The sequence below is a fragment of the Furipterus horrens genome, unplaced genomic scaffold (genome assembly GCF_987537825.1).
Source record: "Furipterus horrens unplaced genomic scaffold, mFurHor1.1.pri manual_scaffold_11, whole genome shotgun sequence".
Taxonomy (NCBI): Eukaryota; Metazoa; Chordata; class Mammalia; order Chiroptera; family Furipteridae; genus Furipterus; species Furipterus horrens.
Window position 1 is genome coordinate 82,070,052 of NW_028327181.1, and position 278,474 is coordinate 82,348,525.

General features: G+C 44.1%; 7 protein-coding genes and 1 long non-coding RNA gene across 13 annotated transcripts; 4 read left to right on the forward strand and 4 right to left on the reverse strand.

The window, feature by feature from the left end:
• Positions 1 to 14,868: 14,868 nt before the first annotated feature.
• Positions 14,869 to 47,497, reverse strand: ARHGAP27 (Rho GTPase activating protein 27). Of its 5 annotated transcripts, none has more exons than XM_090257709.1 (18): positions 47,317 to 47,496; positions 46,241 to 46,372; positions 44,043 to 44,720; positions 24,347 to 24,748; positions 23,983 to 24,165; positions 23,657 to 23,737; positions 23,501 to 23,584; positions 23,074 to 23,141; positions 22,703 to 22,793; positions 22,128 to 22,232; positions 18,790 to 18,888; positions 17,725 to 17,830; positions 17,503 to 17,625; positions 17,323 to 17,421; positions 17,058 to 17,135; positions 16,837 to 16,971; positions 16,604 to 16,709; positions 14,869 to 16,499 (listed from the first exon to the last, which is right to left on the reverse strand). In XM_090257709.1, exons 3-18 carry the CDS (start codon positions 44,700 to 44,702, stop codon positions 16,322 to 16,324), a joined length of 2,598 nt encoding a protein of 865 aa, XP_090113835.1. In that variant the 5' UTR covers positions 44,703 to 44,720; positions 46,241 to 46,372; positions 47,317 to 47,496; the 3' UTR covers positions 14,869 to 16,321. The 5 variants fall into 5 exon arrangements, with proteins under 5 accessions (XP_090113835.1, XP_090113836.1, XP_090113837.1 ...); XM_090257710.1 differs by lacking the exon at positions 47,317 to 47,496 and adding an exon at positions 46,996 to 47,241; XM_090257711.1 differs by lacking the exon at positions 23,983 to 24,165 and having other exon boundaries at positions 47,317 to 47,497.
• Positions 47,498 to 50,785: 3,288 nt separating this feature from the next.
• On the reverse strand, positions 50,786 to 95,993 carry PLEKHM1 (pleckstrin homology and RUN domain containing M1). Of its 2 annotated transcripts, none has more exons than XM_090257721.1 (13): positions 95,872 to 95,993; positions 93,237 to 93,447; positions 89,238 to 89,326; positions 87,650 to 87,897; positions 84,823 to 85,449; positions 75,942 to 76,344; positions 67,534 to 67,813; positions 64,441 to 65,361; positions 62,108 to 62,253; positions 59,106 to 59,299; positions 52,727 to 52,790; positions 52,068 to 52,225; positions 50,786 to 51,279 (listed from the first exon to the last, which is right to left on the reverse strand). In XM_090257721.1, the coding sequence occupies exons 3-13, from the start codon at positions 89,283 to 89,285 to the stop codon at positions 51,171 to 51,173; spliced, it is 3,198 nt and encodes a 1,065-aa protein (XP_090113847.1). In that variant the 5' UTR covers positions 89,286 to 89,326; positions 93,237 to 93,447; positions 95,872 to 95,993; the 3' UTR covers positions 50,786 to 51,170. The 2 variants fall into 2 exon arrangements, with proteins under 2 accessions (XP_090113847.1, XP_090113848.1); XM_090257722.1 differs by having other exon boundaries at positions 89,238 to 89,329.
• A 2,577-nt stretch (positions 95,994 to 98,570) lies between these two features.
• On the reverse strand, positions 98,571 to 106,517 carry LOC149998608 (leucine-rich repeat-containing protein 37A-like). The gene is made up of 8 exons (XM_090257567.1): positions 106,502 to 106,517; positions 106,010 to 106,141; positions 105,396 to 105,538; positions 104,854 to 104,958; positions 100,792 to 100,841; positions 99,030 to 99,084; positions 98,810 to 98,946; positions 98,571 to 98,703 (listed from the first exon to the last, which is right to left on the reverse strand). The coding sequence occupies exons 1-8, from the start codon at positions 106,515 to 106,517 to the stop codon at positions 98,649 to 98,651; spliced, it is 693 nt and encodes a 230-aa protein (XP_090113693.1). The 3' UTR covers positions 98,571 to 98,648.
• Positions 106,518 to 121,656: 15,139 nt separating this feature from the next.
• On the reverse strand, positions 121,657 to 154,762 carry HEATR6 (HEAT repeat containing 6). The gene is made up of 20 exons (XM_090292055.1): positions 154,535 to 154,762; positions 151,935 to 152,042; positions 150,043 to 150,183; positions 149,434 to 149,549; positions 148,495 to 148,609; positions 146,613 to 146,714; positions 145,610 to 145,747; positions 143,380 to 143,678; positions 142,455 to 142,632; positions 136,961 to 137,167; positions 136,512 to 136,611; positions 134,286 to 134,641; positions 132,678 to 132,800; positions 132,223 to 132,309; positions 129,194 to 129,328; positions 128,283 to 128,405; positions 127,201 to 127,325; positions 126,030 to 126,126; positions 124,776 to 124,980; positions 121,657 to 123,173 (listed from the first exon to the last, which is right to left on the reverse strand). Exons 1-20 carry the CDS (start codon positions 154,751 to 154,753, stop codon positions 122,632 to 122,634), a joined length of 3,516 nt encoding a protein of 1,171 aa, XP_090148181.1. The 5' UTR covers positions 154,754 to 154,762; the 3' UTR covers positions 121,657 to 122,631.
• An 8,640-nt stretch (positions 154,763 to 163,402) lies between these two features.
• Positions 163,403 to 181,992, forward strand: LOC149998610 (leucine-rich repeat-containing protein 37A3-like). The gene is made up of 5 exons (XM_090291408.1): positions 163,403 to 163,560; positions 174,277 to 174,348; positions 177,910 to 177,981; positions 180,978 to 181,049; positions 181,676 to 181,992. The coding sequence occupies exons 1-5, from the start codon at positions 163,517 to 163,519 to the stop codon at positions 181,758 to 181,760; spliced, it is 345 nt and encodes a 114-aa protein (XP_090147534.1). The 5' UTR covers positions 163,403 to 163,516; the 3' UTR covers positions 181,761 to 181,992.
• A 14,434-nt stretch (positions 181,993 to 196,426) lies between these two features.
• On the forward strand, positions 196,427 to 209,464 carry LOC149998611 (microtubule-associated serine/threonine-protein kinase 4-like). Its single transcript, XM_090291191.1, has 4 exons — positions 196,427 to 197,035; positions 205,905 to 206,006; positions 208,237 to 208,371; positions 209,373 to 209,464. Exons 1-2 carry the CDS (start codon positions 196,427 to 196,429, stop codon positions 205,920 to 205,922), a joined length of 627 nt encoding a protein of 208 aa, XP_090147317.1. The 3' UTR covers positions 205,923 to 206,006; positions 208,237 to 208,371; positions 209,373 to 209,464.
• Positions 209,465 to 236,558: 27,094 nt separating this feature from the next.
• LOC149998612 (leucine-rich repeat-containing protein 37A3-like) lies at positions 236,559 to 256,376 on the forward strand. Its single transcript, XM_090257568.1, has 5 exons — positions 236,559 to 236,672; positions 247,126 to 247,197; positions 248,030 to 248,104; positions 254,102 to 254,217; positions 256,147 to 256,376. The coding sequence occupies exons 1-5, from the start codon at positions 236,653 to 236,655 to the stop codon at positions 256,374 to 256,376; spliced, it is 513 nt and encodes a 170-aa protein (XP_090113694.1). The 5' UTR covers positions 236,559 to 236,652.
• A 6,583-nt stretch (positions 256,377 to 262,959) lies between these two features.
• On the forward strand, positions 262,960 to 263,558 carry LOC149998613 (uncharacterized). Its single transcript, XR_016507213.1, has 2 exons — positions 262,960 to 263,151; positions 263,233 to 263,558. It is a non-coding gene; the product is annotated as an uncharacterized LOC149998613 (long non-coding RNA).
• Positions 263,559 to 278,474: the final 14,916 nt, after the last annotated feature.

The window sequence follows — 278,474 nt, forward strand, 5'->3', positions numbered from 1 at the left end:
TGTCTGATACCCTCCCATTTGTCAGACTTTGATCTGAAACACCAGAGCCCAACTCCATCACACCATGAGGATTACTGTTCTGTGACAGCCAAGATGGTGGGTCACAGGGCCAGTTTCTTCTAACTTCCCTCCCCGTGTGTCCCCCTGTGTCCCCCGTGAGCCTGTCAGGAGGAAGACAATGGTAGTGTTAATGGGTCCCACCTGCACACACAGAAAAGGTAGGCTGGGCCTTCTGGGAAGCACAGCAGGGAGACTGCGGCGGGGGTGGGGCTGGTGGCTACTCCAGCTCCCCTGGCTCCCTCCTGGCCTTCCTCATGGTTGAAGAGCCTTTTATGGTGTTAGGTAACACCTTTCTGGTGCCGAGTGAGACTATATGCAGAAGAGCAGGGGTGAGGAGGTGGGTCCTGCCCTCCTGGCACAAACTATCCTCACGAACTTGCACCTGAGTCTGCCCAGGCCCCAGGCCCCAAGCCCCAGGCCTCTGGCAGGGAGGGGACCCTTCCCTCCAGAGTGAGGGAAGGAGGGAGTGGGCTGGGGAGATTAGTGCTGTTGCCTGGAAAGCCAGCCAGGCTAGAAGCCTCACTTCTGGCAATTGTGTGTGTGTGTGTGTGTGTGTGTGTGCTCAAGGCAGCTCTAGAGAATCTAGTTAACCTGTGCTAAAAGCTAGTTAACTTCTCATTCTCTTTGGGACCCTTCCTCCCTCCATAGTGCCCTCTGCCCCCCAAGGTCCCTGGTCTCTGCCTCCTTCTCTTCCCCACTCGTCCTATCCGGCTGGCCTGTTCTTCTACTGGGAAGTCTGCCAAGTGCGGCCTCAGCTTGGCCCACCTCCTTTCCAGGCCTCTCTCTCAACTCCTCTGTGGCCTCTTCTGGGGCTCCAGAGCCCCCTGGGGTTCCCTCTGCCTCCTGGCCCTGGGGAAGGCTTCCCAGAAATCCTTTCAAGAAGAGGCACCTCAGGGCCAGGAGGTGGAGGGGGGCATCCTCCTCGTTTCCTTTGCAGTTTCCAAACCATTCCTCCTCCTGCTTCAAACCCCTGGCCCCTTTGAACACACGCCAACCAGCTATGCCGCCCCTGCCCCTGCCAGTGTGGGCAGCCACCACCTCCCAGCCACTCCCCCACATGCCGGGTCGGGGGCTCATTGCCTGCCATCCACTCTGGCCTTATTCTCAATGACTCCAACGTCCCCACAGATTCCCCACCAGCACCCTGACCTCCTTGCCTCCAGGCATCATTTTCTCCACTCCACCCAGCTGCCCACTCCCAGGGTCACACCCGAGACCGTGTCCTCATTGGTGACAGTCCCAGCCTGAGTTTCCACCCTGACCAGCTCACTCTCTTCCCAGAAGACTCCTTCTGAAACCCCTACCCAGTGACTGTCTCCCACTTTCTCACCTACAATCACCCCCTGCCCCCATTTCCCTTCTCTCCTTCCCACCTTGGAGTCCATGTTCTACCCTTTTGATTATTCTCTTGGAACAAGCCCAACTCTTGTACCCTGATGCCATAGTCATCGTGTCCTGGCAGAGCCTCAGTGTGGTGAAGCCAACTCTCCGCTTTCTCCCCACCTGCACCAGAGAAGCAGAAAGCTGCTGAGGACCATCCCACAGCCAGGCCACCTGGGCGCACTTTAACCTTCATGGTGCTTGGTCCTGCCTGGAAGCTGTTCCGTTTTCTGGTCTGAACACAGACAGAACTGATCAGGTGTAGGGGAGAAAGGAAGAGAGGATGCAGGAAGGACTTAAGAAATTTCTGGCTGAGCAATACTGTGTGTGGTGGTGCTGTTCTCAGGGATGGAGAGAAAGAGGTTTGGGACAGAAACCAGCAGTTGGTCCTGACACTTTTACCCCCCACATAGGTCAGCTCGGCCCAGTGGTCTTGGTAAAACATCAGTGGGAATGCGTCAGCTCACCGCCTTAAAACCTTTCGATGCACCTCACTGTAGAATTTATCCAAATGCCGACAAGCCTTTCATAATCTGGCTGTTGGCTTCCTCTTCTGCCTCGTCCCTTCCACCCTCCACTTCACCCTCATTGAGCATTTCAGTTCTCCAGCTACGAGAAGCACCCCTTTCTGCTCCTCTGATGCCCCAGGCACTGTTCCACCCCAGCACCTTTGCATTTGCTGTGCACTGGGCCTGCTGAGCTCTTTCCGTGGCTGGTGACTTCTCAGATGTCATCTTCCCAGAGGCGCTTCCCTAACATGCATTCAGTGCAGCCTGCCAGTCACTCCAGGTCACTCCCCTTCACATCTCCCTGTTTGTCATGTCTTTCACATAACTTATAACCTAGGATTACCTTGTTGGTTTGTTTCTGAGTTTCTTCTTCCCCGCCCCCCCAATGAAGGGGGCCTTGTTTGTCTTGCTTGCTTTACATTCCAGGACGTTGGCATGTACTAAGTACTCAATACACATTTGTTATATGTGTGACTAAATGAATGAATGGTTGGATGGATGGGTTCCTTTCTCTAGGGTTGCTCTGAGGATGAGCTGCAATACTGGGTGGGAAATCACTCTGGAAACTGGCTCATGCTGCACACGGTAGGTGTTTTTGCTTCACCACCACACTTGACACACAGTAGGTACTCAGTAAGTGCTGATGCCTCATGTGACAGGAAGCAGGATTTCGGGTGTGAAGGTAGTGTAGACAAAGTGCCAGGGGCAGTGGGCCTCATTAGAGGAAGGGGAGGGGTCCACTGTCCTGCCCTGCTGGTTGCATCCCTGTCAGTCCCTGCCTGTCCCATCCCAGCTGCATCTCATTCCCCCAACACGTCCTGCTGTTTCCTACCACCAGCCCTTTGTTCACGAAGTACCTCCCTCTTCGAATGCCTTCAGAAAGGCCAACTATTCACTCACCCCTCGAAACTTAGCTCAGCTATGACCTGATTCCTTCATGGATGATAATTGAACACCTGCTCTGTGCCCGTCACTGTCCCAGTCATTCAGGTATTGGGAAAACAGCTGAGGACAAGGAATGAGGTTCCTGCCCTCAAGGACCTTACATTCTGTGGGTGGGACAGAGAGCTCAGGATCAGCAATCAAAATGTTAACCTCCTCCAGGAAGCCTTCCCTAACCTCCCATCTCCAAATCCAGTGCCTATTCTCTGACTGCCTTCAGAGCCCCGTGCCCTTCCCCAGTCATACTCACTGCCTTGTGCTGTGAATTTGTGTCTGTATCTGTTTCCACTTAGGAGATAAGAAGGCTGGGATTCCTGTGTATTCTGTCTCATCACGACCAGTACAAGGCTGGCACTTACTAATTGTGCCTTTGGGCTGAATTCCACAGGCTGAAAAGTGGAGGCACGATATTTTGGGCTGAGGGGCTGGCAGGGGCAGAGCCCCTGCGCTGTGTAGGTGCCTGCATAATTGGGGAGAGCATGCGGTGCAGGAAGGTGGGCTGAAGTGGCATGCTCGTTGGCACCAGATTTTGGTGTGCAGGATTCCAAAGGGGTTCTATAGCACTTGTCTTGCTAGGAAATATGTCCTGATTTACCAAACCACCAAGGGCACCATGGACTCAGTCACACGTGAAGTTCCATCTGAACGAGCTGCCCGCTCTCCTCCCGGCCCTCCCAATGACTTATAAAAGTTTAAAACAAAGTGCCCCTGTCTCACACTCAAGTGCCTGGATTAGGGAACCTGTTAAACTACCAAGAGGTTAAGTGGACGTTGGAGGCACTCTCATGGGTGACCTATACATATAGGGCAATAAAGGGAACTGGGATGACTTGGGGACATCCCTAACCTTTGAGGGTGATGTCATGGTGATACCATTCACCCACCACACATCTCGTGGTGCCGTTCTCCAAAGAGGTGAATGAGGTGCCTAACACAGGGCTGCATGTCTGATATTCTTATAAGCACAGAAAAGGAAGTGGCCCCCTCTTCCCAAGAAACTGCAGAGAAATTAGAACCTTTGAAGAGCTGTTCATCCTTTCATTCGGCAAGTATATATTGAGAACCTTCTCCTATAAGCAAGTGCCAACCCCTAATGGAATAACAAACCATAGAAACCGCAACTCTTCATGGGTAAATGGCACAGAGAGGGTGGGGTTTACCTCATAAAGGGTGGGGCATCTTATGGGAGGAGGTGCTTAAGCTGGACATCGCCAGGTGGAAGGGCCTTCCAAGAGGGACAACCTGTACACACAGACACTTGGGATACAAAATTGTGTGAACAAGCAGAGCTTCTTTAGGGAGCAGCAGGCACCTGGGTGTGACTTTCTTTGTCAAGCCCACATTTTGTGCCTCGTGCTGGACCATTTCATTCCACTGATCAAGCCCATCACCCTTTAGGTGATTTATAGATGAAGAAGCTGATGCTTGCGGAGGCTAGGTAACTTGTCTCAAGTCCCACAGCCAGTGGCAGAGCTCAGGTTCAAACCGGGTTCATCAGATTCCCAGATCTGTGCTCCTAACCATCACACTGAACTACCCTGTGACATGATGCAGGAACTGAGGAGCCAGGGATGGGCATTTGGACTTGCCTGTAGAGGCCAGAGTGCCTGAACACCTGCCAGGTGCACTCTACTTTCAAGAAACCTGTCATGGTCCTGGCCAGTGTGGCTTAGTTGGTTGGAGCATTGTTCTATAAACCAAAAGGTCACAGGTTTGATTCCCAGTCAGGGCACATGCCTGGGTTGGGGGTTTGCATCTCCTTCTCTCCTTCCATTTCCCTCTTTCTAAAATCGATAAGCATATCCCCATGTGAGGATTAAAAAGAGAGAGAGACCTGTCATGTCCTCAGACTTTCATTTTCTTAATACTTGTCTTTAAATGTTTTACTTTTTAAAAGCTTAAATTTAAGTATTTTTTTTTTCTTGATGTATAATATACACATGAAGAAGTACACAAATCAATTACTTTTCACTCATGTAACAAACAGTAATTTTTCACCCAGGTCAAAACCACAATATTATGAGCCCCCCAGTAGCTGGCCTGGTGCCTCCTCCCAGGTACAGCCCCATAGGCAACCCATCTCTGAGTTGTGACAGAGTGATTAGTTTTATTTGCTTCTGAACTTTATATAAATGGAACCAGAAAAACTGTTCTTTCTTGTGTCTGCCTCAATATTTGTATAGTTTAATTTATTCATTCTCACTTTGATACAGTATTCCAGTATGTGAACATACCAGAATGTAGTGAGTTATCCATTCTACTGCTGAACTAGAGATTGTTTTTGATTTTTGGCTATTGTGAAGAAAGCTGCTATGACCATTCTTGCTCATGACTCTTGGTGAATATACGCACTTGTTTCTGTTGGAATTATACTCAGGAGTTGAATTCCTGTGTCAGAGGGTGGGACGGGTATGCTCAGCTTCAGTAGATGTGGCCAGCTGCCCAAAGTAGTTGTTATAAATTACATCCTCACTACCTGTGAATCAGAGCTTCAATTACTCCACATCCTTGTGAACATTTGATACTGGAAGTCTTCCATTTTAGTCTTGGTGGGTGTACAAGGATATCAAATTGTGGTTTTAACTTACATTTCTCTGGTGACTAATGTAGTTGAGCACTTTTTATCTGTTTACTGCCACTTATATATGTCCTCTTTTTATGAAGTGTTTAAGTTTTTTGCTCATTTTTCTATTTGATTTTAAAATTTCTTTTGGTTTTTCTTATTGATAAATAAGAGTTCTTTATATATTCTGGGTGTTAGTTCTTTGATAGATATATGATTTGCAGTACATTTTGCCAAATAAATTTATTTTATGGACCATTTTACTATACCCAAAAAACCAATCTCACATACCATAGATAGTAGATAACTGTAAAATAAATAAAATTAAAAATAAGAAAATTTTATTACATTCTAGCTGAATATCTTGTCACTGACAGCATGGCTAGAGTCCTGATTAATGAGTGAAAGAGAGGTGTTAGCACACAATTTTAAGGGATATGGATGCAATGAGGGTTTTAACTAGGGGTTGACTAATGAGACTGATGTGTTAGAAAAATCATTCAGTTGGCAATGTGGATAAAAGCAAAAATAGAGGTGAGGAACTCAAATTAGGAACACTTGAGCAGGTCCAGGTGCTGTCAAGGATCTAAACTAGGGGTGTGACAAGGACTGGGGTGGTTGTGGGAACTGGAAAGATAGGAGGTAGAATCTGGGCAATATAGTGGCTGAGTGATAATGTTAAGAGAGTAAAAGTTGATGTCTGGGATGACTGTGGGATTTCTAAACTGGAGGACTAAGAGGAGAGAGGCAGCCAAGACTGGAGAAGCAAATTGTGGGGAAGGAGGAGATAATGAAATTAATCTGAGATGTGTTGAATTCGAACTGTTCACTGGACCACAGAGAGAGGGCCTTCCATTCACTCATTTCACAAATATTTACTGAGCACGGCCAGGTGCCAGGGGTGCAGCAGTCGATCATACAGATAAAATTCCTGCTCTGATGGAGCTTAACGTTCGTGAGGGAAGATAAGTAGTTGGAAAGGCACATAAGGACAAGGAAGGTATACACGGGACGCAGGACTCTGGGTTTTGGGCTGTGAGATGGATTTGGGGCCCTTTCGAGTAAGGGCAGCAGTTAAAGGTGTCAGTGTAGGTGAGCTTGCCTTGGGAGAGGAGCAGAGGAAGCCTGGCAGAGGGGAGGGTGGAATGCCAGAGTTTAGAGGCTGCAGGGGAACAAAGAAAACCACCCAGGAGTAATCAAAGGGGGCAGAGTGCAGAAGCAGGTCACTGAAAGAGGGTTTCAAAGAGCAGATGCATTCATTCATTTATTGAAACTTGGAGATTAAGGCTCTAGGGAATAAGAAATGAATGAGAAATCTCGGTAGAGGCAGATGTGTAAGCTACAAATTCTTAGGTAAGGCTGTAGGAAAGAGATTCTAGCCTTGGTTGGTGTGGCTCAGTGGATTGATCGGGTGCTGATGTGTCATCTGAGGGGTTGTCACATCACTCCTCCAATTCCCAGTCAGGGTACATGCCTGGGTTACCCTGACAGAGGGAACAGCTTGAGCAAGGGTGTGGAGCTGGAAAGCTGCTGGGCATGGTCTGGCAACGGGGCATCCGCAAGCTCCTGGGGACATGAAGCCTGGAGCGGGGTTAAGATCACGCCAAGAGAGTGGGGCGAATGTGGAAGGAGATGGGGCCAGCGCGGGTTTCGAGGAGAGTGTCTGCCACTCAGCATTGTTCTACGAAGTGGATCCTGGGAACGAGGCAGCGGAGCTTCTCTCCCCAGCCCTAGGGTTAGCAGGTGCCCATGCCCAGTAAGTGCCCACTCTGCACGCTTCACAAAGGCCAGCTGCACACAGCTCAGCGCCAGCTGGATAAGCCCTGAATCAGTGGGCTGGAGCCTGCGGGAACATGCAGAGGTGCAGGAGGCACGTGAGAGAAGGATATAGAGTATGGGGACAGAGGGGTTAACACATGCTCCCGGGACTTGAGAGCGTTCTTTTGGGAGAAGTGGGCAAAGAACTGAGGGCGATTATCAGGGTTGAGGAAGTTTGGAGGAGGCAGAGGTGCCATGGCCTAGCCTGTCGGCCGGCGCTCAGAGAGACTCTCTGATCCGGAGCCCTGGGCTGGTGGAGGGCTGGAGCTCTCCCTTCTGCACCACGCCTGCCCACCTCCTCCCTCCCGGGCCAGGCCTCACCTCGCCTCCTCCTCCACCACGCGTCTGTCAGCCTCATCCCCCAGCTGGGCTCCAGAAAGGAACAAGATTCCAGGATTCTCTTGGTTCACGCGCACAGCAGGCCCAAAGTTCCCTGGAACCCTCCCAGTTGTTCACTGTTGAGAATAATCCCTTGGACAAAAGACCTCTGCCGCCCCCTACCGGCATCTCTGCGTCAACAATCCAATCGCTCGGTCCCTGTGGTCAACACCATAGGACCTGAACACATCTGGGGCCACTTTCAGTGCTAGGAAGGTAGTGCAGGGCCCAGCCAGTATGTAGGTCTGGCTTGTGATATTTACCCAGGTTCCTAATTGGTTTCCCTCCCTCCATCCTCAACTCAAATCTGGGCAAATCTCTTTACAAGCAAGTAATGAACTATGGATACCCACAACAACGTGAATGGAACTTAAGGACATTATGTTGAGTGCAGAAAGTCAGTCTCAAAAGATACATATTTTATGATTCCATCTATATAACATTCTCAAAATGACACAGTTACAGAGATGGAGAGAAGACAAGGTTGTCAGGCATTAGGGAAGGGGAAAGAGTGTGGCTATAAAGGGGCAGCATAAGGGATTTCTCTTAAGGTGGTAGAACAATTCTCTATTTTAATTGTGCTGGTGGGTATATAAATCTATGCACGTGATAAAATGCCATGGAATTAAAGACAAAGATATACAAAAGGATGAGTGCATGCAAAAAAATGGTGAAATCAGTGAGGTCTGAAGTCTAGTTAATTGTATAGTACCATTACTTTCCTGGTTTTCATAATGCACTATGGTTTTGTAAGATGTCACCACTGGGAGGCTAGATGATGGGTACATGGAACTCTCTGTACTATTTATGAAACTTCTTTTTAAAATTTTTTTATTAAATTTATTGGGGTGAAATTGGTTAATAAAATTGTATAGGTTTCAGGTGTACAATTCTATAATATGTCATCTGTATATTGTATTGTGCGTTCACCACCTAAAGTCAAGTCTCCTTCCATCACCATTTATCTCTCTTTACCCTCTTATATCTCCCCCTAGCCTCCTTTCCCTCTGGTAATCCTCACACTGTTTGTTGTCTGTATCTGTGAGGTTTTTGTTTGTTTGTGTGTTTGTTTTTTGCTTAATCCCTTCACTTTTTTTGCCTAATCCTCCTCCCCTTTAACAGCTGTCAGTCTGTTTCTGTATCTATGACTCTGTTTTTCTTTTGTTTGTTAGTTTATTTTGTTCATTAGATTCCAGATATAGGTGAAATCATATGGCCTGGTTTATTTCACTTAGCATAATACTCTCAAGGTCCTCCATGCTATAGCAAAAGGTAAGGTTTTCTTCATTTTTACAGCTAAGTAGTATTCATTGCATAAATGTACCACAGATTTTTATTCACTCATCTACAGGGGGGCGCTTGGGCTGCTTCCAAACCTTGACTAATGTAAATAGTGCTGCTATGAACATACAGGTGTATATAGTCTTCTGAATCAGTGTTTCAGGTTTCTTTGGATATATATCCAGAAGTGGAATTGCTGGGTTATAAGGCAGTTCCATTTTTAATTTTTTGAGGAAACTCCATACTGTTTTCCACACTGACAGCACCAATCTGCATTCCCACCAACAGGGCAAAAGAGTCCCTCCCCCTTTCTCCACATCCTCACCAGCATGTGCTATTTGTTGATTTATTGATGTTAGCCATTCTGACACGTGTGAGATGATACCTCATTGATCTCATTGTGGCTTTAATTTGCATTTCTCTAATGATTAGTGATATTGAGCATATTTTAATATGTCTATTGTTCATCCTTATGTCCTCTTTGGAGAAGTGTCTTTTCAGGTCATTTGCCCAATTTTTAATTGGAGTGCGTGTTATGTTTTTGTTTTTGTTTGGTATTGTGTTGTATAAGTTCTTTATAAATTTTGTATATTAACCTTTTATCAAATGTGTCATTGGCAAATATGGTCTCCCATTCAGTGGGTTGCCTTTTCATTTTGTTGATTTCCTTTGCTGTGCAAACATTTTTAGTTTGATGTAGTCCTATTTGCTTTTTTCTTTTATTTCTCTTGCCCAAAGAGCTTTGTCAGAAAATATATTGTTATGAGAAAAGTCTGAGATTTTACTGTCTGTGTTTTCTTCTATGATTTTTATGGTTGAGTCTTATATTTAAGTCTTTAATCTATTTTGAGTTTATTCTTGTGTATGGTATAAGGTATTCTAATTTCTTTTTTTGCATGTATCTGTCCCATTTTCCCAACATCATTTATTGAATAGACTGTCTTTACTGCATTATATGTTCTTGCCTCCTTTGTCAAGTATCAATTGATCATGAAGGCATAGGTTTATTTTTGGGCTCTCTATTCTGTTCCATTGATCTGTATGTCTGTTTTTATGTCAGTACCATGCTGTTTAGATTACTATGACCTTGTAGTGTAGTTTGATACCACGTAGTATGATTCATCCAACTTTGTTCCTCTTTCTCAAGATGTCCGTGGTTATTCAGGGTCTTTTGTGGTTCCATATACATTTTTGGAATATTTGTTTTAGTTCTGAAATACACCATTGATAGAAATTGCATTGAATCTATAGTTTGCTTTGGGTAGTATGGACATTTTAATTATGTTAATTCTTCCTATCCATGAACACAGTATATGCTTCCACTTATTTCTTTCTCCTTCAATTTCTTTCTTCAGTGTCTTATAATTATTTGAGTACAAGTCTTTTACACCCTTGGTTAAATTTATCCCTAGGTATTTTATTTTTGATGCAATTGTAAGTGGGATTGTTTTCTTAGTTTTCCTTTCTTTGTTTTTTAAAATACTTTATTTATTTTTAGAGAGAGGGGAAGGAAGGGAGAAAGAGAGGAAGAGAAATATCAATGTGTGAGAGAAACATTGATTGGTTGCCTCTCACAGATCCCCGAATGGGGACCTGGCCCACAACCCATGCATGTGCACTGACCAGGAATCAAATTGGCACCCTTTTAGTTTGCAGGATGATGACCAGCCCACTGTGCCACAGTAGTCAGGGCTCTTGGTTTCCCTTTCTGATAGTTCAGTATTGGTGTACAAAAATGCAACTGATTTCTGGATATTTATTTTGTATCCTGCTACTTTACTGAATTCATTTATCAGGTCTAGTAGCTTTTTGGTGGAATCTTTAGGGTTCTCCAAATATAATATCATGTCATCTGATATGTGATTTCTTGTGAGTCAATAATTCTTTTACAATAAAAGGTTTATAGAGACTTCCGGCCAAGATGGAGGCCTAGACAGACATTGTGCAGGAAGAAACTGCTGGTCTCTCAGTAGAGTCTGCTTGTTTAAAGGGCCCCCATGAACCTAGAATGTCCACAGACCCACCTACTCCAGGTACAATGGTCAGGGCAACAGCTAGAGAGGTGCTAGTCCCATGCAGAAGTAGGAGAAGTGCCTGGAAAAGGGGCGAGTGCTGAGCAAGCGGCATTTTTCCCTTTCAGACCCCTCCCCCACAATGCCACAACATGGTGAAATGGGTCTCCCTGTACTGATGAATACCTAAGGCTCCGCCCCTTACACCATAATAGGTGTGACAGATCTACCTAAGACACAGAGGCAAACAAACACAGGAGCCTGTCAAGATGAGGAGACAGAGAGATATGGCCCAAAAGAGGGAATGGATTGAACTTCCGGCCAAGATGGAGGTGTAGACAGACACACTGCATCTCCCTCCACAACTAAGAAGGAATACAGCTACCTCAAAACTAGAAACAACCAGAAGTTCCAGAAAATCAAACTGCATGGAAGTCCAGAAAACAAAGATATAAAGAAGAAATACTTGTCCAGACATGTAGGAGGGGCGGAGCAGGGGCTGAGAGGACACGATGTGGTGGCAGCAGCAGCGGCAGCAGAGGCAGGCCAGCAGAAAGCACAGTCACATGTTTTAAAGTCAGGAGGGACACCAGGGGAACGTTACCAGCTCCTCACCAGACCTAGCAGCTCACGGTCCCAGGACCAGGAAAAATCAAGCCTCATTGATTCTGACTGTGCAAACCAGTAGGGGTTAGGGTGGAGGAAGAAACTGCCAGTCTCTCAGCAGAGTCCACTTGTTTAAAGGGCCCCCACGGCCCTAGAACGTCCGCAGACCCACCCACTCTGGGAATGATGACCAGGGCAGCAGCTAGAGGGGCACGAGTCCGGTGCACAAGTGGGAGAGGTGCCTGGAAAAGAAGCAAGTGCTGGGCAAGTGACATTGTTCCCTCTCGGACCCCTTCGCTACATACTGCGCCACAACGTGGTGAAATAGGTCACCCTGTACTGATGAATCCCTAAGGCTCTGCCCCTTACGATGTAACAGGAGCGACAGCTCTACCTGGGATGCAGAGGCAAACAAACACAGGAGCCTTTCAGAATGAGGAGACAGAGAAGTATGGCTCAAAAGAGGGAATGGATCAAGGTTCCAGTGGGAGAACTAAGCAACGAGGAGAGAGCCAACCTAACAGATGAGGAGATAGACAACCTAACAGACGCAGAATTTGAAACACTGATGATAAAGATTCTCACAGGCTTGACAGATATGCTTAAGTATGGCAAACACATAAGAGAAGAAGTGAAGGTTATGCTAAGTGAAACAAAGGAAAATCAACACAAAACCAATGGTGAAGGGAAGGAACTGGGGTTCAAATCAATGAATCGGAACATAAGGAAGAAAAAAAGTCAGCCAGTGCCAAATGAAGAAGCAAAAATTGAAAAAAATGAGGAAAACTTCCCAAATTTTTGTGAAGGAGATGGACATACAGGTCTGGGAAGCACGGAGGGTCCCAGGCGAGCTTGACCCAGAGGGGACCACACCAGGACACATCATGATTGAGATGCCAAAGGTGAAAGATAAAGAGAGAATCCTGTGGGTAGCAAGAGAGAGGCGGAGAGTTGCCTACAGGGGGATGCCTATAGGACTATCAACTGATTTCTCAGAGGACACCTTGCAGGCAGGAAGGGACTGGTAAACAGTATTCGATGTGATGAAAGGCAACCTGCAATCAGGACTACTCTATCCAGCATGGCTGTCATTTGGAATGGAAGGGCAGATGAAGCGCTTTCCAGACAAGGTAAAGCTAAAGGAGTTCATCATCACCAAACCATTATTATATGAAATGTCAAAAGGATTTACTTAAGAAAAAGAAGATCAAAACTATGAACACTAAAATGACAACAAACTCACAACTATCACCAACTGAATCTAAAAAATAAAAACAAAACCAACTAAGCAAACCAGAATAGGAACAGAATCATAGGTACGGGGATCATTTGGAGGGTTATCAGCTGGGAGGGGGAAGGGGAAGAAATGCAGAAATGGTGCAGGGATTAAGAAGCGTAATTGGTTGGTACAAAGTAGACAGGAAGGAGTTAAGAATAATATAGGAAAGGGTGAAACCAAAGAACTTACATGCACGACCCATGGACATGAACTAAGGGGGGTGGGATTGCTGGAGGGAAGGCGGTACTTGGCAGAGGGGATCAAAGGGAAAAAATTGGGACTACTGTAACAACGTAATTAATAAAATATGCTTTAAAAATAAAGGTCTACAGAAAGGCATGACTGGTGTGGCTCAGTGGGTTGAGCACTGCCCTGCGAACCAAAAGGTCGTCGGTAATTCCCAGTCAGGGCACATACCTGGCCTGGGGCCAGGTCCCCAGTTGGGGGCATGTGAGAGGCAATGGATCAATATTTTTCTCCCTCCCTTCACCCCTCCTCTCTCTCTCTCTCAAAAAAAAAAAAAAAAGTTTATGGAAAGGAAAAAGAACACCCCACCTGCTCATGTCTATTTAGTAGCCCCAGAGGGTGAAGTCCATGAAAGGAAATCTGCCAGCTTCCTTAATAAACTAAACCTTCTTCTGAGGCTGGTGACAGAAGACTGTCTCCTAGGGGTGGACTGGGACAGGGGACCGGATATCATAGCCCCAATTCCACCTGGCAGGGCCTCCTCCCTTGGTAGTCCCAATGGGTATTCTCCTGTACTGGCCTGAGGCGGGCGCTCATTCATCTCTGATGTTCTGGTGCCAAAATGGATTAAGTATCCCACCTTTAGCACTACTGGGACTCAGGCCAAAGTCTCAAAAAAAGGCTACTCTGGAGCTCTGGGAAACAGTCACAGTCCAATGTGCTGTTCTGCCCCCAGGTATTCTGACTGCATCCTGGGGGCTCCTCCAGGACACTTACATCTGGCTCCCACTGGTCTCACCACAAAGGCTGTCTCACCCCAGGATCCAGGACTATCCTTGGGCCTGAGAAATGAAGACTAGAGAGACTTAGGTTCTGGGTTATGTATATATATTGCACATGTCTCCTTTTATCATCGTAAGAGGTCTCTGAGGTAAGTGTGAATACCCTAACACCGAGCTGACACTTCCCAAGACAGCCCTACCCAGAGATCCTCCTGCCTGTTGTCCTGATGACCAGTGGGTGACACAGAGCCCCATTTATTGTGTGGTACACAAGGCCCTGCACACTCTGTTCCCTTCTAGCCTTTTCTGCATCACCTCACCCCCATGACTACTGGATTTCTGGGTTTTAATCACAATGGTCTTAGATTTTGCTCTTCCCATACATCTTCCTGCCTCAGAGCCTTTGTGCATGCTGTTCCCTCTGACTATACACTCTTCCCTTAATTCCTTGCCTTGTTAATTCCTCTTCATTTTTTAGTGCTTGGCTCAAATGTGGCTCTGCAGAGACATCTCAGGTCCCTGAGGGACAGTCGTACCCCAGGGACACAGCTTCACAGGACCCTGTGCTTTTTTCTAGCTCCTATATAAACCTAATTAATCAAGTAATCAGGTGTTTAATATATGCCCTGTTCTGAACCTTAGACCTGCCCGGCCATGGAGCCCCCAACCTCAACTTCTCTGTGCCTTTCCCGCAGGAAGACGAAACTGTGGGGATTCTCATAGAGTCCAGGCCCTTTCCTTTAGACCATACTCCTGATATATGGTATCCCAGAATCCCCTGCCCAAATGATCCCAGGTCCATTCCCTTAAGGATGGACCATGTGGAGTGGCCAAGGGGAAGCAGGTTGCAGAAGGTATGGCAGTTTGCACTCATGGACTGGAATGTCCACATATGTCCACGTGAACTTCTCCTTGGGGCAGGATGGATGTGTGGGTGGAAAGATACAGGGGGCAGGCTGAGAGTGGAGCCAGCTCTTCTCATGCCGCCACATGTGGGCATGGAACTTGAAAGACTCAAAGTCTACATTAGAACCTGGTCTTCCAGGTCAGTACAAAAGTATATTTGCCAAAGTAGGAGAATAGAACATATTTTATTGAACAGTTGTTAGCTTGATTTATAACCTTACAGTATTTTGACATATGTGGCCTTCATTTGTACTTTTGCCCAAGCCCCACTGGCATTAGGGGTGGGCTAATTGGGTCAGCCTCACCCACCGGACCATAAGCTCTACCAGGGGGCCAATAGGTAGTACCCCTGCTCCAGAGCACAGTCCTGGCACAGAAGAGCAGGTAATAAATATTGGCTGTGAGAAACAAACAGAATACTCCAAGTAAAATGCTTGGCGTGGTGCAAATGTCAATAAATATTAACTATTATTGCTAGTTGAATAAATGAACGGGGTGGGTGGGGCAGGGGGCTGAGACCCATAAACTGAGGTGGCCTGTGTATGAGGGAAGGGCGGCTGCTGACCCCAGGGTCCACACTTCCTTTGTTGAGGTTATGTGCTCCTTCCTCCCACCCTGCAGGCCTCTCCCAGCCCTACCTAGCAAGGTGGGCACCAGGTAGGCATACTTGACAGCCAGGTACTGAAAAGGGCTGGTGGCTCCAGCTAGTGCAATTTCCCCTTCTCCCAGGGAAGAGCAGCTGGATAGGTTCCCTCCTCACCTGCAGGTACCTTCCAAGGCCCAAAGAGAACCCACCCAGCTCAGTTTCTTTTGCTTTACCCATAAGCCCATGCTGTGGTTGGGGAGTAGCTGATAGATCAATTTTACCCTCCCACCAGACTGTGCTTTGGTGTAAGAGGAGCTTAAGACTGGAGTCAGATCACCCACTGTGTCCTGAACTGAGGTCTCTGCAAGCCTCAGTTTTCTCATCTGCAAAATGGGATTTTGTGTGGAAACGGGGCATGTCACAGGTGCCAGGTACACATTTAGTGACTAGGAAGAACCCTTGCACAGAACACAAGTGGGTCAAGAAGGACAGAGTCCCAGAACCCCAAACGGGAAAGTAACTGAAAAGGGTCCACAGCCAGCTAGTGAGAGAGCTGGGCAGGAGTTCCATTGGTGGGGCCTGAGGGAAGGCAGGTTCAGCTGCCTGCGCCAGAGGCCCACAGCAGGGATGCTGTTTCGTGATGGGCACAGTGCTAGTCCACAGGGTCTCTGTTAGTTACGGCCGCAAGCCTGAAGAAGCCAGGAAGCCCCTCACTCAAATTCTTCCCAGCACGAGGCTTGGGTCACCCCAGAAAACAGCCCTCACCTCCACCCCCACATTCTCGCACACCCCCAGTAGGTGGCGCTGTAATAAAGAAGAGAACCCAATTAACCCCAAACAGGATAGGTGAGGGAAAAATCACATTCTGTGAACTTCTCACCAAGGGTCACCGTACCCTCAGAACCGAGGGGTGCAGAGTTCCCAGGGGCCTGTGGACCCGCGGGAGGTTGAAGGTCTCAGAAATCGAGTCCAGCCGAGTGGCAGGACCCACGTGGCCACCCCCAGTCCCAGGTCCGCAGTGCCGGCAGTGGGGTCATTGCGGTAGGAAGATGTCTGAGCACTGCAGCAGGATGAGTTCCACCACCTGGTTCTGGAACACCATGGTCATAGGCATACTGGTTTCCTCCGTCTCGGGCCGCAGCAGCGTGGGCCCGAAGACTATGGCCACGCTCTGCACGGACATGCGGTTCTGCTCGCCATGCTCAATCACCCTGCAGCGGCGAGTGGAAAGGAGTGGAATCAGGACTCAGAGCTGGGGGAGGGTGGGGGGTCCCGCCAGTGCCTGCCTGCCCATTCCTGCGGCCCACTCGCTCACCGGCACAGGTGCTGGAAGAGTAGTCGCAGCGTGTCGTGGTTGGGGGTGGGCAGCGAGCGCACCAGGTCACGCACACAGCGGCTGCGCTGGGCCTGGTCCTGCAGCTCTGGGGAAGGGAGGGGTGGGGGCTCAGGGAGGTGAACGCATGGGGCTAACTCCCAGTGTGTGTGGGGGCCCTGCCTGAAGCAGGCCACTGCACTCCACCCGTCCACCCTGCCTTCCTGGGCACTCACTGATGGCCGCGATGAACTGGCGGAAATGCGAGAAGGGGAAGAGGGGCTCTGGCAGCTCTCGAAAGAAGAGCTTCAGGGCGCCGGTGATAACGTGAACGTCCTCCCAGCGTCCGTCGTCCAGGTCCAGACGCTCATCTGTGGCAAGGGGAGAGGGAGGAAGAGGAGGTCAGCACCCCTTCATGCCTTCAGGCCCTGGAGCAGGGACTGGGGACGATCCTCACCATGGTCCACCCTATAACGCAACTTCTGGATAGTGGCCAGGTTTCCACTGATGCGGTACAGTCCATCGATGTCCAGCCCTGAAGAAAGAAGGGCGCTGACCCCGGCTTTGGTGGGATGGAGCTAAAAGTCCATGCAATGATTCCTACTCAGGAGCTCCCGGTCTTTTCCTCTCGACCCTGTGCCCTCCCAGGGGTCTCCATCATGGGGTTCTGGAAGGAGGCTGTGAGGTGCCCAGGATGCCCGCCCAGCCCGCCGCTTACGTACCGCGGGCCTCGACGGTGCGGATGCACTGCTGCACGAAGCGCGGCACCGGGCTCCTCTCGCGCTCACACAGCGTGGCCAGCGCGCAGCCGAACACCTGGTCTGGGGGAGAGGCCCTTCAGTCAGCGTCGCCCTCCCCGGGACCACCGGTGCCGCGCCCCGCTCTCCGGGTCCCTCCGGTACCTTTGATGTAGCCCTTCTCCCGCAGCGACTGCAGCGTAGGCCGCCTGAGCAGGAACTTGCGGAGCTTGTGCCGGACCTTGCTCAAGTCGCTCTCCTGGACCCCAGGGCTCAAGATGGGCGCAGCTGCCGTAGGGAATGCGGGTGCGAGTCAGTCGGTGGCGCCAGGGTGGCCTAGCAGGCCCCACCCTTCCCCCAAAGGATGCCCTCCATCCCCGCGCACACCTGCTCCGGGACGCGCCTCATCCTCCCGCCAGCTTCCCAGGCGCTCCCTGGACCTGAAGTCCACGCCGCTGTTCTCGCTTTCCGCCTCCGGGGGCAGGTCTGCAGACTAGAATCGCAGAGCCTCAGCGCCAGAGCCTGGGCCAGCTGGGGGTCCTTCTACTGTAGGGTGAGGGACCCAAGTGCCCTCCCAGCAGGCCTGGTGATCCCCCATCCCGCAGAGTTACTCTTCCCTTAACTAGGTTAACTCCCCTCACCTCCCCCAGGGGACCTCAGAACATTCCTGTTTCTTAGCTGCATGGAGCTCTTCAGGTGTTGGGAGACTGCCATCCTACTCTGCCCTTCCCATTTCCCACTTCCTGCCCCCTTCTTCCATATTTTCCTCAGCAACTCTGTATGCACTCCACTAGGTCAGCATTCCTCAGGATGTGGCTCCCAGTTCTGAGCTTGCAGTTCCAACTGGGGCCTGAGCAAACAATAGCACCAGCATCACCTCCCAAGATCTGGATTCCTACCCCTAGTAATATAGCCAAATGTTGCACCCAGTGTTGGGTCCTAGGGAATGAAGGGTCAGAAAGCCCGAGGTTGTTTCCAGGTGAAAGCTGTCAGAGGGGACTTGTCCATCTTTACTTATGCAATTGACATTTTGAACCTAAAAAATGGTAGACTCTTCTATTCAACCCTTTAAAATGTTATCTTCTAGTTTCAGCCTGTCATTCCAGCCTGAGGCTATTTCTCAGATATTTTCTTTTCCTTCTGTCTCCCTTGATATGGGATACTCCTCCAGGATGTGCCTCCAGCCCTACCTGGAGAGCCCTCCTGCAGGGCCAACCCTAGAGGCTGGTTCACATACTATAAAAAAGCTGTTACTTCAGCATCCTTCCTGCCATCCAGCCATAAGGGTGGGGGTTGGGGGGGCCTGCATCTGTAGGGAGGGGCATTACCCACTGGTACCGTGGAGCTCCCAGAGCCTGAGTAGACGACCCCACCCACAGTGGACACAGCTGCCCTGCATAATGGCTGGCCATCCCCTCCCCACCTGTCCTTGAGGCCCCAGGCTCTGCCTACCAGTTCCTGGATACCCTGGGCAATGGCCTTGTGCCAGGTGCTGATGATGGCCTCCGAGTCATGCTGGATCAGGTACTCTGAGCCATCTTTGCTCCGCAGCTGGAGAGACACAAGTCATTCAGTCATCTCTGGTTCCCTGGGTCTGTTCCTGTCCCAGGAACTGAGCGCTAATGGAGTAAGGGCCTCACCCCAGGCCAAGTTATTTCACCTCATTAAAAGCAGTAGGTGGCAGCATCTCTGTGTTACAGATATGCAAACTAAGGCTCACTGAGTTTAAGCAATTTTCTGTGGACACACAGCTAGTGAGTGATGGAGGAAGGATCTGAGGGAAGCAGATCTGCATGGGTCAATTGTCTAGTACACTTTCCCCTGCCCCATCCCACCTCCCCATGAGCCACGGAACATGGGAGGCTTCACCCAGAGCACTGGCCAGCAAAAACGTCACTGAAAGAAAGTCCCTGTGGAGGCCTCTGGTCACTAGAATTAAGAGTGAAGAAAATGCTGGGAGGAAGGTTCTAAAAGCAGATCATGGCTGATCTCAGAAAAAAAGCATCCCTTCCCCCAGTACACACACTGGGGACCTAGCAGTGTTGTCCTCCTTTTGCAGCCACGAGTCCAACCCTGTCCCTCTCCACCCTGGGTAACACATCCTTTTACAGCCCACTTCATCAAGAAGTGTAATTGCCAGGGGAGAGGAGGGTGCGGGTGGGGGGGTGGGGGGGGTGGAGGAGGGTGTGGGGGCAATAATGGTGATGGGAGGAGACTTGACTCGGGGTGATGAACACACAATACAGTGTACAGATGATGTATTGTAGAATTGTGTACCTGAAACTTGTATAATTTTGTTAACCAGTGTGTCACCCTAATAAATTCAATAAAAAGAAAAAACAAACAAAATAAAAACAAAAATAAAAACCAACATGCTTGAGGGGAAAATGTTCTGACTATGCAAAGCTTTTTCTGAATAGCAGGCTAGGGGTAGCCCACTTACTCTTATTCACTCCAAGGAAATGCACACATGGTTTGCAGAGGTCTGTGAGCTGGAGGAAGCACTGCCTTGTAGGTCTGCTGGATGCTCCATCCTGACCACAGGCTATATTCTTCCTCAAGGAGCCTCAACGTCTGGATTTCCAAAGCCACTATTTTATACTATTGAGGAGTAAGCAGGTATCTGCAGCCCAGACTGTCCTTCAAACTGACTGCTGTTAAGTGTCCTTATTCCCCAACAAATCTCCAAACAACAAGGTGAGGCAGCCAGCAACTTGACGAGATCTCTCACCAGCCTGTGGCTCTGACAACCAAGCATTCAAGCTCAATATGAATGTTTGGTTTTGGCAGCTCACACCAACCCTGCCCCGTGGGTCCAATGAGAGTCGGAGTCAGCAGGCTGCCTCAGACAACAGGGTGCAACTTCCAGAATCAGAAAGGGCTGTGTTTTGGGTGCCCACCTTTTAAATGTAGACTTAATGCTATTTAAATGATTTTTAAAAATTAAAAAAAGATCTGCATGTTCCACACTACCACCATCCCCACAAAGACTAGAGAACCTTCAGCTGGCAGCTAGCATAGCCCCACTCTAAGATGACAGTGCCCTGCCTCTATTAACCCAGAAGATGGTCTAACAATGCGTCTAAGACAACCATTGTTCTGGGCAGCTCTCTCAAAACATGATCAGTTCATATTTGAAAGTTTCATACAGAAGGCAAAGCTATATAGTTACAAAGCAATATATTTCACAAAACATTCATTCTGTTAAACAGACAGCCGAGCTGCCCCAAACCAGCTGATTTTGGAAGATAGTTATTCAAATTTTCTGTGGCTCTGGGATGACTGAGAAGAGCTGCTGTGTAATTTTGCCAGGCCCTCCCTACTAACCTGGCCATGATATAGAATGGTGGTGTGTGTGTGTTGGGGGTCTCTTGAGGAAAATTCTAGAGTTGCCTGCAGGCCACCCCTGAGTAGAGGGAGGACAGCCACCTGCCCACCAAGACTGTCAGTCTTTCCCTCAGCTTGAGTAGCTGAGTAACATCTGCCTTCCAGTCCTTGCCAGAAAAGACAACTCATAAGTGTTTACTCTGAAAATTTCATCAAAAACCCTGTTGGAGAGGTGACATTTATAGAGCACTGGTTGAAGGATGTGTCTCTGGGTTAGGGAAGGAACATGCCTAGCAGAGGTGATGTTCTACCTCAACCTGACACCCGAGGCAGACACTGCTAGCTGATCACAGCATTCTACCCTGCTAAGCCTGCAGAAGACTCCAGGCCTACTGATCAGAGTAGCTCATGATATGAAAGCAGTTCTCCAACCCTGCTCTGTGGACACTGCACCAAGCAAAGCTCGGTGAGTCATCAGAAAACAACACTCTCAAGCTCCTCGCAGAATTACCTTTTCTGTGCTGAGATGTAAGGTCATGCTTTTGGCTTTCATAATGTTACCCGAAGCAGACCCAAGAGTCCCTTACTAGACTAGAATGGAGCTGCACACTAAAAATTATTTCAAGAGCTAAGGGGTACAAAAAAGCTTTGATTTCCCTCAAAATCTGGGAAGGTTCCCCCCACCCCAACCCCAGTACTAGGAGACACATAACTGATCACCATTCTCTTTGCTTCGGCTACCAGGAAACCCGGAGCTCATTTTTTTTTCAACAGCAATAACCTCAGCACCTGTACTTCACCTACCTGCTAATCCCTCTTCACTTTGACTCCCTTCTCTAACTTGTTCTGCTTGGTCCTGCCTTTCCAGTGGATTTTACCAGCTCACCATATATGTTTTTGTTGTGAGCTGCCTCAAAACTTTTGGGGACAGATGAGAAAGTAAAAGGAGTTTAAAAACAAGACAACACAAGGACAGTGAAGGGTGTGACACTGTGAGGATCCTTGCCTGAACCCTACCTGGACCTTCTCTTCCTGCTGGGGAAGACTGAGAAAGGTGTCCACGGCCCTGGTTTATTCACAGGGAACACAGTCCAGTTGGAAGCTGAGCTCTAACCAGCCAGAGCATGTTTCCCAGCCTGTCAGAGTCAAGTGGCCGGGGGCGTGGAGTCTCCTGTCTGTCTCAGGCCAGAGCAGCTGGGCTGAGGGCTGCCTTTCTAGTCATGACAGAGTTTTGTCCCCCCAGACACCCCTACTTCTCATTGCCTTCCAGGGCCAAGGACTGGTGAAATCAGCTCCTGCAGAATCCATGGTGTCAGAAATACTGTAGATGGATCCCTATGGTGGGGTGAACTTTGGCTTTGAGCCTGAGAACTACAGCCCCAACTTTCCCTAAGTGCCCCTACTTGGGGCTTGCCTAAGCCATCAGTAAGCCCCCTGTCCTTCTCCCCACCCCCACAACTCACCTCTAGCACATTCTTCTTGCTGGATTTGTCTTTGGGGGCCCAGGAGAGAGAGGCCCCCTTTAGCTCCACCGTGTACTCGGGCATAGAAAGCTTAGAAGGCTGCCTCTGTGGGAGAGAAAGGAAGAGTGAGGGAGCGCTCAGCTCAGACAGACCTCCCTCAGCACCTTGGCTCCAACCCACCAGGCTTCCTTGGTTCTAGTGATGGGATGGGGTCACAGCTCTAGGGGAAGTGGGCCCAGCAGTTCCCGGAACCCAGAGATCCTGGTACTTCTTAACCACAGAGCCTGCGGGCTGGCTGCTCCTTTGCTGCCTGCCCTCCCAGGAAAGGAAAGGAGAAAGTTGTGCATCCCCTATTCCTGCAAGCAGGGCACCCAGTCCCCAGCTGCCGCCCACCAGGCTGGAGCTGTCCACCTCAAGTGGGCGGTGACTCTGCTGTTGTCAGCCCCTGCCAAAGGCCTAGCTTCCTGGACATTCATGTTCCACTGTCTCAAACCTGGTCTTTGACAAGCCAGATCAGGTAAAGACAGGAGTCAAGAGCAGATGGGGAGATCCCTGCCTTGGGGGCTGGGCCTCACCAGGCCAACTGCAGCTGAGGTCTTGGAGTCCTTGAAGAATGTCAGGACACCACCTTCCAGCACTGTCCACGAGGCACTCCAGTGCTTCTTCCTAGGTGGGGGTGGGGTAGCGGGGGTGGCAGGGCTTGGATTGGGCCCTGGGCTGAGGCCCCCTTCCCACACCCAGGAGCAGGGTGCAGAGCTTAAGAACAGAGCTTGGGACACCCAACTCTTAGAGGTAGACTCCCTTTATCTCTCTGTGCCCAGTGTCCTCACAGGGCCTCTTATAAAGTTGCTATGAGAATTAACAGAGCCTGGCAGAGGGGAAGTGCTCAGTGAGTGTCATCACTAAGGTCCACCCTGCCCTGCTGTGGGTGCAGATGGGCTCTCACCGAACCCGCTTTCCCTTGTCCACTGTCTTGGTGCGATGGAGCACGCCTGCCTTGTCCAGGGTCTTGATCTTAGAGAGAGAAGTGGAAGGAGGAGGCAGTTAAGGGCGTGAGCCAGAGTGGACAGGTGTTAGTCTCCCCCAGCCAGCAATGCCCCACAGGCTGGGCCTGGATCTCCACTGAACCCTCTTTGCTGCTGGTGGTGTGGGTGCCTGCTCCCACAGCAGCAGCAGCAGTAGAGATTTCCTCCCACCTTCCAACCTCATCGAGCTCTGGGCCTGGGATGACCCAGACCCAGGTTCATTCAGCCCAGGCTAGCACTGGGGCTGATGCGGGAGATGTGTCTGGCCCAGTTCCAGACCCCAGGACCTCCAGAACTCCCCTATTTCCTCTGTGGGGTCCTACCAGGCCTGTATGCCCCTTCCCTTACTTTCTCCTCAGGAGGGCTGGCCTGGGCTGGGGTCTCACTGTCCTGACTGGATTTGAGGATGCTTCGAGGGGCAGGAACTGGCACCTGGGGAGGAAGACACTGTCATATATAATCCTCTCCTCTTTCCCCAGGACTCTCCCTTCCCCAGTTGGTTACCTGGGGCAGATCCCACTGAACAGAGGCATCATTTGGGTTGTAGAAGTAGGGCTTCCCGTGTGGGTCCTCCAGCCTCACCCACTGTGGGGAGAGGGAAGGTCAGGGCTGACAGCTGCCCTCATGAAAGGGGAGAAGGTTCCCTCTAGCCAGAGCCCAATAGAGACCCGAGGAGTCTGGAGGGACAGGTGCAGGTGACTCAGTGTCCTGGGCTGGCTCGAGCCCAAGCAGGAGCTGCAATTTAGCGTTAAGGGGAGCTACTAGTGAGGAAGGAAGGGTTGGAGGTGTGTCCCCGAGCCTCTCTGGGTGCACCTGTCTGTTGCCCCTACCTGCTCTTGGGTAAAGTGGTTGGTGTAGACTGTCTGCCCTTCTGGGTCCACATGGCAAGACCAGCTGGGGGGCGTAGCCAAGGGAGAGGCGGGCCCAGGCTCACTGAAGGAGCCCAAAGGGGAATAGTCCTCCTCGGGGTAACTGGTCAGTGACTCAGGGTAGTCCGTCTCAGGGGTGGGAGGCTGTAGGGAGTAGAAGACTGGGTCAGAGCCCTCAGAGCCAGCCCCACCAACCAATGGCCAGGCCCCGCCCCTTCAGATGTGGCCCCGCCCCTCACCCCAAGTTCCCTGGACTGTGGGAAGGAGGCGGGTCAGAGGCCTTAAAAATCAGCCCCGCCCACTCAGATCAGGTCGGGCTCCTCACCCTCTGGTCTTTGGGGCTGCCAGGGCTCAGGACTGGCTGCATCTTCAGCTCGTCCTTGTTTTCGGGCTCGTTCTCCCAGACCTTGTCGCCTGTCAGCGGGTTGTAGAAGAACACCCTGCGGCTCCCTTCATCCCAGTACTGGCCCCACTCGGTGTCGAGGCTCTCACGGCTGCCCACCGATGATGGGGAGGTGGCTGGGCTTGTGGCGCCTTCGGCAGCTTCGAAAGGCGAGTCCCAGGTCGTCACGCCCGTGTCTGGGTTGTAGTAGTAGGGCCGCCCGGTGCCCACATCCGTGTGCGTCTCCCACACTGGGCCGGGGCGGGGAGCTTCAGCGGCGCCAGGTGATGTGGCCCGAGGCTGTCTCTCTATGTTCGCGTACACGGGCTCTGGGGCGTCATCCACCTGTTTGAGAAGCGAGACAGGTCAGCTTCAGGGTCACACAGTCCCGACTAGGCCACTTGCCATCTGGGCGACCTTCAGCAAGTCATGTACTTTCCTGCCTCAGTTCCCCAGTTGCAAAAATCTGCCTGCTGTTCCGGAAATTGTAGTGAAGAAAGAATGAGCAAATGTTCTTGAAAGTGCTTTGTAACATGAAATACTCCAGATGCATGGGACAATTACATGAATTATTTATCAATAAAATATGGATAAGTTGTCCTGGCTTGTGTGGCTCAGTGGACTGAGTGCCAACCTGCGAACTGAAAGGTCTCCAGTTAGATTCCCAGTCAGGGCACATGCCTGGGTTGTGGGCCAGGTCCCAGGTTGGCAACTGAGAGGCAACTGATCGATCGCATGTTTCTTTCTCCCACACAGCATCGTTTCTCTCCCTCCCTTCCTCTCTCTCTAAAAATAAATAACATCTTTTAAAAATATTGATAGCAGAATTCTCCCAGTTACGCACTCACAGGGGTGAACCAAATGTTGGGCAGGAACAGAGAAATGGCCTGGTGTGATCTGAGAAATGCATACCTTAAATCACAGCTTCCTACACCTGTTTGAGTTCAAGGACACATCTTTTTCTTTTCTATTTTTCAACCTAAATTTTAATTTTATTTATTCATAAAACAATTTTAAAACTATTCACATTCTTTGATTAAGTCATTCAACTATTTATATTAGTTTAAGCCTTTTTCTATTTTTATCCACAGGTTAATGGATTTCACACCCCTTTATCTGTACTGTTGCATATTTTCATACGTTTTTATGTTCTGCTCTTTTCACTTTTAATTGTTTTTTACACATTTTTCAATGTAGCTGCAATCACCTTAACTTTTTCTCTTCTGTCCCCATTCACATGGGGCCAAGTCCCTGCTGCATTCTATAGCCTCTCCCTTTCCTCCTGGCTGGGAAATCTCTGGGACCAGGATCAGTACTGCCTTTGGATTTGGGGCTAGAACTTCCTGGATGTGGTGTTTTTCAGGCCTCTGAATCAACTTCAGACAAGGGGAAGAGAGGAGAGCCAGGAGGGAGGGAGGAAAGAGGGAGGGGCAAAGAAAGATGAACTCTTCTTTCTTTCCTCCCCCTGCCCCCCAAAAGAAAGTGAGGTGGGCTAGAGGATTCAGTCACACAGAATATAAGCCTGGTTATGCTTAACACCTTCGAGGCTCCCTACAGCCTGCAGGGTAAAGTCTAAGCCTTTAACAGGGCACCAGAGGCCATCCATCACCTACCTGTCTTTCACCTGATTTCCTGCCACTCCTTGACCCTGAACTTGAACTTTAAGCTCCAGTAGCACCTCCCCCATGCTCTCTGCTTTGTCTCCTACAGGCCTTAGCTAGTTCACAGCCCGCCCAAGCCCATCCCCACCCCTTTCTCACCAGGCCAACTCCTAGTCCTTCTTTAAGACTCAGCTCAAGTGTCAGGTTCAAGACCTTTCCAAAGATTTCTCCTATGCCCCCCATAGCCTTGTACTCTCAGCCCACCAGAAGGATGGATAGCTACACTATCAGGCCTCAGGGAGCAGAATAACATAAGGAGATTAATACTGTTTTTTAAGAATACAGAATGCAACAGCATAATCAATAAAATATACTTTAAAAAAAAGAATACAGAATGCTACAAGGGAAGAGAAGATTTCAAGATGATAAAATTAGCATAATTCCAATACTGTGTTTTTAGAGACCCTACAAAATGCTAACTAACAGGTCATCTCCGGGTAGTGTAATTATAGGGACTGGGTTTGTTTTATTTTGTTTTTCTCTTTAAGCTTTTCTGCAGCCTCAACGTTTTGTACAATAAACTTTTTTTTTAAGTCATAGAAGTTTCTCTGTTGCTGTGACACCTTCACTAAGCTGAAAACTCAAGAGGGGAAGCATGTTGTGCTGAAGGTGGCCTCTCCCTGAGCTTTGGGCGGCACCTCTAAAAATACTCATTTGTCCAACAGAGCTTCACCTGCTCTGTACCAGACACCGTTTCAGGCATGGGAATGTAGCAGTGAAGAAATGGACATAAGGCCCTGGCTGGCTAACTCAGGTTGTAAGTGTCATCTCAATACGCCAAGGTTACAGGTTCGATCCCCAGTCCGGGCACACACAAGAAACAATCAATGAATGCACAGAGAAGTGGAACAACAAAGCAGTGTTTCTCTCTCTCTCTCTCTCTAAAAATTTTTTAGAAAGAAAGAGAGAAAGAAAGAAAGAAAGAAAGAAAGAAAGAAAGAAAGAAAGAAAGAAAGAAAGAAAGAAAGAAATGGACATGAATCTCTGCCCTGGCAGCCTGCACATATGTGCAAATGGTGGGGGGCTGGGAGGAAGCAGGGTGATAAGCGAGATGCACAGCATGTCAATGATGATTACTGCTAACAAAAAACAACAACAACAATGACAATAAAAACACTGCCGAAGAGGGGGGTGTGGCGGGTCCCAGGTGTGTAGCAGGCAGGAAGAACTGGGCACACCAGTCCCTCAGTTCCTCGCTCCTGTCCCTGACTGCACAAACTCCAGGGTGGCTGAGACAACCCTCAACCCCACTTCTCCTTTCTCTCCGCCCACTACAGCACTCCTGTGGTATGTTGTATTCCAACCACACCAGCCCCCAAACACAAAGGCATCTTCCTAACTCCGTGCTTTTACTCCAGCCAGACCCTCAGCCGGGACCTCCCTGCCCCTATGCCCTGCTTACCCAAATCCTGCTCCTCCACTGCAGCTCAGTTGACCCGCCTCACCTGGGTGAGGACTTCTCCCTCCAGAGAAAAGTCTAACCTGCTGTCACTCTGGTCTGTTAGGGCCTGATGGCATTCTGCCTTGGTGGTCAGGTCACTGTCTACTCATCTGCCTACCTTGTCTGTCCCTAAAAGGCAGGAGCTTCTTGGAAACAAGACTCAGAATGATATAACTAACCCCAGTCACCCCTAGCAGGGGGTCCAATGCAGATCCACCAAAAGCACTCACTGCTGGAGTACACAAGTCATCTCCATGCCAGACTTCAGAAACAAGCAAACACACCTCACACTACAGGAGAGACTGGGGTTATCTCTGAGCAAGATCTTCCTGAATATGAGGGTTCAAGCACAGGAACGGGAGACTCCTCAGGACGACAGGATGGAGGCAGTAGAGGAAGGTGGATGACCAGGCACACCTCCTGTGCACCCCAGCTGAACCCACTGAGGCAGTGGTCTTGCCCATTCTTGGGACAGGAGCTGGAAGGCCGCATGGGCAATGGACTAGCCAAGGAAGGGGCCAGGATCTTTGGAGCAGGGACTTCCACTTGGCCAGGCTGCTGGCCTTGACTCTGAGTCTACGGGGAGCCCCAGGCCAGTCGGGATGATGGGAATCTTGCACAAGGAATACTCCCAGGAGGTACGGAGAAGAGTTGGGAAGTAGAAGTTGCCTGACCTTCTATTTCCCTGACAGCATGACCAAGCTGTCATTAGGAAGAGAAGATGCAGAATCACACTGTGGGGCTCCAGAGTGCAGGTTAGAGGTTAAACGAGGGCAGGACAGTGCACCTTGGAATGAAGCACTTTTGCTGGACTGGGGCTACCTCGGAGGTAATGAGAGGCCTCCATTGGAGGTGAGCAAGCAGAGTCGTACCCAATATGAGGGAGCTGGCCTGCAGCAGCTTTGATGCCCCTTCAAACTCTAGAACTCTCTATAGAGCCCCTCAATGCTAAGACAGAGGTGCTTTCCTTTCCTGACAGACCTCAGGATGGATCAGACTGGCTCCTGGAAGCAAGGGGGAGCTCACCCAAGTTAGAGCAAGGTCTGCCACCCCACACCCCCAACTCCAGGAGGCCCAGACAAAATCCAGGTGCAGGCCATCAACAGCGGCCTGACTAGGGCACCAAGGGCTCTTGGGGCCCAGACCCAGTCATGAGAGAGACACAGGGGATTCCTAGTGGGCAAGAGGAAATGCCCTCCCACCTCAGGCCGGAGGACGGAGCTGAGAGGGGCCCTGCTCTCATTATACTCAACTTCCCAGCCCCCAGCCCTCCTCTCAACTTCAATTCCCACCCACAAGCAGATGGCAGGCCTGCCATTCTTCCCCTGAGCGGATCATCACCTCTCGGCCTCCCTTTGCAGTCCCTTTCAGACAGGCAAGGCCTCAGAGAAGGAAAGAAAGGAGGAGGATTCCCAAATTCCGTGAGACTCCATGCTCTGAACCCCAGATTCCCCAGCTCCTGACCAGGCCAGGGGATGGAGGTCCACTGCTGGCCCCTTAACCCCATAGGCCCCTCTGCTGTCCCTACCAGACGCTAAGTCCGGCCCCCAATGCCAAAGTCCCTTACCTGTCCCTGCAGGGCCCGACTCTGCCTCTTGGTCAGCTTGGCAATTATGTCCACCATCCTGTTCCCTCTGAGCTGCTGGGATGGTGTCCTGGGAAGCCTTTGGGGGTGGAGCCACGGGGCACAACCCCGGGGCTGGCACAGGGCAACAGGGAAACAAGAAGTTGCTTCGAGATGGTTGGAGGCTGAGCCTCCAGCCCATTTCCTGTCAGGGCTGCGGAAGTGTTGCCGGAGGCAGAGGCTGCCTGTGACAGGGTGTCAGGGAGGTATGGGGGGTTGCTCAGGTCAGGGGGCTTTTTATGTGTCCAGGGACACCTCTGGCTGTCCCACTCAATGCTCTGATTACCAATGAGTCCTGAATCCCAGGCCCAGACACAGCCACTGAACAGGCTCCACAGACGATGGTATTGGAGCAGTGGGTGGAGGAGGGGTAGATTGCACAGATGGGGACAAGCACGGGACGGCTGGGTGCTGGGCAGACAGGACAATCAGTGGCCATCAGCTCCCTCAAGGCCCAGGGAGGGTGTGATGGGAAAGAGGAAGCTTGGATGTGAGTGGGTGTCTCAAAGAGGAAGGGATATGGGCAGACGTGGTATCAGAAGAAACCGATATCTGGACCCCTCCAACCACGTGAAGGACAGGAAGGATTCTGACCACATCACCGTCTACCCGCCTGACCGCCCGGGCCTGCCTCCTTCAGCCTCCACAGCATGTCCACATACACAAACAAGTATGCCTGTACCCCTCCCCTTCTCTCCAAGGATCCAGAAAAGGGGGACAGGCACCAGGTCTCAAACCCTACCCTAAAAGCTCCTTCTGGCCTCTCCTCCCTTGACCCTCTCATGCAGGTCTGTATACAGACCCTAGTCATGCACAGCGAACACAGCATGTCTTCATTTAGAAGATGCAGCCCCTCTCCTAACCCCTGGGGGACCATTTTGTCTTCACTAAACCCCTCACGGGTGCTTACTCCCTAGCCTCCAGTGCCAGGCAGCACCCTGCCCACCCACCTGCCAGCCTTAAGGCTCTTCCACACGGGCTGCCCAGCTCCCAGTTTAGGCTCTGACCCCCACCCTCCCACCCTCGATCCCAGACTTCTCATCACTTGTTCATCCATTTCAGTAATCTTCCTGTCCCAGCCTGGCTCTCTCTTCTCCCCTGCCCATGCTCCCCAGGCTTCTCCTCCCCTGCACCCACTATGGGCTCAGGACAGGGATACCCAAGTAAACCAGGCATAGTATGGGTTTGGGATATGGGACACTTGGGGACCACAACTAGAGCAAGTCTGGGGTCTCTATGCTCTACCTTCCAAGGCTCCCCTACAGTTAGTTGTCAGTTTGATTCCTGGTCAGGGCACAGGCTTGGGCTGTGGAGCTAGGTCCCCAGTGGGGGTGTGTGAGAAGCAACCAATCCATATTTCTCTCACTCTTGATGCTTCTCACCCTCTTTCTCCCTCCCTTCTCCTCTCCCTAAAAGTAAATAAATAAAATCTTTAAAAAAAGCAAAAAGCTCCCCTACAGTCTCCTTGGCCTGACTCAGAACCCCAGAACCCCAGAGGCAGACTAATCCCTTCCACCAAAGTCCTCACACTTGTCACACACATGACGCACCACATTGCCCCACCCTGAGGGTCAGGGAACACACACACACACACACCCCCGACAGGTCAACAAGATGGAGGGAGCCAAGCCCAGGGGACAGGAACAGCTGTAAATTCCAGAGCAGCCAGAAACTCTGAGCCACCAGGGAGGGACTGGTGTCAGGGAGGGGAGACAGGAGAGCAGGGGTGGGAACCCAGGCCTTCAGCTCTGCCCTGCAGGTGGAATTGGGAAGCAGGGTTTCCATGCGGCAGGGACCAGGACTGACAGTGTGGGGGCTGAGACCACATAAAAGGCAGCCAGGACCCTACCAGCTGCTTTCCCCCAGGAAGAGGTCTGGCCTGCTCACCCCGGGGCCTCCCTGCCAGCGGGTTCTGGGCCCTGCATGACGGGGACTGAGCAAAACTCACACAGCTCTGCTTGCTTTTGGTCACCGAGGTTGGTTTCTCAGGTCTCCTGCCCCGGCTTCCCCTACCCCAGCAAGAGGAGGTAGTGGCCACAGTGGCTCCCCAGTGGGGTTCTCTTCTCTCAACTACACCCTCAAGTACTGAGGGGCACATGGTGGGGGAGGGGACAGAACAAGCCAGATGCACATCACCCATCTCTCTAGCCCTCTGTCCTCACCCTTCTCTCAAACCCTCACAGGAGTTTTCAGGCAACCACAGCAGGTGCAGCCATAACATCCTATCATCTATCTGGGCCCAGAGGCAAAAGAAATACCCACAAACCCTCAACTGGGGCCTGGGGACTAGCTCAGGGGGCTGGGGAGGGGACAGGATCTCCTTGGCTGACTCTGAGCCTGCTCTGTCCCAGACGGGAGAAGGGAGAGGGAGAGTGGATTGTGATCTTTGCCTCCGGGAGCTCAGCGACTGCTCAGAACTATTGTTCTCTGTCTGCCCCTTCCCCCAGCACACCTTCTCCAGGGCAGAGTTTAGGCCTCACTTCGTATCCACCCAGCTCTGGTGATGTGTCCACCCACGTGCAGCGGGGAGACGGGGTCACCCACAGGATCTGGGTCCTCAAGCCTCAGAATATTAGGGGAGCCACACAAGCCTGAGTCTGGCGTCACTGGCCTGGGCTGGGGCCTGGGCGATATATGCTGTGTTAAGGCCGAGGTGGCTCAATGTAATCTTATCACAGGCTCAGAGCATGAGATTCCAAACACGATGGCCTCAGGTGTAGCTTTTCTATTGGGTTTGGGGCAGAAGCCCCATTCAGCTAAAAGGAAAAAGGAAGGGAGCAGGAGTCCTTGTGCACATGCTTGCCTCAGCTTCTCTCTGGACAACCTCTTGAATTTCTGGGCCTCAGTTTCTTTATCCATAGAATGGGCTGTCATTCTCTCCCACCTCCCAGGGCTGGTTTCTGTGAAAGAGCCGAGTCCCACCATGACGTGGGGAAGAGGGCAGGGCTGGCTGCACTTCTGCTTTTCTGGCTTTGGGGTTTGATTGTGCGCCCTTGGCTCTGGACTCTGCTGCAGCCTTTCAGTGACTTCATGGGGCTGCCTGCTTGGCCTGCTCCTCCAGGCTGGGCGGACACTGGGGTGGAGCCCCTTCATGGCTCACAGTCCCTGTGCTCCGGGTACGGCTGGCAGGCACCAGGAGGTCTCCTGCTGCTGGGCCAGGAAGAGTCAGAAATGGTCTGTCAAGGAAGCTGCCAGCCAGCAAAGGCTGTGGTTATAAGCCAAGCTCAGTGGGTGGGAAGATGTGACGGTGGTGGGCACCTTTTGCCCACTCCCTCCGAAGTATCTGCCCCTGCCCCCGCCCCCATTTCTTCCCCTTCCCCTAATGGAGGGAACAGGGTCCTCCTGTCCCAGCCAACCTCTTGGGCCTGGGGAACCTCATTGCCTCTCACTTGCTCAGAAGCTGCCTCACCTCCAATCTCCAACCCCTTCCACCTGACTGCCTTTGTTCCTTTGGCATTTCAACAAGTTCCAGGTCTTGCCATCTTGAGAAGAGAAAGTGTGCCCCAGGACCCAGCTTTCCCTTCCTCCTTTTCAAACCAGACTTCTTGAAGGAGTGTGCGTGCCCACTGTCTCGCCGTCCACTCACACAAACCGCCAGCTGCTGCTCCGGTCTCCCCCAACTTCCCTCATGACAGATTTGGTCCTCATGTGGCCTGACTCCTCCCTGGCGCTCAGTCCTTACAATCCTCTCCCTTCTGCCCCGCCTCAGACATGGCCCCTCAGTCAGCTTTCTCCTCCTCTGCCCACCGCCACTCGGCCCTTTGGGCCCACGCCCCGCCCCCTCCACTCATCTCCTTGATGCTTCGGTGTCTCATCTTTGCTTCTCACTCCACTGTCCTGGGAAAGCTCAACCGACTTCATTAGGTTCACGACACAACTTCATCTCCTGGTTCAGAAACTCAGCTGCCCACCTGGATGTCACTGACACCCCGAAAAGCTGCCTAAGACGGGGTTTGTTCACCCCGCGCCTACTCCCCATCTTGGCACCACCTCCGTTGTTCACACAGACACCTAGAGTCACCCTTGGTTCCTGCTTCCCTGGGATCATCTGTCCCTGAGCCCTGGTGACAGGGCCTGCCTCAGCCTCTCTGACATGGCTATCCTCAGGTAACAAGGGTTAGAGGAACACGGGGTCACGGCCACAAGGAAGCAAACTTCCAATCTAAAATAGGCATTCTACAGCGCAACTGGTCTGGTCTCTTTCCCAAGTCCCTGTCAGGGCAGCAGGAAAGGCAGGGGGTTGTCAAGAGAGATTTAAGAGAAGCAAATGTAACGCATGGTTCTTGCCTGGATCCTGGCTCAGCTGTGAGGGACTTGTTTTAGGACAAGGCAGGAAATTTGACTATGGCCTGAATCTTAGAAAGGAGTTCATGTTAATTTTCTTAGATGTAATAATGGCATTGCAGCTGTGGAGAAAAATGTCATTTTTAAGAAATGCATGCTGAAGTTTTTAGGGGTGAAATACTATGAAGTCTGGAATTTATTATTTCTTAGGGAAAAAAGGACAAAACAGTAAATAGTAATTGTTAAATATAAATAATAGGGTATAGTTATATTCATTTAAATATTCTTCTTGCTCTATTGTATGTTTGAAAGTTTTCATAATAAAAAGTAAGAAAAAACCCTTAAACTTTTTTTTTTTTTTTTTTACTATTTCATACTCTCAGTGTTACTACTCTACAAGGTATTTATTATATTTCTGCTCTGGAGACAGACTGGAACTTCCAGTTCTTCCCTACCCCATATCTATCTATCATAGACAAGGTACTTTCTCTCCCTTTCGGATACAGCTCTGGGGCCAGGAGTTCTGGGAATATGGCAGCTTAAATATATTCTGTTTCTCCTCTCCTCCCAACTGCTATGCTTTACTGCCCAAGCCAAGCAGGGTCAGGGGCAGCTTGGTGAGCAGGCCTGGCTGGCACAGGTCAGAGTGTCCAAGACTTGGAAAACCCCAGGGCAGACTGGGACTGCCATGGGACTTTAGGGGGGAAGGCAGGGTAACAGTTGTACCAGACCCCCTTCCCCTAGGAGCTGATGGGAAGCCAAGCAGGTGGGCTAAACACTCTCTGCCCTTAAGGCTGGGAGCACCGAGGAGGTGGGGACAGACAGATTCCTGCTGGTGTCTTAGACTGTAGGAGTTAGCAGAGCCCCAGAGGCCCATCAGAAGAGACCATCACCCCTCCTCCGCTCCAGGACCCCTCTCCAAGAGGGTACTCCAATAGCTCGACCCCAGCCCCAGTGAGTGAACACATATAGAGTTGACTCATCTGAGAGCCCAGTGGCTGGAGAAGGGGAGCAAACAGAACCACCAAACCAGCCGCTGCTCTCAGACCCAAACAGGGCTGGGACCTGGGACATGCTAGAGACGCCATCACTAATCATGGTGGAAAGAGGAACTTGTCAATAAGAGCTGACGGGACAACTGGATAGCCATCCAGAAAAAAATAATTAAAGGTGTGTCTACATCTCACGCTGTCCACTCAAATATACCTCACCCCCACCGAAGTTTCAAAGATTTAGATTTAAAAAGTGAAGCCACCTGGCTGGTGTAGCTCAATGGATTCAGTGCTGGCCTGTGAACCAAAGGGTCACCGGTTTGATTCCCAGTCAGAGCACATGCCTGGGCTGCAGGCCAGGTCCCCAGCTGGGGGCGTGTGAGAGGCAACCACACATCGATGTTTCTCTTCCTCTTTCTTTCTCCCTTCCCCTCTTTCTAAAAATAAATCAATGAAATCTTAAAAACGTGAAGCCATAAAAATACTCAAAGAAGGAAACATGAGAAAAATTCCATATTCTTTTTAAAAAAGGTCTTTATAACAAAGGTTCAAAATCTAAAAGCCATAATATAAGTGATTTACACATTTTATTATATAAATTATTTTAATAAAACTAATGTGGCTAAAAAAAAAATCATTAGCAACGTCAAAAGGCACACCTGACAGGGGGATTACAACCCATCATGGCCAAAGGGCTATTTTCCCTAGTATAGAAAAACTTCCTAAAAATCAACAAGGAAAAGACTGATAACTCAGAAGAAAAACAGGCAAAGGATATGAATAGACAATTTACAGAAAAAGAAAAAAGTTCCTTAAATATATGAAAATGCACATTCAAGCTATTATACTTTAAGATAATATATTTTGCAGCATTGTTTGTAACAGCCAAAGATTGGACACAAACCAAGTGTTCATCAACAGCAGACCTGTCCCATGAATTGTGATACATCCCAACAATGGAAAGCCACATGGCTATAAGGAAAGAAACAGATACTCTCTATCTACAATCTCTAAGATACATTGTTAAACCAAAAAGGCAAAAAATAAACAAGACATAGTACGATGCCTACTGCCTACTACCTTTGGGTACGGCAGACAGAAAATCAAGTAACCAAATATATATTCACACTAGTTTGTATTTGTATAAAGACAGTCTGGAAGAATAGAGAAAGAATTAATAAAAGCAGTGACTTTGGAGCTGAGGGAGAACAGGGCATGGAAGCAGGAGAATGTGAAAAATTTTACTATATACTTTAAGATATCGCTTTGATTTTTAAAACTCATGTAAGTATATAGTTTTAAATTTTTTGAGGCTATCAGCAGGAGAGAGAGACTGGAAAATACAATTATAACTTGGACAAAAAATAAGAACCCATAAGAAAATTCAAGTGAAGCACCAAAGGGGGGAAGAAAAAGACTACTTTAGAACTTAAAATATATCACATACTACTAATTGAAGGAAAAGCTGGGCACTCTTGAGGCTCAAATCTGTGGCCTGGAAGATCAGGCAGAAGAAATATCATAGGCCTTGGGGCAAAAGTACATGGAGAGAAAAATAAAGAGGGAAAAGATAAGAAACTGGGAGGCTCCAGTTAGGAGAAGGAACATGCAAATAAAAGAAAAAGAAAAAGTAACAATAATCACGCAACAGATAGATTTCTCTAAGCTGAAAAAAGACCTGCATCTACAGGCTGACAGGGTTTGATGAGTTTCAGATGGGAGTACTGAGAAAAAGAATCCCCCATCTCTGCACATCCTGTAGAATCTGCTTGATTAGGATCCCCAGGGAAAAGCAGAAGCCATGAATGAAATGGAAAGTATAGCAGAAAAACAGATGAACAGGGGGAGAAAAAGAGAATCAATAGCAACCTAATTGAAGGAAAAAAGAACACTACAAATCAAGTACAGCGCATCAGTTGTTAAACTAAATGTGAACAGATGGAATTATCCCATTATGAGATACTCAGCTTGGGTTTTAAAATATAGTCATATGATATATATATAAGAAATACACTTTAAAAAAAGTGATAATGGTAAAAAAATAAAAGGATACTGAGAGATACTAACAAATGCAAATACAAATAATAAAAATAAAATAAAAAGTAAGAGTGGGCACCATATTAATAACAGAAAGATTGAATTTCAGGTTAATGATACAAAGGCACAATTTGTGATGATAGAACAGTCAAAATCTGTATGCTCCCAAAAACATTGTAGTTAAATATTTTTAAAAAACTAATAAAAGAACAAGAAAAATTTTATGGAGAAAATTTGAATGGGAGATTTAGTAAACCTCTATCAGAATTAGAATAAAGGACAAAAAAAAAGAGGAATTATACAAAGGAAATGCAAGTTTGAATAATATAATCAATAAACTACATTTGCTTCATATGGAAACTTAACGAGAAAATAAAAACTTTTTCAAGTGTATGAAAAACTTAGACATGTCATTAATTTGGTCACAAAGAAGTCCATAAATAAATTTAAAAGGGGAGATTTCATAAATCTAAAACAAGTGCTTTCCTAGTAAAATATGAAATGGCAAAAAGTAATGGGAGAACTAGTGGACAACTTGAAAAAATCAATTACTTTTGATGAGAAAAAAAAAGTTTGCCCTGGAAAAGCACCAGGTCCAGAGGGTTTCACAGAGGGGTCTGGATTCACCTCTGATGTCACCTTCCTGGCCAGGACAGTGAGATCCTGGCAGGGGGGTGATCCTCCAAAGTGCCACCCCTCCCCCACACAGTACCTTGTAGGCACCATCACCACATCAGGTCATAACTACTGGTTTGCTAGCTCCTAGACAGTAAGCTACCTGAGGGCAGGGGACACGCCTTATTCTTTATTGCCTCCCAGTGCCCAGTACACTGCCTGACATTTACTGAATCAACGAATACAGTAAGTGAAAAATTACAGCATAATTGTCAGCACGCCACAATGTCCCTATGTCTATAAAACCCTCAACATATAGGAAAGCAGAATGGATGGGGAAAGAAATGCTGTCATTAGACTGAAATTTCCCCCCATTAGCCAAATATTTGTCACGGGATTAAACTTTTTGTAGAGGGAAGAGCAATTTACAAATTCAGACAAGGCAGGGAGTCAGCCAGTTGTGTAGAAGGGGAGGGATGATGGCTGGGAGCATCTGGAGGCAGGCCCCTTCTGGCACCTCTGCCTCCTGTCTTGGGCCAAAGTCCCCAGGACAGACATGGAGGCCCAGACAGGGACCTGGTGGACCAGCACCCACAAGATCCCAGAGCCTGCCCTGCAGGCCTCACTCTGCCTAGGCAGCAACTCTGGAAATCCCCTCAACACCACAATCCTTTCTCAATTTGGAAAGTCTCCAAAGTTTAGCAGGATGTCCCTTGGACTCAGATTTGGTAGCCCCATTTCCTGCTACACCAACCACCATCAATTGTCCCCTTTTCCCCAACACTTTGTTGTGGAACCCTGACCTCATTCCGATCATCACCTACTCTAGTCATGCTGACGGACTCTTCCATGCCCAGGACCTGGCCCTGATCAGTCATGGGGGCTGACATTCACTACCAATTGCCTGGCTACTCCCACTACTGGTCATATATTCAGGAAGGGCAGAGAAAATAGATCTAGGCTGAGGCCAGCTGCTGGGGCTCAGGAAGGAAGTGGGGAGGCAGGTGGGCTTGGGCTGGGCTGTCTCAGGAGACCCAGGGGCTGAAGGGAACCAGAGGCTGAGAAGGTAAAATGAGGCCCGGGCTTGGGGGTGATTGCCCAGAGGACAGAGGAGTCACTATCAGCCTGCAGGGTGAGAGGTTGTTCTTTATTGCCTTGTGAGCTAAGTGTGGGGAGGGCTCTTCGTGGCCCTCATGTGGGATGAGGATGGGAGGGGGGCAACCCCACAACCTGTTCTTTATAAGCCAGGACACAGGCTGGGCAGTTGGGATCCTGGGTCAGCCTGGGGCTGCAAGTGAGTCACAGCTAGGCGGAAAGGTCAGACCAAGTGTGAGCAAACCAGTTGGGCCACTGCAGGTTGGCTGCCCTGGGTAGATAGTGGGGAGAGTTCTTGAGAGGAGGGGGTACAGACAAGAGGACTCACTGGACCTTCCTCTTGGGTTCAGCTCCCTGCTCTTACGAGCCCCTCTTTCTTAAATAAAGGCTGCCTGGCTGGCCCCAAAGGTGGATCTGTCCAAGGCCAGTTCTTTTGTTTCGATCATAGCTGCCTAGGCTGCCCTTGGAGTTTGCTCCAGGGAGTGGATACCAGGCCCAGGAGCCAGAGAGGAGGGCAGGCAGCTCACAGGGAGTCACTGGGTAGATTTCAGCCTGGTGCAGGGAAAGCAAGGTGGGAGCCAGGGAGGGAGGGGACAGAGTGGGAAAACTGCCCTCTCCCCCAGGGTCCCACCTCCATTTGAAGCTGAAGGGTCACTCACAGTTCCTGGCAGAGGAGGAGGGAGAAGCCAGGGCTCTGGGGCTCCTTCCAGTCCAGGCCGCCTACTCAGGTGAGGTGCCTCCTGGGCTGCTTGCATAAGAAGCCTCAGAGGCTGGGGCTGTAACTCTTTCCTCCCTGCAGCCAATGCCCAGGCAGCAGGGGCAGGCTACAGTCCAGATGGCAGGCTGGGGCGGGGATGGTGACCTCACCCTGAAATGCCCCAGTCAGGAGGGCCCCTTGGCCAGGGGTGGGCCCCAAGCCACAGAGGAGGAGTCTCAGGCCCCTTCCCTCGCAACTGCCCTGGGCTCCGGGAGCAGCTCCTTGGAGGGGGCTGGGTGGGGTGGGGGGTGGGGGGCAGAGTGCTCCAGCTTCCCACCCCTGCTCTCCATCTCTCCCTCCTCAGAAGCAGGTGCTTCTACCCTCTCCTGGGACCTCCCGTTCTCCTACAACCCCCTCAGCTGCAGAAAGCAAGGTGAGGATTTAGAATTCATGCCCCTTTCCTTATAGCCCATGCTTGTGACAGGGCTGGGCACGTACAGAACATTCAGAAAAATGAGTGCCTCTTTGCCTTTGGCTTGTACTATCATGCTGAGGGGATTAGGGTGGCCAGTCCTGAGGGTCCGCTGAGACTGAGCCTACTGAGCCTTGTGGCCAGAGTGGGGTTTGGAGTCAGGAGGCCTGAAACTAACCTGAATGCTGCCACCTCCTGGCTGTGTGACTTCCAGGCAGTCACAGAACCTCTCTGAATGTCTATTTGGACGGGGTAAATGGGGGTACCCATGCCTGCCTTCCGAGCTGCTGGGAGGATGAGCCTTTGAGTGAGAGCCCACAGGACCATTGCCGTACCTTACCTTGCTTTGTACCCCCAGTGTCCAGCACGGTGACCAGCATATACCAGGTGTTGTTCATTATGAGCTAACTGAGGCTGTAAGATGCTGTATAGTGCAGAGGCTCCTCTCTTCTGGGGGTGGTGGTGGTGGTGGTGGTGGTGTCCCTACCTTCAACAGGTCTCCTGTCCTCCACACCACCCTCTCTCCTTGTCCAGCGGTCCATGAACTGGATGCTGTTTCCCACCCTCTCCAACAACCCATGTCACCTCCATCTTCACATCCTGGCCCCTCCTTCCCCTCTGCTCTGGGCCCCTGCCTCACTCCTCTCTCCCAGGACCCATCTCAGCCTCTCCCTCTCCCAGCTCCTGCACATTCACTTAGCCTTGACCTACACCTGCCCTACACCTTGACCTACACCTGCCTCTGGCCACACAGCATCTCTCTCTCTCCCTGCCAAGCTTCTGAGAGTTGTCTACCCTCTCCATCCACACCCTCACCTTCAATCCTCCTGCCCTCTGCCTTCAGCAACCCCCTTGACCTGCTCCTGATAAGGAGGCCACCAACTTCTGGTGGCCACTTCCGATAAATGTTTAATGGCCTTTATCTAGCTTCCCCTTTCTTCTGGCTGCTTCTCTTCACTAGCACACTCCTGGTTTTCCTCCTTGTTCCTTGACCATTTCTTCCTCTCTGGCTCCTCTCTCCTCCCTTTGTCACCCAAAAGTGACAGGGCTGTCTCAGGCACACCTGTTCCCCTGTCCACGCTGCCTCCACACCCTTGGCTTCAACATTACACACTGAATACCTTCTCCTGGGCAGCAGACCGAGCCATCCAGCTGCCGCCTGGACCCAGCTCAGCAGAGCCGAAGTGGCTGGTTCAGCCTCATTCCCCAACTCCTCTCCTCCCCATCGTCCCCCTACGCCCCCCACCCCGCAGTGTGACAACTGGGAGGCTGGAGCTCATTTTGATTTCCCTCACACACCCCTCAGCCCATGAGTTACCGGGTCCTGCTGAGTCTACTTCCCAACTCTCCTGTCATCATGGAGTGTCCAGGAGACCATGAAGGTCCTCCTCCATTTTCAAAGCCCCTGCAACATGGGTCTTTTCCCAACCCCCCTCCCTTTCCTGCTAGAGCTGTGGTTCTCAACCTTCCTAATGCTGCGACCCTTTAATACAGTTTCTCATGTTGTGGTGACCCCTAACCATAAGATTATTTTTGTTGTTACTTCATAACTGTAATTTTACTACTGTTATGAATCGTAAATATCTGATATACATATATTTTCATTGTTACGAATTGAACATAATTAAAGCATAGTGATTAATCACAAAAACAACATGTAATTATATATATGTTTTCCGATGGTCTTAGGTGACCCCTGTGAAAGGGTCGTTCGACCCCCAAAGGGGTCGTGACCCACAGGTTGAGAACCGCTGTGCTAGAGCCTTCCAGGGGCTTCAGGATAAAGCCCAAATTCCTGGTGAGAGCCCATGAGGCCCTGCCTGGCCAGGCACTCCGCATTCCCCATCCAAGCCCCCATTCCTGACCCCAGCTGCAGAGGGTGGGGGTGGGCTTGCAAGGTCCCAAAGGTGCCACATCTCACACCTCCAGCTCTACCCATGCACTTGTGTGTAGCTGGATCACAGATGGCCTGTGCTATGCTGGACTGAGGCATCTGTCCCCTCCTGATATCCTCCTGTCCCAGATGGTGGGCCCCGCAAGGGCTGGGGCTGTGCCTCAGTCACCTTTAGATCTGAAGGCTCACCTGGTGTTTGGCAGGTGTTCAGTCAATTCATGCTTAGTGAACAAGGTAATGAAGGGGGAGGGTAGAACCTGCTTCTCTTGTCTCCTCCAAGACCAGTGTGCCCTGACCAGTGTGATTCAGTTGGATGGGCATTGTCCCACAAAGCAAAAGATCACTGGTTCAATTTCTGGTCAGGGCACATGCCTGGGTTGCAAGTTCGGTCCCCAGTTGGGGCTCATATGAAAGGCAACCAAATGAGAAGCAACCGACTGATGTTTCTCTCCCTTTCTTTCTCCCTCACTTCCCATCACTCTAGAAAGAAAGAAGGAAAGAAGGAAAGAAAGAAAGAAAGAAAAAAAGAAAGAAAGAAATAAAGAAAGAAAGAAATAAAGAAAGAAAGGAAGGAAGAAAGAAAGAAAAGAAAGAAAGATCATAGAAAGGTCATAGAAAGAAAGAAAACAGGCAGGCTCACCTTTCAGGATATTCCTTCTCTAAATGCTGCCTTGAATAACTAAGAGCAGAGTGGAGTCCCCTTCCCAGGGGAGAACCAGCCCCCGACCCCTGGAGTTTGTTGGGATGGGGTCTCAGGGAGATCCACAGCTGACACTTGATAAAGTGCAGTCACAGGGAGTGTGATTTACACCCACCACACAAGACCGAAACAGAACCAAGGATGCTAAGCAACTTGTTGAGGTGAATTAGGGCCAGAAGTGGAACCAGGCAGAGCCTCTTTGCCAATATCCAGGTCTCTGGCAGAAACCCACCACTACCCTCCCTCAACATACCACCCCACAGTGACTGCAGCTGCTGGGGTGATTTCTCAGAAGGTGCCGGATTTGGGGTCTTCTCCGCCTCCTTCCACCCTGGTCCTGGGCTCTGGGGTGGTTTCCCTTGGGCAGACCTGCAGAACGTGGGCTCATGGGAGAGGGACCTCTACAGCTCCTCGCCCCTAGTCAACACACTCCCGAACACGCTCTGGTCCGGGCTCTGTGCAGGACGCGGGGGTTCAGAGGGGAAGACCAGTCCTCCACCTCAAAGGGCGCACCTCAGAGAAACACAGGTGCCCCACCATCACCAGGACAGAGAATGTGGAGGCTCAGGAGTGTGCCACCAGGAGTCTGCCCAGGAAACGGAGGGGGGCCGAGAGAAGAAACGCTGGCATTCAGCCATCTAGCCTAGAGAAGATGACTGGCTGGCTGGCTGTCTAGGGCTCCGGGCACCAGGATCTCTCAGTCCCTCACCACCACCCGCATCCCCCTAGCCAGGTCCGGGTCCAGTCCCCACTCGCCGGATGCTGTTCTGAACGCTGGCCATAAGGTGGCGTGCTGTCCCCTGCAGAAACCCGGGCGAAGGCGGCGCAGACCCAGAGGAAAGGATGCTAAGACCCCAGCCACTCTTGGTGGACCGCCTGCTACGTGCCAGGCAAGTCCACGCCTCATGTCGTTGAAGGCTGTCAACAACCTTAATCCTTAGATATTGTCCTACGTTTACACACGATGACACTGGGGCTGAGAGATGACTCAGCAGAGTCAAATTTGAGTCTGTAAGCCTCAAATCCCGAGCTCTGCATTGTAACCAGATGGGTGGAAGGAAGACCCAGGAGCTTGCTGACGGGGATGGTGCCTCCTTCCTCTGCATCCCAGACTAAGTCCTGGCACTTGAGAGGGATCAATGTTTATTGAAATTACACCAACTACAAAGAAAGAAACCACAGCCTCACAAGCTTCAAGGGTCATCCAGCCATCTACCCTGCCCCTCTCTGGGCTAAGGGACAAACTGAGACCCCGACAGAGGAAGCAAATTGACTACTATTACACAGCTGTTGGCAAATGTCTGTGCGTTCCCTTCCTCTCCCCTCCCTGAAAAATTCCTAAAGTTCAAAATGTCAGGGCCGCCGGCAGATTTCTGAGGGATATAAGGATTTTAAAAACGTGTTGTTTTCGAGTTCCCAAATTAACATAACTGGATTTTAAAGCGGAAAAAATAAACCCATTATGACTAAACTTTCTGAAACAAGCCCGCACCACCAAGCTTTGTCTTGTCTTTTTTTAAAGAGGGAACTGAAAGGTTGGAGGCAGCCAAAAAGGGAAGCAGACCCCTAACTTTCATATTCATTATCTCGTCTGACTCGCCCCTCCCCTGCAAGGTCCCGTGAGAAAGGCGAAGCATGCAGCGCCAGCTCCAAGTCCACAACCCGCTATTTCATGCCAGGAGCATTTCTGAATGGTTCGGATTTTAGAATAATACGGCGCACACACCTGCTGTCATAGGTGGTATAACGCTTCCAGGAAGGCCTGGGGCAGCACCCTGTAATCAAATTCATTTGTAGCAAAGCCTGAATATTCACATTAAATGGGATAAACAACGACCACCAATGGCCTCACATCGGTTCAAGTCAAATTTTGCCATCAATTTTGTTATGGAAAAACCTTTGGGCTCCAGGAAGCTTCGGGAATTTTGGACTTTCAGATTAAGAGACTGTGAGCCTGTACTCTTCTTTTCACGGCTGAGAAAAGCGAGGCTCGGTGTGAGGGAGCTCATCCAAGCCCGCGGACCCTGCTGCTACCCGTCGAGCCGGATGCTAAGCCAAATGGGTCTCATCGCGCACTCGCTCAGAGCGTCCCATCCCCAGCCCCGCCTCCGCCTCCCCGTGACAAACCTGCTCCGGGCGCTCTTCCTGCAGGGGTCCTCGCACATCCTCAATGGCCTCGTACAAGTTCTCAGAATCGCTGCGCGCCAGGGGCCGCGGGCACACCCAGGAGCCCGCCACGCTGCAGGCCTTGGAGCGGCCGGCGCTCCCGAGGAGGCCGGCAGGGGGCGCGGCGCCGGCACGCTCCAGGTCGTCCAGGGACTGCGCGGGCCGCACCCGTGCCGCGGGCCCCGTGTACAGGCAGGTGGGCAGGCCGGACGCCAGGCTGCTGCGCTGGGTCCCGGCGCCGCGCCGAGCAGGGCCGCACAGGGAGCCCGCACGGCCCCGGGGCTCGGCGGGCACGCCGTCGCGGTCCGCGGGCACTTGAGCGCTCACGAAGCGGTAGTCGTAAGCAAGCGGTTCCGGGGCTGCCGAGCCTGGCTGGGGCGCGGGCGGCGCCGGGGCAGTGGCAGGGTCGCCGATCGCTGGCAGCTCGCGGACGTACTGAGCGGGCAAGTAGAAGGGGCGTCCGTCGGGCTCGCGCCGCACATGCCACCAGTGCTCGGTGCTGCGGCATAGCAGCCGGTAGCGCTCGTTGGGCTGGATGGTGATGCGGCCCCCGTCCTTGCCAGTGTACTCGAAGGGGTGCTCCACCAGCACGTACACGTCCCCCTCGACATCTGCCGCCATCGTGGCCGCGGCCTTTCCCTGTGGACAGCAAGGACAAGGAGCATGGAGGACAGGGCCACGGAGCCGGGAAGCGCACCGCACGAAGGGGACGGAAGACTTGGGTTCGAGTGTCAATGCTGCGCTCGTCGTGTGCGTTCTGGCCTCAGTTTCCTTATCTCTAAAACGGGAGACTTGGATAAAATAATCTCTTAGGTTCTCACTCTTACACCCAGTGATGGAATTATGGCAGCCCTTTCATTCCGTAGTGTTGATTTTAAGATGTGAGCCTCGATTCAGTTCCTTGGTGGGGAGATCGTGGCTAATACGGGGCCTTGGTTCAAAGAGAGCAGTGATTTTCAACTTCTTTCATCTCATGACACATGTAAACTAATTACTAGAATTCTACAGCACACAAAAACATATATTTTTGCCGATCTGCCAAAAAAATTGTATAATTTCTATTTATTCACATCGGATGGCCATTATTGTATTGGTTGTTGTCATTTTTCAATTTGACAGTCTAAGGGAAAAGAGGTCTATGCCTCTGACTAAATAGGTGTTGCATTTTTAAAAAATTCTTGCAGCACACTAGCGCGCCTCTTGGGGCACACTGGTTGAAAATCGCTGAGATAAGGTGATTGCCCCAGATCAAGTTGACACCAAAATTTGACTAAAAATTGACCAGGCCTCAGTTTCCCCATCTGTGAAGTGGAAAGACACCCCGCCCTGTCCTGCTGCCTCCAGACCTCAGGGAATCCGCGTCCACAGCGGCGCCTCTTCCTGGCCCTGGGCCGCTCAACCCATGGGAGTGTCCCTACTCCGTTTAGTTCAAGAGCCTTGGCTTATGGGGCCTAGACTGCCAAGGCTGGGGAACCGGTTCTCTCGGTTTTTCTATCCTTCTTCAGCGGCTTTGCCGCAGACGTGAACCCGGAGTCTGGCCCACCCAGACCAGCCCGCATGGCTTCTGCTCTCCAGCTCCCACCTCCACCTCCGAAAACGGGCTTGGCCCTCGTAGCCTGTCTACCCTGTGCCGAGATCTCTCCATTGCCTCAGGAGAGCGGTCCCTAGAGAAAGCACTTTGTGTTGGTGACTGCTCTTGCGTTGTCTCCAGGGATCCCCAAAGCTCTCCTGGACTGATCACCACAGCCCCCGTCCCTTCCATGCCGGCTTAGCCTGGCCTCAGAGCCTAACTAAATCTGCCTGTGTCCCTGCTTCAAAGCAACGAGTCCGCGGCCTGCTCGGGAAGTGGCTGGTCCCCGCCAAGCCTTTTCCACTGACCACACCTCCTGCCCCCACAAAGGTACCCTAGAACCAGCAGCAGAGAGCTTGACGGCTTACTGAGGCGGAGGGACCCAAGGAACAGGGTCACGCAGAGGGGCGCATGGCGCTCCTTCTTTACTTTGTCAGGCTTTCCTCGATGGGCAAGCGGTGTAAAGTGAGTCACTAAGCACGTTGGGTCTTGGAGGCGGTGTCAGAGAGCAGCGCAGAGCTAAGCCAACAAACCCCGGGGAGGACACCCCTTCTCGCCACCTTCCCCTGGCGTTCCGCGAGTCACTCACGTTGGCAGGGCGGGACTTCGGAAGCCCATGGGCTGGGTGCGCTGAGCCGGTGGATGGATGCAGGTTAGGCCCCTGCCATCTCCTTGGGCCAGGATTCAAGGGCTAGACTGGAGAGATTTCGGGTAGCAGGAGCTGGCAAGGGGGACAAAGAGGGAGAAGGTAACGCTCTGGAGGGTTGTCCCCAATCCCCAAAGTAGCTGTGTCTGGGAGAATCGAGGGGGAGCCTGGATGAGTCTATGTAGCTGGTCTTGGCACAGGAAAAAGCATTAAAGAGGAACAGGGGCAGGGAGGGTAGCGACTGAAGGGGCGCTGGCGGGTCCCAAGCAGTCTCTAAAAGGTAGGGTCCCGCCTCTGCCCCGCCCCCCACCCTCTCTGGCGGGATCAGTTGTCCACGAGCCTCTGCGTCCCAGGGACTGCAGGACCCTGGCTCGTTGTCTTGCCGGGGCGTTCTCAATCCGAGCGAGGCCACTTGCACTCTGAATCACAAACTACGAGCCCTTTCCTTTCCAGCCGGAATGCAGGCACTACCCACTCCGGGCCCTCTCCTGCCCTCCCCAGACCCTTTTCCGGCGCAGCTCAGCCAGGACTGAAAAAACTCCGAGCCGTGTTCTCGCTAGGGACGCCCACCAGAGCGCAGGGTCTTGGGCTGTGTGGGGAGGGGACCCGGGCCTCGGCTCCTTTCCCGACTCTGGGGGAGCGAAGAGAAAGGGAGGAATGCGGGGAGCGGGGAGGATCCCTGGAGCGCGGGGACGGACCTGTCGCCAGGAGGTGCCCTGCCTCCACTGCCCTGGCGACGCGAACCACAGCGGCGCCAACGCCTGGTTCCGTGCTGGGGCCCTGAGTCTGGGCCTGGGCCCCTCCTCTCCCTGGACAGACGGCTGCCCTTCTCCCCCTGTCCTCTGTGGAAAGGGGACCGTCTCGCGCGGCATCCTCCCGGGCCCGCGCAGCTCGGGTCCCTGAGCGGTACGAAGAGGAACAGGCGTCCGGTGCTCCCGGGTGAGAACCCGCCACCTGCGACACCCCACCCCCTACCCCCGGCTCAGCACCCCCAACCGGGTTTGGCCCGGCTTTGGCACCTCGGGGTGTCCACTCGCTAGCCTGGCCTCCACTTGTCGCGGCAGGGCGCGCGTGGGCTCGGCGTCCGGCGCTCCCTCCTCCACCGCCCAGCTACCGCGCTGCCGGGTTTCCTGTTCAACAATATAGCGAGGGAGGCACCAGCTGAGAGCACCAGGCAGAACTTCCTCCCTGGCTGGGGCTGGGCTGCGGCCGCCAGAGACAATCCCCGGTGTCCTGGCTTCCTGTCCCCTCTGGGCTGGGCCTCAGGAGCAGAGACGCCACCCCCTCCCCCTGCACATCCCGGGAAGCTGGGCCACACCTGGTTGTGTCCTGGGAGGTGGAGGTAGCAGGACCAGGATGGTGGGATGAAGGGCGAGGGAGCCTCCTCACCGACTTCGGGCCAGATTTCCCTCCCACTGCTTGACCACCCCCTCCTCACACTTCCTCCTCGATCCTTGTCGAGGAGGAGGGTCACACTCCAATCTGTCTCTAGGGTAAGATCAGAGCAACCTCCAGGGACTAGGCTCAACGTCCTCGCTTTATCTCTACATCTGTTTTCTTTCCTATGTACTGCGGACAGGTAACACCTACTTCATGGGATTGTTGAGAAGACAAAATGAGATGCACTAAGAACAATATGTTATTATCACATTATTATTATTATAAGAACACACAATATATTAGTTATGATTATCACTACTTTGAAAATGAGATGAGCCATCCTCCTCTTTGGGTTTGGATTGAGGTCTCCAAACCTCCCAACCTCCTTTCTGGGGGGCAGGGGGAGGGGGATAAGCGTCCTTAGAGGTACTTCGCTGAGGACAAAGGCGCTGAGTCCAAAGGTAAGTCAAGGTCACTCTCCCTGGTCCTCTGGTGGACCTGCCTCCTCCCAGCCCTCAAACCAGGTTCTTCTTGTCTTTCTGGAGCCCAACACCTACTGCTCCTGGAGGGAGGTGAGGTCCTTGAAGGAAGCTGGGCTCATGGGCTGGGCAGAAGGTGCTGCTCCCTTGTGAGCTGAAAGGACAGGGAACTGCAGACCTAAATGTCATCTTTTCCAGTCTCATTTTCCTGCAACCCAATTTCCCTGAAAATTAGTCTTTCCTTCTTCTGTCCTTACAGTGGGCAGCAGTGGGCTTCCTCCTGCAGGGGCCCCCTGGGCTTCTCCTGGACCTTCAGAGAAAGGGTTCCAACCAAGTAAAAGCCACCGTGAGCCCTCAAACCGTGAGCATTAGCCCTGAATCAGGGGCCCTGCTCAAACAGCCCGTCTTTCCTGAGCCCCTTCTTTCTCAATCCAGTGGGAAATACAGGCCTGAGGTTTCACGTGTTCCAGCATCAGGGGGCTGTGCTTTGACATTTAAGGCAGGACAGAAGCCATGGTGGTGGAATTTCAGACATCCACGGTGGTGGAATTTCAGGCATCAGCTTTGGTTGTTAAATGTGACTGTATGAGTAAACTTCCCAAATGGCCTGAAATCTGACCCCAGGGGGTGTGTGTCTCCTCAGAGTGGCAAGCGTGGGGTATACACTGAACCTGTTACAGCCCCTCCCTCCAAGCCCACTGCTGGCACACAAGCCCCCTGCTTGCAAATGTTTACCACTCCCCCACCCTCTCTCTCCTGTGCCTAGAGGCTAACGGGAGAGTGGAGGCCCTGTCAGACTGGTAATGGATGGCCCACGGTCTCCCCCAATCAGTGGCAGCATTAGGATTCAGAAGCTGGACCAGAGATTATAAATATCAGGTCTTTACTTCAAAATCATTCAAAAATCACACAGCAGCAGTTCCTTCAGTACATTGCAAAGCACTTCTCAGGGCCAGCGCCCCATACTGCAAACAGTTTATTGCATAAAATGACCTTTTAAAAATAGTGAGGTTCACATCAGCTTTCCATTGGAGGTGAGGGGGTCAAAGTCAGCTCATCTGAAAGCATCAGCAGCTTGGGGCGATGGAGAAAGGGTCAGTTCTAACGCTAGTCATCTCTGGGAGGGCGGGGGTGGGGTGGACTGAAGTGAGCACCTCCAGGGCCTCACTGCTGCCTCCTCCTAGGGCACATTCTGGAATACGGAATATACTCACAGGCCCAAGGAAACAGGGCCAGGCTCAGGCGGCACTGCCCACCCCAGGCTAGGTTCCCGCCCACTCGGGGATCTGGGGCAATTCAGGTTCCGATGAGGCTGTGCTTGCAGTGGAGCATTAATGCCAGTCCGAGGGGGCGGGATGAGGATAAGGATCCACTTTCCAGCTCCGGAGACTTTGGTGTGCTGGGTACAGGTGTGCACCATCTTCCGAGAGGGGACAGAGAGGCTATGCGGCAGTCCCCTCCCCCACTGCCTAGTACTTCCTGTTCTATTGCACAGTTTATCCAGCCCCACAGGGCTAGACAGGTAACTCAGCAGCTGAATCACCTCGAGGGAGAGGAGGGAGTAGGTTCATCTCTCCATAGGGGTAGGTGGATCTCCACCTGAGGTCTCCAATCTCAAGCTGAGTGTCTGGAAGATGGCCAGAGGACCCCAGGGCTGAGGGGGGCCTGCTGGGTTCAGGGGAGGTGGGGGAAGGCAGCTGAGAAATCACACCCAGATTCCCCTAAACCCCAAGGGTCTAAATATCATTTGAAAACAATTTCAGACTCCCACCCCACCCCAAGACCCCTTTAAATAAGTAATGGTGCTCCAGTGAAAGTTTTCAGTCTCTAGCAGCACCCATCCTGGGCCAGTCCAGCAAAGCTGGCGAATTCATGGCTTTGTAAACTGAGGTGAAGCACCCTCCCCCAGCCCTTCTCCCACAGGTCCCTGCACATCTCAGCAGCGGGGCGGGCACTTTTCCTGCGAGGACGGGTCGCTGCTCCAGTGTGCACGCCGAGGCGCACCTCCCGCCTGGGCTCACGGCCTTCCCTGTGGGTCCAGCCTACCTCCATCCCAGCAGGGGTCAGGCAGGCAGGGGTGGGTCCCCAGAGTGTCTGCAGCAGCACCCTGCCCTTGTGTAAGGTAGGAGTGAGGAGTGCACGGGGCTGAGGGGTGGGCAAAGATGATGGATGACCTTCCCTGGACCAAAGGAGACACAAAGTGCTGACAGTGCTGGTTCTGAGTCATTCTCCCTCTCCTGCAGGGACCCAAATCCAGACTACTGAAGAGCCGGGGGCTCTGACACAGAGAGAGACGATGGGCTTTTCAGGTGGGGAGGACGGGGGCAGGAAGTAAAGAGAGGAAGAAGGTGGTCATCCGGACTGACTCCTCCTGCCTGGCCTGTTTGGCACGTTGCACTTGAGCTGTTGGCAGCAAGTGTCTAGGCAGCGTGAAAGAAAGGCCCCTGGTCCAGCTGACAGGCTCTGTCCCAGGTATGTCCTGTCTGCCCAGCCACACACCTGTCTGTAGACCAGGCCTGAGTGGTACCTGAACATTTGCTCACGGTGAGAATGCCTGGATTTCTTGAGTGACTTGTATAGGTTAAGAATAAAAAAATATTTTCTGTTGAAATATGAAGGGGAAAAAAAATCCACCTTAAAAAACTAGACCTTTTAATCAGGAATGTGAATTTGAAAATGTGCCCCAAGTCTTGTTTCCACAGTGTGTGAACAGCCCTGATGGAGGCGCCCGTGTTAGTGAGGTGAGCTGGAGCCTGGTTAGTGCAAACCTCCCTCCCCCAGCACCCCAAACAAGGGGGGGTCTGTTGGTGTCCCCATCTCCTGGAGCAGAAGGGGGTGCGTCATCAAGGGCTTCCTCTGGTAGGCTCGTGCTCTGGTCACATCTGAGAGTCTTCCTGACAAGGGGGACAGCTGTGACACCTTGAGAGAGCAGCCTGGGCTGACAGCAAACCCAGCTGGGACGGCTGAGCTGGACCCTCACCCCAAGGCCTCTGAGGTGGGGACAGGAGACTGGGTTAGGTGCGAGTGTTCTGTTCTTGGTACTTGCGCCGCCGGGCACAGCGGGGGCAGCCCTTCACCACGGCCTGGCAGTTCTGGTGGAAGACTGTCTTGCATTCACCACACCTGGGAGAAAGCGGCAAGTGTTGCTTGTGCCCCTGAACAAGGCCACAGTCGGGCTGTGTTCTACCCACAACCCCAGGCCCGCAAGGGCTACTTCTCCATCCAGAGACAAAAGATCCCTGCAGCAATACTTACCCAAGGTCATGTGATGCATGCTGGTACCCTCTATTTCATTTTTTACATAAATGCAGCTGAGACTCACTAAGTGGCTTCTTGCCTATGTTTAGAAAACTCAGCCCTAGTCTGTTCAGGGGCTGAATCTGGGCCAGGGGATACCTACTGACAATGAATTAATGCACCCACCAGTTCAAATGTCCACTTCCACATGGGTTGGAATGAAGGTTTGGTGGGTGCATTTGTCCATTTAGAGGCTTCTGATAATGAATGATAACTGGGGACAAGAACGATCATGGCAGGAGCAGAGGCAGTGGCAGGTATCATGCACCAGGTGCCTACTTTGTGCCAGGCCTTGTCCAGCACTTCAGGGCAGTAACTCATTTGGTCCCTCCTCAACCCACTCACAGATGACAAAACTGAGGCCTAGGAAAGCCCCCCCTCAGAGAGTCAACAGTGTCCTGTGAGGGCCTCTCTGGTCCCCTGAGCTGGACGGGGGCTGGCCATGACTGCCCAGGCATCAGCTGCTCTGGACCACCTCCCCACCCTGTGGTGCTGGCAAAGAGGAAACGTGAAGTGTGTTTCCGCACAATGGCGCAGGGCCTGCCATCCTGGAGTGCTGGGGCCAGCTGTGGGTAGGACTGGGGGTGGGGCGGCTGGCTAGGTGTCCTACATACCTCACTGTGGTGTCAAACTCAAAGGGGAAGATGATGTCATGGTGGTGGCAGATCTGGCAGATGAAGCCGCGCTGGGTGCACAGGTCACACTGGTAGACGTGCTGGGAGGCAAATTCAATCAGGGCCTTGAGGAATCCTTCGTACACCCCTTCTGAGATCTGTAGGGGCAAACGCAGGCCACCAGGCCTTTCAGGGGACGCTGCTGAGGCTAAGGCCATCTGCAAGATGTGGCCTGCTGCCGCTCGTGGCCCCCTGCCTAAAAAACTCCTACTCCGACAGAAGTGTCATTCCACCTGGGCATGAAGTCCTCCCCAAGTCAGGGTGAGCAATGCAGGCATCGGCCCTGTGCACACCAGGGATAACGGGATTGACAGACAAGACCCAAGTCCACTGTTCCCTTCTTTGAGGAAAGGAACGTCTCAAACTCTCACCCCCGTGATTTGGGGCTTTGCTGTAGTGCCTGCTTGTTCCAGGGGGGCTGGAGGCTCATTGACTGCCTCAGGAAGCAAGGGATGGCGGGATACCCATTCTGAGGTTCTGAAAAGCTGGAGACTGCGGCCTTGATTCAGTGAACTCAGGCAGCACCACCCCCCATCCCTGCTGCTGATTTCTCCAGGAATGGGGTCCCTCGAGAGAGGTCTGGGGGATGCCTTTCTCACCTGCTGGAGGTCAGCGACACTGTACTTGTGGGGAGTCTCCAAGAGATAATTCCTGTGGTTGAGCCTTCAAAGAAAACACAAGGGTTCCTTAGAAGGGTTCCCAAGCCGGGCCAACCAGTGTTTGTTTTCATTCCCTCAGCACTGCTAACCAGGCGTGAATGTGAACACCTCACGCCTGGGTGGGCGGTGGCGAAGAGCAGCCAGCCAGCCTGGGCTGGCACCTGGGCTTCCGGGTGGCTGAATGACTGTTGAGACCTTGTGCTGGTTACTTAACCTCCCTGAGCCTCAGGTTTCTTAACTTGAGAAATGGAGCTGTTTTGAGGATTAAATAATTCATTTAAAGCATTTGGCACAGTGCCTAGCACATAGTAAACAATGAATGATTGCCTACTATAGTTGATAAACTTGTATTGTATAATTGAAATTTGCTAAGAGTAGAACTTAAATGTTCAAAAATACTTATGAATACATAAATACATAAGTAAATAAGGTGATGAATGTGTTAATTAACAAGATGGGAGGAATTCTTTCACAATGTGTACATATATCTAACCATCACATCGTACACTTTAAATATCTTATAATTTTGTCAATTATACCCCAACAAGGCTAGAAAATTTTTTTTTAATATAAAGGTATAAAAAATATAAATGTCTATAAAAATAAGAAGAAAGACGAAGGTGAAAGCTAACAGTTGGTACCAGGAACTGGGCTGATATATGTTTTTACATATATATATTAACTCATTTAATCCTCACAATAATTCTTTGAGGTTGGCACTATTATAATTCTCACTTTGGGAAGGAGAGGACATGCAGGTACAGAGAAGTTAAGTAACAGCTGGGAAGTGTCAGCGCTGGAGTCTGGATGCAGGAGTTTGGCTACAGAGCCTGCATCCACCCAGTGAAAGCCTATAGGTGTTAGCTGCTGTCATTGTTGCCACCAGCACATACCAGGGACAGTGCTGGGGACAGAAATTCACAGGACGTGGCTTCTGCCCTTCTATAGGGACAGACGTTCAAGCATCTGGTTTCCGTGCTACGTGAGAGGAACTGAGACCCGGCCTAAGCACTGCAGCAGATCCCGTTTCAGAGGTGGGGCAGGGAGGCGGGGAGACAGGGGATGAGGCTCAACCACCCACTGGGCTCTGGTTTCTACCCGGCTCATGGCAGAGATCCCAAGGGTTACATCCTGAGGGACGGAGAGGAAACACCTGCAGACATTCCCCTGGTACAAAAGCCTGCCTGGCTCTGTGTGCGCGCGCACTGCTGGGGTTCTGCGGAGAACGCTCCAAGTCTGAGGAAGCTTGGAAACCTGCCTCAGGATGTTCTGAACATCTGGGGTCAGGATGGGGCCAGGCCCTGGGGTGTCTGGAATGGGGGCTTGGCCATGGCTCACTCCACAGCTTCAGTTATGGTCCAGGGGGAACCCAGTTCAGGCTGGAGATGGCAAGTCCCACCAAGCAGCCAGGCAGGCTGCACGGTTCTGGGCGTGAGGATGCTGCCGACTGGACACTCAGCTCTCTATGCCAGTCTCCCTAGGAAAATCCCAGCTTTCTGGGAACAGGAAGCTGCCATTTATCCCCAGGAAAACGCAGAGGGCGGGGGGTGTATAGGCTGTCCCTGAGATGGCAGGAAGGGTGGCGCTGGTTTGGATGGAGAGTCACATCTGTTATCCACCCTGTGCTCACAGTCATGAAGCCTTGGGGGCCAGCCAGGTCCAGGGCCTTCCCTGCAGGCCACCGTACCCTGGGCCTGTCACCCTCAGAGAGGCCTCACAGCTGATGTGGGAGGAGCTTCCCTTCGCTGGTGGCAGCTCCTGGCTGGGTCCTCTGAGAGAACAGGGGTCCCCCATCCAAGACTGGCCTATCCTTTCTCAGCCCTTCTTGTCCTCTCACCCTCCACCCTGGATGACCCAGTTCAGGCCACCTCATCCCCAGGGTGAGTTACTACCGCTGCCACCATATTGGGCCTTTTCTAATCTCCTGACCAGAATGCCACGGTCCCTTGCTCAAAATCCTTCAATGACTCCCCAGTGCTGGCAGAAGAAAACCCAAAGCCTTTGGTGTGGCACATAGGACCTTTTAGGTCAGCCCCTGAACCCACAAGTCCGCTGTACTAAGAACCTCGTAGATCCTGGTGAGCCTCACTCCCATCCCCCTCGCTGTCACAGGTCACCTTAGCTAGGAAAGCTGGGACCCCTTCTCCCTCCTTCTCCCAGTTCTCCAAAACCCCAGTTCACTGTGCATGGGATGCCACGTGGCCTGCAGCAACGTTGGTCTCCTGTGTGTGAGGACAGTGAGGTCTGGAAGCGTGCCCAACAGTGCTGTGATTGGGGGGGGGGGGGTGCCCCAGCTTTCTGCCTGATTCTCTTTCATACTGTTTGAACATTATCTTTGCAAAGAAGAAAAGCATCCTTCTTTTCCTTCATGAAAAGAAAGAACTCCAGAAACTGTCAGCTCAGATGCCATCTCCTCCAGGAGTTCCTCTGGGCCCTGCCAAGGCTGGTCAGGTGCCCTGTCTCATGACATACGCCACGCTGACCCAGGGACATCTGCCTGTCTGCTTCCCTTCCCAGACTCTGAGCCCCTCATGCAGCCTTCACCACAACTCCAGAAGGCCACGTGAATACAGGGATGACTCGCCCATTTTATAAGCAAGAAAGCTGAGGCTCATAGAAGTGAAGCAACTTTCCTGAGTCACACAGTAGGTCTGCATCCAAGCAGAGGCCCCCCTCGTGCTCCTTCTCCTGCCCGTGCTGCTTTTAAAATGGGGGTTCCATAGTGGCAGCCCTGCTCTCCTGGAGGCCGGGGCACACAGGAGGTGGGCGGGGCCAGGCAGGGAGGCAGGACTGCCCCTAGTACTCAGCACAGGCTAGTCCAGACACGTCAATAAGGTGATGACCAAACCGTCTCGGCAGGGAGGACACAGGAGCCTCGCTGCAGGCAGTTGGTCTACTTTGGCCTGCAGAGATTCCTGGCCACCTGGGTCAGGTGATGAGGCCCCATTTAACCCTGGTCATGGGGTTGGGGGAGGCAGGGGCAGACCCTGGAGCCCCGGGGTCCTGGATTCTAAGAAAGCATGGGAGTGAGTAAAGACGCAGGCTCCCAGCTGATGGCCAAGTTGGACAGAACTTCCCAGGGAAGCAGCCTTGTAGGGTCCCTCATGATGGCCCCAGAGGGGGCTCTATTCTTTAAGGCCCAGTGGAGCAGACCTTTGCCTAAGAGAGAGCTCTCTGCAGCAGCCCCCTCCTTTCGAGGCCCAGTGGACCTGCACTGGGCACACTGCCCTGGACCCGAGGAGCCGTGCAGGGGTGGCTCTGGGAGAATGGCTGCTGGCACTGAGGAGGCCCGGCCCATCAGACAGGGGGTCTCTGTGCTGGCCCTGTGGGGAGGAGTGGCTGAGGGGGAAACGTGGAGGGGCTTGTGAGCTGCTCCAAGTCCCCAGAAGCACAGCAATGAAGCCCCTTGGGCAGCAGGCACCAGCTCCTCCACCTAAGGCCTATCCTCCTGAGGGTCTCAGAATAGCACAGTCCCACCAAGGGCCACAGCCTGGGCTGTGACCTAGGGGCTAGGTAGTTATGATGGGCACAGGAAGAGCCTCTAAACCCAGCATCACCCTCCAACCTGAAGCTGGCCCCCTGGGCACTGAGAAGCTCCTTCAAGGGAATCCTGAGGGTCTCACCCCAATCTCGCCCTCTTCCCTGTGGGAGGGATGCTGCCACAGACAGCCGGAGAGCAGCCACGGGCCGGAGGGCTGGCGGCAAAGGGAGAGGCCAGGGCAAACTGGGGTCTGGCCCTCACATGCCCCTCCAGCCTCCCTCCAGCCACCAGCTCCACTTCCCTCCTTGCTCCCTCTGAAACTCTCCCTACTTTCCCCACAAATGGGGCCTTCATTGTTCACGCACATCATTCCTTCCATCTCTAACATTCTTTCCTGCTTCTCTTCCCCCTGGTAATTTCTACTTATTCTTCAGGCCTCACTTTAGATGTCAGTTCCTCTAGGAAGTCTTCCCTCTCCCTCTTCTCCTCCAACCCAGCCACGTGATCCCCTCTCTAGAGGTAGGCGCCATCTACCTCTCCCTCCCGGCCCTCAGCCTCAGCAGTAGCCTTCCCTTCAGGGGGTAGGACCCAGGCCTACCTTATTTTTCTTTTTTAAAGTATATTTTATTGATTATGCTGTTACAATTGTCCCAATTTTTTCCCCCTTTGCTCCCCTCTGCCCAGTAGCCCCCTTCCCCCAGCAATCTTACCCTCTCTTAGTTCATGTCCATGGGTTTTGCATATAAGTTCTTTGGCTTCACCCTTTCCTATATTATTCTTAACTTCCTTCTGTCTATTTTGTACCAACCAATTATGCTTCTTAGTCCCTGCACCATTTCCCCATTTCTCCCCCTTCCCCCTCCCAGCTGATAACCCTCCAAATGATCCCCATACCTATGATTCTGTTCCTATTCTTGTTTGCTTAGTTGGATATTGTTTTCATTTTTTAGATTCAGTTGTTGATAGTTGTGAGTTTGTTGTCATTTTAGTGTTCATAGTTTTGATCTTTCTTTTCTTAAATAAGTCCCTTTATCATTTCATATATAGTAAGGGCTTGGTGATGATGAACTCCTCTAGCTTTACTTTGTCTGGGAAGCACTTCATCTGCCCTTCCATTCTAAATGATAGCTTTGATGGATAGAGTAATCTTGGTTGTAGGTCCTTGCTTTTCATCACATTGAATACTTCTTGCTAGTCCATTCTTGCCTGCAAAGTTTCTTTTGAGAAATCAGCTCATAGTCTTATAGGCACCCCTTTGTAGGTAACTCTCTGCTTTTCTCTTGCTGCTTTTATGATTCTCTCTTTATCGTGAACCTTTGGCATTTTAATGATGATGTGTCTTGGTGTGGTCCTCTTTGGGTCTAGCTTGTTTGGGAATCTCTCTGCTTCCTGGACTTGTATGTCTATTTCCTTCACCAAATTTGGGAAGTTTTCCTTCATTATTTTTTCACATAAGCTTTCAATTTCTTGCTCTTCCTCTTTTCCTTCTGGTACCCCTATGATTTGGCTGTGGGCACGTTTAAAGTTGTCCCAGAGGTTCCTAAGCCTCTCCTAATTTTTTTCAATTCTTGTTTCCTCATTCTGTACTGGTTGACTGTTTTTTTTCTTCCTTATATTCCAAATCATTGATTTGAACCTCGGTTTCCTTCCCTTCACCATTGGTTTTGTGTGGATTTTCCTTTATTTATTTATCATAGTCTTCACTTCTTCCCTTATGCATTTGCCGTACTCAAGCATATCTGTCAAGCCTGTGAGCATCTTTATCACCAGTGTTTTGAACTCTGCGTCTGTTAGGTTGGCTATCTCCTCTTCACTTAGTTCTCCCACTGGAACCTTGATCCGTTCCCCCTTTTGGGCCATACTTCTCTGTTTCCTCATCTTAACAGGCTCCTGTGTTTGTTTGCCTCTATGTCTTAGGTAGAGTTGTCGCTCCTGTTACGTTGTAAGGGGAGGAGCCTTAGGTATTCATCAATAGGGGGTGAATGTGGTGCTGTATGTGGGGGAGGGGTCAAAGAAGAAACAATGCTGCTTACTCAGCACTTGCCCCTTTTCCAGGCACTTCTCTCACTTTCGTATGGGACTGGTACCTCTTTAGCTGTTGCCCTGGCTGTTCCCAGAGTAGGTGGGTCTGTGGATGTTTTAGGACCACGGGGGCCCTTTAAACAAGCAGACTCTGCTGAGAGGTCAGCAGTTTCTTTCTCTGCCCCAACTCCCACTGGTTTGCACAGTCAGAAACAATGAGGCTTGTTTTTCCCTGGCGCTGGGACCGTGAGCTGCGTGGTCTGGTCAGGAGCTGGGAGCACTCCCCCGGTGTCCCTCCGACTTTTTAAAACATGTGACTGCTTTTCGTCGACCTGCCGCTGCTGCCGCTGCCGCCACCACCACCACCATACCATGTCCTCTCCACTCGGGTTCCACCCCTCCTACCTGTCTGGATGAGTATTTCTTCTTTATATCTTTGTTTGTTGGACTTCCATGCAGCTTGATTTTCTGGAACTTCTGGTTGTTTCTAGTTTTGAGGTAGTTGTATTCCTTCTTAGTTGTGGAGGGAGACCCAGCGTGTCTGCGCCTCCATCTTGGTCAGAGGTCCAGGCCTACCTTGTTCTGTGTTGTAGCTCATACACCCAGCCCAGGGCTGTGCACTTAGTATGTTTCCAATAAATATTTGTTGAATGAATGAATGAATAGATGGATGAATACATGAACAAATAAAAGCCACTCTGAAAGCCTGTGGTAATTTCCCAAGCCCAGTGGGCAGGAGCACTCTACCCAGAACTGGCATTTCTCCTAAGAGGATGCCTGCATGTGTCTGTGTGTGTACCTGTCCAGGTGGCTCACCTTTTGCTTAGTTCCTTCAGGGCTCCACTTCGGCACAGGCCCAGGTAATCCCCCAGAAGCTTCAGCTGATCCCGGCTTCTCCCGATGAGATGCATCCGCTCCTCATGTTCGTACAGAGATGGGTTCACCAGCTGCAGGTTGATGAGGGGATGGGCCCGGATCTGTGTCAGGAACTTCAGGGCCTGCCGGCAGATCTAGGGACACCACCAGGCAGTGGGGGTGGAAGAGAAAGGCCATTCACTGAACAGCTCTGGGCCAGGCTCTGCATTGCCCACTCACTCACTCACCCCCTGCAAGTGCCATCTTCATTTCACAGATGAGGAAACTGAGGTTCAGAGAAATGAAGTGACTTGAGCCGGGTCCAGAGCTCACATGTGCCATGATGTGAACTTAGTTTATCTGCCCCTCATCCCTTCCCTCCCTCTATGGCACCAGCTGCTGCTCCTCCCAGACCATGCTGGGATGCAGGCAGGCCCACTCCCCCTGGACCTCACAGACTTTTCTCTGACTTCCTCTCCTCCCAGCCCCCATTTTCTTGCCTAAAGGAAACAGGCACTGTCCCCTGGGCTGACTCAGGAACCAGGTGACTGATCTGAGTCAGGGTCCAACCACAGGAAGCCACAGATCAGACACAGCTTAACAAGAGGTTTCCCCAGTTCCTGCAGCTCTCGCCAGCAGCACCACCCAGGGCTCCCCCAAGTCTCTGAGTTGAGATCAGCGATCAATCTCAGGCTCTCCCTCCTGATAGGGCATTAAAGGTTCTACCCTCAGGCCCAACCCTAATGCCAAAGTCAATTATTGAGCTCCTACTACTTTCTAGACACGGGGCTGAGGACCTCGCCCACATCTTTTCTTCATCCTCGTAACAACCCAGAGGGGAAGGTGTCATTATCCCTGGTTTACTGATGAGGAAACTGAGGCTCAGAGAAGCTAAAGTGGCTTATCCAGCCCACCTGTAGAAGGTGGAGACCAGGCCTAACCTGAGGCCTCCACACCCCAGGCCACCACAATGCCCGAAAGAGGTCTCTTTCCTCTGCAGTGGTGCCCTCGCTGTGGTAAGAAGAATGTGCGCGAGAGAGACAGTCTCCACCGTCAACTACCGTGCGGTGGTCCAGAGTCTGGCTTCCAAGTTAGAATTGGATTTGAATTCCGGCTCTACTACTTCCTAGCTGTATGACCTTGTGAACCTTCCTTAATCTCTCTGTGACTCAGTTTCCTCATGTGTAAAGTGGAAAAAATAAAGCATTTGTCGACTGGGATTATCTTGAGTTTAGAGCACGGAATAACCCACGTGGGCTCCTGGCATGGCAGCAGTAGCACATCCTCAGTAAAGGGGACTGCCATCAGACTCTTGGCGCGTGCTGGGGACCAGCTGCCCCTGGAGGGCTGGGGACATGACAGGGAGTTCGGGAGACTGTTACCCCGGGGCCGGGGAGGCCTATGGCCTCTGGGCTACCAGCTCTGCTGGCATCTCTCGCCTCCCCCAGTAAGGACAGCTCCTTCTTTCCCAGTTCCCAGAGGTACTGGCCCCCAGCCAATGGGCAGCCCTGTGGTAACGCCCCGTGACTTGGATCAAGCTGCTGTGGCCCAGCCCCAGCCCAGCCCTGCCCACGACTCAGCCTCAGGCTTTGGGCGAGGCACAGACGAAATAACTAACACAAGGAATGTGCACTGAGAACTGCCCAGCGCCGCAGACAGCACGGGCTTTGTGCTCCCCGGGGACTGTTTCTATCCCATGGGTGCAGAGGAGACAAAGAAAGAAGCCCCAGTTCTGGCCTCACATCCTGCCAAGTGCCAGGCAGGCCTCGCACAAGTGGGTCAGCCAGAGTGGTAACAGTGAACAATAAGGCTCCTAACCTGCGAGCCAGTCACACTCTAGTTTGAATTTCCCTTTCTTTCCCAAGCCAGGGATCTTGAAGAGAGAGCTGGATATTTCCCAACCTCAGATATGCCGAGAAAAGTAGTTTTCTAGCTAGAAGAAGGAAGTGCCACAAGAATTACATACAGCAATGAATAAGGAGAAGGCTCTTCTAACAGAAGTACCCGGGTGCTGTAAATACTGAGTGTGTTTTATGGCCAAAGGGTTCTTTGCATTTGCGGTTTAATCTTCTCCATGTAGTTACTTAAATACCTAACATTGAGGGTAGGGATGGGGATGAGGTAACCAACAAAAAAAGCCCAAGTGAAACTAACATCTTTGGGGTTCCCTTCCCCAGGGGTAAAGGCTGTGGTGGCACAGACTCTGAGGGTCACATTCCCTGCACTCTGATAAGGACACACCCACAAGCCAAGACTGCAGGGGCCCTGACCAGGAGAACTAGGGGCAGAAGGTGTGACAGACCCCTCCTCCTAAAGCACAAACCCCTCAAGAGCACACATAATCTTGTCAACTATCCTGTAATCCAACCCTGCTTTGCTTTCTCCCACCTTCCTGAAATCTTCATTGCATTCCCTCTTTAATCTCAGTGTATAAAAGAAAGTGCAAAACTGTCTTTCTCCAGAGCATTTGAGGTCTTGCTTCCCAGTAACTGTTGTTAAGTTTCTTACATCAATAGAAGAGGTTGACTGCTCCAAGGGGAAAATGCAACCAGCTGGCCAGCACATCCATCCATCCACTTATCCATCCACCCGTCTATCTGTCCATATCCACCCACTCATCCATCCATATTCACCCACCCCCATCCATCCATCCAACCATCCATCCAGTTGCTGGTGCCTTAAACAATTTTGTCTGTGGCCATGAGAAGCTGCAGAAAACCATCCTCAGACTCCCACCTGAGGACCAAGGCAGGCACTGAAAGGTCTCTGCACCGGCACTATAGACCAGCACCAAGTGTTTTTTTTGGTCAGATCCCCGACGTCAGGGGGCCTGAACAAGTGACCCTGCTTTCCCTAGAGTCAAACTCCTCCCAACAGACAGACAGCAGCAGCAAAGAGGAGTGACCATTTCTCTGTCGTTCAGCAGCCCTGTGTGGCCACCATAGGCTGGGCTCGAGACTTACCGGACGCTTGGTGAGGTCCCAGTTGTGGATGATCCTGGCCGGAATCACTGAGGCATCATCTTGGTGGCAGATGTCACAGTAATAGAGGCCAGAGAAGGCACAGAGCTTGGGTCGTACAAATGAGAAGCCGATCTGCCGGGAGCAGCCTGCGGAAAAGGAAGGTGGGGAGAGTGAGCGGCGGTGGGGCCAGAGTCAGCTCCAAGGACCACGGAAGCTGCTAAGGTGGGAAGGGCCTGCTTTTTAAGAAAAGTATCAAGATTTTTTAAAAAGAGTACAAGGATAAGAACAACTGACACTTAGAATGAATCCTATTACAAGAACTCTCAGTTGGGTTGGGTTGGTTCTAGAGCCTTCGTCCTTCTTCATTGTTCCCACCGCTTGCTCACCAGTGCCAACCTCTTCCTCGTCTGTCCCTCCACTGGGGCCCAGAAAAGGAAGTGACTAAGTCAGCACCTTGGCAAGCAGGGAAGGAGCTGGGGACATGGGGCAGAGCATAGGGAGTAGGCAGGGAGGCAGGGCGGTCTGGACACTGCCTGGCGCCAGCTTGAAGCCAGAGCTGCTGGATACCTCAGCTCGAGGTCGCTCCAAGTGGGGAGCAGAGGGAGTGGGAGTCAGTGCGCTTAGGGCAAAGGGAAGGCCTGGCTCAAATCTGAGCACATGTGCAGCCTCCCATGGGGCCAGGGGAGAGTCCCTTCCACCTCAGGACTGGAAAGGCCGGCTCTGTTGCTTACCAGTTGCCCCATCCTGACCTTCACTGAACTTTTGCCTGGTTTCATTTCAGTATCTGTACAATTCGGTTACTACTGGCTATTCTGTGGGGTTATTACAAAATTTAAATGAGACAGGTTTTGCAAGTGCCCCACAAACCATGAGATACAAGCCAAATGGCAGTGATCGCTGCCTGCCTGGCCACTGAGCTGTGCTTCTAGGCTGAGAGGAAGGCCAGGCTCCCCAGTTCCAGTCTTGCCCACAGGAGGGTGGCAGGGACAGTAAGAGCTGCCCCCACCCCTGCCACCATTCATTCACACCCACAAGTGTGAGTCGCCTCTCAGGGGGTGAGAGCTGGGGGCGGGGTAGTTGAGGCTTGAAGAAGTTTTCTGCAGGAAGCTCCACTCTGCCTAGCTTCTCCCACCCTCCAGGGGTACTGACCGCAGACCACTTCCTACCAGACACCTGAAGCAGGCTTTCCCCTCCAGTCCCACAGGCTCCACCCCAACAGGACAGATCCCAAACCACTTGCAGCCGAGGCTGCTGCTTCGACACCCTGCAGCAGACAAGTGTCTCCCAGCTCAGTGGGAGGGCCCAGGATGATGGAAGTGGCTGGTTCCATCGAGGGGGAAGAGCTAAAGATAGAACATAAGCAGCAGAGTATCAGGCAGCCTTGAAAACAAGGGAGTAGAGAGGGCCTATGGGGACCTGGTTAAGAGCACAGATTCTGGGACCAACACGGTCCTCACCTGGCTCCGTCACTTACTAGCTGTGTGAACATGGGGCAGGTTCTTACCATCCTTGTGACTCAGTTTCCTCAGCTATAAACAGCGATAATAGTAGCACCCATCCCTACCGGGTGGTTGTGATGATTAAATGAGATAACCCAAATAAACTTGAGAAGCATCTGGCCCAGTACCCAGCACAGAAGTATTACGTTGGATGGTGATCATGATATAGCAGATGTACTCACTTGGAATTATAACCATAATGTATTTTTAACTAGAAGAAACCAAGTTGCAGAACAATATATACCACTATGCATCCAACATGGTAGTCATGAGAACAGGTAGCCTTTTAAATTTAAATCAACTTCACTTAAATAAAGTAAAAAATTCAGTTCTTTAGTCACATTTTATGGACCCGAAGCCACATGTGGCTTGTAGCTTGTGTACTGAATAGCCAAGATCTAGGACATTTTCATCTAGGACAGTGCTGAGTAGTATGAGGCTATTTTTGTAATTAAAAAAAAAATTGTGTGCACTTGCAAAAGCAAGCAAAAATATTTGAAAGGGTACCATGTCCCTGCTCCAAAGTAATATGATAATGTTGTAAGATGAAAATGAAGGCAGTGGAGAGCTTAGCTCCTGGGAACTCCCTGGGCAGAGAGAGTCACACAGCAGAGCTGCCTGCCACCCACAGGTCTCACTCCTGAGCAGGAGGTGGCAGGAGCCAGAAGGGATGGAGGCTCCCACATGCACAGGTGCTGGCCTCACTGGGTGCCGGGAGGAGCAGGAGCTATTTGCTGCAACACCCTAGGGGTGGGATGGAGGGACAGGAGGGGTGCAGAGCCTAAAACAGGAACCCCACCAGAGGCAGAGGGAGGCAGACGGGCAAGTTGGCACCTGCACAGAAGCATCCCTGGGAGTCGAGGCCCTTCTCAGTGGGGATGGCCACCAGGTACTGCAGAAGGAAGCCATTCTCCCCAGTGGCGAACTTCAGCACCTCCTGACAGTTTTCATCCAGACTCCCACCCAGTGTCACTGCCTCCTCAGCTGTCTCCAGGTAGGATGCCAGGACATTGCGCACCAGATCCCTCCACAAAGCAGCCTCGTCAGCACTGCTGGCCTGCAGCTTCAGGATGGCCTTGGCTGTGATGATTTTGAAGAAGGAAGGGCCCCCAAGGCTCGTGTCTGGCAGGATATCTCGTATGGTCTCAACTCCATGGCTGTCACTTAACACCTTTTCATTGTTTTTCACACGAAAGCATTTCAGGGACTCCAAGGACAGGGAAAAAATATAGGGCATCCAGGTCCTGTCTGCGTACAAGTACAAGAGGGATTCTTTAATAGCGTCTGGCTCAGGAACTTGAGCAGAAGACCAATCGAACTGTATGCCCTGGATGGTTTCGGTCTCTGCGAGCAGGTCTGAGGGGGAGGGAAGGCCACCCTGGGGGTCATCGGGGAGGTCGTGGGGCTGCTCCGGGTACTGGATGTTCACCCACTCGTCCTCCTGCTGAGGCCGGCACTTCTGCAGGGCCTCCCGCACCCGGTCCAGCCAGTCCTCGGCCTCATCCTGGGAGGAGGCCCGCAGCGTCAGCTTCTTGCCAGAGAAGACCAGCTCAAAGCGGCCATCACTGTGGGCCGGCCCCACAGACTCACAGCGCAGCAGTGAGCAGTTCTCCACGCAGGTGCGCTCTTCACCGTTTAGGTAGAGGCGGAACTCCAGTGGGGAGAGCTCACAGAAGAGCTCCTTCCAGATGCCCATCGCTCCCCGCCGCTCCACTGTGCCCAGCTTCATGAGGCCCCGGAATGGGTTGGACAGTCCTGGAGGCAGAAAGAGGCACTTTAGACAACGGGTCTGTCCCTTGATCACCCAAGGAAAAAACCTCTGGAGCCCGTTGTCCTGTGGGTGCAGGCAAAATGACTGCCATCAGAACACAAGCCAGCCACTTGTGCTCTGAGGGAGATAGCAGCCACTGCAGGGTTTCAGGCAGAGGGACATGCTCTGACATATTCCAAACGGGGGAGTCACTGACAGCCACTTCTCAGCTAATCTCACCTACCCTCAAGGGATTTATGCCAGCAACTCCCCAATTTTTATCTCCAGTATAGACCTTGACCTTGAACTTCAGATTCAGATCCCCACCTGCTCCACGCATGTCAACAGGCTTCTTTAAGGTGACATGTCCAAAAATGACTTCCAGATCCTTCCACTCCAACCTGCTTCTCTCCTCCTGTTCCTCATGCCATAAAATGGCCAACTTCATCCTCCCAGATGTTTGGGCTAAAAACTTTGGAGTTATTCTTGACTTTCTCTGTTTCATATTACACATCAAACCCATCAGCAAATCCTGTTGCATGTGCAGAATCTTCCACTTCTTACCACTTCCACTACCTCACGGGTTCAATCCACTGACATCTCTGGTCCCGGTAATGACAATAGTCTCCTAACTGGCATTCTCCCCCTGCAGTCCTTCAACATATGAGCCAGGATGACTCCCCCATTTGGAATATGTCAGATCATGTCCCTTTGCCTGAAACCCTGCAGAGCTAAAGTCAATGTCCTTTTTGTGGCCCCCAGGCCCTCCATCACTCTGACCTCACCTCTAACTGCCTCTTCTCCACTCCTCTCTTCCAGCTATTCGATCTCTCCTATTTCCTGGATGCATCAAGTATGTTCCCATGGTAAAGTCTTCGCATTGGATCTTTCTGCCTGAACCACAGGGCTTGCCTCATGCTTCCCTCTCTCCCTTTCTTCACATCTCAAATGGCACCTGATTTATGGGGCTTGCTTGGCCATCCTATATGAAACATTACGCTCCCCAACTTAGCACTCCCTGATTTATTTTCTCCACAGCAGTTATGATTACCTGCCCATGCCATAAGATTACTTGTTCATTTTATTTCTTGTTTCTCCCACTGGAACATAAATCCCATGAAGTTAGGGACTTTGCCTTCTTTCCTGCTGTGTCCCTAGCATCTAGAACAGTGACTGGAACATCTCAGGTGCTCAATAAGTATTTGCTGAATGAATGGGTGAGAGTGTGGCCATGTGCCACACACTGCTCAATGCTCCCTGCTCCCAGGGGGATCTGTCACCAACTAGGAGATCCAAAGAACACACAATTCTCTCTCTTCCAGCCTGGACCAGCCTCGGAAATTTCAAACCACTGTAGAGGGTCTGCCTACTCCTCAGGGACTCTGATGGCCCACGCACAAAGCACACCTGCTCCAGCATGGTTACGACCACATCACCTGGGCTGACAGGAAAACCGAAAAGAAGCCAGCATGGAGAACAGGGCTCTGCCCACACTCCCCAAGGCAGGGACCCAGGAACTTGGCCAGAATTCTCTGCTGGGCCACTGCAAACTGAATATGAGAGAAAAAGACTGACTCCAGTGCACAATTTTTTGCTTGTTTGAAAGAGGAAGTTAATTTATGAGGGTTATAGAAAATTAGGTTATGGTTAATGAATGTATTCTGGACTTTATGGGGGAGGCAGAATGGGGGAGATCAAGCTGGCCTCATTGTAAACAGCACATGGAGGCCACTAAACAGCTGATCTGACAGAGCCCCCAGAACTGTTAAATAAACCATCTGAGACAGAGGCCTTGGGAAGGAACCCCTGAAACTCCTAGGCCTTGAAGAGGCAGGGTTTGCTCTGGGCTACAGACAGAATCAAGAGTTTTCTGTATAATAAGATGTATAGGGCAGTTTCAGGGAAGAGATTTTCCATTTCGATATATGAAACAGTACTTTTGAACTCTGTAGGCAAATTTGGGCATTACTTTCCAAGGCTGGATATGAAAATATATAGTGCCTTTCCTGCAATGCTTTCTTGAATGACTCAGCAAGGGCGCTCCTTATTACATTCTGGGATGAGGGTTTCCTTGTGAGAAGACACCACCCAATTGGTAATGGAAAAGAGAACTTCAGAACTGCTTTCGGAAAGGCAGAGCCTGCAGCGAGGCCGCCTGGGGCGCTGCAGCCATTTACCCATCTGCCTGCGGTGCACCACCCTGAAGTTCTTATGCTCCTGCGCCGTGGCCGCCCTGCTTTTCCTGCTTCCTGAAGAAGGCACACAAGCTTCGTCTAAGGCCCCCATGGAGGAGCTTTTCCTTGGTCCTTGAGAAAAATGCCTGAGGAGGCCAGGCCTGGACTCTGGTGTCCCTCTGGAAGAAGCTATGGAGCGATCGGAAGGACTTGGAGGACTCTCTGGGAGTCCTTCCTGGGGAGGCCGGTAGAAGTCATCTTCCGAGATCCAGCTCTTGCTTTTCTATTGGGAGAGAAGTAAAGACATAGGCTGTTTTTAAAGTTTTTAAAAAAACATCTTCATTGAGATAGTCACAGAGTTGGGTAACCATTACCACTAAGTTGAAAACAACATTTTCATTGCTTATAAAGAAACTGCATTCCCACTAGTAATCACTCCCTATTTCCCTTCAACCTCTCCAGTTCTAGGCAACCAATTATCTACTTTGTTTCCATAGATTTCCCATTTTGGACATTTCATATAGATAAAATCTTATAACATGTGGTCTTTTTTAACTGGCTTCTTTCCCCTTAGCATAATGTTTTCGAGGTTCATCCATGTTGTAGCATGCATTAGTATGTTCCTTTTTATTACCAAATAATATTCCAATGTATGAATGTGCTGCTTATCCACTCATCAATTGATGGACATTTGGGTTTTTTGTACTCTTTGGCAATTACAAATATTGCTGCCATGAACATTCATGAACACACTTTTGGGTGGATATGTTTTCTACTCTCATGGGTATACACCTAGGAGTGAAATTAATGGTCACTAGGTTGAAACTGTTTCCTAAGTGGCTGCACCACTTTACATTCCTATCAGCCATGTATAAGGGTTTCAATTTCTCCAAGTCCTCACCAACATTTGTTATTATCTATCTGCATTCTTTTTTTTTTTCTTTTACTATAGCCATCCTGATGGGTGTGACGTGCAATCTTGTGGTTCTGATTTGCACTTCTCTAATGGCTAATGACACTGAGCATCTTTTCATGTGTTTGTTGGTCACTTGTATATCTTCTTTGGAGAAAAGTGTGGAACAGATTCTTCCTTGAGCCCCAGAAGTAATTAACCCTCATAACATCTGGATTTTGGACTTCTAGCAGAGAATACATTTCTGTTGTTTTAGGCCATCCAGTTTATAGTACTTCGTTACAGAAGCCCTAGAAAACAAATGCAATTTGCAAATAATTATTTCAGTCCTGTGGGTCGCCTTTTCACTTTTTTCATAGTGCCCTTTGAGGCACAAAATTTTAAAAATTTGAAGTCTGAGTCATCTATTTTTTTGGGGGGGGGTTCCTGTGTTTTTGGTGTTAAACCTAAGAGACCATTGTCTAACCCAAGGCCACAAAGATTTATTTACTCCTGTGTTTTCTGCTGAGAGGTTTATAGTTTTAGCTCTCAGAATTAGGTCTATGATCCATTTTGAGTTAATTTTTGTGTATAGTGTGAGGAAGGGGTCAACCTTTATTCTTTTCTGTGTGGATATCCAGTTGTCCCAGCACCATTTGTCTAAGGAACACAAAGGTTTTCGGCCCTGCTTATTGGGTCTGAGAAAAGGTGAGCAGGGCCCAGATTCCTCACTGGCCACCCCTGCCTCTGCTCCCCACTACAGAGCAGGGGCCAAGGCCCCAGGCCATCAGGTCCTCTCCCTTCTGCTGCTGTCTCGCCGAGTCTGAAATTGCTCACTGGCCTTGGGAAATGAAGTGGGTCTGGAGTCAGGGGCTTATGGGAATGGAATCTAAGCTTCTCTTCTTCTCATTATTTCAAGTACTCCCTGCCTTTCTGTGCCTAAGTGTGTAAGAGCAGAGGCAAGGAAGCTGGCTAGGCCACCGGACATGGCTTTCTACACGGAGGAAATGAGTCACACGAGGGGTGGGACCAAGCTTTGTGTGACTCAACCTGACATTGCTATTTCCAGCCTTTAAATCAGGACTGCCCTCCCTGCTCCCCTAGACAGGGAAGGGGAGCAGGACTGGGGCTTCCCCAGAAGGATTGGTTTAGGCAATTTAATTCACTCAGATGCTATAGAACTCCTTCAGCCAAGAGTGAGAGTTCTGAGTCAGGAGCTTGGCAGGGGGCTCACAGAGCTAGGCCTCCAGAGCTTCCTGTGAAAACCCTCAGCCTTGGCAGGTGCTTCCTTCTGCTAGTGACAGGACAATGTGTCAATGAGGGTGGCTACAGGGGACCATTTACAACATAAGTTTCTGAACAAAGCCCATTTAGGTCATTGAGACTCAGGGAGGCTCCCTGAGGAAAATGAGCAGCAGAAGCCTCCTGGCTGCCTAGGCAGCCCCACGGAGCCCGGCACACACACCTGGCCAAGTCTGTGACCTCCCAGCCGCTGCTAATGGCCCTAATGGGAGCAGCCGCTATCCATTAAGACTCACCCCAGGGGGCATCTACTACCTCCAATTGGAAGCTTCCCTTATTCATCCCCAGCCTCCCCTCCTCCTACTCCCCAGCTGGACCCCCATGGCAGTCTGGGCTTACCCCAGTCGCAGCACTTACAAAGCTATTTGGAACAGTCATCTTCCTTTGTGCTTGGCATAAGAGTTAAAATAGATGAAAGAATAAATCTTGACTTTCCAAACATCTTTAATGTAAAATAACAAGGGTGGGGTGAGGGAGCTGGAAGGAAGGATTCTAAGATGATTCGCATTCATTGGTGAGGGCCCCTCTGTCCACAGCAGAGAGGGAGACTACTAGGAAATGGTCTGTCATGCTCCAGCGACCACAGGTGAGCCACCAGGAAATCACACTCAAAGGAATACCTTTTGTTCTCTTAAGCAGTGGAAAAACACAATGGGAACACTGGGTCCTTGGAGCTTCTGCACAGGGCCCTGGACTGAGCCCAGGGCCTGCAGCTGTAATGCAGAGAGGGAGGTGGGGGAAAGAGGAGTGCACCACCAGCTCTCTTCTCCCTCCCCTTTCATACCACCTTCCTACCTCCTGCTCACTCAGGGGCCCACATCTGGCAAGTTCCCTGCCCCTTTAAAAGTAGGGAAGTGGGGGTGGGGATCACCACTGACCAAGGATCTCAGTCAGAGCAGCACCTGCCACCTGGGACCCAAAACAGAGCAATGCCACCTGTTGTTACTAAAGGCACTGGGATGCTTTACACCACAGCTAAACCTGGAGAGGAGTCTGGACGAGCAGTGAATAGCAGGTCTCTGGATAGCTTTCAGAAAAGCACATTTTGTACCACCTGGAGGAGGGAACACTGTGTTTCAGGAGGCTGGGCCTGAGGGCAGTGATTAGGGCCAACTCTTAGATTTCAGACTGTCTTCTGCAAATTCATCTGAGAAAGCAACTCACCTCCTACCTCGATCCCTCAAATACAGTCACCCTACTGAGCTCCCCCACGTCCTGCACCTTTCCTTCCCAGCACTTATCACAGTGTAATTGTGACATCTAATTCCATGTCTCTACCCAAAGAGCTGGCCCTTGTCTGTTCTGTTCCATCACTCTACCAAGCATGGTGCTCTGAACTGAATGCATTTAAACAAATTTTTTTTAAAGGAAGATTGAATGGCGCTTGGAATTTAAAAATTTGACAGTGAACTGTCCTCTCAAATTGGTAAATAAATAGCAGTGACTAAGTGACAGAAGCATAGAAAGCTGAGAACCATAGAGGCAGCATACAGGGCATAGCCCCACCCTGTGCAAAGGCATGGAGCCCGCCAGGCCAGTGTGAGCAGGCCACACAGTGGTGCCCAGTAACCACCCAGTGGAGAAACAAATGGACCCACAACTCCCCTGGGGCCTTGGGGTCTGGAAGGGGCGAGCATCCACAGAGCTCACACTGGACTCAGCAGCAGGTACTTTGATCCCACGTCACCGGAGTAACCCACCAGCACCAGACCGCCCTGAGGCCCGCCAGGAGACAGAGTCTGCCCTGGTCAGACCAACCTGCCCATCCCTGCACTTGATGGTGCCCTCCTCAGTGTAAACTCACAAGCTGGCATTTCAAGAGTCTCCGGAGAGTTCGAAAACTATGAATTGATACACACTCGCGCCCAGGTACAGTGCTTGGAGCTGACAATACAGAAGTGAACAGACATGGTCTTTCATATCATGGAGCCAATATTCTAGTCAGGAAGATGGAAAATAAACAAGGAGACAGATAAAAAGATCACCTATTTCACACAGTGATGAGTGCTACAACGTGAAGCAGGGAAATGGAAAAGAAAGTTGCTACTGCTCTGAAGTCAGGGCAGCAGGGGAAGGCTGAGAAACCAGCAAAAGGAGTGAGTCAGAAAAGGGTCCAGGCAAAGGGAACAGAAAGTAGAAATGCTCGGGGCTGGAAGGAGCGTGCTCTGTCCTGAGCTGCAGGAAGGCCAGGGGGTCAAAAGTTGGTGAGCAGAGGAGGAACTCTGTTGATGAGTGAAGCGGTTCTGTGCAGACACTGCTAGCTTGGATAGAGAAGTGACAATGGTCATATGCTACTAATGCGAGGACAGCTTAGCACAAGCACTGTTAGAAAACGTTTTGGCATTATCTACTACATATACCTACCTAATGACCTGTCAATTCCACTCCTAAATATATACCCACAGAAATGAATGCACAGGGCCCTGGCCAGGTAGCCCATTTGGTTAGAGCATTGTCCGGATATGCCAAGTTTGCAGGTTTGATTACCGGTCAGGGCAGGTACAAGAATCAACCAGTGAATGCATCAATAAGTGGAACAACAAATGCCTCTCTCTCTCTCTTTCTAAAAATCAATAAATAAAAATTTATAGTGAAAAAATGAGTACACAGGTTCACCAAAAGGCAAGTACAAGAATGTTCACAGCCACTTCCTTTATAATAGCCTCCAAACCTGGAAACAACCCAAATGCCTGTTAGCAGGAGCATGGAGAAATAAATTATGACATATTCTTCAATAAAATATTATAGATCAATGGAAAAGACCACGCTACAGCCCCATGCTATATGTACAGATGAATCTCACAGACATAATTTTCAGTGAAAGAAGCAAAAGAGTATATATTATATGATTCCATTTATATCAGTTCAATGACATGAAAAATCAATCTCTGGTGATTTCCTTTGGTGGGCTGGAAATGTTCTAGATCTTGATCTGGATGGTGGTTACAGAATGTATATTACATATAATTACTCACTGAGATATACTGAGGATCTGGGTACTTTAAATACGTCATTCCTCAAAACTTTTTAGAAGGGGAAATAATAGTCTTTTAGACAAACAGTGATGGTACAACTGGATATGTGAATGAATAAAGTTGGATCTCATCCTTATACCATATATAAAAATTAATTCTATATGCATCACAGATCTAAATGTGAGAATTAAAACTATAAAAATTTTAGAATAACACATAGAAGTAAATCTTCATGACATGACTAGGAAATGGGTATTAGATACAACACCAAAGCACAAATGACAAGGAAAAAAAGAAGATAAATTAGATTACATCAAGATTTAAAACTTTTGCCCTGGATGGTGTGGCTCAGTGGACTGAGTGCTGGCCTGTGAACCACAGAGTCACCTGTCCGATCCCCAATCAGGGCACATGTCTGGGTTGCAGGTTAGGTCCCCAGTTAGGGGTGCGTGAGAGGCAACCACACATTGATGTTTCTCTCCCTCTCTTTCTCTGTCCCTTCCCCTCTCTCTAAAGATAAATAAAATCTTAAAAAAAAAAAAATTAAAACTCTTATGCTGTAAATTATATGATCAAGGAAGTGAAAAGAACCCTGGCTGGGTGGCTCAGCTGGTTGGAGCATCATCCTGTACACCAAAAGATTGCCGGTTCAATCCCTGGTCAGGGCACATACCTAGGTTGCAGGTTTGATCCCTAGTTGGGGCGTGTTTGGGAGGCAACCAATCAATATTTCTCTTTTACCTTGATGTTTCTCTCTCTCCCTCTCTCTCTCTAAAATCAATAAAAATATCCTCAGGTGGAGATTTAAAAAATTAATAATTAAAAAAATCAAAAAAACAACTCAAAGAATGGGAGAAAATATTTGCAAATTACATATCTAATAAGGGTCTAGGATCCAGAATATATAAAAAACTATTATAACTGTTTATTAACCAATGTCACCCTAATAAATTCAATAAAAGTAAAATAAATAAATTCAATAAAAAGTAAAAGAAAAACCTATTATAACTCGATAATAATAAGATGGATTACTCTGGACAAAGGTTCTGACTGACATTTCTCCAAAGAAGATAAAGAAATGACAATAACCACATGAAAAGATGCTCAACATCATCAGCCATCAGGTAAATGCAAATCCAAACCATAAGGAGATCCACTTCTCACCCACTAGGATGGCACTGATAATAATAATAGTAACAATAACAATAAAGAGTAAGAACTGTTGGTAAGAATGTAGAGGACTACACTGCTGGTGAGAATATAAAGTGGGCCAGCTCCTTTGGAAAATGCGGTGGCAGTTCCTCAAAAGGGTAAATATAGAGTTGCCACATGATCTAAAAATTTCACTCCTAGGTATACATCCAAGAGCATTAAAAACATATGTCCACCCCAAAATTTGTACATGAATGTTTATTGCAACATTATTCATAACAGCCAAAAAATGGAGGTAAAAAAACTCAAATGTCTATCAATTAATGAAGGGTAAACAAAATGTGACATATCCATACAATAGAATCTACAATGGAATATTACTCAGCAATAAAAAGGAATGAAGTAGGGATACATACTACAACATGGATGAACCTTAAAAACTACGCTGACAGAAACCAATTGCAAAAGGTTACATATTATAAGATTCTATCATGTGATATGTCTATAATAGCATATAATAACATATCTATAGACAAAGCAGATTAGTGGTTGCCAAGGGTTGAGGGGAGTAAGGTAGGCGGAGGGAAAAGTTTGGAGAATGCCAGTTAATGGGCAGGGAGAGATAAGAAGGCTTTAAAATTAGATGGTGGTGATGGCTGCAAATCCCTAGGAACATACTTAAAAAACTCTGAGTTCAATGCTTTAATTATGTGAATTGTATGGTATGTGAATTATATTGCAATAAAACTGTTTTATTATTTTACTGTTTTAAATTTTTTATTTATTTTTAGAGAGAGGGGAAGGGAGGGAGAAACAGAGGGAGAGAAATACCAATGTGTGAGAGAGATACATTGATTGGTTGCCTCTCACACGCCCCCAACTGGGAACCTGGCCTGCAACCCAGGCATGTGCCCTGACTGGTAATCGAACCGGCGACCCTTTTGTTCTCAGGCCGGCGCTCAATCCAGCCAGGGCACAATAAAGCTGTTTTAAAAAGGTGTATGTGCCTCTTTTAGTCTGTTTCATGGTCCTGGTTGCACCCTGAGTTATAGGACCTGGAAGCTACAGGCCCAAGGAGAGATGTGCATGGATGGAGCAGAAAAGTAAGACCACGTATCAATAACCACATAAACCCCAGACAGCAGCTGGGATAAACTCTGGGCTTCGCATGTCCATGTGCGCATGTGTATACCATTCACAGCTCTGCATCCCATGACAAAAAAACAAATGTAAAATGGCCAAAAAGCCTGGATGCCCGGGTTTGACTACTGCTCCACTGGGCCAACAATTCTCAAGCCTCACCACCCATGGCCACTCACAGGACTGACTTCCCCCAGGTTATCTACAAACTGAATTGGTTTACTGTAGAACAGTACAATGTGAGTCACGTATGTCATTTTAAATGACCTAGGAGCCACATTTTAAAAAATGTAAAAAGAAGCAGGTGAAATTAATTTTAATAATAAATTTTTAAACCCAATTTATCAAAATATTTTCATTTTAATATGTAAGCAATAAATTATTAATGAGAAATCTTACATTCTTTTTTTCCATACTAAGTCTTCAAAATCCAATGTTTTACACAGCTCATCTCAATTTGGACTAGCCACATTTTAAGTATTCAATAGCCACATGTGGCTAGAAGCTGCCAAACTGAATAGCAGAGTTCTAAATCTGGATCATGTTGCAAAATGAGTATTTTCAAAGGTACTATATAAAAATACTAATTTATTAATAACAAGTCCTGAGGAGGAAACCAAGGCTCAGCGAGGTGAGGTGCCCTGCCCAAGGCCTTAAGGCACTAAGCAGCAGTGATGCAGAGCGGAGAGTCTGTGGCGAAATGAGAATTATCTTCCCACAGGGTCGATGTGAAGATGACGGAAGGTACCCATGGGCACTGACTGGCACAGCAGTCACTACTCACACACCATTAGCTCCATCATCACGATACTATTAACACTAACACCGCCCAGGGAGAAGGGGAAAATGGGGAGAAGGCAGAGACCACTTGGGGTCACCACCTGGGGTAACCCTGACCAGCTCTGAGACATTTCACCAAGACCACCCCCAGAAGAGCCTGTCCCACTCACCGGACTGGTGGGCGAGGAAACCGTGAGGCTCAGCCCAGCTCCGCCATCCACTGAAGGCTTCTGCTGGCCACTCCCTTGACCGACTGCTCTCATAGAACTAGAAGGCTGCTGGTCTGGAGTGCTCCCCGAAGTGACAGCTTGGGCAGTGCCCAGATGCTGGAAGCCCAGGATGCCAGGTGTCCGGGGAAGCGGTTCTTGCTTGTGGCCACCATCCTGAGTCTCCAAGGCAGCCTGGGTGGGGAGGGGCCCTGCAGGCACATCGAAGTGCAGGGCTGTGCTGCTGTCGTCCAGGTGGAGGCTGCGGAGGGGCAGTGAGGGCTGCAGCATGGGCATCTCCGGTTCTCGGCCCAGCCCATTGTTTGGCACAGAGTTTACCTGGGCTTTGCTGAACTCCGACAACACCCTGGAAGTTTTTAAACAAAGAAACCTGTGTGACAGGTTGCGAGCTAGAATGCTGTTTTGCGATTGAAGAAACATCACCCTCGTCATCATCTATTGCCGTCCTGCACTCACACAGCCCAGCCCTCCTCTGATGCTCCCCACCAGCTTCTCCCCAGCTGGGACCCAGGCAGACAGGGTGGGCAAGGGAGTTGCAGAGCCCAGGATCTCAGGTGAAAAGCTCAGGGAGCAGAGAGAAAGAAAGGCCTCGATGTGAATGGGAACTGCCTGCCTTCACCTTCTGCACAGGCCAACTGTGGGCCTGGAGAGTTTGCTTGGCCAGACAAACGGGTACGTGGGCAGTCATCTCCCCGAGCCAGCTGCGGCCCGGCCCGCGAACAGTGTCTCAGAGCTGGGCTTCCCAACGGCACCGAGGCACCAAGATCCCACCCCTGGCACTGGGACTTAGCTGAAGGGAAGACCTACTTTGTTCCCGGAACAGTAACTGGCAGCAGGGTTAGGGTGAGGCGCAAAGGCTGGTTCACCTCAGCGATGGCCTGGCAGTGGAGTCAGGGAAGGTCCTGATCCCAGAAATTGCTGCTGGGGATCAGTGACCACAAGGAGCATGAGTGTGCACACAAGTATATGAGGTGTGCACCTGCTCACTTCTCCCAGTGGGACTAGCTCTTCCTGTTCCTAAGTGGTGCTTCTGGGGCCACAGGGAACCCGTGTTACTGCCTTTGTACACACACACACACACACACACACACACACACTCCTGAGCCTTCTGGAATGTGCACTGGCTAGTGGCTGCTCCATCCTCCCTGTCCTGAGGCTTCTGAGAATCTAAGTTCCATTTCTGAAGTAAACCTATTTGCTGGCTCCTCTTCTGCTTATGAACCCAGGTGAATCTGTCACGTACAAACGCAGGTTCAGATGACAACAAAGCTGCCTGGAGCCTGAGTGACTGCACACATCTGCCCTAATGGCTTAGACTGGGTCCAGAAGGCACACCAAACTCCCCTTAATGTGGGCTTAAGGAAACTAAAATTTCAGAACTCAGGTTTTTACCTGATCATGTTCTGGCTGAGCTCTGCTCTCATCTCCATCATCCAACCCCAAACAACTTTTCAACACACTCTAGTCAAGAATAGGTGACCAACCTACACATTTGTGGGCAACTGATTTTCAACATGGGCGCCAAGACATTTCAATGGCGAAAGAATAATCTTTTCAACAAAGGTGCTAGGATAAGTGCATAGGTCCATGCAGTTGGACCCCTACCTCACACCATTTGTTAAAAGATTAATACAAAATAGATAAAAAACCTAAAGAGCGAGCAAAACTATAAAACTCTTAGAAGAATGCAAGTATAAATCTTCATATCTTTCGATCAGGCAATGATTTCTTAGATATGACATCTAATGCATAGCAGCCAATAAAAAACATAAATTGGACTTCCTCAAAATAAAAAAAAACTTTCATGCTTCCAAAGGATATTACTACCAACAAAGTGAAAAGACAACCCATAGAACAGGAAAAATAGTTGATATCAGATACCATATATCTGATAAGGGTTTAGTATGCAGAATATATAGCACTCTTATAACTCAGTAATAAAAAGACAAATATCACAACTTAAAATAGGCAAAGGATATGAATAAACATTACTCCAAAGAAGACAAATGGCCAATAAGTGCATAAAAATATAGATGCTCCATATCATTAGGCAGTCATGAAGTACAAATCAAAATCACAATGAGATCTACTTTACTCCCACTAGGATGGCTATAATAAAAAAGAGAATAACAAGTGTTGGCAAAGATATGGAGAAACTGACACACACATACACTGTTGGTAGAGATGTAAAACGGTGTAGCCTCTGTGGAAAAGAGTTTCACAATTCCTCAGAAAGTTAAACATAGAATTATCATATGGCTCAGGAATTCTACTCATGGCTATATGCCCAAGAGAATTAAAAACATATTCACACAAAAACTTGTACATGAATGTTCTTAGCAACACTATTCATAACAATCCGACTGTACATTAACTGATAAACAGGTAGACAAACGGAGGTATATCCATACAATGGAACATTGTTCAGCCATGATACTGAATGGGGCCACATTCTGAAAAGAACTAGGGAGACAGATTTTTGACAAACATCCCCTGTGAGATCCCAGCTCCTCATGAGCTCCTGGGAGGTGGTGTTGTGAGGGATTAAAAGCAGGGATCTGTAGTACTTCTGGCCTTGGTTAGTACATTGCTAAGCACCCCACAACAGTACCTAAAGTTCATAGCTTTAACTCCATTATCTGTAAAACAGGTGTGGTAACAGCACCCACTTTGATGACTGGGACAAGGATTAAATGAGATAATATAGATAAAGTACTTAGTAGAGTGTCTTACACCAGTTAAATACTCAACAAATGTTAACTTCAATTTGTTATTATAGCTGTTTTTATTATCATTGATAAGACTGCTCAGCCTCCATGTCCACAAATATAAAACTGTAAGGAAAGGAGCAGAATTATGGAAATACTCACTAGTATTGTTACCAAAATGGTTACCAGTTATAAATAAAACTTAATCTATGAGAAAGATTTTAACGATAGAATAGATTGGGTGTTAGAATAAATGAGTGACAATGCATTAAGAAATGCCACAAAAAAGCAGGAATCTTGTCCGATAAATTAGAGCTTCCACCAAATCAAAACCAAAGTCAAGGTGAAATCAAGTTCACAGAGTTTTACCAGAATCACTTCTGGTCTTCAGGACCCAATGAGAATAAGAGAGGCAGGTACCTCATTTGGAAAAAGTGCTAGAGATGAAATTTTGAAGGAAAGACAAAAGAAAAAAAACTGAAAAAATTTGAAGAAAATGGAACACAGAGATTAAATAGAGAAATTGCTACCATCTAAGTACTTCTGTCTTGTGCAGGGTAGTGGTTTTCAAAAACATCCTGTTCAAAAATTTTAAAACCTGGTGCTTTCACTTAGAAAACAATCTGAAAAAGTGTATGTATTACATGCATATGTATCTATGTGTGTATGTGGGAGATAAATAAAAAGCATGGCCTGGAGACTCTGGGTGACCACCTTATGAAGAACCCCTGCCAGGTGGTTCTGAGCCTGTGGTTTTCCTGAACATGTAGACTATCGTGTTGATGGCAGGTACATGGCAGTCACTAATAAATGCACAGAACTGGACTGCATATGCTAAGAATCACTTCCCCCAAGGGAGGGCCTCATGATAACACCTGACAAATATTACTAAGCAGCTTTTTTTGCAGTGGTGTTTATAGGGACAAGTAGAAGCATAACTGATGTCATCAGTTCTCAGGAGTGCTCAGCACTAAATGACAGTAACACTACCTATTGGGCACTCATCATGGGTTAGGTACTACTCTAAGCACCATCTGAACTCATCTCATCTTTCTGGCATTCCTTTAAACATTATTATCCCCATTTTACAGATGAAGACATCAAGGTCAGAAGAATGAGTAAACTTGTCCAACGTCAAAAAGCAGGTTAAGGAATACTCAGGCGGTCTGGCTACCAGTCCACATTCTTAACCACTAGACTGTACCTATGCTTCTCAGGGATAATTATAATTCAGACCCAACACACACAAAAGAAGCCACTCAGGGCAGTCAATCCTCTATTCAACCAGGCAAACTGCAATTTGGTTTCAGTGAAATATTATAACAATACATTTAACTTTGAATGTTAGTGTTTCATACTTTTTGTTTAAATGTAGATGTTTTAATTTTACAGTTTTAAGAGTTATAAGCAAAAGGCATTTATGCCTAATTTTAAGTTAAATTTAAGTAATATATTAAAAGCAGCTTGAATGAACCCGTAAGAGCTGGTGAGACTCTTCACCCTTAAAACATACACTCCATGAACTGCTGGTTTCTGTGACTTCTCAAAGACTCACTTCAAGCCCAGTTCTAAGAAGGCTGGGTATATGCTTGTGTGTCTGTGTGTTTAGTGTGTGCTGGTTCCTCACTGTCCAGTGCTGGTCTGGATATCCTGACCTTCCCTCCTTGAGTTCCCCATAATAATCACATAGAGTGGATGATCACTGGTTCAATGACCTTATGCTGGAATTTTCCAATCACAAGACTCATGAAAGATAAAGGCAAGACACATGACGAAGAGAAGGCTGGCTGGTCTGCAGGAGGAGGGAGAGGCCACAAAGGGCTGAGACTCATGCGTAAGCCTAATTCCTGAGCAGGTCCAGCCATGCTGAGGCAGGGACTGCTTCTTTCCAACGTGTTCTATCTAAAGCCTCCCACCTGACATTGGAAAATTCTGTCTAATGTGCTCAGTGTTCAGAAGCTGTTTCTGTGGCCTACCAGGCATTCTTTTGTGTGCAACTCACTACCAGGCATCTGATTTGATCCTCAAACAGATCCTATAAGGGGATCTCCACTTTAACGATGAAAAAAAACAGAACCTCAAAAAGAGTCAGCAATTTGCCTGACATTGGACTTGCACGTGGTAGAACAGGGCTTGAAACTAGATGTGCTCCAAGTCAGTCCATCACACCACCCAAAACTGGTGTTATTCCTACACCATGTTTGAGCTCTGTAAAGACTTGAACCAAAGATGGGAGAGGTGAGAAAAAGAAGGTCCCAAACAGGGTCTGATGAAACATGGATCAACTGAGGGAAATGCTTAACGAAAGGCTACCATTTTTTACCTATTAGATGAGCAAACATCTAAAAGGTTGATAATACCTTCTGCTGACAAGGCTGAAGGGACACAGATGCATTCCTGATGGAGTGTAAAAGGCAATAGCTGTGAAAATTACAAACTAATCTATCCTTTGACTCAGCAATTTTGCTTCTGGGAATTTACTGAACAGGGCTAACTGCATAGAATTAAAAGATCACACATGCAAGGTTACTTACAAAACAAGGTTACTTACAAAACACTGAACTCCAATGTCCGTTAAATATAGGGCTGATTAAATAAAAGAAGGTACATCTGTACAATGGAAAAATATGCCACAGGGAAAAAAACAAAAGAAACTCTGCTCCAAAACTAGGTGTAGAATAGTGTATTTATACTAGCTTTTGTGGAAAGAGGTGGGGGAATAAGAAATAAATTTTTTAAATCTGCATATGCAGGACTTCTATTCAAGATAGAGATGTGGGTAAACATGCTTCACCTTCTCGCACAGCCACAGAAAGAATTACAACTAAACCTCAAAACAAATAACACCTAGAACCATCAGAAAATCGAGCTGTATGGAAGTCTGATAACCAAGGATGTAAAGAAGCCACGTTCATCCAGACAGGTAGGAGGGGCGGAGACACAGAGACCAGCAGAGAGGCCTAGAGATGTGGCACAGCACAGGCGACCGTGGAATGGGTGGTCCCACATTCGCAAGTGGGGAATAAAAATTGGGAGGGACACCTGGGAAGCGAGGGATCCCAGCCCCAGGTCCAGGAATCCAGCACCAGGAAGATAAATATCCATAACTTCTGGATGTAAAAACTAGTGGGCATTGGGACAGCAGAAGAAACTGCAGGACTTTCAGGAGACTCCACTTAAAGCAGCGGTTATCAACCTGTGGGTCCGCGACCCCTTTAAGGGTCAAATGACCCTTTCATAGGGGTTGCCTAAGACCATTGGAAAACACATATATAATTACATATTGTTTTTGGATTAATCACTATGCTTTAATTATGTTCAATTTGTAACAATGAAATACTTCCTACGTATCAGATATTTACATTACGATTCATAACAGTAGCAAAATTACAGTTATGAAGTAGCAACAAAAAATAATTTTATGGTTGGGGGTCACCACAACATGAGGAACTGTATTAAAGGGTCACGGCATTAGGAAGGTTGAGAACCACTGACTTAAAGGGTCTGCACAGAGTTAAAATATATGCAGACCCACCACCTCTGGGTTTCAGCACCAGGGCAACAGCTGGAAGGGCGCCAGTTGGACAGGGTGGACAAACCTCCAGAAGCCAGGCAGTGGCATTGTCCCCTCTCCAAGTTCTACCCCCACACAGAGCACAAAGTGGTGAAGCTGGTTGCCCCACTCTGGCAATTACCTAAGGCTCTGCCCCACACAATTTACAGGTGCCTTTTCTACAATAGGCCATGCTACTAAGACAGGGAGTCAGAGCAGCTCTACCTAATATACAGAAACAAACACAGGGAGGCTGCCAAATTGAGGAGACAAAGAAATACGGCCCAAATGAAAGAAAAGAATAAAACCCCAGAAAAAGAACTAAATGAAACAGAGACAGCCAACCTATCAGATGCAGAGTTCAAAACAATGGTGATCAGGATGCTCGAAGAGCTCACTGAGTACAGCAATAAAATAAAAATACCCAGGAAGAAATGAAGGTTATACTAAATGAAACTAAAAGAAAAATCTACAGGGAACCAACAGTGGAGGAGATGAAACCAGGATTCAAATCAATGATTTGGAACAAAAGGAAGAAATAAACATTCAACTAGAATAGTCAGAATAAAAAAGGATTTAAAAAAACTAGGATATTATAAAGTACCTCTGGGACATCTCCAAACTTTCAACATTGGAATCACAGGGGTGCCAGAAAAGAGGAAGAGCAAGAAACTGAAAAACTTATTGGAAAAAATAATGAAGGAAACTTTCCAAATTTGGCAAAGGAAATAGACATACAAGTCCAGGAAACACAGAAAGTCCTGAACAAGCTGGACCCAAAGAGGACCACACCAAGACACATCATAATTAAAATGCCAAAAGTTAAAGATAAAGAGATAATCTTAAAAGCAGCAAGAGAAAAGCAGAGAGTTACCTACAAAGGAGTTCCCATAAGACTATCAGCTAATTTCTCAAAAGAAACTTTGCAGGCAAGAAGGGACTGGCAAGAAGTATTCAAAGTGATGAAAAGCAAGGACCTACAACCTAGATTACTCTATCCAGCAAAGCTATCATTTAAAATGGAAGGGAAGATAAAGTGCTTCCCAGAAAAGGTAAAGCTAAAGTAGTTCATCATTACCAAGCCATTATTAGATGAAATGTTAAGGGACTTAATTAAGAAAAAAAAAAATCAAAACTATGAACATTAAAATGGCAACAAATTCACAACTATCAACAACTGAATCTAAAAAAACAAACTAAGCAAACAACTAGAACTGGAACAGAATCACAGATATGGAGATCATTTGGAGGGTTATCAGCTGGGTGGGCAAAGCAGAAGAATGGGGTGAAAGGTGCAATGGATTGAGAGCCCACCTGCAAACCAAAAGGTTGGTACATTTCCCAGTCAGGGCACATGCCTGGGTTGAGGGCCAGGTCCCTGGTTAGGGGCCTGCGAGAAGCAACCAATTGATGTCTCTCACACATCACTGTTTTCTCTCCCTCTCTTTCTCCCTTCCTTTCCATCTCTCTAAAAACAAATAAGTAAAATCTTAAAAAAAAAAAGTATAACAAGTAGGTACAAAATACAGGGGGATGTTAAGAGTAGTATAGGAAATAAAGAAGCCAAAGAACTTATATGCACAACCCATGGACATGAATTAAGGGGGAGATTGCTGGAGGGAAGGGGGGGGTACCAGGCAAAGGGGGGCAAAGGGAGAAAAAAAATGAGACAACTGTAATAACATAATGAATAAGATATATTTAAGAAATAATATAAAATAAAATCTGCATATGCATATCTGTTATAGATGCATTTAAAAACATTTGGAGAATATACAAGAAAATACTTATGGTTATACAGGTGGAAAAGACTTTATCTGATACATGTTAGATTTTTTAAATTGTTTTTTTAACTAAAGTTTATTTTTAATTGTATTTTTTCATTACCATTTATCCTCCTTATACTCCTTCCACCTCCCACTGCCCCTTCCCCTCTACATGTTTTATATTTTTTAACCATAAAAAGATTATTTATTCAAAAATTAATGTTAAAAGGCCTGAAGGAAGAATGCTCTGCTCAGGATCGCTTCTCTAGTCAGTGTTGTCACTCCACACGCCCCTCGTTCATACCTAGGCCTGGCCCCATTTGTCTACCACCTCCTCCAGGCAGCCTTCAGGTTTGTGGCCTCTAAGAGGTCTTCAGTGAGGTCACAGATCACCCTTATGCACCATGCTTCATTGTATTTTTTGCAAGATGTAAATATAGCTTTGAACTATTAGGTTCCCTCTCTCTCAATAAGAAGAAAATAATATTTTACACTGAATCCCAGAGATTAAATAACCTGTCAAAAGTCACCCAGGACAGAGCCGGAGCTTGAACCAGCTCTGAGCCCTGTCTGAATCTATTCTCCTCACTGCCCACACTTTGCCTCTAGGTACAGCTCCCAGCAACTCCAGTCCCTGAGGAAGAGACCATGTTCCCTTCCCTTATGCCCTAAGAGAGTTCAGTACTCAGTGGCAGGTGATCACATGCTGTAGGAAGGAAGGGAAGGAGGGAGGGAAAGAGGAAGAGAAGAAAGAAGGAAGGAAGAAGAGGGGCAAGGAATGGAGGAGGGATACTCACTCCTGCAGAGATGGGTCTGAGTCATCAGCATTGGCTGTCCCCAGGTCTGAGTCGTATGACATGGGTTCCTCAGAATGATCTGGACTCTTGGAGCCATTCTCTTGGAGCGGGAGGCTATCGGAGTTTAGGCTGCAGGACAGCTGGGACGAGCTGGCTGTGTCTAGGCTGAGGGAGGAGGCAGTGAGCTGCCTGCTCCGTTGGATCTTATGGCCCGAGTGCTGGACTTCGATGTCATCTGAACCTGAGGAATGGGAAATGGAATCCAGAGACTCCTTCCGCTGCAGTTCTGTACCAGAGGTAGTGATAGGGTCCAGCTCAGAGAGTGGGCAGAGCCCAGAGAGGGCCAGAGGGGTGAGCGTCCACTCGTTTAAGATGGCGGACTTGTAGGAGAGTTCGAAGGACAAGGACGTGAGTCCCTGCAGGAAGCTGAGGAGGAACTCGCTCTCCTCGGCGTCTCGGAGCAGGGCGGTGGGCTGATAGTACTCGCGCAGCTGGGCCTGCTCCTGGAGGAGCAGTTTCAGGTAGCACTCCATCAGGCCGTCGTTGAGGGCCAGGCGCAGCCAGGCCCGGCCGCGGCCCACGTCCGTGCTCACGAAGACCAGGTGCTCCAATTCCGAGATGGTGTGTCTGGGAATGGGGAGAACAGAATTCTTTCAAGAAATGACTTGGAATCACTGAGATGACATTTTATACACTGCTTGGCAAGAGCCAACAATCACGACTGCAAATATATACAGACATGAAAAGATTCTTGGATAACAGTCTTTTAAGGGGAATTGAGAATTACTAAGCAATAACCCCCAACTTTTTGAGGCTGTTGTCATAAAGGGTAATTGCCATTTTCCTTACAACTACCCCTTGCGCCCCTGATACTACCTGCCTACATCTAGGACATGCCCTGGCTGGTTTAGCTCAGTGGATTGAGCGTCGGCCTGCGAGCTAAGTGTCGCTGGTTCGATCTTCCAGTCAGGGTACATCAGAGAAGGAAAACTCTGACTCCAAAAAACCTCCGCTGCCTTGCGGCATACCTCTTCAGGGGAAAGGCTAAGGGAGTAAACCCCGACAGAAAATCCGGAGCCGGAGTCCCTAAGGCGGTTTGACGTTGTAGTCAACACCGGCAACTCCTGCGGCGCACCTGAAGCCAAGCTGTATTGACTCCGTCTTTCCCTTGGACCCTTCAGCTGCGAAGAGAGGGGGGGTCTGCTGCATGGGCAACAGCAGACCCTCCATATTACCCTGCCCAGGCTCTGTAGCTTCAGCGTCATCGCAAGATGTCGATTCAACACCGGAGGAGACAGATACTACCATGTCACTCCCGAGTCGGACTGCACAGCCATTCTCGGCGGTGCAGATAGACTCTTAAGAAGCTACACCATCGTCTCTCGAGACGGACGGCTGCCGCCGACGACATCTAGGACATGTTTGCTGTGCTCTTAAGTGCAAGGTCCTTGGAGCTGTGAAGACACAGAGCAAAGACATGGCCCCTGCCCTCTGTCCAGGTAACTGCCTTTCAGGGGCACACCTGTTGTTAGTAAAAAATGCCATCATTAGCAAAAAATGCCACAGAAAGGGCAGTATCTGAGCTGGGCTTTGTGGTATTTCAAGAGGCAAAGATAGAAGGAGAACTTTCTAGACACATGGAACTAACAGGAAAAAAGGCACAAAGGGTAGGAGAACAACAGACCTGTAACAGAGTGGGGGGCACTCCAATCACAACATGGGGAGGGGGAGTGGGTGACTCGGTGGCAGGGCCAGGTAATACAGGGCTCCGAGTATCAAACTGCTGAGGAGAAGTGGGGCAATGGTCCCCACATCCAGCTGTGCCTCAGAATCACCTGGGGAACCTGGTCAGCATACAGATTCTGCGGCCCCAACTGAGTGAACCAGACTCCAGCCTAGCACTTGGGAGCCTGTGGGTTATAGGTTTTTGCGTAGCAAAGTGGTTTGACCTCAGCTATGCAGACTTCAGGGTGGGCTTCTCTGGATAAGATCAGGCCCCAGGTGTACCAAACTCAGATTCTGAATGCCTCTGATTAAATGTCCCTCCTGTGACTACCACAGTCCCCTGCTCATGTGTCCTGCACCAGAGGGCAGAGCATGCTCTTTGGACTCAGTGATTGGCTCCAGTTAGCTTAAGTTCAATGTTAAGAAAAGACAGAATGAGATAAGGGGGACAATTAGGAAGCCAGTGTCACTCAGGAGTGAGGTAAGAACCTGAGACATGGCAGTGGCAGTAGGCATGGAAAGGAAGATTAGACTGACAAGGCACCTCTGGGCTGAAAGTGGCATTTAATAGCGCTTAGAGGCACAGTGCCAGCTACTTGCTCCAGAGTGCAGGCAGTTAGGGGCAGGGCCACAAAGACAAGTGTTTCAGGGAGAATATTCAAATGCTCTACCTGGATTCCACTCTTATTAAAAAACAAAACAAAACAAAACAAAAAAACCTACCTTGTTATGAGTATAATACTTAGCATAGAGATGTTCAAATATTCTAAGGTAGGGCCCACAAACTTCTGCAAAGGGCCAGATAGTGAAGATTTTAGGCTTTGCAGGCTATACAACCTCTGATGCAACTATGGAGCTCTGTCAGGGTGTGGCAAAGACGGCACCGCGGAAGGGACCAGCCCAGTGGCTGGAAGCAGTCCCAGGCGGTTACATGAGGAATGAGGGGCTGAAGAGTCTCGGCCTAACAATAACCCCTACCTCAGCCATCTCTGTTCTAGAACACAGAGCGCCTGTTGCTCTCCCGCACAGCTACTGATGAAGGGCCCAGTGTCCCACACTCCAAAGCTCTTCCCCAAAGCAAAACCTCCCCAGCTGATCTCACTTGTGGGTGACAGCTTTCAGGAGGGGCCAGAAGACAGGCTGAGGCAGAGGCTTCTGGTAGGCACTCTTCTTCCTCTTCCCGCCAGCCTCGGCTCGGATGTGCTTGGCATGCAGGCCGTGGATGAACACGGCCTCCAGGGCGCTGCACATGGCGTTGGCATCTCCGTCCTCGCTAGTGACCACTGTGTCTGAGGACACATACTGCTTCTGCAATGCCTTCATGGACCCCACTAGCTTCTTCTTGATGACCTAGGCAGGGAGGGCCAGATACAACACAGGCCTTTAGAAGATCCTATGGTGACCTCTAGAATGTAACTCTGTCGCAAAATACATGCACAACTACACACCTGTATGTATGTATTATCAGTATATGCCTTCTGCAAAACTAGCACATGCTAATTATAGAAAATGAAGATAAAGTACACAGAAGAGGCCCTCCCTGCCTGGGTAGCTCAGTTGGTTACAGCATCATCCCACTATGCCAAGGTTGCAGGTTTGATCTCCAATCAGGGCACATACAAGAAGCAACCAATGAATGCATAAATGTGTGGAATAAGAAATCAATGTTTCTCTCTCTCTCTAAAATAAAAAAATTAGAAATAAAGTATATAGTTCAATGGTTTTTAGTATAACCACAGAATTGTATAATCATGGCCACTGTCTAATTTTAGAACATCTTCATTGCCCTAAAAAGAAATACTGTACCCATTAGCAGTCACTTCCTATTTCCTTCCCCCCAAACCTTGCCAACCATTAACATACTTTGTCTCTACAGACCTGCCTATTCTAACAGTACATATAAATGGAATCATACAACAGGCAGCCTTTGTGTCTGGTTTCTTTCATTTCAGCATGTTTTCAAGGTTCCTCTTTGTGAAGTGTTCTTCATTACTTCTTATGCCAAATAATATTCCATTGGGTGGATATACATTTTTATTTATCCATTCATAGATTAATAAACATTTGGGTTGTTCCCACCTTTTGGCTATAATGCTGCTATGAACATTCATGCACAAGTTTTTGTGTAGAAATTTGTCATGCTCTCAGTTTTCATGGGTATGTACCTAGGAGTGGAATTGCTGGGTTGTATGTAACACTATGTTTAATTTTTTGAGGAACTATCAAACTGTTTCCTACAATGGCTGGCTGCACCATTTTACGCTCCCACCAGCAATGTTTGAGGGTCGCAATTCCTCCACAACCCCACCAACACTTATTACTGTTTGCCATTTTGGTTACAGCCATCTTGGGAGTGTGAAGAACAATTTCATTATGGTTTTGATTAGCAGTTATTGATGGTGAGCATCTTCTTGTGTATTTACTGTACTTGTATATCTTCTTTAGAGAAATCCTTAGTCTTCACGTAACTATATTAAATTCTAGTTGTTGTTTTATAAATTCTCATTTTATCACTAATAAGATGATTTAGAAAGGGCAGGACCTCCTCAGAGCTTGCTTCTGCTATAACTTTTTCTCAGTCTGAGGCCTCTCTTTCCAGACAATGTCCATACATTTCAAAGTGAGAAAAATCAATAACATGGCTGTCCTGTGCACCCCTTCCCCACCCTTGCTTCTCCCTTGTCACCTACCGGGATGGCCGCCCGGGGGTCCAGTCCATTTTCTACCACTGAGAGCATTTCCACTCACACAGCAGCTCTCAAGAAGAATCACATGACACCTGCTGAGACAGAGGGTGGCTGGATGAGTGAGCCCCCCGCTTACCGCCTCAACACCCCTCCCACCTATCCTCATACCCCCAAGAGGGCAGCATGAGGTCAGCCCTTTTTACTCAAATCATAACTGAAAGAAAGGCTTTCGCATACTAAAGTAAAACCGAGAGTAGATTTTATGGAAAGAAACAAGGAAGGAAAAAAGTCTGAGGGCCCGGATCTTGGAAGGTGAGGAGCCCTGTGTGCCAAGGATGGATCTGCACCAAGGAGTGGGAGGAAAGGACTCTTTAGCGCACACCAAATGCTGGCACAAAATATAGGAATGAAAGGCTGATGATTTAGTTACAGAGCTGATGGTGCAAGGAGATGCTTTAGCTGCAGGTGCAGAGAACCCTCAGGGACCAGGAAGCAAGCTTCATATATTGCATTCAGGGCTGAGCTTTGCAACTGCCCTCTCTGACTCCTTCCAATCTAGTGTCTGTCGCAAACCAGTGAAAAGTACAAGTGAAACAGCTTCAAAAGGGAGCCTCTCTTGTTACCTATCTGTGTCTCCTTTGGGCTGCAAGGGTCAAGCTTGAGTAGCACAAGGACATGTGTAAAGGGGAACAACACGGGTTCTAATCTCAATTTGCTGTTTGTCGGGGGCCCCCTGGGAGAGTAGAGAGACTTGGAGCCCCGCGCAGGCCAGGAGAAGGAAACAAAGCCTGTAAGACCTGACTGGAAAGCTGGAAAAGCTGGGTACCTGCCTCGATGCTATAGCCAGTGGGCCCCGGTGGGAATCGGGCCATGAGAAAATGCTTTATGTCCTTTGAAGCTCGCCCTGTTCTTTTATCTCGCTTGATCGCTTTATTGTACCAGCAGCAGGTTTTAACTTTAACTCAGAATGAACTCACCCTCCCTATTTTATGGCCCTCTGAAGTCTCTGTGTCCAACACACCCTGACCTGAGGGAGATCTCAATGTTCTCTCAATTGTTATCCCTGAACAGTATCTGTTTCCTGTCATCAGCGCTGTTTAACATTGATTGGTGAGCTTTACGTGCATGCTATGTGCCCTTAAGCTTACTGCACTCAGTAAAAGACCTTGGAGGAAGGCAATTAGGGCATTTGTCTCTCAGACATTTGCCTGCCTTCTCTCTCCTAGCACAGGCTGCCTGGGAACTCTTCATTTCATCTGCGACACTAGGGGATCTCTGCGGGTCGGGGGTCCCCAACAGCTGTTAACCAGCACTATATCAGGCCGTTCAAATGGAGATTATGACTATGAAAAATGCCTAGGACAGGGCGTAATATGTACCAAGGACAAATGGTATCTATAATCCCAGTGGATGTGGACACTAAAATGTATAGTCAGCCCTGGCTGGTGTGGCTCAGTGGATTGAGCGCTGGTCTGCCAACCAAAAGGTCCCAGGTTTGATTCCTGGTCGGGGCACCTGCCTGGGTTGAGGGCCAGGTCCCTGGTTGGGGGCGTGCGAGAGGCAACCGATAGATGTGTCTCTCATGTATCGATGTTTCCTTCCCTCTCTTTTTCCCTCCCTTCTTCTCAATCTAAGAATGGATGGATAAAATCTTTAGGAAAAAAAATGTATAGGCAAAGAGTACCATTGCCTTAATCAATATGCACAGGGAGGTGGAGTCAGCACATAGGAAAATCCCTCAGGCAGCTCGCTTCCTCCCAGGAGCAGCTGAGGGTGAAGTGAGGGTGGGGCTAGGGGCTTGGGTCTTAGTCTGAGGGGGCTGCTGGCTGGCCTTCCCACCCCAGCAACTTGGACAGGCCAGGACCAGGCAGACATATTCACATCTAAACAAATATCTAGCAATCCCACAGCTGAGCATGAGGGGACACCAAAAATAAAAGGTTATTGCTGCTTCTGCTCCCCCAAAACCAAGGCCTGCATCCTTTACATATATTGCCTCATTCCGTTTTTCATAACCACCCTAGGAGGGCCCTTTTATTACTTCAATCTGACCCATAAGAAAGAGAAGCTGACCCAGGCCAAGGAACCTCCCAAGATCCCAGAGCTGATAAGGTCAATTCCTCCGGCCTCCGGGAGGACAATACCCACCATAGCTCAAGGGGAACCCCAGACTCCTGAATGAATGCAATAACCTCCCTTCTGGAAGAGGCGGGTGTGAGCTAGGGCTAAGGGGTGGGGGGAAAGGGAGCAGGAAGGAAAAGGGGGCAGCGGGAGACTGGGGGCGGGCCCTTCAGCTGGGGGTCCTGGTGGAAAAGGCGGATTCGGTCCTGGTCTCTGGAGTTGGCAGCAGGTAAACAGGGCCCAGAACCAACCTCCCAGAGTAAGGACACACAGAGGGAGGGAGGTAGGCATGGAGTGGCCACAGGAAGAACACTAGGCCCTGGCTGCAGCCCTGTCTGACTGCCTCACCCTTCACCCATATTCCTGCTCACACCTACCCGGCATCTGCAGGGCCCTCCTTGGAGACCAGCTCCACACTCTGGCCACCAGGGCGACAGGGAAAGAGGTATGTGCTGTGGTCAGAGTCCCCTTTAAAACGTGCCTGGTCCTGGAGGCTGGGATCCTTCTAGGCTACCTCACACGGCCCAGCAGGCCAAGTTTAGGTTCTCTAGCTCCAAAACCCTGTGCTCTAACCCCTTTCAGCAATCCCAGCGGCCTAAGGCCAGCCCTCAGGCCTGTGCTTCCACACATAGCCTCAAGCTCCAAAACTGCCCTTCTCTCAGCCAGCCACAAGGCCAGGCTCTTAAGGACTTAGGCCTTAACAATCTGAATCCTAGTCTGGGTCCATTAAGACCCATTAAGGGAGGGAGGCTTATCAATAAGTGGGTGCTCTAGCTAAATGCAGGTCTACAAAAAAAAAAAAAAGTAAACTGAGGCTGAGAAGTCAGAGCAGGGTCAGATAAGAGACAACTAACTGTCGCCTAAAACAAAGTGTCAGAAAAGTGACAAAATGACAATAGCCTAGAGGAATCCAGGAGAAAAGCCACCAGATAATTCACTGGGACTCTGGGGATCAGACTACAATTTGGGGCACACCTTTCACCAGAGGCAGGTAGGCACCCTACCTATGGTGTGCGTTACATAATGCTGCCGAGACAGGAAACCGGCTCCGAGGCAGGAATTGGACAACCTCTGACTGGGAACTCGTTGGTGGAACCAGAGCAGGGCTTTGGGTCTCCTGACTGCTAAGTCATTGCTGAATCATTCTCCTCGTGGCCCAGGCCCCAAGCCACCATCCTATGGGGCTGGTTCCACTCCCTGTCCTCAGAACACTCTTCACTGATGCCAAGAACCAAACCAAAGAGAGGTGTGGCTTCCAGGAGACCTAAGCTGAAGGGAGTAAGTAGAGAACCTGAGCACCAGTGGAATTCAGCAGAAAAGGTGACTGCCTTTTAGGAAACTCCAAGTCCTGCTAAGTCTCCTTCTCCCCCTTAGTACTGACTCACCCTGACATAGCTCTTCAAGCTTCTCTAATCTCATTTCATGCCTGCAACAGTCCTGGGACAGGAATTTAAAAAGAAGACCAAGGCTCAGTACAAACAGGCCCCAGGTATGGAAGACAATTCTCTGGTTTCCTCATTCCAATTCCTGTGCCTTTCACCAGACCCAACTGCCTCAGGCCCTTGATTCAAAGTTTCAGGCAAACTTAATACTTACCAACCCTTAAGAAACACTCAGAAAGTCCATTTATTAAATAAGGCTTAAAAACAACAAGAAACAATCTTGCCGATCATATCTGTAGCCCCAACCAGCTATGGCCAGGTTTTTTCCATGGTACCCAAGTTTCAGAGCTGTCCTTTCTTAAACGTTCTGACACACAGTTAGGAAGAAATTGTTCTAGTTGTTTTCTTCACTATATTGCCTGGCCCTCTAAACATGTCCCATTTCACTTCCTCCAGAAACCAAGGAAGAAAGGAAAAAAATGGCTTACATGAGACTTACATTAAAAGAAGAAATGAATGAGCCACTTCACTGCTTTTCAAACATTCCATCCGGCAGTAAACAGCAACCTCCTCTCCTTGGAGACTTCGTAACCATTCCCAGCAGCCTCCTCTCTGCAGCCTGAATCTAATCCAGTACCTGGCTGTTCAGAACAACAGCCTGGTGTTTGCTCCCGCTACTATAGTACCAATTGATGAGTCATGGTTTTCAACTGGAAAAAAAATGGCCATGTTATACTCTGATTCAGAAAGGCAGCTGATCTTTCAGCCACGTGAGTGATGAATGAGTAAACAGCACCTCCTTCTACCTGAAGAAAACTGGATTTCTGGTCCAGAGTTCTATAGCAGGTGTGCTGGGGGAACTAGGCCTTTGAAGCAAACAAATACCAGCTGGAGCCCAAGTAACTTCTAGCTTATGACTCCTAGACCAAGGGCTGGTGGGTGAAGCCAGAAATGTGAGGTCAGTTAACATTGGCTATTTTTTTCTTCCCTCTTTCTTTCCATCCAATAACAGCCATCTCCCCCACATTCTTATCCCATATCCCTTGGGATTCTAGCAAGGGCCAAACTCTGAATGAATAAAAATAGGGACTTTGCACGGCCCATTCACCATTGTATTTCCAGCGTCTAGAACAGTGCATAGCACACAGTGATACTCAGAAAACACTTGCTGAATGAACTGATGAATAAAATAAAAATAGGGCTCAGGGCAGGTATCTCCATTTCATAAACTGTGGGAAGTTGAAGTATACAACTCTTCAGAGGTAAGAACTCCTTCCACTAAACCAAGCTGCCAACAGGCTGAAAATCACTCAAATCTATCATACTTTACTGGGGAGATACTGGAGGTAGGAAAACATTCAATTTTCAAAGGAACGAGACTATAAAAGGCAGGCAAAGACAATGGCCCTGTTTGGGGCCTTTAAAATTGCTGTCATCTGGCCACCCCCTTGAAACCAGGTCACCAGAATTTGGAGGGAACATGTACTCAAAAAGCCCAGGTTACAAATGCTGAGCATGGGGCCTGAGCACCTCAGGATGTCCCTGTGCCTCAGCTACCGTGAGATAACTTAGCGCCCTCTGCTCATAGGTAACCATGGTGGCCGAAAGTCAATGCAGCCCCTGCAAAAACAGGAAGAGACTCAACAGCCTCCATACCTACCTAGCCCTCAGCCTCCTCAGGACCTGCTCACCTACATCCTTTATAACATATAGCATCACCTCTGGAACCCAGTGTTCCCTGTGGTCAATGCTGGCGCTGATCTGTTACCAGACGTGGCGCAGAGGAGCCCTCTGTGAGAGTCCTTTCCAAGAGCTAGGACAAGGCATGTGGACATGGTTCTGTAACCACAGCCAATCCCACACAGTGGAACTTCCTGAGTTTCTTCAAGGCCAGAAGACCAGCCAAAAGGAAGTGATGGTTTCTGTTGCCCCAGCCTGAGTGAGCTGGATAAGCGGCCATGCCTCACCTTCCAGGCATTTGGGAGATACCTACCATTCCACTGCACAAGTAGTTTAATATGATGCTAGAATCATAATCTCTGAGGACACAAAGAAGGGACCAGACATCCAGGCAAAGCCCCTGACCCAAAGGGGTATCTATCTCTACTCCTCCACACTGAGGCCCTGCACGCGCCAGTCAAGCTGTTCAGTCTCTAACTGCCTGGCTCTGAGCAAGCTCCTAGATTTGGCTGTTGTGGGTGGCTGGTGGGGCTGGCAGGGCATTCCAAACTAAGATCTCAGATTGAATGGGGACTGGATCAAGGGAAGAATGGGTGTAGAGTTGGAGTGAAGAGTTGAGGTGGGCACAGTGGAGGTAAAAGGATATGAAGACCCCATTTTAAAGATTGGTTGAGAGTAGTAGGAACTAGGGTAGCAAGAGTTGGGGGCAGTTTAGCAAAGACTTAGGGATGGAGGATGTACTCAAGATGATTGGAGATGGAAAGGAAGTATATGATAGGCTAGGAAGTTAGGGGTTGAGTCTCTGACGACAAGAAGATACATACTTAAAAGGCCTGGGACAGGGCTGTGATCAGTTATCATGAAGAAAGACGTGAGCTCAAAGCGCATCTACTTCGGTGGTGGGTCTTAAATGAGAGTGCAGCAGAGGTGGGGGGTTTAGGATGAGCAGACCCTGGGGAGCTGAGCAGGGGGGCTGTGGGAGACTGGGATAAGAAAGCAGATCCAGAAAAAGGCAAACCAGAATGGTGGGTCTCAAGGAGATTTGCGTGGAGCGTTAAGATTATCAAAGGGGCTGAGGGGTGAGGATGAGACGTGTTCAGAGGGAGGCGGAGGAATGTGGCTGAGATCGGACTGGAACTGGGCTAGTGGGGTCAAGGGTGAGACTGCATTTACGCAAGACCGGTGGTGTCAGGGTGGGGAGAAGGGCTGGAGTCAAGTCACGGGTGGGAGAAGAAAGAGGAGACGGGCCAGCAGTGGCAGTGCCGCCCGGAGGCTTGGACTGGAGTGGGAAGTGGGAGCACGGGGTTCGCGCTGGGAAGGCTGAGGGCTCTGAAGCAGGGCAGTCTCGAAGCAAGCAGGGGTTTGGCATCCCGGCAACACTGCCGGCCCATCGTCCCTTCGCGTCTCGGCCCGCCGCCCCTCCGCTGCCCCCCACGCCTCAACCCTTAACTCACCAGAGGGAGTGGGGAGCGGGGCTGGGGGTTGTCCCGGTCACAGCAACCCCAGAAGATCCGACCCGACCCTGAGGCCTCTGGGTTACAGACAACACCAAACTGCACCCAGGGCGCCTGACGCCATCACGTAGGCTGTGTCCGGCCCCGCCCCCGGCCCGTGGAGCCTATCGCGGAGCCGGGAGGAGACGTGGGGCGGGGCAGGACAGGGTGGGGCGGGGCCCGCACTCCCGGGCCCCCAGCTGTACCCAGGCCCGGAGGGGTGTTAGGAGGCTTCGGATAGGTTACCCTAGCGGAGTGCGGAGAACCGAGGCCCTGCGTCGGGTAGAGTGCGTCGTTATTGCCTGCTTCCTGCAAGGTCTGCATCCGACTAGATATAGGCGTCTGGGTTCCTGACCTCGCCTGGCCTCAGCTCTGTCTGCCCAGCTTTGGGGCTGTCGTTTGACCTCCTCCAGCTAAGGTTACCTTTGAAATGGAATCACTAACGTCATCGACCCTGTATTTGCCTCCGCCATGGTGTTAGCATGGCCCGGCAGGCAGAGCTCGGGCCCAAGTTGTAGCGTTCCGCCTGGAGGCTCTCAGGAAAAACAAACATGTTTTGACCGCACCTTACACTGAAACGAAGCGCCTAGAGACTCCTTGGGCGTTTTCCAGTACCCTCGCATCAGCGGAGAAAGAGAAAGTTCAATTAGCCATGCAGATAAATTTGTTCGATTTCCTTCGTAGAAGTGACATTTCTCTTTCAAATGGGCTCAAGACTTGACAGCTCTGGTGGTGGGGGTGGCAGTGGGTTCGACGGGTAGAGGAATCGAGCAAAAAAGAAAGAATTCATGAACACGGACAACAGTGTGGTGACTGTGGGGGCAGGGAGGGGGTAGAGTTGGAAGAGGGTATGGGGGGGTGAATGGTAATGGAAAAGAATACAATTAAAAAAAAAAACCACAAAGCCCTGGCTGGTGCGGCTCAGTGGGTTGAGCACCAGCCCTGCAAACGGAAAGATGGTCAGTTCGATTCCCAGTCAGGGCACTTGCCTGGGTTGCTGGCCAGGTCTTCAGTTTGGGGCACAAGAAGCAACTGATCTATGTATCTCTCACATCGATATTTCTCTCCCTTTCTCCCTCTCTCCCCTTCTCTCTAATATAATAGTAAATAAAATCTAAAAAGAAAAAAGAAAAGGAAGAAATAGCTACAGTGTAGCTTCCTAATCTCATTTCCCCAGATTTACCTTACTTTGGTCCCAAGATTGGTTTTTGGCTGAAATATAATTTTATCAGATTAAATAGCTTCACAAAATTTAAAAACATAAAAAGTAGCAGGGGGTGCACTGCAGTGCTTCAGACACTTCACAGATGCCAGCATTAGTTAGCTGGCACCTGAGTGTGAGCAGGGATGTGGGGGCACAGCTAGGTGAGGTGCAGGTGGATGCAGGGCTGGTTGAGTAACAGGCCAGTTCTTGGAAGCAAGCTGCACTGATCTCTGCCAGGGCTCCTGTGCTCCATCGGCCTTCCAAGAAGGAAAGTGTCCCTCATATCTCTGGGAAGGCCTCTGTCCACTTGTAAAATCAGCTGTGGGGATGTGCTCCCCCCACCCCCACCCCCGTGGTATAACTCTCTCTCCAGGAGTGAAAGCCTCCCCTCATAGGTTTTAGGCTAGATGAGTAAGTGCCAAGTGCCTTCGCTACAGTTAATGTTTGAGCAGGAAGATTAGAATAAAAACTTGGTAAAACATGAGAAATCTCTGCCCTAACCTAGGAGATGAGGGTCAGGGATTTAGCATTCATGGAAAACAGAAGCTCCTACTGTTTCCCAGGTGGGACCTGTGATTTGTCCTTACCAACCACCTTGAAGGTGGTGTCTTTGTTATTCCACAGTACAGATAAGAAAACTGGCTTAAGAGAAGCAACTTGGGGCCCAAGGCTGCACAACTAAAAAATGGAAGAAGCAGGATTCTCACCCAGCTCTTTCTGATTCTAGTTGAAGAGGTAGCATAGTTACCTCAGTAACAGAGCAAGTGGGCTTTAGAACCAGAAATGCTTAGGTTTGGAATCTCAGCTGTACCCCATGCTGTTTTCTGGGCCTTCCCTAAACAAGAGCCCAGGGCAGCCTAGTAAGTGTGGGGCTAAAACAACTGCCACAGTGTTTGTATTTTTCATAGATCCTTTAAAATAGCATTGAAGATAGGAACTTCTCAACTGGATTTGATGTTCAAAAAAGAGAAGTCAAGTCACTTGACCCACAGCCTCAGCCTCAGGAAGAGGGGTCAGAATGTATGAGCCTTAGTTCCTCATCTGTAAATTAGGGAAGATGTCAGTTGATGCGAGCATTCAACAATGTCCTTAGGACAGTTTTTGGTCTGTAGTAAGCACGGGAAGATGACTAGTTATTATTATTACAGTTCTAGCAATTGTCATCTTTTTAAGCCAGTCACATGTCTGCTCTTTAACTGCTGTTCTGAACATTGGAGAGAGATCCTTTCTCTGATTGGAGTCATCAAACTAGTATTAATGCAATCATTCTTCCTGATACTGGAATAGCTAGTGTTCTTCTGGGTTCTGTTGTAGGAAGCTGGTTCTTCCCATACTATCTTTTTGAAAATGGATTTAAAAGTTTTTATTATTTGTCAATTACACCTCAATAAATCTAGAAAAAAAGATCACAAGATAATGAAATAAAAAACAAACAAACAAAATTTATTGTACACACAGTTTGATAAAATTTGCAGGTAGCCTGAGGATGGGGTTCACTCGGTGGCAGTGTCGTGTGCTGTGATTCACCTGTCTCTTAAGCAGTTGAGTCTGTAGCAGCAACCCTTAACACTGTGAATTCACCATGCAACCTGGGGTAAGAAGAAGGCCAAGGCTTTTACTCTTGAAAGGAACAATTAAACTATTCATTCTCTCCCCATTTTAGACAGGAATTCTAATTTGTTCCCAATCATTTACATGTTATAGAACAGCTCATCCTCAACAGATGAATCTTTGTCGTATAGCTTCTGTGCCATGTTTTCTATGCGTGTGGTACTGAGGGGTCTATACAGATCCCTGAGCCAGAGCGGCTGTCTTCTAGAGGAAACGTCCTCCTAGGAAATAGACAGGGAATTATTCATCCTGTGTTTTTCCTGCTTTGTTCCACCATATAGTACTTTATCCTCCTCCAGTTTACCTTCATCTTGCATTCTGGTGAGCATCTCTTATGCCAAAGAATTGAGAAAAAGCCCCTTGGAGGAAAACACATACTGACAATTAGTGATTTATGCCATTCTCCATGTATAGCTCTGGTCTTATTAGGACTAAAGGGTACCTGGGTCCATACACATGAGCAAAGTCACCACTCACCTTCTTGACCAAGTGCCCTCGTGCAGTGGAAAAAAAAAAAAAAGGCACCACAACACTGGGCAGAAGTTTACTCTCTCCAGAAGCATTTTACATTGTTTGCTTGGGAGGAGGGTGAAGGTGCTTTTATTTTCCTAGCTGCTTTATACTGTAAGTTAAATTACACCAACTAAGTGCCTGAGTCCAAATAGCAAAGTTAGCTAGCTTGCTGACTTTCATACTTCAGGCTGTCCCTGCTGAGTGAGTGAGTTGAGAAGTCAGTTTAAAGGTCACAACCAGCACTAAAATACTGAATATTCTTTTTCAATACAAACAGAATAGAAAAAAAATCAGTGTGTAATGATTTTGTTTTAGAAACGACTTATGTCTGTATGGTATGTGTGTACTGAGTTCTGACATAAAATGTAGCTCACAGCCCAAGCACAGGGTAATTAAGGGAGAAGTCCCCAACTGGAGTGGAACCATCTTCTTTCTGACCCTCACTAGCAGTGTGACCTTGGGGCAAGATATTCCCTTCCTCTTCTCTGTTTCCTTATTATTAAAGGAAAAGACAACCTACTTCCTAAGGTCTCTCCCAGTTAAAATTCTATGAGGTTTGGATAAAAAGGGAATGGAGAGAATAGTGGCCTGAAAACCAGTAGAACAAGAAGAGCAAGTTTTCCTGCTAATTTACAGGAAGAATTTATATATTCTACCTTTCATCAGCCTTGAAGGAGACTGGTGTCCTTACCCTAAGGCCATGTGGCTTTCCCTGTCCCTTCCCCAGAGCCTCCACTACTAGCAGGAACAGGTACAACCAAGACCTCTCCCTTGGTACCCTGTTTCCTTAAAGGACTCATGACAGCAGACACATCTGAGCCAGTTCCACTCTATCTCGGCTTTGGCTAGAGAGCTAAGTTTGCAAAATCTAGGCAAAGCATCACGGTAAATAAGTATTCTTTTCAAATTTGGTGGTTTCCTCACTATAAAATGAGAAAATTGAAATAAATGAGTTCTAAGTTCTCCTCTAGTTCTCTTCTGGGATATCTATTTTCCTGTGCAACCTCTTCTTCTGGTTTAGGAACAACCTGCTCTTTTTCAGTACAAATCATCTCAATGTGGCAGGGAGAGCTCACATATGGGTTAAGCAACCCATGAGCTCTGTAAGTTCTGCTCTGGATCTTGGGAGCTTTGTTCATCTGGATGTGCTCAATGACCAGAGACTCTATATCTAAACACTTTAGCCCTGCATTACATCCTGAAATTTTAAGCATGCGCAGCAAAAATTCAACACTCTTTTTGGGCCACTGACCCTGCGTCCATTCCATTCTTTGTCCTGGACACACCTACCAATTCCATCATTGTAACAATTCCACCAGTGACATCTTTCAGATGCTTGGTGGCTTTTCAGATATTCATACCCTTGAGGGCCTGGGCAGTTTCACTAGTGTGCTACAAATGAACATGAAAATTTGGATTTGCATAATTTTGTGGAATATTTGGGTCAAGTGAATAGTGAACTATTTTCACAGACCACCTCAGCCTGCTTATAGGAAGAAGAAGCTACTCTAGTTTTAAAATTCTACTTTGAAAACTGTCAGACTAATATTTACCTTGAGGTTCCTTCTTTATCTTCCTTTGATAGTATTCTATGACAATAAATCTGTTTTGGAAGAAAGCAACATCATGGTTATTCAGCACAATGACCACTATCTCTGAATATTTATTCATTCCTTTTTAAGTGAGATGATAACTTTTTTGAGGACAAGGATTTCATTTATAGTCCTTTGATTCTTTCATAGTCCCTAACTTAGGATCTTGCATGCAGCTGGCAATGTCTTTTATTGGTTGTTTTCGATAACATTCAGCAGGTAATTCCTAATAAAAACTCAGAAAAGAAAAGTATCTGCCAGAAACCTACACAGAGCTTTGTTTTAAGGTCAAGAACAAGAATAGAATGCCTTTTGTTACTGTTAATTTTCATCATTGTTGAGAAGGCCCTAATCAATTTAAGAAGAAAAAATAAAGTATTGGAAAGAAAGAGACAAAACATATTTGCATAGGAGATTATGTAAAACTGAAGAAGCCCAAGAGCATCAATTAAAATTTTACTGGCAGTAATACAACAATTCAGTAAGATGGCTAAGTCCAAAATCAAGAGATCAACATGCAAACTTCAATAGCTTTCCCACATACCACAAATAATTAATTAAAAAATAAAAGTAAGAGCTCACTTACAATATCAATAAAAATGGATAAAGTATCTAGGAATAAACTTAGCAAAAAGTGTGTAAGACCTATGTGATGAAAACATTAAAACTCTTCTGAAGGACATTAGAAAGAATACATAACATGAGATACTGTGTTCCTAGAATGTTGTAAAAATGTCAGTTCTCCTGAAATTAACCTACAAATGCAATACAATCTTATTCAAATTCCGAGATAGTTTTAAACAAAAACTGGTAGAGAAAATAAGCAAGAATAGCTATGAAATGTATGAAAAAGAAGATCAAAAAGCAGAAGCTTACCCTACCAGATATCAAAATATGTTATAAAGGAATTGGAATCACATAGTGGTATTGCTACTGGTACAGAAAAAGATAACTGGATCAAGAGAATACAGTCCAGAGAAAGATAATATTTTAGGTCAGTAAAGAAAGAGCCATTCAATAGAAGATTTTAAAACAATTGAATCTTCATGTAGGGGAAAAACAGACAACCACACTAAAAACAAATAGAACCAATGATAGACAAATTTTTAAATTCTGAGTAATAAGAAATGCTATAAAAAGGACTGGAAGAAAATATCAGAGACTACTTTTATACCTTGAGGTGACAAAGGCTTTGTCAACAAAACTTACAACCCGTAAGCCATGAGAAGACTGGCAGACATGCTAACAGACTATCAGCACACACCCTACTCTTCATAGCCCTTGTCTTCCTGTTGATTTGGCCTTCGTAGAATTTCAATGTTTCAAATATTCCCCAGTGTGTTTTTATCTTTAAGGAAACAGAACAGTAGAGTAAGAAGCACAGGCTTCACAGTCAGGCAAAACTGCTCTGCTTTTGGTTTTGCCAATGGGACCTTAAATTGATCTTTTCCATCCATAGAAGATGGTGGTAATATTGTCTTCACAGGATTGTGGAGATTGAATAAGACAATCCTTGGCATAAACCAATGCTAAGTTTGCTAAAGGTGGTCAAATCTATTAAAGGGTTCTGCCTGGCCCTGGTTGGGTAGCTCAGTTGGTTAGAGCATCGTCCCAATATGCCAAGGTTGTGGATTTGATCCCTGGTCAGGGCACATACTAGAACTGACCAAAGAAATAAGTGGAACAACAAATTGATGTTTCTCTCTCACTCTTTCTCACTCCTATCTTCTTTCTCTCCAAAATAAATTATTAATTTTTTTTAAGGATTCTGCCTGTGGTATCAGGCTCAGAAAGCTTTTTGCCACAACTAAATTATAAAAATATTGCTTCTATTTTCTTCTAGTATTTTTATGGGTTCTCTTTTTTACATTTACGTAAATACATTTGTTTAAGGTGAGAAATAGAGATCTGCTGTTTTTTCCCCATCAAATAGATTGTTGTTCTATCACTATTTATTCATTTTTCTTTCACTGATTAGAGTATTAAAAGATGACTTTTCAAAATCTTAGGAACACATGGGTCTGTCTATTGCCACAGACTGTATGCTACTTCAAATAAGTATTAGATTGCATTATTCCTCAGTGTGGAATTGACAAAGCGCCTCATCTTGCTTCCTTTGAATGCTAGTACCGCCCACTACAAAACAAAACACAGCATGGTCCACATCCTCAAAAAAACTTATCATTATAGTGGAAAGAGGAAATAACGAAATCACATAAATATAAATGCAAGGTTAAACTACATAGAAATGAAATGCAGTATAAAAATTTATAAAATCCCAAAAAGCAAAAGGCCATATGCCACCTGGAGATGTAGAGGGTACTGTCTGGGCAATGGCCAATGGCTTTCTTCTCAGAGGCCTTGGCAAGCTGGTCCCGTCCCCAGCCTCCTACGCTCAGAAATCAGACTCTCTTCACCAAAAGAGAATTCACTTCTTCCTGTCGGGGAAGTCTCACCTTATCAATACTGCAACATTAATAAAAAATCAGAATGCCAGATTATGACCTGACAATGAGAATTACATCTGTTCCACAGACACCATCTGTGTCTACATGATCAAGGAAATACATTCTGTAGACAGGCCATGTGACACATGAAAGCACAATCAGAAGGCTATTTGGTGAGAACAGAATTAGAACAAAAGCAGTCAGCTGAATTCAGCGTTCAAGAGAAAAGACTGAGTTAGCTGGATCCATCCATCTCCCCAACAGGCATAGCCTGGCTAGTGGGCCTGATCCTCCACATCTGCTGCCTGAAGTACCACCTCTACTCTTAGGCACTGATAGGATGGGCAATACTCTTCCTCACCTTTTCTCTGCTTTTACTACTGATCAACCCTCCTGCAGACAGACATGTTCCTCTTTAGCAGTTACAACATCCAGCCAGGTATTTCTCAAGTCTGGTAGACCAGAAAGCCATTTGGTCCGTACACATCTCTGCTCTGCTCCATGATGTGTTGACCTTGGTATTTTTCTCTCAGGGAGCTACCTTTTAAGAAATTGTTTACCATGTTTTTAAACTCTCAGGAGAGGGGAATGCCTCACTATTCCCTACCCCAAAAATGATGACAAATCTCACAGAAGAACTAGGACCAGCAGGGCTGGAGCATTCAGGGAAGGCTTTATGAGGAAAGACGAACTTGAGCTGGCTTTTGAGAGATTCATAGGACTTCCACAGGCAGAGCAAATCAAGGGAGTTTTAGATGGGCAAAGGCACAGACAGAAGTAGGAATAGGCATGGTGTGGCTACATTATGATGAGTGGCTGCTTTGGCTGGAATGGAGGGCTGCCATGATCATTGAAAAGATAAATGAGGTTGAATTTAGGGTAGAGTCAAGATTATCGGCTTATCAAATCATTTTTAATGTTAGCACCTGTCTGTTAGGAAAATAAATCATAATGTAATTGGACAAAAGGGATACAGGTAAACTCCAGGAATGGATGACTATAAAACTAACACGCTTTAGGGAAGCCTGATGCAGGATTTAGGCTTCAATGTTTTAACTGAATCTATTTACACCATACTTCACTACTGGAGAAGAAAGCTGCTAAGTAAATCTAATGAACTGACAAGATCACACTTTTATCTTTTAGCCATATCCTTTAGGCCAGAGTGACATAGCTCCATGAGGGTGGAGATCCTATATCTCTCCTCATTTCAGCCAACAAGGAAAGAAATCAGTGGTAGAGAGTAATTGCTGAGTATATAAAATCAACATTGTTCATTTTGAGTTGAAGAAATTTTGCTATCATTTCAACTCTGGCCAATTAAACTTAGCTTCTCAAAATAGTCGAGGGATTTTTATCTTGATTTCAATTCCACAGAGACTTCTGGGAGTGGGCTTCCTTTAAAATCCCTGGAATATAATTTGTAATAAAAGAACAAAGCATATCTCAGTGTTCGTGACTGAAGAGGAATATCAAGTAGGAGTAGGTGAGAAGGTGGCTTTGATTTTAAGTTTGTGGGTTCTGAATCTATTCTAAAGACAGTATATTTTGGAACCTGAATTAACTGTTGTCTTACCGCAATGAAACAGAAAATTACAATAAAAATTATTGCTACTATAATCACAGGTATTGCCACGATGAGTCTGTTGTTATACCCATATTCTGGAACCTCTTTTGCGAGCTAAAAAAAACAAACAAACAGAAAACAAAGAACAATTAAAAAAAAAAAAAAAGACATGGAAAGGATAAAAACTATTCTCTAGCCTATTCTAACTATTTTTAACTACTACTCCAAAACCTCACTCTTTCAGGTGAATACAGTAGCTAATAGGTTTCTAAAGAACATACCAAATCTAATGTGTTATGTAATCTTAGCATTAGTATTTTGTTGTACAATTTATTTGTCTTGTGTGTTAGGTACTCCTCTTGTCTACCCTAGGCACAAAGGCGCCATTCTCTAAATGAGCAAAATAGGATGGGAGGTCACTCTCTCAGCCAAAGTCACATGGCCAAGACGAGATTCAGACTAGGCACCCCTGCTTCTCCTGCCTGGGTGTTTTTGTGGCAGGTTCTAACTGACTCAAAGCCCAGGTCCCGTGTTTTGGGAGCTGTCCTCACCTCACTTGACTCCTGCTCTTCCTGTTTACCTTTGGATTCTCTCCTCTCATTCATATGGTTCTCATTTTTCCACTGACTTGTATCTTGCTCTTTCTTGGAAACCTTTACTTCTTGTTGTTCACTGAGTAACTTTATCAGGAAGCCTGTTCCAGAAAATAGAGTTTCCTCAATTTATTTTAAAACTTTTTTATTTTCTAAAATATTTTATTTATTTATTTTTATAGAGAAGGGAAGGGAGGAAGAGAGGGCCAGAAACATTAATGTGAGAGAGAAACATAGACCAATGGCCTCTTGAACACACCTGAACCGGGGATTGAACCTGCAGCCCAGGCATGTGCCTTGACTAGGAATCAAACCGGCAACATTTTACTTTGCAGAATGACACCCAACCAACTGAGCCATATTGGTCAGGACTCTCAATTTATTTAGAAGGGTTTCTTCTGTTGTCTTACAGCTGACTCAGGGGGATACTTCCATCTTGTACATTTGAAAACGGGAGTTTAAAGAACGGTAATAACATTGATTCTACATCCCCTATATTTTCCCCCAAGAATAAGGCAATATGCAATGTAGTGCACTAACATCACTTTTATCATTAAAGTCTAGCTGCTCACTCAGGAAGGCTGACAAGCTGTCACCCTTTTTGTTGGAGGATGCCCTCTCTGGCTCAATTGCCAGCTTAGTGCTGTTGTCCTTCTCCCAGGCTTGTAATACTTTTTTGAACCATTCTTCTATAAATTCTTCATCTGTCAAAAAAGAAGAGACTGCTTTTGATAAGGAAGGACTCATGGGACAGCTTTTTGTCAGTCAACAGCCATTCATCCCAGTCAAAGAAGTTGGGAATCAGCAAGTATTTGAGTGCCATTAGAGAGGAGAAAACGTAAACCCCAACTTAAACCTACGATTGTCAACACAACAAAAGGAGAAAAGATATCTTCTTTAAAAAGCGGTTATTTACTTAGAACATTTCACAGTGTGAACTATAGTAACTTTACTTAGGATTATTCCATTGGTCCCCAAGGGCCAACTGCCTGGTACTGAAGAAAAGCCAAGGCTGGAAGACCCCACTCAGTTAGATAATCTGCAGATCTACTGCGACTTCTCACATCCATGGACCCCCATTCTGTCTTGCTCAGATGCAGAGGAAGCAAGAGGCTTCCTCTCTCCACCTCTTCATGTGCTCATGTTCTTGCTGCCATCATAGATAACCACAATTAACACCCACTGTGAACAGATCCTCATCTAGACATGCCCTACTCCACTTATCCACTGATTCCTTAGCGTGGTCCCATATCCCAGCCCCCATAACAGAAGGCTCTATACAGAACAAACCATTATGTCCACCCTCACTGTTTGCTTAAACTTAGGCAGGCATCTGGGATGTAGGTTAAGAGATCTGGCAGGTTGTGTGCCAATATGGAATGTTCAATAAGTCTGTGGAATAATAGTTGGGATCCTAAAATACAGAAGGGAAAAGGTAACTTTTGTCAGATGCCTACTCTGCTTTCATTTTACGTCACTGCTTATATTTTCAGCTTTATCTGGGGACCATCTGAGGCTTCTGACGGCATGAAGGTCAAGTGTACCATTACGCAATTGGGTTTCTTTTCCTGAAGAATGAAAAGTATTGCTGGTGGTGGTGAGGGTTAAAGAAAGATGTAAGGGTCCTGAGAAAGGAGGAACCTGGGCTTGTGGAGAGCCCCAAACTGGAAACCGGAGACCTGGGCAGTAGGTCTTAACAGTTTCTGATCTTGTTTTTATGCACCTGCAAAAGGAGATTAAAATGCCTTTTCTGCCCACCTTTGGGGTAGAAGGGAGTAATATAATTGAAAAATAAGCAGTGCTATTTTTATATGAGTATCACAGCATTATTACATATGATGTAGATCTCTGACAGAAAGCTCTATTCAAGCTATCTGGGCATGAAAGCACATTTTGGGAGTTATCAAGTAGGTGCCAATAAACCTAGTACGCAGAAAAATAGTTAAAAGCGCCTGTTTGTTGGGTAGAAAACCTTGAGCTTCAGAGCAAGTTCAGAGTTGGACAGTCTAAGAACACAAGAGCCTTCCCATCCATTAGAAGGGCCTGGTAGCAGCATCTGGTGATGAAACCAGAAATTCTCAGATTTTAAATAAAACCTTCATAAAACAGCATTATTTGTACTCTTTTTATAAAGTTGTAAAAACAAACAAAATAAAAATGTATCTATACCTGTCCTAGTAGGCAAAGGGCAATTGAAACCTAATGCATGCAAAACCAGTGTACAAACTGACACACTAATGAGCAAGTTCTCATTTGGAAGTAAAGCACCAAGCAGAGAGCACAGCACACACTATGTGACCATTGATGTCAATTCCCTTACCCCTGCCCTTCTTTCTCTTGTCCCTTAATCTGACTGTTAGCATGAGAGTAGTTCTTAGAAAATTTAAGGAGTTGAACTCTGAATGAATGAATAAAAATAATGCAGTTATGTGATTTGTTAAAAAACTTATCCTCAATTAAAAATAAAAATTAAAACATAAATAAAATTAAAATCAAAGTATTTATCATTGGGCAATTCAGACTCACCACATTGTGTGTTTGTCAGACATTCAGAGGCACAATGCAATTTTAGTGTCTTGTCAACAGCCTCAATATTGCTTTTAAATTGGCAGAAGCAGCAGGCCAAATGGCTAGGTAAGATCCTATAAATGGAAACATAGAGAATGTGATTAGTGGCAAGAGAGTTACTTGAGTAGGTAGAAGAGGTAAGCCAAGGCTCCACAGGGATATGCAAACAAGAGTTGTTGGGGTGTATTACCTAACAGTTTGGGAAGGATCCGTTGGCCATTTGCTGCTCTTAAATATTGTAAATAAACGGATGGGAGGACAGAAGTGCCCAACAGAAGGGTAAGAATGGCAGTGGGAATGCTATGACTAGAGTGAAGGTGATAGGGATTAGAATTGGGTGACACTGATCTGTAGTTTAATTCAGAAGTCTCTCCTTCTCCCAACCTGAGAGTCTCACTTTGGGTTGAGAGTATGCAGGAAGAGGGAAGACTTCTAAGAAGACTCCGAAAAAGTACCCAACTTATGGAGTCCCTTTTTCAATTCCTAATGGTGAGTAGAAATAGTTTAGAAATTACTCAGGGCATAACAAACATTGTATGGTTAAATAATTACACATTGCATTAGCCAAATCTGGGTAATTGAACATTCAAAAGAATAATTCTTATAAGGTATAACGTGATTAATTTAAAGATGAGCCCATGAGTTCATAATGATACTCAAAAAGAAAAGAGGGGGAGCGATTATTTATAGAATAATGGCAGCTAATAATTATAGAAACAATAATTTTAAAAAGTGTCACTTCATAACCATCAACATAATATTAGATTGAGACAAGAATTATCATTGATGCACAGTCGGGTAAAAAGTTAAGAGTAGAGTGAACTTCTGGCTAAGATACAGCCATAGGTAGACACGCCACAACTCCCTCCAAAACTAAGGTATACAACTACCTCAAGACGGGAGACAACCAGAAGTTCCAGAAAACTGATCTGCATGGAAGTCCAATGAACAAAGATATAAAGAAGAAATATTCATCCAGATAGGTAGGAGGGGTGGAACCGGGTGGAGAGGACACGGTGTGAAGGCAGCGGTGGCAACAGCAGCTGTGGCTGGCCAGCAGAAAGCACAGTCACACATTAAAAAAAGTAGGGAGAGACACCTGGGGAGTGCTTCCAGTACCAGACCAGACCACGCAGCTCATGATTCCACCACTGGGGAAAATAAAGACTCATTGATTCTGACTGTGCAAACCAGTGGGGATTGGGGTAGAGGAAGAAACTGCTGGTCTCTCAGCAGAGTCTGCTTGTTTAAAGGGGCCCCCATGGTCCTAGAAATAAACAATGTTAGCACGTTTAAAATTGTCCCAGAGGTCCCTAACCCTCTCATTTTTTTCAATTCTTGTTTTTTCATTCTGTGCTGGTTGACTGTTTATTTCTTCTTATGTTCCAAATTGTTAATTTGAACCCCGGTTTCCTTTCCTCCACCATTGGTTTTGTGTGGGTTTTCCTTCGTTTCACTTAGCCTAGCCTTCACTTCGCTTCTGCGTTTGCCGTACTCAAGCATATCTGTCAAGTCTGTGAGCATCGTTATCGCCAGTGTTTTGAACTGTGCATATGTTAGGCTGGCTATCTCCTTGTCACTTGGTTTTCCCACTGGAACCTTGATTTGTTTACTCTTTTGGGCCATACTTCTCTATCTCCTTATCTTGACAGGCTCCTGTGTTTGCCTCTGTGTCTTAGGTAGAGCTGTCACACCTATTATGGTGTAAGGGGCAGAGCCTTAGGTATTCATCAGTAGGGAGTGACCCATTCACCATGTTGTAGTGCTGTATGTGGGGGAGGGGCCTGAGAGGGAACAACGCTGCTTGCTCATCACTTGCCCCCTTTTCAGGCACTTCTCCCACTTCTCTTTTCGGACTGGCGCCCCTCTAGCTGTTGCCCTGGTTGTGGTTCCCAGAGTGGGTGGGTCTGCAGACATTCTAGGACCATGGGGGCCCCTTTAAACAAGCAGACTCTGCTGAGAGACCAGCAGTTTCTTCCTCCACCCCAATCCCCACTGGTATGCACAGTCAGAATCAATGAGTCTTTATTTTCCCCAGTGGTGGAACCGTGTGCTGCATGGTCTGGTCTGGTACTGGAAGCGCTCCCCAGGTGTCCCTCCCTACTTTTTAAAATGTGTGACTGTGCTTTCTGCTGGCCAGCCACAGCTGCTGTTACCACTGCCGCCTCCTACCTGTCTGGATGAGTATTTCTTCTTTATATCTTTGTTTGTTGGACTTCCATGCAGCTCAGTTTTCTGCAACTTCTGTTTGTCTCCAGTTTTGAGGTAGCTGTATTCCTTCGTAGTTGTGGAGGGAGACACGATGTGTCTACCTATGCCTCCATCTTGGCTGGAAGTCCTGGAGGGGTTTGCTAATAAAAAGGCCAGGGCTTGGTTGGCCCCAGGGAGATGGAGGTGAGCAGGACAGGATCCATGGCCAACTGCAGAGGCTGAGCTTCCAGGAACAGCAACCACAGCAGCTCCCACATGAACAGGAGCCATGGGGCCCAGAGGTACATCCCAGACATGGCAGGAAGAGGTTTGGGGCACAGCAAGCCACTCAGGCAAGTGGTGTGCTGGCAACTGCGCACTTAGTGGGAGCGAAACCATCGGCAGCCATGTCACATTGGCAACCCAGTCATGCATGTGCCCCTTAGCAACCAAGCACCCCTTCCCCACCTCAGGTTCCAATCTTTATCTTGGTCTGAAAGTGACTGCAGAAGAGGGAGCCTTTCCCCCAGAATCACAAGGGGCCAAGTGGTCCTTTTCCCCTACAGAGGGGACAACTACCTTCTGCTGGGCCTCCCCTCTCTACTTCATGGTGAGGCAGGATTTGGGCTGCACACCTTAAGTGGCCCCAGACTCTAGCAGCCCAGGGATGGTGGGATGGGGGGTGGGTGGGTATTAAATGAGGCTGGAAGTTGTGGAATGCTGCAGAGCTTCCCAAGGAAGCCACAGGGCCTGCCATCCCAGGAGATTCGTAAGTGTAAGTCCAGTTCTGGCAATCTGAACTCCTCCTCACAGCTGAAATCTGAGAGACATTTTTCCTCCTCTTGGCCATATTGCTTTCAAGAAAAGTATATGACCTGCAAAATGAACACCAGTTAGGGCGGTAAGGGGTGGTGGTGGTGAGGACACACTTTACAGTTCTAAAATGTTGCCGTTTCCTTGAAGTTTTCAGTATCTATGTCTGAATCTTAATTCTGACATAGGTAGCTCTCTGAGATAGGAGGTACCACTGAATCAGTAATGACTCCAAAATTTCTGTTGATAGGGTTTTGGATGGTGACATTTCATTCTGGGAAAGAGTGTCTGAAACCAAGTGAATAACCCTTTATGATGATAAGGGACAACGTCTCCTTTCCGCCTTGGCTCAAGACGGCCGTTTAATCTAGAAAAGTAACCATGACACTTTCCAGAGTCTACCCTATGGGAACACATGGAGAAGACACCTAGGGCGTTGGAGCCAGCATGTTAAGTATTTTTTCTTGAAGTACTGCAACTAGCACCCAATTTACTTCCTTCAGTTTTTTTTTTTTTTTTAAACATTCTATTTTATTTCATTCCTTGTTTACTGTCTGGCACAACTTCTAGCATGTAAATTCCAAGGGAGAAGGGGCTGCATCTTATTCCCAGTGTCTAGCACATAGTAATGGTTTTTAAATGGAATTGATTCCAAGATTGGCCTCAGTGGATTGAGCACCAGCTTGCGAACCAAAGGGTTGCAGGTTCCATTCCCAGTCAGGGCACGATTCAGGTTTCTGAAATCTTTAGCATCAACATTGAGTCCCTTCCTTACGTATTTCACAGGAAGACAGACGTCATAAAGCCCAGGATAAAACAGAGATTTTGCTTTCTGTAGTCACCAGAGGTTTCCAGTTTCAAAACTGCCACTAAGCGTTCTCAGAAGTCTCACACAAGTTAAATGTGAGACTATTCTATTTCAACTATGATTTAAAAATTTATAGTTAGCAAATGCTTGATTTCAAGGTGCTTGTCAGAACTTTACCAAATGTCTATTCAAAATAGATTTTCTATACAATCCTTTTAAAGGTATTGGCAAAGTATGTCATAAAACCTATAGGCTGAAATAACTTTGAATTTTAACAATAAAAATAAATAAAAGCCTTATTCAGCCAAGTATCTCTAGTTTAAGCAAAACTAGATGATCTCAGTTTTGAACAATATGAACAAGTTGTCATCCCTACATGAATACGTAAGGTACTCACATGTCATTTACATTTTTCTCCATAAAAGGAAAACACTTAATCTCCAGTGAATAAACCTTTTTAAATCTATAATTTTAGAAAATTAAGCTAATAACATCAATCAGTGTCTTTGCACCATCAACAGTTATAATTACCTACATAGTACTCAATAAGAATTTAGTGTTAGTCTACAAAAATTAATGTAAATTACCAATAAAGTCTACTCTTCTTTTAGCCTTGACAGTATACAGCAGGATTCCAATCCACCAATCATATTTCTTTATGTGCTTTCGGAATATCTTAAACCAGCCCTAGAATGTTTTTACTTTCAAAGAATACACACACATACAATTTACCTGACATTCTTCTTCACAGCCTTTATTGTCTGGAAATACAGACAGAAAAACAAATGCAACTACTACTTAGCCTAAACAACCCAGTGTCATGCACTGTTACTCATTCTAGACAAGCGGACATATTCTAAACGTTTAGAACACAAAATATATCATTGTTTTTGCCATAATCTTGAGAAATAATGTTTCAAAAAGAAAAGCATCCAACAAGTTAACACCACATCCAATAAAGAAAGGAAAATGCCCGGCAAGCAATATGAAAACAGCAGCTCAAGACACACTGACTGCTACTAAAAATAGTCACTGGTCAAATTGCTCATCAAAATCTAATTAGACTAATTTTTAGTTTCTCAAACCCAAAATATTTAGAGTTATGGCACCCATTGAAGAATTACCAAAACTTCATCTATTACAAGTTCTCACCTACTAACAATCATTTATTCAATCAGTCTTTGATGAACACCTGCTACTGCTATGTGCACGACAATTTGCCAGGAAATGCAGGGGATACAAGATTACTATAAAGATATATGTAATCCTCAATGCCATATAAATATAGGACAAGTATACACAAGATAGACTGACATTAAAAAAAACAAAATGTCATGTATGTACACAGATATCCAATTTTTCTTAAAGGAAATCCAACCACAAATTGTAATTAAACTCAGCATTTACACAGCTATCAATCCCAGGTATTATTTGCTAGGTCTTCAAAGAGTAGTTAACATTAGATGAACCACCCTGCCAAAACGCCCTGGGTTAGTGTAATTCAGTCTCTGTGGATCTTTCAATTCTGGTCTCTTGGTAGAGAGGACCCCATGTGATTTCTTCAAGAAAAAATTATAACTATAAAAGATGTACTAAAATCAAGTTGGCAAGAAGCAGCATAGTGCCCTCTACATACAGAACACAAGTACTTGACAATTCACTCCCTTTGTTATCCAGCCAGCAGCCCCCTACTCCTACCCCAAGACAGGCAGATGATTTTACTGTTAGGTAAAAGAAGTTACCTTTTTCATTTGCTGTTAGGACCATCTAAATGGGATTACACTTGGTCTAATACTCATACTTTTCCAATAAGTATTGAAGCATTAAAAAAAAAACCCAAAACATTTAAATTTACTTAACCACTTCTACTGCCCTAGTCTCCTTAAAAAAAAAAAAAAAAAAAAATGGCATGCCTTACTTTTAAAAGATCCTATTTCCTCATAGACTTTACTTTGTAAATGCTCTTAAAACTGGATTCTAGCTCTGGTTGGTGTGGCTCAGTGGACTGAGTGTGGGCCTGTGAACTAAAGGGTTGCTGGTTCAATTCCCAGTCAGGGCACATGCCTGGGTTGCCCCCCAGGTCCCCAGTTGGGGGTGTGCAAGAGGCAACCACACACTAATGTTATTCTTCCTCTCTTTCTTCCCCCTTTCCCCTCTCTCTAAAAATAAATAAATAAAATATATTTTTTTAAAAAGCAACCCAAACTGGATTCTAATTTAGTTAATCCAGACTAACAAACATGTAAAAAAGTCTTGTAGGTTATTGCTACAAGTCATGCTTTTTTAAAAATTACAGTTTAGTGACATGCAACTACTTATTTAATACAAAGCAGCAATTGTGTAGTTAAAAAAAAAAAGTCCATCTCAGCACCAGCCTAGAGAAACTTTCTGTGAGAAAAACTGAAGAGGAGTCACCACGGGATAATTCATTACAGACCCAGAAAGGACTTTTATCCTTCGAAGTGGGATAAAAAGAAAAAAGTCACTTTCTAATAAATCCCTCTGTACTTTTGCTGTGTGATTTAGAAGTTGATCCAAAAGTTAGTTGTCTTCAGCAATTGTCTTCATGATCAGCTGTACACCTCCTGCAGCAGGTGACATGAAATGGCGTTTCTCAGGCAAAAAGCAAAGGGGTCAAATTAGTAAAACGCATGTGCCCACAATTTCGTACTTTTCTTTTGAATTTTACCAAAATGACTTTGAATCGGATGAATTACCACGTTTGTTTGGGTTTTGTTTTTTCTTTTGTGTTGCTTTTTAATCAGCCATTCACCAGCAACTGTTGCAGAAGCCCATTAGCACTCAAGAATAAAAACAAAAACAGAACCAGATAAGGCTTCCTTATTAATGCCCACATGGCTAGGGGTGCGAAGAGAAACCTGGAGCGTGTGTGTGTGTGTGTGTGTGTGTGTGTGTGTGTGTGTCGTCTGTCTAGTGCTGGGGACAGCTTCCTCCGGCTACCGCTGTCCCCCTGGGTGAGCGAAGAGAAACCTGGAGCGTGTGTGTGTGTGTGTGTGTGTGTGTGTGTGTGTGTGTGTGTGTGTGTGTGTGGCTACCGCTGTCCCCCTGGGTGAGCGAAGAGAAACCTGGAGCGTGTGTGTGTGTGTGTGTGTGTGTGTGTGTGTGTGTGTGTGTGTGTGTGTGTGTGTGTGGTCTGTCTAGTGCTGGGGACAGCTTCCTCCGGCTACCGCTGTCCCCCTGGGTGAGCTCAGCCGCATCTTTAGCACCACCGCAGCCTGGGCGGTGGCTCACCTGCCCCAGCCGTTGCCCGAGTGCCGCGAATGGGTCGGGTCAGGACGTGGGCAGCAGCTGTGGCTGGCCAGGGCGCCGCGGGAGCCACCGCTGCTTGTGCAGCCTGCCCCGCCGGCTTCTCAGGTCAGAGGCCAGGCGGGGCAGAAGGGAAAGTGGAGGAGGTGGAGAGACCGGCATGGGCGGGCGGAAGCGGGTGGAGGGAAAAGACCCATCCGAGTCGCTGGCGCCCTACTCGGGATCGCCTTCAGCCATCATCTAGTTATTTCCGTCTTGCTTGGTGACAGCAGCAGCAGGCCGGGAGAGCGGTCACATGAGCTGCACCGCTTGGAGGCCCGGGACTCAGAGAGGCTCCGCGGCGGCTGCCGGGGGAAGCGTAGGAGCGCCGGGTCTGGGCGGAGAGCCCGGAGCGCCCCCGCGCGGTGCGGCTGGACCACAGACACCGGCGGCGCGGACCAGAAAGGCGCTGACCCTCGCGAAGTGCCCTGCACCAAAAGCCTCAGACGACTCTGTCGGGGCAGCCCATGCTGGAGCAGAACTCAGCAGGACCTCCTTCGGAGTCTCTCCTTTTCTGGCTCAGAGAGGAGGGCAGGGGAGTCCCCAGATGTATAACCCTCCTGCCCTCTTGATGCTGAAAGAGCCAGAGGATACTACGGAGAGGGGCGACTCAAGGAACTGAAAGGAAGTTAACTTGGGGATGTGGGGGGCGGTGCATGCAGGGAGACAGACCCCCAGAAATGTGAAGCTTGATAGGCTTGGTTCTCCAGAGTTCTGAAATTGATCCCAATGACAACTGTTTGGAGGCTGTGCCAGGAACCATGCCCTGGGCTGCCAGAACCTGAAAAGCCTCGTATAAACCCCAAAACGAAACTACACTCCAGTCTCCTTCTGCTTTTCCTAGTCTCACAGCTAGAAACTCGACCACCTCAGCAAAACTTACCAGTTTTTCATAGAAAGGGTGACTTCCCACCTAAAACCTACTTCAACATGATATATGTTTGTGTTATCAGAAAATAATTTTAATTTCTTTACCTGACAAATCACCAAGTCTCTGCTTAGCCCAGGGAACCAACCCAAATGAAATTTTAGGCATCCCCAGACTCAACACACGGTGGTCAAGGCCAACACTGGGGATAAGAGAAAGGAGCAAGACCTAAGAGGCTAGAAACACCCCTAGCTTCTCTTCTCATCCTTAGGTTCTCCACCTACCCATCAGTTTAAACATTCATCTGTCCATCCATGCTTCTGGCACTTAATAATCACCTACTGTGTGGTTATTAAGAAACCATGCAAAACCCAGTGAGGGACATTTAGCTGGGCCTGTTGTAGATGCCTCCTTCAAAGGACATATAGTACAAGAAGGAAGATATGTACCTAAAAAACCACAATGCAAATTAAAAGGAGACAGTGTTGGAAGACAGGTGTGCACAAATTCTGGGCAAAATGGAGATTTCCCCAACATACAATAGGATACAGCCTTTGCACTGGCTGTTCCTTCTGCCTGGAATGCTCTTCCCCTAGAATTTGGGTGACCAGGTCCTTTACTTCATTCAGTACTGCTCAATGTCACCTCCTCAGAGATGCCTTCCTTGACTTCTCCTTTCAGAATGGTATCACTGGTCACTTCCCCTGCTTTATTCTGCATAGCACTTGTCACCATCAGGAAGTGCTTTATATATTTTCTTGTTTGTTAACTGCTTGTCTCTTCCCCAGAATGTGAACACTGTGAGGAAGGGGCTTTGTTTACATCCCCAGCCCCTAAAATAGTTCCTGGTACATAATAAGTGCTCAGCAAATAATTGTTGAATGAATATGGAATGTTGGGAACTGTTTCCTGGAGAGGGCTGCTTTTTGAACTTGGCTTTCAAAGATGAAAGAAAAGCCTGGCTGCTGTGGCTCAGTGGATTGAGCATCGGCCTGCGAACCAAGTGTCGCTGGTTCGATTCCCAGTCAGGGCACATGACTAGGTTGCACGTCAGGTCCCCAGTTGGGAGCGCGAGTGAGTGGCAACCACACAGTGATGTTTCTCTCCCTCTCTTTCTCCTTTCCCCTCTCTCTAAAAATAAATAAACAAATAAATATAAATAAATTAATTTAAAGAAAAGATGGAAGAAAGAAAGAAAAATGATCACTGAGGGCATGACCAGGAGAGGAGAAATGGGCGTGGGGATGTGGGGAAATGGCACTCACAGTCTCTCAGGGAGCAGCCCTCAAACCCATTCATGTCTTCCTGGGGCAGCACCTTGGCCAAGTCACGTGGTTGATGAGGCGGGCCTGATTTATGGCAATGAGGCAGCTGACCAAGGAGATGAGTAACGCCCTTGTCATCCTTGGAGGAGAGCAGGTGCTTTGGAGGGCCAGCGGTGCTTAGGATCTCACAGACTTCCTGCTGGTCTTCTCTGAGAGGCTAAGGAACCTGGAGAGAGCAGCCAGATGTCCTGGCTCACTCACTCACTGCTCCCCACCTGGCTGTTTCCAGTCTCTTCTCACTTAGTCTGCAGTATTCTGGCTGGGGATGTGTAACCTCTATCTGATCCTGAGGAAACATAACCAAACAGAGGGAACGTCTATAAAAAATAACTGGCTTACATTCCTCAAAAATAGTCAATGCCATGGAACAAAAGAATGGGGCTATTTCTGTCACTAGTGGGGTGTGTGTGTGTGTGTGCGTGCGCACGCGCACATGCGCGTGCATGTTTGTCTTTCCCCTTAAACTAGGTGTTCCCAAAGGCAAAGTTTCGGTTTCTCCCTCCATCAGCTGGATGAGTCAGGCATGAAGCAGCTTCTGTTTGGACACAGTGGCTACCCTGAAGGCCCTGCCTTCTCACAGATCTTTTGTTCTGTCTTTTAAGACTCACTCCATGCCATCCTGAGCTTGCAGCCATTCTTTTGTTTCTCTCTCCCACCCTGGAATTGCTAGATTTAGCAAACCGAATTATAGGATGCCCAGTTACATTAGCATTTCTGACAAACAACATACTTTAGTATAAGGATGTCTCATGCAACCCTTCCCTGCCCTGACTCAGTGGGTTCCTTCAGAGACAGGTGTCACTGAGGTTCTGGCAGGTGCATTTCTACCTCTCTCCTATCCCTCTCTGACCCCCAGTTCCCAGCCAGCTCAGGGATTTCTGTGAGAATCTGTAGAACCAAGCTGTTTGGCTAGGAGCCACCTCTTGTTCATGAACTATACTCTAGCCCCACCCACCTCATAGTTCTCCATGTTCTATAGAAGGTGAGAGTGCTGGGCCACCCCCCCTGCCTTCTGGAACCCCTGTTCTGTGACATCATAACTCTCCTGGAAATACTCTGGTCTTAACCATGCAAAATGGGGCTGCCTTGAGGCCTATTGCTGCTTCAGGCAGAAATGGCAGATGGGCCTGGAAGGACAGGTGACAACTGTGGTGAAGGCCACTGGGTGGGACAGGGTAGGGAGCGCTGGTTGTTTGTCTGCCCACCTCCCTCCCCTCTGGGAGCAGTTCCACCTTTGAGGGGACTCCATTCCCCATGGGGTTTTAGTGGGGCTGCCAGTCACAGGGCTCTGCCCTCCAGGTGACAGTGTGGTTTGGATTGAAGCTAAGTGGAGCCGCTCAGCTTCTCACAGGAAGCCTGCCGGTGCGGGGCTGGAGGCCAGCAGTTTGGAGTCTCTTGGAGATAGCCCATCTGAGGGGATAAGCCTCCTGGAGGAGGAAGCGGAGTCCAGATAGGGTTGCAGTCCCAGAGGCCACTCTTGCCTTTACTGCAATCCTGCAATTCAATAAATTCTTGTGAAAACAAGTCCGAGTTGGGTCTCCTTTGCAAATAAAAGAGCACTGCCTAGTAGGGTCAGCGTGGGATTAACTGTCTATGGAATGACCTGACAATCTGTCACTTCCCATGAAGGCCACACATCTTGGTACCATTAGTCACCAACATAGTCTGGGAGGTATTTCCACCAACTGGAGTAAAAAGGACGCAAGAAAAGTTTTGTTACCGATGGCCACTCCACCCTCGGAAACAGACGGCAGGGTCTGACAGAAAGAAAGCAGGAAGCGCTTTCTAAGTGGGCAGCACTGCCCCAGGCCCTCTGCCTGCAGATTTCTCCCAGTAGGGCAGCAGCACATTGCATGTTGGAAAGTGAAGCCAGCGGGAGATGGGGTGGAGGTCAGCCCTGGGAGGAGGGCATTCTTAGGGTACCACTTGATGAGTGACCAGTTGTGGCCAAAAAATCTAATGGTGCCTCAGATGACCCAGATAAACTCTGATCTGTACAGGATTAGAGTCCTGGGTTGGGCGAAGCTTCCAAAGCCCAGGATCACATGCTGGAAATTTGATCAGAGGAGGGTCTTCCTGCAGCTTAAAATCTTAGAGGGGCAATGTCAGCACTCAAAAGGGACCTGGAAGGATTCTCCACCCCCACTTCCTCAAATGTGATGGGAACCCTGGGGTGGGTGCCCATGCACTCAAGGAACTGGAAAACCCAATGTAGGGTCCATGAATGAATTCTGAATGTCACAGCCTGGGGCAAGAAGGCAAATGAAGGCAACAGATCATCTGCCTGAATATTTACAAGTTATAAATCAAACTAACAAGCTGTTAAATGTGTTTTATCGTTATCGTCTGACCAACATTCCTTTAAAAGGATAAAAATTTTAAGTGGACAAAGTTTTAGTTTATATATGACTGAAAGTTAGCAAAATGTCAAAGATGACCAAATTGAATTTTTATTGCACATGTGTGGGTGCTCTGTCAATGGGCTGATCACGTTGAGATGAGTAATAAATACATATATAATTCATAAATGATTATAACTATTCTATGGAATTTTTCTTATCTTCCTTTCAGCAAAATCATTATTGTCAAGTTTTTAAAATATATTTAAAGATTAAAGACATTATTATATTCAAAGTACAAAAATTTAAATATATTTTCTTAAAAATATAAATGTAAAAAATCTTTTTTTCCCCAAAGTTAACTTTTTTATTTTGTTTTTTAAAATCACTTATATTTTATTTATTTATTTATTTATTTATTTATTTATTTATTTATTCTTAGAGGGGAAAGAAGGGAGAAAGAGAGGGAGAGAAACAACATCCACCAGTTGCCTCTCAAGTGTCCCCGACTGGGGACCTGGCCCGCAACTCAGGTAATGCCCTGACTGGGATTGGAACCGGCAACCTTCTGGTTGCAGGCCAGCACTCAATCTACTGAACCACATCAGCCAGGGCCAAAGTATTTCAAACTGGACCTCTGCCCTGCCCAATCAAAATGTCGCTGGTTTACTTCCCAAAGGCACATGCCTGGTTTGCAGGCCAGGTCCTCCCAACTGATGTATCTCTCACACATTGATGTTTCTCTCCTTGTCTTTCTCCCTCCCTTCCTCTCTAAAGAAATAAATAAAACCTTTAAAAAATAAACTGGACTTCTAATTTCTGAAGGCTGGCCCTCAGGAATGGGGTCATAAGGCAGAATTAGGAAAGCGGTTACTACTCCCTGCTGAGTGTGTGGCCCCTGCCATTTCTAGTCCTTTCCCTTGCCTGCTTCTGGCAGACTAAGAGGTCCCGTGGCAGTGCCTCTCCCACAACACTGGATCCGGTTCCTGAGGCGTCCAAGCTAACATCTCACCTAAAAGTGCAGTCAGAAGACTCCAGCTGTCACCAAGAAAGCACATGCTGTGTTGTTTTCTGCCTAGTGTTCTGAGAATTCAAGGATAATAAATATTTAATACTTATTGAATATCAGAGGCTGTTCTAAGAACTTTCCATGTATTAAAAACTTAATCATTATAACATCCTTATGAAGTAGGTACTATTATTCCCATTTTATAGATGAGAAAACTAAGGCACCAGAGAGGTTAAGTAATGTACACATAGCGCAGCAGAGCCAGGTTTAAACCCGGGCTCTTAACCACTGCACCTATTAATGAAGCGAAGGCTGAGTGAGCCAGTAACTACAACTCACTCAGCGCTTGTTGGAAAGACGGTGAGGTTGTACTCTGGGTTTGGATTCAAAATCAAGGAAGTCTTGCCCAGGTGTTCCGTGGGATGTTTCTGTCTGCCCTGTAATAATCTTAGGACACCCGCTTTACTACTAACACCACAAAAGAGGTTATAATATGTGCCTTTCTCAAGTTCTGAAAGTGCTTAGAAATGAATGTTTCCTTCATTGGTCACAGGAAAGGTTTGAATAGGAAGGTAAGTGATGTTTCATAATGCTGTCGGCTTAAGGAATGAGCCATCTGTGCCAGAATGACCTTTCCTCCAAATATTTTCTTTTATCAGAAGAATGTTCAGAATTTGGCATTCTGAATCAGAGCCAGACTTTTTACTGTTTCTCATCAAATAAGTTCTAATTCTTTATTCTCTGCGCGGCTTCCTTTTACAGTGGCAGCATTACTGAGGCACAGCCCGGGGGGTTGGGGGTGAGTCCCGCCCCTGGTGTACACCCACCATGTGCAGTGAGGAGACACCCAACATTCCATCAGGACAGAAGCCTGTGCCCCAGACTCATGGAATTTGTATTGGAATTTCTAGAAGTGCTTACCCTTGGTCTTTCCCTGCATAAGAACATTAACATCTGTTTTCAAGACCTGGAAACCTTCACAAAAGCAAAAGGTTTGACAAGAAAAAAATATATTTTATTCAAGATAAGAAAAGGATAAGAGAGATTCATCAAATGAAACCATCTGAAGCCATTTCACAATATTTTATCAGGAAACCCACCAGTAAAAGCCCAAAGAACTAGGAATAAGGTATATATGCCACACTTTTACTTTTATGAAAATGACAAGAAAACAAGCCACTTCCAGAGGCATGGAGGGGGCTTCCAGGGCGGGCACTTGGGGAGTTCAGTGCAGCAGGTATTTACCAACCTGTAAGGACTCCCAGTATTTTAGCAACCACTGCAGCCGCACCAGGGCAAACTGGCTGGGCATCAGCACTGCTTGCAGCTTTCTATAAATACAATTTTATAAAAATAGTAGGTTACGGGCAAATTAGTTTTCATTAGTTTATTACAAAAGAAAAACAATCCCCACAGACAAAATTCCTAAATCCTTTTGCTTTTTAAAATGATTTAAAAATTTTTTGACTTTTAGAGAGAGAGAGAAAAAAATTAATTTGCTTTCACTTATTTATGGATTTGTTGATTGACTCTTGAATGTGCCCTGACAGGGGATTGAACCCACAACCTTGGGGTATTCAGATGATGCTTTAACCAAGTGTGCTACCTGGCCAGGACTGTCTTTTTTTTTTTTTTTTTTTAATCTTCTGAGACTAAACACCCTTCACACCCCCCACTCTGCTCAGCCCATACTACAACCCAACTCCTTGGCTCCTGGTTGCACAGGTCAGAGGTTCCAACAACCCAGACCGTGGCTAATGCAGCAGGACCACTTTCTAAAATGTTTGAGTCCTGTTAGAAAAATTTACATAGCTGCTAACTCATTCTAAATAAATAGTGGATGGATTACTTCTGCCTGTAAGATTAGATCCCACAGATCTGATACTCAAGCTTGGGTTTTCCTGTTACCACTTGACCCCTGAAAAGTATGGTGGAATAGTCACTAATTTATTCAACCTAGGAGTGCACTTATGAACCAAATGAGTCAAAATAAATAGTCAGGGTATCTTGCAAAAAGCCCATGATGGCCCCTTTGGCTGCATCGCCAGCCAGGGCCTGGACACTGCATACGTGTTCCAGGGCCGTTCTGACCATCTGGTCTCTTTCCTGGGGGCTATGGGGTGCCCCAGTGTCATCTCCCTCTGTTCCTGATTTTAAAAACTGTAAAATATAGGACTGGACCATGTCTCCATTCAGTTCAAAGGTTTCTTTGATGCAAGGCAGGTCTGAGGCACTGGCCAAGCTCAAGAGGTGAATCAGTGCCTGGCAGGTTTGGGTCCGTAGGCTGGCACAATACTTGAATTCCAAGAAGTCTGTGGTGTCCTCGCTCTTCTGTAAGGCAGTGACCAATGCATTCCAGATCTGAGTGTACTGATCAGCAGACCCATAGTGCTCTCTCTTGCCCGGGATGGAAAGGGCAGCGGCAGATCTGATGCGCACTTTGAAGTTCTTGCATGATGTCACAACTGATGTCAGGGCATTGTAGGCCCGGGAGGTCCACGGGGCTATGCCTAGAAAAAATCCGGTTGTTAAAACAAATGAAGGCTTAAAAATAAATACAGTAAGACGGATAGGGGCAGGCAGAAGTGCTCAGTTAGTCAGTTCATGTTTTAATTCTCACAATAATGCTGCAGAATCAGGGTGGTGAATGACTAACTGTGGGATCCTCGGTTAAGTGGCCAAGTACTGACTCCCAAACCTCCCTCTTTCCATAGACAAGTCTGCCACATGCTCAGGAGCTCTGTACCCAAATAGGGACTCTGGTAACTTTGAAAGAGGCTTCTCCTCTGGGAGGATGCTGCCTGAGGGGGTAGGGCTTGGTGAGAGAGCAGGGTTGCAACGGCAGCTCCAGTGTCCTCTAAGCTGGCTACTTCTGAGCAGTGCACAAACTGTACATCTGTATGCCCAGCCCTGTTCGTGCTGGGAAAAAGAGTATTCTGACACCCAGATTAGCATCCAGACACTGCTCTGGACATAGCAGGTCACTTGTTTTATTGCAAAATAAAAGAAAATACTCTATAGGCAGTGACTGGGGAACAGAATACTTAGATTACCTGAAGGCTCAATTTTCTAATTTTTAGAAGGTGATGCCCAGATTTCTGTCTTCTTTCCCTTCCTATTTCCTGCTTTCCTCTTCATCAGAGGAAACACTCCCACCACCCATTCCATTTTGGGGGGTTCTTTTTCCTCAGGATGGACAGCAGAGTAGAATGCAGCTTTCCCAGCTCTCCTAGCCCTTCCAACTGTTTTGTTGCCTCCAAAGACGCCAAGCAGACGCCCACCCTAAAAGTCACCTTCAGTTCTTTCCTCAGAGGAAAAAGCCATAAGGCTACTTCTCCACCAGTGCCCGGCTGACTTGGTCCCCCTGGATGCTCTTGGCAGTAATGGGGAGCAGAGCCAGATTCCCCTAACTTAATGCGGGTCCGGAATGGTTTTTCCTCTCCAGGAAGACACCCTTATGTTTCAAATCTTGTCACCGAGAAAAATGTATAAGGTAAATGCTGGCAAATGAAGTGCCTGGGACTTGGAGGCCGTGATCCATATGTCTAAGCAGCTACCAGCCACTGGTGACACATCGCAGTGCATGGCATGTCGTTACTCAGACAGGTGGCCTCCTTACAGGAAGCGCTCCCCTGTAGCACCAACAGCCCTCTTTCCCTCATGCCAGTTCTTCCCTTTATTTTTTTCCCTGCTTGTTAGAACGGTATATGCTCATTAAATAAAATTTAGAAAATGATAGCAGGAAATAATCCTACTCATCACGCCATCCAGAGGCAATCACTGTTAATATTTAGGGTAACTTCCTTTCAGTCTTTTCCTACCCATTTACTGAGATCACACTGTAGAAATAACTTCACATCCTGGTTTAGTTTACTTGACATCAGAAATTTCCCCAGGTTACAAAAAAAAAAAAATTGTGAATACAACTTTAAAAGGCAACAAAATATCCCACTAAATACATATGCCATGATTTATCTCAGACCATTCCCCTAAACATGGATGTTCAGTATGTTTCCATTTTTTTCTAATAGTGTGATAAATGATATTGTGACCAACATCTTTAATAACAATGTAGACTGGTGTGTGCTGTCCAAAAAGGAAAACTTTCTTACCCAATGGAAGAGCAGTGTTTTTAAATGCATTTCCCATTGCGTAACAAGCATTCCATCGGACTTTCATGGCGGCCTCAGTCAGGATGGCAGAAATTAAGGCCTGGATAGACTCTTCAATGATTTCAGCAAATCGGGGTTTTTCTATATGAGATGGTTGTAGAAAATGAAGCAGATTTCCAAGGGCCCGGACTGCATTACTTTTTACCTAGAATAAAATGTAAAAGCATTAGAAATCTGTTTTGCCAAAGAGACGGTTCAGAAAGTATAATTTCAGCTTTAAAAAATCTAGGAGGTCCTAGATGTCTTGAAGCAAGAAAGCTCATGAAAAACGCAGCCTGTGAAGGTGCGAGTTCTCAGAACTCTGCAAGGTCTTGTGTGGTTAACATTGTGAGCCATCAGAAAGGTGAGGTTCTACAGAGCTCCTTGTGCTGATATTTTTAGTGTCAGATTGGACATCAGAGACAGCTATCTTCCTCGAGGTATAGATATGGCAGGTAAAGGCCAGGGGCAACAGGACACTGCTGGTTTGCAGCACAGCTGGGAAGAGAAGCTGGGTTTCGTAATCCCAGACTAAATACTCTTCTACCAGAGAAAAGTATTTTTTTCTTTGTAGCATACTAGAATCATCTGGGGAGCTTTCTGTTTTAAAACCAATTCCCACACCCTACCCCAGAAATTCTGATTGAATTAGTTGAAGGTAGAGCTTCCCAGGTTTTCAGAACCACTGTACTAAATTAAGTCAGGTCCTTTGCTAGGTGCTTTAAGATTAGATATCTCACAGTTTATTGAGGTTTATGTAACAATTTCCATGTTGGAAATGAAGAAACTGACCTTCAGAGAAGTTAAATAATGCACCAAAGGTCACCCACCACTAAAGGGCAAGCCAGGACTTCAACCATGTCTGCCTGACCCTGAAGCCCAGGACAATGCTTTTTAAACTTATTAGTGTAATAGGAAATATTCAAAACCAAGGGCTGCTTATCTTTCTCACTTGTCAATTCTACTTAAAGATCTTTTGAGAAAAACAGATTAATATTAAAACAAACACGGACGTATCATGGAGTGGCATTACAAATGGCACTGATTTTTTTTTATGAGATGGGATATAAGAAACAAGCTGTCCAAGTATGGAGTGGCCACTTTATACCCTGTGTACACTCTCACTCTCCTTTAAACAGAGATAAATCTGATGGAATAAAACTATAATACACTAAGTATCTACCTGACAAATACTAGGTTTTGTTGTGGGTTTACCTTGTCTTTATCCCTGGATGCTTCTATAGCTGATCGCAACATCTTCAAGAGCAGGAGACCAGAAAACTCTTCCTGGAAGCTGGGGTCTGGTGTATCCCTATTCCACCCAAAGCAGGCAAAAGATGTTAAAAGGTAAAACCCATTGAAATGTATACACATACAAATATAGTCACTTAGTATAACTATAAAAACTTTAGGAAAATAGTGTATCAAATCTGTTCAGCTTATACCAAAAAGTTAATAGTTTATACTGTTTGACTTAGTAGGTCCACATTTAGGAATGTAACCAAGAGAAATAACGCCAAGTGGAGATTTCAAGCACAAAAAGTGTGCAGTGCATATAAGACTAAACAATATAAATGTCCAATAATAGGGAAATGGTTAAACAATCATCGCATGGGGATGACTGTGTAATAGTAAATAAGGATTTATAAAAAGTCAGTAGAAGTCAGGAGAATGTTTATACGTGCTCTATGTTAGAGTTAAGCAATGAAAAGAGGACAGTTGTGTGTAAGTAATAACAGTTGCCGCTGGGGAGGGAAACTCGGAGAGTGAGGTAAGAGAAAGGCTTTACACTGAATATCCCTCTGTATGCTGATATTTTTTAACCTGTGAATATATTATTCAAACACTTAAATGTGATCTATAAGAAGTAGGGCAAGCCCTGGCTGCTGTGGCTCAGTGGATTGAGCATCAGCCTGCGAACCAAGTGTCGCCGGTTTGATTTCCAGTTGGGGCACATGACTAGGTTGCGCGCCAGATCCCCAGTTGGGGGCGCGTGAGAGGCAATCGCACATTGATGTTTCTCTCCCTCTCTTTCTCCTTTCCCCTCTCTCCAAAAACAGATAAATAAAATAAAATAAAATAAAATAAAGTAACCTTGTAAAGAATGAAAATAAAAAAGAAGTAGGACAACCATTACAAAGGTTCTGAATTTCCACTTTTGTGTTTCCACATTTTTCTATAATGTGGATATATTTCTTATATCAGCATACTGTATTTTTATATACAGATATTAAGAACAGTTTACTGATCTTATTACTTGAAGGAATATAAAACAAAACAAAGCAGGAGGACTGACTACATAATATGGGAGAATTACTGCTAATTCTTTTATAGTAGGGACCTTAGCCTCAGAAGTCACTGAAGGAAAATGGTCTGGGTCACCTACATGTTGACAATCAGAGTGTCCGTCAGGTTGCCCAGGGACCAGGCTGCTTTGGCTCGGACATTCAGAGACTTGTCTTGAAGCGACATCAATATTGCATTTGCTGTGTCTGCAACAAATATGACATCCTATAAGGTAAACAAAATAAAATGATGTAGTTACTTTAGAAATTCACACTGCTACCTGGGAAATTCTGTTTTTCAAAATGATAAGATTTTACCACTTCTATTTGGAAGTCAAAATTCATTTATTCAATCAATTTACTGTTCTTATGTATTGCAATCTGGATACTCATTAAAATCCCAGGGATAGGACTTTCATGATTTTGGGATGTGCCCTACACACCTGAGGAACATACAGACTTGCTCTTGTAAACATCTTATTTCCTGGCCTGTGGCACTTACCTGTGACTTCTGTACCTGGATTGATTTCCACCTTGAGAAATGATGTTGACAGTGAATGCATTTCCAAAACACATCCTACTAGTTACACACTTCTCAGTGAGATAAATGTCACAAGTAAGAGTGAAGGAGAAACTTATTTCCTTCTTAATAAAAACTCAGTCAATCTTCTAAATTATTATTATCACATGATAATGCTGCATCTCATTTTTTTCAATTATTAATTAAACATACACTGGGCACCTAGGGTCGTGGGAAGTGTGCTAAGTAATTAAAAATAAATAAATGAGCCCTGTCTGTTGTGGCTCAGTTGGTTGGGTGTCATTCCACAAAGTGACAGGTAGCTGGTTTGGTCAGGGCACAGGCCTGGGTTGTGGGTTTGATCTCTGGTTGGGGCACATACGGAGGCAACTGATTGATGTTTCTCTCTCACATCAATGTTTCCCATGCTCTTTTTCTCCCTCTCTTCCCCTCTCTAAAAATAAATAAAATCTTAAAAGAAAATAAATGAACGATAGGTATTACAGTATTTTAGTAGCAACTAAGAAAATCAGATTACAAAGCAATTTAATTTCCTTTACTGTCCAACTCAAGAGCTCTATGTCCACCAAAAAAAAAAAAAAAAAAAAAAAAGGACTGATGAGGACTAGGAAGGAGGCACAGCGAGCTCCGGGGCCCACGCACCTGTCTGAGGCAGGGGAAGAGCACGTAGATGCCGAGGGCCCGCGAGGCTGCAGCTTTCACCAGACGGTTCTTGCTGTCATTCAGCCCCAGCAGCACCGTGATGCACAGGATCTGCCAGTCGCTCTGCAGGGAGAGAGGTTGGCAAAGGAAGAGCAGGAATGAAGTAACTGTGAGTCAATGTCTTTGACAAGTGACTGTGACATGTCTGTGTTTGAGTTCACGTTCAGGAGCTGAACACAGCTGAGACCTCAAGGCTACCTTGGTAGAGAGCAAAGGTTCACTTCAGACCCAGTTACTATCTGAGCGGCCACTGAGCAGGGCACACACAGCATCTGTGATCATTTAACCCTGACAACTGTGCGAATGAGGCCATTTTATTCTCCTCCGTCATTAAAGCTGCCTTCTTTATAAAGCTGATTTCTTTATGTAAAAACAGACATAAATGCCATTGAAAATGCAAGGAAAGGATCAGTTTGGGTGCTCTATGTGTTGGGCACCAGCTAAGTATTTTCATATACTTCATGTTATTACTCACATCATTCCCTTTTTATAGACGATAAAATACAGTTTTAGAGAAGATAATCAAAAAGCCACAAAGCAGAAGACCTAGGATTTAAACCCAGGTCTTTGTAACTTCTGGATCTGAATTCTTTCTGAGACTTCTCTGACTTCAAGGCCTGCACTATCCCTACTTCTACCCCCTGCCTTCTAAGCACAGGAAGGAAAGGCTCTCCTGAGACATTAAGATTTTAAGTTTTCTCACTGACCTCACCCCACACTCAAGTGGAATAAGCATGCCTTCCTCAGAAATGATGTTGAATACTAGTTCAAAACGAAAAGAATCAAAATCAAATTCGAGCTGTGCCGCTCAGGGACCCCGGTGAGGGATGGGACAGCACGCCTGCAGTTACCGGCAGACTGCTGAAGGCTTCCGGCAAGACGGAAGACAGGGCGTCACATGCGCTCGCCTGCAGAGTCGGGTGCTCTGAATTCTGCAGGGCTCTGGGTAAAGGTCCGTTCAGCATCAGCGTCCAGAACAGCACCACCTGGAACAGGGCAGAGTTAAACTGCGGCCCAAGGGCAACAGTGGAACCAGATCGATGCCGAAGCTACACGTGACTGCAGTAATGAAACAGTTTTCCTTCCAGTATAGCTGTTATAAATGCTTTCTCTAGGCCTCCCACAGCAGTGAAAAGAACTTCAGGAAACAACTAGGTCAAGCCTTCCATTTTATTGGTTAGGAAACGAGAGTTTGCCAGAGTTACGCAACGACAGAGAAAACGAGGGAGGATGAAGATGATGCCGACAGTGACAACAGGAGCAGCACCAGCTCACGTTCTTCGCGGAGTTTACGATTCGCTAGACCCTGCTCTAAGTGCTTTACATATATCAACTCATTTTAGTCCTCAGCACAACTAAATGAAATATGTATCACCACCGCATTCACAGACGGAAACTGACGCCCAGAGAAGTAATAATGTGCCTTGCTAGTGGGCAGCAAAGCTGGACCAAACTCCAGACCACTGACAGCCAGCTAGGGCCCCTTCGATCTGATTCTTCATGGGCACAGAGATCACAGTGGCCTGTGGGCCGTGAGCCAGAGGCAGAGCTGGAGCCAAGTCCTTCACTATGGCTTCCTCTCTGTGCAACCTTGGGCGAGTCACTAAACCTAAGCTTCGGTTCCTCTTCAGTAAAACAGGCAAACATCTACTTGGCAGAGCTTCTGTGATAGAACGTAATACTGTGTGCAAAGTTCCTAGCAAAGTGCTTGGTGCACGGTGGACTCTTAAATTGAGCAGTAGGCTCCGTTTTACGCACTTTCAAGAATCATCTACTTCAAAGCCCCTCAAGGCAGCTCTATGAAGAGTACCTTTCCAGTTCCCTTCCGGTGCTTTATCAAAACCCTGGGCTTTCACTTTGCGAACCTGTCTGGGGTTTTGGTGTTTCACTTTCTGCCTCATGGGTACAATCCTGAGTGTTGTCATGTACCCCGTGCACCCGTTCTGTCCTCCCCACAATCCTCGCTCCCAGAAGCCCAGTCTAGGCCTTCCCCACCCAGACCAGAAGAATGTGGCAGCCGTGGTTGCTGACCTCCAGGATGGCTCACAATGATCCTTTGCCTCCTACTGTTTTAAGAGGCAGCCCTCCGCCACACTGACTAGGGCTGACCTGTGTAACCAATAGGACAGTGTGGTAATGACACGGTGACACTCCTGAAGCTAGGTCATAAAAACCGTGCATCTCTACCTATCTGTCTGTTTCATTCACTTGCTGTGGGGGAAGAAAGCTCCCAAGTCAAGGCAACACTCAAGGAGGGCCCTGGAGAGGTCCTCCTGGGGAGGAAGTGAGGCCAGCTTCCAACAGCCAGCACTAACTTGCTAGGCATGTGAGTGAGCCACCTTGGAAGAAGATCCTCCAAGCCTGTCAAGCTCTGCTGACTGGAACCCCATGCCATCATCCTAACAAACAACCTTAGGAAAGAGCCCGAGCCAGAAACACCCAGCTAGGCTGCTCTCAATTCCAGACCCAGAGAAACTATGGGAGAGAATAATATATATTGTTTTAAGCAGCTAAAAGTTTAGGATAATTATTACTCGACAATAGATAGTACAGAAACTATACAGTATTCCCTCACTTATCACGGGTATTACATTCCAGACGCCCCCCCCCCCCCACGACAGGTAAAAATCTGCTAAGTAGGAACCTTACATTTATTTTAGTATTTATATATATTTTAAGGCTTTATAAACCCTTCCCACACACTTATAAACTATTCCCAGGCCCTTATTAACCTTTCCCACTCCTTATTAACCTTTTCCACACTTTTATAAACACTTCTTATGTTCTTAAACATATTCTACACTCTGAAACCCATGTAACTTTAACAACATATGTATACAGTACCGCAAAATCCCGCGATATAGCAAAAAATCCGTGATAAATAATTAAATATAATATTTTTAAAACTCCCGTGATACAGTGAGGCCACAATAAGTGAACCGCGACATAGAGAGGGACTGCTGTATTCCACTTTTACAGATGAGATAACACTTGACCGCTAAGAGTCTTGCCCAAAGCTACTGATGAGCAAGGGGAGGAGTCTGGACTCAAACGCAGGCCTGCTAGACAGCAAAGCTCAGCTTACCTCCCTCCAAATGGTGACGTTTCAGTGTTTGTAGCAGACTAGGGAAGGGATTGGGGCTAGACATTCTTAATTTACTACAAGTATGATGGAAATTATGAAGGAAAAAGAATAAACAGGATGAGGAGGGCAGAGGGAGAAAACCGTCGAGTTGATTTTGCTTTTGGAACTAAGCAGAAGCCTTTTCAGTGAGGTCATAGGCTCCTCCTCCAAAGAAGACTGGCACATGTGGGGACAACACACGCAAACTAAGATGACAAGAACTTAATAGGAGTCATGGGGGGCAGGGGGCGGCACTGAGGGATTAAGGGCATTAACATTCATTGAACTCTACTATTTGTCAGTGTCTTTACATTTCATTCGATCTTCCAACAGCCCATGAGTTCAGGAATTTTGTTCCTCTTGAAAATGAAGAAACTATGCTCACAGGCACATAGCATTAAGTGGTGCTCCCTCGGTTTGTCCTCTTGCCTCTGATTTCAAATCCTTGTCTCTCCCCACCACTCTAGTCTACCTCTTGGGGAGGCTAAGTAACCAAACTAGGTTTTATGCAAAAGAAATAATTAATTGGCTTTTGCATTGCTGGCTGTATGTTACATATAATCCTACCACATACTGAACCGCAAATAAACTGAAATGCAAATAAACTTATTCATGCTAGTATCTCATTATCCAAGATAATAAACCATGATTTTTGACACTAGAACAAACCATATCGTCCACTCCACTTTATCACTGAGCCTCAAAATAGACTGAAGCGCTAAGAAAAGAGGCGTCTATGAATTGACATTTACTTACCAAGGTGACTGGCACTCTCTGATCAGGTGCTAGGGCAGAATCTGGTTTGTACTGTTGTATTATGCCTGTACCCAGTTCTTCTAGAAGCTGTGAAGAAAAAAGAAATAGATTATCAAAGCAGAGTATTAGAACTATGGAGGGAAAAGACTACTCCAGTTTGGAAATTATTTCAGATCAAGGGGAAAAATAATTTCTAACTGATTTCCTTTCTTTTCTATGTAACTCTGTTAAAGGCATCCTTTCCAGGAGCAAAATCACCAACTCTTTACAGTACTGTTAATTTCCTACTAAGTCAATTCTTTAGGTTTATATGTAGAGCTGAAAATAGAGGAATGCATGACTTCCCTACCTGAAACCTCTTGAAGAAACCTCAATATGGATGAACATATAATATAAAAGGAAGAATATAAAATGTAGGGGGAACAGAAAAGCATGTGGCCTTTAATGAAAATTACCTTTGCTCCATGAAGCTGAATAGATGGATCTGCTTCCCCCATGCACTTGCAAATCACCTCTCCAAGCTCCATCAAGTAGACCCGAGCCACTGAAAAGTAGCCCCTTGCCAGATGGGCCAATACCTGCAAAGAGAACAGAGCATTAACCCACGGCCTCAATGGAGGGCTGCAACATCTGGAAAAGTATTTCGATATTTCAGATGCTGAATGAAATAAAGAACAAGCATAATCTTTATTTTATGGCTAAAATCAATTAACTATATCATAATTTTATGGTGCTTTATAATTTATGAAATAAGTTTCATTAAGATTATCTATATTATCTCATTTAAGTAAGCATGGGTACAATTTTTTGAGGTAGTTCTTAATATTTTAGCTGAAGAAACTAAAGCTGAAAAATTTAAAGGTTAAAGAGGTTGAAGGATATGTTTAATATTAAGCAGATAATTAGCAGCAGACCCAGGACCAAACCCATGTCTTAGATCATACTTGAGTACAGAAAAAGCAAATACTTTAATCTAGGGTTGTTTTCTTCCTTTGAAGGAGCAATTATATTTTGTTGTCTCTAAGCAGGTATAAGACCAAAGAAAAGTTTACAGAGAATTAAACTTCTGCTTAAATTTAAGTTGCAGAAATCAAAGATTAACTATACAATTTCTTTCAGAACTACTCAAGGTTTGTCCAGAAATACTCCAGCCATTGTTAATTTAACCAGAACAGTTTGCGTGACACTGATGTAACCTGGCAGCCAAGGAGAGTGGACTGGAAGGAGCATGTGTGAACAATCACTGTATTAGTCAGTGGGGGCTGTAGATGCCATTGAGTAAGTATGTGTACTGTGTTGCGTCACATTCAAAATGACTGAGTAGAGCAATAAATCTGCATCAGATTTTGCATTAAGCTTGAACATTCTTCTGTAGAAACTATTTGGATGATTCAGAAGGCCACGGCTATGGGCAACTGGCGACTGGCAGTTCCATCATGACCATGAGCCCACTCATGCATCAGGTCTTGTGCAGTTTTTTTGTGAAACATCAAATCACCCAGGTGACTCAGCCCCTTACAGCCCAGATTTGGTGCCCTGTGACTTCTGGCTTTTCCCAAACCTAAAATCATCTTTGAAAGGAAAGAGATTTCAGACTGTCGATGAGATTCGGGAAAATACGACAGGGCAGCTGATGGTGATTGGGAGAACTGTGTGAGGCCCCAAGGTGCCTACTTTGAAGGGGGCTGAGGTGTCATTGTCCTGTGTACAATGCTTCTTGTATCTTGTATCTTCTTTAATAAATGTCTCTATTTTTCATAGTGCGTGGCTCGATACTTTCTGGACAGACCTTGTATAATCATCATACCTACCTGTCATAATATCTGAGGCAAGTAAATTGGCTTGCTACAAAAAGGAATGAATGGACATTTTACAACCAAAGCCCCCACCATGACCAAAAGAAAATAGTAAACAAACAAGGTGCTCACACCGACAATATAACCCCCACTGACACCACTGACACGGAGCTCTGTTTTACAGTATTTTCACACTCACTCCTCACCGACACCCTATGGAGGAAGAATAATTTTCTAGTTCAGAGATAAGGAAATGAAACCTGCTACCTGTAAGGCCTCCAGCCGCATGGGAGACGGCACATAGGTGCTTTCTGCTGCACAGCCAGCATCGGTACCGGAATAGGACTCCTCCCTGGGCAGAATAACAGTGGAAATGCAAAGTCGAATGAGCCAGCAGGGCTCTGAAGACCCCTTTGGTGAGCCAACTGATGCTTCTTCCAGGAAGGGTCCTGAGGGGGCTTTCTTCCACCAGTCAGGCTGGCTGACGTGAGGAGTGGCTGAAGTGCTGTTGCTGAGGCCAGAAGAACAGGGCTGCTGTAGAAGGAGCTGGACTTCAGGTAAAGGGGCCTGAGTGGACACTATGGCTCCCAAGAGGGTGAGGCTTGACACACGAACATTAACATCTGTCAAAGGAAACAGCAAGAACCTGTCACCATGGGAACAGCTGTTATAAGGACCATAGCTATCCCTGCAGGCATTAAGAATGATGGTATATCCTTTTAACATCTGAATCTAATTAAACCTCTAGACCTATTTTGTAGTTTATAGGAAATACATGGGACAGAAATATGTTAAAAAACATTATGAAGAAACTATCAGACAAGTTGAGAATGTGAGACTTTCTATAAGACAACTGGCTTGGACTTTTCCAAAATTCAGTATCATGAAAAAAAAAAAAGAGGGGTGCAGGCTGTTCTAAATTTAAAAAGGCTAAAGTGACATAAAAACTAAATGGAATACATGAGACTTGAATGAACATAGGTTTAAAAAAAAGCCATAAAAGACTTTCTGGGATACATGGGGAAATACGAACATGAATGAGATATTAGACAGTATGGAATCAATATAAATTTCTTAGGAGCAAAAATGGTTTTGTGGTCTTTAGATCGTTATTCTTAGGATATGCATACTGAGGTATTTAGGATAAAATATGCTATAATTTACTTTCAAATGGTTCTAGGGAAAAAGTCTACATAATTTTATATACATACACATGTATATATACATACACAGATACATACATGTAGAGAAAAACAGAAAGCAAATATGACAAATATTAACTGTTAAGTCTAAGTGGAGGTATACAGATGTTCAATGTACTATTCTTTCAAATTTTCTGTGGGTTTGAACATTTTAGTAATAAAAAATTGACAGAGGACAAAGCCAAACACTTGGAAGGGACCTCTGAGACATGGTCCACTCCCCTCAGTTTGCAGATGAAGACAAGCTGGCGCAGTGAAACAAGCAGGGGACTGAGCCAGTAGACCTGGGCTGTTTTAATCTCACTTCTGCCACTATAGTGATGAGACACCTTAAGGCAAGATTTATATTTCAGAGTCCCTTTTACACACCGGTAAAAGGAGTGAATTGGACTTAGTTTACACGTCATCATCTCAGTTAAGCCTCATGAAAGTCTTATGAGGCAGGTATAATTCCTCCTGTTAGGAGGATATTAGGGTTCAGAGAGGTCCATGACCATGGGATGGCAGCAGCGGAGTCAGACTGACTCTGGGTCCAGTACCCCTTCCACAATGTCACAACAAAACGTCCACACCTCCATCAAGTCCTGTAATTCTGAATGAAAAACTCAGCTTATCAGCATGTGGTCTGATCATAAAGCTTGCAAAGAAAAAAGACCCAAATGTTTTAAAGGCAAGTGTTTACAGCACATATACAGGGATGCGCAAAAGTAGGTTTAGAGTTATTCGTATGAAAAATAATACAATAATTAATAAATAAATGTTTTGTGTACTCACAACTATAAAACTACTTTTGCCCACCTCTGTATATTATATGTGGGAGGAAGTCAGGAAATAGCAAGAAATAAGGCTCTGTAGTGAGTGGGGGTTTGAGGTTCTGAAATTTTATCTGATCTTCAGAGGAAATAATGTTAAAGAAGTTAGGTTTTATATTCCAGTTTTTTTTTCCAAAAAGATGATGTCCATCCATCTGCTACTATGACTAAAGGATATGAACTATATGTACTAGTGGGATCCCTTGCACTTGGCTCAATCTAAAGGAATACTCTGATTACTGCATGAAGTATCAATGAGGCATTAAACTTTACCATAAGTTTTCCAGCTCACTTTCTTCCAGTGGTGCTTCAGGGTTCCAATAAATAAATAAATAAATAAAATAAAAAGTGAGGTTCTGATTTTCCTGAAAACTTGAGTAGAGATATCTTAGAGCTATAAAATTGCTGTGAATATTTTTTACCTAATAATCTAGATTTGATTGATATAAAGAAGTAAATAGTTTAAAACTACTACCAACCTTTGTGGCGGATATAAGGCTTTATTTGGTTCCAGACTTTGGTCAGCAGGCTGAGTTTCAAACGGTTATAAGGTGAATTTGATACTAAATTTGCAAGGCACTGCAAAGCACAAGAGTAGTTTGTCAATAGGCCTGATTAAATCCAAACACAGACAAAATTTTAAAATGAAAAGTCTTCACACTTATTTGAAAATCATTTTTTTCCTTTTCTGTCTTTTTTTTTTTGGCAGGGGGAGCACTTGTTTTCTCATTGGAACAACTTAAAACTACAAATAAAGGAGTATTTTTAGTAAATCATTTACTTGGATATACAGAGATGGTAGGTAAGATCAAACAAGTAGGTACAAACAGGGTATCTTTAAATAAAATTACTACTTAGTTATATTCTTAAGTTACTTTTCAGCAATGTAAAAAATACAAAATTGAAAGTGATAACTTGGCACATTTACCTTAATTATCTGAGTAAGGGTCTGTGAGGATGACTCCGCCACCAAAGCTAACAGAAGACATCTGTGCAACTCTCTGATGCTGGAAGCAATCATTACAGAGAAGGGCGTAAAAGCCCTTCTGTGGTCACTGGTGTCTTCGGCAACAGAAAGAAACTGCTTTGAGCCTTCCAAGATGGCAGATAAAACTTGCAGAGCACAGGCACGTGTCTGAAATTTCAGGACGATTCATTTCAGTTAGTTAAAAAACAGGAGTTGAGTCCCCTTCTTCCTATTTATGTTTTTAATTTTCAAAGTTTTTAGGACCTTTGTATTTAGAATAAAGGCAATGGGATTATCTATCAAGTCCTAAAAGTAGCCATGAAGTAAGCCACTTGCACCCCACACTTAAAAAAAAAAAACCTTGAGAGCAATGGGGGAAAGATGGGACAACTGTAATAGAACAACAATAAAAAAAAATGGAAAAAAAAAAAAAAAACGAGTCATTTAGGTTTTCTTACAGTAAGGAATAAGTCTAAGTCAAAGAAAAAAAATACCATTGAATATAACCTTATGGATGGAAAGGAAATTAGTACCTTGGTCAATGAACGGCTAGGTCTCTTAGGAAGAATGTCACTGCATCAATATATTTTATTTATAAAGTTAGAAGATTACTTTCAACTGATACTGTCATGACTTTGCAGCATTCAAAGTCAGAAAAAAAAAGAAAAGAAAGAAAAGAAAGCCAATTTAACCAAAATGAAATGTAAGGTGACAAATGCAGGACTAGAAATATGAAATAATACTGTACCTTCTTTAGCCTGCTCACTCAAAAATGCCAATTAAACACTTTCTGCCAGATTTTTTTAAAAGCAGAAAACCAACATCATAATTCTAGGATCTAATCTAAATATTCATGCAATATGAAACATATCTGAATTTGGTGGGAAAAGGCTTTCCAGGAAATCTGCAACTATATTGTCTCCAAGTAACCAAGGAATAAATCATTTCTGCATGCCTTTTATAGAGTGGAATCATAAACAAAAAACTAAGAGTTATTGCTTTGAGAACAAATTTGTAGTATAACAGTATGACTCTTTTGAATTAAGCACAATCACTTAAGTCAGGAAGTTGATAATGTACTAGGAAACTGGGGGGTTGGGGGGAGATCGAGAGAGAGATCGTGCTCCAGAGGATCCAAGAACTTAGATTGGAGGCTGGTAACTTCTATGGTAAAGGACCAGTTGCACATATTTCGTATTTTAGACTTTGTAGACCACAGAGTCTCTGGAGCAGCCGCTCAACTCGGCCAAGGTAGCACAGATTCTACATAAAGGAAAAAAATGTGACAATGTCCCAATAAAATTTTCCTTATGGACAATGAAAGCAGAATTTCATATAACTTTCGTAGGTCATGAACTATTATTCTTACTTTGATTTTTAAAAACCATTTAAAAGCATAAAAACCATTCTTAGCTCATGTGTCAGACAAAAACAGGCAATAGGTCAGATGTGGCCCACAGGCCATAGTTCACCAACCCTTGATTAGACTGGTCAGAACTGAAAAAGATACATGTCATGCAAAACTTCCATTTCTTTAGAAGGCAATTTAAAAAAAATCACAATTCCAACAGCTCACAAACCAACTGAAAGTAAAAAACAAGTTGTGGAAAGAAATGAACTGATGTTCAAAAATTAAAAATCATCAGTTCAATCAACTTTGGTACTCTAAAAGGGAAAAAGTACCTATGACAATCATAGATGAAAACCAAACTAATGTCATTGAAATTGGTTATTTTTCACCACTGAAATATAAAATCTATATAGAAATGTGATACTATATCAAATTATACTTCTCATTGTTGATTTAATTTTTTAAGCCATGCTTAATATATCTTTTGTTGTAAAAATGCTATTTATGACCTTGAATCTGGTTCAAGTTCTGCTTCATTTATTCTTATATCAATATTTAATATACTGTTTACAGTTCTAAACAGCACTTTCAGCAGAAATTACTGATGTGCAAGCATTAGTGGTACAGCTCTCCAGAGAGCTCATCTCATTACGTTTTTATCATCTGAGTATTTGCAATGATGGATGAAAGACGATTCAATCTTTTAAACATCAGTGTGCTCAGTTTCACTGAAAGGTAGTTTCACCGCCTTGGGCATGAAGGCTTTTTCAAAGGTAAAGAAACAGGAAAGGACTTTTCATTTTCTGCTACTTAAGAATATAGCAGAAACGTCTGCTGAGGTGGCTCAGTCTATCCTTATTTTTTCCTTTTTTATGTATGTTTGATCTCAGAATAGTTCTGGGAGGGTGATGAAGAAGTCACTGCTGGGAGTGGGTACCATGGAGGTTTCAATATAGGGCACCTGGCTGTTCCATTCTTTGGCTTTGTCCAAGTACTAATTTTTCTTCATATATGTTTGGGGTTAATTTCATTGGGTCACATTCCCAAAGTTGGTTGCTTTTAGGTGGAGGCATTTGAACATTGTGTCCGAGCTGCTAGATTTGGAGACACCCAAGCAAAGGCCTTGTGCTCTTGGCTGACCATATAAGAGAAAACCTGATTACCTACCATTCTATGGCAGTTAAATTTTTCAACCCTTTATTTTCTTTCCTGGTTATGCTACCAATTATCTAGATTTTGATTCATTTTCTACATTTCATAGCTCTCTAAAAGAGAAATAAATAATCTTCATGGAATTTGAAAATCAGGATAATTCTTAAAGGAAACAAAAGGAATGGTTGCCTTATAGTTTGTTCCTTAGATCGAGTCTTGTTGCTAAATCTACATATTCTACCTTTGTAACAGCCAAAGAAATCATATGGAAGAAATTCTTAAATTAGTTGCATTATTTTACTGATTGCTCTGTGTTGTCTAGAAACAGGATGTGCTTTCTGAAGCACATTTCCAACATGTAAACATGTGACAATTTCCTAAATTGCCAAATCTTAAAGGAAATCTCTGTTTTCTCCTTCCCAATGAACCATCCTAGAAGCTCACATTTCAATTTCCTGAAAGCAATCTCTGTCACTGTTGGTGTCCTGAATGGAAGAGGCATCTTTCCATCTGTCCAAGGTTCTTTGGAAAATTTCTCAGCATATCAGTGAAAATTATTCTTCTAGCTGCATCTACCACAGGTCATATCAGAGCTGCCACGAACTCAAACTATTATCACTGTGCACTTCAATGACAAGATACACTATTGTCATGTTTCACTCTGGCTAAGAGAAACTTCAATCATCCAACTCTATACTCAATGAGCACCTGAGAAGATGACCTCACAGCCTTTACATATGACTGTGCCTTTTAATCTAGCTCCGATTAATCCAGAATGCTGTTCCATTCCAGTTACATAAGTAGTACTTTTAAGTTTTTGCACATAACTTCCTAGAAGTCTTTTTCAGAAGTGTCTCCCATTGGCATCTTCTACCAGAACACTGTCTTCTAGCATGTGTCTTGGTGAACAATTAATTACACTATGGAGAGTTTGCAGAGGTGTGCTCCAAGTCTCACTGTGTACAATAATAACCACCACACTTATTTACACCCTTATAAACTTAATATCTGCTAAAAATATTGAGTGTAATCATGTCACTTGTCATTACTTTGAACTGATTACTTTTAATCATTATTTTGATCTTTTACAAATCCTCTTTAAGAATGATGCTGGTTTTCCATCTCCAGGACCTTAACGAGGATTTTGTGCTGGACTTACAACTCCCAGAAGAAAGTTCTGTATTTTGTTTACTCATCGTATTTCTTGCATTCATTGAAGTTAAACAGCAAGACCATATCTAAGAGATACCCAAATCAAAGAGGACCACTTTGAAATATGTAAAATTTCCCATGGCACTCTAATTCAAATGTAAATTTTTTTTTTTTTAAGAGAGAGGGGAAGGTAGAAAGAGTGAGGGAGAGAAACATTGATGTGAGAGAGAAACATCAATTGTTTGCCTTCTGTATGCACCCCGGCTAAGGACCGAACCCACAACCCAGGCATGTGCCCTAACTGGAAATTGAACCAATGACCTTACGGTTTGCAGGATGATGCCCAACCAACTGAGCCACACCAGCTAAGGCTCAAATGTAGATATTTTAAAAACAGAAAGATAGAAACATCATGAAAATTATTTCAATCTACTTTGATCGGGTATGATCTCATAACCTCTCTGTAGTCATATCCCCATCTCACATGTCCCACATCCCCTTAGCGATAGTGCAGGAGGTTTACTTGGCTTGCTACTTGCTCTACAGCACCATCTCCTTGGCTGCTTATGGCAGCTACCCTCAGCTGGAGGGTCTTTAAATATAAATTTAAGACGTGTATGTGTGTATAATTTTAACCTCTACAGCAGTTCTCCTTTCAATTACTGGAATGGCTTCATTACTAATTTATTTGTCACCATTCATTTTCTCTTTTTCTCCCAGGTTCATTCACTATTGATTCAGTTAATTTGAACATTTCTACTTGTTTAAATACTTAGGATATTGGGTATGTGAAATACCCTACAAAGCATGTTTTGTGTATGGGTATAACTGAGGCTAGTTTATTTTTCTTCACCCTGTAAAAGCTTTTGAAGGGTCATTTAGAAGTTTTCTTATATGGTAATTAGCTATTTAAGGAGATAATCATCGGTAGTTCCAGTGGATTGTGAATTGCTAGCCCTCCTCCTTATTTTCAAGGTAAAATCTTAAAAAATAGGAAAAGGAATAATACCACTGGCTTAATCAAAGCTATTCACTTTGAGAGGGTAGTTAGTAACCTGAGGACACCCAGATGCCACTCAGCATCACTTTTAATGTTCATTATCATAAGGGGAATCTACACAGCAGACTATTTTCCTTAGTTGGGTAAGAGTCTAACTTCTGGAGAGGAGTTAATATATCCAAGAAGAGCTGAATACATGATCAGCCATAGACACTTACCCTGCTGCAGTTACCCATGACTGCCAAGTTATTTTTCTTTTTAAAATTCTCATTAAACTATGTAAATATTTATTATACATGAGCTGAAAAATATGGAAAAGTTTAAAGAAATAAAATCATATTTGGGATCACATAATTCTATATTCGGTACTTTCATCAAACATCATAAGCACTTTTCTAAACCTTACATGGCCTTCATAACCATTATGTACATCATAACCAGTATGATAGTCCACTGAGTATTTAAGGCAGTTTTAATTTTTTCCTATCACAAATACCATGGCCATCAACATTTTCATAAAAGAGAGAAAAGCAAAGCTGCTTCAGTGCAGCTCAAAGGGGATCTGAAGCAGTAACTCCTGCTCAAGCTTCGAGCAGGCCCTGGGGCAGAGGGCTCTCCCGAAGCCTGTATCCACATAAGCCCACTTCCTAGTCTCCCGTCCATCGAGTGGGCCTCAAGTCAGGGCCTGGGTTGGTATGAGTGAGGGTTGTGTTCAGATAAGACTGGATAAGGCAGAGAAAACAACAGACTTTTAAGATTTTTCTTCCCAGCATTAACACTTAGAATCCAAATTCTCCTACCTTTGGGGAAGGATCTTTTAATATAAGAGTCATCAAGGAGACAGACTGTGGGCTTCCAAGCTCAGGTGTATCAGAAACAAAAGCTGACCAGTAGCCATAAAGAACTTTTTTTTCTACTGATTTTATAGTAGAAAGAAAACAAGCTAATGCTCCTTGGCGAACTTTGGCTTGGTAAGACCTTTAATAACCAAGATAAAAAAGAAAAATGTCTTTTAATAGTTTTTTAAAAAATATAAGCATGGAATACTATTTATTCCAGGTAACTCAAATTACACATTGAGAAATTCAACATTCTAAGTCCTAACAATGCCAACATGGTATTAAAAATTATTTTTCAAAACATAACTAAAACATGTTAAAGCAATTTGTTTATATAACACGTTAATAAAGTCAACAATTAAGAAAGCAAGTAGAGAGAAAATAAGAGGGCAGCATGTTCATGTTAAGAAACTAGTGTCAGATATGAGACACTGCAGAGTACCCACACGTATGTGCCAGACACTGTGTGGCACACATAAACCAACCCCCACCACTGACCAGCTTATTACCGGCAGAGACGTAGTTGAAGAGATAACTATAACACATTATTATTGACACTAACGCAGAGATAAGTAAAAGGGTTACACAGCAGAGGTACCTAAGCCAGAGTGGGGGTAGAGGGGGCTCCGAAAAGTCTTCTCAGAGGATATGACTGTTGAGTAGTAGTTAACAAGCCATAAAAAAAAAAAAAAAAAGTGAAAGGATATCCCAGGCACAGAAACCACATGTGCAAAGGCAGATCAAGAGAATGAGGTAAAATGCAGAGTAATGCAAAGTTCCACATAAATGCAAATCTTCAAGTTAAATCACATGCAGCAGTCAGTATTTTAAGCAAACTTATAACAACTTACATGCAAGGCATAAAAATATAACAAAATACTACTACCTCATTTTACTCTGCATGCCTCCTTCAGCATCAGAATAGTCTGACTCACTACTGCTGACCCTTTTCCAAATGGAAGAACTGAAGGGTGAGGAGACTCCATCTTTTCCTGCAGCTCCACTTCCATCTAATGGCAAACTCTGGACACCCAGGGAGGAGGGAGGCTGAGTGTTCCCTTCATGCAGGGACACTCTGCCCAAGCCAGCGACCGGGGCTGCTTCTCTTTCACCACTGGGTTCCTCCTCCTCCTCCTCTCCTTGCTGGATTTTCTTTGGTTTCATTTTTGATTTTTTCTTTTTATTCTGATGGTAGGAGCAAATGAAAACACATATCTGATAGCAATTTCAAAACAGCTTCTAATTGATCATTGATACTTTCTCGTTTGTTAATTACCAAGTATGTTCCCAATGTGTAGCTGAAAGAAGTGAAAAAAAAGTGGCACTTACTTAATACCCTGTATGCCAGTCACTATGCTAAGTGTTTATATATACCTGATAGGATTATGAGAAGCAAGGTATGAAAAATGTGGGACAGAGCAACACTTGTGGCCTGGGTTTAAATTCCATCTCTGTGACACTGGGCAAATCATTTAGCCTCTATGAGTTTGGTCTTCACCATCTGCTGAGTATAAGGCTAATTAATACCACCTACCTTGCACAGTGTTTGTAAAAGCATTCGGCCTTCTCAACTAGAGTCCTGCAAGAGAATTAAGGTCTATAGAAAATGACTTGAGTGACTATTTTCTCAGTTCTCCCAAATAAGATACATAGTTAGTACCATTCTAGATATATAGATGATGTTAATCCATTAGATACAATGCATGTTTTAGGGCTTTAGAGCTTTGTAGGTGTAGGTATTAAGTAAAAGCCAGTTTCTTTTTTCCTACTTTCTTTCTGACATCCAAAAATCTTTGGAATCTGTGCCCTCCTCCGCATTCTCAAGGTCCCTGACCTTGGGGAAGAAGGTCCTCATCAGTTCTACCTTAGATTATTAATGTGGCTCCACACTCATACCCTTTCACTTGTTATCAGTGATTTTTCGAAAATGCAAATCTTATCATCTTATTCTGCTAAGTAAGATTCTTCAATGAATCTCCACCTCTTATACGATAAAAGTCCAAATTCCTTAGTATACTATATAAGACCCTTATGATTTGGCCTCTGCTACAGACTTGTCCCACCCCTCCCTTCTGCACACCTGACACTACACCGACTAGTTAACAACGGGCTGTACTCACACTCATTCTCTATATTTATGCAGCTTTTGGTCCTTCAAAATAAAATCATTCCTTTTCTGTACTACCACTCATTCTTGAGTCTCAGTTTAGCCACATCTTTACAAAGCCTTCTTACTCCTCAGTTTGACTGGGTGCCCTGAATGTGTTCCCAAAGTACTGTGAATATGCCGCTGAAAGAAATCACAATATTGCATTGTAGTTGTTTATCCATTTTTGCCTTCTTCCCCTCAAGCTCCTAAAAACAATCTGTATCTTTAATGCTTAGTATAATGTCTGGCCTATCGCAGATGTACGGTAAATACTGAATAGATGGATGAGCTAAATAATTCTTAATTATAAGCATTTTTATCAGATATTACATTTCTAGATATAACTCCTTGGTCATATATCTTATATTCTAGGTTCTCCAACAGAAACATGAGGGAGATGGCAGCTATCTGGAAGGGCTGGGAAATCTGGTGAATATAAGGAGGGTGAAGATAGTGAGTTGACTCATAGTTGGGTTCTAATGGTCCAGAGGTTGGCAAGTTACAGTCCTAAGGCCAAATCCAGCCTAGCACACAGCCTGTTTCTGTAAAGTTTTACTGGAATGCAGCCACACCCATTCACTAATAAAATGTCTATGGATGCTTTTGCACTAGGACATCAGAACTGGCAGCTGCAACTGAGACCTAAAATATGCACTGGCTAGCCTTTCACAGAAGAAGTCTGTTGATTTGTGATCTTGAGCATTTGAGAGACGAGGACGCTTGGCTTTGGGTGTAAAGTGAATGCCCATTTTTATAGCTGTTATACTGACTAGGTATCTTAGAAGTGTAAGATGCTCTGACTTGTATTTTCCGCAGTGTGGTGAATTTAAATTCACTACGTTAAAACTCCTAAACTGAATCAAATTCAAGGTGAGCCTTTGGCGCAGTAGTGATGCAAATCATAGAAAACACATAGCAAGCAATTAAAAACAATCCGCCACTTAAATCTAAATAGACATAAGCATACCGCAGTTGGTCGAGATGCGCTGGATTCTGATAGCTGTGATTTGATAGGCGGTCGCCCATCATACTGAGGAAGCAGAGTGGGGTATAACACCGCGGGCATCTCTATGTTTATTCCAGGGAGTCCATAAAACATGCATTTCTAGTGATGATGATTAAGAAAATGCACAGAAAATGTAGTCAAAAACCAGAATTATTCATTATGTTCTGGATCACATAACAGATTAATGTTTAGAAGCTTATTAAGCAACTAAAAATGGGACAGAAGATAGATAGCTTGTAGGACTTAACAAAGAGTTTAACCTCATCCAGTTGGGTCAGATCAGGTTAGATTTGATTTTAGTTTACTTATTATTTTTATTTATTAATTTTATAATTTATCCAGTTATATCTAATTATTTTATCTAAATGTAATTTTTTAAATTTAGCTTATCCATATCCACACCTAGATATCTATCTCCCTGACTATCTGGGAGTAGGGGAGATGGCACAGGGGAAAAATTAAAATTTCAGTCATGATAAAGCTAAGTTTTCATACATGGCTTTAATCTGAGGCCAGCACAAAGCTTCTTACTATTTTCTGAAGACAGTTGGGTCCCCAGAGAGGCTGACATGACTTTCCCACTGATTGGCAGGCTCAGAAGCCAAAGGATGGCCTGCCTACTAAATGGAGGTGAGAGCCAAGGAGAAGCCCTGGCTCTTCTTTCAAACATAAAGAGGTTCAAGATCATTTAAAATTAAATTATCTACAGATCATACCCATTCCCTTCCTAAATTAAGGTAAACAGATTAAATTATGGAATTTTGATACATTTACTAAAGCAAGGCTTATTATTTTCAGTTCTTAATTTTAAGTATGTTTGAAGATGAGCATTTTATTCTTCTCTCTTAAGATGTAAGACCCTAAAGCTAGCCTTGGATTGATTAAGTGGTCCTTATACCTGGGGTTTAAATAGGAAAGACACTAACCACAATGAGGATGTGGGTTTAAACAGACAATGTCTTACCTTTAGCACAGCTAGGAGAGCTCCAAGTTCATCAGTCTGTGCCAGTTTCATCTTCCCACCATTCAGAAGAGACTGTATACCTTTTAATGCATTTTGTAACAACTAGGGGGGAAAAAGGAGACCAAGTTAAGAGGTAAATGAGATATGGTTGTCCAGGGATCAGCTTTCTAGCACCACTTAGAATGGAGGAGAAAATGTCTCTAGATGATGAATAAACCTTTAGACAGAGAGGGGGAAAAAACCAAAAATGAAAATGGAAAAAAGAAAAAAAATCCAGGGAAGAAATGTGATGAACTAATTATTTTCCAGAAGAACAGAGTGCTCTTATTGAATAAGAGGGGTCTTATCGTACATGTCTATAAACCAGCATGTATAAATGGTGAGTAAGAACAAAAAGAAGACATGTTCGGTGGAAAGAATGTGATAGGAATGAAAAAGTGGCAGCAGAGGTCAGAAGTGGAAAATCTAGAATGCAGCAATCTCAGCAGCTCTTAAAGGCAAAGAAATGAAATGTGGGAACAGGTTTCTGGAGGACAATTCCGATCAAGATTGATTTTTTGAGCCGGTAACTCATTTCCAGAATTCTGTCCTTAAGAAACACTCCTCACATGGAGAGGATGTAAATTGCAGCCTTGTTTGAAATAGTAAAAACATTGAAAAAACTTCCATTTCCATAAATTATGACAATGCTTATATAAGAAGCTAACCCTCTGCTACATGTAAAAGTCAACAGTAAGAATGACAAGCACTTTAAATGCTTTATTTCATATACTCCTCATAGGACCCTTTGCCCCATTTCACAGATGAGGAACACGGAGGCTCAAAAAGTTAAGTAATTTGCCCAAGGTCTGCCAGCGAGAGAAAGCATGAGGTACAGGAATAGGTAATGAAAAGAGGTCCAAGAGATATTAACCTTAAAAAGGAGAAAAGTGGCAAAACTACATATTTAATATGATCATTTACATATAGAAAAAAATCTGGGGGCATGCAGAACAATTTGTTCCCAAGTGGTTGTATCTGAGCAGAGGACTATAAGGAACTTCACCATCTAAAGTCTGTAATTTTTGAAATGTGCCACTCAGAATTTAAAATACTTGAACTATCATATTTATATCATATTTTTAAAAAACATTTTATTTATTTATTTTTAGAGAGAGGGGAATGGAGGGAGAAAGAGAGGGAGGGAAACACTGATCGGCTGCCTCTTGAACACTCCTAACCAGGGACCCAGCCTATAACTCAGGCATGTGCCCTGACTGGGAATTGAACCAGCAACCTTTCAGTTTGTGGGACAACACCCAACTCACTAAGCCACACCAGTCAGAGCTGCATCATATTTTTTTAAAAAGAAATAAAATACTGTATATATTGTGGAATCCACTCTTTATTTCCATCTAAGAGGTAGTCACTAGTCTGAAACTGTATTGTTTTTTCAGTCAGGAGGGGGAAAAATAGTTTTCTTTAAAAACCCGGAGTTGTAAAACAAAACAACAGCAAACAAAAAAAAAACAAACCAATTTCTTGTAATTTAAACTTGAAAGATATGATTTCAGTTTTTTTATTTATTAATTAAAATATTTTACTGTTGTTCTATTACAGTTGTCCCCATTTTTCCCCCTTTGCCCTCCCCTGCCCCACCTACCCCCACACCCACAGCCAATACCCACCCTGCTGTCCATGTCTGTGGGTCATTAATACATGTTCCTTGACTAGTCCCTTCCCCTTTTCAGTCTTTTTAGGTTACCAGCATTCCACTAATGCCTGTATCTCTAGATTAAACTAATACAGCCACCAAATCAAACTCTTCGGTAACAGCTTCTGTTCCACTGCTGCTTCTAGACACATCCGTAACGTTCACAAGATTAGTGGTAGTTCCACCTACCATGCAAAACGTGATATCATCCATATCAGATGATTTTGGAGACTGTAAAGTGGTCAAGAAAGCTTGGAAGCAGATATTCTGGTAGGGCTCCTCCAGGTACGGCTGTCCGGGCACACTAAAGCACACACAGAGAAAGCAACTCAAACTCAGTCTCCTTTGAAATGGGGCTTGCAAAAGAGTAAGAGTTGAAAGCAGCAATAATATAGACTAATGGCAGCAATAATATAGACTAATGGAGTTGGAATATGCCCTTGGATGAAACTGTATTATGGAAGACCTGTGCACTTCGGTTAATTAATGCTGTGGGACAGGCCCAAGACTGAAGTGAATAAGAAGAATGATTTGCACAGGGAAGTTACAGAAGTTTGTAGTGGAAGAAGTATGGGGAAAAATCGTATTTAGTTCTGCAAAGGACATGATGCAGACAGGTCCTGTCAAGTCGGAATCACGTAGCTAGACCTGCTTTCCTGGTCACGGGACAACACGGCAATGGAGACAAAATGTCATGCCTCAGTTGGAATCTGCGCTGCTCATTTTCTACTGCAGGAATCTACAAGTGGGCAGCTGAGATGGGTTCTGTTTTCTTAGAAGGAATTGGCCTTGACAGGCAAATCTCATCAAAGCTTCAATTCATATGAATATACCCTTCTAAAAGACTGAATAAGGTCAGAATTTATATCAGCAGGAAACAAAACCTTGACATACTGCACATATATCACATTACTATATTTAGGGATAAGGTCCTAGTCTATTTTTCCTTCATTTCTTTACAAGCAATATGAAAATTAAAAATAAACAAAATAAGATGATATTATTAGCAAAGAACAGTAGGTTATTTTTCTAAGTTGGCTCTGGCTTCAGACAGATTGAACCACCTACAAAGGGCCCACGAGAGGCCCCATATTATTACAACTAGGAAATCTGATTGGATCCACATACCTGAGACATAAGTTTGCCATACAATGTACTGCAGCTCTCCTAACTTCAGGGTCAGACTGAGCCAAGTCACTCAACTTCACCAAGAGTCCACGCTTGCCTAATAAGTCTGGGAGGTACTAAAACAAAATAACAGCCAATATTGGTCAAAAAACTGCTTTTGAAAAATACTACTCTTTAAACAGATTTTTTTTTTTTACTAAAGGGCAGTTAAACACCAAAAAACTAGCTTCTCGGAACATCTTTCAGATGGGCATGCAAGGATATGCCAAAAGACAACAGTAAGGGCCATCGCTCCTAGCCTAGGGAGTGGCAAAAGGATTTAGTCTTGGCTGCATAGCTGAAGGGTAATGATAACAGATAATAAAGGTTAATACTGATGAAGTGCCAAGCACTTTACAAGTACTGTCTCACTTCATCCTCAGAACTGTTTCACACATGAAGAAATGAGCCTCAGAGTGGTTGAGTAAGGGCTGCTCAGACACATCTAATGGATGGCAGGACAGAAACCTAAACAAAGGCCTGTTGGTTCTGAACCTGTGCCCCTAACCCTTCACAAAACAAAAACAAAAACAAACAAACAAAAACAACCTGGAACACAGTTTAAACTACCTTTTGACATTTTGAGCTATTGCCATAAACCAGAGCTGCCAGGGCTTGAAGAATTTTCACGTGTGTCCAGGAACTGCACTGCTGAAGAGCAGAAATCGTATACGTCAACAGGAAATTCAGGTTCTGTTCATCAACAATCACCTATAGGTAGAGGAAAAAATACATATGACCAAATTCAAAAAAGTTTTTAATCCTTTTCAGACATGTATGCTCATCCAAATTAAGCTATGTAAGAGACAGAGAGTGCGATGTGTCCATCTTTCTTGTGTCAAAAAGATTAGCTCTTAAGGCCTTGAAAGTTTGATCAAGACAGAGCCTTCTTGCCCCAGGGCCTTGCTCACTTCTTCCCCTTTACTCCCTCCACTCAAAGTAGGTCCTGACAAATTTCCTTTAACTTTTCCTTGAACTAACCGGACATTGGCAGCTGTAAATATATAGATAGGTAAGACTCAATCGTTGAAATTTCTTAATTCAACTAAATTGCCTTATATATAATAAATGCTCAACAAATAAACTGTGAGTAAATATCTATTAAATAGCTACTATATTTCCACCACAATGTGGTGAATACAATAGGAAGAGATGGCATATGCCTGTCCTCAGGTCATTTATAATCTTGTTGGGACAAAGTAGGCTAATCCAAATATCACCTCACAGACAACTGAGATAAACTGTCATCAAATGCTAGAGACTTGGTTAAGGGCTGTAGATGCCATAGGCAATTAGAAACTATTCCCACTGCCAGTGTGACAAAGATGATATACCTGAGAACAGTATTTGGAAGTTATCACATCAGTCTGAAAAATTCTAAAGTTGAAAACAGCCTTATTCCATTTAAGAAGTCACATGCAGCAGACACTGTTAGTAGCCTACAGACATTCACTTCCTCTTTTTTTGTTGGAAGAGTAATTTTGTCTGGGTGCTCATCTCTCCCACATGAGACCTGAAGGTAAATCCTAATTAGTCTAATAAGAGAGTGGTTCTCTACCAGGGGCAATCTTGTTCCCACAGGAACATGTGGCAATGTCTGTAGACATCTGTGACTATCACATGCGGAAGGATGCTACTGGCATCTAGTATGTAGAGGCCAAGGATTCAGCTAAATATCCTACAATACACAGGATAGTCCTTCACAACAACAAACGATCTAATCCAAAATTTCAGTAGTACCAAGGTTGAGAAACAGTGATGTTAGGGTTGAGCTTCACCCTGTAATCATCTAGGGAGCTTAAGCCATCCAGGTGATTCTAATGTGCAGTCAAGGTTGATACTCCCATTTAAGCCACTTGTGGTCATTAGCATTCCCTGATCAAAATGATGTAGAGGAGTTCTCATAAGTCTCCCCAGCCAAATATCACGGGAGGTCTGCTGGAGTGTCTGTGGGACAAATTTCCCCATTCTTCAATTAAAAAGACACAGAAATAAACATTCTTCTGTTTCTGCTTGGTGTTATTTCTTTAGCATAGGATGCCGGGAATTGAAGCAGCCATCTTATGACTGTGAGAGACGCTGGCTAAGGATAACTCACATACTGCGGGTGGAAAGACGCCAGTAATCCTCTTGTTTCTAAGTGCCCTTACAGCTGCCTCCCTCAGGGCATCATTCAAACAAACAAACAAACAAAAAAACCTGTTCAGCTACTCTGGGCTGGCTGTTCTGTTTCTTGCAGCCAACAGCACCCTAAATTACACAATGCTAATTGATAAGTTTTGTGTGGTATAGCTGACATTCTCAAAATATCTAAATCAATAAAGTTATTGGTGAAAATTAAAAATGTGTCTTTTATTTTATGAAAAAGACTAAACAGACTTTTTGGCCAACTCAATATTTCAAAGGTACTTAGTTATTCTCAAAGTTCATAATCTGAATTCTAAAGTTTCATAAATGATTACCTGTAATGTGTTAAGTAAATGGTGGGTAAGCTGAGACACTTTGCTGACAAGATGATTCTGATTAAGAGGCACCAGTCGACAAGCCTGGACAAGAAGAGTACTGACATCCTACGAGAAACAAAAAAAAAAAACAATGAAAAAGTGATATACTTATTAGTCACGTGAAGACCCTCCTCTCTCCCCCAAAAACCATTGGCAAATAGGAAAATAAAGTGACTATTAACACTCAAAATGGGGAAAGATGAAATTTGAGGCAGAGAGTAGGAAATGACATCACAAAAATAGGATGTGCTAAAAAAGAAGGAAAAGAATCAATATGGTTTTTGACAGGCTAAAGACTCCAGAGTCTCTCTATACAGGTAGAAGGGGTATACTTAAATAACCAAAGAGAGGCTTCCATAATATAAAAGCACACACTTAAGTTAAAAATGCCAGAAAGTAGCAAACCAGATTTTCAACACCACTGGGAAAATCAGAAATGATGCTTGTATGAATTTAATGTAAAAATTAGGGAGTTCTAAAAAAAAAAATTGCACTATTCATTCATCCACTGATGTTTATTGAAATAAAAAGGGTCTGAGAACCTACTATGTGCTAGATAGTAAGCTAGCTCTTTGTGCTCCAAAGGTCATCGTCGTCGGCAGCCGTCCGTCTCAAGAGACGATGGTGTAGCTTCTTAAGAGTCTATCTGCACCGCCGAGAATGGCTGTGCAGTCCGACTCGGGAGTGACACGGTATCTGTCTCCTCCCGTGTTGAATCGACATCTTGCGATGACGCTGGAGTGTCCTCTCCAGTGGAGCTGAAGCTACAGAGCCTGGGCAGGGTGATATGGAGGGTCTGCTGTTGCCCATGCAGCAGACCCCCCCCTCTCTTCGCAGCTGAAGGATCCAAGGGAAAGACGGAGTCAATACAGCTTGGCTTCAGGTGCGCCGCAGGAGTTGCCGGTGTTGACTACAACGTCAAACCGCCTTAGGGACTCCGGCTCCGGATTTTCTGTCGGGGTTTACTCCCTTAGCCTTTCCCCTGAAGAGGTATGCCGCAAGGCAGCGGAGGTTTTTTGGAGTCAGAGTTTTCCTTCTCTGATGTGCCCTGACTGGAAGATCGAACCAGCGACACTTAGCTCGCAGGCCGACGCTCAATCCACTGAGCCAAACCAGCCAGGGTAAAGACTTAGAATACTAGTGAAGTAAAACACCAGTAGGTGCTTAAGGAACAGTAAGTTATAAGTGATTGCACAGAGAGCACAAAAGGAGGAGTTACAGAATGGGAAACTGGACAGGCACTTATTTTTGATGCAAAAATATCAAATTATACAAATAAAAAGTCTCCAACTACTCCTTGATTCCACTGTGTTCCTTGGTGACACAAACTATTATTCTGTTGTGAACTCTTTGTACCTATAAATGTACATAAGTTTTCAACCCCCCCACCCTATATTGGTCTTGTACTGTACAAACTGTTCTGTAACTTGCTTTGACCATTTACCAATATGTATGGAAGATCCTCCAAATCAAAGTTTTACTACTATAATCAGATTTCTTCCCCAATTAGAAAGGATCGCTCTGGCAATAAGCAAAGGAAGGTTTGGAGACGAGCTAGACTGGAAGCAGGCAGTAAGAGAAGACTAGTGGAAAAGTCCAAGAAAGAGTCATCTGGCCTGAGGGCCCAAGGCATTGACAAAGGGAATAGAGAGGAGGAGATGGACTGAGATATATTTATGAGCTAGATTGTAAAGAATCCAGACTGGATAGGACCTGGAGGGAAGGAAAGGGAAGAAACAGTCTGTGCCTGTGTGACTTGGCAGACTGTGCATGTGCATCCTTGTGTGTGGAGGGAACAGGACTAGCTGGGGAGGGTGTGTGTATGGAGATAATGCACCCATTCTTAGGGACAGTCAAGTCTGAGGTGCCTGTGAACACCAGAGGCAGTGGTATGATTGGGTCAAGAGCTCAGGGAATTCAGTAAGTGGCATCCAAGAGATGATGTCCATGAATACTATTACTCAAAGTACTTCTAAAGAGGAGGCGGAGTGGGCAGAGCCTAGCGTGAAGGAACAAAAAAGGCAGGGACTTTGTGACAGATTTAGGTTCCAATTCTAGCCCTGCCTTTGCCAGCAACAGGACATTGGATCTTTATGAGCCTATGCGTTTTTATAAGTAAAATAGAGCTAATTATACCCGTGCTCTACAGTTCCTGGAACTGTGCACGGGAAAGCACAATACGTGATCTGTGTACCGTGTACTCAATATAGTAGCAGTGACTTTTACATACAAAACATTCTGAGTGCCGGAGCGGAGCGGGAAAGGGGTGGGGTGTGTGTGTCTGGAAGGTGGAACCAGAGATGACACACGCGTTGGTAACAGAAGTCAGCAAGTGGGTTTTGAAAGATGCAAGTTTGCACGGCACTTCAGTCTTCCAGATAGAGGAAAGAGAATGTGCCATGGTCGGAAGGGGCAAACCAGCCTGGAACTAAGTAATTCGAAGTCGGGGTGAGAAAAGCCCCGAGAGGCAGGCGGGAGCTTCCCGCTAGGGTCCCTGAGGGGTGGGACCGGGGCCAGCAGATGCTCCCGAAGTCCTCTCCGCCGGGCACCCCGCCTACCTCCGGGGCCACGCCGCCGCCCTCGCTGTAGTTCTCGGAGATGAGCTGGTCTAAGAGCAGGTGGATCTCGGTACGGGAAGCGCTGCTGTCATCCGGGCGCATGGCGCAGAGCCTGGCCGACAGGCGGCGGAACGCCGTGCCCTGCTCTTGGGGTGGCGCCCGCGGCACCTCTCCAGGCGACCCGTTCAGCAGGGAGTTAGCTACTTGCACCATCGCCATCTTTCCTACGTAGAACAACGGGGGAAATACTTCCGGGGCATCCCGGGCTCCCCGCTCTAGTTCCGGAAATACTTTTTTGGGGCCACAACCCAACGCGATTGAGTTCCAAGACTTTGGGGAACGGCTCTTGAGACTAGTACCCAGCAAATACCGATTAGAAATTTGCTTGGAGACATTTTTCGGCGCCCACGTCTCCCTGAACCCTGACTGAAAAGTGGAGATCCTGTTTGTCCTCCCAGAAAGTTTGTTCCTGAGCAGCACTGACATTCCTGTTTCCTACTAGCGTTTCAGATTTCGGCTGGAGCTGGTGAGGAGCCGCTGTAGACGGCAATGGCAGAAACTGCTAGTTTTACCACATTCCTCTACTCAGATCAGGGGACTCAGGCAGGGCTCTTGGTCTCACCTGCATGGAGGATGGGGGCGGAGAGCTGGCTAAATCTCTTCCACGTGCACCGTGTTCAGGCTCTGCAGTCCCGGTCTCTCCTGCGCCGGAGCCCACAGATGCCTGCCAGAGCAGACCCACCAAAAACTTAAGTCTCAGGAGAGGGTGCCAGGAAGGAGCTGAGGCAAAAAATGAATGTAGCCCCTGTAGTGTCTATAATTTGCCACTCGAATGAATTCTGTACCTAGTTAAATGTCTACTATTACGAAAGCGGAAGTGATATTATTTTGAGGGTCCACCCAGTGTATCTTTGGTTCCTGATCCTTCCCAATTTCTGGCTGCCCGGTGACTCTCCCTCTCACTGAGTCAACAGCAGCCCGTTTTGTGGGGAGAGCAGGCCAGCCTGGAATAAAGGGCCAGGGTTCAGCTTTAGTTTCAAATTAGGCTTTGTTAAATTAGACAACAATGGGCTCTGCTGAGAGAGAAAAGTTCTTCATGAATTTCAGAAATGCCCCTTTACATATAAGAACAAGCCTTAGAGATCTGAGCGTGCAGAAGGTTCAGGACGTGACATGAATTCTTGTCCTGCAGAAAAAGGGAAAGTGTGGTTAATGAGGAAGAAGGGATAGACAAGTAGTGAGGGAAAAAGGGAGAGAAAGAGAAGAGGAAGAGAGACTGGCGGGGAGAGGAAGGGAGAGAGAATATTTATGAAAACATAACCTTTGCCCTTATAATTTCACTCCTAGTAATCTATAGGAAACATTTCCCCAGGTGAACAAAAATATAAAATCTTTTTCCTTACAGCAACCTGCACAATAGCAAAAAAAGTCAAGTTAATAAATAACCAAGAAAAGGATATTGGTTAAATGAATGATAGTAAATGCATTCATTAGTAATCATATAATCCCAAAAAGTGAGATCTATTTGTGCTGACATGGAAAGACACCCACAATTAATGTTAAGTTGTAAAATATAACACGTTATGCACAATAGGATACTTTATATGAGATAATATGATATATGTTGATTTATGCAAATAAAAGCCACAGTAGAGGGCCTGTGCTAACTTCATTATGCTTCACAGACAGACCTGGGCTCTCCCACTCATTCTTTATGTGGCCATGAGTAAGTCATCTTTCTGCTGGAGCCTTAGATTCTTCATATGCATAACTCTGAGATTTAAAAGTGATAATCTTAGAACCTGCCTGGCAAATAGCAGAAGCTGAGAACTCGGTGTTTCTTCTCACAGTGACTGTACGTATTTCAGGGAAGCAGTTAATGCATAAGTTTGGTAAATCCTTCTAGACTCCAAATATAGAATAAGTACAAACTTACTGTTTTCCAAACACATGTGGAACTTGTATGGAATAAAATACAGAGCAGTTTAATAGCATCGTTGGGTCAACAGGATGCTACAACCCTCATGTGGGTTGCCTAACATTTTTTACATTATAATGGTGGCCCTCATGGGCCAATTTGAAAATATGAATCAAAACACTTAAAAGTGTTCATGGCTATGGGTTTGAATGGAGGTTCATCACTGTATTTCCAAATGGATAATGAGGTAATAACAGGAGAAAGTCTACAGCAGCCAGAGATTCAATTAGAGATTCGTGGGACTCCAGACATTCTGGTTTCTCACCATCACATGAGGGTGATGCTTCCTCTTGAGGAAGGGCACCTTCAGAAATAGGGTATATCTGACTCCCATGCTCCCAGGGTTCTTTCCTGTCATTTAGTGAGTTCCAGTTATTATGCCAGTTTTAGGCAAGTAACTCATATCTTGACCTCATGTATCTGTCACAGATCCCTGTGAGGTAGGTATTCTTAATCCCAATTTATAGAAACTGAGACTCTGGGAACTTGAGTAATTTATACAAGACTACAGAGCTAGGAAAAGGTAGACAGAGAATCTAAACTAAACCTGATTTCCAAAGAAAGATTTGAAAAGATGTCTCCTCACTACCACTGCCAAGTCCCCATGGAGTGAGCAGTCATATTCACCCCTAAATCAGGATAGTGACGACAGCCCCAGGAGTAGCTGCCCCAGTCAGAACCCCCATGGCCTCCTCAGGATGGGGTTGTGTGGGTCCTGACTAGGGGGAAGAAATGGGGATTTGCGGAGAAAACCTAGTCAGACAGCCAGAGACAGGGGAACACCACTGGGACAGAGCTTGCTTGTTTCAGTTGAGTTTTTCAGACAACAGGAAAAGATGGGTCTGAACAGGAAGGAGTGGTTGCAAGGGGGGAGCTTGGCCATGAGGGTGATTTGTAGCATGGCCAGCAGCTGCCATCCCAGGACACACCATATGCACAGATGCTGGGCTGTTTGTTGTTCAAGTTTGTACGCTTTGCAAAAATGAATGAAGAAAGATGGGGAAGTGGGTAGAAGGTGGCTCTTTAAAGCTACTTCATGTAAAAAGACAGTCTGGTGTTGAGAAAGTGTTCTGATTTTTGAGTGAAAGAGAACAGCTGGGTGATGTGAACAGACCACATCACCTCTCTAAGCCCAACGTCCATGTCTGTGAAATGAGTGTGGCACCATGACTTCAGAGAAATGTAACAAGGAATAAAGGCACAGCTGTACACCTCACTCATACTTTCACCTCCTTCCACTTCGTTGTAACCAGGGCTACCATGTGTGGTTTTATAGCTTGTGTACTGCACAATTCTCTGTGGTGACAGATAAGCGGGACTGCAATCCATCCCTGACTTCATTTCTAAAGTCTGACACTTGGCACTGCCTCCACCCAGAGGGAAGGACGCTTTTACTTAATAGGATAAGGTGCTGTCTGTTTCCCAAACTGAGCACACACTAGACTCCGTCCCCTGGAAGAGGGCCTTTTTCTAATTCCCACAAAAGTGTCGTTTGAGCTAATGGTGGTCTCTATCCAGCCTGTCATGACTTCCTGTATTCCAACACAGGCTATTGCCTCATAAATTCCTCACCTTCTGTCAATTTGAGGCAATGGTTTTCCTGTCTGGAATCAACCTACTCCTTAGTACATATTGGGGGCCAATTATAAGTGTGGAAATCTAATGAAACTCTGTTTACTCTGGGAATAGGGTAGAGATAAACCCTGGCAGGAATGAGGGAAAGGAAAAAAGCCTGAGTCATCCCTTTCAGAGAGGGGGCTTTTGGCAAACTGGGGTTAGATCTTTTCTGAGTTCTGGGCTGCAGCTGAAATTTTAAAGAATGACAAAATTTGTAATGTCCACTCCCAGACTGACCCTCAAACTCCAGTCCATGTCACAAGCACCCAGGGAAGCCAGAGTGGGGACCCAGCACTAGAAAGACAAGCTGTTGGGGGCTAGCTTCCTAAACTTTGTACACGCCAGGCAGCATCAGACAGCAAGGTTAATGCATGTGGCTAGCAAGTCCATATGCAACCCATACATTGCCTGCAGAATGAAAAAAGAATACAATAGTCTCTTCAAACATAAGTACAGAGTGCTTAGCAGTAATTTGGTCCCAACTTTAAAAAGTACAGTCAGCTTCTCGAGAATGGACAGACCCACTAGGCAATTTATCTATTTCCTGTTTTGTTTTGTTTTTCTCTTAGAGACATTGTTACCGAAGTCCTGTTATACCCCTGCTCACTTCATTGGCTATGTGTGCTCTAAGCCTGGGGTCAGCAAATTGTTTTTCTAGGTCTCATGAACTAAGAATTGTTTCACAATTTGTAATAGTTGGGAAAAAGTCAAAAGACTAACATTTTGTGACACGTGAAAATGATATGAAATTAAGACTTCGGTGTTATTGGAACACAGCCACGTTCGATTGTTTAAGAATTGTCTGTGGCTGTTTTGGTGCCACAGTGGCTTTACTTCCAAATGAAAACTTGTTGATTAATGTCACAGTTTATAATCTGGCTTTGGATGCATTAGGTCCCATTTGTCCTTTGCCTCATTGGACGGGTAGAGATATATTTTTATTTTGTTTGTTTTTGCAATTTTATAAAAAGAGTATGAGTGATGCTATATTATGAACATTTTAGTTGGAAACTGAGAGTTTCTGGTTTCATTAGCAGAAGCTACTACCAAAACTTTCTAATGGGTGGGAGGCCTCTTGTATTCTTAGAGTGTCCAACTCTGAACTTGCTCTGAAGCTCACGGCTTTTTATCTACCAAACGGTGCTTTTAAGTATTTTTCTACAAATTAGGTTTATTGGCACCTATTTGATAACTTCAAAAATGTGCTTTCATGCCCAGATAGCATGAATATGGGTCTCTGGCAGGGATCTGGGGCACATCATAAATAATAATACTGTGCTACTTATATAAAGAGAGTGTGGACAATTTTTTAGCCCATTATATTACTCCTTTCTACCCCAAAGGTGGGCAGAGCAGGCATTTTAATCTCCTTTAACAGGAGAGTAAAAACAAGATTAGAGAGTGTTAAGTGCTGTCACCTAGTACCTAGGTCTCTGGCTTTCAGTTTGGGGCTCCGCAAGCTCCCCTTTTTGGGACACTCAGCTCCTTCTCTGGTCCTCAGCTTCACCAGCAGTACTTTTCATTCTTCTGGAATGGAAACCTAGTCGCACAATGATACACTTGACCTTCATGCAGTCAGAAGCTTTGGATGGTTCCCCAAGTAAAGCTGAAAATGTAAGAAAAGACATGAAAGGAAAGGAGAGTAGGCATCTGACAACAGTTGCCTTTTCCCTTCTGTATATTAGAACCCCAAAGTATTATTCCATAGATGTGTTGAACATTCCACAGTGGCACACAACCTGCCAAGTCTCTTAACCCACCTACATTCCAGATGCCTGCCTAAATTTAAGTACAGAGCAAGAGTGGACATAGAGTTCTTTTTCTGTATAGAGCCTTCTGTTCTGGTGGCAGGGATATGTGGAAGCCATGACCAAGCTAACGCTTTGGTGGGTCAATCCAGAAGGGCATGTCCCGATGAAGACCTGTTAGCCGTGGGTTTTAATCACGCTCACCTGTGATGGTAGCAAGAATACGAGCACACAAAGAGGCGGAGCGGGGAAGCCTCATGCTCCCTCTGCATCTGAGCAGGACAGGGTGGGAACCATGAACGTGAGGAATCGCAGTAGATCTGCAGAGAGTGTGACTGAGTGGGGTCTTCCAGCCTTGGTTTTTCTTCAGTACCTGGTAACTGGCCCTTGGGGATCAAGGGAATAATCCTAAATATAGTTACTCTATTCCACACTATGGAATGTTCTGAGTCAATAACACCCTTTAAAAACATAGCTTTTCTCCTTTTGTTGTGTTGTCAATCAGGTTTAAGTTGGGGTTTATTTTTCTCCTCTCTCAACAACATTCCAATATTTGCTGATTCCCAATTTATCTGACTGGCATGTAGGGCTTTGGACTGACGAAAAGCTGTCCCATGAGTTCTTCATGATCAAAAATAGTCTCTTCTTTTTTGACAGATGTACTATATTTAACAAATGCAGAAGGCTCTTTCATGAGAGCATTACAAGAGCATTTAAAGAGTGAACCCTAAGGGATTAGTAAATGAGAACTGTTAAATAATCCAGTTCCAGAAATTTCATATTAAAATTTTTATATTGTAGTTTTTGTTGGACTAAAATGAATATAATGAAGTGTAAAGTCACCATAATGATAAAATTTATTTAGGAAGCCTAATATATTGTCACTTGCTTTTCTTATGTGTATTTAGTCAAGGCTCGGTGTTTGGGTTTTTGTTTGTTTGGTTTTTTCCTTCTTATTTCCAAAATATTGTTTGGAGAAATTTGGGGGTTAGAAGCTAAAGAATGCAAAATAAATTTGACTCTGCATTGTGTGTGTGAAATTATTAGTGACTTACATTTTCCAGGAGAAAACCAGAGGCTGAAAGGAATCCTCCTGTGCTATATCACAATAGCCGCGCTCGATCCATTGGTGCCTGTAACTGTGGAAGGAAACAAGCACCTCGAGATGATCCCTCTGATATCAAGGCAGCTTTTATCAGGTAGGCTGGATTATTTTCTTGTTTCTTTTTTTTCCTTTTTTTTTCTGTTAACTATCAATTGAGTAAAATCATATTTTCAGGAGTAAAATATCTAGAAAAATAAATGTGACTGCTGTGTGATATGTAAACAAGGGAAAGTTCTTGACATGTACTTATTTGCTTACTCATTAATTGTTGATCTAAACTTATGTCCCCACCCCCCACCCCCAGCCCACTTCTTCCTTTATAGCTTCTGGAAGAAAAAGGTTATGGAAAATTGGATTGTATCAATGTCCCAATATTTGAACTAAGTACTCCAGATCCTGCACCTGCCAAAAATGAATCTTCTGCCACTCCAGATGCAGAAGCTAACAAACTTAAAGAAAAAGAACCTCGGACCCAAGGAGAGAGCACAAGCCTGAGTTTAGCTTTGAGTTTAGGCCAATCCACGGATAGTTTAGATACCTATTTAGTTTATCCATAAGCAGGAGGAAATAATCCAGAAGTTCATGGTCAAAGAGAAGTAAAATCTGAGAAGAGACCAAACTTGGTTGATCGACAGGCATCCACAGTTGAGTATCGCCCAGACATGCTGCATTCAAACTGCCTAAAGATCTGCTACCCAAATTCTCAATCTGGTCTTTGGTTAAACTAGGCCTTGCTAAGTCTTTCAACTTTCATACAGATTTAGACCAACAGGGCTTCATTCCAGGAGCAAACTATTTTATGCTTTGGGACATTGTCATCAGGACCAGAGCCAAAGATGAAGGAGACTTAGACACAAATTCTTGGCCTGCTCCTGTGGGGAACTGCTCCTTGTGGTTTAGGGAATTGTAGCCCCGGCCATGAGCCTGACTTGCCCCCCACCCCCACCCTGGCTTGTCTTTAAGTCTCAACAAAAGACTGTGCAGGAGACATAACTGAAAGCCACTCAGAGGGTTTCCATGGGAATTGGATTTAAAGAATGCTTATTATGCTTTAGAACTTGCCCTGCTTTTCTTATCTCTTAGTTAAGTGTAAACAATCTCTAGCAAGGAATGTATGAAACCTTGCACGAATGCCAGTGTGGCATCAAGATGTTTAATAGACTCTGACACAGACTGGTCACTGTGCCCTGTGTACTGGTACTTGTAATCTGCTATTGTCAACTGTAATCCAAGTGCCTAAAAGCTATTGATGATTCATAAATTTTGACCTTGTATCTCCCATGCATACCCTTCTCAATGAAAAGCATGAAAGACAGAGGTCTTGTGCTATTCTCCACTAGAGGGAACAGCCGCCTCCCTTATCCCCCAGACAAAATACAGTGTCCTGGATAGATTTGTTCCGCTGTGGTTGTGAGACCTCTGCTGGACAGAGTAGTTTCCATCCGAGCCGGGGCGTTTGAGGCAACTCTGCCTTAGGCTCCAAATAAAGCTATTCCTGGAAAGAGAAGTGCAGTTATAATGGGAAGAGGAGGACGAGGAGATGACACAGCTCGAGCATCTGTTGGCTTTGAATATGAAGACTCTCGAGGTCAGAGGTTTATATGCTCAGGGCCTGACAAAGTAGTGAAGGTACTAGGAAGTGGACCAAAGGAATCAGCTGTAAAAGCCCTGAATAGTGATATGCCCTTATATATGCTGTCATTGTCTCAGGGCAGAGGGCTAAAACCACATTATGCTCAACTTACGGGGCTTTTTGTTGTGGTTCCTGATGCTCCTTTGCAGATAATACTAATGCCTCAGGTAGGAAATTGGCCCGTTCCGTCTTCAGAGACAAAAATGCTGTTGCCAGTGTTTGGGTTACTTTTTTTCCTTAATTTTATTTATTGATTTTAGAGGAGGAGGAATGTTGATTTGTTGTTCCACTTATTTGTGTATTAATTGATTATTTGCTTCTTGTGTGTCCTGACCGGAGATCAAACCCACAACCTTGGCGTATTGGGACAACACCCTAGCTGAGCTACCTGGCCAGGGCCTGATGCTTGTTTTGATTGTTTTTAAAAAGTACAGGATAATAGCAAAGTAATTATTTAATTGAGCAGGCCTTAATTTTAAGTACTTTTTATACCTAATATTCTTTTTCTTGAAAAATAAATTATGTGTTAATCAGTTCATGCCATCAATTCACATCAATTGGCTGAGGCAGAACTTGAAGTTAAAATTTGTAGAAAAGCAGGGTAATATTTGAGCCTAAATAATGACGTATTAGATATGACTAAAATTAGGAGTGTGCCCATTACCTACTAACCTATTGTTTGTTTAGGCGTTTACCTTTCAGGTGTTTCTTATTGAAAAATGAAAAAAATAATTCTATTTTTCTGTTTTTCAGGTATAACCAGGCCCACCACCATGTCCAGTTCTACCCAGGAAAGCAAGAAATCACTCTCCCGCCAGATGGCCTCTGGGTTTTGAGATTTCCTTGTGCATATGTGACAGAGAGAGAACCATGTTTGCCCCCAAAGGAAAACGTGCAGTTAATGAGTTACGGGGTGCTCTGTGGGATTCTTAAAGCAGTAGCACAGTAAGTGTGTTCCAGCCAGTTCATTTCTAGACTTGAGCTGGTTTTTGTTTTTGGTGTATATGGAGTTATTGATTTGGTATGTGTATACAGTGTTTTCTTGAACCCACAGTGGGTTTTGGTTACAGAAGCTCAGTATTCGGACAATAATTGTTCTACTGTTCCGTGATAACATTGATATTTATTGTCAGTGGGGCTACAACTCTTTAATAAACATCAGTCATTCTAGAAAAGGACTTAAAATATATGGTTGATACCTCTGTTTTCTCTTGTGTCTGTTTCACTGTCCATAATAAAACATGTTTCTATCAAAACTAAATGTTGCATAATCATGTTGAGCCAAAACTTTGTTACTGCTAAAATTATGTTTTATCTGGGATTTTCCTTAAGATGCTGTTCCTGAAATTATCTTGAAACAAGCCCTGTTGTTTGGTTTACAGTTTTGTTACCTGAGTTAGATTCTTCTATTTTTTTTACCATTTTATTCTTGGACTGCTGAAATACTTTATTTTAAATGAGTGCTATCTGAGTTAAATCTTTTCAATCCAAAATATTACACACTTTGTTCTTTAAAAATTTCAATACTATGAAACAATTTTTAAGTGATACAGATCTTATTAATCAATGATAACTTTCACGAGCATCAACCTGGTAACACTGGTATATCACCAATTAGATAAATGTGCAAAATGAGTTAACATACCAAAGTTTTAGAGTAATTGTTTATATTTTCCTAAACACATTGATTCTGAAATGCTGGGCAAATAAAATTGGAAATTTTAGTCTTAAAATATATGAAACATAACATTCGCATAATATGTCTTACTAATAGTTTAAAGCAGTTATGTAAGTTTTGATTAATAAGTGCAAATTAGCCCTGAGTGGTGTGGCTCAGTGGATTGAGTGCCAGCCTGTGAACCAAAGGGTTGTCAAATCAATTCGCAGTCAGGGCATATGCCTTGGTTGCAGGCCAGGTGCACAGTTGGGGGTGTACGAGAGGCAACCACACTTTGATGTTTCTCTCTCTTTCTTCCTCTCTTCCTCTCTCCCTAAAAATCAATCAATCAATTAATAAATAAAAATATTTTTAAAAAGTGCAAATTGGCAGTTATAAAAATAGTCATGATGTTATAAAGTACAGTATAGGGAATATAGTTTGGGGGGGGTCCCCCTCCTCTGTTCTTGTCTCACTCTGAAGAATTCAGGTGAGAGACAACGTGTGTAGTGGAAATAGCAAGTTTATTTATGAAATACACTTGAGCACAAAGCTGCAAGTGGGCACCCAGCTAGTCTGAGTGTACTGCCCATTGGGGTTTTAGGGGTTTTCTGCTCGTAGCCAGTTTCTAGGTTTCCCCTCCTCCCATTTTCAGACCTTGGCATTAATATACAGTTTAAAAGCCTTTTCCAGATAGTGGAAATGATACAGAAAGAATTTCAAGGGCTCCCCTCCTGTGCTCTCATGTTTTTTTTCCTTGTGATTTCTGGAACACCTGGCAATCTTACTAGACCAGACTCAGAACTGCTGAGTTAATGGGTGAGACATGTCTCCCTCCCACTCCCTGCTTTGATTGGCTATCCTGCCAAACAGATCCCTAGAAAATAATTGATTTGATTAATTGCATCATTTTTGCATTTGTGGTATATGATATGTAATAAATTTTATTTATGTTTTAAAATTAACTGACCTCATCTGGGGCTCTTCAAATTCCTCCTCTCTGGTGGTTTGTGGATCACCTATGGATAGCACAACTCCCTGGGGGCATGGTTCAAAATATGCAGATTCTGTTCTGCCAGCTCCAAACTGTGAGTTAATTGTGGGCTCTGGCTGAGAAATCTTCATTTGTAAAGGTAGTAAGTAATTCTTTCATCTGCTAAAGATTAAGAAAAGTTCCAAAGTATATACCATTTTCAGTTAACTTTCTTTTAAGTTCCTCAATCGTTTATTATTATTTCAAAGCAATTTTAATTATGCTATTAGAGTTGTCCCAATTTTTTCGCTTTGCCCCCCTCCACCTGGTACACCCCTTCCCTCAAGCAATCACCCCCGTTAGTGCATGTCCATAGGTCAGGCAATTATGTTCTTCGGCCTATCCATTTCTTTTAATATTGTTAACATCTCACTGTCTATTTTGTATCTACCAATTATGCTTCTTAATCCCTGCACCTTTTCCCCCATTCTCCCTCTTCCCCCTCCCTGCTGATAACCCTCCATATGAACCACATATCTATGATTCTATTCATGTTCTAGTTGCTTGCTTAGTTTGTTTTTGTTTTTCTCTTTTTAGATTCAGTTGTTGATAGTTGTGAGTTTGTTGTCATTTTACTGTTCATAGTTTTGATCTTTTTCTTAAAACATTTTATATAATAAGGGCTTCGTGATGATGAACTCCTTTAACTTTACCTTCTCTGGGGAGCACTTTATCTGCCCTTCCATTCTAAATGATAGCTTTGCTGGATAGAGGAATCTTGGTTGTAGGCCCTTGCTTTTCATCACTTTGAATACCTCTTGCCAGTCCCTTCTTGACTGCAAAGTTTCTTTTGAGAAGGTAGCTGATAGTCTTATGGGAACTACTTTGTAGGGAACTCTCATCTTCTCTTTTGTCGCTTTTAAGATTCCCTCTTGATCTTTCACCTTTGGCATTTTAATTGTGATGTGTCTTGGTGTTGTCCCCTTTGGGTCCAACTTGTTTGGGACTCTCTATTGGCTGTTTATTTCTTCCTTATGTTCCAAATCATTGATGTGAATCCTGACTTCCTTCCCTTCACTGTTGGTCCCCTGTAGGCTTTTCTTTATTTCACTTAGTGTAGCTTTCATTTCTTTCCTTATTTATTTGCCATGCTCAATGAATTCTCTGAGCATCCTTATCACCAGTGTTTTGAATTCTGCATCTGATAGGTTGGCTATCTTTGTTTTGCTTTGTTCTTTTCATGGAGTTTTGTTCTGTTTTTTCATTTGGGCCATATTTCTCTGTTTATTCAACTTGGCAGCCTCCCTGTGTTTTTTTCTGTGTATTAGGTAGAGCTGCTTTAATTCCCTGTCTTGGAGCACCTGTTATGTTGTAAGGGGCAGAGTGTTAGGTATTGACCAGGGCGGGGCAACCTGTTCCACTGCTTTGTGGTGTTGTATGTTGGGGAGGGGCCTGAGATGGAAAAATGCTACTTGCTCAGCACTCGCCCTGTTTCCAGTCACTTCACTCACTTTCCATATATGACCGGTGCCCCTCTAGCTGTTGCCCTGGTGGTGGTTCCCTGAGCAGGTGGGTTTGAGTGCTTTCTAGGACTGTGGCGGCCCTCTGAACAGACAGATATGGGTGGTTTCTTCTCCCGTGCACCCCCACAGCCAGAAGCTATGAGGCTTTATTTTCCCAGCGCTGGGAACCTGCGCTTCAGGGTCTGGCCTGGGGCTGGGATCACTCCCCAGGTGTGAGTGTGGGACCACTCGTTCCACCAGCTGCCACCACTGCCTTGCTGCTGCCTTGCCACTGCCACACCGTGTCCTCTTCACCCCACCTCCCCATTTCTGCCACTCCTACCCAGCTGGATGAATATTTACTCTTTAAATTCTTAGTTGTTAGACTTCCATACAGTTTGATTTTCTGGCAGTTCTGGTTGTTCTTTGTTTTGAGGTTAGTTGTGATCCTTCTTATGATTGTGCAAGCAGGTGAAGTGTGTCTACCTATGCCTCCATCTTGGCTGGACATGTGAGCTAACTTTTTATTAATCAAGAGATGAGAGAAGATTTCTCATACACACTAATCACTGGAGTTCAAAACCATTCCTGACGGGTAGTTGGAGTCTATTAATTTCCTCAAACTGCTGTAACAAAGTACCATAAACTTGGCTTAAACAACAGAAATTTATCCTCTCACAGTTTTGGTGTATAGAAGTCCAAAATTGAAATGTTGCAGTCCAATGTTTGTGTCCCTCTCCCTCAAACTCATATGTTGAAACCTGACCACCCAATGCAATAGTATTATTTCTTTTGGCAAGTAATTAGGGTTAGTTGAGATCATGAGTGTGAAGCTGACATTCACTTCCCTTTGAAGGCCTAGCAAACAATACTTAGGACTGTTAGCTGTGTATATACTGAGATTACAATTTGTGGTTGCATTTACTTTAAAAGGCACACATGACATTTTATTTTTCTTAACGACATTCAGTCTACCTTGTATATACCTTGTCCTGTCTTTATATGAAATTAAGGATTCTACTTCCTTATGTTAATCTATGTCCCCTACATTTTTAGCAAAATGTTTTGCATGTAGCAGTAGCAGGTGCTCATCAAAGACTGGTTGGATAAATGATTGTTAGTAGGTGATAACTTGTAACAGATGAAGTTTTGATCATTCTTCTGTGAGTGCCATAATTCTAAATATTTTGTATTTGGGAAACTAAAACTTTATCTAATTAGATTTTATAGGCAATTCGACCAGTGAATGTTTTGAGTAGCAGACTTAGTATGCTTTGAGTTGCTATTTCATGTTGCTTGCCAGGCATTTTTGTTCATTGGATGTGGTGTTAACTTGTTGGATGTCTACCTTTGTGAGACACAGTATTCCTCAAGATTAAGATAAAGGGATAACACACTTGGTGTTCTCAACTTTTAGAATATGTCCACTTGCCAAGTTGAGTAACAGTGCATGACAGCGAGTTGTCTAGGCTAAACACCAGTTTCATTAGTTTTTTGTTTTTGTTTTTTTGTGACGTGTACTTCCAGACAATAAAGGCTGGAAGAAGGCTGTCAGGTAAATGTGTGTATGTGTGTATGCTTTGTAAGTAAAAACATTCTAGGGCTGGTTTAAGATACTCCAAAAGCACATTAACAAATGTGGTTGGTGGATTGGAATCCTGCTGTAGTGTCAAGGCTAAAAGACTAATATCCTTTACTGGTACTTTATATTCATTCTATAGACTAGAATGATGGTTTAAGTACTAACATACTAAATTCCTAGTATAAGAAATAGCTCATTCCTCTAGCCATCTATTGAGTACTTTGTAGCTAATATAGCTGTTGATGGTGCAAAGACATTGACTGACGTCACTAGCTTAATTTTCTAAAATTATAGATTTAAAAAGTCTTATTCACTGGAGATTAAGTGTTTTCCTTTTTTGGAGAAAACTTTAAATGGGTATGTAAAGTACCCCGATGACATTGTTGTATGACTGCCCACTTGTTAGTACAAAATCAAAATCATCTTGCTTTGCATAAGGTAGAGGTACTTGGCTGAATAAGGCTTTTATTTATTTTTCTTGATAAAATTCAAAGTTATTTCAGCCTATAGGTTTTATGACCTATTTTTCCAGTACCCTGAGAAGGCTGGTCTGGAAAACCTATTTAGAATAGGTATTTAGTAAAGTACTGACAGTACCTTGAAATCAAACATTTGCTAATTAAAGAAAAATTAACTCATAGTTGAAATAGAATAGTTCTTTCATTTCACTTGTGTGAGCCTGCTGAGAATACTTATGTGGAATTTTGAATTTGGAACCTCTGATGGCTACAGAAACAAAAGCTCTGGTGTCGTCCTGGGCTTGAAGAAGCCTGTCTTCCTTCGAATTATGTGAGGAAGGGATTCCATACTGATGCTAAATTTTCAGAAACCTAATTCTAGCAAGAGAGTCATCGCTGCATGAGGCCAATCCTGGAATCAGTTTCCTTTAGAAACCAGTACTATGTGCTAGACACTGGGAATAAGATGCAGTTCTTCTCTCTTGGAGTTTATGGGCCAGACGTTGTGCCAGACAGTAATTTATAAAATAGAATATAAAAGGGGCTGTGAAGGAAGCAAATTGGGTGCTAGTTATAGTGTCTGAAGAAAATGGTTTAATGTGCCAGCTTTCACACCGGCGTGTCTTCTCCATGTGTGCACAGGGCTGACCTCTGAAAAGGCCGTCATTGCTTTTCTAGATTAATGGCCGTGTTGAGCCAAGTGGGAGGGGCACCTTTCCCCAACCATTGTAAAGCATTGTTTACTGGGTTTCAGACCCTGTTTCCCAGAGTTCATTGCTCACTGTCAAACCCCATCTGCAGAAATTTTGGAGTCGTCCCTGACTCAGTGGTAGCCCCCACCTAACAGTGGCAAGTGAAGAATCAGACGTGGATTCTGAGAATTTCCAGGAAATGACAACATTTTAGAACTGTAAAGTGTGTCCCCTTCCCAGCCACCCACACTGATGTTCATTCTGTAGGTCAGCTACTTTTTAAAAAGCAGTGTAGCCAAAGGGCAGAAGAATGTCACTCAGATTTCAGCTTTAAGGGGGAGTTCAGGTTGCAGGAGCTTGACCAGCACCTGGGCATTTCCTGGGATGCCAGGCCCTGTGGCTTCCTTGGGAAGCTCTGCATGCAGCACGCACGCCTGCCCCCGCAACTTCCCACCCTCTTTACCGCCCGCGTCCCACCACCCCTGGCTGCTGGAGTCCGTGGCCACCCAGGTGTGCAGCCCAATCCCGCCTCACTGTGAGGGGCAAGGGGAGGCCCGTCAGGAGGGAGCTGTCCCCTCTGCAGGGAAAAGGACCCTGATTCTGGAGAAAAAGGCTCGCTCTCCTATAGTACTCTCACCCCAGACTAATATAACTGCCTAAGTAAAGGTTGGAACCTGAGGCGGGGGAGGGGTGCTTTGTGCTAAGGGGCACGTGCATGATATGGCTGCCAACTGTGACACCGCTGCCAACTGTGACACCACTGCCAATTGTAGGCTCCTGCTCAGTGCGTGCGCCTGCACCTCATTTGTCTGGGTCTCATTGCGCTGCCCCAGACACCCCCGCTCCCGACACCAGATCGCTCACTGTGCCCTGGGCCCCCAGGTCACTCACTGTGCCCCATCCCCTCCGGGTCACTCCTTGTGCCCCAGCTTTCCTGGGTTGCTCATTGTGTCACCCGGACCTCTGCTGGCATGTCCGGGCTGCACCTCTGGGCCCCACTGATTGTTGTACAATTGCAGCTGTTGTGGCTGCTGGCCGAAGCATCGCCAATGTATGATGCGAAGTTGACAACGGACAACTTCCTAGACAGAAAAACATTTTCAACACTTCAGGAGATCCTAACTCAGGAACCAAAAGCCCCTGAGACGAGAGAACCTCCTGAAGCTATGACGGAGCAAGACAGCTCAGCTCTGCTCCAACGGCCTCTTTACCCGTGGAACAATGCAGACCCTTCCACAGGCCTGCAGAAGTTTCCAGCTCAGCCTCCCAAGTATAATAAACATATTAAGGTGACAGGTCGACCTTCGGACCCGGAGCTCACCGTAAAGCCAGAGGCTACTGTGGAGGCTGAACGTCTGACATCCCCACCGCCGGCCACAGCTCCTCCGAAACACCCTGAGGAGACACTTCCACATCCAGAGACTGTTCAGCCCCAGAAGCCATTCTGGCTCAACGGTCGACCACCAGACCTGAAGCTCACCATCAAGCCAGAAGCTACTCTGGAGGCTGAACATCTGACACCCCTGCAGCAGGCCACAGCTTCTCCGAAACTCCCTGAGGCGACACTTTCACATCCAGAGACTGTTCAGCCCCAGCAGCCAATCTGGCCTGAGGTAACAGGCCAACATTCGGACCTGGAACTCACGATAAAGCCAGAAGCTACTGTGGAGGCTGAACAACCGACACCCCTGCAGCTGACCACAGCTCCTCTGAAACACCCTGAGGCTATACTTCCACATCCAGAGACTGTTCAGCCCCAGAAGCCATTCTGGCCCAAGATAATAGGTCGATCTTTGGACCCGAAGCTCACCATAAACCCAGAAGTTACTGTGGAGGCTGAACATCCGACACCGCTGCAGCAGACCACAGCTCCTCCGAAACACCCCGAGGCGACATTTCCACATCCAGAGACTGTTCAGCCCCAGAAGCCAATCTGGCTCAACGGTCGACCACCGGACCCGAAGCTCACCATCAAGCCAGAAGCTACTCTGGAGGCTGACCGTCCGACACCCCTGCAGCAGGCCACAGCTCCTCCGAAACACCCTGAGGCTATACTTCCACTTCCAGAGACTGTTCAGCCCCAGCAGCCAATCTCATCTGAGGTAACAGGTCAACATTTGGTCCTGGAGCTACCGATACAGCCAGCGGCTACTGTGGAGGCTGAACGGCGGACACTCCTGCAGCAGACCACAGCTCCTCCAAAACATCCTGAGGTGACACTTCCACATCCAGAGACTGTTCAGCCTCAGCAGCCAACCTGGTCTGAGATAACAGATCCCTCTTGGGACAAGCAGCTTATCAGGGCCCATCAAGCAGTGTCATCTGAGGCAGGGCTTCTAATGCCTGAACAGAATACCGTAATCAATATATGTGAGCTCTGTTCCTGCCAAAATGAGACGCTGTCTTGTTCTGGCCTTGGCCCAACGCAGAAGCTCCACAGAGTGCCTGTGCCAGACTCCGACACGTACAAGAACATCTTCACCACCTTGTAAGAACTGCCTTTCTTCCTTTGTTCTCCGCAACCTGCCTGACCTGCCAGCCTTCTCCTCCTGGTCTCCCTGGGCCGTCCTCATCTTCTCAAACCCACACTGACTACTTCCTGCTTTTATATTTTGTTTGTCATCTAGTCCTTATCTTCATTCCCCTTCTTACTATTGTTTCCTCCTACGTATTTTTCCTTAGTGATTTTTCTTTAGCCCATCACTTTATTCCTTAACCTCTACTCTCCGCCCACTTTTACGCCATCCTCTTTACAGCTTCGTGGCCCTCTCCGAATCTCATTGGTGGTGATACAACAAATTGGATAAGAGAAGAGATTCTAGAGCCAGAGTGCCTGAGTTTGAATGCAGTTATGCCATATATTAGTGTTTGGATTCAATTTCATCATCCGTAGAGTCAAGATTATGATAGTTATCATCTCCTAGGATTGTTGTGAGATTTAGATGAGTTCACATATGTCAGTGCCTATCATATATGCAGTTATACCCAGAACTCACATTTGCCACCTGGCTTTCTAAATATATCACCCATTCTGTGTCCAGCCAGGGCTAAGTACTATGGGAGCAACAGATGTATGACATTGTCTATGAAACATGACAATGACAGGTGGGAAGAAAGGGAATATGACTAAAAAGGGAGATGATATATAGTTAAGTACTAAAAAAGATACAGGCCAGAGGTGGTATAATTCAGCAGAATCTGTAGTCACTGGCCTATGGAAGTTGGAAGACTGCATGGTTAAGCTATAACTTTAACTGGGACTTAAAGGTGCCTGTGGTTTGTTACATAGAGGAAAAATAATGCGTACAGTCTTGGCAGCAGCATGGCTGCAGGAACGATCAGGACTTATTAGGCTAGTCTTGCTGTCAAGAATTGGTTTAGGAAGCAGTGAAAAATATGCTTATGAAAAACTTTGGCTCTAGGAGTTTGGAAATTGCACTGAGACTGGGAGAGCCCCTGAATGTTTTCAAGTGAGAGAGACAGGTGGTAAAAATAAGAGGGTTATTTTAAATTCCATATGTAGAGTGATCTCAAGAGGAAAGTTTGATTCAGGGAGACCAGTAGAATACTTGAGCAAAATCTAGCAGTAAAGCGAGAAGAGTGGTTGTGATAGGAGGAGAAAGAACATCCTGGGAACAGTGTAAAGAAAAACCGACAGGCTGTAGTAACTGGCTGGAGTTGGGGAACGGGATGTACAGGAAAGATAAAAATCAAATACGACCCTGTAAAGTTTCTGTCCTGGGTGATGAGGAGAACCACAGTGGTGTACAAGGTGGACAAAGAGCAGTTGGAGAGGAGAGCCAGATTGAAGGAGACAAGTTCAGACTGGGCAGTTTTTATTGGGGAGCCGAAAGCAACCAAAGGATTCTGGTTGGGTGGAAGTGTCCACTGTGCAGAGGGACAGACAGGGACCCGTTTGACTTTTCTCACCTTCCTGGGAAACGTGCATATAAACTGGACAGGTAAGTTGTCACTGAGGGACAAGGACAAAGCTAAAGGTGAAGATTCAAAGTCACCCAGAGTTAGTGGTTGAGACTGAACCTTGGGAATTTCACAGCTCTTTTAAACACTTGTAATTCATGGGTACAGCCTCCCTGTGTTGTTGGTGTTGGTGTTAAAGTCACAGAAACACACAGGACAAATGTGAAAATCCCACACAGCACTTTCCGCCACTCCTGTTACCACTTTGGCATGTGTCTGTTCTTGCAATCTCTCTCTTTCTTCTTTTCTTTTTCTTTTGCAATTTCCCCCCTAAAGAGGTAATACTTTACTCCTTGCTCAGTGATTTGTGCTTTTCCTTGTCAAATATGTCTGTGAGATCTTTCCATATCAGTCCTTCTCATTTCTAATTGCCCTTATCTTTCTAACACCTGGAAAGATTCCCACAGAGGGCACTGACCCAAAGTTTTGCTGTGGCCTGGCTGACACAAGGTTTCTTTATGTTAATTGGCTGATAATGATAAATTTTTCTGTTGAATTATTATTTTTGCATTGGTTTGTACAAGGAGTCATTTTAGACACAGGTGGTTTGGGAGAAAATGCATTCAAAGTAATTAACTGGCATTAACTAGCCTAGATAATAAATTGAGGTTCTGAGGAGATGCCTCATGGTTTGTGCCAGGGGCCCCACATTATGTCTTTATTAATTTGTGCAGACTGGGAAAGCTGATAGCTGTGGAAATTAGAAAGCTGGTATTTTCTGCATTTGATTAATCCCCACAAGCTTGCCATGACTGTTTTAATTATTGTTTGTTCTTCTCCTGCCTATTTAAAGATATTAACTGTGTTTCTTTGCAGCAATTTAAAAGGCAACTCTATTTCTTACCTTGATAAGTATTCATGGAGGTTCTTCCATACAACTGAGAAACTGTGAGTATATTCTCTCCAAAAATGAATACAAACAAACAAACCTGACTGCACTGTAAGATCCTTCTTAGTCCCCAATTTTGAGGTCAGTAGCTCTGAGAAAAGGTATTCACCTCCATATCATAAATCAACCTCTATTGATTCCAAGTCTGTGTTTATTTTAAAAATTAAATTGGCAGGCCCTCTTTAAAATGAATCAATTTAACCTTATTCTTCACTGTAACAAGTAATACATGTTTATATTCTCAGTATATAAAAATGAAATACAGGTATAGTGAAACCTTCGCTGCCGCCCTCGTCCCCCACCCTTAAGGTGAGGCTGTTCTGAGCTGTTTACTGTGTGCCCTTGCAGACCTTTCCCCGTGCCTTTGCCTACATACTGATAGCACAATAGGCATGTTGTATGATTTTCATTTTTTTTTTTTTTTAAATAAACGGTAACAACTTGGTCCTTCCACCTCTTGCTATGTCTTAGATTTGTTTCCTTCCTGGTTAACCAATTCATTTAAACTCCTGCATAATATTCTACAGGATGGGTGTGTTACAGTTAAAAATACCCCTATTGATGGATGTTTAGATTACGTCTAGTTTTCCTGTTGCACGTATTGCTGCAATGAACATTCTTGTACATGCATCTTTGTGAACATGGACAGGCTTTCTGCAGAATAGATATTTAGAAATGAAATTGTTGGGGTGAAGACTATACTGATATAACATTTTAACTGCCCTCAAAGAAGTTGTGCCAACTTATGCTCCAGTCAGTAGTAGGCCACGACAGCATTCATTTCCAGCACTGATAGTCTCCATTTTTTGGCTGATGTAATGAGTGAATAAAAGGGGTCCCATCTGAATTTGAATTTTTCTGATTACTTGTAAATTTAACTGAAGAGTGTCATGCGTAGTGAAATAAGCCAGGTGGTGAAAGAAGAATACCATATTATCTCACTTCATACAGGAATCTAATGAGAAAACAAACCAATGAGCAAAGTAGAACCAGAGACATGGAAACAAGGAACAGGCTGACAGTGACCAGAGGAGAGGGGAGAGGGGGAAAAGGGGGGAAAGAAGGGGAAGGGTCTAGTGAAGAAACTAGTGTAAATGACCCATGGACATGGACAACATGGAGGGGGTTGGCTGTGGGAGAGGGCTGGGGGTGGGCAGGGCAGGGGAGAGCAATGAGGGGGAAAATGGGGACAATTGTAAGAGAACAACAATTTTAAGAAATCTTTAAATATTGAACATTTATATTTCTTCTCTGATTTTGCCCTGTCCTTTTTTGCCTATTTCTCTTTTATCTTTTTAAAATCAATTTGTATAAAAGTCAGTTTAGGTACACAAGTAGTTTGGGAAAAATATTTACATTCAAAGTAATTAACTGGCTTTTTTTATGACAAGTTTGTGTGTCATATTATTAGTTCAACTCGAATAGATGTCATAAACGACCTCTGAGTTAATAATAAGAGACCTACTAGCCATAGTAATCTAAAAATAGGGTTTATGATCACCCTCTAAGATATCTTATTGGTAACGAAAAATGCTAGAACCAGGCAGGTGGTTTTTTTTTAACTTATGAATTTCTTTGAAATTATATATAGTTTATATTTTTCATGATAGAGTCTGAATTGGAAATTTTATTTCCCAAACTTGTAAGAAAAACGGAAGTCATTTAGCACAAGAAATAAATAAGATTGGTTTTCTTTAAGGAGTAGAGAGAACGGGGTAGTCTGAAAGATGGTGTAGGAGAAAAAACTTTGGATTGTGTAACTATATACCTATGGGATTTTGAGCCATGAGAAATATACATTACACATTTTTTAAGGTAAAAATTAAACATTACTTTAAAAAAAATAATATGTGTTTGGGATCTTATAGACAATAGCATGAATCTGGGAAGTGTTGAAGATTTCTAAGTCAGCTTGAGATCTCTACCTTATGCGGGAGAGGTCTCTAACGTAGGGTCAATAGGCTCCCCAGAGCAGGATTTCTTCAACTTTTTGTTTTTTCCTTTAGTCTCTTTGGTGATTGGCAGAAGCCTCTGTTCTTGGGGACTATGTTTTTAAATGAAATAGAAAAACAATAAAAAATAAATTTAAAAAATATATAAGAAAATAAAGGAAAACTATTACTGAAAAAAAGTTTTCAAATATTTTTTAAAGCTATTGATACAGTAATAGATCTGCTTCTCTTAACATACTAAGAAACGAGCTATAGTGGTAGATCTAATAACTGGTTATAACTTCTAAGTAGTGATGTGAATGACATCTGCAACAAATATGTGATTTGAAAATACGCATACAGTTTTAAGTGATTTAGGGAGGTACAATTTTTTCCAATGTTTTACATTTATGAAAAGGTTTACTATAAACATTGTTGGACATGGCAGTTTTTTTGCTTTTTCTTTCTGGACCATTTCTATGGAAATATGAAAGCGTGAGGTGAGAAAGGGAGGTGAGAAAACAATGAATCAGAGCATCACCCCTGACCATTCCCGCTGCATACACATTCTGGCCATCACTGCTGTTCCTTATAATGTGGTGAATTTCAAGTTGAGGCCAGGGTCTTTGATGCCTTTTTAGGACTCCAAGACTTGTTTGTTGGAATTAAAGTCTTTGTGTTTTTATTTTCATGTTTGTTTTTTTTTTAAAGGTAACTATATCTGTGTCATCTGAACTACCTTATAACTGAGAACAGTCCCTGATCTTAGTTGTTGAGTTTCTGGGCCGTAATATTTTGCCATATGCTATGAGTAAAGAATTAAGCTTTGGGGTAGAATGATGCTACAAGATGCAGTTATAAAAATATGTGGCCAACAGACATTGAGCGAAAGCAGAATGTTTCAAACGCTGAACTTGATGGAAATGGCTTCACAAGGCAACACAGCACCTCCTCCAATCCCCAAGGCTCCTGAAGGGGGCACCACCTAATGTCATGTGCAAGGAGCGCGGAGTCTCCTGCAAGAGACACCCACGTTGACGTTTGGCAGAACTGCTTCCGTACTGGCTCTCTACCACTCCCTCGCTCCGTTCTTGGAGGCACTGGCCCTGTGCCTTTCTGCTCCTCACATGTAGGAAATGAGTGAAACTCCCCTCACTCCCACCCCTAACCCCAAGCATGTCCCTCGTCGTTACTGAGAGACTAGATAAAGCAAAGGCCTTCACATTCCTTGGGCAGACCAGGTGTCAGGTTTGTCTGTGGCTCATTCCTGTTCCCTTCCTCTTTCATTATGGAGAATTCTGGCCAGATCGCTCAGTTTTCTAATTTATTCAACTGTCATTTCTGCTGCGCATATACTGAGCATTGTTTTTATGAATGACAACACTCCATTTGTATAAGGCTGAGTTCATTCTTTTCAGTGGATGTGCTGGCTGCTTACAGCTCTCTGAGGATATTAATTGTGCTATCCTGAAGTCCTCTTGTGCTTCCTCCGTTAACTCCGTATCATTGGCTATAAACTCTTATGTTTGCTTTCGTTTTCTGTCCAGGCTTCTCCATATATATTTCTGTGTCGTAAATAATTGTAGTTATTTTGCCCTTTGATCCAGAAATAACCTTTTTATTTTTCAGAATCTTGAGTAACAACAAGTTAAAAGAAATTCATAAGGACTCATTTCAACGTCTTTTGTTCCTCAAGTCTTTGTAAGTTAATTGTTTTTATTTATAATTTTTTAGTTATATTATCTATAAGATACATAGGGGTTCAAATTAGATAATCATTACAATTTCTCCCAGCAATAAAATGCTACAATTCTGTAAGTGTGGATAGGGCTTCCAGCCTATCTTGAGCATTTATTATCTTCAATGCATTTTCAATTTTTTAATCATATAAACAAGATATAGGTAGGAAATTGTCTCCAGTTATAGAGGAAAAGTGGTAATAATGTCTGAGTACTTATACACACCCATATGAACCTTGTTATATAAGTATTCATATATCATCTGCCTGTATTTACATTTAATTTAGGGCCCATGGATCAAATAGAGCCTATGGTATGTTTCCATACAGCCCATAAGTTAAGAATACTTTTTACACTTTTAAAGGGCTGTAAACAAAAAAAAGAAAAGAAAGAAGCGAAGAAGAATATGCGAGACAGACTGTCTGTGGCCTGCAAGGCCTAAAATATTTACTGTCTGCCTTTACAGAAAAGGTTTTAAAATGTTAATTTAGTAAAATGAGAAGCATTCAGGTTAACCTCAAATTGTCTCCTAAAGGACAAGAAAATATGGAACACTTACATTAATTTGAATGCTATTAACCCAGAAATTTTCAATAATTTAATCTAAATTAGATTAACATTTACATATCAAATGTTTAACTAAGTAGATGAACTATGTAAACAATATTGTTATGAACATGTTAAGTTACCAGGAGAGCAGATTTGGTGTTCAGGATTTTAATGTTTAAAATGATGGTTAAGTGGTATACTTAGAAATGTCTACACCAAATAAGCTTATGAGAAATGCCTCTAACTTCACTAATTACAAAATAAAGATCTCTCCAGCCTCCTGGCCAAGGAAGAAACGCTTGCCTAGTGATTCCATTTACTTAGAGATAAAGGAGATGTCCTTTGCTATAAGAACTCAATTCTTATTGTTTGTCCATGGCATTCAGAGATGTGTATGTCATTAATTTTTTGAAGCTAATTAATGATGCTTTTTAGCAAATAGATGCTTTTTGAAAATATAGAAGGCTTAAGGGAAGTGGGTAGAAAGAGCCTCATGAGGCACTAAAAATAGTCCTTTGAATTATGAAACTTTTCAAGCCTCAGGGCATAAGCACTTTTGAATTGGTCTTCTGGGGTATCTCGCCATCTGGGTTCCAAACCTTACAAACAGGAGGAAGACAAATGAGGTAACTAACTGCTCAATCGATTAGGTCATTCATCCTTTCTGCTGTGAAATACTTTGTAAGCTAATTATTCCATGCCGGCCTAAGTATTCCCATTCATTAAAAAAGGCCAACCAACAAACAAGCTAAAAAAGAATATGCCAAGCACTGTCGCTAGTATTGTAGGTGCAAATATGGGTAAGACATGGCTTCTGCCCTCTAGTAACTCATGATCTCACAGGGAAAATGAACATGCAAGCTCATACCACAATGCACTAGTACTAAACAGAAGACAGTGCTGCAGAGGCGCATAGAGGGAGCCATAAAATAATAAAACCACATTTCCTTTACAACACTTATTTTTCTCCCTCTACTCCCCAGCTATTTGTTTATTTTATAAATATTTGAGTTTACATATGTTCATGTGCCACTTTTAAACATGGTAGACAGTGCAGGTGAGCAAGACCTCATCCATCCTTTCAAGGAGTTTATGCTCAGAGGAAATAGGATGCAAGAATAACTGTATCAAAAAGAAGAAATGGAGATGGGCAATGAGAAATATGAATTGGTTTTGGAACACAGCAGAGGGAAAAGACACTTCAAGTTGGATCAGCAAAGATGTTACTAGAGCAATGCTGCTTGAAGACGACCTTGAAGGGCCCTTAGGGATCATCACACAGACATCTTGGATGGAATAATCTTGCAAAAGGAGCGTGGGGAAAGGCAAAATACAGTAAAAATACCTTGAGTGCCTGTGGAGTACAGCTAGGAAGAACAGAATATTAGAGCCAGATCTTCTAGGGCTTTGAAGGCCAAGCCAAGGATAACATGCCAGGCTACCATGTTATCACACCTGTGCTGTAGGGCAAACTTTCGCCTACAACAGAATCACTTGAAGAGCCCGTTAAAACTCAAGCTCCACCCCCACAGTTACTGATTCAGTCGGTCCAGAGTAGGGCTGGGAATCTGCATCTTCAATAAGTTCCCAAGTGATGCTGGCCGGTACTGGAGAACCACTTCCAGAGCGTTAATGTGCAGGATGGATTAGAAAGGGAGAGACTAGAAATGGAAACACCAGTGAGAAGACAGTTATACTCATCTAGGTGAACACTGAGGGACTAAGCTGGAATCAATGGAAATAAGAGTAACTATAGACAAGAATGGATGTTTTCAAATAAAAATCCAGTACCATTTTGGTTTTTTGTTTTCCCACCACTGTACAACTGAAGCAATTAAATTCATGGGTTATTAAAGCCATGTAAAATAAAAAACGAATTTCTGCTAAAACAATAGAAGTATCGTTCTGAATTAGTTCAAAGTTCTGAATTTTAAAAAGTAGCAACTTTCTTTTTAGTTATGTGAAAAGAGATCTTTTATTTCTTCTGGTATTGAATTGGCCTAGAAAAACAGAACTAAGCCAGGAAGGTGTGTAAGTGTGAGGCTATTTCTTTTTCATACTAGAAATTTGTAATTAAATATAAAGATAAAAGCTTTCAGCTCATAATTTAAATTTGATGAGGCCACGAAATGTCATCTAATCAATTCTGCTCTCAGAAAAGATTATCTTCAAAATTTATCAAGATCTATAGTTGTATATTTTCTTTATAAAGATCATGAGGGTGAGATTGTTCAGGGAGGGGAGGGCAGGTTTACGAGCTCTGGAAGGTTCAAATCCCAATTCCTAAGGTTCAGAGTTTAGACTAAAGCTACGTATTCAATATTATCATTCCAACCTCTACCAATTATTTCTACTATTTAGGTATCTAATAGCTAATTCAGGCAATATCTCTCCTTTACTTTTTTCTAGAGATTTATCTGGCAATAATATAAACTTCATTGGTAAGAAATGCTTTGAAGAAATGCCTTTTCTGGAAGCTCTGTAAGTTATAACTATAACTTCATTATGTCTAGAATTTTTATAAAACTTAATTGTAAATCTCTTTGTTATTTCTTTTGAAGTGAGATTAAAATTGTATTAGTAGAAAGCTACTAAAGTTATGTAGCAAGTCGTTTCTGTCTCTAGCCCAGACTAGTGTGAGAATTATCTCACAGATTGGAATGACGCATTCTACAGCAGTGATTCTCAGCCAAGGCGGTTTTGCACCCAGGTGACACTTGGCAATATCCAAAGGCATTCTTAGTTGCCAGGATTGTAGATATGCTACTGGCATGTAGTGGGCAGAGGGCGGAGTTGTTCAACATCCTACAGCGCACAGGACAGCCCCTGTAACAAAGAATTATCTAGCCCAAAATGTTAAGTTATGTAACCCTGTGCTAGAGAAATAAAGACCACTTAATGCAAGTTTTTTTCAAGTACTTACTGTTTTGTATCTAATGCACTGCATGTGTACACATGAAAGCCTAGCTCATACGAGATATCTCCCACAGTGAGATTTATTTAATGTATAGAGGGAGCATTGAGGTTGTTTTATCATATATAAATTAGAATCACTGCCAAAAGATCTGAATTTTTTTTTTGTTTTTTGCTTGTGTCTTCTTTTGAAGGAACCTTGGTGGCAATTCAGTCAAAGAACTGAGGCCCGGGACATTTCAGGCCCAGCATGGAATGCGATTTCTACATACATTGTAAGTGAAATAGAAGATAAATACACGTGAAAAGCTATGGGTAAACACATCATCCAGTGATTGGTGAGCTGGGTGTAAGCCCAGTTTGAACTCTGAGAAGTATGGCTTAAGAGCCATTCATTTTTCTCAAATGAGGAAACTAAGGTACAAAGAGGCCAAGGACTTGTCGGACTCATACGCAGGCTCCGCTTTCCCCAGCACTGACCTTCGGCGGGGGCGATAAAAGGCAGCAAGCAAATATCATTCAAAGTAGCATCGTCCTGGCTGTCCCAGCGGTGCTGCTGCTCTGACTTGTGAATGGTCCTTGAAATTCCACTTCTAAATTGAACTTAGATTCCTGCTTACGTGCAAAGTTTCTAACTGTGTAAATGTACGGAACATAGGACTGAAAGAGTTTAAGCTTGGCTCAGAGTTCTCCTCAACCATGGGTCTCTTAAACGGTAAAGCAGGAAGTCTTCCTAAAAACCTGCCACAGGTCACATCTCTCCTCAATAACCCAGAATGTTATCTTTTTGAGAAAGTATGTAACTCTGAAGCGAATTGTCTGTGGCAATGGGAACCTTTGAGGTATGGGAAAATATGCTATTTATGTTAAGGTGTGCTGTGAAAAAACAGTCATAAAGAAAATACATCGCCGTAGCCTAATTCCAGTTTCTTTCCTGACCACTCGTCAGTAAGGAGTGTGGGTTTTATCCCCTCGCAGCTCAAAAATTCTGTGATTTCTCAGTGACACGAGCAAAGCATAATGCATATGTTCAGGGGCCTGAACAGGATTTTGGACTTATGGGGAAGATTGTCCCCTCCACCTGCCTTTGAAAAGACTGTCTTACCGTCTTATGGCTCAGAAATCCAATTTCCCACAGTTTCGGGTTAGATGCAGGTGTTCAGGGTGTGTCTGGAGCTGGACTGACAGTTCCCGCAGGTGTCCCATCTGTAGCAGCCTTCCTTTTCCCTGTTTAGTTTGCTGATCCCTAACTTGGGGAAAGAAGACTGAGGGTCAGTTTTCCTTTGGCGCGCGCATCAGAGCAGCAGGCTTCTGGGGTCCTCCCACCCAGAGGTCTCGGTAGTATGAGTACAATGTCGTAAACTCACCAGCTTTGCCAAGCATTGTGTAACACGGGGAGTTTCTCATAAGAACCTGAGTTTCACTATAGTTAGGAAGACAGCACAGGAAGAAAAAAGGTTTCCTGGGTGCCATGCCCACTGTGTATCAGCACTGTACTAAGTGCTGGGGTACAAGGAAGAATTGGGCAGGGACTTTATCCCCAAGAAACTTGAAGATACTGGAAGGAGGAAGACAGATGTTGTTGGGAAGAATATAGGAGACCCATGCCAGCATCTCTGCAGCAGAGTAATGGGAGAGGAGGGAGACTAAGTGGGAAGTGGGGGGTGGGTTAGAAAAGATTCGTCATCCAGGAGGCACCAGCTTGCAGTTCTTCAGTTTCTGGGTTCATCTTAAACGACAGGAAAAGGTGTTAGAAATAAAAATACTCCTGTGATTTGCATAGAGCTGTACTGCTAGAACTAATTAATTCACAGTTATTTTCAAAAGCTTGTCACAATGCCATGAGTGTGTTCTGGAGGCTGGGCTCCTTTGTTTGGGGCCAAATCTTTGTTAGGGACAAGGCTAATTTGCTTCAGGAAACATCTGCCATGATAAGGTGTAAACTAAATTGCATCTTTTTCCAAAGGCAACTTGCCCAGGGAAGATGCCACCCCTCAAGGTGAGTCATTCGATCGTCTATACAATGTATTACTGGTGTTTTTATACGTTGAAACGATACTTTTCTCTGCATTAAACAAGTTTGTGACAAGTTTGAGGTAGACTTATCATAAACTGAATGAAACTTAAGCTTCAGAGCTCTTCACTTGCATTGGCGCCTTTCAAAGTTTTAGGAGGGGCACTAACAATTTTCATATTTCTAGTTTGGCATGTTTGTATTAGGATTTCCCAGAACAGATGATGCTCAAACTCCACAAAATCTTGATTCACCCCTGGGGTTCAGGTAATTATAATTCAGTAAGTTTCTTGAGTGAAGTCTTTTTTATTTTTAAGTATATTTTATTGAGTATGTTGTTACCGTAGTCCCAATTTTTTCCCCTTTTGCTCCCCTCTGTCCGGTACCTCGCTTCGCCCAGTAATCCCACCCCCTTAGTTCATGTCCATGGATCTTGCATATAAGATCTTTGGTTTCACCCTTTCCTATTTTATTCTAAACTTCGCCCTGTCTATTTTGTACCAACCAATTATACTTCTTAATCCCTGCACCATTTCCTCATTTCTACTTCTTCCCCCTCCCAGCTGATAACCCTCCAAATGATCCCCATACCTATTATTCTGTTCCTGTTCTGGTTTGCTTAGTTGAATTTTGTTTCTATTTTTTAGATTCAGTTGTTGATAGTTGTGTTTGTTGTCATTTTAATGTTCATAGTTTTGATCTTCTTTTTCTTAAATAAGTCCCTTTAACATTTCATATAACAATGGCTTGGTGATGATGAACTCCTTTAGCTTTATCTTGTCTGGGGAGCACTTTATCTGTCCTTCCATTCTAAATGATAGCTTCGCTGGATAGAGGAATCTAGGTTGTAGGTCCTTGCCTTTCATCACATTGAATATTTCTTGCCAGTCCCTTCCTGCCTGCAAAGTTTCTTTTGAGAATACAACAGATAGTCTTATAGGCACCCCTCCCTTCGTAGATAACTACTTTTCTCTTGCTGCTTTTCAGTTTCTCTCTTTATCTTTAACCTTTGGCATTTTGATTATGATGTGTCTCGGTGTGGTCCTCTTTGGGTCTAGCTTGTTTGGGACTGTTTGTGCTTCCTGGACTTGTATGTCTATTTCCTTTGCCAAACTTGGGAGGTTTTCCTTCATTATATTTTCACATAAGCTTTCAATTTCTTGCTCTTGCTCTTCTGGCACCCCTATGGTTCAGATGTTGGCACGTTTAAAGTTGTCCCAGAGGTTCCTCAGCCTCTCCTCATTTTTTTCAATTCTTGTTTCCTCATTCTGTACTGGTTGACTGATTTTTCTTCCCTGTGTTCCAAATCATTGATTTGAAGCCTGATTTCCTTCCCTTCACCATTGGTTTTGTGTGGATTTTCCGTCATTTCACTTAGCATAGCCTTCACTTCTTCCCTTATGCGTTTGCCGTACTCAAGCATATCTGTCAAGCCTGTGAGCATCTTTATCACCAGCATTTTGAACTCTGCATCTGCTAGGTTGGCTATCTCCTCATCTCGTGGGTTGGCTATCTCCTCATCGCTTATTTCTTCCACTGGAGCCTTGGTCCGTTCCCCCTTTCGAGCCATACTTCTCTGTCTCCTCATCTTGACAGGCTCCTGTGTTTGTTTGCCTCTGTGTCTTAGATAGAGCTGTTGTTCCTGTTTGTTGCAAGGGGTGGAGCCTAAGGTATTCATCAGTACAGCATGACCCGTTTCACCACGTTGTGATGCTGTATGTGGGGGAGGGGAAAGAGAGGTAACAATGCCGCTTGCTCAGCACTTGCCCCTTTTCCAGGCACTTCTCCCACTTCTGTATGGGACTGGCGCCTCTCTAGCTGTTGCCCTGCCCGTTGTGCCCTCAGTGAGTGGGTCTGCAGTCGTTCTAGGACCGTGGGGGCCCTCTAAACAAGCAGGCTCTGCTGAGAGACCAGCAGTTTCTTCCTCCACTCCAACCCCCACTGGTTTGCACAGTCAGAAGCAATGAGGCTTGATTTTCCCAGTGCTGGGACTCTAAGCTGTGCAGTCTGGCCGGGAGCGCTCCCCAGGTGTCCCTCCCTGCTTTTTGAAATGTGTGACTGCACTTTCTGCCGGCCTGATGCTACCACCGCTGTCGCTGCTGCTGCTGCTGCTGCCACCACCACACTGCATCCTCTCCGCCCCAGCTCTGCCCCTCCTACCTATCTGGATGAGTATTTCTTCTTTATATCTTTGTTTGTTGGACTTCCATGCATCTTGATTTTCTGGAACTTCTGGTTGTCTCTAGTTTTGAGGTAGTTGTATTCCTTCTTAGTTGTGGAGAGAGATGCAGGGTGTCTGTCTAGGACTCCATCTTGGCCGGAAGTCGTTGAATGAAGTCATTATATTATTGATAAACACTCAATGCACTGAGCCACACCAGCCAGGGCTGATGGCTTGTTTTAAAAAATTCTTTTAGCCCTGGCTGGTATGGCTCAGTGCACTGAGCGCCAGCTTGCAAACCAAAGGGTTGCTGGTTCGAATCCCTGTCAGGGCACAAACTTGGGTTGTAGGCCAAGTCCCCAGTAAGGGGCGCACAAGAGGCAACCACACATTGATGTTTCTATCCCCCTCATTCTCCCTCCCTTCCCCTCTCTCTAAAAATAAAATAAAATATTTTTTAAAAAAATGCTTTTAGCTCACTTCATTGATTCTAACGATACGAGCTCCATGATTTTAGAAAACAAAGGACTCTACAATGCAGAAAGGCTGTACCTCATCCAGGTAGAGCACATTCACATACTGGCTTGTCCGTGGTACATCCATATTATGCCAAGATCATAGGCACTGAGAGGATATGAGAGGAAAATCCAAGCCTTATCCCTGTTGAATTATTGACCCCACTCTTGGGAATATCAGTGAGGTAAGTCAGGCCACACGCTGAAGGCAAATTGAGCAGTGATCACAGAGACACCCTAATGCTCCCCTTGTCTACTAACCTTGATTGGGTTCCTTTAGATAGCTGTAGGCAACTAAAGGATGCCCTTTTTGGTATGGACTGGAATCTTGGCAGCTTATTCTTGGGTTCTGAAAGGCATAAACAAGACACTAAAAATAGCAGTGAGGAATCTGTCCTTTAGGATCATCTAGGGGGGTCGTTTTATTTGTAATAGTACAAAGGTTTTGAGATTGTCAAACCCAGCAGCTTACGATGATACTTCTCTTTTTCCAACTGCATCTTAGTCTTCTCATTTATAAGAAGATATTTTCTTTCTCTCAAAAGCATAGTAATTCATCCTCTGCCCCATGTTTCTTTAACACTTACATTTATTAGGTGCTTATTATGTTTCAGGCAGTATACTTGGTACTTTTAATTATGATACAAGTAAGATATCGTGACTAAAGTTCTTAGAACAGTGCTTTGCACACAGTAAATGCTCATCACGTGTTACCTCAGGCTGTATCTCATTTTCCCAACAACTCTTGTGACGCAGGTATCATTATTCCCATTGGAACTCAGAGATGTTAAACAACTTACCTAGGCTTACACTGTTAATAAGTGGTAGAGCCACTTATGAGCTTTGCAAGGAATTTGCTATTCCTTTTGGCCATTATGAATAATGCTATTATGACAGTCCCATACCTAGGGATGTGTTTCTGTGGACATATTTTTAATTCTCTTGGGTGCATACCTGGGAGTGAATTGCTGAGCCATATAGCAACTATACATTTACCTTTTCTGAGGAAGTGCCAAACTGCTGTACACAGTGTCTTCACCATTTTGTATTCCCACCAACAGTGTGTGAGGATTTCAACTTCTCCACATCCTTGCCAGCGTTTGTTACTGTCTGTCTGTCTGGTTATAGCCATCTGAGTGAATGTAAGGTGGTATCTCACGGTAGCTTTGATTTGTATTTGCCTGCTTACTTCAGACATTAAGCATCTTTTCATGTGCTTATTGGCCATTTGTATATCGTTTTTGGAGAAATGTCTCTTTAAATCTTTTGTCCATCTTAAAATTTGGTTATTATCTTTTTAATGAGTTGTAAGCGATCTTTACATATTCTGGATATTCTAAATATGAGCTTTTATCAAATATACGAGTTGCAAATATTTTCTCCCATTCTTTGAGTGGTGTTTTCAGTTTTTTTTAATATGTTTTATTGATTTTACTGTTACAGTTCTCCCAATTACTTTTCCTCTGCTTCCCTCCACCCTGTGACCCCCCCTCCCTCCAGTTGTACCCCCCACTTAGTCCATGCCCATTGGTTGTGAATATAGTTCTTCTCAACATCTTCCTGTCTACTCCACTCCCTCCTACTATGCTTAATTCCTGCATCATCTGCCTCCCTTTCCCCTCTTACCCCCTTCCCCCTTTCCGCTGACCTCCCCCCATAATGTTCCCCTACCTATCATTCTTTTCCCGCTCTCATTGCCTACTTAGTTTGCCTTTGTTTTGATTCCCTAGCTTCTGTTGTTGGTTGTTGCGATACAGTTTTCATTTTAATGTTCATAGTTTTGATCCTCCTTCTCCTAAACAAGTCCCTTTAGCATCTCATATAACAGTGGTTTGGATCTCATGAACTCCTTCAGTTTTACTTTGTCCTGGAAGCACTTTCTCTGCCCTTTCATTCTGAATGAGAGCTTCACTGGATAGAGTAATCTTGGTTGTAGGTTTTTGCTTTTCATTTCTTTGAATATTTCTTGCCAGTCTCTTCTCGCCTGCAGAGTTCCTTTTGAGAAATCAGCTGATAGTCTGTCTAATTGGGACCCCTTTGTACATAATTCTCTTCTTCTCTCTTGCGGCTTTTAAGACTCTCTCTTTATCTTTAATTTTTGACATTTTGATTATAATGTGTCTTGGTGTGGTTCTTCCAGAGTCCAGTTTTTTTGGAACTCTCTGTGCTTCCTGGACCTGTAAGTCTGTTTCCTTCCCCAAGTTAGGGAAGTTCTGTTTCATTATTTTTTCACATAATTTTTCAATTTCTAGTTCTTCTTCTTCACCTTCTGGCAATCACATAATTCAGTTGTTTGCTCTCTTATAGCTGTCCCAGAGGTTTCTGAGCTCCTCCTCATTTTCCTCACTTTTTGTTTCCTCTTTCTGCATTTGTTGACTGTTTGTTCTGATTTGTTGATTTGATCCCTGGTTTTCCTTCCCTCGCCACTTGTTTCATATGTGTCTTCGTTCATTTCAGCAGGACTAGCCTTCATTCCTTCCCCATCTTGATTAAGTCCCGCTGTTATTTCTGTAAGCTGTCTTATAACTATAGCTCTGAACTGAGCCTCAGAAATGTTATCTATCTGTTTGTCCGTTAATTCATGTATTTGCTTTCTAGTCAGCTGCATGATTGAGATCTCTATCATTAACCCTGCCATCTTGGCAGGTTTTTGCTCCCTGGGCGGGGCTGTCACACCTTCTCTGCTATAGGGGGTGGAGCCCCGTGCATTTGTCACTACCAGACAACCTTTCTCACCACACTGTGGTGCTTTGCGTGGGGGCAGGGGTGCAAGATGGATTCCTGCCGTTCTCTCTCCACTGAGAGACCGGGAGCCTCCTCCTCCGTCCCCACGCCCTCTGGGCCTCACAGTCCGAGGCAATGGGGTCTGCCTTCCCTGGCGTTGGAATCGTGAGCTGACGGGTTTGGTCTGCAGCCAGGGGTGCTCCCAGGTGCTTCTTGCCTCCCCTTAAATAGGGGGTGTCTGTGCTTACTGCAGTCCCTCCACCCATCGCTGTAGCTGCTGCCACCAGCACAGCTTGACTTCTCCGCCCAGGCTTCGCCTCTCCTACCTCTTCAGTCGAGCACCATTTGTTTATAACTTCATACCTTGGACTTCCATGTAGCTTTATTTTCTGGAACTTCTGGTTATTTCTGGTTTTGTGGTAGTTATAGTCCTTCTTAGTTGTGGAGGGAGATGGAGCGTGTCAGTCTAGGCCTCCATCTTGGCGGGAAGTCTGTGTTTTCATTTTCCGGATAGTGAGTGTCCTTTGAGGCACAAAATTTTTTTCATTTTTATAAAGTCTAATTTATCTATTTTTCCTCTGGTTGTGCTTTTAGTATCATATCTAAGAAACTGTTGGTCTAATCAAGGTCATAGAGATTTATCCCTTGTTTTCTCCTAAGGATGTTATAACTTTAGCTCTTACATTAAGGTATTTGATTTGCTTTGAGTTAATTTGTACATATGGTGTGACGTGTAGGCAGAGTCCAACTTCATTATTCTGCGTGGGGATATACAGTTGTCCCAGCACCGTTTGAAAAGACGGTTCTTTCCACAATTGAATAGCTTTGGCACCCTTGTGGGAACTCAATAGACAACACATGTGAGGGTTCATTTCCGGACTGTCAATCCTGTTCCATTGATTGCTATGTCTAGCCTTATGCCAGTCCCACACTGTGATTGCTGTGGCTCTGAATTAGGTTTTGAAACCAGGATGTGTGTGTCCTTCCACATTGTTCCTCTTTATCAAGATCATTTTAGCTATTCTTGGTCCCTTGAATTGTCATATGATTTTAAAAATTGCTTGTCAATTTCTGGAAAGAAGTCAGTTGAAATTTTAATAGAGATTGCATTGAAACCATAAATTGATTTGGGGAGGAGGGTCATTTTAACAGTATCATCTTCCAATGCCGAACACATCATGTCTTTCCATTTGTTTACATCTTTTAAAAGTTTCTCTACACAATGTTTTGTAGTTTTTAGTATGTGAGTCATACACTTCTTTGGGTATTTCATTCTTTTTGATGCTGTTATAGCTGGAGTTTCTTTCTTTATTTCATTTTTGGATTATTCATTCCTAGTGTATGGAAATACAGCTAATTTTTGCATATTGGTCTTGTATCCCGCAACCTTGTTGAACTCATTTATTAGCTCTGATAGTTCTTTCCTAGATTCTCAGGAATGTGTCCCATGGTCTTCCAATTTCCTGAGCATATTTTGAAGCCCTTCAGAGTTTTTATGGATATCTCATTTCTCAGCTTTGATTTTTAAGCTTTTTTGTTAGGCTCTCTTTTTTTTCTTTTCTTTTTTTTTTAATTTGCACCAACCGTTATCTGTTGCCTCCGCGGCTACCCTCTTAAAACTTTTACCTGCAATTGTTTTCACGAAATTGCCCCTGAGGAGAGAGGCTTTTGGTGCTACCCAGCTCTCAGTCACGTCAAAGACAAACCTTTTAAGTGAGTCTTCAGGGAACTACCAGACAGTTCTTTGGGAATGAGATTGTATTCCATTCTGTCCCCTGTGGTACTGGGCATGTGGGTTGTTTTTCAATGTTACCCATGGGATGGAGAGCAAAGCTCTAGGAAGAATTAAAGCAACACAGATCATTGATCTTACAGAAACCAATCACTTTTCTTGAATAAGTGTTCCCTGGATTCCTGCAAGCGTGCTGGTTAAATTTTCAGTTTAAAAACAATTGAGTCTATTTTTTCCAGTTGTATTTTTTGTTGCTTTTGTAGAAATGAATTTTCAGGTGTCCTTACTTCATAATTTTTACTGATTTGCCTACAATATGGTTTTAAACTTGACTATATGTTAGTTAAATATTTAATCGTGGGGAATGATTAGGAAACAGAAATAAAAACAGAAAATGTAATTTATCATTGAGGGTCTCCCAGATGGGTACATGAAATTTGAAAATCTATTTCTTTATTTAGTGGTCTCACAAGTAAGGTTAAATTACAAGTTATTTTAAACCCCTTTTCTTCATAGAAGTTAAACAGGCTTTGGAGTCAGAACTGCGTTCAATGCCACCTCTGCTTCTTACTAGCTTGATGACCTAGGACAAGCAATACAACCTCTCTGTGCCTCAGTTTTCTCATTTGTAAAATGGGGTAATAATAATATTTATCAGTAAGATTATTGTGAGGGTTACACTAAGGATTCTTGAGAAGAGTTAACCTAAAAACAGACTTTCTTTTCTTTCTTATTTTTGCCTGTTTTGCTTGTTTTAAAGAGTCAAGAATAAAATTTATTTCAGCATTTGAAATAAAAAATTTTGTCAAAAATCACATTTGTTCATTTTATTGATATGTAGTTAAAATGTTATTTATTTATTAAACAAACATTTATTAAATACCTAGAAAATTTTAGGCACTAACAGTCCAAGAAATTGACAAGTAAACAGGTGATTACATGAAATGTAAGGAAGTTTGTGATATAAGAATACACATGGGAGTATGTAATGAGAGTGTGGTTTTCACCAGTTCCTCTTAAGATTTATCCCTTCTTTGGCTCTAAAACCAAGGAGTTGGTCCTATTTTTATTTTTAACTGGGGGGTTTAAACTGGAATTTAAAAATCTTTCTGTAGATGAAAGAAAAGCAACTTGAATTATGGAGGACGCTACAATAAGTATTTTCTGTAGAGCAAGAGCTTCCTGTCAGCGTAGTCACCTCTAGGGTTTTCCATCTGAAAGTTCTTTGGCATACTTTTTTCTTTGCTATCCACTTTTTTTGTTTTTTTAATCATTATCATCTTCTTCTTCTTCTTCTTTTTTTATTTTCCACTTTCTCTTCCCCACTTTATCATTTAGAGATCTGGGTAGTTCCCCAACAAAGAGTGTTTTACAGATTCTCTGGGTGATCTATAAGTAAAGACAGAAAATAATATTTCTTTAACCTTCTAGTTCTGTACCAACAAAATGAATATAAACTTTCGTAGCAGTTATTGAAAATGCAGATAATTTTTATTATATTGCATTTTTTTCAGAATCCTCAATCGCAATCCTTTGAGAAGTCTTGATGATCCCTATCTTTTCAAATTGCCGGCATTAAAACATTTGTAAGTATTGCGATAATCTCTTGGTTCGTGAGATGATTTCTGCTCCTTTCTACTTTTGTCAAAGTGTTAGCATTTTGCATTTTGACTAAAAAGTCGTAATTTAAATTATAACTGGTTTATTGCATAAAAGTTATTGGCATAGTAGCCCTGGCTGGTGTGGCTCAGTGGATTGAGCGCTGGCCTGCGAACCAAAGTATAGCCAGCTCTATTCCCAGTCAGGGCACATGCCTGGGTTGAGGGCCAGGTCCCCTGTTGGGGAAGCATGAGAGGCAGCCACACATTGATGTTTTTCTCCCTCTCTTCCCCTCTCTCTAAAAATAAATTTAAAAATATTTTTAAAAATAAAAAATAAATAAAATATCTTTCCCTATTGAAAAAAAACAAAGTTATTGGCACAGAAAAATGATTACGAGAGAATGCAGGTGGACAAGGGAGCCAGCAGAGAAAGGGAGCGATGTTAAAGAACACACACTGATATGTAACTTGAGAAGCATGTAGAAATACCATTGATCTCAGAAAGAAAAAAGGAATAACTTGTACATTATGTATTTTTTAAAGAGTAATGAAGTGGTGGATGCTACTGAGAATGAGAAGTAGAATAATGGCTAAAAAAAAGTAGGTTGTACTGTTCACCAACATCATTAATTTGATGATGCAAATAAATGTAAATTTCTTCAAGAAGAGCTCTCTGAAATTATTATCCACAGCAAGTAAACTTTTGAGCTGGCTTGACAGAGAAGCCAAAACTGAAGTAAGCAGATATTAAGTGCCCTTTCAAGTACAGAATTTTGTCTTTGGGTTCATTTGATGCATGTTTGGACTTTCTCCTTCAGAGACCTGGGGAAAACAGATGTGTCACTCACAACAGTTGAGCGCATCCTCGCGCTAAACACTAATTTGGAAAAACTGTAAGTTGATTTTTCTTATATTTATTTTCACTTAGTTGTTCTTTTAGGTTTGCCTTATTATTTTCTTAAGTCGGATTCTTATTTAATAAAATTCACTATTTTAAAGTATACAAGTTCAGTGAGTTTTGAGAAATGTGTATTTATGTGCCACCATGATATTTGAGATACAGAATACTTTCGTCATACCTAAAAGGCTCCTCATGATTTTTTGCACTCAGTTCCTCCTCCCACCATTAGTCCCTGGCAAGTACCAATTTGATTTTTGTCACGACAGTCTTGCCTTTTCCAGAGTCTCTTATAAATGAAATCATGTAAAGTGTAGCCTTTTGGGCTGGCTTCTTTCAGTTAGCATAATCCTTTTGGAATTCATTCATGTTATTGCATCTGTGAGTAGTTCATTCCTTTTTATTGCTGTGTAATTTTCCAGTTGTGTGAAGATACCAGTCTGTTTAAGCGGTCATCAGTTAATGGATGTTTGAGTTGTTTCTACTTTTTTTTGGCCCTTCCGTTCTAAATGATAGCTTTGCTGGATAGAGTAATCTTGGTTTCGGTCCTTGTTTCTTATCGCTTTGAACACTTCTTGCCAGTCCCTTCTTGCCTGCAAAGTATCTTCTGAGAAATCAGCTGATAGGCTTAAAGGAACTCCTCTGTAGGTAACTCTCTGCTTTTTTCTTGCTGCTTTTAAGATTCTCTCTCTACCTTTACCACTTAGCATTTTAATGATGGCGTATCTTGGTGTGGTCCTCTTTGGGTCCGACTTATTTGGGACTCTCTGTGCTTCCTGGACTTGTATGTCTATTTCTTTTGCCAAATTAGGGAAGTTTACTTTCATTATTTTTTCAAATAGACTTTCTTGCTCTTCCTCTTCTGCTTCTGGCATCCCTATGATTCGGATGTTGGTACCTTTGGAGGTGTCCCAGAGTTTTCTTATTCTCTCCTCATTTTTTTAACTTCCATATTTCTTCATTCTCTTCTGGTTGACTGTTGATTTCTCCCTTATGTTCCAAATCATTGATTTGGACCCTGGCTTCCCTCCCTTCACTGTTGATTCCCTGTGGATTTTTCTTTGTTCCACTTAGTGTAGCCTTCATTTCTTCCCTTATGCTTTTGCAGTACTCAGTGAGTTCTCTGAGCATCCTTATCAGCAGTGTTTTTGAAATCTGCATCAGATAGGTTGGCTATCTCCATTTTGTTTAGTTCTTTTCCTGGAGTTTTGTTCTGTTCTTTCATTTGCACCATATTCCTTTGTTTCCTCAACCAGGCAGCCTCCTTGTGTTTGTTTCTGTGTACGAGGTAGAGCTGCTTTGACTCCCTGTCTTAGCACATCTGTTAAGTTGTATGGGGTGGAGCTTTGGGTATTTGCCTGTGAGGGGCACTGGGCCTACTTACCTACAGCACCTCTCCCCACCGCACTCGCGTCTTTAGGGTCTTCACTTTCGAGGAGCGACCACGCTTCCAACGCGCTGGCTACCGCTTCCGTGGTCCCTTGACAAGTTCCGGATAAGGACTTACTAAGAGATCAGTCATTCTTCCTCTCGCCCCACCCACAGGTCCCTAGGCGAAATCCGGCGACCATCAGCGGAGGTTGCCGAAAAGAGGCGGGAACGTTTCTCTTCAGGAGGCAGGCTCCCGGGGGAAGGCGGGCCGGAAGTGACGTAACGAGTTCCGGCTGGCTGGAGCCCAGAGGCGGGTGTGAGAGGCGGTCAGGTGCCGCTGCCAGGATCCGGAGATCCGGAGAAGCCGGAGTCACAGCGGGTAGGTAAACGAGCGCGGGGGATTGCGGGCAGAAACCTGACACTGTTCTCTGAGCTTGGCTTCTTCTTGAGCTCGCCTGCTTAGACCGTGCAGATCTGGGGCACCACGATTTCGACTTCAAGCAGTGTTTTCGGGTGCTGCTGACTCTGGACGTCTCCGTCTGGCGGTAGCCAGGTTATTTGGGACACCTCGCCATGGTTGGCCACCAGGTTACTGAACACGTACACTAGACTCCCGACCTTTTGCTGTGAGCGCCACGCATATGGAACCTGTTCTGAGCTTCTGTGGAGTGCCTGTCTCCTCTTCCCTCCCGGGCGTCTAGGACTTGAGGGTAAATGGAGATCTCCCCTGCTGATGACCTAGCTGTTTCTCAGGAGCTGTCAGTTTGGGTTCTTGGCTTACCCAAGCAGTAGCGCGTGACGCTGAACACACCCGCTTCTGAACACAATTTAGATGTGTAGGTTCCTTCTAAAGCGTTGGTGTTAAAGGGAATGGGGCCTTCGCTGCGAGGATCGCTCGCAGAGGACCTTCACACATCGCCCACTACTTTCATGAAAAGTGGGGTCCTCTACCTTTTCCAAATCCCTTACCCCTCTGACCCCTGTATATTATCACAGTGGAGGTCGGCTTAATCTCTAAAATTCCAAGAAGCCATTTGTGGTCCTGTGTCACACTGCTAAGATAACTTATGACCTCTAGTAGGGTTTACCCTATTATCTTTTGTTTTCCTGCAAATTCATTGGGAAATCAAATGGTGTATAGGCTCTGGCACTGTTTATACCCATTTGGGCAACATAGATCCTTTAATCCTAACTTTAATCTACTGTACTTCAGTTCTCCTTTGGGGCTTGTCAGAAATTTTGCAGACAGAGTGCACTGATCTTTTGGAGAAGCTTGTACAAGTGTTTTTTAGTGTTGTAATGATAATTTAATGTTCTGACTGCTGTCTATTGTATCTTAGTTCTGATTTTGGTTGTATATTAACAGAAATGATGGTAGAGAAACTGTTATTTACTGTGCAACATTTTGTGCGTTCTAGATTGTTTTTATTGACCTTTGGAAGACGGGTGCTGGTATCCAGACAAATGTAGGTGTGAAATGACTCCACACTGGAAATCTTTTATGTCTTATTTGTTTTAAAACATGGGAACATTTTCTTTGAGGATATATCCTATCTGATTAATATGCTATTAATATCCTATTTGATACGTTAGTTTCTGTGGCACTCATTCCAGAAGAACCAAGTTTCTGAAGTCCTTAATAAATGCCTTTTAACAGTTAACCTATAGCTAGTTTAATCAGTGCCCAGTGCCTCAGCCCATTTTTCATTTGCACGCAGGACTGATGGACGCCGCTGGTCCCTGGCTTCCCTCCCCTCCTCTGGCTATGGGACAAACACGCCCAGCTCCACGGTGTCTTCATCCTGTTCCTCCCAGGAGAAGTTGCATCAGTTACCATACCAACCAACACCGGATGAATTACACTTCTTATCGAAACATTTTTGTACTACCGAGAGCATTGCCGCAGAGAACAGATGCAGCAACACGCCCATGCGCCCCCGTTCTCGAAGTCTGAGCCCCGGACGTGCTCCCGCCTGCTGTGACCGTGAAATAATTATGATGAACCACGTCTACAAAGAAAGGTTCCCGAAGGCTACAGCTCAGATGGAAGAACGCCTGAAGGAAATTATCACCAGCTACTCTCCTGACCACGTTCTTCCCCTCGCAGACGGAGTGCTGAGTTTCACTCACCATCAGATTATTGAACTGGCTCGAGATTGCTTGGATAAATCCCACCAGGGTCTTATCACCTCACGATACTTCCTTGAATTACAGCACAAATTAGATAAGTTGCTACAGGAGGCCCACGATCGTTCAGAAAGTGGCGAATTGGCTTTTATAAAACAGCTAGTCCGAAAGATCCTGATTGTTATTGCCCGCCCTGCTCGGTTACTAGAGTGCCTGGAATTTGATCCTGAAGAATTTTACTACCTATTAGAAGCAGCGGAGGGCCATGCAAAAGAAGGACAGGGTATTAAAACTGACATTCCCAGGTACATCATCAGCCAGCTGGGGCTCAATAAGGATCCTTTGGAAGAAATGGCTCAGTTGGGAAACTATAATAGCGGGACAGCAGAAACACCAGAACCAGATGAATCAGTGAGTTTAATCAGTTTGTTTAATTTACATATTTTTATTTAGAAAAAAATTTCACACTTGTCTGAGACGAGGTGACAAGAGTTTTGAGATGTGGAATTATATAAATTAGAGGTTATTATTATTTTTAACATCTGGTAAATTTGCTTATTGACTATAATTGCCGAACCTGACCTTATATTTTTGTTCAATTAAGTTATTCAGGAACCGATGATTCAAATTTTCTAACCACTTTTTAGGATTGCAAAAGATCATCAGACTTTAAATCAGAAAACCTAGATTGATGTACAGGTTCAGCATTTATTAAGTGAAGGCTGACAGGTTACCTGACTTTCTGAGCTGGTCTGGATTGTATTGATAAAAATACAGCTCACTTTACTTCATAGGATTGTCACAGTGATTGAGATAGTAAATGTGAAATCATGATATAAATGAAAATATTGTCATTTTACTCTGAAATATGGACATATGTAAGTGCAGAATACTGTTGCTTTGCATCGTTTCAGAATTTCATGTTTTATATTGTGTGCTCTTTATCTGAAAATATTATTATACACTTTACCGCGATGATCTTTGCCCTACTTTTGAATGCAATAAAAGCTAGCCAGGAATAGTTTGATACTGTAAAACATTGAGTTAGTCACCTTGATTGATAAGTAGATGACTGGAAAATGAGTATAGCTTTGCATTTGAGAGTTTAAGACTGGTCTTTTCTGGTCGTCATGTATTATCACATAAGAATTTACAAGTGCAGAGGAAGCTGAAGCTTTCGGTGCTTACATATAGTTAAATAAAGGTTAGAAATAGCCTTATTTATATTAAGTAAGACACTTTATCATTTCACTGAAAACTACTGAACACAGTATTTAGAAGTAGAAGCAACCTCTCTGAACATATAGTTAGATTCTTATTTAACAGGAGAAAACTGAGGCCCAGAAACAATCAGTAATTGGCTTGCTTGAAGTCATACGGCTTAGGCAGTGCCGGTACCTGAACTGGAAATGAGATTCCCAAGTGTTCTTTCTGTTCTGCTAACTTGTCTTCAGGCATCTTTATACGGTTTGGTAATATTTACTGGTTTGCCTTAAAATGGTTTCTCTTATGTATTGCCCCGGCTGGTGTGGCTCAGTGGATTGAATTCCATCCAGTCTGCAAACCAAAAGGTTGCCTGTTCGATTCCCAGTCAGAGCACATGCCTGGGCTGCAGACCAGGTCCCTGGTTTGGGGTGTGCCAGAGGCACTGAACTATGTTTCTCCCCCTCTCTGCCTCCCTCCGCCCCCCCTAAAAATAAATTAAATTTAAAAAATATTTCTCATATTTTAAAGAAATCTATATGTGTATATACATTCCTCCCCCCCCACCCCCCTTTTAGCTGACTGAGTTGTAAATTCTATGAAAACAAAAATACTGTGCTTGGCAAGATTTGCAGTGGAATGTTAGAAAGAAAGAAAATTAGTTCTATTCTTCAGAACAGTTATTCTGAGTTGATGCTTAGTTACTATCAGGTATCGAGATGTCTTCTTTCTGGCAAGTGGAAAAGACAGGATCTTTGTAACATGTCTCAGTGAGTGAAGGTTGTTGCTACTAAGCATGAGGAAGCTGTATTTATTACTTTGCTCCTGCTAAAAAAATTTCTCCAAGCTGTTTGTAATTTCATCATTGTTATGTTAATTTTCTCTTAATCTGTGCAATCACTTCTGTAATTATTTCATTCTGGGTAAATAGACAATGTAGAAGAGTTAGTTCTCTGTCTTCTTGGGAACTCTTTTTGCTTCCATTGATTTTACAAAACCTGTTTAGTCTCTCTCCCCTTTCTTAGAGCCTGTAGTGCCAGGTACTTACTATCACTGCTGCTTTGCCCACACCCTCTTTGCAGGTCTCTCTCTCTCTCTCTCTCTCTCTCTCTCTCTCTCTCTCTCTCTCTCTGGTATGGAATAAACTCCAGATTAGAGAATCCAGACTAACCTCAGAAGCAAACTAGATGAATGGAAGTGATAATTTGTTGTTGTGTTGGTTAATACTGTGCTTTCACAAAGACTTGAAAATATTTGGTGGGGGGGGGCTAAACTTTTAAGGAGTTCATTGCTTCAAGAAACTTAATTGTCTGGAAAGCACCTTTGTATAGAGTGAACTGATATTATGTATTGTGTAAACCCTTATTATGAAAAGCTCATTTTAAAATATGCTCTTCAAGGTTTTGGAAATTTGAATAGGTGATAATTTTCTGTATCAGATAAAAGATGTTCTTAAAGCTTAAGGCATTTTTAAATTAAGCAAGAGCAACCGATTGAGTAATCCTATCCCAGCTGATGTAACTAATTGCTGTGGAGTTTGTCAGGAGTCTTCCAAAAGTACATATATTTTTTAGTAATGCTTTGTGATGTTTTCTCTTGTTCTTGAGGTTCATTAGTAACAATAACCGGGGTCTTTACACATTTTTCTGAAAGGACTGGGTAGGTAGTGATAAGAGTCAAGAAGGCTATGAAGCAAAATTGCCTTGGTTCAAATTCCAGCTCTACTGCTGCGCAACCGTTGGGCTAATTACTTAGCCTCTTGCTGTCTCCATTTCCTCCTTGACAATGTAGTCAGTGTTTTTGTTGTTAGGGTTAAGTGAATAGATTTACATTAAGCATTTAGAATAGTGCCTGGCATACAGCTAACCATGATTACCATCATTGTCGTCATCCTGTGGCCTGCTGAGCAGTTGCTATGAACTCTTTCCCAACCCTGTTTTGAAAGCACATCTTTGTGTCGCTGCTTACTTGGTTATTGTTTGGTATTATTAATGAGATCTCGGTAAATAGATGTATTTATATACACAATTTTATTTTGTGGATTTTTACATGTGGGATTCTTAACAAAATGAGTCATTCTTATAGGTCATTTTCTTAACCTTTTTGTATTATTGTTAATAGTTCACATTATAGGGATCCAGAATGAGTCACCCCAAGGTGTGCCTTTGTGGTATGAAGGTTATTTTGAGCTGAAGTGAACTGAGACCCCTGCAGGATAGAGAAACTCCTGCCTCTCCTCCCCCAACTACCTCTAGAAGAACTTGAATTAGAGGCCTTGCCCACAATAAGAGATTATCAGACATAACCTCCTTTGACCTGTCTGTATGGCAGGGCAAACTACTGCTTACGGAACAACTGCTCTAATCGTCTGGCAGTGACACTCAAGCCTCAAGGTGCCCGTCTCATCCTAAGCTCGCAATGACGTATATACGGCATTTTCCCTTTCTGTCTCTGGATCCCTCGTGTGCGCGGGAACTCTGTGATGTAGTTGGGCTTCCCGTGCCTGGGGAGTTAAATTTGATTTTCTCTCGTCAATCTGTCTCATTGATTTGATTCCTCAGCCAGCCAAAAGGAACCGGAGGAAGGAAGGATTTTTTCCCTTTCCCCACAGCATTATCTGGGTAAGCCATAACACGGAATTTGAGAATTAAAATCGGGGGATTTGCTGTTTAGGGATGTCTTCTAGTGCTTACGTCTTTGCATGGAAAGATCCGATCCTTTTGCATTGACATCTGTTCATTCATCCAATCATTGAACAAAATACCTGTGTCCTAGGTTCTGGGGAAAACAGTGAAAACAAAGGCAAACAGATACTTTTGTCGAAAGCCTGATAGAGAAAAACATAAACACAGAAGTGAAAGAATAAACACAGCATAACAAATGTTAAAAAGGAAACAACAAAGGGTCTGAGAGAGAATGAATGTGGATATCTGCCTGTTTGAGACTCTGGCATGGTACACCTGTAATACCGTGATACGAGGTTAGGTAGGAAACACATGTGTGGTTGAGGTTATGTAGTTTTCCAGGCTATGTAAATTAGTTTGAATTTTATCTGGGAGCAATAGGAAGTCATTCTCCAGTTTCAAGTAGGGAGTAATATGATTTATATGAAGTTCACTCTTGCTCATATGTGAAGGATGAATTGAAGGGGCAAGAATAGAAATGGAGACATGAAGATGGCCTGATCCAGATGGTAGCAAAAGTGGAGAGCCGTGAGTGGGTGGATGCTAAATATATTTGGAAGAGTACTGGGGCCTGAATTAGATGTGAGGAGTCAGGGATAGCTGTGCTTCTCTGTGTGGTATAACTGGGTGGATGGTTGTGCCAAGCACCGGGAGAGGGAGGGTTTGGGGAGGACTGGATGTGTTACCAGAAGAGGAAGAGGGATGAGGCTGGGTTTTAAAAAGAACATGTTAAATTTGAGATGCTTGGGAATCGTCCAGGTGGTACTTTATTAGGAATACTAATCTAGAGCTCAGGACCGGAAGTACAAATCCATGCTAGTATTTTAAACTATGGAACCAGATAAGTCACTTGGAGAAACCTGGCAATGGGTCAGGTCAGGTAAATGAGAGCCAGCAAAGGACACTGATAAATAAGTGTTTGAAGAAAGAATGATCAGAAAATCCAACACTAATAAAAAGTGGTTACAGCTACACAGATGAGGCAGAGGGGTGAGCGAGGTTTGTCATTTTTTTTAGGGGGCTGGGTATCAAGCATGTGATTTACTCAGAATTCTTTTAAGAAATGTTCAGCTCTGTCAGATGCTGCTCTGTGGTCTAGAAGACAGAATAAAGTCCAGTAAAGTTGAATTGGTGGATCTGACTGACCTCTTCTTTCCTCATTTTTGAGTCTGTTTCCTTCCAGAAACTTTGAAGTCTCCACATTGCAAAAGCTGTGTAATCAGGAGAGCATACAAGGTTCTCCTGCCCCTTGTAAGTTTTTAAGATCTAATTTTTAGGAGATTTTAGCGCTGCTTCTGTGGGTAGAGGAATTTCTTCAGTTTATACTAATTACAGATATCGCTAGAATCTCTGTACCTGCAAAACTCTATAATTTTTATAAATTTAAGTATCTGAATCAATCAGTAACCTTAGTAGCTGTTGGGAGGTGAAACATGCCCGCAGGCTCCCACCTCAAAGGCTTTGTACTTCTTTTCCTCTTTCCCTACAGTGCTCTTCCCCGTGTTTTTCCGTGGCTTTTCTCTAATGTTAAGTTCTCAGAGAAAGCTTCTTTTACCCACCTTGTGAAAAATTGTGCACGATCCACACGCATATACACACTCCCAAATTTCCTTACTTTTCACTGTAGCAGTTATCACTATTGAGTATTTTGCTGTGTAACAACTTAGCTCCAGAATTTCGTGATTTAAAAATTCATTTGATATTTCTCGTGATTCTGTGAGTTAGGTTGGGCAGTCCTGGTCCGGGCTAGCGTGGCTCTTTAGCTAGGCCGGTCTTGGCTGGGATGCCTTTGCTCCACATGGTCCCCTCTGCCTCAGCAGGTTAGCCGGGGCCTTTTTCACACGGGCCGGGGGTTCCAAAGAGCAGTCAGAGAAAACAGACAGGTCCCAGGGCAAGTGCTTTTCAAGCCTGTGCGCACAGAGCTGACTTCAGCGGAAGCTGATCTGCCATCTGTGACCACCACCCCCCTCCCCCCACCGTGCGCACAGGAACTCTGTGCTGTGCTTCTGGCCCCGAAGCTCCGGGGTATGTCTCCTACCGGCTCTGGCGCCAGAGCCTCTCAGCACCTGGTGGTTCCCCTTCCCATAGGTTAGTGTACTTCATGCTTCACTAATATGGGGAACAGTTTAGGCTGGAAATGTATACCCTCATAACCTACTAAGCCATTTTTGGGAGATTTATTGAGATTTTGAACACTTAAATTCTATCCTAACTTGGAGTTTTAATTTGTTGAATTCCCCAAGACTTAGAAAGTTCAAAAAGATTCAGAGAATTTATCTCATATGTTCTCATTCAAATAATGCATCTTCTTAGAACACATTCTTGAACTGCCACAAGCATGTGTTAGATACTGTCTGACTCTGAGTCAGATGATCTGATAGTCACTCTGATATTGCGCGTGGTGTTTGAGTTTTCTTTGGCTTTATGCTGTATCAAAGCCTCACTAGTCAAGATATGTTACTCTTCACTTATTTATTAAGTTTCCAGGAATAAATTGCAATTTCTTAATCTTAATAATTTTAGGAAAATCTACAGCTATTTTGGAGTAGTCTATGACCGAAGTTACTAAATAATCCAGTTAAGGATACACACTTCTGAAAGCAAGAAAGGTATACTAATCAAGTTGGCTGCCTTATATGCTTTATATGGGAAAATCTGTTTTATTAGTTTTTTTGTATGTGAGAAAGTGGGATCATTTGGATAGATTATTTTCTGAAGTGGAAGTGTGCTCATTTTATTTTGCAACACAGTGGCTAAGAAAATTAGAATCAGTGGTTTCACTCATCTTACTTGCTTTTCCTTTTCATCTTGTTAAATTCCCCAGTAGCTCTTCTATTACTCAGGGAGTTGCTGTTTTCATTTTCTCCTTAAATGTTTCTGTGTTTCTTTGAAGAACTCACAATAATTTAGTTTCACAGTGTTTGCATTACAAATGCAGCTAATGTTTAAAATGAATGGATTATTATAGTCTTAGCACCGATGTACAGCCTACAAAGAACCTTTGTGAGCTGATTTTAGCAGTATTTTCTAAGGACTTCTGCCAGAAACAAACAAAAAAACCCATATATCTTAAGGTCAACCTTTTATTTTGAATGCTTCAGCTGTGTTTAAAATCTGCAAGTTTACAGCCTTTTAAAGCATTTCTTGTATCTAGATATGTCTTCACAATGAAAATTATATTGGATGTTTGAATTATGCTTTCCTGTTTCTACCTTCTCATCTCATCCACAGACCTATAGAGTTTATTTCAACAACTTAATTCTCAATACATGCTGTTAAAATTGATATTACAACACTTCCACTGCACAGTAAGCTCCGTTGGATATCAGGAAGATATTCTAGGTTCCTGTTTGAGGAGAGTTCAGTCCTTTTGGATTTATTCCCACGCACTATTCCATCATAGATTTCCAAAATTTATGCTTCTGCGTTCCACCGTGAAAAGTGGCTCTCCTTAAAAATTAGTACTTCCTCTTACCCTACCTAGCTGCATAGGTAGGCTAGAGCCCTTTACTCCATAATGATTTTTAACAAATTGTCCTTTTAGTACTTTTCAAAATGTTTAGATTGATGATAATTCATTTTTGTTATCCAACATAACAAAGTAAGATTTTTCTGATTCTTTGGCTGCTTCTCTGGAAACCAGTTTTGCAAGTTCATGTGTAGTATGTGGAAAACAAGTGTCTGTAAGTGACTACTCAGGGAAGAATTCACTATGATTATTTTGGGAAATTGTGACATTCGTGAAATGGGCTTGGAGAAACTAACATTAAGTGCCTGCTGTGTACCTGTCACTGTGCATGACAGTTATCTATAATTTCTCTTGAAGTAGAGAGACTAAATTACTGAGAATACTCCAAACCAACACACACACACAAATTAAAGATGACATGAATATAGAAATGGGGATATTTTACAAATGAACTCAAATGCAAAGGCTTAAATTAGTTACTCAAGTCGTGCAGCTAATAAATACATGATGCTGGAAGGATTCTTTTAGCTCCAGTAAATAAAGCAACTTTCAGTTAAGGAGAATAGAATTAGAATAGGGTAGAATGCATTCGGCCTAGGGTGTGGAATACAGACAGGTGACATACCAAGTCCACGGGCTGCTTGCTCTGATATGACCTGAAGTCCATCAAGATGTATTGGCAGCTTTGGGGAACCAAGTTTTTCTGTTCCCCTATAAAATTGGTCCTTTTATGATGTTGAAAATGATAATGAGTAAGATTAACAGGGTATGTTAATGCTAGCCTGAGTAGTCACTGTTGTGATTTGAAGACACGGGCTGCAAAATACTTAGGGTATATCTGGGATAAAAGACGGTCTGGCTTACGCAGTTTAGTCCACTCAGGGCATCTGGATCTTGGTATAGATGCCACATTTTAGTGTCTGCTTCTCAGCTTTTTAGCTTGTAAATTTGAAGTAGTAAGTGTATATCTGAATGGACACCAGAGGATGGAATTATTCTAACCAAGTTCACAAACCAGAATACCAATTTATTACTATTACCAAGAAAAATATTACTGTACTGTGATCTGGTTCCCCTTGTTTATACTAATCAGTGTTGGATTAGTCTGCTAGGGCTACCATAACAATGCCATAGACTAGTTGACTTAAACAACAGACATTTATTTTCTCCCCGTTTCAGAGTCTGGACATATGAAATTGAGGAGCTGACAGGGTTGGGTTCTGATGAGGCCTCTCTTTCTGGCTTGCAGACAGCTGCTTTCTTGTGTCCTCACATGGACTTTCCTCTATGTGCTTGCAGAGAGAGAGGTGTCTGGTGTCTCTTTTCATCTTCTGGTGACACTGGTTCTATTGGATTAGGGCCCCACCCTTACGATCTCATTTAACCTTAACTACTCCAACTACAAATAAAGTAAACACATTGTTCAGGTAAAGATATGGTAGTACTGCCATGTTGTGTCTGTATGCAGTTTTATTTAGTCACGGGTGCAAAGCAGAATTATGTACAGTAGTCCCTCTCTATATGGCTGTTCACTTATCGTGGCCTCACTGTATTGCAGGATTTTTAAAAATATTATATTTATCGTGGATTTTTCACTGTATTGTGGGATTTTGCAGTACTGTATACATATGTTGTTAAAGTTATGTAGGTTTAAGAGTATAGAATGTGTTTAAGAACATAAGTAGTGTTTGTAAAAGTGTGGAAAAGGTTAATAAGGGAGTGGGAAAGGTTAATAAGGGACTGGGAAAGCTTTATAGTGTGTGGGAAGGGTTTATAAAGCCTTAAAATATATATAAATACTAAAATAAGCGTAAGGTTCCTACTTCGTGGATTTTCACCTGTCACGGGGGGATCTAGAATGTAATGCCCGTGATAAGTGAGGGAATACTGTAATGTATCACTGGATTTTATTTTGCTTTATTAGCTCCTCAAGAGTTATTGATCTATGAAATGGCAGAGAATGGAAAAAATTGTGACCAGAGACGTGTAGCAATGAACAAGGAACAATATAATGGAAAATTCACAGGTAAAGTATGGCAGTTTGGAGGGAGAAGATCTATGGGTTTAAATTATATGCTTTTCACTGGAATAAAATAGAAATATATCTATTATTTGTTATTTTTATAGTAAAATAATATTCTATGTAATAATACAAGGTTCTTATATAAGATTAATTATATTTTGTTTACTCTTCAGAGTAAATTAAATTATGAGTCCGGGCCTATAAGGTGATTTTTTTTCACAGTGATAGTCGAGGCAGCCTGGCCACCGTCACATTTAGTATTCTAGGTACAAGATTATTATTGTTAATTTTATTGTATGAAAAGTATTTGGTGCCCAATTTCATGATGCTATTTTGTAACTTTAGAGATAGATTATAAATTTACTTATTACAGGAACCCTAAATTATATAATTATCAAAAAAGTCAGAATATGATTATTGTGGATTTATTTCAAAATCTTGAGACAAATTTATATTTTAACCAAATTTGAAATTTGTGGGGTAAATTGCAGTATGTTTGACTCTTATTCATACATATACCCTGAAAATTACAGAATTTATTTATATAGATGATTTAACAAAAATCTTTCCTTTGTATATTAAAGGAAAATGAAAGGTTTTCCTTTTCTGTTCATTGTAATGGATTTCCTTTTAACTTCTAGATTGTTTAGCATCTCAAACACATCACAAATTACACTCCAGTATGGTAATATTATTATAGCAGATATTTTCTTCTATTGGAAGAGGTGTAAGCTATCTGAAACAGTTGCCATATGTTTGCTTTGATCACTGAATGGCCTTGCAGAACACATTTTGTAGCACTGATCTGCCTTCTGGGTTACTTTGCCAATAAATTTTACATTGTTTCACTAGGCGTTTCAGGATTAAGAGATAGGCATCGTATATGTCACGGTCTCTCCCATTAGTAGCTTTTACATGTTTTTTTGTCTTTTCAACTAGCACATTTATATATGCTCCCCCTACTGCCTCACCCCCAGAAATTTAAAATTAATGTTTCTATGACATACTCTTCTTCTTTACCACAGGTTTTATTTTTTACTAAATATTTGCCAGAGGTTGTGCTATAACTGTACATGAAGACCTTGTTCTTTATTCAGGATGCTTAGTACTCCATTGTATGAGTATACCATACTAGAATCATCCCTCTGTCCTCTGTTGATAACATTTCAGTTGTTTATAATCTTTTGCTAGGACAAATAATGCCTCATTGAATAAGCTTGTACAAAACTTATTTCTCCTTACACCTAGTCATTCTTAAAAATAGAATTATTGGATTACAGGGTACAGTAGGTCCCCTTATTTATGGGGGAAACATTCCAAGAGGATGCCTGAAACCATGGATAGTACCAAACCCTAAATATGCTGTTTTTCTTTCATGCATTCATATGCTTTATGGCTTCTCTTTGGCGTATCCGAATTATCAGCATCACTAGTCTTGTGCTTTGAAGCTATTATCAAGTTAAATAAGAATTACTTGAACACCAGCACTGTGGTAACTGCAGTAGTCCATCTGGTGACCGAGACAGCTACGAAGTGACTAGTGAGCAGGTAGCAGAGACAGCACGGTCAGCGCCAGATTTCATCGCATTACTCACAACAGTGCGCAATTTAAAACCTATGAATTGCTGATCTCTGGAATCAGACCAAGGCTGACCATGGGTACTGAAAATGGAACCATGTATAAGGTGGGGCTACTCTATGTGTATTGCAATTTTGATAGATGATGACAATAATAACTAACCTTAATTGTGCCCTTAACTAAGGGTCAAACTTCTGAGAGCTTTACTATATGAATTAATTTAATCTTTATCATGACCCTATAAAGTAAGTACTATTTTCGTCTTCATTTCAGAGAGAGATAACTGAGGCATAGACAGGTTAACCAACTTGCCCAAGGTCACAGGACTAGTTAAGCGCCAAGACCAGGATTTGGAACGAAGTAATTTGCCTTCACATTTTGAGCTCTAAATCACTTTGCTCTACGATATAAGCTAAATTGCACTCCGTAGAGGTGGGATAATGTAGTATTCCAGTAATGTACAAAAGAGAAACTTGTGTCCTAACAGTAAGATAATTGCATAAAAAATGTTAAGAGTTGTCCTAGTGTGAACCACATTGTTTTTTTGAGGTTCATATGCCGTCATTCAAATGTGGGATGGGAAAGTAGACGAATTATGAAAGTGATTGGAAAAAGCGAGCATTTTGTTTTAATTTCCGCACTAATGTTTTTCAGATCCCTCTTCAATGAATGAAAAGAAGAAGAGGGATCGGGAAGAAAGGCAGAATATTGTCCTGTGGAGACAGCCACTCATTACCTTGCAGTATTTTTCTCTGGAAATCCTAGTAATCTTGAAGGATGGACCTCAAAGTAAAGAGTCTTCCATAATCTTTTATATAACTCTTATTTACTAATTTTAGAAATCTTCAGCAAGCTCCTACTCCCTGCCACCTGCTTTATGAAATGGATTGAATTTAGAATGTTATGGGAATATATTTATTTTCCTTTCCCATAGTTTGCAGAAAAATAGGTTAAGGGAACATACTATTGACAGTTGACCGCTATCTCATGTTGAATCTTTTATGCAAAACAGAATACTGAAAACGAGATTTTTTTTCTGGCTTTGCTTTAAGGAGGAAGACCTGTGTATATTGAATACACTGATTCTTTAGTAGGACAAGGTTCAGGATACGTGGCACTGTTACTGACAGTTTGAGCCAATGAGAAAAGACTGCCAAGAAAATGTGTTCTATCTTGAATTTAGTACTTGTAAGCCCTATTTCAGACATCATAAAGAGGAAGTGGAACTTTTACTTGCCTTATCATTTTTGACTTGCCTTTCCAAGTTATTATCTATAATATCTTGCATTTTTATTATACTTACAATTAATAAAACATTTTGTAACATTTTTCAGTTCATTTGATCTTTAAAGCAACTCCATAAAGAAGCTAAAACAAGTATATGATTATCATGATTTTTAAAACAAGAAACAGAATCAGACTGGTTAAGTGTCTTACTCCAAGTGCAGTATTTAAGGAACTTGGGATTCTGACCCAAGTCTTCTGACTTGAAGGCCAGTGCTCTCCAGTGTATTACAGTGCTTCTCCTAATTAGAAGTTTGGTGTAAATAAGATTAGTCTTTGGATAAGGGAATAAAATTGAGTTCTGTAGCCATGTATCTTCCCTGGACCCCTTCTATACCCCAAGAGACCATAGTGATTAAGGACAAAAGAGCTCATCCCAGAAAGAACTGATCCTGTAGCTGAGCTAAAAAAACCGAACTGCTTTGACAGGATATTGTTTTTGAGAATGATGAATCCTGAAAATGAAACTGAGCTATTTCATTAATTTTTTAAAATATGTTTTTAAGATTATGGCATCGTCAAAACACTGTGGTGTCTTGTTTACTGCTGCTCGCTGTGCTTATAGCTACGTATTATGTCGAAGGAGCACATCAGCAGGTAAGAGGTTCGGTAACTGCGTTTCTGTTCTTTTACCTTTCCGCATCCCAGCTTCAAAATGGGACTCCTGCGGATGTCATAGGGTTTCTACTCTTAATGTTTTTAGGCTTGATTTTGCTTTTTAAATTTATCTGAAAGTATTATTCCATAGATGTATTGAACGTTCCACATTAGCACACATTGGCACACAACCTGCCAAGTCTCTTAACCCACCTGCATTCCAGGTGCCTGCCTAAATTTAAGCACAGAGCAAGAATTATTTTTCTGTATAGGGCCTTTTGTTCTGGGGGCGGGGATGTGTGGAAGCAGTGACCAAGCTAATGCTTTGGTGGGTAAGTGGAGAAGGGCATGTCCCGATGAAGACCTGTTAGCCGTGGGTTTTAATCACGCTCACCTGTGATGGTAGCAAGACCACGAGCACACAAAGAGGTAGAGAGGGGGACTTCCGGCCAAGATGGAGGCTTAGACGCACATGCTCGGCTTCCCTCTACAACTAGAGAGGAATACAACTACTTTAAAACAAAAGATAACTAGAAATTCCAGAAAATAAAACTACACGGAAGCCCAACGTATGAAGTTATAAACCAGCGGCGCTCTGGGCAAGTAAGAGCAAAAGTGGGCGGTGCTGTTTGCGGCCGCACCAGGGACAGCGGCAGGGAGAGCAATCCCAGCGGCAGGGAGGACAATCCCGGCTGCAGTCAAACCCCGGCGGCTCGCGACCCCAACGCTGGAAGAAGCAGCCACCACATCGCCTCGAACAGTGAGGCCCAGGGGGCGGGAGGACAGATCCCCGGTCTCCTAGCGGAATAACTGTGTGAATCCATCTTGGACCCCCGCCCCCACACAAACCGCCACAGGGCTGCGAAATAGGTTGCGGATCGCCAGTGGACGCTGGGCAGTGACGACAAAGCGCCGGCGAGAAAGGTTGCGGATCGGCGCAGGTCGCTGGGTTGTGACGAGTACGCAGGCACTGCCCCCTATAGCCGGCCCAAGAAAACAAAACGCATCTGTCAAAATGAGGCAGACTACTATAGAAATCCCGGTGGCGCAGCTCACCAGGCAACAGATGAGGAATCTGACAGATGAACAAATAAGAAACCTGTCAGCGGCTCAGTTCAGGGCCATTGTTATCAGGTGGCTTACAGAATTCACAAAAGATCTGGAAAAAGATGAGAAAGAATCGAAAAACACGCATACTGAAAGGAACAAAACCACATACGAGACAGATGGTGAGGAAATAAAATCCAGAGTTCAAATCAACAAACCAGAACACAAAGAAGGAACAAACAGTCAACCAGTGCAGAGAGAAAAAACGGGAAGCAAGGAAAGTGATGAGAGGATCAGAAACCTCTGGGACAGCTATAAAAGGCCCAACATAAGAATCATTGGTTTGCCAGAGGGCGAAGAAGATGAACTAGAAATTGAAAAATTAAGTGAAAATATAATAAAGCAGAACTTCCCTAACTTGGGGAAGGAAACAGACTTACAGGTCCAGGAAGCACAGAGAGTTCCAAAACAACTGGACCCAGGGAGAACCACTCCAAGACACATTATAATCAAAATGTCAAAAGTTAAAGAGAGAATCTTAAAAGCAGCAAGAGAGAAGAAAAGAATCATGTACAAAGGGGTCCCAATTAGACTATCAGCTGACTTCTCAAGGGAGACCCTGCAGGCAAGAAGGGACTGGCAAGAAATATTCAAAGTAATGAAAATCCAAAACCTACAACCACGAATACTCTATCCAGCGAAATTGTCATTCAGAATAGAAGGGCAGAGAAGGTGTTTCCAGGGCAAAATAAAACTGAAAGAGCTCATTAGATCCAAACCACTGTTATATGAGATGTTAAAGGGACTGGTTTAGAAAAAGGAGGATCAAAACTATGAATACTAAAATGAAAACTGCATCACAAGAAACAACAACAGAAGCTAGGGAATTGAAACAAAGGCAAACTAAACAGGCAACAAGAGTGGATAAAGAACTATAGGTATGGGGAGCATATTGGGGGGAGGTCAGCAGGGAGGGGGAAGGGGGAGAGGGAGGGAGATGATATAGGAATTAAGGAGCATGGTAGGAGGGAATGGAATAGACAGAGGTTGAGAAGAACTATATGCACAACTAATGGACATGGTCTAAAAGGGGGGGGACAACTGGAGGGAGGGGGGCCACCGGGTGGAGGGGAGAAGAGGGAAGGGAAATTGGGACAAATGTAACATTATAATAAAAAAAACACATTAAAAAAAAAATAGAGAGGGGAAGCCTCGTGCTCCCTCTGCATCTGAGCAGGACATGGTGGGGACCATGAACGTGAGGAATCGCAGTAGATCTGCAGCGAGTGTAACTGAGTGGGGTCTTCCAGCCTTGGTTTTTCTTCAGTACCTGGCAACTGGCCCTTGGGGATCAAGGGAATCATCCTAAACATAGTTACTCTATTTCACGCTGTGGAATGTCCTGAGTCAATAACGCCCTTTAAAAACATACCTTTTCTCCTTTTGTTGTGTTGCCAATCAGGTTTAAGTTGGGGTTTATTTTTCTCCTCTCTGAACAACATTCCGATATTTGCTGGTTCCCAACTTATTTGACTGGCATGTAGGGCTTTGGACTGACAAAAAGCTGTCCCATGAGTCCTTCATAATCAAAAATGGTCTCTTCTTTTTTGACAGATGTAGTATATTTAACAAATGCAGAAGGCTCTTTCATGAGAGCATTACAAGAGCATTTAAAGAGTGAACCCAAAGGGGAGAAAATTGGAACTGTTGTAACAATATAATCAATAAAAAACATTTAAAAAATAAAATAAAAAAAAGAGGAGAGAAAAAAGAAAAGGAGAGAAAAGAGAAAATAAAATAAAATAAAGAGTGAACCCTAAGGGATTAGTAAATGAGAACTGTTAAAAAATACAGTTCCAGAAATTTCATATTAAGATTTTTATAATGTAGTTTTTGTTGAACTAAAATGAATATAATGAAGTGTAAGGTCACCATAACGATAAAATTTATTTAGGAAGCCTAATGTATTGTCACTTGTTTCTCTTATGTGTATTTAGTCAAGGTTCGGTGTTTGGGTTTTTGTTTGTTTGTTTTGTTTTTCCTTCTTATTTCCAAAATATTATTTAGAGAAATTTGGGGGTTAGAAGCTTAAGAATGCAAAATAAATTTGACTCTCCATTGTGTGTGTGAAATTATTAGTGACTTACATTTTCCAGGAGAAAACCAGAGGCTGAAAGAAATCCTCCTGTGCTATATCACAACAGCCACGCTCGACCCACTGGTGCCTGTAACTGTGGAAGGAAACAAGCACCTCGAGATGATCCCTCTGATATCAAGGCAGCTAACTTTTATCAGGTGGACTGGATTTTTTTCTTGTTTCTTTTTTTTTTCCTTTTTTTCCTGTTAACTACCAATTGAGTAAAATCATATTTTCAGAAGTAAAATATCTAGAAAAATAAATGTGACTGCTGTGTGGTATGTAAACAAGGGAAAGTTATTGACATGTACTTATTTGCTTACTCATTAATTGTTGATCTTTTCTGAATGAAGACTTTTTTTGTGTTATATTAAATGAAAAACTCTATAGCCCCCACCCAACCCCGCCCCGCTCACTTCTTCCTTTATAGCTTCTGGAAGAAAAAGGTTATGGAAAATTGGATTGTATCAATTTCCCAATATTTGCACTAATGCTAGTGTGGCATCAAGATGTTTAATAGACCCTGAAACAGACTGGTCACTGTGCCCTGTGTACTGGTACTTGTAATCTGTTATTGTCAACTGTAATCCGAGTGCCTAAAAGCTATTGATGATTCATAAATTTTGACCTTGTATCTCCCATGCATACCCTTCTCAATGAAAAACATGAAGGACAGAGGTCTTGTGCTATCCTCCACCAGAGGGAACAGCCGCCTCCCTTATCCCCCAGACAAAATACAGTGTCCTGGATAGATTTGTTCCGCCGTGGTTGTGAGACCTCTGCTGGACAGAATAGTTTCCATCCAAGCCTAGGGCGTTGGAGGCAACTCTGCCTTATGCACCAAATAAAGCTATTCCTGGAAAGAGAAGTGCAGTTATAATGGGAAGAGGAGGACGGGGAGATGACACAGCTCAAGCATCTGTTGGCTTTGAATATGAAGACTCTTGAGGTCAGAGGTTTATGTGCTCAGGGCCTGACAAAGTAGTGAAAGTACTAGGAAGTGGACCAAAGGAATCAGCTGTAAAAGCCCTGAATAGTGATATGCCCTTATATATGCTGTCATTGTCTCAGGGCGGAGGGCTAAAACCACATTATGCTCAACTTACGGGGCTTTTTGTTGTGGTTCCTGATGCTCCTTTGCAGATATTACTAATGCCTCAGGTGAGAAATTGGCCCTTTCCGTATTCAGAAACAAAAATGCTGTTGCCAGTGTTTGGGTTACTTTTTTTCCTTAATTTTATTTATTGATTTTAGAGGAGGAGGAATGTTGATTTGTTGTTCCACTTATTTGTGTATTAATTGATTATTTGCCTCTTGTGTGTCCTGACCGGAGATCAAACCTGCAACCTTGGCACATTGGGACAACACTAACTGAGCCACCTGGCCAGGGCCTGATGCTTGTTTTGATTGTTTTTAAAAAGTACAGGATAATGGCAAAGTAATTATTTAATTGAGCAGGCCTTAATTTTAAATACTTTTTATACCTAATATTCTTTTTCTTGAAAAATAAATTATGTGTTAATCAGTTCATGCCATCAATTCACATCAATTGGCTGAGGCAGAACTTGAAGTTAAAATTTGTAGAAAAGCAGGGTAATATTTGAGCCTAAATAATGACGTATTAGATATGATTAAAATTAGGAGTGTACCCATTACCTACAAATCTATTGTTTGTTTAGGCGTTTACCTTTCAGGTGTTTCTTATTGAAAAATGAAAAAAATAATTCTATTATCTGTTTTTCGGGTATAACCAGGCCCACCACCATGTCCAGTATTCTACCCAGGAAAACAAGAAATCACTTTCCCACCAGATGGCCTCTGGGTTTTGAGATTTCCTTAAACATATGTGACAGAGAGAGAGCCATGTTTGCCCCCGAAGGAAAGCGTGCAGTTAATGAGTTACAAGGTGCTCCGTGGGATTCTTAAAGCAGTAACACAGTAAGTGCGTTCCAGCCAGTTCATTTCTAGACTTGAGCTGGTTTTTGTTTCTGGTGTATACGGAGTTATTGATTTGGTATGTGTATACAGTGTTTTCTTGAACCCACAGCGGGTTTTGTTTACAGAAGCTCAGTATTCGGACAATAATTGTTCTACTGTTCCGTGATAACATTGATATTTATTGTCAGTGGGGCTACAACTCTCTAATAAACATCGGTCATTCTAGAAAAGGACTTAAAATATATGGTTGATACCTCTGTTTTCTCTTGTGTCTGTGTCACTGTCCATAATAAAACATGTTTCTATCAAAACTAAATGTTGCATAATCATGTTGAGCCAAAACTTTGTTACTGCTAAAATTATGTTTTATCTGGGATTTTCCTTAAGATGCTGTTCCTGAAATTATCTTTTTTATTTATTTATTTATTTATTTTTTATTTTGGTTTTTCAATTACAGTTGTCCCCTTTCCCCCTAATTTCTCTCCCCCACCCAACCCACCCCCTCTCCCGCAAACATATCCCTCCCCGTTGTCCATGTCCATGAGTCTTTTATACGGGTTCTTTGACTAATCCCTTCCCTTACTTCTTCCCCTTCTCTCCCTCTCCCCTCCCCCCTATTGACTGCTATTCTGCTCTTTGTTCTATTTAGTTCCTTTGTTTGTGTTGTTCTTCAGTTTCCTGTATTAGGTGATATCATATGGTATTTTTCTTTCTTTGCCTGGCTTATTTCACTAAGCATAATTCTCTCTAGTTCCATCCATGTTGTTGCAAATGGCAGGAGTTCCTTCTTTCTTTCTGCTGCATAGGACTCCATTGTGTAAATGTACCACAGTTTTTTGATCCACTCATCTACAGATGGGCACTTAGGTTGTTTCCAGCACTTAGCTATTGTAAACAGTGCTGCAATGAACATAGGAGTGCATAAGTTCTTTTGAATTGGTGTTTCAAGATTCTTCGGGTATAATCCTAGCAGTGGAGTCGCTGGTTCAAAAGGCAGTTCCATTTTTAACCTTTTGAGGTAATTTCATACTGTTCTCCATAGTGGCTGCACCAGTCTGCATTCCCACCAACAGTGCAGTAGGGTTCCCGTTTCTCCACATCCTCGCCAGCACTTGTTGCTTGTTGATTTGTTGACGATGGCCATTCTGACTGGTGTAAAATGGTATCTCATTGTGGTTTTTATTTGCATCTCCCTGATGGCTAATGATGTTGAGCATTTTTTCATGTGTCTATGGACCTTCTGTATGTCCTCTTCGGAGAAGTGTTTGTTCAGGTCCCTTGCCCATTTTTTAATTGGGTTGTTTGTTTTCTTGATGTTGAGTCGTATCAGCTCTTTATATATTTTGGAAATCAGTCCCCTGTCTGTGATGTCATTGGCAAATATGTTTTCCCATATGGTTGGTTTCCTTTTCATCTTGCTGATGTTGAAATTATCTTGAAACAAGCCCTGTTGTTTGGTTTACAATTTTGTTACCTGAGTTAGATTCTTTATTCTTTTTACCATTTTATTCTTGGACTGCTGAAATACCTTATTTTAAATGAGTGCTATCTGAGTTAAATCTTTTCAATCCAAAATATTACACACTTTATTCTTTAAAAATTTCAATACCGTGAAACAATTTTTAAGTGATACAGATCTTATTAATCTATGATGACTCACGAGCATCAACCTGGTAACACTGGTATATCACCAGTTAGATAAATGTGCAAAATGAGTTAACATACCAAAGTTTTAGTGTAATTGTTTATATTTTCCTAAACACATTGATTCTGAAATGCTGGGCAAATAAAATTAGAGATTTTAGTCTTAAAATATATGAAATATAACATTCGCATAATGTCTTACTAATAGTTTAAGGCAGTTATGTAAGTTTTGATTAATAAGTGCAAATTAGCCCTGGCTGGTGTGGCTCAGTGGATTGAGTGCCAGCCTGTGAACCAAAGGGTTGTCAGTTCGATTTGCAGTCAGGGCATATGCCTGGGTTGCAGGCCAGGTGCACAGTTGTGGGTGTACGAGAGGCAACCACACTTTGATGTTTCTCTCTCTTTCTTCCTCTCTTCCTCTCTCCCTAAAAATCAATCAATCAATTAATAAATAAATAATCGTTTAAAAAGTGCAAATTGGCAGTTATAAAAATAGTCATGATGTTATAAAGTACAGTATAGGGAATATAGTTTTTTTGGGGGGTCCCCCTCCTCTGTTCTTGTCTCACTCTCAAGAATTCAGGCGAGAGACAACGTGTGTAGTGGAAATAGCAAGTTTATTTATGAAATACACTTGAGCACAAAGCTGCAAGTGGGCACCCAGCTAGTCTGAGTGTACTGCCTATTGGGGTTTTAGGGGTTTTCTGCTCGTAGCCAGTTTCTAGGTTTCCCCTCCTCCCATCTTCAGACCTTGGGATTAATATACAGTTTAAAAGCCTTTTCCAGATAGTGGAAATGATACAGAAAGAATTTCAAGGGCTCCCCTCCTGCGCTCTCATGTTTTTTTCCTTGTGATTTCTGGAACACCTGGCAGTCTTACTGCACCAGACTCAGAACTGCTGAGTTAATGGGTGAGACATGTCTCCCTCCCACTCCCTGCCTTGATTGGCTATCCTGCCAAACAGATCCCTAGAAAATAATTGATTTGATTAATTGCATCATTTTTGCATTTGTGGTATATGATATGTAATAAATTTTATTTATGTTTTAAAATTAACTGACCTCATCCGGGGCTCTTCAAATTCCTCCTCTCTGGTGGTTTGTGGATCATCTACCGATAGCACAACTCCCTGGGGGCATGGTTCAAAATATGCAGATTCTGTTCTGCCAGCTCCAAACTGTGAGTTAATTGTGGGCTCTGGCTGAGAAATTTTTATTTGTAAAGGTAGTAAGTAATCCTTTCATCTGCTAAAGATTAAGAAAAGTTCCAAAGTATATACCATTTTCAGTTAACTTTCTTTTAAGTTGCTCAGTCGTTTATTATTATTTCAAAGCAATTTTAATTATGCTATTAGAGTTGTCCCAATTTTTTCCCTTTGCCCCCCTCCACCTGGTACACCCCTTCCCTCAAGCAATCACCCCGCTTAGTGCATGTCCATAGGTCATGCACTTATGTTCTTCAGCCTCTCCATTTCTTTAATATTCTTAACATCCCACTGTCTATTTTGTATCTACCAATTATGCTTCTTAATCCCTGCGCCTTTTCCCCCATTCTCCCTCTTCCCCTTCCCTGCTGATAACCCTCCATATGAACCACATATCTATGATTCTATTCATGTTCTAGTTGCTTGCTTAGTTTGTTTTTGTTTTTCTCTTTTTAGATTCAGTTGTTGATAGTTGTGAGTTTGTTGTCATTTTACTGTTCATAGTTTTGATCTTTTTCTTAAATAAGTCCCTTTAACATTTTATATAATAAGGGCTTGGTGATGATGAACTCCTTTGACTTTACCTTCTCTGGGGAGCACTTCATCTGCCTTTCCATTCTAAATGATAGCTTTGCTGGATAGAGGAATCTTGGTTGTAGGCCCTTGCTTTTCATCACTTTGAATACTTCTTACCAGTCTCTTCTTGCCTGCAAAGTTTCTTTTGAGAGGGCAGCTGATAGTCTTATGGGAACTACTTTGTAGGGAACTCTCATCTTCTCTTTTGCTGCTTTTAAGATTCTTTATCTTTCACCTTTGGCATTTTAATTATGATGTGTCTTGGTGTTGTCCTCTCTGGGTCCAACTTGTTTGGGACTCTATTGGCTGTTTATTTCTTCCTTATGTTCCAAATCATTGATTTGAACCCTGGCTTCCTTCCCTTCACTGTTGGTCCCCTGTAGGTTTTTCTTTATTTCACTTAGTGTAGCCTTCATTTATTTCCTTATTTATTTGCCATGCTCAATGAATTCTCTGAGCATCCTTATCACCAGTGTTTTGAATTCTGCATCTGATAGGTTGGCTATCTTTGTTTCACTTTGTTCTTTTCGTGGAGTTTTGTTCTGTTTTTTCATTTGGGCCATATTTCTTTGTTTACTCAACTTGGCAGCCTCCCTGTGTTTTTTTCTGTGTATTAGGTAGAGCTGCTTTAATTCCCTGTCTTGGAGCACCTGTTACATTGTAAGGGGCAGAGTGTTAGGTATTGACCAGGGCGGGGCAACCTGTTCCACTGCTTTGTGGCGTTGTATGTTGGGCAGGGGTCTGAGATGGAACAATGCTACTTGCTCAGCACTCGCCCTGTTTCCAGTCACTTCACTCACTTTCCATATATGACTGGTGCCCCTCTAGCTGTTGCCCTATTGATGGTTCCCTGAGCAGGTGGGTTTGAGTGCTTTCTAGGACTGTGGTGGCCCTCTGAACAGACAGACATGGGTGATTTCTTCTCCCTCACACCCCCAAACTCACTGGTTTCCACAGCCAGAAGCTATGAGGCTTTATTTTCCCAGCACTGGGAACCTGCACTTCAGGGTCTGGCCTGGGGCTGGGATCACTCCCCAGGTGTCCCTCCTAGCTTCTATCCACCACGTGTGAGTGTGGGACCACCCGTTCCACCAGCCGCCACCACTGCCTTGCTGCTCCCTTGCCACTGCCACACCGTGTCCTCTTCACCCCACCTTCCCATTTCTGCCGCTCCTACCGAGCTGGATGAATATTTACTCTTTAAATTCTTAGTTGTTAGACTTCCATACAGTCTGATTTTCTGGCAGTTCTGGTTGTTCTTTGTTTTGAGGTTAGTTGTGATCCTTCTTATGGTTGTGCAAGGAGGTGAAGCGTGTCTACCTATGCCTCCATTTTGGCCAGACATGTGAGCTAACTTTTTATCAATCGAGAGATGAGAGAAGATTTCTCATGTGCACTCATCACTGGAGTTCAAAACCATTCCTGAGGGGTAGTTGGAGTCTATTAATTTCCTCAAACTGCTGTAACAAAGTACCATAAACTTGGCTTAAACAACAGAAATTTATCCTCTCACAGTTTTGGCGTATAGAAGTCCAAAATTGAAATGTTGCAGTCCAGTGTTTGTGTCCCTCTCCCTCAAATTCATATGTTGAAACCTGACCACCCAATGCAATAGTATTATTTCTTTTGGCAAGTAATTAGGGTTAGACGAGATCATGAGTGTGAAGCTAACATTTACTTCCCTTTGAAGGTCTAGCAAATAATATTTAGGACTGTTAGCTGTGCATATACTGAGATTACAATTTGTGGTTGGGTTTACTTTAAAAAGCACACATGACATTTTATTTTTCTTAACGACATTCAGTCTACCTTGTATATACCTTGTCCTATCTTTACATGAAATTAAGGGTTCTACATCCTTATGTTAATTTATGTCCCCTACATTTTTAGCAAAATGTTTTGCATGTAGCAGTAGCAGGTGCTCATCAAAGACTGGTTGGATAAATGATTGTTAGTAGGTGATAACTTGTAATAGATGAAGTTTTGATCATTCTTCTGTGAGTGCCATAATTCTAAATATTTTGGATTTGGGAAACTAAAACTTTATCTAATTAGATTTTATAGGCAATTCGACCAGTGAATGTTTTGAGTAGCAGACTTAATATACTTTGAGTTGCTATTTCATGTTGCTTGCCAGGCATTTTTGTTCATTGGATGTGGTGTTAACTTGTTGGATGTCTACCTTTGTGAGACATAGTATTCCTCAAGATTAAAATAAAGGGATAATACACTTCGTGTTCTCAACTTTTAGAATATGTCCACTTGCCAAATTGAGTAACAGTGCATGACAGTGAGTTGTCTAGGCTAAACAGCAGTTTCATTAGTTTTTTGTTTTTGTTTTTTTGTGACGTGTATTTCCAGACAATAAAGGCTGGGAAGAAGGCTGTCAGGCAAATGTGCATATGTGTGTATGCTTTGTAAGTAAAAACATTCTAGGGCTGGTTTAAGATACTCCAAAAGCAAATAAACAAATGTGGTTGGTGGATTGGAATCCTGCTATGGTGTCAAGGCTAAAAGACTAATATCCTTTATTGGTACTTTATATTCATTCTATAGACTAGAATGATGGTTTAAGTACTAACATACTAAATTCCTAGTATAAGAAATAACTCATTCCTCTAGTCATCTATTGAGTACTTTGTAGCTAATATAGCTGTTGATGGTGCAAAGACATTGGCTGATGTCACTAGCTTAATTTTCTAAAATTATATATTTAAAAAGGCTTATTCACTGGAGATTAAGTGTTTTCCTTTTTTGGAGAAAACTTTAAATGGGTATGTAAAGTACTCCGATGACATTACTGTGTGGCTGCCACCTTGTTAATACAAAATCAGAGTCATCTTGCTTTGCATAAGCTAGAGGTACTTGACTGAATAAGGCTTTTATTTATTTTTCTTGTTAAAATTCAAAGTTATTTCAGCCTATAGGTTTTATGACCTATTTTTCCAGTACCTTGAGAAGGCTGGTCTAGAAAACCTATTTAGAATAGCTATTTAGTCTGAAATCAAGCATTTGCTAATTAAAGAAAAATTAACTCATAGTTGAAATAGAATAGTTCTTGCATTTCACTTGTGTGAGCCTGCTGAGAATACTTATGTGGACTTTTGAATTTGGAACCTCTGATGGCTACAGAAACAAAAGCTCTGTTGTCGTCCTGTCCTGGGCTTGAAGAAGCCTGTCTTCCTTTGAATTATGTGAGGAAGGGATTCCATACTGATGCTAAATTTTCAGAAACCTAATTCTAGCAAGAGAGTCATCGCTGCATGAGGCCAATCCTGGAATCAGTTTCCTTTAGAAACCAGTACTATGTGCTAGACACTGGGAATAAGATGCAGCTCTTCTCTCTTGGAGTTTATGGGCCAGACGTTGTGCCAGACAGTAATTTATAAAATAAAATATAAAAAGGCTGTGAGGGAAACTGGGAAAATTGGTTTTTGGAATCTGGATGCATCGCTCCTCGCACAAAGCCTGGGTTCTGTTAGTGAGGAAGAAGGAGAGCTGTGCAGGCTACAGGAACATAGTCCACATTATAACTGAGACCCCTCTTTTTTGTTCATAGCTGGCTCACCCTAGAAGCCCAACTCAAATTCTGCCCCTTTCTACAAGCAGCTTTGATGAACAAAACTGATGCCAACGCTGTCCGACTCCCTGTGATCATCCGTAAAATATGCTGATAAAAATCACCTCACTCCTTTTTAAGAAATGTAGTACGTGTAATTATTCTAATATATAATTCCATTTAAAGAATTACAGTATGTATGGAGCCCATGTATACTGTGGTATAAAGTGGGTGTTTGGATATTTTCTAGTTTGCATGATCAGGAAGAGAACAGAATGGAAAATACAATCTCCAAAGCAGTGTTTATCCTGGAACTACTCAATTGAGGATAGAGAGGTTGTTCAAATTTAACTATAATTCTAATTTGTATTCTGTAGGTGCAGTTATAACCTTCAGATAATAAGCTAGTTCTCATTCATCTTGGGTATTTTTACCCTGTAAAGCCTGTAAAGCTCATGCATTCATTAAGTACTATGAACTTGATCAATTAAAAAGACCTGCTGGATTTGATTTCTGTTCATTATAAACAGTTAAGAGGTGAGACCATCCTCCATCGAAACCCAACTATTTTCCAGGAGATTTGGAAGCAAAAGATCTAATGTGACCTTAAAAATTAGAATGTGTAACTTTTAGTATATTAGATAGGTAGTGATATCTGACTCACTGAATTCTGAGATATTTGTTATTTTGATGTCTGCTGTCCACATTCATACAGCTAAATATAAATTTCATGAAGACTCAACACGAACCTTGTATTTTCCACAGTACCCCGTGAAGGATTCTTCAAGTCCTATAGAAGGTTCACTGTAAGGCCTGATACCCTGTCCTCAATACCCTGTTGTTTCAATAACAGTAGTAATGCATACCTAACTGTATTTGTTTTCTTTCCTGCCAGTCCAGGGTTGCCAGATTTAGTAAACACAAAAATGTAACACCCAATCAAATTTGAAATTTAGATAAATAACAATGAATTTTGAATATAATATGTTCCATTAAACAATGAACAAACCGTTTTTTTTTTTGTATAATTGTGTCCCAAATATTACATGGGACATGTAACAAAATGTATTGTTTCCTGAAATTCAAATTTGACTGGAAATTCTACATTTTATTTGGCGACCCTGTCGGTCAGTCCCCTGCAAAGTTGCCAAGTATTTCTGGGAGCCCTCAGCGTGTCAGACTCACCTGCTTAGCAGTGGGCGTCATTGTAGCTTCAACCGGGCCCAGCACCGATGCTCTCAGTGCCTTGGAGGGAGGGGAGCGCTCGTTAGCGTGAATGTGCCTGGATGGGCCGGACCAGCTTTAATGCTGTAACCCCCACTGCAGTTCCGGGAATAAGGCCAACAGTTTTTCATGGATAGTCACCAAGGGATTTCACATATTCACTGCACTTTTTAGCCTGCGAGGAAGCAGCTACATACATGATATCCATGAAATATCTCTGGTTAGCTGAGGCTAAAAAGTTATTTTAGCAATTTCCCAGATGAATGTTGCTTTGAGGTGCCAAATAGTGTTATAAAAGTTACCAGACTGGGAAGCAGACCTGGGGACACTTTTGTTTTTATGACACCCACATTTATGTCTACAACACACTTATAGATAAAAATTCAACAGATAATAAAGTTAAGAAACACGTGCTTCCAGTAAGTTTTTTAAAACCTGCTAGCTGCATTTATATTACATGTGAGTAAAAAGAATGATTACCGAGAATAAAGCAGTTGAATATTTGTACAAACTATTTTATGAGGCATTCATAGTGTTTCTAATGTTAGTAAACCACTGTGTATTATATCAATTTAATTTAAATGATTTGATCATTCTTGTGGAATAAAGGTTCATTAAAAATGTTATAGAAATACTGTAGATAAATATTTGTAAAGCTGCTATTGCCATTGTGCCAGTATTAAAATGTATTCTACCTTGGATCACTTAATAATTTTTATGACATATTTTATATTGTACCTATTTGAGAATCCTGTAAATGCTATGGCTTCATTAAACTGTTGCTGATCATATGCTCCCATTGTTTATCCTGAGACTAAATGACAACCAGAGAACATAAACTACCAAGGTGTATCTGGTTATGTTTTTAGATAAAGAGCAATAGTAAAAAACCTTTGATTTTTTTTCTTTTTTAATGTTTTCACTAGAACTATAGCACATCCAGAAAGGTATATAATACAAATATATAAATTAATGAAGCATAAAGCAAACACCCATTTAACCATCAAGAAAGAGGCATTATAAATGTCTTTAGAAGCCCTGTCTCCCTCCCCTATTATAACCTTTCCTCTAAACTAATTATTGATATACTTGTTACAATACATAGTTCTTGCTTTTGCCCTCTAAGAATGCATCCCTAAATGCTGTGGTTTGTTTTGTTTGCTTCTGAACTCTACATTAATAAAACCATACATTATATATTCTTCTGTCTTCTTTCAATCAACATTTATTTTTTAAGATTCAACCATGTCATTGTACTATTGGGTTGGTCAAAAAGTCTGTTTAGATTTTTCCATAAAATAAAAGACACATTTTTAACTTTCACCAGTAATTTTGTTGACTTGGATATTTGAGTATGTGAACTACCTCCTGCTATTGACTTCTATAGGGTAGAGGCCAGGGGTGCTGCTAAACTTCTTTCAATGCATAAGATAACCCCACAGCCAAGAATTCTTTGGCTCAAATGTCAACAGTACCAAGAAACTTTGCAAACCACTTTTGACATGTTCGATCAGTCACAGCCCCTTCTCCACACACTACACAATTTAAAAAATATTTCAGTTGCATTTTTTTACCTATTTTGCAGTAATAAAGCATATGTGCTCAAAATGTTGTGTATTTTCTATCTTTAGTATTAAAATGACTGCACAAAAGTTCACTGATTTTGCAGGGCTGCCAACTTGTTAATACAAAATCAAAATCATCTAGCCTTGCTTAAGCTAGAGGTACTTGGCTGAATAAGGCTTTTATTTATTTTTCTTGTTAAAATTCAAAGTTATTTCAGCCTATAGGTTTTATGATATACTTTGCCAGTATCTTGAGAAGGCTGGTCTAGAAATCCTATTTAGAATAGGTATTTAGTAAAGTACTGTCAGCACCGTGAAATCAAGCATTTGCTAATTAAAGAAAAATTAACTTGTAGTTGAAATAGAATAGTTCTTGCATTTACCTTGTGTGAGCCTGATGGGAATACTTATGTGGAATTTTGAATTTGGAACCTCTGATGGCTACAGAAACAAAAGCTCTGGTGTTGTCCTGGGCTTGAAGAAGCCTGTCTTCCTTTGAATTATGTGAGGAAGGGATTCCATACTGATGCTAAATTTTCAGAAACCTGATTCTAGCATGAGAGCCATTGCTATATGAGGGCAATCCTGGAATCAGTTCCACTTTGAAACCAGTACTATGTGCTAGACACTGGGAATAAGATGCTGCTCCTTCTCTCTCGGATTTATGTGCCAGAGGTTGTGCCAGGCAGTAAACAAGGAGTGAAGTAAAATAGAATATAAAAGGGCTGTGAGGGAAGCAAACTGGGTGCTAGTTACAGTGTCTGAAGAAAATGACTTACTGTGCCGGCTTTCACACCGGAGTGTCTTCTCCACGTGTGCGCACAGGGCAGACCTCTGAAAGGGCCGTCCTTACTTTGCTAGATCAATGGCTGTGTTGAGCCAAGTGGGAGGGGCACCTTTCCCCAACCATTGTAAAGCATTGTTTACTGGGTTTCAGACCCTGTTTCCCAGAGTGCATTGCTCACTGTCAAACCCCATCTGCAGAAATTTTGGAGTCATCCCTGACTCAGTGGTAGCCCCCACCTAACAGAGTGGCAAGTGAAGAACCAGACGTGGATTCTGAGAATTTCCAGGAAGTGACAACATTTTAGAACTATAAAGTGTGTCCCCTTCCCAGCCACCCACACTGGTGTTTATTCTGTAGGCCAGCTACTTTTCTGAGAGCAGTGTAGCCAAAGGGAGGACGAATGTCACTCAGATTTCAGCTTTAAGGGGGAGTTCAGGTTGCAGGAGCCTGACCAGCACCTGGGCATTTCCTGGGGTGCCAGGCCCTGTGGCTTCCTTGGGAAGCTCTGCATGCAGCACGCACGCCTGCCCCGCAACTTCCCACCCTCTTTACCGCCCGCGTCCCACCACCCCTGGCTGCTGGCGTCCGTGGCCACCAGGTGTGCAGCCCAATCCCGCCTCACTGTGAGGGGCAAGGGGAGGCCCGTCAGGAGGGAGCTGTCCCCTCTGCAGGGAAAAGGACCCTGATTCTGGAGAAAAAGGCTCGCTCTCCTGTAGTACTCTCACCCCAGACTAATATAACTGCCTAAGTAAAGGTTGGAACCTGAGGTGGGGGAGGGGTGCTTTGTGCTAAGGGGCACGTGCATGATATGGCTGCCAACTGTGACACAGCTGCCAACTGTGACACCGCTGCCAATTGTGACACGGCTGGAAATTGTAGGCTCCTGCTCAGTGCGTGCGCCTGCACCTCATTTGTCTGGGTCTCATTGCGCTGCCCCAGACCCCCTGACCCCCACTCCAGATCGCTCACTGTGCCCTGGGTCCCCAGGTCACTCACTGTGCCCCAGCCCCTCCGGGTCACTCCTTGTGCCCCAGCTTTCCTGGGTTGCTCATTGTGTCTCCCGGACCTCTGTTAGCATGTCCGGGCTGCACCTCTGGGCCCCATTGATTTTTTGGCAGCTATTGTGGCTGCTGGCCGAACCATCGCCAACGGAGATCCGAGCTCAGGAGCCAGAAGCCCCTGAGACGAGAGACCCTCCTGAGGTGGAGCAAGAGAGCTCAGCTCTGCTCCAATGGCCTCTTTATCCAGGAGACAATGCAGAACCTTCCACAGGCCTGCAGAAGTCTCCAGGTCAGCCTCCCAAGCCAAATAGATATTTTAGAGTGACAGGTCGGCCTTTGGACCTGGAGCTAACTCTTCACCTAGAGGCTACTGTGGAGGCTGACCGTCCGACACCGCTGCAGCAGGCCACCGCTCCTCCGAAACACCCTGAGGCGTTGCTTCCAGGTCCAGAGACTGTTCAGCCCCAGCAGCCACCCTGGTCTGAGCAGTTTCTCAGGGCCCATCAAGCAGTGTCATCTGAGGTCGGTCCTCCAATGCCTGAACAGAAGGCCGTCATCCATATATGTGAGATCTGTTCCTGCCGAAATGAGACGCTGTCTTGTTCTGGTCTCGGCCCAACGCAGGCGCTCCACAGAGTGCCTGTGCCAGACTCCGACACGTACAAGAACATCTTCACCACCTTGTAAGAACTGCCTTTCTTCCTTTGTTCTCCGCAACCTGCCTGACCTGCCAGCCTTCTCCTCCTGGTCTCCCTGGGCCTTCCTCAGCTTCTCAAACCCACACTGACTACTTCCTGCTTTTATATTTTGTTTGTCATCTGTTCCTTATCTTCATTCCCCTTCTCACCATTGTTTCCTCCTCTGCATGTGTCCTTACTGGTTTTTCTTTAGCCCCATCGCTTCATTCCTTAACCCTCTACTCTCCTCCCACTTCTATGCCATCCTCTTTACAGCTTCGTGGCCCTCTCCGAATCTCATTGGTGGTGATACAACAAATTGGTTAAGAGAAGAGACTCTAGAGCCAGAGTGCCCGAGTTTGAATGTAGTTATGCCATATATTAGTGTTTGGGTTCAATTTCATCATCTGTAAAGTCAAGATTATGATAGTTACCATCTCTTAGGATTGTTGTGAGATTTAGATGAGTTCACCTATGTCAGTGCCTATCATATATCCAGTTATACCCAGAACTCACATTTGCCACCTGGCTTTCTAAATATATCACCCATTCTGTGTCCAGCCAGGGCTAAGTACTATGGGAGCCACAGAAGTATGACATTGTCTATGAAACATGACAATGACAGGTGGGAAGAAAGGGAATATGACTAAAAAGGGAGATGATATATAGTTAAGTACTAAAAAAGATACAGACCAGAGGTGGTATAATTCAGCAGAATCGGTAGTCACTGGCCTATGGAAGTCGGAAGACTGCATGGTTAAGCTATAACTTTAACTGGGACTAAAAGGTGCCTGTGGTTTGTTACATAGAGGAAAAATAATGCGTACAGTCTTGGCAACAGCATGGCTGCAGGAACGACCAGGACTTATTAGGCTAGTCTTGCTGTCAAGAATTGGTTTAGGAAGCGGTGAAAAATATGATTATGAAAAACTTTGGCTCTAGGAGTTTGGAAGTTGCACTGAGACTGGGAGAGCCCCTGAATGTTTTCAAGTGAGAGAGACAGGTGATTAAAATAAGAGGGTTATTTTAAATTCCATATGTAGAGTGATCTCAAGAGGAAAGCTTGATTCAGGGAGACCGGTAGAATACTTGAGCAAAATCTAGCAGTAAAGCAAGAAGAGTGGTTGTGATAGGAGGAGAAAGAACATCCTGGGAACAGTGTAAAGAAAAACTGACAGGCTGTAGTAACTGGCTGGAGTTGGGGAATGGGGTGTACAGGAAAGATAAAAATCAAATACGACCCTGTAAAGTTTCTGTCCTGGGTGATGAGGAGAACCACAGTGGTGTACGAGGTGGACAAAGAGCATTTGGAGAGGAGAGCCAGATTGAAGGCGATGAGTTCAGACTGGGCAGCTTTTATTGGGGAGCCGAAAGCAACCAAAGGTTTCTGGTTGGGTGGAAGTGTCCACTGTGCAGAGGGACAGACAGGGACCTGTTTGACTTTTCTCACCTTCCTGGGAAACGCGCATATAAACTGGACAGGTAAGTTGTCGCTGAGGGACGAGGACAAAGCTAAAGGTGAAGATTCAAAGTTACCCACGGAGTTAGTGATTGAGACTGAACCTCGGGAATTTCACAGATTCTTTTAAACGCTTGTAATTCATGGGTACAGCCTCCCTGTGTTGTTGGTGTTGGTGTTAAAGTCACAGAAACACACAGGATAAATGTGAAAATCCCACACAGCACTTCCCGCCACTCCTGTTACCACTTTGGCATGTGTCTGTTCTTGCAATCTCTCTCTCTTTTTCTTCTTTTCCTTTTCTTTTGCAGTTTCCCCCCTAAAGAGGTAATACTTTACTCCTTGCTCAGTGATTTGTGCTTTCCCTTGTCACATATGTCTGTCAGATCTTTCCATATCAGTCCTTCTCATTTCTAATTGCCCTTATCTTTCTAACACCTGGAAAGATTCCCACAGAGGGCACTGACCCAAAGTTTTGCTGTGGCCTGGCTGACGCAAGGTTTCTTTGTGTTAATTTGCTGATAATGATACATTTTTGGTATTTTTCTGTGGAATTATTATTTTTGTATTCGTTTGTACAAGGAGTCATTTTAGACACAGGTGGTTTTGGAGAAAATGCATTCAAAGTAATCAACTGGCAACACCTAGCCAAATAAGAAATTGAGGTTCTGAGGAGATGCCTCATGGTTTGTGCCAGGGGCCCCACATTATGTCTTTATTAATTTGTGCAGACTGGGAAAGCTGATAGCTGTGGAAATTAGAAAGCTGGTATTTTCTTCATTTGATTAATCCCCACAAGGTTGCCATGACTGTTTTAATTACTCTGTTTGTTCTTTTCCTGCCTATTTAAAGATACTAACTGTGTTTCTTTGCAGCGATTTAAAAGGCAACTCTATTTCTCACCTTGATAAGGACTCATGGAGGTTCTTCCATGTAACTGAGAAACTGTGAGTATATTCTCTCCAAAAATGTATACAAACAAACAAACAAACAAGCAAACCTGACTGCATTGTAAGGTCCTTCTTGGTCCCCAATTTTGAGGTCATTAGCTCTGAGAAAAGGTATTCACCTCCATATCATAAATCAACCTCTATTGATTCCAAGTCTGTGTTTATTTAAAAAATTAAATTGGCAGGCTCTCTTTAAAATGAGTCAATTTAACCTTATTCTTCACTGTAACAAGTAATACATGTTTATATTCTCAGTATATAAAAATGAAATACAGGCATAGTGAAACCTTCGCTTCTGCCCTCGTCCCCCACCCTTAAGGTGAGGCTGTTCTGAGCTGTTTACTGTGTGCCCTTGCAGACCTTTCCCCGGGCCTTTGCCTACATACTGATAGCACAATAGGCATGTTGTGTGATTTTCTTTCTTTCTTTTTTTTTTTTTACATAAATGGTAACAACTCGGTCCTTCCACCTCTTGCTATGTCTTAGATTTGTTTCCTTCCTGGTTAACCAATTCATTTAAACTCCTGCATAATATTCTACAGGATGGGTGTGTTACAGTTAAAAATCCCCCTATTGGTGGATGTTTAGATTATGTCTAGTTTTCCTGTTGCATGTATTGCTGCAACGAACATTCTTGTACATGCATCTTTGTGAACATGGACAGGCTTTCTGCAGAATAGACATTTAGGAATGGAGTTGTTGGGGCGAAGAGTATACTGATATAACATTTTGACTGCCCTCAAAGAAGTTGTGCCAACTTATGCTCCAGGCAGTAGTAGGCCACGACAACATTCATCTCCAGCACTGATAGTCTCCATTTTTTGGCTGATGTAATGAGTGAATAAAAGGGGTCCCATCTGAATTTGAATTTTTCTGGTTACTTGTAAATTTAACTGGAGAGTATCATGCTTTGTGAAATAAACCAGGTGGTGAAAGAAGAATACCATATTATCTCACTTCATACAGGAATCTAATGAGAAAACAAACCAATGAGCAAAGTAGAACCAGAGACATGGAAACAAGGAACAGGCTGACAGTGACCAGAGGAGAGGGGAGAGGGGAAAAGGGGGGAAAGAAGGGGAAGGGTCTAGTGACGAAACTAGTGTAAATGACCCATGGACATGGACAACAGGGAGGGGGTTGGCTGTGGGAGAGGGCTGGGGGTGGGCAGGGCAGGGGAGAGCAATGAGGGGAAAAATGGGGACAATTGTAAGAGAACAACAATTTTAAGAAATCTTTAAATATTGAACATTTATATTTCTTCTCTGACTTTGCCCTGTCCTTTTTTGCCTATTTCTCTTTTATCTTTTTTAAATCAATTTGTAGAAAAGTCAGTTTGGGTACACAGGTAGTTTGGGAAAAAATATTTACATTCAAAGTAATTAACTGGCATTTTTTATGACAAGTTTGTGTGTCATATTATTAGGTCAACTCGAACAGATGTCATAAACAACCTCTGAGTTAATAATAAGAGACCAAATAGCCATAGTAATCTAAAAACAGGGTTTACGATCACCCTCTAAGATATCTTATTGGTAACGAAAAATGCTAGAACCAAGCAGGTGTTTTTCTTTTTTTTAACTTATGAATTTCTTTGAAATTATATATAGTTTATATTTTCCATGATAGAGTCTGAATTGGAAATTTTATTTCCCAAACTTGTAAGAAAAATGAAAGTCATTTAGCACAAGAAATAAATAAGATTAGTTTTCTTTAAGGAGTAGAGAGAACGGAGTAGTCTGAAAGATGGTGTAGGAGAAAAAACTTTGGATTGTGTAACTATATACCTATGGAATTTTGAGCCATGAGAAATATACATTGCACATTTTTTAAGTTAAAAATTAAACATTCGTTTTTTTAAATAACATGTGTTTGGGATCTGATAGACAATAGCATGAATCTGGGAAGTGTTGAAGATTTCTAAGTCAGCTTGAGATCTCTACCTTATGAGGGAGAGGTCTCTAACTTAGGGTCAATAGACCCCCCCAGAGCAGGATTTCTTCGCCTTCTTCTTTTTTACTTTAGTCTCTATGTTTTTAAATGAAATAGAAAAACAATAAAAAATAAATTTAAAAAATATATAAGAAAATAAAGGAAAACTATTACTGAAAAAAGTTTTCAAATATTTTTTAAAGCTATCGATATAGTCATAGATCTGCTTCTCTTAACATACTAAGAAACGAGCTATAGTGGTAGATCTAATAACTGGTTATAGTTTCTAAGTAGTGATGTGAATGACATCTGCAACAAATGTGTGATTTGAAAATACGCATACAGTTTTAAGTGATTTAGGGAGGTACCATTTTTTCCAATGTTTTATATTTATGAAAAGGTTTACTATAAACATTGTTGGACATGGCAGCTTTTTTGCTTTTTCTTTTTGGACCATTTCTATGGAAATATGAAAGCGTTACCTAAGGGAGGTGAGAAAACAGTGAATCAGAGCATCACCCCTGACCATTCCCCCTGCATACACATTCTGACCATCACTGCTGTTCCTTATAATGTGGTGAATCTCAAGTTGAGGCCAAGGTCTTTGATGCCTTTTTAGGACTCCAAGACTTGTTTGTTGGAATTAAAGTCTTTGTGTTTTTATTTTCATGTTTTTTTTAAAAATGTAACTATATCTGTGTCATCTGAACTACCTTATAACTGAGAACAGTCCCTGATCTTAGTTGTTCAGTTTCTGGGCCATAATATTTTGCCATATGCTATGAGTAAAGAATTAAGCTTTGGGGTAGAATGATGCTACAAGATGCGGTTATAAAAATATGTAGCCAACAGACACTGAGGGAAAGCAGAATGTTTCAAATGCTGAACTTGATGGAAATAGCTTCACAAGGCGACACAGCATGTTCTCCAGTCTCCAAGGCTCCTGAAGAGGGCACCACCTAATGTCATGTGCAAGGAGCGCGGAGTCTCCTGCAAGAGACACCCACGTTGACGTTCGGCAGAGCTGCTTCCGAACTGGCTCTCTACCACTCCCTCGCTCCGTTCTTGGAGGCACTGGCCCTGTGCCTTTCTGCTCCTCACATGTAGGAAATGAGTGAAACTCCCCTCACTCCCACCCCTAACCCCAAGCATGTCCCTCGTCGTTACTGAGAGACTAGATAAAGCAAAGGCCTTCACATTCCTTGGGCAGACCAGGTGTCAGGCTTGTCTGTGGATCGTTCCCGTTCCCTTCCTCTTTCATTATGGAGAATTCTGGCCAGATCGCTCAGTTTTCTAATTTATTCAACTGTCATTTCTGCTGCGCATATACTGAGCATTGTTTTTATGAATGACAACACTCCATTTGTATAAGGCTGAGTTCATTCTTTTCAGTGGATGTGCTGGCTGCTTACAGCTCTCTGAGGATATTAATTGTGCTATCCTGAAATCCTCTTGTGCTTCCTCCGTTAACTCGGTTTCATTGGCTGTAAACTCTTATGTTTGTTTTCGTTTTCCGTCCAGGTTTCTCCATATATATTTCTGTATAGTAAATAATTGTAGTTATTTTGCCTTTTGATCCAGAAATAACCTTTTTATTTTTCAGAATCCTGAGTAACAACAACTTAAAAGAAATTGATAAGGACTCATTTCGACGTCTTTTATTCCTCAAGTCTTTGTAAGTTAATTGTTTTTATTTATAATTTTTTAGTTATATTATCTATAAGATACATAGGGGTTCAAATTAGATAATCTTTACAATTTCTTCCAGCAATAAAATGCTACAATTCTGTAAGTGTGGATAGGGCTCCCAGCCTATCTTGAGCATTTATTATCTTCAATGCATTTTCAATTTTTTAATCATATAGACAAGATATAGGTAGGGAATTGTCTCCAGCTATAGAGGAAAAGTGGTAATAATGTCTTAGTACTTATACATACCCATATGAACCTTGTTATATAAGTGTTCATATATCATCTGCCTGTATTTACATTTAATTTAGGGCCCATGGATCAAATAGAGCCTAAGGTATGTTTCCATACAGCCCATAAGTTAAGAATACTTTTTACACTTTTAAAGGGCTGTAAACAAAAAAACAAAAAAAAAAGGAAAGAAAAGAAAGAAGCGAAGAAGAATATGCGAGACAGACTGTCTGTGGCCTGCAAGGCCTAAAATATTTACTGTCTGCCTTTACAGAAAAGGTTTTAAAATGTTAATTTAGTAAAATGAGAAGCATTCAGGTTAACGTCAAATTGTCTCCTAAAGGACAAGAAAATATAGAACACTTACATTAATTTGAATGCTATTAACCCAGAAATTTTCAATAATTTAATCTAAATTAGATTAACATTTACATATCAAATGTTTAACTAAGTAGATGAACTATGTAAACAGTATTGTTATGAACATGTTAAGTTACCAGGAGAGCAGATTTGGTGTTCAGGATTTCAATGTTTAAAATGATGGTTAAGTGGTATACTTAGAAATGTCTACACCAAATAAGCATATCAGAAATGCCCCTAACTTCATTAAAATAAAGATCTCTCCAGCCTCCTTGCCAAGGGAGAAACGCTTGCCTAGTGATTCCGTTTACTTAGAGATAAGGAGATGTCCTTTGCTATAAGAACTCAATTCTTATTTTTTGTCCATGGCATTCAGAGATGTGTATGTCATTAATTTTTTGAAGGTAATTAATGATGCTTTTTAGCAAATAGATGACTTTTGCAAATATAGAAGGCTTAAGGGAAGTGGGTAGAAAGAGCCTCATGAGGCACTAAAAATAGTCCTTTGAATTATGAAACTTTTCAAGCCTCAGGGCATAAGCACTTTTGAATTGGTCTTCTGGGGTATCTCGCCATCTGGGTTCCAAACCTTACAAACAGGAGGAAGACAAATGAGGTAACTAACCGCTCAATAGATTAGGTCATTCATCCCCTCTGCTGTGAAATACTTTGTAAGCTAATTATTCCATGCCGGCCTAAGTATTCCCATTCATTAAAAAAGGCCAACCAACAAACAAGCTAAGAAAGAGCATGCCAAGCACTGTCGCTAGTATTGTAGGCGCAAATATGGGTAAGACATGGCTTCTGCCCTCTGGTAACTCATGATCTCACAGGGAAAATGAACGTGCAAGCTCCTACCACAATGCACTAGTACTAAACAGAAGACAGTGCTGCAGAGGCGCATAGAGGGAGCCATAAAATAATAAAACCACATTTCCTTTACAACACTTATTTTTCTCCCTCTACTCCCCAGCTATTTGTTTATTTTATAAATATTTGAGTTTACATATGTTCATGTGCCACTTTTAAACATGGTAGACAGTGCAGGTGAGCAAGACCTCATCCATCCTTTCAAGGAGTTTATGCTCAGAGGAAATAGGATGCAAAAATAACTGTATCAAAAAGAAGAAATGGTGATGGGCAATGAGAAATATGAATTGGTTTTGGAACACAGCAGAGGGAAAAGACACTTCAAGTTGGATCAGCAAAGATGTTACTAGAGCAATGCTGTTTGAAGACGACCTTGAAGGGCCCTTAGGGATCATCACACAGACATCTCGGATGGAATAATCTTGCAAAAGGAGCATGGGGAAAGGCAAAATACAGGAAAAATACCTTGAGTACCTGTAGAGTACAAGTAAAAATACCTTGAGTGCCTGTGGAGTACAGCTAGGAAGAACAGAATATTAGAGCCAGATCTTCTAGGGCTTTGAAGGCCAAGCCAAGGATAACATGCCAGGCTACCATGTTATCACACCTGTGCTGTAGGGCAAACTTTCGCCTGCAACAGAATCACTTGAAGAGCCCGTTAAAGCTCAAGCTCCACCCCCACAGTTACTGATTCAGTCGGTTCAGAGTAGGGCTTGGATTTTGCATCTTCAATAAGTTCCCAAGTGATGCTGGCCGGTACTGGAGAACCACTTCCAGAGTGTTAATCTGGTGACTGTGTGCAGGATGGATTAGAAAGGGAGAGACTAGAAATGGAAACACCAGTGAGAAGACAGTTATACTCATCTAGGTGAACACTGAGGGACTAAGCTGGAATCAATGGAAATAAGAGTAACTATAGACAAGAATGGGTGTTTTCAAATAAAAATCCAGTACCATTTTGGTTTTTTGTTTTCCCACCACCGTACAACTGAAGCAATTAAATTCATGGGTTATTAAAGCAACGTAAAATAAAAAATGAATTTCTGCTAAAACAATAGGAAGTATCGTTCTGAATTAGTTCAAAGTTCTGAATTTTAAAAAGTAGCAACTTTCTTTTCAGTTATGTGAAAAGAGATCTTTTATTTCTTCTGGTATTGAATTGGCCGAGAAAAACAGAACTAAGCCAGGAAGGTGTGTAAGTGTGAGGCTATTTCTTTTTCATACTAGAAATTTGTAATTAAATATAAAGATAAAAGCTTTCAGCTCATAATTTAAATTTGATGAGGCCACGAAATGTCATCTAATCAATTCTTCTCTCAGAAAAGATTATCTTCAAAATTTATCAAGATCTATAGTTGTATATTTTCTTTATAAAGATCATGAGGGTGAGATTGTTCAGGGAGGTGAGGGCAGGTTTACGAGCTCTGGAAGGTTCAAATCCCAATTCCTAAGGTTTAGAGTTTAGACTAAAGCTACGTATTCAATATTATCATTCCAACCTCTACCAATTATTTCTACTATTTAGGTATCTAATAGCTAATTCAGGGAATATTTCTCCTTTCCTTTTTTCTAGAGATTTATCTGGCAATAATATAAAATCTATTGGTAAGAAATCTTTTCAAGACATGCCTTTCCTGGAAACTCTGTAAGTTATAACTATAACTTCATTATGTCTAGAATTTTTATAAAACTTAATTGTAAATCTCTTTGTTATTTCTTTTGAAGTAAGATTAAAATTGTATTAGTAGAAAGCTACTAAAGTTATGTAGCAAGTCGTTTTTGTCTCTAGCCCAGACTAGTGTGAGAATTATCTCACAGATCGGAATGACGCATTCTACAGCAGTGATTCTCAGCCAAGGTGGTTTTGCACCCAGGTGACACTTGGCAATATCCAAAGACATTCTTAGTTGCCACGATTGTAGATATGCTACTGGCATGTAGTGGGCAGAGGCCGGAGTTGTTCAACATCCTACAGCGCACAGGACAGCCCCTGTAACAAAGAATTATCTAGCCCAAAATGTTAAGTTATGTAACCCTGTGCTAGAGAAATAAAGACCACTTAATGCAAGTTTTTTTCAAGTACTTACTGTTTTGTATCTAATGCACTGCATGTGTACGCATGAAAGCCTAGCTCATATGAGATATCTCCCACAGTGAGATTTATTTAATGCATAGAGGGAGTATTGAGGTTGTTTTATCATATATAAATTAGAATCACTGCCAAAAGATCTGAATTTTTTTTATTTTTTTGTTTTTTGCTTGTGTCTTCTTTTGAAGAAATCTTGGTGGCAATTCAATCAGAGAACTGAGCCCCGGGACATTTCAAACCTGGCATGGAATGAGGTTTTTACACACCTTGTAAGTGAAATAGAAGATAAATACATGTAAAAAGCTATGGGTAAACACATGATCCAGTGATTGGTGAGCTGGGTGTAAGCCCAGTTTGAACTCTGGGAAGTATGGCTTAAGAGCCATTCATTCTTCTCAAATGAGGAAACTAAGGTACAAAGAGGCCAAGGACTTGTCGGACTCATACGCAGGCTCTGCTTTCCCCAGCACTGACCTTCGGCGGGGGCGATAAAAGGCAGCAAGCAAGTATCATTCAAAGTAGCATCGTCCTGGCTATCCCAGCGGTGCTGCTGCTCTGACTTGTGAATGGTCCTTGAAATTCCACTTCTGAATTGAACTTAGATTCCTGCTCATGTGCAAAGTTTCTGACTGCGTAAATGTATGGAACATAGGACTGAAAGAGTTTCAGCTTAGCTCAGAGTTCTCCTCAACCATGGGTCTCTTAAACGATAAAGCAGGAAGTCTTCCTAAAAACCTGCCACAGGGCACATCTCTCCTCAATAACCCAGAATGTTATCTTTTTGAGAAAGTATGTAACTCTGAAGCGAATTGTCTGTGGCAATGGGAACCTTTGAGGTATGGGAAAATATGCTATTTATGTTAAGGTGTGCTGTGAAAAAATAGTCATAAAGAAAATACATCGCTGTAGCCTCATTCCAATTTCTTTCCTGACCACTCGTCAGTGGGAAGTGTGGGTTTTATCCCCTCGCAGCTCAAAAATTCTGTGATTTCTCAGTGATATGAGCAAAGCAGAATGCATATGTTCAGGGGCCTGAACAGGATTTTGAACTTATGGTGAAGATTGTCCCCTCCACCTGCCTTTGAAAAGACTGTCTTACCGTCTTATGGTTCAGAAATCCAATTTCCCACCGTTTCGGGTTAGATGCAGGTGTTCAGGGTGTGTCTGGCGCTGGACTGACAGTTCCTGCAGGTGTCCCATCTGTAGCAGCCTTCCTTTTCCCTGTTTAGTTTGCTGATCCCTAACTTGGGGAAAGAAGACTGAGGGTCAGTTTTCCTTTGGCGCGCGCATCAGAGCAGCAGGCTTCTGGGGTCCTCCCACCCAGAGGTCTCGGTAGTATGAGTACAATGTCATAAAGTCACCAGCTTTGCCAAGCATTGTGTAACACGGAGAGTTTCTTATAAGAACCTGAGTTTCACTATAGTTAGGAAGGCAGCACAGGAAGAAAAAAGGTTTCCTGGGCGCCATGCCCACTGTGTATCAGCACTGTCCTAAGTGCTGGGGGTACAAGGAAGAATTGGGCAGGGACTTTATCCCCAAGAAACTTTGATACTGGAAGGAGGAAGACGGATGTTGTTGGGAAGAACATAGGAGACCCACGCCAGCATCTCTGCAGCAGGGTAACGGGAGAGGAGGGAGACTAAGTGGGAAGTGGGGGGTGGGTTAGAAGAGATTCGTCATCCAGGAGGCACCAGCCTGCAGTTCTTCAGTTTCTGGGTTCATCTTAAACGACAAGAAAAGGTGTTAGAAATAAAAATACTCCTGTGATTTGCATAGAGCTGTACTGCTAGAACTAATTCACAGTTATTTTCAAAAGCTTGTCGCAATGCCATTAGTGTGTTCTGGAGGCTGGGCTCCTTTGTTTGGGGCCAAATCTCTGTTAGGGACAAGGCTAATTTGCTTCAGGAAACATCTGCCACAATAAGGTGTAAACTAAATTGCATCTTTTTCCAAAGGCAACTTGCCCAGGGAAGATGCCACCCCTCAAGTTGAGTCATTTGATCGTCTATACAATGTATTACTGGTGTTTTTATACGTTGAAACGATACTTTTCTCTGCATTAAACAAGTTTGTGACAAGTTTGAGGTAGACTTATGAACTGAATGAAACTTAAGCTTCAGAGCTCTTCACTTGCATGGGTGCCTTTCAAAGTTTTAGGAGGCGCACTAACAATTTTCATATTTCTAGTTTGGCATGTTTGTATTTGGATTTCCCAGAACAAATGATGCTCAAGCTCCACAAAATCTTGATTCACCCCTGGGGTTCAGGTAATTATAATTCAGTAAGTTTCTTGAATGAAGTCTTTTTTATTTTTAAGTATATTTTATTGATTATGTTGTTACCGTAGTCCCAATTTTTTTCCCTTTTGCTCCCCTCTGCCCGGTACCTCGCTTGCCCCAGTAATCCCACCCCCTTAGTTCATGTCCATGGATCTTGCATATAAGATCTTTGGTTTCACCATTTCCTATATTATTCTAAACTTCGCCCTGTCTATTTTGTACCAACCAATTATACTTCTTAATCCCTGCACCATTTCCCCATTTCTACTTCTTCCCCATCCCAGCTGATAACCCTCCAAATTATCCCCGTACCTATGATTCTGTTCCTATTCTGGTTTGCTTAGTTGAATTTTGTTTTTATTGTTTAGATTCAGTTGTTGATAGTTGTGAGTTTGTTGTCATTTTAATGTTCATAGTTTTGATCTTCTTTTTCTTAAATAAGTCCCTTTAACATTTCATATCATAATGGCTTGGTGATGATGAACTCCTTTAGCTTTATCTTTTCTGGGGAGCACTTTATCTGCCCTTCCATTCTAAGTGATAGCTTCGCTGGGTAGAGGAATCTAGGTTGTAGGTCCTTGCCTTTCATCACATTGAATACTTCTTGCCAGTCCCTTCCTGCCTGCCAAGTTTCTTTTGAGAAATCAACAGATAGTCTTATAGGCACCCCTTTGTAGATAACTACTTTTCTCTTGCTGCTCTTTAGTTTCTCTCTTTATCTTTCACCTTTGGCATTTTGATTATGATGTGTCTCGGTGTGGTTCTCTTTGGGTCTAGCTTGTTTGGGACTGTTTGTGCTTCCTGGACTTGTATGTCTATTTCCTTTGCCAAACTTGGGAAGTTTTCCTTCATTATATTTTCACATAAGCTTTCAATTTCTTGCTCTTGCTCTCCTGGCACCCCTATGGTTCAGATGTTGGCACGTTTAAAGTTGTCCCAGAGGTTCCTCAGCCTCTCCTCATTTTTTTCAATTCTTGTTTCCTCATTCTGTACTGGTTGACTGATGTTTCTTCCCTGTGTTCCAAATCATTGATTTGAACCCTGATTTCCTTCCCTTCAGCATTGGTTTTGTGTGGATTTTCCTTCATTTCACTTAGCATAGCCTTCACTTCTTCCCTTATGCGTTTGCCGTACACAAGAATGTCTGTCAAGCCTGTGAGCATCTTTATCACCAGCGTTTTGAACTCTGCATCTGCTAGGTTGGCTATCTCCTCATCTCTTAGGCTGGCTATCTCCTCATCGCTTATTTCTTCCACTGGAGCCTTGATCCGTTCCCCCTTTTGAGCCATACTTCTCTGTCTCCTCATCTTGACAGGCTCCTGTGTTTGTTTGCCTCTGTGTCTTAGATAGAGCTGTTGCTCCTGTTTGTTGCAAGGGGTGGAGCCTGAGGTATTCATCAGTACAGGGAGACCCGTTTCACCACGTTGTGATGCTGTATGTGGGGGAGGGGACAGAGAGGGAACAATGCCGCTTGCTCAGCACCTGCCCCTTTTCCAGGCACTTCTCCCACTTCTGTATGGGACTGGCGCCTCTCTAGCTGTTGCCCTGCCCATTGTGCCCTCAGTGAGTGGGTCTGCAGTCGTTCTAGGACAGTGGGGGCCCTTTAAACAAGCAGGCTCTGCTGAGAGACCAGCAGTTTCTTCCTCCACTCCAACCCCCACCGGTTTGCACAGTCAGAAGCAATGAGGCTTGATTTTCCCTGGTGCCGGGACCCTGAGCTGTGCAGTCTGGCCGGGAGCGCTCCCCAGGTGTCCCTCCCTGCTTTTTGAAATGTGTGACTGCGCTTTCTGCCGGCCTGCTGCTGCCACTGCTGTTGCTGCTGCTGCTGCCACCACCACACTGCGTCCTCTCCGCCCCAGCTCCACCCCTCCTACCTGTCTGGATGAGTATTTCTTCTTTATATCTTTGTTTGTTGGACTTCCATGCAGCTTGATTTTCTGCAACTTCTGGTTGTCTCTAGTTTTGAGGTAGTTGTCGTCCTTCTTAGTTGTGGAGAGAGATGCAGGGTGTCTGTCTAGGACTCCATCTTGGCCGGAAGTCGTTGAATGAAGTCATAATATTACTGTTAAACACTCAATGCACTGAGCCACACCAGCCATGGCTGATGGCTTGTTTTAAAAAATTCTTTTAGCCCTGGCTGGTGTGGCTCAGTGCACTGAGCGCCGGCTTGTGAACCAAAGTGTTGCCGGTTCGAATCCCTGTCAGGGCACAAACTTGGGTTGCAGGCCAAGTCCCCAGTAAGGGGCACACAAGAGGCAACCACACAGTGATGTTTCTCTCCCCCTCATTCTCCCTCCCTTCCCCTCTCTTTAAAAGTAAAATAAAATACTTTTAAAAATGCTTTTATCTCACTTCAGTGATTCTAACGATACAAGCTCCATGATTTTAGGAAACAAAGGACTCTACAATGCAGAAAGGCTGTACCTCATCCAGGTAGAGCGCATTCACATTCTGGCTTGTCCGTGGTACATCCATATTGTGCCAAGATCATAGGCACTGAGAGGATCTGAGAGGAAAATCCAAGCCTTATCCCTGTTGAATTATTGACCCCACTCTTGAGAATATCAGTGAGGTAAGTCAGGCCACACGCTGAAGGCAAATTGAGCATTGATCACAGAGACACCCTAATGCTCCCCTTCTCTACTAACCTTGATTGGGTTCCTTTAGATAGCTGTGGGCAACTAAAGGATGCCCTTTTTGGTATGGACTGGAATCTTGGCAGCTTATTCTTGGGTTCTGAAAGGCATAAACAAGACACTAAAAATAGCAGTGAGGAATCTGTCCTTTAGGATCATCCAGGGGGGGTCGTTTTATTTGTAATAGTACAAAGGTTTTGAGATTGTCAAACCCAGCAGCTTACGATGATACTTCTCTTTTTCCAACTGCATCTTAGTCTTCTCATTTATAAGAAGATATTTTCTTTCTCTCAAAAGCATAGTAATTCATCCTCTGCCCCATGTTTCTTTAACACTTACATTTATTAGGTGCTTATTATGTTTCAGGCAGTATACTTGGTACTTTTAATTATGATACAAGTAAGATATCGTGACTAAAGTTCTTAGAATGGTGCTTTCCACACAGTAAATGCTCATCACGTGTTACCTCAGGCTGTATCTCATTTTCCCAACAACTCTTGTGATGCAGGTATCATTATTCCCATTGGAACTCAGAGATGTTAAACAACTTACCTAGGCTTACACTGTTAATAAGTGGTAGAGCCACTTATGAGCTTTGCAAGGAATTTGCTATTCCTTTTGGCCATTATGAATAATGCTACTATGACAGTCCCATACCTAGGAATGTGTTTCTGTGGACATGTTTTTAATTCTCTTGGGTGCATACCTGGGAGTGAATTGCTGAGTCATATAGCAATTATACGTTTACCTTTTTTGAGGAAGTGCCAAACTGTTGTACACAGTGTCTTCACCATTTTGTATTCCCACCAACAGTGTGTGAGGATTTCAACTTCTCCACATCCTTGCCAGCGTTTGTTACTGTCTGTCTGTCTGGTTATAGCCATCTGAGTGAATGTAAGGTAGTATCTCATGGTATTTTTGATTTGTATTCGCCTGCTGACTTCAGACATTAAGCATCTTTTCATGTGCTTATTGGCCATTTGTATATCGTTTTTGGAGAAATGTCTCTTTAAATCTTTTGTCCATCTTAAAATTTGGTTATTACCTTTTTAATGAGTTGTAAGAGATCTTTACATATTCTGGATATTCTAAATATGAGCCTTTATCAAAGATACGAGTTGCAAATATTTTCTCCCATTCTTTGAGTGGTGTTTTCAGTTTTTTTAATATGTTTTATTGATTTTACTGTTACAGTTGTCCCAATTACTTTTCCTCTGCTTCCCTCCACCCTGTGACCCCCCTCCCTCCAGTTGTACCCCCCACTTAGTCCATGCCCATTAGTTGGGAATATAGTTCTTCTCAACATCTTCCTGTCTACTCCACTCCCTCCTACTATGCGTCTTAATTCCTGCATCATCTCCCTCCCTTTCCCCCTTCCCCCCTTCCCCCTTTCCGCTGACCTCCCCCCATAATGTTCCCCATACCTATCATTCTTTTCCCGCTCTCATTGCCTACTTAGTTTGCCTTTGTTTTGATTCCCTAGCTTCTGTTGTTGGTTGTTGTGATATAGTTTTCGTTTTAATGTTCATAGTTTTGATCCTCCTTCTCCTAAACAAGTCCCTTTAGCATCTCATATAACAGTGGTTTGGATCTCATGAACTCCTTCAGTTTTACTTTGTCCTGGAAGCACTTTCTCTGCCCTTTCATTCTGAATGAGAGCTTCACTGGATAGAGTAATCTTGGTTGTAGGATTTTGCTTTTCATTTCTTTGAATATTTCTTGCCAGTCTCTTCTCGCCCTCAGAGTTCCTTTTGAGAAATCAGCTGATAGTCTAATTGGGACCTCTTTGTACGTAATTCTCTTCTTCTCTCTTGCGGCTTTTAAGACTCTCTCTTTATCTTTAATTTTTGACATTTTGATTATAATGTGTCTTGGTGTGGTTCTTCCAGAGTCCAGTTTTTTTGGAACTCTCTGTGCTTCCTGGACCTGTAAGTCTGTTTCCTTCCCCAAGTTAGGGAAGTTCTGCTTCATTATTTTTTCACATAATTTTTCAATTTCTAGTTCTTCTTCACCTTCTGGCAATCCTATAATTCAGATGTTTGCTCTCTTATAGCTGTCCCAGAGGTTTCTGAGCTCCTCCTCATTTTCCTCACTTTTTGTTTCCTCTTTCTGCATTTGTTGACTGTTTGTTCTGATTTGTTGATTTGATCCCTGGTTTTCCTTCCCTCGCCACTTGTTTCATGTGTGTCTTCATTCATTTCAGCAGGACTAGCCTTCATTCCTTCCCCATCTTGATTAAGTCCCGCTGTTATTTCTGTAAGCTGTCTTATAACTATAGCTCTGAACTGAGCCTCAGAAATGTTATCTATCAGTTCGTCCGTTAATTCATGTATTTGCTTTCTAGTCAGCTGCATGATTGAGATCTCTATCATTAACCCTGCCATCTTGGCAGGTTTTTGCTCCCTGGGCGGGGCTGTCACACCTTCTATGCTATAGGGGGTGGAGCCCCGTGCATTTGTCACTACCAGGCAACCTTTCTCACCACACTGTGGTGCTTTGCGTGGGGGCAGGGGTGCAAGATGGATTCCTGCCGTTCTCTCTCCACTGAGAGACCGGGTGCCTTCTCCTCCGTCCCCACGCCCTCTGGGCCTCACAGTCCGAGGCAATGGGGTCTGCCTTCCCTGGCGTTGGAATCATGAGCTGACGGGTTTGGTCTGCAGCCAGGGGTGCTCCCAGGTGCTTCTTGCCTCCCCTTAAATACGGGTGTCTGTGCTTACTGCAGTCCCTCCGCCCATCGCTGTAGCTGCTGCCACCAGCACGGCTTGACCTCTCCGCCCAGGCTTCGCCTCTCCTACCTCTTCAGTCGAGCACCATTTGTTTATAACTTTATACCTTGGACTTCCATGTAGCTTTATTTTCTGGAACTTCTGGTTATTTCTGGTTTTGTGGTAGTTATAGTCCTTCTTAGTTGTGGAGGGAGACGGAGCATATCAGTCTAGGCCTCCATCTTGGCGGGAAGTCTGTGTTTTCATTTTCTTGATAGTGTCCTTTGAGGCACAAAATTTTTTTCATTTTTATAAAGTCTAATTTATCTATTTTTCCTTTGGTTGTGCTTTTAGTATCATATCTAAGAAACTGTTGGTCTAATCAAGGTCATAGACATTTATCCCTTGTTTTCTCCTAAGGATGTTACAACTTTAGCTCTTACATTAAGGTATTTGATTTATTTTGAGTTAATTTGTACATATGGTGTGAAGTGTAGGCAGATTTCAACTTCATTATTTTGCATGGGGATACACAGTTGTCCCAGCACCATTTGAAAAGACGGTTCTTTCCACATTGAATAGCTTTGGCACCCTTGTGGGAACTCAATAGACAACACATGTGAGGGTTCATTTCCGGACTGTCAATCCTGTTCCATTGATTGCTATGTCTAGCCTTATGCCAGTCCCACACTGTGATTGCTGTGGCTCTGAATTAGGTTTTGAAACCAGGCTGTGTGTGTCCTTCCACATTGTTCCTCTTTATCAAGATCGTTTTAGCTATTCTTGGTCCCTTGAGTTGTCATATGATTTTAAAAATCGCTTGTCAATTTCTGGAAAGAAGTCAGTTGAAATTTTAATAGAGATTGCATTGAAACCATAAATTGATTTGGGGAGGAGGGTCATTTTAACAGTATCATCTTCCAATGCCAAACACATCATGTCTTTCCATTTGTTTACATCTTTTAAAAGTTTCTCTACACAATGTTTTGTAGTTTTTAGTATGTGAGTCATACACTTCTTTGGGTATTTCATTCTTTTTGATGCTGTTATAGCTGGAGTTTTTTTCTTTATTTCATTTCTGGATTATTCATTCCTAGTTTATAGAAATACAGCTAATTTTTGCATATTGGTCTTGTATCCTGCAACCTTGTTGAATTCATTTATTAGCTCTAATAGTTCTTTCCTAGATTCTCAGGAATGTGTCCCATGGTCTTCCAATTTCCTGAGCATATTTTGAAGCCCTTCAGAGTTTTTATGGATATCTCATTTCTCAGCTTTGATTTTTAAGCTTTTTTGTTAGGCTCTCTCTCTTTTTTTTTTTTTTTAAATTTGCACCAACTGTTATCTGTTGCCTCAGCGGCTGCCCTCTTAAAACATTTACCTGCAATTGTTTTCACAAAATTGCCCCTGAGGAGAGAGGCTTTTGGTGCTACCCAGCTCTCAGTCAGGTCAAAGACAAACCTTTTAAGTGAGTCTTCAGGGAACTACCAGACAGTTCTTTGGGAATGAGATTGTATTCCATTCTGTTCCCTGTGGTACTGGGCATGTGGGCTGTTTTTCAATGTTACCCATGGGATGGAGAGCAAAGCTCTAAGAAGAATTAAAACAACACAGATCATTGATCTTACAGAAACCAATCACTTTTCTTGAATAAGTGTTCCCTGGATTCCTGCAAGTGTGCTGGTTAAATTTTCAGTTTAAAAACAATTGAGTCTTTTTTTTTCCAGTTGTATTTTTTGTTGCTTTTGTAGAAATGAATTTTCAGGTGTTCTTACTTCATAATTTTTACTAATTTGCCTACAACATGGTTTTAAACTTGACTATATGTTAGTTAAATATTTAATCGTGGGGGATGATTAGGAAACAGAAATAAAAACAGAAAATGTAATTTATCATTGAGGGTCTCCCAGATGGGTACATGAAATTTGAAAATCTATTTCTTTATTTAGTGGTCTCACAAGTAAGGTTAAATTACAAGTTATTTTAAACCCCTTTTCTTCATAGAAGTTAAACAGGCTTTGGAGTCAGAACTGGGTTCAATGCCACCTCTGCTTCTTACTAGCTTGATGACCTAGGACAAGCAATACAACCTCTCTGTGCCTCAGTTTTCTCATTTGTAAAATGGGGTAATAATAATATTTATCAGTAAGATTATTGTGAGGGTTACACTAACGATTCTTGAGAAGAGTTAACTTAAAAACAGACTTTCTTTTCTTTCTTATTTTTGTCTGTTTTGCTTGTTTTAAAGAGTCAAGAATAAAATTTATTTCAGCATTTGAAATACAAAATTTTGTCAAAAAACACATTTGTTCATTTTATTGAGATGTAGTTAAAATGTTATTTATTTATTAAACAAGCATTTATTAAATACCTAGAAAATTTTAGGCACTAACAGTCCAAGAAATTGACAAGTAAACAGGTGATTACATGAAATGTAAGGAAGCTTGTGATATAAGAATACACATGGGAGTATGTGATGAGAGTGTGGTTTTCACCAGTTCCTCTTAAGATTTATCCCTTCTTTGGCTCTAAAACCAAGGAGTTGGTCCTATTTTTATTTTTAACTGGGTGGTTTAAACTGGAATTTAAAAAACTTTCTGTAGATGAAGAAAAGCAACTTGAATTATGGAGGATGCCACAATAAGTATTTTCTGTAGAGCAACAGTTTCCTGTCAGCATAGTCACCTCTAGGGTTTTCCATCTGAAAGTTCTTTGGCATACTTTTTTCTTTGCTATCCGCTTATTTCTTCTTCTTCTTCTTCTTCTTCTTCTTCTTCTTCTTCTTCTTCTTCTTCTTCTCCTTCTCCTTCTCCTTCTCCTTCTTCTCCTCCTTCTCCTTCTCCTTCTCCTTCTCCTTCTCCTTCTCCTCCTTCTTCTTCTTCTTCTTCTTCTTCTTCCACTTTTTCTTCCCCACTTTATCATTTAGAGACCTGGGTAGCTCCCCAACAAAGAGTGTTTTACAGATTCTCTGGGTGATGTATTAGTAAAGACAGAAAATAATATTTTTTTAACCTTCTAGTTTTGTATGAAAAAAATGAATATAAACTTTCGGGGCAATTATTGAAAATGCAGATAATTTTTATTCTATTGCATTTTTTTCAGAATCCTCAGCCATAACCCTTTGAGAAGTCTTGATGATCCCTATCTTTTTAATTTGCCAGCATTAAAATATCTGTAAGTATTGCGACAATCTCTTGGTTCGTGAGATGATTTCTGCTCCTTTCTACTTTTGTCAAAGAGTTAGCATTTTGCATTTTGACTAAAAAGTCATAATTTAAATTATAACTGGTTTATTGCATAAAAGTTATTGGCACAGTAGCCCTGGCTGGTGTGGCTCAGTGGATTGAGCGCTGGCCTGCGAACCAAAGTGCAGCCAGCTCTATTCCCAGTCAGGGCACGTGCCTGGGTTGAGGGCCAGGTCCCCTGTTGGGGAAGCATGAGAGGCAGCCACACATTGATGTTTCTCTCCCTTTCTTCCCCTCTCTCTAAAAATAAATTTAAAAATATTTTTAAAAATAAAAAATAAATAAAATATCTTTCCCTATTGAAAAAAACAAAGTTATTGGCGCAGAAAAATGATTAAGAGAGAAAGCAGGTGGACAAGGCAGCCAGCAGAGAAAGGGAGCGCTGTTAAAGAACACACACTGATATGTAACTTGAGAAGCATGTAGAAATACCATTGATCTCAGAAAGGAAAAAGGAATAACTTGTACATTATGTATTTTTTAAAGAGTAATGAAGTGGTGGATGCTACTGAGAATTAGAAGTAGAATAATGGCTAAAAAAAAGTAGCTTGTACTGTTCACCGACATCATTAATTTGATGATGCAAATAAATTTAAATTTCTTCAAGAAGAGCTCTCTGAAATTATTATCCACAGCAAGTAAACTTTCGAGCTGGCTTGACAGAGAAGCCAAAACTGAAGTAAGCAGATATTAAGTGCCCTTTCAAGTACAGAACTTTGTCTTTGGGTTCATTTGATGCATGTTTGGACTTTCTCCTTCAGAGACCTGGGGAATACAGATGTGTCACTCACAACAGTTGAGCGCATCCTCGCGCTAAACACTAATTTGGAAAAACTGTAAGTTGATTTTTCTTATATTTATTTTCACTTAGTTGTTCTTTTAGGAGGTTTGCCTTATTATTTTCTTAAGTCAGATTCTTATTTAATAAAATTCACTATTTTAAAGTATACAGTTCAGTGAGTTTTGAGAAATGTGTATTTATGTGCCACCATGATATTTGAGATACAGAATACTTTCATCATACCTAAAAGGCTCCTCATGATTTTTTGCACTCAGTTCCTCCTCCCACCATTAGTCCCTGGCAAGTACCAATTTGATTTTTGTCACGATAGTCTTGCCTTTTCCAGAGTCTCTTATAAATGAAATCATGTAAAGTGTAGCCTTTTGGGTTGGCTTCTTTCAGTTAGCATAATCCTTTTGGAATTCATTCATGTTATTGCATCTATGAGTAGTTCATTGCTTTTTATTGCCGTGTAATTTTCCAGTTGTGTGAAGATACCAGTCTGTTTAAGCGGTCATCAGTTAATGGATGTTTGCGTTGTTTCTACTTTTTTTTGGCCCTTCCGTTCTAAATGATAGCTTTGCTGGATAGAGTAATCTTGGTTTCGGTCCTTGTTTCTCATCACTTTGAATACTTCTTGCCAGTCCCTTCTTGCCTGCAAAGTATCTTCTGAGAAATCAGCTGATAGGCTTAAAGGAACTCCTCTGTAGGTAACTCTCTGCTTTTTTCTTGCAGCTTTTAAGATTCTCTCTCTACCTTTACCATTTAGCATTTTAATGATGGCGTATCTTGGTGTGGTCCTCTTTGGGTCCGACTTATTTGGGACTCTCTGTGCTTCCCGGACTTGTATGTCTATTTCCTTTGCCAGATTAGGGAAGTTTACTTTCATTATTTTTTCAAATAGACTTCCTTGCTCTTCCTCTTCTGCTTCTGGCATCCCTATGATTCGGATGTTGGTACTTTTGGAGGTGTCCCAGAGTTTTCTTATTCTCTCCTCATTTTTTTAACTTCCATATTTCTTCATTCTCTTCTGGATGACTGTTGATTTCTTCCTTATGTTCCAAATCATTGATTTGCACCCTGGCTTCCTTCCCTTCACTGTTGATTCCCTGTGGATTTTTCTTTATTCCACTTAGTGTAGCCTTCCTTTCTTCCCTTATGCTTTTGCAGTACTCAGTGAGTTCTCTGAGCATCCTTATCAGCAGTGTTTTTGAAATCTGCATCAGATAGGTTGGCTATCTCCATTTTGTTTAGTTCTTTTCCTGGAGTTTTGTTCTGTTCTTTCATTTGCGCCATATTCCTTTGTTTCCTCAACCAGGCAGCCTCCCTGTGTTTGTTTCTGTGTACGAGGTAGAGCTGCTTTGACTCCCTGTCTTAGCACATCTGTTAAGTTGTATGGGGTGGAGCTTTGGGTATTTGCCAGGGCGGGGCAACCCGTTTCACCACTCTGTGGCTCTGTTTGTGGAGGAGGGGTCAGAGAGAGGACAATGCCACTGCCTGGCTTCTGGAGGCTTGCTCGGCACTCACCCTGCTTCCAGTCACTTCACCCACTGGCACCCCTCTAGCTGTTACACTGGTGGTGGTTCCCAGAGTGGGTGGGTTTGAGTGCATTCTAGAACTGTGGGGGCCCTCTAAGCAGACTCGCTTGAGTGACAAGTGGTTTCTTCCGCCACCCCAACCCACACTGGTTTTTATAGCCAGAAGGTATTATGCTTTATTTTTCTGGTGTTGGCGCCCTGGGCTGTGTGGTCTGGCCTTGGATTGGGATCACTCGATCTTTATGCACCACACATGAATGTAGGACTGCCTGTTCTGCCAGCCATTGGTGCCTCCTCACCAGCACCACACAGTGTCCTTTCCGCCCCGGCTCCATCCCTCATACCCGTCTGGACGAATATGGCTCCTTTAAATCATTGGTTGTCGGACTTCCATGCAGTTCGATTTTCTGACCGTTCTGGGTGTTTTTTGTTTTGAGGATAGTTGTGATATTTCTTATGCTCGTGCAAGGGGCTGCTGAAGCATGTCTGCCTATACCTGCAACTTGACTGAAGTCCTTTCTCTGGTTTCTTAAGATGGAAGCCGCAGAAGCTGAGTATTGCTTTAGCAACATCCCACGTGTTGACATCTCATGTTTTCTGTTTCAGTCAGTTCAAAATAGTTTCTAATCTCCCTTATGAATTTTTTCTTTGACCCATAGGGTTATTCAGAAGCATGTTTTTTAGTTGTCAAAACTGTGGACTTTTTTTTTATAGATCTGTTAATTTCTGATTTACTTTCACTGTTGTTAGAGAACATATATTGAATAACTAAAATCCTTTTTAAATTATTGAAACTGACTTTATAGCCAGTAAATTCTGGTAATAGGCCAGAATATGGTCTATTTTGGCAAATCTTATGCATCCACTTGAAAAAAGTGTACATCCTGCTGATTTGGGGAGGAGCGTCTTACACACATCATGTAGGTGGATAGTGTTCTTCTAGTCTTCTATATCCTTGTTGATTTTCTATCTACTTGCTCTATCAATCACTGAAAGAAAAATGTTAAAGTATCCAATTATAAGTGTGGATTTGTTCGTTTCTCCTGGTCATTCTCACTTTCCTTCATCTATGTTTAAGCTCTGTTATCAGGTGTATAAGTTTCTAGGTAATGTCTTCATTATTTGACATATTTATTTTGATGAAATATAGTCTCCTTCATCCCTGGTAATATGCTTTGACATTGACTTTGTCTTATGGAAATATCTCCACTCCAGCTTTCTTTTGGTTAGTGTTAGCATAGTATATTTTCTATCCTTTTAACCTATGTGTATCTTTCTATTGAAGTTGGTTCTTGTAGACACATAAAGATGGCTTTTCCTTTTTTTATCTAGTGTGATAACTGTGTTAGACCATTTCCAATTAATGTAATGATTGATGCAATTACATTGAAATCTACTGTCTTGCTATTTGTTTTTTATTTGTCCCATCTGTTTGCCTGTTGTTGTTTTCTTTTCATTTGTGCTTTTGGATTGAATACATTTGAGTATTTTGTTTTCTTTGTGGGCTAAAAAGCTATAGCTCAGATTTTGTTATTTCAGTGATTGCTTTATGGTTTATAGTATGCATCTTTACCTTCTCACAATCTCTCTTCCAATGATATTTTATGGTTTCATCAATGGTATAAGAACCTTGCAATAGTGTACTTCCATTTGTCCCTCCTGGCCTCTGTGCTGTTGCTTTCAATACACTTTACTTTTACTTACATTATAAACACCACATTATATTTTGTGTTTAAATAATCAATTATCTGTAAAGATACTTAAATAATAAGAAAAATCTTACATATTAACCTAAGTCATTACCAATTCAAGTGTCCTTCAGAATTTGTAATAATCTGTATTTCCATCTGGTAACAGTTTTCTTTTGCTGAAAACGACCTCCTTTAACATTTCTTACAGTGCAGATCTACTAGTGGAGAATTCTTTCAGCTTTTGGATGTCTGAGAGTATCTTGCTTTTGTTTTTGAAAGGTCATGGGTAGACATGTCTAGCTTGATAGTTGTTGGGTCCCCTTCCCCACTTCACTACCTCAAATATATATATATATTTTTTGGCACTGGGAGTTTTGGCTTACATTATTGCCAACAAAAAAAATCTACTGTAATTTTTATCTTTGTTCCTCTTATATAGTGGTTTTATTTTCCCCCTTGGATTGATTTTAATATTTTCTCTTTATTGCTGGTTTTGAGCAATTTGATTATGATGTGCTTCAGTATAGTTTTGGGCATAATTCTTGTGCATGGAGTTCACTGGCCTTCTTGGACATGTGAGTGTTCGGTGTTCACCAATGGGAACGATTTGGGGCTATTTATGCAGACTTTTATGTCTCCCCCCTTTCATGGACTCTAAGCACACATACATTAGGCCACCTGAAGTTGTTGCCCAGCTCCCTGTGGCTCTGTTCATCTTTGTTGTTGGTTGTTTCTCTTGGCGTTTCATTTTGTATAGTTTGTATTGCTACATTGTAAAGTCACCGGTCTTTTCTTCCTCTGCAGTGTCTAATACGCCAGTAACCCTACCCAGTGTCTTTTTCTTGTTCTTTTCGGGTTTTATATTTATGTAGGCATTTATTGCATCTTTCCCCCATTACCATTTATCCCCCCTCCAGTGTCTTTTTCATTTAGACACTGTAGTTTTTAATCTCCAGCTTCTTGGAGCAGGCACTATTCCTAACAGTGGGTGATATCCAGTTATTCTTCTCTCTGATCCTTTCATGTGGTTCTTTTCCTGGGCTCAAGCAACTCTTCACACACAGGCACCATCCAGTACCTTGTTGAATACTCAAGAGATCTCTCTGCATATCCCCAGAGTGCTTGTCTGTGTACTTCTTTTCTTTCCTAGTATTCTGCTTTGTGCATTCCAGTCACCTTGGTTTCCCCAACTCTCATATCCATTCCTTAGGGAGTTAACTAGTCTCTGTGGGTTTTTTTCTTCCTTACATCATGACCTGGAAGCTCAGAGCAGTAAGCTAGAACAATGCATCAGAGGGCTTACTTAATTTGTTTCCTATCTCTTGGGAGTCACTGTCCTTCATTACCTGAATTTCAATTTCTTGAGAACTGTTGTTACATATATTTTGTCTGGTTTTTAAATTGTTTTAGGCAGGAGGTCAAATTGATCCCATCTTGGTCTAAAGCCAGTTATATTCTCCCCCCTGCCTCAATAATATTTTTTAAGTCTGTTTTGTTTTGATCCAGAATCTAATCAAAGATCAGGCATCGCATGTCTTGTCTTCGTTTCCTTTAATCTAAAATATTTATCTACCCTTTTTATTTTCTGTCTCTTATGACACTGGCATTTTGGATGTGTCTAAGATTGTTGTCTTATGAATTGTCCCATAGTCTGGATTTGTCTGTTTGCTCATGATTAGATTCAAAGTAAAATATTTTGGAAGGAATACTACATAAGTGATATATCCTTTCTACCTCATCATTTTAAGTGGCTTATAATGCTAAATTTGATCTTTTGGTGAACATGGTATTTTCCAGATCCCTCCATTGTAAAGTTATTTTTTCCTTGGTAATTAATAAATAATCTGTTGAATGTTGCTTTAAGATCAGCGAACATTCTCCTCTCAACTTTTTACCCAATTGTGCCTCAGTAATAATTTGTGTCTGATCGATTACTACATTGGTGGTTACAAAGTGACACTATTTTTCTAATTTTATTATTCCTACTACATTTATTAGCTGGAATTATTCTATAAATAATAGTTTACCTATTTTCTTTTTGAGTATTATTGTGAACTCATGGGCTCTTCTTTAAATTAATTATGTTATACCTTATTATCATTATTCTTTTGAATGTTCATATTGCCTAGATTTGCCCAATGCAATCTGCTACTATTTAACCACGTAATGTTTTTCTTTATGCCCAGAGTAACTTCTAATACATTTACCACTCACAATTAGGGATTTATAAGTTAGGGACTTATCCAGAGCCTTCTTAGAAGATTTCCCCCTCCTAGTGTACTCTCCACCCAAAGTGAGACTTCTGGGCTGGGAGAAGGAGATACATCTGAATTATAACTACAGATCAGTGTCACCGATTCTAGTGCCTATCACCTTTAGTCTAGGCATACCATACCCGCTGCCATTCTTACTCTTCTGTCCTCCCCTCTATTTATTGACAATATTCAAGAGAGCAAATGGCTGCCCTGGCTGGTGTGGCTCAGTGAGTTGGAGAGTCTTCCTGTAAACCAAAGGGTCGCGGGTTCCATTTCCAGCCAGCCTAGGGTTTCGCTGAGGGTCCCGGTTAGTTTCTCTCTCACATAGATGTTTCTCTCTCTCTCTCTCTCTCCCTCCCTTCCCTTCTCTCTAAAATCAATAAGCACGTTCCCCAGTGAGGATTACCAAAAGAATAACCGATGGCCAGCTGATGCCCCCCAAACTGTTCAGGTGGGAAGCCCCCACAACGCTTCTTTGCACAGCCCTCTGGTAGCCGCTGCCCACCTCTTCTACCTGCTCAAATAGCTTTTCTGCCAATAATTTAATTTTCTGCCTTTCCCTTTATAGGATCCTCCCTCATAATTTGGCCTGCTGCCTCTGCAAATTCAGAGAGAACATTGAGAGGGTCAGCCAGAGAGTGAAATTACACTGCCCCGCTGACTGTCTGACACACACAACTTGTGGTGAGTCTGAATTGCCCAGTGGTAAATTCTTTCATTTTCATTTTATTTGTTTTAATTTTTGATTGATGATGATAAGTTGTTTTCCTTTGAAAATACCTTTCGAAGGTTCGTTGTTGTTGCTGTTTTTGTTTTTTTCTTTCTTTTTTAAAATTGTTGTTCTATTACAGTTGTCCCAGTGATGGTAAGTTTTTAAACAAATAAGGTCACCGTGTTATTTTTATTCATTCATCCAGAGTTTAACTCCCTATATTTCTGAGAATCGCTTCCTTGCTAAAAGTGAGACGCAGGAAAAAGAGAAAGGAAGGGGGCAGGGGATTAACAGCAATGAGCACACAGTGCGTGCGGTGCTCAGCTGGCGCTTTCCGTCCAAATGAGAACCTGTTGGTCAGTGGCACAGCCTGTAAACTGGCTCTGGATGCGTTAGGCCTCGTCTGTCCTTTGCCTCGTTGGACGGGTAGAGCTATGTTTTTATTTTGTTTGTTTTGCAATTTTATAAAAAGAGTACGAGTGATTGTATTTTATGAAAATTCTATTTGGGATCTGAATTTCTGGTTTTATTATCAGAAGCGACTACCAAATCCTTCTAATGGGTGGGAGGGCTCTTGTATTCTTAGACTGTCCAACTCTGAACTTGCTCTGAAGCGCACGGTTTTCTATCCACCAAACACTTGGGTGCTTTTAAGTATTTTTCTACAAATTAGGCTTATTCACACCATCTGATAACTTCCAAAATGTGCTTTCATGCCCAGATAGTGTGAATGTGGGTCTCTGGCAGTGATCTGGGGCACATCATAAATAATAACACTGTGCTACTTATATTAAGAGAGTGTGGCTCATTTTTCAAAAACAAGTTTTTGGCCTATTATATTACTCTCTTCTACCCCAAAGGTGGGCAGAGCAGGCATTTTAATCTCCTTTAACAGGAGAGTAAAAACAAGGTTAGAGAGTGTTAAGTGCTGTCACCTAGTACTCAGATCTCTGGCTTTCCTTTTGGGGCTCCACAAGCTCCCCACTTTGGGACCCTCAACTCCTTCTCTGACCCTCAGCTTCCACAGCAATACTTTCATTCTTCTGGAATGGAAACCCAGTTGTACAATGATACACTTGACCTTCATGCAGTCAGAAGCTTTGGATGGTTCCCCAAGTAAAGCTGAAAATGTAAGAAAAGACATGAAAGGAAAGCAAAGTAGGCATCTGACAACAGTTGCCTTTTCCCTTCTGTATATTAGGACCCCAAAGTATTATTCCATAGATGTATTGAACATTCCACAGTGGCACACAACCTGCCAAGTCTCTTAACCCACATTCCAGATGCGTGCCTAAATTTAAGCACAGAGCAGGAGTGGACATAGAGTTATTTTTCTGTATAGAGCCTTTTGTTCTGGGGGCAGGGATGTGTAGAAGCAATGACCAAAGTAATGCTTTGATGGGTAAGTGGAGAAGGGCATGTCCAGATGAAGACCTGTTAGCCGTGGGTTTTAATCACGCTCACCTGTGATGGAGGCAAGAACACGAGCACACGAAGAGGCGGAGCGGGGAAGCCTCATGCTCCCTCTGCATCTGAGCAGGACAGGGTGGGGACCATGAACGTGAGGAATCGCGGTAGATCTGCAGCGAGTGTAACTGAGTGGGGTCTTCCAGCCTTGGTTTTTCTTCAGTACCTGACAACTGGCCCTTGGGGATCAAGGGAATCATCCTAAATATGGTTACTCTATTTCATGCTGTGGAACGCCCTTTAAAAACATACCTTTTCTCCTTTTGTTGTGTTGCCAATCGGGTTTAAGTTGGGGTTTATTTTTCTCCTCTCTGAACAACATTCCGATATTTGCTGATTCCCAACTTATTTGACTGGCATGTAGGGCTTTGGACTGACAAAAAGCTGTCCCATGAGTCCTTCATGATCAAAAATGGTCTCTTCTTTTTTGACAGATGAACCACATTTAAAAAATCCAAAAGGCTCCTTCATGAGAGGGTTACAAGGCAATAAGAATGCGGGCAGTGAGCTGACAATTCAGCCAGAGGAGGTCTCCTTGGGCCAAAAGGAAAAGAAATTGTTAGCCATTCTGGGTAAGCAGCTAGACTTTAATGATAACAGTGATGTCATTAGTGCACTACAGTACAGACTGCCTTATTTCTCGGAGATTAAAAAGCAGGTATAGAATCAATGTTATTACCATTCATTAAACTCCCTTTTTCAAATGTACAAGATGGAGGTATGCCCTTGAGTCATTTGAAAAACAACAGAGGGACCCTTCTTAAACCTAAATTTTACAATTCAAGTTACAAAAATAAATGGAGGAAACTATTTTTTTGGAACAGATTTAGTAAAAGATTTGCTCAGGGAACCAGAAAAAGAAGAGGTCTCCAAGCCAGAGGACATGAACAAATGGGCAAATGGAAAGACAGGAGCCCAGGGTGAAGAGGAAGAGGAGGAGCCACGTAAGGTAAGGACAGCTCCTGAGGCACGAGGCCTGGACAGTGAGTTAGTGAGGACGTGCCATGAAAGCACTGAGGTAGGAAGACCAGAGGCACCCACACTGTCTCTTGTCTTAGCCATGTGACTTTGGCCAAGACCCATGACAGTGATCTTCTACTTTGCTCATTTAGACAGTGGTGCCACTGTTCCTAGGGTAGACACCAAGAGGACCTAACACACAAGATAAATAAATTGCACAAGAAAATGCTAATACTATGATTGCATAACACATTAGATACGATATGCTCTTTAAGAACCTACATGAGAGGGAACCCCCCAAAACCCAGAATTGTCTTCTGGAGGGCGGGCCCCTTGTAGTACAGGTTTCCTCCACTAGGGGAGTATTCTAGGAACCCATCTGTAAGAGTGTACCAGCTGGTTTTGTTGTGAGAGGGTGTGTTAGGCATCAGTGAATTTTTTTTGGAAGACTCTTTCAACATATTTGATGGGTGATTTACAAGTGCGCCTGCGCACACCTTGCTGAGTGTTCAGCCGTTCTGGACACAAACGGCATGACCCCCACACCCCACCCTCCCTATTCACCCAGTCTTGCCCTGAGTGACTTTTTGTGTTTCCCTGGATGAAAAATTCCTCAAGGGGATTTGTTTTGCCAATGTGGAATCAGTGAAACAAAAAAACAGCAGAAGCACTAAATGGCATCAAAATTGACAAGTTCAAAAACCGTTTTGAGCAGTGGAAAAAAATGTCTCAATAGGTGTATTGCATCAAATAGAGAGTACTGTAAAGGGGACTGAAGTTTAAGCATGTAAGGATAAACACACAATATTTTTTAAATAAATTCTGGGGGTTTTGGGGTCTCTCCTCGTAAGCCATTCACCTGAAAGAGTGGGATTTTAGAGTAGTAGTTAAGAATAGTTAGCTATTCTTTAGCACAGGCTTAAGAATAGTTAATTTTTATCTTTTCCATCTCTTTGGTTTGTTTTTTAAAATTATTGCTTGTTTTTCTCTTTTAAGGTCATCAGAAATGTGCCAAGATATGGCTATAAGGAGATACTCCTATTAGCCTCTCCTGTTATCGTAGTGGCGACAGGCTTAACTGCAATCTTCTGTCTCATTATGGTAAGACAACGAACTGTTCGTTCAGCTTCCCAGAATACATTCTGTCTTTAGCATAGAGTCAGAACCCACAAACTGAAAATCAAAGCCACTTTCCCACCTACTCCTCCTTGATATTTTTCTTTAGTCATGAATGCTGAGATATGCTTTATTATTTTATTACACATTATATTCCAGAGATTTTTAAAGGAAGCCCACTCCCAGAGATTGTGTGGAACTGAAATCAAGATAACAAGCCACTGTACTATTTTGAGAACTTATACTAGGCCAGAGTAGACATGACAGCAAAATTTCTTCAACTCAGAATGGATGATGTTGATTTGATGTATTACCAATTACTCTCTTTCTACCATTGATTTCTTGTTGGCTGAACTGAGGAGAGATTTAGACTCTCCACCCTCATAAAGTTATGTCACCCTGGTCAAAAGGACATGGCTAAAAGATAAAAGTGTGATCTTGTCAATTGATTAGATTTACTTAGCGGTTTTCTTCTCCAGTGTGTAAAAAGCATGGTGTAAATAGGTTCAGTTAAAACATAGCAAACTAAATCCTGTATCAGGCCTCTCTAAAGCATGTCGTATTTATACTCACCTCTTCCTGGAGCTTGCCTGTGTGCCTTTTCTTCAATTACACAATGGCTTGTTTTCCCAACAGGTAGGAGCTAATATTAAAAGTGATATAATTAGCTGACAATCTTGACTACCCTACTAATCCAACCTAATACCTTGTTTACATTTTCAATGGTCATGGCAGCCCCCCACCAAAACCTAGCCACACCATGCCCATTTCTACTTTTGTTCGTGCCTTTGCCCATCTAAAATTCCCTTATTTTGCTCTGCCTCTGCTGCAAGTCCTGTGAATCTCTCAAAAGCCAGCTCAAATTCCTATTTCAGCCCTGCTAGTCCTCCTTCTTCTGTGAGATTTATCACCCTTTCAGGGCGTGGGCAGTAGTGAGGCATTCCCCTGCCATGAGAACTTAAAAATATGGTAAGTAAGTTTTTAAAAGGCAGCTCCCCAAGAGAGAAATACCAAGGTCAACACATCATGGAGCAGAGCAGAGATGTGTACGGACCAAATGGCCTCCTGGTCTACCAGACTTGAGAAATACCTGGCTGGATGTGTAACTGCTAAAGAAAACATGTCTATTTGCAGGAGGGTTGGTCAGCAATAAAAGCTCAGAACAGGTGAGGGAGAGTCTGACATGGGCATTGCCCATCCTAGCAGTGCCTAAGAGTAGAGATGGCACCTCAGGCAGCAGACGTGGAGAGTCCGGCCCACTAGCCAGGCTGTGCCTGTTGGGGAGATGCATGGATCCAGCTAATGCAGTCTTTTCCTTTAAACACGGGATTCAGCTGATTCCTATTGTTCTAATTCTGTTCTCACCAAGTAGCCTTCTGACTGTGCTTCTGAGTGTATTTCCCTGATCGTGTAGACACAGGTGTTGTCTGTGGAACAGATGTAATTCTCACTGTCAGGCCGTAATCTTGGCCTTCTGATTTTTTATTAGCACTGCAGTATTGACGAGGTGAGACTACCCCGATCGGAAGAAGTGAGCCCTCTCTTGGTGAAGAGTCTGACTTCTGAGCCTAGGGGCTGGGGACTAGCATGGGGGCGGCTTGCCAAGGTCTCTGGGAAGAAGTCATTGGCCAGTGCCCAGACAATACCCTCTCCCTCTCTAGTGAGCATATGGCCTTTGCTTTTTTGGATTTTCTATAAACTCCTATAATGCATTTAATTTCTATGGAGTTTAATCTCGCATTTGTGTTTATTTATGTGGTTTCATTATTTCCTCTCCCCAGTTAGATGATAAGCTTTTTGAGGATGGTTTGCCTGACTGTTCTGTCTCCTTAAAGACCACAACACTGAGAAATATTTGAAATTTTGAAATTCAACGAAAACCACTGAAACTATGAAGATATTTAATATCAAAGGACTTCCATAAATCAACAGGGAGAAAACAAACAAACAAGGGGAGAAGAGGGCAAGGGCTGTGCGGAGCAGGATGTGTGTTGATTTTCTGTCACCCTATCTGCCGATCATCTCACGGCTTATGGGGTATGGGTTTTGTTAGCGAGGCCTTTGTTACCTCATGGCATGAAAGTGGTCTCTGATATTGTCTTTTAGTCCTTTTTATAATATTTCTTTTATTCATAATTTAAAAAAGAAATCTGTCTAGTATTGGTTTTGTTTTTAGTGTGGTTGACTGTTTTCCCCCTACGTGAAGATTTAATTGTTTTAAAATCTTTTATTGAATGACTCATTCTTTCTTTCCTGGTCTAAAAAGCTCTCTTTGGACTCTAGTCTGTTGATCTAGTTATCTTTTTTTGTACCAGTGACAGTATCACTATGTAATTCCAATTTCTTTATAACATATTTTGATGTCTGGTAGGGTAAGCTGCTGCTTTTTTATCTTCTTTTTCATACATTTTGTAGCTATTCCTGCATATTTTCTCTGCCAAATACCAGCTGGCCAGGTTTTGTTTAAAAACTCTCTTGGAATTTGAATAGATTGCATTACATCGGTAGGTTCATTTGAAGGGAACTGACATCTTCACAACAACTAGGAACACGGTATCTTCACGTCGTGTATTCTTCCTAATGTCCTTCAGAAGAATTTTAATGTTTTGATCACGTAGGTCTTACGCATTTTTTGTTAAGTCCGTTTCTAGGTACTTGATGCATTTTTATTGATGTTGCAAGTGGGATCTTTCTTTCATTTTTTAATTAGTCTTTTGTGGTACGTGGGAAAACTCTTGAGGTTTGCGTATTAATCATTTGATTTTGGATTTACTTACTGAATTGCCATTTTACTTGACATTAAAATTCTAGTCGATGCTCTTGCACTTTTAGGTTTGGCATCATCTCCTATGCACATGCGTTTTGTCTCTTTCCAATACTTCACTTTTCTTATTAAATTGATTAGGACCTCCTCAACAATGATGAATAGTAACAGTAATAACAGGCATCCTACTCTTGTTCTTGAACTTAAAACAAAGCTGCTGCGTTGTTTCCGGTAGATACTTTTAGTTTCTTTTTCTACTTCTAAGAGCTTTTATTAGGGACTAACTGCTGAATGTTATCCAAAGCAGCCAATGAAACGCATTGCCAGCTCCCTGCAAGATCCTAACTTAGGGACTATGGAAGAAGAGTCAAAGGATATTCAACAAATTCCTGTCCTCAAGAAAGTTATCACCTTACTTAGAAGGGAACAAATAAAGATTTAGAGAGAGTGGTCATTGTGATGAATAATTGTGATGTCGCTTTCTTCCTAAAACAGTCCTGTGCCAAAAGAACACCCGCGGACAATGATGGAGGAAAGCCAAGGTAAATATTAGTCTGACAGTTTCCAAAGTAGGAGTTTACAACTAGAGGAGCTTCTTCCTGGAGGTGGCCTGAGGTGACCTCTGAAAATGGTGCGCTACTCATTTGACACAGAAAACCCCACAAAATCATGCAAATCAAGAGTTTTAAATATTCATGTTCACTTTGAGAACACTTGGGAAACTGCCAGGCCAAAAGGGTATGCATATCTGAAAAGCCACCAAGCAGCTAAAGGATGTCACTTTGCAGAAGCAATATGTGCCATTCTGTCCTTACAATGGTGGAGTTGGTAGGAGTGCCCAGGCCAAAGACTGGGGCTGGGTGCAGGTTGGTGCCCCCAAAAGAGTGCTGCGTTTTTGCTGCACATGCTTAAAACTGCAGAGAGCAGTGCTGAACTTAAGGGTTGGGGTGCAGACTCTCTGGGCATTGAGCACATCCAGGTGAGCAAAGCTCCCAAGATGCAGCGCAGAGCTTACGGCGCTCATGGTGGATTAACCCCCACAAGGGCTCTCAGGCCTGCCGCACTGAGATGCTCCTCCCTGAAAAAGAGCAGCTTGGTCCTGAACCAGAAGAGGAAGATGCATAGAAAATAAAAGAAAAATAAAAAGTCCCATAAGGAACTGAAGAAAGAAAGACTTGAAAGTAAATTTATCATAAAATAAATGCTTAGAAAAGTTTAAAAAAAAAAAAGAAAAAGAAAAGAAAGAACTAGAGGAGAACTTAGAACTCTACCTCAGTCTCATTTTACAGTGAGGAAACCGCTAAGTTTGGAAACAACACTTGTTCACTCTGGTGCTTTGCCTGGACTTTGCAAAATGAGCTCCGTAACCAAAGCTGACAGAGTGTGTGACTGGCACAGATGCATCTGCTGCCACTGGTCCTTTAAGGAAACAGGGAACAAAGGGGGAGGTCTTGGTTATACTTGTTCCTGCCGGTGGTGGAAGCTCTGGGGGAGGGATAGGAAAAGCCACGTGGCCTTAGGGTAAAGGCTCTGGTCTCCTTCAAGGCTGACGAAAGGTAGACTATGTGAGTCCTTCCTGTAAGGTGGCAGAAAAATTTCCCTTCCCGTCCTCCTGGTTTTCAGGCCCCTACTCTCTCTATTCCCTTTATCCCAACTTCATAGAGTTTTAACTGGGCAAGACCTTACGCAGTAGTTTGTCTTTTTTTAATAATAAGGAAACAGAGAGGAGGAAGGGAAATATCTTGCTCCATGGCCACACTGCTAGTGAGTGTCAGAAAGAAGATGGTGCCTTTCCAGCTGGGGCCTCTCCATTGATCACCCCGTGCTTGGGCTGTGAGCTACACTTTATGTCAGAACTCAGTACGCACGCACCGCACAGACATAAGTCGTTTCTAAAACAGACTCATTATGCACTCTGATTTTTTTCTATTCTGTTTCGTCAAAAAGAATATTTTGTATTCTAGTGCTGGTTGTGACTTGTAAACTGACTTCACAACTCACTCGGCAGTGACAGCCTGCAGTATGAAAGTCAGCACGCTAGCTAACTTAGCTAACTGCTATTTGGACTCAGGCATTTAGTTGTGTGATTTAACTTATAGGATAAAGCAGCTAGAAAGTTGAAAGCACCTTCTTACCCTCAGCCCCACCCCCAGCAAAGGGTGCATGTGGGACTAAGTCTAAATGGGACGGATGTGAAATGCTTCTGGAGAGAGCAAACTGCTTCTGCCCAGTGTGACTGTGCATCCCCACCCCACCCCCCACCCCAATGCACCTCAGGGCGCTTGACCAAGGGCCAGGACAGTGAGTAGGGCTGAAAATCCCGCCTGTACTCCATGCCAGACCACACACAGAGGTCACCCCAGAGACATGGCAGGGACATTTTAAAGAGACACAGAGAACCCCTGGAAGCCCAGTGTGCAAAGAATCATTTCCAAGGTCCCAGGTCTACAGTGATTTTGCCTCTGAGTATGGACCCAGGTACCCATTTAGTCCTAATAAGGCCAGGGACAAATCACTAATTGTTGGTATGCGTTTTCCTCCAAGGGGCTTTTTCTCACGACTCCTGAATAAGGACCGATCGGTGGAAAGCCAGATGGAGGTAAATTTCAGGAGGATCAAGCACTGTGGCGGGACAAAGTGGGGGACAGGCAGGAATCAAGTTTCCCTCTCTGTTTTCTAGAAGGGCGGTTTCTGGAGCTGGCTGCGGGGTGCATATGGCCCTTTCAAAAAAGAAGAGGCACAGCATGTGCAAAACATGGGTTCCTCTGATGAGGAGGAGCCTTCCGACATGTAAATAACTGGGAGTTATTTAGAATTCCTGTCTAAAAGGGGGAAATAATGAATAGTTTCATTGTTCCTTTCAAGAGTAAAAGCTTTGACCTTCTTTTTCTCTCCCCAGAACAAAGGAGGGATCCTCCTATGAGGACTTGGACTCAGTAGTAGTAGAAAGTGACACCTGATCCTCCTGCTGAGTGAACCAGGTTACTAATAAATTGTTTTTCTCTACTGAAATGTGTACGTTTGTAACCACCTCTAGCCATGAGGGAAAGAATTAAAATGTAAATAGATAAATACATATACACACAAATAGCACGAGCCATAAGCAAGAAAAGCAAGGCTGAAGCAGGACTCCTGGGGTAGCCAGCACTTCCTCAAGCAGCAGTGTGGTCAAACAAGGGTGAAGAGGGACTCCTCTCCCCCGTGTCCCCCAATATAGTCTGTCCCCGAGAACTGGAAGATACATCATCCTCCAGGGGTGTGGGTTATTAAGTCAAATAACAATTTATCCTGGTGCTCTGGCCCCTGGCTCACCAAGTGCCAGTTATGTACAACATACTTGACCCCTGTTGTGGCCCCCCATCATCAGGTCTTAGGGCTGTCAGAATATTTGGATCCCTGAGCCTGCCTTTACGGCGGGGCCTGTCTTCTCCCCTGAGATCTTAAACTTGCACAAATGTGTGCCCTGTCTTGGTGTAACGGGTTCTCTATCCTTACAAGCTAGTAGAGCACAGTTAAGGGAAGAAAGTCATTTCAGATTAAGACTCTAATTAGATAAAAGTCATTAAGAAAATCAGTAATTTAGTAATGTCAGCTAAATTAATAAAAGCTTTATTCATCTTTCAGTCAAAGGTTGAGTATACAATAGCAAGCTAACATAAAAAATCGAGGAATACCTAAGGCTCGGCCCCTTACAATGTAACAGGAGCAACAGCTCTACCTAAGACACAGGCAAACACACACAGGAGACTTCCAGCCAAGATGGAGGCCTAGAGTGACACGCTCCATCTCCCTCCACAACTAAGAAGGACTACAACTACCACAAAACCAGAAATAACTAGAAGTTCCAGAAAATAAATGGAAGTCCAACGTAGGAAGTTATAAAGAAGTGGTGCTCGTCCAGAAGCGTAGGAGGTGTGAAGCTGGGGTGGAGAGGTCAAACTGTGCTGGTGGCGGCAGCAACGGCAATGGTGGTGGGACGGTGGTAAGCATAGACACCCGTATTTAAGGGGAGGCGAGAAGCGCCTGGAGAGCACCCCTGGCTGTAGACCAGACCCGTCAGCTTGCGATTCCAACTCCGGGGAAGGCAGACCCCCATTGCCTTGGACTGTGAGGCCCAGAGTGGGTGGGGACAGAGGAGGAGGCTCCCAGTCTCTCAGCGGAGAGTGAACGGCAGGAATCCATCTTGGACCCCTGCCCCCACAAAAATGCCACAACATGGTGAGAAGGGTCAGCCGGTTGTGATGAGTGCATGGGGCTCCGCCCCCTATAGCATAGGAGGTGTGACAGCCCTGCCCAGAAAGCAAAGGTAAACATAAAACTGCAAGGATGGCACAGATCATGATAGAGATCACTAAGTAGGCAACGAGAGTGGGAAAAGAATGATAGGTATGGAGAACATTATGGGGGGAGGTCAGTGGGGAGGATGAAGGGGGGAAAGGGAGGGAGATGGTACAGGAATTAAGAAGCATAGTAGGAGGGAGTCGAGTAGACAGGAAGATGTTGAGAAGAACTATATACACAACCAAAGGGCATGGACTAAGTGGGGGTGCACTGGGCAGAGGGGAATAAAGGGAAAACAAATTGGGACAACTGTAACAGCATAATCAATAAAGCATATTTTAAAAATTGAGTTAATTATTTAGATAATTTAAGTCTAACATTGCTGGTATTTAGGAAGAGAATATTGTTAATAGGATCATGATTCATGTAAACAAACAATCAACATTGACCAATTAACAACCTCCTCATTTCACTTCAAATATACAGCATTATTTTAAAGATTTTTATGGGAATATGTTACAAGAAATCCTCCATGTTAAATGAAAACCACAAAGGATTTTTTTACTTTATTTTTATTGTCGACACTATTACAGATGTCCCCATTCCCCCCAGAAAAGATTTCACAAATCAAGCAAATAGCTCACCGAATATCTTCTCTTTTTGCCTAATAAAATTAGAAAACAAGTAAACAAACAAAATGTAGGACCCGGCAAGAATTATGTTAAATTCTGAATATCTACCTTTTTCCATACCTTTCTTAAAAATGATTTTTGAGAAAGAGAAAAGAAGAGAGAGAGAGAGAGACACAAACAGAGAGATGTTGGATTTGTTGTTCCACTTACCTGTGCATTCATTGGTTGATTCTTGTATGTGCTCTAACCAGAGATCAAACCCGCAACTTTGGCGTATACTCTGACCAACGGAGTTACCCGGCCAGGGTTTTTAGTTTCTTTTCTAATTCACTTTATTTATTGAGCGTTTACTGTAAAGCAGTCACTTTCTAGGCCCTGGGGATACAGAGACAGACATAAAAGGCAAGATCCCTGCTCTTCAGGTGCTCAAATTCTGCCACAGCTTTTCTCTCTCTTAGCATTGTATGGGTATAAAGTCTTATTTCCTGTTGGAGATGGAATTCACATTAGAATCACTCCGGCGACCGGCGAGCTTTGAAGAATTCCCAGTAGCACGACTTCACTCCAAAGTTACAAATTCAGTGGGACTTCGGTGGGGCCTGGGCTCAGGAATTGAAAAATTCCTGAGGTGATGTTCATGCACACAGGTGTGAGAACCACAGTCGGGGTGCCGTTGAAGGCTGTTTTGGGCCAGTCTCGGGGGTTCAGCAGCGATACAAGTAACTCCCTTTCAATTTTTCAAGGCTGGTGGTCGTTTTTGGTCAATCCCACTGGACGGCTAACTAGAATCCAAAAATGTGTCAGCCAGTGTCACTTTTTTAAAAAATGTAATCTTTGTGGTATTTTTTTCCCCATGACCATTTCGTCCCCTTATACTCCCCTCCCCCCAGCAATCCGCACGCTGTCGTCCAGTGTCACTTTAGGAACGCCTTTGTGGAAAGCCTTGCGCAGCTCAGCCCCGGGAGCCCTGGTCAATCCTTTTCACCGCCACACCGCTCCGCCATCGCCCTGACTTCCAGCTCCACACTGCACTCTGCTGATGAAGCAATGCTGCAGCATGGAGGTCACCACGATTAGCTCCCTGCCTCTGACTGCATCCCAGGTCCGCCTTCACAAAGAACATGATTGTTCATTTTGTTCACAAGCTAGAGTTTTAAAAAGAGGAGTCTGAAAAGGGGGAGGATCAGGCTGCTTATGTACCCCACTATTTTCGTCCTTCCTAGTCTCCCATCTTTCCACTTCTGCTTATACTAATATTAGCTTGGAGAGGAGAATTCTCTCCCAGATCACTGATTCTCAATGAGCTGGATTTGCAGGCAGCGAGCCAAAATGGACTCTTATAAGCAAATGACATTTTTTCCTTCTCTGCTCTCCGAGGAGCCAACTTCAAAGTGAGCTAATCTCTCTCTCAATAGGCTTTACTGATTTATGCAAGAAGTAACCGGACTACAACATCCTGACTTTTTCTTCTTGATGCAACCTTGGTAAGAATCTGAAACAGGTCATGGGGATAAGCAGCTACTGTGCTAGGTAGAGGTGTCCTCACTGCCTTCAACTCCTGGCCCAGCCAATCCCAGGTTTCGGGGTCTGCTACTTGCAGCACTGCGGTCTGTATCAGTTAGGGATGGTTTGGGTTCTAGTATCAGAAAAGCTGACTCAATCTGGCTTAACCAATAAAGGGAACTCATTCACTCACATAACTAAAACTTGAAGAAGTAACATTAGCTTCAGGCAAAGCTTGATCCAGTGGGCCTTGAGTGCCACCATAAACTATGCCTTCAGTTTGTCCTTCATTCTGGAACATCCAACTGTAAAGAGAGTCACTTTGCTTGCAGACACTTCCACTATTTACAAGTTGCCTTCCTGAGACCCCTTCCAGAGGAGAAGTGATGACCTCTCCTCCACAAAGGTGGAACCCACTAGGCTGGCCACTCTCTTCTGTTTGTTTGTTTCTGTCTGTCTGTCTTTCTGGCATGAACTTGATTTGCTGCACTCCCATCGCACGAGGTGATTTTCCCATTGGTCAAGTGACCCTGTGGAAGGCAGCTGAGCTTGACCCTTCCTCCCGACGACACTGCACATAGGTTGAAGAATCATATACAACCTCCTTACCTGGGGAAAACCCAGCTTATATCAGTTGTGGCAGCATAATTACTAACAGTATCCCCTTTGCCTCTCAAAATGGGCTCATCCGACCAATAGGAGATCCCTGCTTGGAGGGACCCTAACAGCTAGCTGGTGGGATGGTCTCAGGGCTGATGTCCAGAGAGGTCCCTGGCTATGTGGACAAAAGATGCCGAAGTCCAGTCTGCCCCTCACCTGTAAAGTCCTGCACCTGGCACAGGGCCGGGTGCTCCAAGAGGGTGCCTTTTCTTAAGGTGCTCGGGTTAGCGAATATGTGATCATATAAATATTGGTATGATTATTGGTACACATGTGGAATGTATATTCTATATACATATAGTTTCACATTAATATCTAAAGGTACTTCATCCTGTTCAGTGGTTTCATATTTATGATGTTTTCAACTATTCTTCTTCTGATGAATTTGTTTCTCTGTCGCTACTTTTACAAGCAGGGCTACAAGGAACATCCGTGTGCCTATACCTTTGTGTCTCATATAAAGTTTCTTGGAATACATTCTTAAAAATAAGATAGCTAGATTGAAGAGTAAGTTCACTTTAAAATTTGCTAGAAACTGTGTCATTGCCTTTCAAAAGTCCTGACTACCAAAATTCCACTTTTTGATACTAAAATGTAGTTAAAAGAAAATGAAGTGGGGCTTATCAAAAAATATTACCATATGCACCTTATTAAGGAAAGAGTGGTAAATCCTTATTGATTAATTCAGTGGTTTTTGGTCTTCTGTCTGCATGTGAAATAACATGGGGGTTTAGTAAAAATCTAGATTCCCAGATCTAAACCCAAGAAATTCTACTGTGAGCATTTTAAACAACCACCCAGGGGGTTCTGGGCTGCTCTGAGAAATGATGGCACACGTTTGCATCTTAGTTATATTATTTATTAGCTGCACAGAATGTTTTTTTGTTTTTTGTTTCCAAAACCAGGGAGAAGTAGCCCCCTTTCACTGAGAGACTGGGTGCATTTCAGGCCGCTGTTTGTACAGTGCCCCGGGAGTGGTAGCTCAGTCTTACAGTCTCTCTGATTGTCACAGTCCTGTGGGATCCAGGAGCTCATGTCCCCACCTCCCACGGCCAACTAGAGCCAGATGTACAGGGGCAGCCCCTGAGCGGCAGCTGCAAAAACCAGGGCACCGCCCGCGTGTTGCTGGCGCTGTGGAGCGCTGCAGAGGGAGAGCGCAGAGATGATGGTGCCCGCCTGTTGGAGCGGAAAGACGGCACCTGATGAGAAAAAAGAAAACCGAGAGCTAAAAAAAAGGTAGTAAGGCGGGGCAGAGTGTGAGAACGGCCGCCACCAGCCCCTGTCCTGGAGGGTTTCCCAGCAGGCCCGGCCCCTCGGGCCAAGGCTCTAAGATCAGCAGGAGAGTCTCTCGCGTGGAAAATCTGGGCGCTTTTCAGAAGGCTGCTTCTGCGCTGGGCCTTTGGGTCTCCCGGATGCAGCCCCGTTGCTTTTCACAGCCAGACGTTTGGGGAGCTTGTCTCTCGAGCGCAAATCTAAAAACGTTGGTGACTGATGTGGGGCACCCTCCCGTCAGTCCCAATGGAGAAGCCCTGGGCCTGTGAGTCCCCGCGCGATTGTGGATTAGGGAGCCGCGTCTCAGCCCCTCCTAACCACCTCCATGCGGCTTGTTTCTCGTTTGCAGATGTGAAGCAGCAGCTGAGCGAGTTTTCAGGATTTTCCCCCCAGAGGACATTGTTTCATACGCCGCTGTCGATCTGGTGTGTCCGCGGAAGCGGGGAATTCAGGCTCTTTTTAGCTCACAGCCTTGGACACCTCTGAGTATTATCTTTGCTCTAATCTCAGCTTCGATCTTGAGCTCTCTCTGCAGGGAAGGCATACAATTGAACGGTCTGCCTCTTGTGCCAGTTCTAGTTGGAAAACCTAGTCTGGTCCAGGGAGATTTTTCCAGCAAGAGACTGTCTTTGTAAACCACCCATAAAGTGGCGCTGAGGTGAGTTTGTTACTCAGCTGATCACTGGAAAGCAGGTGAAGCTGGATTCTACCTCTTGTTGAAAACGACTCCACTTTACCATTTCCAAAATAAGACAAGCCCCCACCCTTCCTGGCAGCTATATAGAACAGAAAACTAAAAGTCCTTTGAAAGAAAAGCCCCCTAAACAGATAGCCCAGGGAATTTTGAAAACCCTTCAAGAAGTTCTTGATCTCATTTGGATGCCTCTGTCCATAGAACTTTGGTACATGGTCTGAGCGGAGCCAGAGAGTAGGGGGAACATTGGCAAATGGCAGCAGGAGGACACTTGTCAGAGGAGGCCTGGGGACAGAGGGCCATGGTGAGGAGGACAGTGAGGGACCAAGACTCGCCGATGCCAGCCTCCTTCTGGGGTCCAAGCTGAGTGAGAAAGGAAGTTTTAAGTACAGTGGTGCCTGTTGACTTGTACATGCAACAGGGGTCTTGGGTCACCACAGGGCTCAGGGTATTTGCAAGAATAGTTCCAAGTACTCACTCGACTGGGGCTGTTTCTGGGGAAGTGGTTTCCACAGCGAGAGGAGGTGAGATGTTGATGTCACCCTGGGGGCAACACTGAGCTGTTTCTTCTCACTAGAACTCTTGTCATTGTTTCCCTTAGCAGAGCAGAAACTTCTCTGTTATTCTACAGCTGTTCTAACTGCAGAGATGTGACAAAGTGCAATGATGCCATGAGCCCTGGGCAGCACAACCCAACCGAAACCACATCCAGGGACAGAGCTGTGTTAGCAAAGCCTGGGCTTCAGGAGTCATGAGCACAGGCAGCCTCTCAGACACCGGTTCATTCGAGAGAGATCCATCAAGGGCCCCAATATACACAAGGAAAAGGGCATGAAGATGTGTTAGATGTGGTGCTAATGTGCATAAGGAACCTTAGGCGATCTTAGCCTTTGGCCAAGGTAATCCATGGTTAGGAATCTATTTCCTATGTAAGTAACTTCAAATATGGAAAAAAGATTTATTCATAAGAATCTATGGCATCCAGCACATCGATAGCAATTTAAAACTGGACCCAATTTAAAGCATCTACAATATGGAAATGGCGAAGAAAATTATGGCATCTTCATTTGGTTGTCTATTTGGGAGCTTTTACAAACAATGCAATGATGTGGGAAACACTTATGTTATAATAAGTTAAAAAACAAAAACAAAGATACAAATTGGCTTATTTTAATCAGGACCCACCCAGTGTCCGGGAATGTCGCCGATTCCATACAATATTTTTTTGTGGATGCTGGTCCAAGGAAAGAAGGAGAATAGAAGTATCAAACAGAAGGTTCCCCCAGTCATCGACCCCCTTGACCACCTAATGTTAAAGGACTGTCCCCTCTTCCCCAATGTGGGCAATTGCAGTAATGATGGCTCATTATTCTGAGAGTTCTTTCACTTTCTCCATCCCCGTCCCTGTCCCCAGGCTTCTGCTTACATGAGATGAGTAGATGGTGTTTGTGGCAGGGGCAGTTCCACCCTAATCTGCATGTCCAGAGCCAACATGTAGCTTCATTTTCTGGTGGTAACTTTGGTACCACAAAGAGCTTAAGATTTGGACAATAGTCCTTTATAGGGCAACAAGGAAGTACACAAGTCAGCATCCTCTTTTTTTTTTAAAGGATATTTTATTGATTATGTTGTTACAGTAGTCCCAATTTTCTCCCCTTTGTTCCCCTCTGCCCAGTACCCACCTACCCTCCAGCAATCCCACCCCCCTTAGTTCATGTCCATGGGTCATGCATATAAGTTCTTTGGCTTCACCCTTTCCTATATTATTCTTAATTTCCCCCTGTCAATTTTGTACCTAAAATTATGCTTCTTAATCCCTGCACCATTTCCCCATTTCTCCCCCTCCCCCCCTCCCAGCTGATACCCATCCAAATGATCCCCACACCTATGATTCTGTTCCTATTCTTGTTTTCTTAGTTGGATTTTGTTTTTATTTTTTAGATTCAGTTGTTGATAGTTGTGAGTTTGTTGTCATGTTAATGTTCATAGTTTTGACCTTCTTTTTCTTAAGTAAGTCCCTTTGACATTTCACATAATAATGCCTTGGTGGTGATGAACTCCTTTAGCTTCACCTTGTCTGGGAAGCACTTTATCTGCCCTTCCATTCTAAATGATAGCTTTGCTGGATAGTGTAATCTTGGTTGTAAGTCCTTGCTTTTCATCACCTTGAATACTTCTTGCCAGCCCCTTCTTGCCTGCAAACCTTCTTTTGAGAAATCAGTTGATAGTCTTATAGGCACTCCTTTGTAGGTAACTCTCTGCTTTTCTCTCGCTGCTTTTCAGATTCTCTCTTTATCTTTCACCTTTGGCATTTTGATTATGATGTGTCTTGGTTGGTCCTTTTTGGGTCTAGCTTGTTTCGGACTTTCTGTGCTTCCTGGACTCGTATGACTATTTCCTTCAACAAATTTCGAGAGTTTTCCTTCATTATTTTCTCACATAAGCTTTCGATTTCTTGCCCGTCCCCTTCTTCTGGCTCCCTTATGGTCTGAATGTTGGCACGTTTAGAGTTGTTCCAGAGGTTCCTAAGCCTCTCCTTGTTTCTTTCAATTCTCGTTTCCTCTGGTTGACTGTTTTTTTCTTCCTTATGCTCCAAATCATTGATTTGAACCCTGGTTTCCTTCCCTTCACCATTGGTTTGGTGTGGATTTTCCTTTGTTTCATTCAGCATAGCCTCCACTTCTTCCCTTATGCATTTGCCATACTTAAGCATATGTGTCAAGCCTGTGAGCATCTTTATCACCAGTGTTTTCAACTCTACATCTGTTAGGTTGGCTATCTCCTCGTCACTTAATTCTCCCACTGGAATCTTGATCTGTCCCCTCTTTTGGGCCATACTTCTTTGTCTCCTCATCTTGACAGGCTCCCGTGTTTGTTTGCCTCTGTGTCCCAGGTAGAGCTGTTGCACTTGTTACATTGTAAGAGGTGGAGCCTTAGGTATTTGTCATTACAGGGTGAACAATTTCACCAACTTGTGGTGCTGTATGTTGGGGAGAGGTCTGAGAGGAAACAATACCACACCCGCCCCTTTTCCAGGCACTTCTCCCACTTCCAGATGGGACTGGTGCCTCTCTAGCTTTGCCCTGGCTGTCGTTCCCAGAGTGGGTGGGTCCGTGGACGTTCTAGGACTGTGGGGGCCCTTTAAATAAGCGGACTCTGCTGAGAGATTGGACTCTTCCTCCGCCCCAACCCCCACTGGTTTGCACAGTCAGAAGCAATGAGGCTTGATTTTCTCCAGCGCTGGAATCATGAGCTGCATGGTCTGGTCTGGTGCTGGGAGTGCTCCCCAGGTGTCCCTCCCTAGTTTTTGAAATGTGTGACTGCACTTTTACCGGCCTGACACTGCCGCCGCCGCCGCCGCTGCTGCCACCACACGACAGTCCTCTCTGCCTCGGCTCTGCTCCTCCTTTCTGTTTGGATAAGTATTTCTTCTTTCTATCTTTGTTTGTTGGACTTCCATGCAGCTCTATTTTCAAGAACTTCTGGTTGTCTCTAGTTTTGAGGTAGTTGTATTCCTTCTTAGTTGTGGAGAGAGATGCAGCGTGTCTGTCTAGGCCTCCATCTGGCCAGAAGTCCAAGTCAGCATCTTCTTAAAAATAAAGTATTTGAGGAAGGTTGAAGACTAAAAGTTTCAAATTTAGAGCACAAAGGAGAAGAAATGTGCACATGCAAAGTGTTAGTGTCCTTCATATATCAAGGAAAAAACCCACAGGAAAAAGACAAGCACATTATTATCATAAAAACATGTTTTTCCTGACCAACATCTATTTTATATCATTCCTGGTGCCAGAAATCCATAGTTCCTTTGAGAAGCCACTTTTCCCCGTAATCCTCTAACTTTACGTGATGTTTACCCAACTCACAATCCAGGAGTGTGCCTTGATTCACTTAAGCAAATTGGTGAAACACATTCCCATAGCCACAGCAATTGGTTAGGAATAAGGATTCTGAACTACGTTAGTCAAATCCAAAAGAACCCAGTGATGTTTTGCAATGGGGACATAGCCTCTCTCTTCCCTGAAGAAAATGAACAAGGATTCATGTAACACTGGGGGGTACCTGGACTCTCACATGGAAAGGCAATCAGAAAGAGAAGAAAATAGCAGCTGTGGGATATCACAGGGCTGCCGCATCCAGCCTGGCCTGGACCCAGAGCCACCCCAGGACCTTCATTCTTGGAGCCACAAGGGACATTTATTCAAGCTTCTCAGAGTTAGGTTTGTTTGCTTGTTTGTTTTCCTCCTTGAAACTACCAGTATCCTGAGAAATACAGTCTTGTATCTATGCGGAGATACAGGGTCTGTTAAAAGTGACAGCCCCCAGCTGAAGAGTGGAATTAGCTGAACCGAAACAGCAGAAGGGGATTTGCAGAGTACCTTGCTAAATGCAACTGGGTTTTAAACTTTGTTGGGCATGAGAATTACCTGGAGGTTTGTTAAAACACAGATTGCTGTGTTCCACCTTCTAAAGGAGGGAGGGGTGCTTAGAACTGGCCATTCTAGTGAGCCCCCAGGTGTTGCTCATGCTGTCCTCTGGGCACCCCGTTTGAGAACCGCTCTTACACGGTATCACTGCTGTGGGTTGAACCGTGGTCTATGATACCGTCGGTGGGTGCTAAGGCCCTGTGCCAAATACTAAGGCTGCAACATTATAGAATTTGATAAGTAAGGTTCTGAATATTGTCATATAATAGGCACTTCTTGCATTCATCGGTAAGGTCCTTTAAGAAAGAGTTCAGCCTACTTGGAAATGGGCTCATCTGTAATCAGGAAAGGAAAAGAATCAGCTTTGCTAAAAAAAGGCCTTTCCTGTCGACTCTCACCAGTAATCTGGAGTCTAGAAGGGCTGTAAATACAGACATTTCTACTCCAAGCTCAAGGTAGGGTGAGCAGAAGCAGGTGAGGTGAGAGACTTAACAGGAGAAAAACCTGGGGTCTAACTATGACCCTAACTCCCCCTCCCCATCCTCTCCTATGAAATATTTGTCTTCCCTGCTTGAAGTGGACAATCAGCTCCCTGTGAATGTGTAGGGAGGACATGGCTCTGTGCACGTTTATCGCTTCTGCACGTTGCCCCATCTCCACAGGGGCCAAGATGGAGGCAGAGGTCTCTCGCCAGAGGGCCAGGAGGTGGGGTCCAGGTGACTGTACTATTGAGGCCCGCACTAGGAAGGACACATTCCCAGCCCCCGTTGAAATGCAAGACATAAGACTGGACAAGCTCTTTGCTTCTGATTCTCTAGCCCATGGCATTGGTCAGAAGCAAAGAGTTCAGAAACCTACTATTAGAAGAGTGTTACGTTGCCGAAGAAACCACAAGACCGCCTCAAACGGCTGTCGATAGCTCAGCACCCAAGGCAAACCCCAGACTCCTAACTCACGTGGACAGGAGGTAGGCAGCCCCCAGAAAAAAGGGCTCTTCCCAAGCACATGCATGCGTCCATAGAGAACATTCCCCGGGAGGTCAACCAGGGGGCTGACCAAGAGTCAGTCATATCTCAGACTCTGAAAGGCCCTGTACACAGGTTAACAATGTGATCCCCATCCTCCCCCTTTCCTCACAGTGGCCTTTGTTCTATTACTTTGTTCTCAACACTTGTATTTAGGGAATGTTGAGCTGGTTAAGCTTCTCTTTTGGCTTTGGGTTGCTGGACCTTGAGAAATAGTTCAGTGTAAATGAGCAGGTTTTGTTTGTCCCTCAGTGCTGGATTCCAACGGGGAATAAACGGGGACATCATCACTGCTTCTTTGGAGACAAAAGCTCCGGTAGTGCCTTCACACATATCACAGGTGTGGGGGGTACTGGTGTTAGGGGAATGTGGCCCTCATAATAAATGGGAATTGTAAATGTTGCCTGGGACAAGCGTGTGCATGCATGAGAGAGAGAGAGAGAGAGAGAGAGAGAGAGAGAGAGAGAGAGAGAGAGAGAGAGAGAGAGAGAAGAAGAAGAAGGAGGAGGAGGAGGAGGAGAAGAAGAAAGAAGAAGAAGAAGAAAAGAAGAAGAAGGAGAAGAAGAAGAAGAAGAAGAAGAAGAAGAAGAAGAAGAAGAAGAAGAAGAAGAAGAAAGAAGAAGAAGAAAGGGGAAGGTAGCCAGGGAGCCAAGGAGAGAGAGAAGCGGGCAAAAGGACTTGCTCGTTGCATTGCCCTCGTTATATAAAAGCCATTGTGGCACACAGATGGTTATGAATGGCCAAGCTGAGCTCTGTCTTCTCTGTGTCCACTCAGAATCCAACCAGAAAATGGTTCCAATGGATAGAGTATGATCCATCAAGGGGTAGGGTAAGGGAGGGTAAGATGAAACCAGAGAGGTAAATGATACATGCTCACTGAAAAATAAATCAAATTTAAAAAGTGCAGAAAACAAAAAAGAAAAGTTGCCATTCCTAAAAGAAATATGTATTAATCCCATTTCCTTTAAGAAACCAGTTAGCTATTTGATATGTATCTTTCCAAAAATTTGCCTTTGCAAATACACATATGTATATGTAGCTTTAAAAATAATAGCATTTTATAATACATACAGGTCTATAGCATACCTGTGGAGCATGTGTGCATATACTAGGTGTAAACAGAGATAACTTTTGCACATAATATTGTGGACACTTTCCATAGATATAGACGTGTTTATCCTTTTTACTGACTGCAGAATATTCCATTGGTGGGCATCTCAGTCTTCTACTGCTTTAATCCTTATTTGGTTGTTTCCATTTGTTTGTTGTTTAGAACCCATGCTGAGAAGAATATCCCTGTGCCTATACCGGGTGAGGCAAAAGTAGGTTTACAGTTGTGAACACATGAAACATGGTTTATTCTTGTATTGTTATTTATTAATTACTATATTATTTTCCATATGAACAACTGTAAACCTACTTTCGTCCCACCCTGTATATTCCTGTCCTTTGGCAGTGCTGCTACAAAATAGATCCCTAGAGATGGACTCAGGGCCGATGATACCTAGGTCAAGTAGTACGTGCATTTTAATGTTTGCTCAATAGGGGCAAAGGGGATACTGTTAGTAATTATGCTGCCACAACTGATATAAGCTGGATTTTCCCCAGGTAAGGAGGTTGTATATGATTCTCCAACCTATGTGCAGTGTCGTCGGGAGGAAGGGTCAAGCTCAGCTACCTTCCACAGGGTCACTTGACCAATGGGAAAATCACCTCGTGCGATGGGAGTGCAGCAAATCAAGTTCATGCCAGAAAGACAGACAGACAGAAACAAACAAACAGAAGAGAGTGGCCAGCCTAGTGGGTTCCACCTTTGTGGAGGAGAGGTCATCACTTCTCCTCTGGAAGGGGTCTCAGGAAGGCAACTTGTAAATAGTGGAAGTGTCTGCAAGCAAAGTGACTCTCTTTACAGTTGGATGTTCTAGAATGAAGGACAAACTGAAGGCATAGTTTATGGTGGCACTCAAGGCCCACTGGATCAAGCTTTGCCTGAAGCTAATGTTACTTCTTCAAGTTTTAGTTATGTGAGTGAATGAGTTCCCTTTATTGGTTAAGCCAGATTGAGTCAGCTTTTCTGATACTAGAACCCAAACCATCCCTAACTGATACAGACCGCAGTGCTGCAAGTAGCAGACCCCGAAACCTGGGATTGGCTGGGCCAGGAGTTGAAGGCAGTGAGGACACCTCTACCTAGCACAGCAGCTGCTTACCCCCATGACCTGTTTCAGATTCTTACCAAGGTTGCATCAAGAAGAAAAAGTCAGGATGTTGTAGTCCGGTTACTTCTTGCATAAATCAGTAAAGCCTATTGAGAAAGAGATTAGCTCACTTTGAAGTTGGCTCCTCGGAGAGCAGAGAAGGAAAAAATGTCATTTGCTTATAAGAGTCCATTTTGGCTCGCTGCCTGCAAATCCAGCTCATTGAGAATCAGTGATCTGGGAGAGAATTCTCCTCTCCAAGCTAATATTAGTATAAGCAGAAGTGGAAAGATGGGAGACTAGGAAGGACGAAAATAGTGGGGTACATAAGCAGCCTGATCCTCCCCCTTTTCAGACTCCTCTTTTTAAAACTCTAGCTTGTGAACAAAATGAACAATCATGTTCTTTGTGAAGGCGGACCTGGGATGCAGTCAGAGGCAGGGAGCTAATCGTGGTGACCTCCATGCTGCAGCATTGCTTCATCAGCAGAGTGCAGTGTGGAGCTGGAAGTCAGGGCGATGGCGGAGCGGTGTGGCGGTGAAAAGGATTGACCAGGGCTCCCGGGGCTGAGCTGCGCGAGGCTTTCCACAAAGGCGTTCCTAAAGTGACACTGGACGACAGCGTGCGGATTGCTGGGGGGAGGGGAGTATAAGGGGACGAAATGGTCATGGGGAAAAAAATACCACAAAGATTACATTTTTTAAAAAAGTGACACTGGCTGACACATTTTTGGATTCTAATTAGCCGTCCAGTGGGATTGACCAAAAACGACCACCAGCCTTGAAAAATTGAAAGGGAGTTACTTGTATCGCTGCTGAACCCCCGAGGCTGGCCCAAAACAGCCTTCAACGGCACCCCGACTGTGGTTCTCACACCTGTGTGCATGAACATCACCCCAGGAATTTTTCAATTCCTGAGCCCAGGCCCCACCAAAGTCCCACTGAATTTGTAACTTTGGAGTGAAGTCGTGCTACTGGGAATTCTTCAAAGCTCGCCGGTCGCCGGAGTGATTCTAATGTGAATTCCAGCTCCAACAGGAAATAAGACTTTATACCCATACAATGCTAAGAGAGAGAAAAGCCGTTGGCAGAATTTGAGCACCTGAAGAGCAGGGATCTTGCCTTTTATGTCTGTCTCTGTATCCCCAGGGCCTAGAAAGTGACTGCTTTACAGTAAACGCTCAATAAATAAAGTGAATTAGAAAAGAAACTAAAAACCCTGGCCGGGTAACTC

What these genes read in the sequence shown, in the direction of transcription:
- ARHGAP27 (XM_090257709.1), bottom strand. Translation starts at nt 44,702, where the DNA reads ATGGCGGCAGATGTCGAGGGGGACGTGTACGTGCTGGTGGAGCACCCC. An exon ending in CCCAGGGTATCCAGGAACTG is followed by an intron (nt 17,831 to 18,789) that starts GTAGGCAGAGCC and finishes CTGCGATTCTAG; the next exon opens with TCTGCAGACCTGCCCCCGGA. An exon ending in CCGCACCGTCGAGGCCCGCG is followed by an intron (nt 17,136 to 17,322) that starts GTACGTAAGCGG and finishes TTCTTTCTTCAG; the next exon opens with GGCTGGACATCGATGGACTG.
- LOC149998611 (XM_090291191.1), top strand. Translation starts at nt 196,427, where the DNA reads ATGCGCCCCCGTTCTCGAAGTCTGAGCCCCGGACGTGCTCCCGCCTGC.
- LOC149998612 (XM_090257568.1), top strand. Translation starts at nt 236,653, where the DNA reads ATGAGGTTTTTACACACCTT. An exon ending in ATGAGGTTTTTACACACCTT is followed by an intron (nt 236,673 to 247,125) that starts GTAAGTGAAATA and finishes CATTTTTTTCAG; the next exon opens with AATCCTCAGCCATAACCCTT. An exon ending in TCTGACACACACAACTTGTG is followed by an intron (nt 254,218 to 256,146) that starts GTGAGTCTGAAT and finishes CTTTTTTGACAG; the next exon opens with ATGAACCACATTTAAAAAAT.
- HEATR6 (XM_090292055.1), bottom strand. Translation starts at nt 154,753, where the DNA reads ATGGCGATGGTGCAAGTAGCTAACTCCCTGCTGAACGGGTCGCCTGGA. An exon ending in ATAGCTCAAAATGTCAAAAG is followed by an intron (nt 149,550 to 150,042) that starts GTAGTTTAAACT and finishes ATTTTGTTTTAG; the next exon opens with TACCTCCCAGACTTATTAGG. An exon ending in TGCGGCTGGAGGCCTTACAG is followed by an intron (nt 132,801 to 134,285) that starts GTAGCAGGTTTC and finishes TTCTCTTTGCAG; the next exon opens with GTATTGGCCCATCTGGCAAG.
- PLEKHM1 (XM_090257721.1), bottom strand. Translation starts at nt 89,285, where the DNA reads ATGCTCTCAGTGGTAGAAAATGGACTGGACCCCCGGGCGGCCATCCCG. An exon ending in TTTCCTCGCCCACCAGTCCG is followed by an intron (nt 67,814 to 75,941) that starts GTGAGTGGGACA and finishes CTCTCCCAATAG; the next exon opens with AAAAGCAAGAGCTGGATCTC. An exon ending in GGGACCTCACCAAGCGTCCG is followed by an intron (nt 59,300 to 62,107) that starts GTAAGTCTCGAG and finishes TGGTGTCCCTAG; the next exon opens with ATCTGCCGGCAGGCCCTGAA.
- LOC149998608 (XM_090257567.1), bottom strand. An exon ending in CAGCTTGTCAGCCTTCCTGA is followed by an intron (nt 105,539 to 106,009) that starts GTGAGCAGCTAG and finishes TTTCTGGAACAG; the next exon opens with GCTTCCTGATAAAGTTACTC. An exon ending in GATGAGCTGTTCTATAACAT is followed by an intron (nt 98,704 to 98,809) that starts GTAAATGATTGG and finishes TTCTTACCCCAG; the next exon opens with GTTGCATGGTGAATTCACAG.
- LOC149998610 (XM_090291408.1), top strand. Translation starts at nt 163,517, where the DNA reads ATGAGTTACGGGGTGCTCTGTGGGATTCTTAAAGCAGTAGCACA. An exon ending in TTCCATACAACTGAGAAACT is followed by an intron (nt 174,349 to 177,909) that starts GTGAGTATATTC and finishes TTTATTTTTCAG; the next exon opens with AATCTTGAGTAACAACAAGT. An exon ending in ATGCCTTTTCTGGAAGCTCT is followed by an intron (nt 181,050 to 181,675) that starts GTAAGTTATAAC and finishes CTTCTTTTGAAG; the next exon opens with GAACCTTGGTGGCAATTCAG.